Source organism: Lactuca sativa, chromosome 8 (genome assembly GCF_002870075.4).
Source record: "Lactuca sativa cultivar Salinas chromosome 8, Lsat_Salinas_v11, whole genome shotgun sequence".
NCBI classification, from domain to species: domain Eukaryota; kingdom Viridiplantae; phylum Streptophyta; class Magnoliopsida; order Asterales; family Asteraceae; genus Lactuca; species Lactuca sativa.
Window position 1 is genome coordinate 187,369,736 of NC_056630.2, and position 288,358 is coordinate 187,658,093.

Below are 288,358 nucleotides of genomic sequence, written 5' to 3' on the forward strand. Positions count from 1 at the left end.
ATGCATTTGTGGCCTCCTTTATTCAAGTGAAATCATGGGACAAAAACTTAACCTCGCTTAGTTTGAAGGATGCAATATGTTTAACATCATGTACTTGAAATGTATCCAGGAAAATTAATATCTTTAACCAATAAAGGTTGAAGTTGAGTGTCCTTGCTTAAGCATGTAGGTTTTGAGTAAGAAAAAAAAGTGAGTTAAATGTGAAAAAAAAAGTGAGAATTACAAGAAAAGTTGTAAGAATTTTGGAGCAATCAAAGTGAAGATCAAAAGATCAAAATTCCGAAGATTCAAAAAGTTGAAGATACCAAAAATAAAAAAAGGTGGTGAATTTAAAGAAATCAAGATCAAATTATCAAAGAAGTGAAGAATTCCAATAGCTCTATAGTGTTATCGAAAAGTTGTAATTTTCTAGATTATGTATGCTTGAGTTGCTTGACCAAAAATAACTTGAGGTTAAGAAAGTTTTCCGGGGATGGATTCAGAGGGATGCATAAAATGAGCGTTGTTCAAAAGAAGTGGGTGAGTGTTTATGAGGATTGTAAATATTTAGAATTGAGGGGGGGGGGGGGGGGGTCCTTAGAAACAATTTTAGACACAAATGCATGCGTTGCGGTCTTGACATAATGGTTGGGTACGATTGGGATTGTTTTATGTGGTATTAGTATGTTAAAATTCAGTTTTGCTTGGGGGCAAGCAAAAGTCAAGTGTGAGGTATTTTGATATGATCATATTTAGTTATAAAATTCATGCATTATCTTAATACTTTATGTTGATTTTATCTCATTTAATGAACAAAAGGTGCTTAATTAGTTTATAATTTCATTTTTTAGCAACAATGAAATGCTCGGATGGAGAAGGAAGCGGATTTAGCAATTAGAAGCTTGGATCTTGGATTTTGAAGAAAGAAGGATGTTGCTGGACAGCTTGACCCCTCGTCAGTGTTTTGGCCATATCTAATGAACCGAAACTCCGATTGACGAGATTCAAAATGTTCTGAAAACTAAACACAATTTCGGACGAAATAAACATGAGATAATGGTTAAGGGATACTTATAGCATAACCCTTATTCATTTGATTTGCTATATTAAACGTCTAAAATAAACATGAGATAATGAGAAATTCAATGAGTAGTTTAATAATTTGTAACAGGAGTTTAATGTTTTTTAAGTTTCAGTTTGTATTGAAAAACGAAATGAAACATAATATCAATTAGGATCTTATGTTTAATTTTCGATTATGATGTATTATATACTAGGTGTAAGACTCATTTATTAAATGAGTTTATTTAAAAAAAAATTATATATAAACTTATAAACATTTGAAAAGTTGAATTTATAAGAAAAATAGAAAAATATTTCATTATTAAAATTAAAGTGTTTTTTCTCTTTTAAATTTAAACAAATAATTTAGATAAATAAATAAAAAAAACTAATGGACTTTAATTTATAAATTTAAAATTAGAAGTAAAGTCAATTAATGAAATTGAAATGCCTTTATTATTATATTTATTACAATTAATAAAAATGACAACCACAAAATGCCATATGAAAAAATTTTAATTAAAAATAACCACAAAATGACATGTGGTCAAATCAATAAAATTATGACAAGTGTCAAAAAGTTCTTTATTTATTAGGAAGAATAAGACGAAATTAAATATAATATCGATTACAATCTTTTGTTTAATATCGAATTAATCTTCGGTTACAACATTTCTATTTTTAGACATACTGAAAAAGATTGTATAAACAATCTTGTTTCTTCTCTTTTCTCAATAGTTGTGGAACTTTCTTGTTATCATAGTTAATATTTAGACCTTGTTGAATTCGATGGTCTCAATAATCATTTTTATTATTGTATCCTGAAAAACAAATATTTATTACAAATCAAATTTGTTTTGAAAAATATATTAATTTTATTTGTTTGCTTTTCGTTTTTGACATGCATTTCCTACATATATTATATTACATTTACATATTATCTAAACTAAAAGCGCCTTACCAAAAAGAAAGGTTGATCATTATAATTTACAAGTCCATAATACCCACCTTACTAAAAACGATAATGATAGACATCATGTCATCATGAAATTGATATACCCCCATGAACTTATAGAGTAACTTTACAATTTTTATAATTATTTAAAAACAGGATAATCGACACAAATCAAATAACAATATCATATGATCCGCTTATAAAAAAAGAAATAATATAGATTTATTAATCATAGATGATATATTCATTTAGATGTCCTGATATATAATGTAAGTATATTTTACTAATTTGGTTTTTCGGGTTCCTTCATTTCACATTCCATAGGTTTTAACTAAATTATCTTTATACATATAAATTAAACAACTTTTTTTTTTATCTTTAAAGGAGATTCATCCGATAATCAATACGCGAATATTTTAAACTAATTAATTTGGAGTGAGACACCCAAGTCGGATTGACTTGATACGACTTTGATTTAGCACAAAGAAATTAATTTATTTTTCCATCATTATTTGGAAAAAGTTGTTATCTTATTATTACAATATCTGATGCTTGGTGGATGACTTTTCATCCCATTGATATAAGCATTTCTCATTTCAACCTTCTAATAATTGTTCATCATGAGTTGCGAAGATGTACACGAAATATAGAATATAGACTAAATTACACCAATCGTACCTGTGGTTTGGTAAATCATATAGTTTGAGACCATGTTTTTTTGTTGCACAATTAGTCCTTGACATGATATTTTCTTTCATAGTTAGTCCCTCTGCCAAACAACATTAGAAAGGAGTTGTTATGCCTCATTGTAGGTGTGACAAATCGGGTCATCGTGTCGTGTTTTTATCTGACACGACACGACACAACAAGATTTTATGTAACACTAATACGACACGACACAATGTCGTGTTTTTTTTTAACTAACACGAAAACGAATCGATTAAAAAACGAAAAACACGACAAGACACGACAAATATAACATAATAAAAAAAATTAGTTTATTTATTTAATATTTAATCATACATAACACGAGAACACGACAAACACGAAAAACACGACAAATAAATATTAAATCGTGTCAATTTCGTGTCGAATTTTAAACACGAACACGACACGACACGACACGACATCGTGTTTTTTACACTTAACACGAACACGACATGAACACGAATTCGAATTTCAGTTTCGTCCCAATTTCGTTTCGTGTCGTGTCAACAATTGTCACCCCTACCTCATTGTGTCCCCGACACACTAAGGGCATTTTAGTCATTGTCTTTGGTCCAACTCTTTTTAGTTATAGAGTTGGTCCTGTGTTGTAAGGTTATTACACCTCCCATCGATTTGGCTAACGACGTCTATTTTGTTTCATTTAATCCCATTTATGTTCCTACCATGTGGTGGTAAATTCATCTAAGTTTTTTTTTTCTTCCTCCCCCAGTCAAATAAACCATTTATTAGTTATTATATTATTTTTTTATTTACCGTCTTCATCATAAAGTCCTATAAAAATCCTATAAGCTCTTTTATTTTCTTTCAAATCCAATCCCGCAATGGTTATTTCTATGTGTGGGCGAAGACCAATCATCGTGACTTCTTAGACAAATAAAAACTCAAGTTGAGTGTTCTAGTTGTGTTCAAAACAAGGATTGAAGTGCCCATTCATTGGTTGGGTATACGCAACAATGTGTCATGTATCCATGGATATCATCTTCGGGTGTTGAGGTAAAAAAATAATATCGCGGAAGAATCTACAAAATGAGCTATTTTTGAAGCAGGGAATCACAAGATTATGTTTATAGCTAGATGGATTATTTTATGGATTTAATATTTTTGTTTTTTATTTTGTCCTTAGGTGATTTCTTTCTAATGTAAGTTATGAAATGGTAGTTATATGTTATTCTGTAAAAGGTATGATCTTTTGAAGGTCATGTATCATGTAATCAAGTTGTATTGTTATGGTGAAATAAAAATTGCATTGGTTAATGATACCTTGTTTTATTAATATTTTGGTCACTGAGGTTCACGTTATCCTTACAAAAGACAAGCACTTTACATACTTATCACATCATTTTATACAGAGAAATTGACTTATTAAGATAATTAATTTTTCGGTTTATTCAAATTTGGGTAACTTTTTTTTTACAAATTATTGGTGATTTGTTTCACTAATTGTATTTAAGTGTAATGGGTTGACTTGTTGACCAAAAATCAATCTTGATGAATATTAAACAAGTAAGGAAGGTGCGGAGTGCACACTTGTTTAAGTTTATTGAAGATTAAAAGTAGACTGTCATTTAGGGCGAAACCCCTGAACGAACGGGGATTCGAGGGCAACGCCTCTAGGAGCGGGGTCCAAGGGGCGGCAGCCCCTGGTGGGGTCTAAGGGACAGAGCCCCTAGTTGGTTTTGCATAAGAAATATTGTTGTATTAAAATTGCATCATAAATCCAAAATTATAATATTTGACCTGTTTTTGCTTTTGCATTAATCCATATAGAAAGCTCGGATTTATGATAATTTTTTATTGTTGGAAAATTGTTTTATAATAATTTTGACAGTTTTCAGACAAGGAAGATATCTAACCACTTTTTGGTTAATTTTTTGGGTATTCATGAAATTCATTCATTCCATTCTCTGTTTTGGATCTGTTTTGAGTCTTATCCAATCAAAGATTAGGGAGTATCACCCAAATACTTTGATTTGAAAGTGAAATCACAATTCTCAGAATATCCAAGTGCCTTTATTACCTCTAAATTCTAACAAAATCTAGGTAACGAACTTTTTGGAAGTGTTCATATGTAACCATTATGACCAACCGTAGCAGGTTACATCCGGTCATAATGGTCATATGTGAGCACTTTCAAAAAGTTCGTTACCTACATATGTACAAAAAAAATAATTATCCAAATGTGAATAAACCGAAAAGTTAATTACCATGATAAGTCAATTTCTTCTTTTTTATTTTACCTTATTATTTTGATTTGATATAAAATTTAACCTAAATGGTAAATATTTTTAAAACCACATCATTTTGATAAATATCTTTTTAAAATACACTATTTTGTTTAAAAATAAAAAATAAAAAATAAAAAATAAAAAAAAACTCTAGATTTGACATGGAAAAAAGCACATCGTTATTTTATAGAATTTTATTGTTTAAAATAATAAATATAAAAACTTAAATATAGTAAAGACTAAAAGTATAAGAAATGGAGACCAATAATATAAAATAAAAAAAACACACCCTTTGATGACTTAAAGCTTAGAATATTGTTAATAGAGTTTTAGGTTTTGATTTGCATTTCAAGTTATGGTTTTCAATTGATCTGGTTCGCCAAATTTTTTCTTTTTGGTATCAATTTCTTTTCCTGCAAGGATTGTGATGCATTGGGTTGTGGTGGAAAATTCGATGAAGAGACAATGAGTTGTGGTGTTGGTTTGTTGGAGTTGAAAGACCGAAAAAAGTAGGGATCGAATTAGTACGGTATCAATTTATTTTTTTTAAACCGTGTACCGTACCAACTTATAAAAAATTGTTATCAGTACCGTAACAAGTATACTTGGTACCATTTATTTGGCTACCAACAAGTTTGGTTGGTACAAATTGGTAATGATATATACCAACTTCTTTTAATTTTCTATTGGAAGATTTAAAAATAAGCAAAGATATCGAGATGTTGATGTTTAATATAGAAATTAGTTACGTAGTTCTTTTAGTTCACAAAATAATTTTACTGAAGAAATGCTAAAGTAATATTTTAATTTTATGATTTAACATGGTAATAACTATTGACTAATACGACAAAATGACTTATATAATGTTATTAAAACTATAAACACTAAACACAATTAACAGTTGGAATATACGATTTCATATATATATATATATATATATATATATATATATATATATATATATATATATATATATATATATATATATATATATTGGTTGGTACAGTATTACCATGGTTTTTAAACTTTTATACCATTACCGTACCAAAATTGATGAATTGATACAGTACTACCAACCAAACATGTTGGCTACCAAGTATACTGGCTACCAAGTTTTTTGGTTTGGTTGGTAACATGTTAGTTGGTTTTCTGTAGTACAATTTTGCCAGACCTAGAAAAAAAGGGATGGTGAAGACGTCAATTTCATTAAAGATGGAAAGGAAATAGAAGTTGAGGAGGATGAGATAAGGGATGGTGACTGATAAGACCCAGATTAAATTTCTCAAATGTGGTTTCGCGTTTAGGGTGAGGAGATACAAATATGTGGGGTCTATTAATTTCTAAAAAAATATATAAAAAAATAAATAAGAACATTAATTAAGAAATATATTAATAAGGCACAATAGTCTTTTTAGGTAAAATAGGGACCAAGCATGCAAAAAAAATTAAACAATAGGGACCATCCAAGTTTAAAAAAATAAGTTAGGGACCAAATATGCAGATTACCCCAAACCAAAGGGACTGTTCGTGTAATTTACTCTTACTTTTTCAGTTTGTTCACATCTGGGTAACTATATTTTTTTTGTACACATCGGGGTAACTGTAACTTCTCGATTTTCAAATATTTACCTTTGAGCTCCTTACTATGAGAATTGTTTTCATTTTGACCCTTTAAGTGAGATTTATTTACAAAAGGGTCCCATGTGGCAAATTAAAAAAAGGGTGTGCATGCATGAGTATGCCGGGCGTAGTCCTATGGTACGATGTACGTACTCCAGCCAACCCAAACCCTAATTATTTAGGGTTTGAGCACTATATATTCATCTTTATGGCTCAAGACCCATTCCCCTCCCCAGACTCCATCTAGAAAATCGCTCCTTAGCCAACCCTAATCCTCTCAAGTGCATTTTGAGCTTTTGTGTATTTTTTTGTGTCCCTGAAAGAATAAGTTAGAAGAGCAGATCATCCTTGAAGAATGGAACACCTTGCATCGAGGATCCTTCCATCTTTTGACATCCTTTGGAGGTATAAAGTTTTGAACTTGATGTTAATTTCATTTAAATCTTGTTAGCCTTAAATTTGTGGTTCTTTTGGTCCCATGATCTTGGTATTATGAGTATGAGGTACTCTAATCCTTTTGATTTGTCCTTTTAGATGTTTGGGAGTGTCTTGAAGCATAAAAATGTGAGCTTGGATATGATATTTAGCCCATGCATGTGTTAGAGGGTCTTATTGGGTTATGAACATATGGTTTTGGGCATTAAACATTTTATAGCCATGCAAAGTCATAAAGTTGGAAAATTTAAGACGTAGGATATCATCTTGGACTTGGATTTGAGTTTTGGGCGAAAGGGTTTAATAGATTAAGCTCTTAATGGAGTTTTTGGGACTGGGCGTACCTAGAGGTACAATGCGCGTACACGGTTAGCGCCCCACTTTTTGGTCAATATTAGAGTACGTTTGGCGTACTCTACTATTACGCCAGGTGTAACCCGTTATGAAGATTTGTTGACTTTTGGATCTTTAACCGTTGACCTTGACTTTGGATAAGGTTGGCCAAGTTTGCCTTAAGGGTATTTTGGGTATTTTGAGCTATAGTTAAGCCTTGGTTCCTATCTGTTGAATAGGTGATCTATAGAGCCGATACTCGGAGCAGTGTATTGTTCAGCTATTCGTCAGACTACGAGGTGAGTTTTCCTCAATATAGTTATGGGTCGAAGGCACCAAGGCCGACCCATTGGATTGATATCCTAGTTGCTGTATGTTGTTATGTTGTTGTGATTCTTTGGATCCGTATGATTATCAATATTTGTTGGCTTTGTGTTCGTGTTTGTTTGTTGAATAAGTCGACATGTTGGTTTGGGTTGAGGTAGTCCTGTTTTGTACTGTAGGTCAAGACACACGGGACGACCAGATAGGTTGTAGGCCCTACGAGGCGGTCAAGTTAGGCCAACAACCCGTAGAGCAGTTCAGATAGGTTGTTGGCCCAGTGAGGCGGTCCAATCAGATCGAATACTCGTGGAGTGGTCCATATAGGTTGTAGGCCTTGTGAGGCGATCCAATTAGGTTGGCTGCTCATATTTATATGCTTGGTTGTTATGTGGTGTGTTGGTACTTTGAGGGAAGTCACTAAGCGTTGGCTTACTGTTTTAGTTTTGTTTCAGGTACTTCAGAGGACCGTGGGAAGGTGAAGGTGTGACCATACACATCCTTGGTTTTATGATTAATTGGATCTTGGGAGACTCTGATCTTAAATAATGTTTAAGAAATTTCAAGTAGGTATCAAAGCCTTGGTTTGAGAGAATTTGATATACATTTGTGTGAATCCAGACTCCAACTGGGGAACTGCAAAAGTTTTTAGAAGGTTTTTAATTTTTTTTTCAAAATAACCAAGGAAGGATGCAATGTGTATGATCAACCGGAGCAAGAAAATATACCCTAAGTTACCCACACTATTATTTTTTGATATGGTAGAACAACATGCTAGTTGTAGGACAGGGAATGAATGCTTCAATGTGATTCCAAAAATATAAACGTTGTAAAAGTCTGACCTAGCATGGAGGAGATATGATTTTTATAATATATAAAAAAATTGTGCATAAAAAGTTAACGATTGACTTCTAGCGTAAGTCAGCGAAAGGAAAAACATAATACTCCTCAAAATAGGAATTTTGAGACTAAGAATGCCAAAAATGGATCCCACATGAGAAATTCATGATTTTTTGCAAAATAATTACGGGTAAAAATTAGCCGAAACAACCAAAAGGAAAGTTGTAGTACATGTCGATACCTACACATGGATATAAGAAGTGTCGAAAACAATGCTCATACGCAGGAGTTAAGGAATTTAGAAAATTGGGTATTCGTCATGTGTAGTCTAGGTTTCTGACATCTAGATCCATCAGGATACAGGTCATGTGCGACAATCTAAGGAAGACACGTGGCAGCTCCTTGATGGATCCACACGCACAACACGTGCGGTGCGGTGTGCGATGCATGCTTCAAAAACTCCTTTAAATAAGAATGTCTAGTAGATCATTTATGCACACTATCAACCCGCCCACCCCCTTCTCTCTCGAATCTCGAGCCTTCTCGACTCCCGAGCGACCTCCGATCTTTCAACGATCCGACACTACATCCCGAGTAGTCAAGCACACTTCAAAGGTGAGTTCACGGCTCCACATTTATGATTTTCTAATCTTTTAATAAGGGAGGGATACATGTCATAATACTACACTATTTTGTAAGTATTGCTCATTATATAAATCGAGTGATATAACAATGCACAAAATGTAGGATAATATTATGTCTGGTAAATACCCTGCGCAACTTTAAGGATAATATTATGCCTAGTTGTTATGTTGACCAACCTTTAATGATAACATCATATCAAGTTGTTATGATGCCCAAGTTTCTAGGAAACATTATACCTAGTTATTACCCTGGCCAAACTTTTAGTATAACATTGTACGTAGTGGTTACTATGCCCAAATATCCTACCAAAATAAACTATACCAACATATATATATATATATATATATATATATATATATATATATATATATATATATATATATATATATATAGGTTAAGTACAACAAGTAAAACCAAACTATCAACACGGCTACGCATCAACAACTGTTAAATGAGACTTTATTCATCTCTTTACTAATTGACCTTTAGCTAATCCTGACATATAATCATTAAATCTTAAGTGAGCAAGAAAAATATTTATAGATCTATATGGGGTAGACACCCCTACTTGTGGTTGCTAGATACAACCTTGACGATCGAGTCACAACAGACATAACTTTGTAAATCATGGCGACGTGCAAGGAAACGTCGATTTCGGGAAAAGCAATGTCATATCTCAATTATAGGAACTAATTTTAACATTGTTAGCCTAATTAAATAAAAACTACTACTAGGAATAAGTCTAAGAAGTAGCAAACTCATAACAAACTCATGGTTGCGAGTTCAGAATATTAAGAGTACCTAAGAACTGATATACTATAAAACCATAAGAAAATGCTTTAAAACATAAAAATGTGAACTCACCAACATTATGTTGACCTTTCAAAACCATATGTATTCTTAAGAGAATGAGTACTGAAGAAGAAGGTGTATTCTCGATGATGTTGTTGGAAGAATTTTTGTTTTGATTGTTTACTTTTCTATTATTATGTACATGTACCTTGAACACTTATGTAATCTATATTATATTGTAAATAAAAGGTGATATTTATGTTGTAAATATTGGTGTGCTTTTCAATATATATGTTGTCTGTGATCCAACGTTCTAATGTCGCACAACCCGACGTTTCTGCCACCGGCCGGGGGTGTGACATATTTTGATGCTACAACTCTAATTATTGTTATTTTATATTGTAAGCTTTTTGACCTTCTTTTTATATTTTTAGGAAAAGGAAGCATGACTTATTATGCCTTAAAAAGAGTTATATGCAGAAATATGAAAATTTATCATAGGTAAAATTCCTACTTTCCTATCATCGAAAGCTTTTCATATTAAATTATTTTATCTGTAATGCTAAATTCCTTTTTAATATTGGCATTCTATGCACTAGTTTCAAAAATATACACTTGCTGTAATTTCCACTATTGCATTTTTTCAAAGAAAAATGCCTTTATAAAAAAATATTGGAAGTTCATTGCCATAATTGCATAGATTTTTTAAGCCACAAAAAAGTGGAAGTACAATGTAGTTATAGTAAAAAATGAAAAGTAACATTTATAATACATAAATAAAGGAATGCACACTTCTATTGTTGCAACATTATCCTATCATTGAAGTCATTTTTTGATTTTGTTCTAGGCCTGAGTCGCTCATGTCTCGGATGGTTAAAATATATAATGGATGGATTTACAGGAAATTATGGCTGACGGTAGTTTGTTTCACCAAATCGGAGGTTTTATAATCAAATTGCTTAAGAAAATGTTAGAATTGACATTTGTAAATTTCACTTTTTATGAAGTCATTTTTTTGGAAGAAAAAATCAATCTCAATTGATATGTTCATCTTTAATTGTATCTTACAAGTGAACAGAGTGTACATAACTATGGCATTCATTGAACTAGAAGGCAGAGGAAAATTGAACAACATTAATAAACATGGTATTCCTTCATATAGTTCCCCTTTTTATTTCAATTTTCTTCTTCATGGTTTACTACCAATTCATCTTCTCATTGATTGATATTTCTTTTTTTGGATATTGCCAACTACTTTTGAATTTTGGTATCTTCATTGGTTGCATGCTACATAAACAAAAAACTTGAAAGAAAATCAAAAGTACATTGGTACTTCTAACATATGTATCTTCTATTTTATTTTAACATTAATAGATCCTATATTAATTTTTTTTGAATGTGCAGGTGTTACCGTTGATGAGAGATATGACTTACATGTTAATTTATCATTGTGCTCTTGGGGTGACTTTAGTGACTTTAGGGCTAATCACAACAAACGGTAGTGTACTTTCACTTATTTCAAGATTATGTATAGGAGACCAATGGGTATAAGAAATAGTGATAGTGAACAAGAAATGGAAACAAGAAAAATTCACCTATCACCTGAACCACAAAAAGAAAACAGTTGAAAAGTTGCAAAGGTTGGGTTTTAGAGTAAAGGCTATAAACTATAAAGATACCTTAAAAGTATGTAGAGTCATTTTTCGGATGTACATGTATGTGAGATCCTTTATGATTCGAATTCTGATTTGCTATATGTTATTTATGAGTATCCACAACTATAAATAGCATAAGAGGAAGAAAAAAAATTCATTAGGGGATTTTGACTTGGTGAAAAGATTAGAAGATAGTGCTTCCACAACCATGTAGTGGGTAAAACCCCAAATATATAAACAAGTGTAAGTTTTTTTTCCTTAATTGTTAAAAAAATATGATTTACTATAATATAATGTTAAAATGTAAAGACCTTTCTAAAGATTTCGTTTATTTGAATACAAAACATTTATGTATTGAATGTAAAATCTACTGCAGAAGAAACTAGGCAGGGATAAAAGGTTCAAAAAACAGTCCCGGGGTGAAGCCCGGGCTTGTCTACTAGTTTTTGTAACATAACACATGTAATTTTCCATCTTCGCTATCTATAATATTTTCTAAACAAACAAAAAAAAACAATAGCTTAAGCAGATAGTTGAAACTAAGAGAACATGAGCATTACTTAAAAAACACCATAATCCTAGACATTTTCTACAAAATACCAACTGAACCATTGTTTCAAAACAACCATAACTATTATATCAAACCAAAGTCATAAACTACCGAATTAATCACCACTTTTTAACAACTACCAAACCATCCATATTATTTACCAACTACCAAACCAAAAACATAAACTAAAAAATTAACCAAATCACTTAAACCATTGGTGCCTTCTCTGTCCTTCTTCTTTGATATTGTCACACCCCCAAACCAGGATGGTGGAAACGTCCGGAGGTGGATAACTTTCATGTATTGTATCATAACATAATGCATAATAGTGACCAAAGCAAACAAAACTATCATAAATATAATTGAAAGAGTTACATTGTTGTAAGAGTTACATGTTTCAAAATCAATTACATTATGATGATAAAATGATTTGTCCGACGCCTTAGCGTCCCATCCTCAAAAGCTTGTTGTTACTTGTGTTAGTGTTTTCCTGAGAATACAAGTGGTTTGAAAAAGTGTCAACAATTAAGTTGGTGAGTTCACAAGAATTTGTATGAAGAGTTGAAATCCTTTCTTTGTAAATGGTAGTGTTCGTTCCAGAAAATCCAATATTTTCCCTAAAAGTAAGTAGGAGTCTTAGAACCCTAAGACAGAAATGTACAAGTATTTCCCATACTTAAAACAGTAATATGCAGTTTTAATTTATATAAAACCGTTTGAATGAATGTTTCCCCGTAAACTAAAAGTGTCGTTTCCCCATGAGAGTTATTAATACCATGCTATGACATAGATGGCTTGTTGCGACATTCTTCAGGCGTCGAAATGTTATGACATTTGTCACCCAAGACCTGCCGGTCTAACTGTAGCCAGTGTTGTAAAAATCCCGATTAATCTCTGATTAATCCTTAGGTGCTACTTGACAGATTAGAGAGCACCTAACAATTAATTCATGCATACAAAATGACAGAAACAGTAAAACCCGATGAAATTTTAACATTTTAAAGAAGTTATATCTCAATAGAAACTATTTGATGTATGATTAGTGTTGTATTTATCATATTAACCTATTTTGTTATGATATTAATGGTATTTATGAAGTTTTATATGATATTAGTCATATTTAATTTTTTAAAATCTAACAAATTAGCAATTAATCGTCCCCGATTAATCTCCGCCTAGCCGATTAATCTCTTGACCCTAGTCCACCGACTAGCTAACGTCGAGTAATTTTTACAACCTTGAGTGTAGCTAACAGTTAAGGTGCGAGATTGCCAGTCTCGTATAGATCTATACATAAGGATCACGCTCTCTTACGGGAGACTCTGGTTATAATACATGACTTTTGTAGGTGCTCTGGTAGGTACGGTGAAGACTTTGTCTCAAAAAAATTGATTCAACGAGTTTACGTTTGTTTGAAATGAAAACCTTTGCATGTGTAATTATCACTTTTCCATGATAATAAAATAGTATGAAATAATTATATATGTATTTATATAATTATACATTTTGCTCAACATGTTACAAAATTGTTAAAGATTCAAAAACTATACTTATATAGTTTATTATAGAAATTGGTCTTCGTACTCATATATATATATATATATATATATATATATATATATATATATATATATATATATATATATATATATATATATATATATATATATATATATAGAGAGAGAGAGAGTTAGGTTATTTTGTTTTTAGTAACTACTGTGTGCCAGAATGCACAGATCTGGACCATCGGATGGAATATAATCAAAGGTCATGATCTGAGGGTCTATGATAGTAGAATATGATAACATGTACCATATAATCACACAAATTTCAACATAAGAACATTTTAGTCAATTAACCTATATTAAAAAAAGGAAATTTTCGGATTTTTAGGGATGATTAATTTCTTTATTTTTTAAAAATCTGAATATTTTAAATTAATTCAAATTTAAAAATCCGATTTTATTCTGTCAGAATGATAGAATGTCAACCATAAACTAGTAAATATATTTTTTGATTTTATTCTGTCAGAATGACAGAATGTCAACCATAAACTAGTAAATACATTTTGAAAGACTACACAAAATCGATTCTTGAATTAATAATATATCAAAAAATTACATTGTATGATTGTGATTCATTGAATAATAACAAACATTCTGAAAGAATAACAAGTATAATTCTTAAAAAATGACAACATTCTTAAACAATGAGTGTGATCATTCTTTAATTCATTCTTCAACCCTTTCCCATTAGGTCTTCAAGCCATTCTTGAAGCCATTTCTACCATAAATTCATTGCCAAGTAATTTGTAGTGATACACTTGTAAAACCTGCACATTAAACATACAAATAATTAACTACAATTTTATCAGAATACAACAATAATATTCTTACAAAATAAACTATTCTGCAAGAATATTCTTTAAGAATTTGTATTATCAAGAATATATCCAACAAACTAAATAAGGAACTAGCATCAACCTATTCTGACAGAATAAGGAACACTATTCGGGTTCCCTGTGTTTCTTTTCGATATGCTCAATGTATTTAATTGCAAATTTTGACAGAATAAGGAACTAGCATCAACCTATTGTTATGGAAATGGCATCAAACCCAATCTAAATTGAGTTATATAGTTCTGAAAAGAATAAGGAACACAGTGAAGTAAAAACATTAAAGATTTTTAACTATTTTTTCATTGAGGCATTTTATCGAACACATGGAGGCCATGACAGAATGTTGTTTGTAAACAAAAATTGCAAATATGGTAATGGATCATAACTCATAATACTTACATTGATGCATGAAAATGAGGATTACTAGGCAGATTACAACTTATACTGATGTACAATGGTTTGCTTTCTTTCAACACAATTGAAATTGCATACCGAAAAACTTGATTGATCCTAACTACTAATTGGAATAAGAGCTTAAAATATAGAGAATGAGAAAAATTCTACTGTAACATATCTCAAAAAACAGACAAGAAAATAGATTTACTTGAATTTTCAAATGCGAGAGTCTTGTGTTTCTCATATGGCAGATCCATTAACAGATTATTGACCTGAGTAAATAAACCATCATATGAAACCTGCCACTATTGCAAGTTCTATATAAGCTGCATAAAAAATAAATGCATTTATTACTTCTCTTTTATTTATTCTATATCACATGAAATTTAAAAAAAATGGCATCTTTCTTTAACACATAGTTATTTAAAGAAAAAAGTATAATATTGGACACATTGGTAAAAAGAATATATAAATTTGTTATGCTTTTCCCATTTACTAATTAAAATCATAAATATACGTTGGTATATGTTATGAGTACATCCAATCAACAATATTGAAACCTAAGCAAATACAAAGTTAAATAAAAATTAACAAATCGACTGTTGAGAGAAGCAACAATCAACATCAAAATACATAATAAGACATAGTCAAAATGGAATAATTTTTTCTTATTCAATTGCATCATTACTTTTGAAAGTGAATCGAGTTATGTATTGAAGATACAAATATAATGCAATTAACTAATACCTATTTTGTAAGGGTGCATAAGAATTGAGAAACTTAAAGATAGGCGAAATTGTATTAGTTGCCATCGCAATTTGGGGACCCAGATTGATTGTATTTGCTTGGAGATGGGGGTCTAATGGATGCTGACATGGCATCCTTCTTCAACAAGCCGCCTCTCAACCCTAAAATGCAATAATAAACAATAAAATTGAAGAAAGAGGAAAACCCATGACCAGTATCGTGTCATTGCGGATTTAAAACTCACCATGAATTTGTAACCTGATCTCCGATGACCATTGGTTTCAAGAACTCTGCTCTAAGTGCGACCAAGTCTTCACACGAGTGATATTATACATACCGACGAAAGGGCCTAGCTCCACCCGTTCTCTTCTCTAATCCATAAAGTTGGTGGTTCTACGGTGCTGTGGGGTGGTGCTACAGCTCTGGTGGTGTCGAAACTGATTTAGGAGGGGATAAGGGTTTCTGGGTCTGTAAAGAGAGAACGATGATTTTTAAAGAAGTAGTGGGAATCGGTGGAGGTGTTATATGAAACTGATAACCTAAATTAGTGGGATATTGATTGATTTTGTTTTCTTTTACCATAATTAATTATAGTGTAGATTACTCTTATACCCTTTTATTATTTATTAGTGATTTAATTATTTCCTGAATTCTCATTGGTGCATTTAGGCACACAATACTTGCTAAAAACATTTGAACATAGCTCTCTCTCTCTCTCTATATATATATATATATATATATATATATATATATATATATATATATATATATATAGGTTTAGTATATTTAGATATCCATAAATAACAAGTATTTTACATCTAACACAAGTAAGTGGGTATTTAGTATGAAAATGTCAAATTTTCTAGTTTTTTACTTTTAACGTCACCAACGGCAAATAGTGAAAATATAGTTATGTAAAACTTATTTTTACCGGTTTGTGATTTTTAGGTCAAGTTAACTTTATGTGTTTTAAACAACATATTTTTGGTCAAACCCCGCAAAAATGGTGCTCATAACCTAGTTATGACTATTTTTGCTAGAAAACCCATTTTTACATAAAATGATGACTAAACTGCACAAATGGTCCCTGTGGTTTGCTCAAAACTTTGGTCCAAAAAGTTTTGGACTAGTACCACAGGTCCAAAATTTTCATTTTGTTGCTAGTTTGGTCCAATTTGTTTTGAACTTTTACATAATGACCATTTTGCCCTTAGTTATTTATTTATTTAAAGGAATAAAAATAAATAAATAAAATATACAATCTCTATCTCTCTCTCTCTCTCTCTCTCTCTCTCTCTCTCTCTCGTAAACAATAAAGACATACCTTTGTCTTCCTCCCTGACCTCCAAAAACTTTGAACCCCATCTAAATTACAACCGAAAGCTGCCAGCACCACCTTCCTCCACCACCACCATCGGATGTCACCGACCAAGGTAAGTGATTTCTTGCCCATACCCGATCAAAACCCACAGATCCACCGACATCCCTTCCTATCAGCAACCCTAAATAAGATTTGTGGAAATGAACCCCTACGCATCCATCTTTTCCAGCAATACCATAACCACCACCGATTATCACCTCCCGTCTGTTTCCTCCCTACGCCTCCAGTGGTTGTTTCTTCCCCAAGACCGATGGTTGTTGAACCTCCGCGAGGATCATCATCATCGGACCTTGAAATCCATCAATTCTCCCTGAATATGAAATCCATCCTCACCACCCACCTACCCTCTCTCTTTCATCCCATACGAACATACGAACATACCCATCTTCTTCCTTCTTCCTATAGAAAATCAAACATATGAACATACACACTCTCTCAAAATTAAACCCTCTGCAAATCTATTATCTTTGATATAACATATAGAGGAAGAAAAAGAAACTAGGGTTCTTGAACCCATTGAAAATCCCCATAAAAAGACCCAAAACACCATTCCCTTATTAAAAATCCCCATACCTTCTTCTTTGATTATGATTTCAACTTTCCTCCCTGTTTTGAAACGACTACGATACACAGTTACAGTAAAATCGTTACTCACTCGATCAATCATCCAGCTTTGCGTGAAGATCTTTATGTTAAAGGATTTGGGCAGTTTCTCATTTTTTCAATCTGAATCGATCACATGTGTTGATTGGTGTAAAAAAGTCGTGAAGAAAAATTGATTTTGTGTGTAAGCCATTGAACTGGGTATTTGATGTAAGCTTCAATTCAAATTTTTGTAGATGGCGAAAATGGAAGAAGATGCATCGACGTTTATATGAGAATGAAAGAAGATGGAGTTGTAGATTATAGGAGCGAGAGAGAGAGAGAAAGAGAGAGAGAGAGTGTGTGTGTGTATTTTAATTATTTGTTTTGATTCCTTTATAAAAACAATTATATAAGTAAAATAGAAAATACAATTTTTTTTTTATTTTTCTTTAAAACAAAAAAACATTTAAACAAATAAAAAACTAAGGGAAAAATGGTCATTATGAAAAAGTTCAAAGCCAATTGGACCAAACTAGCAACAAAATGAAAACTTTGGAGATGTGGTGCTAGTCCAAACCTTTTTGGACCAAAGTGGCAATTTTGAGCAAACCATAGGGACCATTTGTGCAGTTTAGTCTAAAATAAGAGATTTTTGGAGTTCTCTTTTTCTAAAACTAAAACCTTGGTATTTTTGACTAGTTTCAAGACATATATCCAAAATAAGCATACTTTAGTTTAGATCTCACAAAAATGGTGTAATAACTTGGTTATAACCATTTTTGCTAGATTATCCATATTGTGTTCATAAAAACCCTAGTTTTTATGGTTTTGAGTTTATGACTTTTTCATGAGAATATCTAGCATGTTTATACTTGTTTTTCATAAATTTGTATTTTAAACAAACTTTTACATATAAAAGTTCACAAAGCTTGATAATAACATAATTTCATGCATTTAGCACTTTTACACAACATATAAGCAAGTATTTATAACAACTTGTATATTATACTTGTTTACTAGTATTTTACTTGTATTCCCCCCCCCCAAAAAAAAAAAAACTTAGAAAACTTGAAAATGTAGGGGTATGAACTCACCTTATGGGTGTTTGTTTGATGAAAAGAGGTTGTAGATGGAAGATCCAAGTCAAGAACACCTTGAAGATTTGAAGATTCTATGCATAGTAACACATGAAATGTATGAGAATGGATTGAAACTAGTATAGAAGTGTGTAGAATCACTAGTAGATGAAGAAAGGACTTACCAAAACTTTAAGAACACTTGGAAGAACTTAGGGTTTGAAGATTGGTGCTTGTCTTGGGGAAGAAGAATTAAGTTTGATGAAAATGGTGGGGGTTGATGAGCTCTCAGCCTAACTAAGAAGATAGAGTGAAAAAAGTGTGGGCGGTAGGTAGGGTGGTAAGGGTGGGGTGGTTTTGCATGGAGAAGAGTGGGGGATTGGACTTGTGGGGAAAAGAGGGGACCAAGTTGTCTCCTTTTTGGGTTTTTAACCCTCCTAAAGTCAACTAGGTAGTTTTTTTTTATAAAAATCTAGTTATTTTTATAAAATGTTGGATTCTTTTATATAAATGATGTGTTTTTAATTTAAAACAAGGTATAAAGTATGTAAAAATAAATTAGTTTGAATTAGAAAATTTTGAATTTTTATAACAACATTATTATCAAATAATAATACATTAGATGAATAGTTAGATTAAATTTCCAAGTTTGTTTTGTTAAATTATGGTGTTTAATCGGGTATAGAATTTATCGTATTTGGTGACAAATCACCAAAACTAAGTGTTTGTAGCCTTTGTTATGAATTTGCCACATAGTGTTAGGTTTATGAATTCCACTACTTTTGTTTTACGAATATTATTTATTTCCAAATAATATATAGCAGAATTTTCGAGTTGTTAGGTTACTAACCCTAATTAGGGTTTAAATTTGATAATTGGCAATTCAAAGGGATGCTTTGTATTAAAAGTGTAAGTTGATACATTAGGAACCGTAACGTTTCACCAAAAATCTTCACACTAGTCGTGTTGACTTGTTGACCTGGTTGACCCAATATTGATAGTTGTCACATCATCCCCCCATTAGAAGGAATTTTGTCCCGAAATTAGCATTTTGAGTGGGTCCTCAAGGGTAGGGGAAAAGATGCGGGTATTTTTGTTTCATTTCATCCTCGCATTCCCAAGTAAATTAGAGTCCTCGCTTGGCGTTCCAACGGACCTTTACTATTGGTATGCGGCTGTAACATCCCGGATTCCCAGGAAAAGGAGATTCTAGCTAAGAGAAGGCAAGGGAGGTGGACATCCTTCGATTTTGGAGCTCAGAGCATCATCTTGGAGGCAGAGGCTAGATCACATTTATTCCGAGACAGATATTTACCGAGACACCCGAGGTGAGTCTTCTCACTATACTTTACCTAGTGAGGTAATAGAGTTTAGAGACAGAGTACTATAGAGTTATATGCCAGTGTGATTGCATGTTATTATGTGTTGTGATTTGTTGTGATATGTGATATGCATGATTATAGAGTTACATATTTGGGAATTTCGGGTCCCTAGAGTTAGGGCCAGAGGGCCCACAGAGAGTTGGGGCTGGAGAGCCCCACTGAGACACATTGACCAGAGGGTCAACAGAGTTACAACCTCGAGTGTCTATTATGTGATTAGTGTGGTATTTTGGGGAAACTCACTAAGCTTATGCTTACAGTGTTCAGTGTTATGTGTTTCAGGTACCAGTGATGACCGCAGAAAGGCGCCGGCTTGATTCGTACACACATATGGGATTGGATGTTTTTTGATCTTGGGAGACATTGTGATTTGAAAATTTGATGTATGACATTTTGTGAATGAATGTTTTAATTAAAAATGTATTTTTCAAAAGTGAAAAATTGTTTTAATTTTTATGGTCTTACAGCGGCTTTGGTTTGTTCTCTTGACTTCCCTGTCCATGATTTCTACACGTTCCTTGATGAAGTGGAGACTCTCATTCACTTCAATTTCTTCAAGTGGAATGACAAGAGTCTCGTCGGACAGACACTTCTTCAAGTTGGGCACATGGAAGGTGGGGTGCACGTTACTGATTTCCTGCGGCAGTTGAAGTCTGTAAGCCATCGAGCCAATCCTAGCGAGGATATCGAATGGCCTGATACACCTTGGATTCAGTTTCCCACTTTTTCCAAAATGTATCATTCCCTTCCAGGGTGAGACCTTCAGTAGAACGCGGTCACCAAACTGGAACTCCAAGGGATTTCGTCTTTTATCCGCATAACTCTTTTTTCGGTCCCGAGATGTCTTCAATCTTTCACGAATTTGAACGATCTTCTCCGTTGTCTCTAGTATGATCTACGAACCAGTGATAGTTATGTTGGGTACTTGTTCTCTTGCTAGCAAAGTGTCACCCACCTCATCCCAACATAGAGGTGATCGGCAGTTGCGCCCTTAGAGGGCTTCAAATGGAGCAGAGGGCTTCAAATGGGGCAACTTTGATGCTAGTGTGATAACTATTGTTGTAAGTGTAACACCGTGGTTTTCAAAGCAAAATTTTTCATTTAAATAATCAATTTAATATTAAAACACTTGTTTAAAATCTTATTCATATTCGAATTACAAAACATAGTTCCATTTTCATTTGAATAGACAACCAGGATCCTCCAAAATACAACTCTTTCCTCGGTGTGTACAATCGAGCCGATGCCATTCCGCGTTACTGAAAGAACCTGAAACAACATAACATAAATACTGTAAGCACGAAGCTTAGTGAGTTCCCCATTATACACCTTACGCACATACGCCTTTCCAGGCCCGACCTTTCGGTCCATGTGTCTCAGGGGACTTCCGTCCCTGCTGGGTAAACCTTCCGGCCTTACCCACGCCGACCTTCCGGTCCATCACACATCATATCGCCTTCCGGCCCATAACATATTGCCTTCCGGCCCATAACATACATAGCACATATAACAAATAACTTACCACATATAGCATACATATCACATATCATATCCGACCTTCCGGTCACACAGTCAAACCCTTCCGGGTACAGTATAGTGAGAAGACTCACCTCGCGGACACTGGAAGATAGCAACTCCTGAAATCTCTTGCACTTGATCCTCCGAGCTACAAGCTCCCTGTCTCATCATATATCTCTTTTTAATACTTCTATCTTCCACGTTAACTGACCCTAAAACGTTACACACAGGTCAACTCTGGTCAACGGCCATCTCGACTGGACTCGGCGAGTACCCTGGCGACTCGGCGAGTCTAGTCGTCCTCACCAATTCCTGCATGATCCCTTTCTACTCGTCGAGTATCCCTCTTGACTCGACGAGGTCCTCGTGGAAGAATCGCGGGGCCACCCCGACTCTACTCGCCGAGCCTGAAGAACAAACTCGGCGAGTCCCAGTGAATCTTCAAGCTACTCGCCGAGTCTGATCATCCGACTCGGCGAGTCTATGCCATGCAGTCGATCGAACTGCTTCCTGAGATACATATATTCTCGAATATACAAACATGGGACCTTCTGGACCTCTAAGGGTCCTAATACAAGGTTATAAACGTTGAATAACAACACAACAATCCATCTAGACTCCAAATGGGTTCCATAAACCCTAAATCTATATACACATCAATCACAGGAGAATGTAATCCGAATTATTACCTGAATGATGTACCTTCCATGTCCCCAAACTTCAGAACTCGAACTCCCTGCAGTTCCTTTAGCTAAAACCCTTCTCCTCCTTGCACAACAATTCCTTCAAGGTCACCAATGGCCTTCAAGCTTGCTCTAGCCGCCCCAGTCGCCTAGGGTTCTTCCCAATCGATCCAAAGTCGTGAAATGACGGCATAATAACCCTTATATACGACCCAATACTGAACGGCTAGGGTTTCCGCTGAACAGCGTCGACTCGCCGAGTCCATATCTGGACTCGTCGAGTCCAGTCGTGGACCCGCGACCAAACCTGCGACCCTACTCGGCGAGTCTGGCTCCAACTCGTCGAGTCTCCCCTTTAAAACACCCCCAAAATGCAACTTAACAATACTTGAGATTTTGGGCTGTTACAATTCTCCCCCACTAGAATTAGACTTCGCCCTCGAAGTCTCACTCTGAAAATAGTTCTGGCTGCTGCTCCCGCATCTCACGTTTCGGCTTCCCTAGACACTACCGATCTCTTCCGAGGCCGCCACTGAACCAATACCAGAGGTACCTCCTTGTTCCTCAGAACCTTGATCTTCCGATCTCCGACGACCACTGGCCTCTCGGGTAACACAGGCTCGCATCCACCTAGTCGTTCTCTAGAAGAACCACTGCTGACTCATCTGCTATACACCTCTTCAATTGCGACACATACAAGTGTCATGGATCTGTCCCAATTCCGTTGGCAGCTCCAAACGGTAGGCCACCCTTCCTGCCTTCGCACCTTCACGAAAAGACCCAACATACCGGGGCCTCCCATTTACCCCTCTTCCTAAATCGAAACACCCCGTCAGAAATACGAAGTCGCCGACCTGAATCACATGCTCGTAACGGCGTCTGCCTGCATAACTTTCCTGTTAACTCTAGACGATCACTAACTCTCTTGCCATCACACACACATACTGAACTAGTCCCAACACTCGCAGGTTGAAAAACCCGATACACTTATGATATCCTCGAACATCTCCCAAGACGAACCACTAATATCCGTCCTATACCCTGATCAGAATCACACTGAGAATTCAAGATTCTCTATTCCCTTGCATCCTTTCTGAGTCTCGTCAGTCATCCCAACCCGGATGGGTTCCTACTTCACTGCCGCAAACACGATGCTCGAAACCATACTTGAAATACTCTAATCATAACTCTGCTCTGCAGCTTTCACTTTCGTGAACTTGCACCCCTTCGGAGTTACACACCTTCCTCTTTTCCTTTTTCCAAGGAACCCTCTTGGCCATAATGCCACTTCAACCGGTGCCACGGTGCTCGCCCCAAGCGACACCACCCTTTTTGCGTAACCGCTATCCACATACTCTGGTTCTCATTGCAGGGGCTCTCAATCTCATGCACTCTCTCCACTCATCAAAATCACTGCCTCAGCTAAACAAGATCACCAATCCCGGGGCCCGACCTTCCAATGTAATCACACTGCACATACCCCATCCGTAATCTCACACTGATCCAGCAATACCAACAGAGTCTCCAGCATGACTGGACCGACTCTCATAACACATACTAGCCACTCGAGGCTATATCTCTGTGGGTCCGTACACCCAACTCTGCGAACCCTCAGGTTCTAACTCTGGAACCTTCCGGTTCCAGCTCTAGAAACATGCACAACATAATCCCGTGGGATTAATGCAGTACAACCCATCACGTACCTCAAACATACCAATACTCTGATCACATAACCCCGGTTACTTACTCAAGCTTGATCCCGGCCTTCTCTCAGGCCTCCACAATCGAATGCCCTAGGTCTGTATCCCGCCCCGCATACCCGACACTCGCTCTCGTCGGCCTATACTCTGCGCTGACAAACACTGCTGAATCCCAACAGCTAAGCACCCTCATATACTCATCGATCTCCCGGAGAATTTTCTAATTCTCCCCCCACTAAAACACTGACTAACTGCCACCGATCGTCATTAACGACCTTACCGAACAATCCTGTACGAAGAGAACAGTTACACACTGACTGCTTCCCACAAGCACAAGCAACCCTCAGCAAAACACACCTCCTCCCTGATCAACCCACTCACAAGAATCTAGTCCTTCAATCATCCACTCCACGACTGTAGATGCTACCCGACAATCAACCCAGTGCCGCATCTCCCCTAACAACCCCCACGGACGATAACCAAAGGAATCCGCGACAATAACCCATAACCAAACCCACAATCTGCCCAAAGGATGAACACCACATCGAAAACCGCACAAGACTACTGACACTAAAACACCAATTATAACCATACCCAACCATCAGGGAACAACGAATGCCAAAGCGAAAACCTGAAGCACCAATCCATAACCATGCCAGACCCGCGAAACAACGAATACCGCATCGAAATCCATACAAGATACCAGCACAAACAATACGCCAAATCAATGCAAGACAATTAAGACATCATGAAAACATCATACCCGCAGCTGCCACCGGCACTGCTCCGCCTCCCTCTGTCGTACGCAGATAATCACGACCCTGAGCCCTCTGGGGCTCCGCTCCATCCTGTCCTCCTCAAGTCCCGAATTGGCACTGACTGCCAACAATCCCGTGCACAGTGCCCCTCCTTTCCGCACTTGCGGCATGCACCACCGGACCCGCAAGCTCCGATGTAACCCCTTTTTACTCGATCATCGACACCTATGGTCTCATGCTTTCCTACTGCATCTCTATACTCCACTTATTACTACTCCTGACAATTCTTGCTTTCTTACATACTGCACCCGGTTCTCCCCCACTAGGGTTCGAACCAACACCAATTAGTATACAATCAACCCACGACTATCTTTCACCAGCGAAATCGTACCTGCCCCAGAAAAGTGTTGTGCAACACCCGATAGTCCCTCCCCTTATGAAGTCAATCAATCCCCTATACTCTGAACCTCTAGCTAACTCTCCAAGAACTTCTCATCACGGCTGCCTCTAATCGTTCCAAATCCCATACTGATCTAATACTAAGCACCTGCACTGCTCGATAACATATCTGGCTCGCAGACTGCACCGCAGCATCATCGTTCCTCTCATCTCAGCTCATCAACCCGTATCCAACGCCGGATTTGTCCCAAGGACAGGGACTTACTCTCAACATAGACGACAACTCTCCGCACTGCAAAACTCGTCTGAACTCTTCACTGCTACCACTATAACCCAACCTGTTATTCTCAATTAGGTGTGGTGTGGTTCTCGACTACCTCAGCCCCAACTGACTGTCTGTTCACGGTAATTCTCTGTCTCGTGGTACACCCGCTACCTGATGCTCTGAGGGAAGTCATTATCGATAACTACCTGCAGGGTGTACTCCCAAATCCAGAACTGAAACACCAGACCTCTCGCGTCTTGCACACGAGCATAAATGACACTACCCACCCAAAAAGGTGACCTCTCCTCTGTCGTCTGATTGCTCGACTCAACTAAAATTCTCCCCTGTCTTTGACTCTTACCAAAATACTCCGATAGGCACTTGTCTTTCCCCTCGAGGAACGCCTCTCCGTACTCAATCATGGTCTACAGGCCTGAAACCCATAGCGTCCAATCTCTACCTCATCGGTCATAACCGGATAACAAGATAGCCACAAGCATCATCCACTATGAACCATGGTATTCATCCCATGACATCCCTCATCAACATGCTTCAGTGTATGGTACCTGAACCATAGCACCACTCCTCAATCTGCTCCAATGTATAGCACTCGGACCACAACATCTATCTCAATCTGTTCCGATGTATGGTGCCCGGACCATAACATCACTCTGTATCCGCTCCGATGTATGGTATCCGAACCATAACATCACCCCTCAATCTGTTCCTTAGGACCTTTAGGATGCCCCCTGTATCAAGTATGGGTCCTCTGCTTTCAGTAGTACGGGCCCATACTACCTGCCACATCTACCCATACTTTCCACACGGACCATCCCAGAGTTCCTAAGTAGCTGATAAACCTGCTCTTTCACCCATCTCATCGCGCGTGCTCGCTTTCCAGCGAAATCCTCTACTCTACCAGCGCACTCATCTGGCTAGGTTTACTCCCTAGTCCCTTCCGCTGTCCTCCCACTTCCTTGCTATCAGCTGCTGAAGAGTTACTAATGATGCCAGCCCTCTACCTCCTGAGTATCGTCATACTCACTTAGTAGCTGACTCCCATCATCGATAACTCCACAAAGCACAAAGCAAGCAGCATTCGAGCATTGAAGCATACATAGGACTCCCCATCTGTGGTAGCTCCACCTTCTCGGCTCATCCTCGGAAGTACCTCCGTACCCCGTAGCTTTACCCCTTGTGCGTTCTAACTAGATACTCTCACTCATCACATACACACAAAAGCATAACGCACATATAACAGCAAACCCTAGACTAAGGCATCACAAATCAGGCCACTCTAGTCCTAAGATGTGAAATACCTAGCCTGTCTCTAGCATGCAATAATGTCTCATAAAGTGCATAATAAATATTTCATAATACAAAAGTAAGGGTATTTTGGGAAATCACCGTTTGGCTCTGGCTGATTGTACACACTGCTCTTTCTTGCTTTCTCTTTGAACTCTTATTCACTTTTAGAAAACTATTTATTTGAAAACCTTTTCTTAATTCCTCAGTTTGAGTCCAGACTCACCTGTAGGCGCGTCCGAATCCCTCAAACCAAGGCTCTGATACCAATTGTAACACCGTGGTTTTCAAAGCAAAATTTTTCATTTAAATAATCAATTTAATATTAAAACACTTGTTTAAAATCTTATTCATATTCGAATTACAAAACATAGTTCCATTTTCATTTGAATAGACAACCAGGATCCTCCAAAATACAACTCTTTCCTCGGTGTGTACAATCGAGCCGATGCCATTCCGCGTTACTGAAAGAACCTGAAACAACATAACATAAATACTGTAAGCACGAAGCTTAGTGAGTTCCCCATTATACACCTTACGCACATACGCCTTTCCAGGCCCGACCTTTCGGTCCATGTGTCTCAGGGGACTTCCGTCCCTGCTGGGTAAACCTTCCGGCCTTACCCACGCCGACCTTCCGGTCCATCACACATCATATCGCCTTCCGGCCCATAACATATTGCCTTCCGGCCCATAACATACATAGCACATATAACAAATAACTTACCACATATAGCATACATATCACATATCATATCCGACCTTCCGGTCACACAGTCAAACCCTTCCGGGTACAGTATAGTGAGAAGACTCACCTCGCGGACACTGGAAGATAGCAACTCCTGAAATCTCTTGCACTTGATCCTCCGAGCTACAAGCTCCTTGTCTCATCATATATCTCTTTTTAATACTTCTATCTTCCACGTTAACTGACCCTAAAACGTTACACACAGGTCAACTCTGGTCAACGGCCATCTCGACTGGACTCGGCGAGTACCCTGGCGACTCGGCGAGTCTAGTCGTCCTCACCAATTCCTGCATGATCCCTTTCTACTCGTCGAGTATCCCTCTTGACTCGACGAGGTCCTCGTGGAAGAATCGCGGGGCCACCCCGACTCTACTCGCCGAGCCTGAAGAACAAACTCGGCGAGTCCCAGTGAATCTTCAAGCTACTCGCCGAGTCTGATCATCCGACTCGGCGAGTCTATGCCATGCAGTCGATCGAACTGCTTCCTGAGATACATATATTCTCGAATATACAAACATGGGACCTTCTGGACCTCTAAGGGTCCTAATACAAGGTTATAAACGTTGAATAACAACACAACAATCCATCTAGACTCCAAATGGGTTCCATAAACCCTAAATCTATATACACATCAATCACAGGAGAATGTAATCCGAATTATTACCTGAATGATGTACCTTCCATGTCCCCAAACTTCAGAACTCGAACTCCCTGCAGTTCCTTTAGCTAAAACCCTTCTCCTCCTTGCACAACAATTCCTTCAAGGTCACCAATGGCCTTCAAGCTTGCTCTAGCCGCCCCAGTCGCCTAGGGTTCTTCCCAATCGATCCAAAGTCGTGAAATGACGGCATAATAACCCTTATATACGACCCAATACTGAACGGCTAGGGTTTCCGCTGAACAGCGTCGACTCGCCGAGTCCATATCTGGACTCGTCGAGTCCAGTCGTGGACCCGCGACCAAACCTGCGACCCTACTCGGCGAGTCTGGCTCCAACTCGTCGAGTCTCCCCTTTAAAACACCCCCAAAATGCAACTTAACAATACTTGAGATTTTGGGCTGTTACAGTAAGAGAACTCGATGAGTGGTAGGTGAGTATCCCAAGCTTTACCGAGGTTGATCACACAAGCTCTCAACATATCTTCCAATGTTTGAATATTTCTTTCACTCTGCCTGTCGGTTTGTGGGCGGTAGGTTGTACTCATGTCAAGTCGGGTTCCCAAGGGCTTTTGTAGCGTTTGCTAAAATCATGAGGTAAACATGCTATCTCTATCCAAGATAATGGATATTGGCACACCATGCAGTCATACAATCTTCTTGATGTACATCCTCGTTAGTTTTTCCATCTTGTCTGTCTTTTTTATTGGCAGGAAGTGTGCGGTTTTGGTTAACCTATCGAAAATCATCCATATGGTGTCGAGTCCACCAGTTGTGTTGGTCAATTTGGTTATGAAGTCCATGGTTATCCGTTATCACTTCCACTTGGGTATATCCGGTTGCTGTAGCAAACCCAAGGGCTTTTGGTATTCTACGTTAACCTTAGCGCAAGTCAGGCACTTGCCTACATAGGTAGCGATTTCTGTCTTCATGTTTGGCCACTAATATAGTTTCTTGAGGTCCAGATACATCTTACCAGACCCGTGGTGAACGAAGTATTTGGTATTATGAGCGTTGCTCATGATAATGTCTCTATACCCACCAAATTTCAACGTCCAGATCCGATTCATGAGATAATAAGCCCGGTCACCCTTGACCTCAAGGTTTTTATCCATTCCTTGCAAGGATTCATTGGTGCGTTCTCAAGTTTCAAAGCCTCAAGTTGCGCCTCTGTAACGCCCGGGTTTCAGGGCTAAGCATTTTTGTCAATGTAATAGTCTAGGTCAACTCTTGTAACTCTTTTTGAAGTAATAAAGATGAAATATTTGAGTATTATGTGAATTATATGTGTTTATTATTTAATTATAAATGTATAACTAATAAAGAATAAAAATGAGCGTCAAAATTAAAGTGTGAGATAATCCCGATATCTCTACATAAAGTTGTAGAATATGTCTCAAGGTTTCCGTGCATATAAGGAACGCCGAAATCCGAGTTATAACGAAGAAGTTATGACCCGTCGAAGTTTCACGACAGAACCGGCACGATACCGGGAAGCGTGAATAGTGAATTTACGATAGAGCGAGATTTAGCCTTAGTGATCTAAACGAAAGTCGTAGAATATGTTAAACTAACAACATCGATAAAAAGAACGCCCAAATCTGACTTCGTATGAAGAAGTTATGAGATTTTAAACAGACCAATCCTGTCCCGGCTTGTTAAAAATATAAATTTAAAAATAAAGTCAAAATTAGCCGACGGAGTCTAAACGAAAGTTGTAGAGTACGTCTTCACCTACGCGTGGATATAAAGAACGTCAAAAACGGAGTTCGTATGAACGAGTTACAAATTATAATAGCATATTTACGTATTAAAATAAAGTATAAATCATGTATACGTACACATATATATACATATGTATATATCATTAGAAAGGTATCGACGATGCAGTCATTATAAGACTAATGTTTAGTTCTTTCGACATTAGTTTAGTACAAATATCATTAAATCCATTTATAATAGTATTATAGAGGGGTGTTTAGTTGTTTATATAACTAAAAGGTCATTAAGTAATTATGGAGGGTAGTTTTTGAAAATTCAATTAGTATAAATAAGAGCCTTGGGCTCTCATATTTCTTGCACCATTCTCTTGATTCAAGAGTCTTTCTCTCCTTATCCCCCGAGCATTTCGGTCCCTCGTGATTCGACTTCTCTTTCTGTAGCTTAGTATAGTAAGGTGAGCGCTGAAGCCCTGCACGAATCTTTCTTAGAAAGATTCAGCGACGAAGTTCTGCCCCTGCAGAGACCGACTCCTAGCTAAAACCCCCTTGTAAGTAAGTTATGCTTACCTTATTTTAATATAGCTTATATTTAAAATTAGTATTGTTATTATGAACTTATAATAAATATTTGAGCTATTATTATAACTTATATAAGTGTCGTTATAATATTTTTTTTTAACTACTCGCGGTACGGGGAATCTGGTTTAAAGGGCCGCATAGGGTTGTTGGATTTCAGAAGTGCTATATGCCAAAATGGTCCTGCCCTCCGGTGTTTTATGTCTGGCCCCTGTCTGTACATAGTGGTTGGAAAATATTGTTTAACGCTTATATAATAATAATAATACTAAGACTAATAGTTGGTCACGGTAAATATTAGACTAAAATTTAGCGATAATAATGCTAGGTTTCGTCGAAGGAAAATAGAATCGTTAGAAGCAAGCGCTGCCCGATTTTGGAATCACCACCTTACCAGGTGAGTGCATAGTTACTTTCAACTTACACATAGATATGAAGTATTTTATATAAATTACGTGCTATGTGTGCATATTATCTGAATACTTGCTATCTATGCTAGATGAACGTTGTTATACATGTTTTCAATGATTTAAACTGTATATGTATTTTATATCTACGAAAATGTTGGGGTAAAACATGGGTAGATGCAATAGGTGATGTGTGATAAAATGATGAGAGGCCTCGATGTTGATGTTGTTGATTCTGTCATCTAGCGGAGTATGGATGACGACCACGGACTCTTCTAGACAGTCCAGTGGAACACTAGCAGGCTCGCAACCTGTAGGTGTTTGTGAACGATATGTTCACCGGTGTACTCCATCCCCCACATGGTTGCCTTTAGGACATTTATTGCTGAGGAATCCCCTTAGCAGTAGTGTCCGTCCCGATGATGATCCTTAGGCTAGGTCCCTTATGATAGGTGTTTAGGGACGTAAAGTGAGGATAACGGGAACGGGTAATCGGGTTATTGTTGATCGATGAAATTAATAAACTTATTTATTGTGGGTTGAAAACCCTATGTGCTCACCAGGCTCCCAAGCCTGACCCACTCAGTTTTATGTATTACAGGTAGTGGCGCATGAGCATAGGTGTGATGTTTTGGACGAGGGATTACGGATATAGGCCTGTAGATATGAAATAATGTTGTAAGGCTTATATTGTACTGTTTATGCTTTTGATCTGTACGAACATGACATCCCGAGTCTTTTAATGAAATACATTTCTATGGAAATGCTTTTGATAAATCTTTATCATATTTTTGTTTTGGGACAAATTCCGCAACACTTTCATTTAAAATGTAACTCTGATTTTTAAACAAAGCATAAACAAACCGGTCTTTTCTGGCCGTGATTTTGGGGATGTCACAGCCTCCTTGATCTGCGTGGACAGGTGCAAATGGATTGTTATGGTCACTGATTTTACTCATCGGCCCGAGTATTCTTTTCGACTTAGGGAATCCTTTACTACGTTGGCCTTGCCCGGATGATAACAAATTTCGCATTCGTAGTCATTTAGTAGCTCTACCCATCGTCGTTGCCTCATGTTGAGTTCCTTCTGATTGAGAATGTGTTGGAGACTCTTATGGTCAGTGAAGATCGTACAATTTGTACCATAAAGGTAGTGTCTCCAGATCTTCAAAGCAAACACCATTTCTCCTAACTCAAGGTCATGCGTGGTGTAGTTGACTTCGTGAGTCTTAAGTTATCTCAAGGTGTAGGTGAAAACCTTCCCTCATTGCATGAGCACACAACCTAGACCTTGCTTGGATGCATCGCAGTAAACCACAAAGTCTTCGATCCCTTCTGGAAGAGACAAGACCAGAGCACTGCATAGGGCTTGTTTTAGCGTTTGGAAGGCAGTTTCTTATTTATCCCCCCAGTTGAAGGTCACTCATTTCTAGGTCAAGGCAGTGAGTGGCTTTCCGATATTGGAGAAATTTTATATGAACCTCCTATAGTAGCCAGCAAGGCCTAAGAACTGACAGATTTTTGTCAGTGTTCTAGGCGCTTTCCAGTTCTCAATTGCCTTGATTTTTGAAGGGTCCACATGTATCCCTTCCTTGCTGACCACGTGTCCCAAGAAGTCCACCTTTCGGATCCAAAACTCACATTTCGAAAACTTCGCATAAAGTTTAACCGCCCTTAATGTCTTTAGGACTTGTCGTAGGTGCTGACTATGTTCTTCGTTACTTCGTGAATAGATTAATATGTCGACGATGAATACTATCACAAATTTGTCTAAGTAAGGTCCGCATACGTGGTTCATTAGGTCCATGAACACTGCGGGCGCATTAGTCAATCCGAAGGGCATTGCTACAAACTAATAATGAACATAATGATTTCTAAATGTTGTTTTAGGGACATCTTCCTCCTGAACTCATAGTTGGTGGTACCCTAACCTTAGATCGGTTTTTGGGAAGTAGCTCGTTCCTTGAAGTTGGTCGAATAGGTCATCGATTTGGGGTAGGGGATATTGTTTTTTGATGGTGAGTTTGTTTAACTCCCGATAGTCAATGCATATACGAAATGAACCATCCTTGTTCTTTACAAACAGAACTAGTGATCCCCAAGGTGAGAAGCTCGGTCTGATGAATCCTTTGCTCAGCAGTTCATTTAGTTGACTGGACAATTCTTGCATTTCGGTCAGGGCCAATCGGTACGGTGATTTGACTATGGGGTTGGCTCCTAGAATCAAGTCGATTCTGAATTCGACTTGTCGCACGGGTGGTATTCTCGGAAGTTGTTCTGGGAATACATCGGGAAAGCTACAGACCACTGGAATATCCTTGATATCCTCCACTTCCCTCTTTTTGTCGACAACATGTGCTAGGAATGCGTGGTACTTCTTGCATAGATAGTTCTGAGTCGTGATGCAGGAGATGATTTAGAGGTTTTTGTCGGGTTTTTTTCTACGTTTAGATGACAAGGGTTTCGTTACTCGGTAAGTTGGGTCAGACGGCTTTTTTGTAACACAAAAAATCGGCATGGTGAGGACTCAACCAATTTCTGCCAATGATAACGTCAAAACTCCTTATCGTAGCAGGCATTAGAGCGATTAGGAAGGAGTGATTGTTTAGGGTTAGAGTGCACCCTATGTATATATGTTTAGTGATTTCAGTTTTACCATTTTCCATTGCCACTGTGAATGTTTCGTGGAGTGATTGTGGCTTTTGTTTGAGTACGTGTTTAAAATTGTGGCTCACGAAACTCCTCTCCACACCACTATCAAAAAGTATGTATGCATATGATTTATTGAGAAGAAATGTACTGGTAACCATAGTGGGATCCTTCATGGCCTCCTCATTCCCTAATGCCAGAACCCTTCTTGTACCCCTATCATTCTTGTTATTGGCTTTTGGGCATTCTCTCCTGAAGTGCCTCGTTTCCCCGCATCCGTAGCATGTTCGGCTCACCCTGACATTTGTGGCTGGGGCAGCCAATTGGGCTGGCGCCATACAGAAACGGACGATATGCCCCTTCTTGTTGCAGTTGCTGCATTGCATCTCTCGACAAACTCTAGTGTGGTGGAAGTTGCATTTGTCGCATTTGGGTAGGCTCCCACCATATTGTTTCGTTCGTGCTGGGGCAGCAGGGACAGTGGAAGCATGGACTGCCACTATTTGTTGTCTCTTGGCTGGCTCTTGCGTCGATTGGCCCCTCCTCTTGTTCCAGAGATTTCTTTTGTTGTCTCCCCCTTTCGCTTGCTCGGGGGTGGCCGTCATAAAGCCCTAGCGGACTCCATGATCGACAAGCGTTTGTGCCAAGCGTTTGGCACTGTCGAAAGTGGATGGGTTAGCAGATACCACATTTCCTTGAATCTGGGGGATAGTCCCTAGATGTAACGTTCCACCATTTTGCTTTCCGGGGTGACCATACCCGGACATAGCACCACCAAGTCACTGAACCTGGTAGTATAGGCTGCTATGTCGGAGCGCTTCATCATGAGGGTCCAAAGCTCTTGCTCGAACTTCTGTATCTCGCCCCTCAGGTAGTATTCTGCTAGCATCATGATCTTCAGGTCCTCCCAGCTCATAGAGTTGGCCACTGGGAGGGTTAGTGGTTTGATTTGGCCATTCCACCGAGAGAGGGACCCGTCAGCGAAAGTGCAGGCCGTGAATTTGACCTTGCTCTCCTTCGGGCATGCACAAATCTCGAAAACTGACTCTGTTTTCTCGATCCATCTTGTCAGGGTAATGCAACAACTGCAACAAATGCGACCTTGGGCATCCATGGCTTACTCTATAGTTAGAACTATTGGTACTATTTCTAGTCCCATTGGTGCTAATTTGTGCCATGGCGGCGGTTACAGCGGTTGTTATTGCAACTTGAAAGACGACATAATTCATCAGTGGAGGTGGTGGTGGTGTTGTATTGTTAACACACCTGATTATTCTGTGGGGTGGCATACTTGTACCATAAAGTTCAAAGATCGAATGATGATAAGTCTTCAATAGTGGTTATAAGTCGGGTATAACTGAAATAGGATGTCTCAATTATATGTTTGGTTATGTCGACTATATAAAGGTATTAAAGACACATAAAGGGTCTAGATGTATGGTTCTGTAGTATGATAAAATACTCCTATAGTATTTTTAAACTTCATGTTTGGTTCTAGATTTTATTTTTATACGGTGTTGGTAAATTTTAGACTTGTTGTTCCCCACGACTATTCCCAGGCACATGTTAGTTGTATCTCGCATTAATATAGTTGATCAGGCTAATAAAGGTATTAAAGACACATAAAGGGTCTAGATGTATGGTTTTGTAGTATCATAAAATATTCATATAGTATTTTTAAACTTCATGTTTGGTTCTAGATTTTATTTGTATACGGTGTTGGTAAGTTTTAGACTTGTTGTTCCCCACTACTATTCCCAAGCACATGTTAGTCATATCTCGCATTAATATAGTTGATCAAGCTATATTTATCCCATATATGATTACATAATACCTTGGCATACTCGTAGTGTTCAACTTATCTTAATACTTTTCTATGGTTCTTGTTATGACACTGTTCTAGTATGTATGTATGTACTTAAACTTTTATAAAAATATCATTATATTTTAAAAAGTATACTTGTGCGAAAATGTTTAGTCAGAGAGTTTTAGTCTCATTGTATTTATAGTTGTATATCTTACATGGTTTGATATACTTATTTCACTATAAACAATTCTCTAATACCAATCTATCACACCTCCAAACCAGGATGGCGGAAACGTCCGGGGGTGGATGACTTTCATGTATTGTATCATAACATAATGCATAATAGTGACCAAAGCAAACACAACCATCATAAATATACTTGAAAGAGTTACATTGTGTAACGCCCGGGTTTCGGGGCTAAGCATTTTTAGACGATGTAATAGTCTAGGTCAACTATTGTAACTCTTTTTGAAGAAATAAAGATGAAATATTTGAGTATTATGTGAATTATGTGTATTTATGTGCTTATTATTTAATTATAAATGTATAATTAATAAAGAATAAAAATAAGCGTCAAAATTAAAGTGTGAGATAAGTCTGATATCTTTACATAAATTTGTAGTGGTCGAAACAAGGATTCCGGGGATATAAAGAACGCCAAAATCCGAGTTATAACGGAGACGTTATGGCCCGCCGAAGTTTTACGGCAAAATCGACACAGCACCGGGAGACGTAAATAGTGAATTTATGATGGAGGACTTTTTAGCCTTAGTGATCTAAACTAAAGTCGTAGAATATGTTAAACCGAGAAAATCCATAAAAATAACGCCCAAATCTGACCTCGTATGAAGAAGTTATGATTTTTCTAAGATTCGGCTTAGCAGTGCACGACCCGAAACTCGAATTTTAGTTCGAGCGGTTTTTGGCTTACGCGACCTAAATGAGAGTTGAAGATCTCATTAATAGGAACTCAACGGTAAAAAGATAGACGAAAACGGAGTCCGTATGAAGGAGTTACAAATTCTTCGCGATCATTTAACAGTGTAAACGCGTCCTACTGTTAAATTTGAGATCGATCGAGAATTAGCCGATGGAGTCTAAATGAAAGTTGTAGATCTTGATTTTACCTACGCGTGGAAAAAAATAACGTTGAAAACGGAGCTCGTATGCGAGAGTTATGATTTTTCTATGTTTGAAGGCTGATACGCGATATTGGGTGACGTGGCGCGATCACAGCCATTGCTTTCTCTCCAAGGAAAGCCATCAGATGATGACACGTGGCACCAACTCGGCGAGTCCATCAGGAATTCACCCTATAAATAGAGGTGTCGGGTATTTCCATTTCTTCACACCTCTCAAACCTTCTTTCTCTCTCTACACTCTCTCTCTAAGCTCCCTAACCCCCCTAAAAGCCTAGGTAAATCCCCTAGCACCCGAAGGAAGCCCCGAGGCTCCCGGAGTCCCAATAAAAGAGCCTTTCGGCTCGGAAATGCTGCTCCAGCGAAGCCCGATTTTGAGAAAAATCCACTATAAGTGAGCTACGCCTAACCTATCTTTAGTTTTGCTTATGTTTTAATATAGTAATGTTATTAGGACCTTATAATAAGTACTTGGGCTATTATTATGGGTTATATAAGTACCGTTTAACGCTTATATAGTAGTAATAATAGCTAGACTATTAATTAGTCATGCTGAATATTAGACTAAACCCTAGTGGCAATGATACTGGGTTTTGCCGAAGGAAAAGTGTGTTAAGAGTAACGAAGTGTTGTCCAAGCGCCGAGTCACCACCTACTCAGGTGAGTGCATAGTTACTTTCAGCTTACACATAGATATGAAGTATTTTATATAAATTACGTGCTACGTGTGCATATTATCTGTAAACTTGCTATCTATGCTGGATGAACAATTTTATACATGTTTTAAATGATTTAAACTGTATATGTATTTTATATCTACAAAATGTGTTGGGTAAAACATGGGTAGATGTAATCGTTGCTGTGTGACAAAATAAAAAAATGAGAGGCCTCGTTATAGATGTTATTGATGATCCAGTCATCTAGCGGAGTATAGATGACGACCACAGACTATTCTAGACAGTCCAGTGGAACACTAGCAGGCTCGCAACCTGTAGGTGTTTATTTGAACTGTGTGCTCACCAGATGTACTCCATCCCCCACATGGTTTCCTTAAGGACATTTATTGTTGAGGAATCCCCTTAGCAGTAGTGTCCATCCCGATGATAGTCCTTAGACTAGGTCCCTTGTGTTAGATGTTTTAGGGACACAAAGTGAGGATAACGGGAACGGGTAATCGAGTTTGTTTGGTTTGATAAAGCTAATAAACTTATTTATTATGGGTTGAAAACCCTATATGCTCACCAGGCTCCCAAGCCCGACCCACTCAGTTTCTTGTATTACAGGTTGTGGCGCATGAGCATAGATGTGATGTCTTGGGATGAGAGATTAATGGATTTTAGGCCAGTAAATACGGAATAATGTAGTAAGTGATGAGATTTGAAATCGAGTTTAAAGATCAATTTACGTAAGAATTAAGAAAGAAGAAATACGATGAATATGAGAGTAAATATAATAGTTGATCAGCTCATATTATGCTTTTGATTTTACAGAGTACAAAGGAATTCTCTGTAAAGAATATGTGAAAGTTTTGTACTCACTCAGTACAGTCTCCTATTTATAGGAGTACAAAAGCATAACAAAATACTAAGGACTAGACATTTAGACTATTCATTAAAATGCCTTAGTAAATATAACATTACATCCGAAGATTCTACTTACGAAGATTAGAGATCCTTCGTAACCATACAACTAACACTTCGACTTATTACAACATTTATATCCTAACAATCTCCCCCTTTGGAATAAAGGTCGAAGTCTTCATGAAGTTAGTAGTTGAACAGCATACATCAGCACTCTTCGGATTTCCATGTACCAAGAGACAACTTTCTTTATCTCCTTCTTGTCTTTGTTCTCAAAACTACCCTTCGAATCTGATGACTTCTTTGGATTAAAAGGTTTCTTAAAAAATTTCTTTACTCTATTGTTTGAGTAAAAAGCAACAGCCTCATCATCAGAATTCATCAAAAAACCTTCTTCTTCATCAGACTTCAATTTTTCACTTTCTCTTTCTGAAACCTTCGAAACTAGAGCCAAAGGACCACCAAGACTTGCTATAGCTTCTTCAGCTATTTCATTAACTTCATTTTCATGAGATTTTAATTGATTGTACATGTCATTCAAAGTCGAAGTATCAAAACTTTGTTGATTTTTCACCATCATGCTCACACTTCTCCACTCCTTTCGAAGTCCCATTACAAATATCAAATTGTACTACATTGGTGACCTCATTATACTATAACGATTACAACGATAGATTAACTCGTTGAACCTATCATAGTATGTTTCAATAGACTCATTTTCTTTCTGTCTGAAATCTTTGAGTTCTACCAGGCATTGTTTCACAAATGTGATCTTCGTCTTTTCACTCCCTTGAAATTTGTCTTTGAGATTGTTCCAGATTTCTTTAGCTGTTTTGCATGTTCTGACATAATTGTACACAACAGGAGGCAACGAACCTCTTAATTCCCTCATGCATTTCTTCTCCAGACGTTTTAAACGATCGGTTTGACTATCAACTTCTGAACTGCTTGAAGACATGCCGATTGGCTGAACTTGTGCAGGTTGATTGATTTCTCCTGAGATGCATTTCCATAATTCTTCATCCAATCCGTTCAAGTAATCTTCCATACGATCTGCCCACTGATCATAATATTCTGGAATAGGCATTGGAATTTTTGTGGATGATCCAAGCAAATGAGAAAATGATGTCATCGAATTCAGATTGAATGACGCCACTGTTGTACGGACAAAAACTTCAAGATGATACTAAACTTTTGAGAATTTTGAAAATCAAATTGTATAATTCAATTTAGAATTACACACCGAACACTCGATTAACAAATATTTTTGCAGAATCAAATCCTAGATTGAGATCTAGATGAAATTTTCAAATTCAAAAAGGACGGAAACTTTTTGAATCAAACAGTAGATTCAAAAACCTTTTTGATCGAATGAAAATCAGATCACAGAAAGGATTCCTGCTCTGATACCAATTGATGAGATTTGAAATCGAGTTTAAAGATCAATTTACGTAAGAATTAAGAAAGAAGAAATACGATGAATATGAGAGTAAATATAATAGTTGATCAGCTCATATTATGCTTTTGATTTTACAGAGTACAAAGGAATTCTTTGTAAAGAATATGTGAAAGTTTTGTACTCACTCAGTACAGTCTCCTATTTATAGGAGTACAAAAGCATAACAAAATACTAAGGACTAGACATTCAGACTATTCATTAAAATGCCTTAGTAAATATAACATTACATCCGAAGATTCTACTTACGAAGATTAGAGATCCTTCGTAACCATACAACTAACACTTCGACTTATTACAACATTTATACCCTAACAGTAAGGCCTATATTGTATTGTTTATGCTTATGATCTGTATCGAACATGACATCCCGAGTCTTTTTAATGAAATACATTTCTACGGAATTGCTTTTGATAAATCTTCATCATATATTGTTTTGGGACAAATTCCACAACACTTTTATTTAAAATATTACTTTGATTTTTAAACAAAGCATAAACAAAATCGGTCTTTTCTGGCCTTGAAAATGGGGATGTCATAGTTGGTATCAGAGCATTAGTTTAAGCGAACTAGGAATTTTTAGGATTTCTAGACTTAAACTTAGAATGCTAAGTGATGATTGTGAGGTGTGAGCACTAGCTTATTTTAGGAATTATGCCTAGAATGCTTTTATGTGCTAAATGTTTTGTGCCTGATATGCTGTTAATTGTTCGGATCTATGGTCTGTTGCTGACCGGATCTGGAAACCTTATGTGTTTAGGATTCTAAACGTATGACTACGATATTAGAACCGACATGTAAATGTTTCGGATAGATAAGGACGATTTGAACATCAGTCCTAAATAAAGATCTAAATTCACCTTATTCGGTGTATAGATCAAGATGGCAAGGAACCGTAGCGGAAACGTGAATGTAAATGGGAACAAAAACCAACCCCCAGTGATTGAGCAAATACCGGTTGTGGAAGCCGCTGTTGAGCCAATAACAATGGCCAGAGTGCAAGCGATGATCCGGGCGATGTTAGATCGTCAAATGGAGGAAACTAGACGTTTGATCCAACAAAATCGAGAGGAAGCGACTATTCAGATCGAACAGCCCAAGTTGAACGAAGGGCAGACTGAGGAGGGAGACTATAGGAAACTGTTGGTCAAGTCAACCCACCAGTAGTTCAACAAAACAACCAAGATGACGGAGTCGAAAGGAATGGATGCAAGTACAAGGATTTTCTGACTTGCAAGCCATCGACTTTCACGAGAAAGGAAGATCCGATCGGGGTCATGGATTGGATCTCGGAGATGGAGTTAGCCTTCATGACGTGCGGTTGTAGAGGAAAACTACATACCACGTTTGCAGTGCGTCAGTTTCGAGGAGGCGCTGTACATTGGTGGAATACCTTGGGGAAGACTTTAAGCCCCAACAAGCCCTTGCAACTGACATGGGCAGAATTTTTGGTGCAATTCAAACGAAAGTACTGCTCAGCTCAAAACCTGCTCGAGTTAGAGAACCAGTTTCTAACCCCGAAGAAGGGAAGCATGTCGATCGATGAATACACGAACAACTTGACGGAAAAGATGGAGTTTGCCTTGCGTCTTGTTCCGGATGAGCTGACAAAGATTGACAAGTACGCTAAGGGACTCCCATGGGAGTACGCGGTGCCAGTGCGTCAGGCACCTACTCTGGAGGCAGCTATCTGGGCTGCCAAGTCTGTGGAGGATATGATTAAGGGAAGAGCTGCTAGCAAAGTCGAGGTTGGCGAGAAGAGGAAATTTGAAGGGTTTGCTAAACCCAACAAAAAGAAGAGCAAGTTCAGTTCAAAGAAGCTCGGGGGAGGAGGAAATGAATTGAAATGGTGCGAGAAGTGCAAGAAGAAGCACTCGGGAAAATGTAGCGAAGAAGTAACCTGCTACAAGTGTGGGAAAACAGGGCACTATGCCAATGAGTGCACCATCAACAAGAGGGTGTGCTACGAGTGCCGTGAAGAAGGGCATATTGCTAAGGATTGCCCAAAGAAGAAAGATGCGGGAAGGCCCAACATACCACCGAAGCCGAAGGCAAGAGCCTTCCAGATGACGCTCGAGGCTACAAAGGAGGCAGCAGACGTCGCTTCAGGTACCTTTCTTGTTAATGGTTTGCCTGCTAATATACTATTTGATTCCGGAGCCAACTACTCCTTTGTGTCGCATACATTTGGTGGGAAATTAGCATTGCATGTAGAAAAACTTGATAATGCCCTGATTGTAGAAGTTGCCAGTGGCAAGTTCGTACATGTTAGTAATCGTATTAAGAACGTAGTCATCATCCTAAACAGAAACGAATTCCACGAAGAGCTATTACCCATAGAGTTAAATGGTTTCGACATCGTTTTCGATATGGATTGGCTTAGCGCCAACGATGCTGAGATTCAATGTCCAAAGAAGATAGTAAGGGTAAACCCACCCGAAAAAGAATCCTTTATGGTGTATGGGGACAAACACAGAGTGAATTCTAGAATCATCTCCCTGATGAAAGCCAGAAAATGTTTGTCCAAGGGATGTGTATCATACTTGGTATTCGTAATCGATGCTAAGAATGAAAAGAAAGAGGTGCAGAGTATACTGGTTGTATGTGATTATCCGGAAGTCTTTCCCGAAGATTTTCACGGATTACCACCTGATAGGAAAGTGGAGTTTCAGATAGACTTGTTAGCAGGTACAACACCGATAGCAAAATCACCTTACCGATTAGCACCGACGGAGATGAAGGAGCTTATGACGCAACTTCAGGAGCTGTTGGACAATAGTTTCATTCGACCTAGTTCATCACCCTGGGGAGCTCCGGTGTTATTCGTGAAGAAGAAGGACGGAAGCATGAGGATGTGCATAGACTACCGAGAGCTGAATAAGGCAACAGTGAAGAATAAGTATCCATTACCGAGGATTGATGACCTATTCAATCAGCTGCAAGGTTCGAGCTACTTCTCAAAGATCGATCTTAGGTCAGGATATCATCAGCTGAGGGTGAGAGATCAGGATATTGAGAAGACTGCATTCAGAACGAGATATGGACACTACGAGTTCTTGGTTATGTCGTTTGGACTAACCAATGCTCTAACAACATTCATGGATTTGATGAATACGGTTTGTAAACCATTCCTCGATAAATCCATGATAGTTTTCATCGATGACATTATGATCCACTCGAAAAGCCAAGAGGAGCATGGCAAGCATCTACAGAAAGTGTTGGAAGTGTTAAAGAAGGAGAAGCTTTACGCTAAGTTCTCCAAGTGTGATTTTTGGATCCGAGATGTCCAATTCTTGGGTCATGTGGTTAACTAAGAAGGGATAATGGTTGACCCAGCAAAAATCGAAGTTGTAATGAAGTGGGAACGTCCAAAGAGTCCCACGAAGATCCGAAGCTTTCTAGGATTAGCCGGATATTACCGACGATTTATCCAAGGCTTTTCTTTGATAGCCTCTCCATTGACAACTTTGACCCACAAAGGAGCGACATATACGTGGAGTGAGAAACACGATGAGGCATTTGAGAAGCTAAAGAAGAAGTTATGTGAAGCTCCGATACTTTCTCTACCCGATGGAGTTGAAGACTTCGCGGTATACAGTGATGCATCTGGAGTTGGGTTGGGTTGTGTTCTGACCCAAAGAGAAAAGGTGATAGCATACGCATCTCGACAATTGAAAGAGCATGAAAAGAACTACCCCACTCACAATTTGGAGTTGGCAGCGGTAGTTTTTGCTCAAAAGATATGGAGGCATTACCTTTACGGCACGAAGTGCAAGCTTTTCACTGATCATAAGAGTCTCCAGTATCTCCTTAATCAGAAAGAATTGAACATGAGGCAACGACACTGGCTAGAGTTACTCAAGGAATACGACTGTGAGATACTTTACCACCCCGATAAAGCAAATGTTGTCGCTGATGCTCTCAGTCGGAAAGTCAACCTTGAAAGGAAAAGGCCAAGAGCGTTGAGAATCGAAGTTGTCTCGACGATTGTGGAAAGTATCAGGAAAGCTCAAGAAAAAGCTTTAGAGAAGAATGACCGAAAGGAAGAACGTTTGGGAAAAACGTTAGTGTTCGGTACAAACAGTCGAGGACTGAAGGTATTCCAAGATCGAATTTGGGTACCTAAGATGGGAGGAATAAGAGACATTCTGATAAAAGAAGCACACAAGACCATGTACTCGATTCATCCCGGTAGCACTAAAATGTATAGGGACCTAAACCCTACTGCTGGTGGCCGACGATGAAGCTCGATGTTGTGAAGTACGTGGCTGAGTGTGTGACATGTGCGAGAGTTAAGGCACAACATCAGAAACCATATGGGAGTTTAGAACCTTTACCTATACCCATGGGTAAATGGGAAGACCTCACCATGGATTTTGTGACTAAACTGCCCAGGACGAAGAACGGACATGACATGATTTGGGTAGTCGTGGATCGTTTCACCAAGAGTGCACACTTCATAGCAGCCAACGAGAAGTGGTCTATGGATAAGCTCGCAAATGCTTACGTGAAGGAAATTGTAAGACTTCACGACGATCCTCTTACGATTGTATCAAATCGTGATAGTCGTTTCACGTCGAGGTTTTGGAGGAGTCTACAAGAGGAATTGGGTACGAAATTATGTTTGAGTACAGCTTACCATCCGCAGACTAATGGTCAGAGCGAAAGAACGATTCAAACACTGGAAGATATGCTGAGAGCATGAACCCTCGAGTTCCAAGGTAGCTGGGATGAGCACTTACCTCTGGTAGAATTTTTCTACAACAATAGTTTCCACTCGAGCATCAAGATGGCACCTTATCAAGCCTTGTATGGACAGAAGTGTCGTACGCCATCTTGTTGATTGAAGCCGGAGAGAAGCAGTGTATGGACCCCGAGATAGTCCATGAGATTGCTGAGAAGTTGAAGGTGATTAGGGAAAGAATGTTAGCAGCTCAGGATCGTCAGAAGAACTATGCTGACAAGAAAAGATGACCAATGACTTTTGAAGTTGGGGATTCTGTTTTGCTTAAAGTCTCACCGTGGAAGGGACTTATAAGATTCGGGAAACGAGGGAAGTTGAGTCCAAGGTTCATTGGACCATTCAAAGTTCTTCAGAAGATTGGGTACCAAGCTTACAAGCTTGAATTACCCGAAGAAATCAATGGTATACATAACACCTTCCATGTGTGTTATCTGAGGAAATTCATGGGAGAAGTTCCCGACATAATTTCAATCTCAGAGTTAAGGATGGATGAGAATAAGAGGCTGATCGAAGAGCCTGAGGCAATTGTTGACCGTAAGACGAAGAAGTTACGACGCAAGATGGTCGAATTAGTGCTAGCCCGATGGAAACATTCGAATGGGCCAAATCTCACTTGGGAAATAGAGAGTGACATGATGAGTCGCTATCCACATCTATTTGCTGATGCATGATTCCGGGACGGAATCATCCTAGGGGGGAGAGAATTGTAACGTCCGGGTTTCGGGGCTAAGCATTTTTAGACGATGTAATAGTCTAGGTCAACTATTGCAAATCTTTTTGAAGTAATAAATATGAAATATTTGAGTATTATGTGAACTATGTGTATTTATGTGCTTATTATTTAATTATAAATGTATAATTAATAAAGAATAAAAATAAGCGTCAAAATTAAAGTGTGATATAAGTCCGATATCTTTACATAATGTTTTAGTGGTCGAAACAAGGATTCCGGGGATATAAAGAACGGCAAAATCCGAGTTATAACGGAGAAGTTCTGGCGCGCCGAAGTTTTACGGCAAAACCGACACGGCACCGGGAGACGTATTTAGTGAATTTACGATGGATGACTTTTTAGCCTTAGTTATCTAAACGAAAGTCGTAGAATATGTTAAACCGAGAAAATCCATAAAAAGAACGCCCAAATCTGACTTCGTATGAAGAAGTTATGATTTTTCTAAAATTCGGCTTAGCAATGCACGACCCGAAACTCGAATTTTAGTTCGAGCGGTTCTTGTCTTACGCGACCTAAATGAGAGTTGAAGATCTCATTAATTGGAAGTCAACGGTAAAAAGATAGACGGAAACGGAGTCTGTATGAAGGAGTTACGAATTCTTCGCGGTCATTTAACAGTTTAAACGCATCCTACTGTTAAATTTGAGATCGGTCGAGAATTAGCCGACACAGTCTAAATGAAAGTTGTAGATCTTGATTTTACCTAAGCGTGGAAAAAAGAACGTCGAAAACGGAGCTCGTATGCGAGAGTTATGATTTTTCTAAGTTTGAAGGCTAATACGCGATATTGGGTGACGTGGTGCGATCATAGCTATTGCTTTCTCTCCAAGGAAAGCCATCATATGATGACACGTAGCACCAACTCGGCGAGTGGGTCCTCCTACTTGGCGAGTCCATCAGGAATTCACCCTATAAATAGAGGTGTCGGGTCTTGCCATTTCTTCACACCTCTCAAACCTTCTTTCTCTCTCTACACTCTTTCTCTAAGCTCCCTAACCCCCCTAAAAGCCTAGGTAAAACCCCTAGCACTCAAAGGAAGCCCCGAGGCTCCCAGAGTCCCGAGAAAAGAGCCTTTCGGCTCGGAAATGCTGCTCCAGTGAAGCCCGGTTTTGAGAAAAATCCGTTGTAAGTGAGCTACGCCTAACCTATCTTTAGTTTAGCTTATGTTTTAATATAGTAATGTTATTAGGACCTTATAATAAGTACTTGGGCTATTATTATGGGTTATATAAGTATCGTTTAACGCTTATATAATAGTAATAATAGCTAGACTATTAATTAGTCGCGGTGAATATTAGACTAAACCCTAGTGGCAATGATACTAGGTTTTGCCGAAGAAAAAGTGTGTTAAGAGTAACGAAGTGTTGTCCAAGCGCCGAGTCACCACCTACTCAGGTGAGTGCATAGTTACTTTTAGCTTACACATAGATATGAAGTATTTTATATAAATTACGTGTTGTGTGTGCATATTATCTGTAAACTTGCTATCTATGCTAGATGAACAATTTTATACATGTTTTAAATGATTTAAAATGTATATGTATTTTATATCTACAAAATGTGTTGGGTAAAACATGGGTAGATGTAATAGTTGTTGTGTGACAAAAAAAAATAATGATAGGCCTCGTTATCGATGTTATTGATGATCCAGTCATCTAACGGAGTATAGATGACGACCACAGACTATTTTAGACAGTCCAGTGGAACACAAGCAGGCTCGCAACCTGTAGGTGTTTATTTGAACTGTGTGCTCACCAGATGTACTCCATCCCCCACATGGTTTCCTTAAGGACATTTATTGCTGAGGAATCCCCTTAGAAGTAGTGTCCATCCCGATGATAGTCCTTAGACTAGGTCGCTTGTGTTAGATGTTTTAGGGACGTAAAGTGAGGATAACGGGAACGGGTAATCAGGTTTGTTTGGTTTGATAAAGCGAATAAACTTATTTATTGTGGGTTGAAAACCCTATGTGCTCACCAGGCTCCCAAGCCTGACCCACTCAGTTTCTTGTATTACAGGTAGTGGCGCATGAGCATAGATGTGATGTCTTGGGATGCGAGATTAATGGATTTTAGTCCTGTAAATACGGAATAATGTACTAAGGCCTATATTTTATTGTTTATGCTTATGATCTGTATCGAACATGACATCCCGAGTCTTTTTAATGAAATACATTTCTATGGAAATGCTTTTGATAAATCTTCATCATATATTGTTTTGGGACAAATTCCGCAACACTTTTATTTAAAATATTGCTCTGATTTTTAAACAAAGCATAAACGAAATCGGTCTTTTCTGGCCGTGAAAATGGGGATGTCATACATTGTTGTCAGAGTTACATGTTTCAAAATCAATTACATTATGATGATAAAAAGATTTGTCCAACGCCTTAGCGTCCCATCCTCAAAAGTTTGTTGTTACCTGTTTTAGTGTTTTCCTGAGAATACAAGTGGTTTGAAAAAGTATCAACAATTAAGTTGGTGAGTTCATAAGAATTTGTATGAAGAGTTGAAAGCCTTTCTTTGTAAAATGATAGTGTTCGTTCCAGAAAATCCAATATTTTCCTTAAAATTGAGCGGCAATATTAGAACCCTAAGACCGAAGTGTACAGATATTTCCCATACTTAAAAATAGTAGTATGAAGTTTTAATTTATATAAAAGCGTTTTCATGAGTGTTTCCCCGTAAACTAAAAGTGTCGTTGTTTCCCCCATGTGAGTTATTATAACCATGTTATGACATACACGGTCTGTCGCGACGTTCTTCAGGCGTGGAAATGTTATAATATTTGTCACCCGAGACATGCCGGTCTAACTGTAGCTAAGAACTAGGGTGCAGTATTCGTAGTCCCGTATAGATCTATACACAAGTATCACGCTCTCTTACGGGAGACTCTGGTTATAATACACGACTTTTGCAGGTACTCCTGTAGGTACGGTAAAGACTTTATATCACAAAAATTGGTTCAACGAGTTTATGTTTGTTTGAAATGAAAACTTTTGCATGTGTAATTATCACTTTTTCATGATAACAAAATAGTATGAAATAATTATATATGTATTCTATATAATGATACACTTTGCTCAACATGTTGCAAAAGTGTTAAATATTCATAAACTATACTTATATAGTTTATTATAGAAATTGGCTTTTGTACACACACACACAGATATATATATATATATATATATATATATATATATATATATATATATATATATATATACACTTAGATATCCATAAATAACAAGTATTTTACATCTAACACAAGTAAGTGGGTTTTTAGTATGAAAATGTCAATTTTTCTAGTTTTTTACTTTTAACATCACAAACGGCAAATAGTGAAAATATAGTTATGTAAAACTTATTTTTTACCTGTTTGTGAGTTTTAGTTCAAGTTAACTTTATGTGTTTAAACAACATATTTTTGGTCAAACCCGCAAAAATGGTGTCATAACCTAGTTATGACCATTTTTGCTAGAAAACTCATTTTTACATAAAATGCTAGATTTTTGGAGTCCTCTTTTTGTAAACTAAAACCTTGGTATTTTTGACTAGTTTCAAGACATATATTCAAAATAAGCATACTTTAGTTTAGATCTCACAAAAATGGTGTAATAACTTGGTTATAACCATTGTTGCTAGATTATCCATATTGTTTTCATAAAAACCCTAGTTTTTATGGTTTTGAGTTTGACTTTTTCATGAGAATATCTAGCATATTTATACTTGTTTTTCGTAGATTTGTATTTTAAACAAAGTTTTACATATAAAAGTTCATAAAGCTTGATAATAACATCATTTCATGCATTTAGCACTTTTACACAACATATAACCAGTTATTTATAACAACTTGTATATTATACTTGTTTACTAGTATTTTACTTGTATTCTTCCCCAAAAACTAAGAAAACTTGAAAATGTAAGGGTATGAACTCACCTTATGGGTGTTTGTTTGATGAAAAGAGGTTGTAGATGGAAGATCCAAGTCAAGAACACTTGAAAAACACCTTGAAGAACACTTTGACGATTTGAAGATTCTATGAATAGTACATGTGAAATGTGTGAGAATGGATTGAAACTAGTATAGCAGTGTGTAGAACCACTAGCAGATGAAAAAAGGACTTACCAAAACTTTAAGAACACTTGGAAGAACTTAGGGTTTGAAGATTGGTGCTTGTCTTGGGGAAGAAGAATGAAGTTTGATGAAAATGGTGGGGGTTGATGAGCCCTCAGCCTAACTAAGAAGAGAGAGTGAAAAAAGTGTGGGCGGTGGGTAGGGTGGTAAGGGTGGGGTGGTTTTGCATGGAGAAGAGTGGGCGATTGGACTTGTGGGGAAAAGAGGGGACCAAGTTGTCTCCTTTTCGGGTTTTTAAACCTCCTAAAGTCAACTAGGTTGCTTTTTATAAAAATGTAGTTATTTTTATAAAGTGTGGGATTCTTTTATATAAATGATGTGTTTTTAATTTAAAACAAGGTATAAAGTATGTAAAAATTAATTAGTTTGAATTGGAAAAAATTGAATTATTATAACAACATTATTATTAAATAATAATACATTATATTAATAGTTAGGTTAAGTTTCCAAGTTTGTTTCGTTAAATTGTGGTGTTTAGACGGGTATAGACTTTGTCGTGTTTGGTGACAAATCTCCAAAAAGTAGTGTTTGTAGCATTTGTTATGAATTTGCCACGTAGTGTTAGGTTTATGAATTCCACTACATTTATGTTACGAATATTATTATTTCCAAATAATATTTAGCAGAATTTTCGAGTTGTTACGTTACTAACCCTAATTACGGTTTAAATTTCATAATTGGCAATTGAAAGGGATGCTTTGTATTAAAATTGTAAGTTGGTGCATTAGGAACCATAACGTTTCTCTAAAAATCTTAATACTATTCGTGTTGGCTTGTTGACTTTGGTTGACCCAATATTGACAGTTATCATAGATATCTTTTTTGAGCTCTCACCAGGTCTACTGTCTCCCTTAGAACTCCTAAAATCGTGTGTTGATTATGAACCTTGCTACAAGTCAATGTTATGTACTTTTTTGATATCTTTTGCCATTAGATGCCTACTTCATTCTTAATTCTAATCCTCTTCTTTTTTCCTCCCAACCTAAGGAAAAAAAATTAGTATATGTTTCTTATTAAGAAAGTTAGGTTTAGAATAAGCTACATATTTGTGATGTGTTTTAGCAGTAATAGTAGTGGTTTAGTTTGATGTATGATGTATCGCATGTGTTTTAACCAATACTGTAACACCCAAGTTTAGGTATGAGTTATGTTATGTGTGTTGAAGTTTAAATATGACTTTGGGGAAATTTTCTCTCCTGCAAGGCTATATATGGTTTATTGCAGCATGGTGATGACACATCATTGTGGCACGGTAATCATGTAATGATCGCACTCGGCCTTCATTTTGTGCAAAAAACTATAAGTTTTGGGCCTTAAGACCTGTTTAAAGGAAGAATGAGTGCATTATAAAGCAAGAGGGCATTAGAGCGCTCACACCATGGCCTATTGAGTATCTCCTGCACTTTTGTAACTTATCAAATCTCAAACTTTATGGTACACTTATTTTAGATCTTGAGTGTTAAGTTAGTTTTGTCCATTTTGTGATGTTTGAGTGAGTGATTTAAATAAAATTTTCAACTTTACTACTCTCTGAAGTCCCAAGAGTATTACATTTGCTAGATTTGGCTTCTACTTTTCATTTGGTGCTATACATGAATTTTTTGACCATATTTAACAATTTTTTTAGCAAAACGTGGTGAGACATGCATGTCCATAAAGTTATGAATTTTATGAGACATTAGTATGCAAGAAAACCGCCTAGAAAGTACGAGGCTTTGAACATAGTGAATTAAGTGCTTAATGAGGATTTGAATATACAAGAAAGAATTGTGATGCTGTTAAGGGTTGCCCACATCATGCTTAAGGGATTCATACGACTGTTTTCTCGAAACTAAACCATGACATGGTCTAGGGTTCACCACGATGCGATGGGCCGTTGATCTTGACTTTTTGACCAGCTTGACTGTTTGCCAAATGTTAGTAAAAGTGTATTTCAGACCATTGATTGAGGGAAAAAATGGTATTTTGCCCCAAGAAAAGCATTAGAAAGAGAAGGACAAGTTTAAAGAGGAAATTTAAGTAGTATACCTTAATTTCTAAATTAAGGTTAATTCTTATGTAGTGGTTTGAGGCAATATATGTTCCACCTAGCTCTCTTTGTGGATTAGCTTATCAGTTATTTCAAGTGAGTTCTCACGAACTTCCTTGTTATATGGACTGTGTGATTATGTTATGTACGTCCATGAACATTCTCTCGTAGGGAAGTGTGTTAAAAAAGGATTAGGAAACTAGGGAATAGCCTCTCAGAGGGAAGTTCTAGTTGTACCATGGAAGTATATTGACACAAATAGCCTCTTGGAGGGAAGTGAGATCGGGGAATCTTTGTTCTATAGAATAGCCTCTCGGAAAGAAGTTCTAGACACAGTGGTCAGGAGTATGCTAGCATATGTTACATGTTAGAATGTAAAATAATATGTGATTTAATACTTGATGTTATGTTTGATGTGTTAGTGCATATGATATGTATAATGAGTAAGTGTTGTGATTACTCACTAATACTTAGGTTTATAGTTGCTACTTCATGTATTTAGTTCTAGGTCCTTCAGATTTGAAGAACAAAAAGTTGTCGTGATGGGGGACTTGGACATTCATCGGGGGCATGAAATCCATTTTATCTTTATCTTTTGTTGACTTTGTTTCAAAACAAGTATTAACTTCCACTTTTGATGATGACATTTGGTACATTATTATTGATGGTGTTATGGATGGAACCCCCTTTTTATTATCCCTACTTTGATTTTACCAAAACCTTTATCCTTAATTTTGGGATGTTACAAGTGGCAAGGGTCTACCCATTTCTCATGTTGTCTAATATTTTGTTTATTGTCTATCATATCCTAAATTATAATGAGTAGATTACTGTGATTTTATATTTCCTACTGATGGGTTTTATGTACTCTAACATCCCTATGATGCACATACAACCTTAATGCTTTGGATCTAAGTTTTCTCTAATTATACATGCAATAAACATTTTTCAAAGCATGAAGCCTAAACTAGCATGAAAGGTGATATTTAAATCATAAAAACTAGTTAGTATATTACCTTGTGTAGTTGCTTGTAGAACTTGGCCTTAAGAAAGCTTAGCACCTCAAGTGTGATGTCTCAAATGGTTCACAAAAAATCAAGAGTAATTGGATGAATATAGAAGAGGTTAAGGAGACTCAAAATCGGATTCTTCTTCTTGGAATACAAGTGCTAACCGGTTTTAGGCATTAAGGTATACATTTATAGTGTAGAATTCAAAGAGTCACATGTAACCGTAATTCATACACTTAGGTTTATGATCCAATTGATTTGGACTACCACTTTATGGACTAACTTATAAGCTTATCCCACCAACAAATCAATCATGGATCATTATCCCAATCTATATGTATCACTGATTTACATAATAATTCCCTGGTAATTTAATTTGTCTCTTTTGATCACTAAGTTAATTCTTGATCAATACTAATTAAACAATATTATTTCTCAATTAATATATCATACTTATAATATATTAATAAATCACAAATAACCTCTTTCTCAAATATCCTTCCTAACAAATCGCTTTGATGAATGCAACCCAAAGGGACCATGCTACTATCGGATCAAGTACATACCAATTATAGTTATGGGCTTAGACACCTTTTCCAACAGTCTCCCACTTGGATAAGTCTAATAACTATAATTTCCAATGTAACTCAAAATCCGATTAGCAATCAAAGCTCTCAAAAAGTCGCTGTCAAACTCTGACGCATCCATTAGATAAGTGATCATATAATCCTCTGTTCTACAAGATATCATGTGGATAAAGACATGGAATAAAATCATACTCTTTGTCCAACAACTTGTTTCCTAATTTCCGATTTGTTTGAAATAGAACTTAAGTTTAACACATCAATAGAGTTCTGACCGGGACCGACACATAAGTCAAAACAAAATCATCGAGGGACCCAAGATATCGCTTTTAATCCTCTTAGGATTAAAGGAACAGATAAACTTCGACTTATATGCTTGTACTAACTATTAGTTAAATCATACACAACAACACGTTTTATAACATCGAGTTACTAATGCGCTTTCGCACTATCAATGTACAACCACCTCATAATTGCCAACTCATATATCTTGGTTTGAAGACTATATGATATTATCATCTCACAATCACTTGTGATAAATTCCATGAAGTGATATGTGAGCGTGGGTTTAGTCCAATACACAAATCTTATTTCAAGAGCACTCATGAATGTTTGTAGCAATCTTTTGGAATGTCTAACACCTTAGACAATCTTACAAAAACCCATTCATGATAGTCTTCCTTCATTACCTACTCCCAAAGTATGATCGACTGTGGATAGTTTGAACAGTCTTATTATTCTGGAAGTCAAAACATGCAAAGTGACACAATAGTAAATAACTGACACAAGACAATAACTTTACATATAAATAAAACTCATTTTATTCAATCATCAAATATCAATTACATTTTAGCTATTACAAGTTTCTAAACGTCTATCTAATCATTAAACTAATATCGTCCTTCAGCCCGATACTTCTAGTGTGATGCAAGTGCTTAACCCTACTCAGTCCCTTTGTAAGGGGATCTACTGGGTTTTCCTCTGACGATACCCTCTTCACTACGAGGAGTCCCTCTTCTACTTGATGTCTAATGAAGTGATATTTTCTGTTGATGTGCCTGGATCTGCTATGATCTCTTGGTTCCTTGGATAAGGCGATTGCACTCTCGCTATCACATAAAATCTCCATGGGCTCCTTTACAGCTGGTACAACTCCAAGGTCTCCGATGAAGCTCTTTAGCCATATCACCTCCTTCGATGCTTCACTTGCTACTATATACTCTGATTCGCACGTTGAATTAGCTATAATCTCCTATTTGGAACTTTTCCAAGTTATTGCTCCTCCATTTAGGGTAAATAACCAGTCCGAATGAGAGCGGAAATTATCTCAATTGGTTTGTAAGTTGGCATCAGTATACCCTGTCACTCTCAAGTCATCACTCCCACCGAGGGTAAGAATCCAATCCTTAGTCCTCTGCAGGTACTTAAGAATGATCTTTACCATAGTCTAGTGAGCTTTACCATGATTCCATTGATATCTGCTAACCATGCTCAATGCAAAGGCTACATCAGGGTGAGTACATTTCATAGCATACATGATCGATCAAACTGCAGAAGCATATGGTATTCGACTCATTTATGCTATCTCAACATCGATACTCGGACTTTGAGTCTTACTCAGTGTGGCATTACTCTAGATAGGTAATTCTCATCTCTCAGATTTTTCCATGCTGAAACATTTCAACACCTTGTCCAAGTAGGTACTTTGACAAAGTCCTATTAGCCTTTTACTTCTGTTTCTCAATATCCTTATCCCTAGAATATAAGTAGCTTTCCCAAGGTCCTTCATAGAGAAACACTGACCAAGCCAGGACTTAACCTCTTGCAAGGTCGGAATGTCATTTTCTACGAGTACTAGGTCATCCGCATACAATACCAGAGAGCTAACTATACTCCGACTAACTTTGACATATACACAGGACTCATCTTCACTTCTTGAAAATCCAAAATCTTTGATTTTCTCATCAAAACAAAGATTCCATCTGCGAGATGCTTGCTTTAATTCATAAATGGATTTCTCAAGCTTACACGCTCTATTAGGGTACTTTGCGTTGATAAAACCCTTTGGCTGATTCATGTAAACATCTTCAGCCAACTTCCCGTTAAGAAAAGCGGTTTTGACATCCATTTTCCATATTTCATAATCATGAAATGCAGCTATGGCTAACATAACTCTTATAGATTTAATTTTGGCCACTGGTGAGAAGGTCTCGTCAGATTCAACTCCAGGAGTTTGAGTAAAGCGCTTCGCAACCAATTGCGCCTTATAAGTGTGTAGTTTCCCATCCATGTCGGTCTTCTTTATGAAGATCTATTTTCACCCGATTGTCTTACGACCTGGTACATTGTCAACCAAGTTCCAAACTTGATTGTCATACATGGACTGAATCTTGTTGTTTATTGCCTCTTTTCATTTAGCAGACTCGGGGCCTGCCATGGCTTCCATGTAGTTGTTACGTTCATCCAAATCTATCAGTGTACTATCACTGATGAATGTATCACCTTCAACTGTTATATGGAAACCATATAACACAGGTGGAACACTGACTCTACTGGAACGTCTCAGAGGTACGGACTCGTCAATTGGTTCAACAAGAGTTTCCTCCTCGGGTTGAGCACTAGCGTTTGAGGTTTCTTCATCACTTAACTCTTGAAGTTCTTCAAGGTAATTTGCCTCCCACTGTCCTCTTGGCATATGAGTTCTCTCTCGCGGACGACTCATGTTCTTGCAACGAAGAAAACATTGTCACTCGGTCTATAGAAGAGATATCCAAACGACTTATGTGGATAGCCAATGAAAATACAACGCTCACTACGAGGTTCGAGTTTTTCGTGAGTCTATCACCTTACGAAAGCCTCACAACCCCAAACCTTGATGTGTTCTAATGAGGGAACCTTCCCTGTCCACATTTTGTGAGGTGTTTTGGAAACCTTTTTCATTAGGACTAGATTAAGGATATGGGTGGCAGTCTCTAAGGCATGCGCCCAGAATGAGATAGGTAACGAATCTTGACTCATTAAGGAATGAACCATGTACAACAAGGTTCGATTTCACCCCTCAACTATACTAATAAGTTGTGGTGTTCTAGGTGGCGTCAATTATGAAACAATTCCACATTCCTTAAGATAGTCTTGGAACTCTATACTAAGAGAATTTCCTCTTCGATTGGATCAAAGCATCTCTATATTCTTGCCCAACTGATTCTCCACTTCTTATTTAAACTCTTTGAACTTTTCAAGGTTTCTGACTTATGCTTGATTAAGTAGATATACCTATATTTACTATAATCATCGGTAAAAGTCACATAGAAGAGGTTAGCATCCCTTGTGGTGGAGGGTGACTTGGTCATCTTTCCAAGCAAACAAGATTCACAAGTGTCATCTGACTTTAAGTCAAATGACTCTAATACTCCATCCTTTTAGAGTTGGGCTATGCGCTTCTTGTTAACATGTCCAAGACGACAATGCCATAAGCATGCTTTATCTAAACCATTGGATGAATCAATATGCAACACATTATTTCCTAAGTTATCTATGACCATCACAGTTTCATATACACCATTACAAGGAAATGCTTTAAAATAAAATACACCATTATAATAAGCATTAATACTACCAATTTCATTATTAAAAGAAAAGGGAAAACCTTGTTTATACAAACTATGAACGGAAATAATATTTCTCGCCGTATCAGACGAGTAGCAACAATTATTCAAATCCAAATTTAACCCACTATTAAGCAATAAAGAATAAACTACAAATCTTGGTGACAGACGACTTTTTCCTATTCCCCATGATCAAGTTCATTTTCCCGTGCTCCACATCCCTACTTCTTTTTAGCCCCTGCAAATCAGAACAAATATGAAAACCACATCCTGTATCAAGGACCCACGAATTAACATGTGATGAGTTATTAGACAGAATAGTATAAATACCTACAATGGAAGCACTCATCTTCCTTTGGATTTAGAGAGGGGGTGAGAGAACCAAGTTTGGTCCCACTAGAAGAGGATCCAACATGGGACTTTCCCTTATGGCTCTTTGAGGGAGCCTTCCTCTTCTTTCCCTTCCCATGTCCAATTGCCAAGACAGGGGCAACAGTAGTAGCAGTAGGTACAATAGATTTGCCTTTCAAAATGATTTCAGCAGTTCTCAAGAGACCTTGAAGCTTGCTTAGCATGACCTCCTCCTTGTTCATATGATAGGTCATACGAAACTGATCATATCAGGGAGGCAAATAGTGTAGGATAATGTCAATGGCCAACTCTTCATCAAAGTTGCCATTCAACTTCAGCAAGTGGTCCCCAAATCTTTGCATCTTTTGCAAGTATGCCGTGATGGACTCTCCATCCTTCATTTTGGTAGTGATCACGGAGGCTATGATTTAATACCTTTCCTGCCTTGCACTTTGATGGTACCTTTCCATCAAATCTTGGTGCATTTCATAAGGCCAAAAGTCCTCATAGGACTTCTGAATCTTAGCAGTCATGGTAGCAATCACAATACATGACACTTTGGTCGCGTCCCTCTCATGGGCCTTGTATTCAACAATTTGTTCGGGAGTAGTGGCGGATTCATCAATATCCTTAAGCTCTTTATCTAGGACATATTCTTTGTCCTCATAGTGAATGGCCATTCGGATGTTTCGAATCCAATCATTGAAGTTCGATACATCAAATATGACCCTCGCACATAAATTCATGAGGAAGAAAGAGCTAGAGGGATTTAGGTTGGAAGCATTGTTTGAAGTAGACAGCTGAAAAGAAAGACAAAGTTTAGATTAGATAAGGATCCTTAATATAGCACCCACATGAAATATTAAGGCCAGGACCCAACACAATACTTTACAATTCGGAAGAGAGATGTTGTAATCAAATTGCAAAATATTTAAAAGTAGGTAAATGACGATTTACCAATTTCCACCATGAAAAACGAAATTAAAGATTAGGTTTTAAATGAATTGAAATTCCTAGATTCTTTTGAGATTCATTGAACTTTTCAATGGCATGTTTAAATCTAGATTATGCCCTTCAAGTTGTGACTGGGATGCCGAGGATCACAAACAAGGTGTGAATAACCATGCAAATGTGCTTGGTACTCTCAATGTTACAAATCACCTAATAAATGTGCCCATTAACCACACACGCTCCATTGATCCATGATTAACATCAAGCTACCCTTTGCCACACATTGTCAGTCCCAAATTAGTGTGCTAGTTAACCACACATGCTCCACTAACGACTTAACAAGGTGCAAAGTGTAATTTCATGGAATAGCACCATTTCACATTTTTCCTAAAGTAACTAAGATTGGGAATTTATAAAAAATAGTTACTTTAAAAATTATCATTATACTTATTAATGAGACTCTTCAAGTCCAAAACTTGAGGGAAAGTTTTGCAACTTGTCAAAACTTTTGATTTCCATAACTTATGGAGTTTTTAGTTCCATGAATGAGACCTTTCAAGTTCCAAACTTGAGGACAAGTTTTGAAACCTTTCAAGATCTCTTGAATTCTATAAATTACAAGAGTTAATAGTTTCATGAATAAGGACTTTTCATATTCCATAACTTTAGGACAAGTTATGGAAATTTTCAAGAAACACATAAATCAAATTTAACTAATCCAATTATCACATAATTCATCATTTACCAATTTGACCTAATTTGATTCATATTACAAGATAACTTCAAATTTTAAAAATAATTAGTTTTTCACAAAATCATGTAATTATCTTAAAATGTGACAACCTTCATGTTTTTGGATGGGGATAAACATTACCATACTAGTAAAATCAAATTTTATGAACCAAAACAGTTTGTGGTGATGATCCTAATTCAAAACAAGTCAAAAACTCGAAAAATCTGCCATCTGATGAACCAAATCATCGAGTGCACTAATGAACTCGACGAGTTCATCTTCATAAGGCACCTCCTCGTCAATTTCATAGATGGACTCATCGAGTAGGCCTTGGAAGAATCCAGAAATGTCATTTTTCAGCTTTTGAAAATCACACAATTGCATCAATATAATAGAAAACACTCATGGCTCTGATACCACTGATGGGTTTTATGTACTCTAACATCCCTATGGTGCACATACAATACTAATGCTTTGGATCTAAGTTTTCTCTAATTATACATGCAATAAACATTTTCCAAAGCATGAAGCCTAAACTAGCATGCAAGGTGATATTTGAATCATAAAAACTAGTTAGTTTATTACTTTGTGCAGTTTCTTGTAGATATGTACCTTAAGAAAGCTTAGCACCTCAAGTGTGATGCCTCAAATGGTTCACAAAACACCAAGAGAAATTCGATGAATATAGAAGAGGTTAAGGATACTCAAAATCGGATTCTTCTTCTTGGAATACAAGTGCTAACTGATTTTAGGCATTAGGGTATACATTTATAGTGTAGAATCAAAGAGTCACATGTAACCCTAATTCATACACTTAGGTTTATGATCCAATTGATTTGGACTACCACTTTATGGACTAACTTCTAAGCTTAGCCCACCAACAAATCAATCATGGATCATTAGCCCAATCCATATGCATCACTGATTTACATAATCAGTCCCTGGTAATTTAATTAGTCTCTTTTGATCACTAAATTAATTCTAAATTAATTCTTGATCAATACTAATTAAACAATATGCTTTCTCAATTAATATATCATACTTATAATATATTAATAAATCACAAATAACCTCTTTCTCAAATATCCTTCTTAACAAATCTCTTTTATGAATGCAACCCAAAGGGACCATGCTACTATCGGGTCAAGTACATACCAATTATTGTTATGGGATTAGACACCTTTTCCAACACCTACAAATACATGTATTGCCCCTTAAATTAACAACATACTTATCCATCTATGGATCAATAACTTAATACTTGTCATTATGAGCAAAAACACACTTGTATTGTCTAACTTCCTTTTTTTATGTCATCAAGGATTTTGGTAGCAAATGTTAATTCTCAATCACCATATAAATGTTATTCAACCTCCTCATCAAATATCTTATGAATTATATAGTACTAATGAGGAGTTAGACCATGTAACGTCCCAAAACTTAGAACCAAATTTTTTTTGTTTCTATATAAATAGACCATCATCCAATAATGTTTGTCAAAACCATAAAGTATTCAAAGTATATCAATAAAAATCCCAAAATAAAATTAGAGTCAAATAAGCAGAAAATCATGGTGTGTGAAATGCGATCATCCCGAGCTCTTCTCATTTAAACCGGAAGCACCTGAAACATAAACTAAAAACATAAGCACAAAGCTTAGCGAGTTCCCCAAAATATTGCATACCATATATATATGCCAAATTAAGATTGTATCAAGTCTGTTTCACCCCTGAGTCTATTCTAGCTCATGTCAGCACAAGACTATACCGGGTCTATTTCACTCCAAGTCTATTTCAACTCAAATGTCAGCACAAGGCTGTACCGGGTATGTTTCAACCGCAGGTCTATTTCACCCGACATACATATAGCAAACAGGAATGCATGCATACAATACATACATCATGAGTCACAAAGACTAAAAGCACATATAACCCCTAGTGTTCTACAGTATAGTGAGCAAACTCACCTCACAAAGCAACTCAAAAGCCAACACGTCCTAAAAATCCCACAACATGTGCTAGGCGCCACCTAGATAACCATACAAGGCAAATCCTTAATTTACATATCAAGACATTAATTGCTAATGGTTAATCCCCAAGGTCAACGGTCAAAGTCAATAGTCAACGTTGACTCCAACTGACATGGTCTTCCTTGGCCACTGATGTGTGTGAAACCAACTAGTTTTATCCTACTCTTTAATTAAGAATTAGACACACAAAGGCAGTAGACCTATCAATTGTGGTATAGTTAAATAAGTAGGGTATCGAACTCAAGGAACGAAAATTAAACTAATTACTATTATTATCTAAGAACAAGTAATAAAAAGTAAGGTTTTCTCTAGTTTTACAAGACTAGAAACTTAACTAACACTTAACTAAGCAACTAACAGCTAAACAATTAAATTGCAACTAAATTCAATGATAAAGAGGAATTATGTTTAGGTTCAAATCATTTGATCCTATGGTTGATTTTATGGTAAATGTATCGGATTAACTTTTCCTTGGCTACCGATTTAGATGATTAGGTTCACATTCGCTTATTGCTAATCCTTAGAAAACAAATTAATTCAAGCAGTGGTCAGTTGTCTAAATTAATAAGTTCCCTAGTTAATTAATTCGGGTTAAGTAAGACTTGTAATGGTTAATTAAATTGGTGATTCAATTAACCTCTTGTTGTTGGTATATCACACAAGCTCACATATTAACATTCCTATCTTCTAGTTAATTCTAGTTTCACATTCGTTATTCCTAGACATATAACTATGTGGTCACATAAATCATATGAAATTAATAACTAAGAGATGTTCATACAACTTAATTACTGATTTATTAACAGAAAATAGTTGTTATTAAAATATGAGGTTCTTTAACAAGCTTAACAAAACAATATCACCAATTAAAATTAATCCTAACCATAAAATCAATCCATGTTCACAAAATCATCTACCATAAACAGAAGATAATGGTTTTAGTTCATATTTGCAGTAAAAACAAACTCAAAAACGAATTCAATTAGTTCAAACATGATTCAATCAAAAGATTAACTAAGAATAAACTAGAATTTGCCTTAATCCTCTTCAAAATCGAACTTAGGGTTGATTCCTCAGCTTCTCCCGGTCTAGCAGCACCTTCAATCGTAATCTGAGCCTTCTAGGGTTCCCAAGAAGTCCCCATCTCGATCTCAAAGTCCCTATTTATATTTTTCTGGAAACAAAGGTGACTCGTTGAGTCAAGGTCCCAACTCGTCGTGTCCCTCATTAAAAAATCCGTGTACAGCAAGGACTTCTAGAGCTTCACGAATCTTCGATCCGACTCGTCGAGTCAGGAGTTGATTCACTGAGTCCTTCTTGTTTTTGGCATTTTCCTTCTTTGTTTCAATTCCCGAACTTCCAATTGCTTCTCCTGCTTCCTTTTGCTTCTGAGCTTCTCTTTTGGACTGAAAATACAATTTGAACACTATTAAGTACCTTTTGTCCATAATGTGCAAATATTAGTTAATTAATAAGAAAAATCTACAATAAATATATAGCTAAATATGCACATATCAAAATACTCCACACTTGACTTTTGCTTGCCCCCAAGCAAAACTGATTTTAGCACACTAATATTACATAAGACAATCCCAATCAAACCCAACCATTATGTTAAGACCGCAACGCATGCATTTGTGTCTAAAATTTTTCCTAAGGACCCCCTCAATTCTAAATACTTACAATCCTCATAAACACTCACCCACTTCTTTTGAACAACGCTTATTTTATGCATCCCTGCGAATCGATTCGCAGAAAACTTCCTAACCTTAAGGTATTTTTGGTCAAGCAACCTAAGCATACATAATCTAGAAAATTACAATTTTTCGATACCACTATAGAGCTATTTGGAATTCTTCACTTCTTTGATAATTCGACTTTAATTTCCTGGAATTCACCACCTTTTGGTTTTTGGTATCTTCAATTATTTGAATATTCGGAATTTTCATCTTTTAATCTTCACTTTGACCGCTCCAAAATCCTTACAACTTTTATTGTAATTCTCTCTTTTTTTAACATGTAACTCACTTTTTTTTCACTCAAATCCTACGTGCTTAAGTAGGGGCACTCAACTTCAACCTTTATTGGTTAAAAGTATTATTTCTCCTGGATACATTTCAAGTACACGATGCTAAACATATTATGTCCCTCAAACCAAGCATGGTTGTATTTTTGTCCCATGATTTCACTAGAATAAAGGGGCCACAAATGCATTATAACATGTATAGGCTCAACTAAACATTTGGGTCTTCATAAAATCATCAAACATAATACTGGCATGAACCCTAATTTTCTAATTTAGCCCTAGAAATTTTAATGCAAAATTTTCAAAATTTAACTAAAATTTTAACTAATGTAACCAACCCCCTACTCCAAACTTAAATTATGCAATGTCCCCATTGCATATTATGCATAATAAAGAACAATAAAATAAAGAGGGAATTGGAACAAACTCCACTGGGTTAGTGGTAACGAGGGTGATCTTCTTCAATTTAGCTCCATCGTCAGCTGACTTTAGGCATGGGAACAGCTCATCCACGCCTTGGGTGTCAAAATGTCGTGTGGTTAGCTCCAAATATGCCAAAAAATCCCTCAGAAAATTCAGGAATCAATCTTAAAGAAAATGCAGTCAAGTGGCGTATAAAATAGCATCAAATCAGCAGCTTTAGAGGTGGAATGCTAAACGACACATCGCGACAAAAAGACGACTTGCCGAGTAGTAGCGTGAAAAGGCAGAAATCGTGAAATTACACTGGGACTTGTCGAGTCAGTATGTGCACTCGGCGAGTCCATCCTTGTCTGATAAAAATATATTCTGCTTCAATTCCGGCTTTTGGTGTACTGAAGTAACATCAAAAATACACTCATGCCCTTCTCCTCTTCAGTATTTACGAACTCTTCAACCCTCTCTAAACCCAGACTCGATACTTAGACTCCATTCTTGCTTGCCTAGACTCGATGCTTCTATGGAACGACTCTCTAGAATCTTTGTGTGCAAACCCTTTATCCAGATTTTGAAAAGACTAAACCAAACATGTAATAAAAAGTAAAAACACACCATAATCAAATCTTAACTACTTGTCCAAACCAAACAAAAACAAACAAACACAAACAAAATCAAACAATAAATTTTTTTTGACACAACCAAAATAAAAAGGATAGAACTTCAATCTTCATCTTCTTCCTCCTTGTCCTCTTCATCATCATTCCGTACTCCGCTCCCACTTGCTCCGCTTCTTCTTGTGTTTATCCTCTCCTCCCAAGTAGGCACATAAGGAAATTGACCCCCATCCACATGTTGGATGTTGAAGTGATTAAACAATTAGATAAAGGACCGGTTGGCAAAATTCAAGCCCCTTCCTAAATCATCTTGATATCTTCTTCCCTCCTCATTGAACCACTCCGGGGGCATATCATCTTCGACCAGGATCACCGGTGGATCGTGATGTGCTTGCTCGCGTCTCAACCTTACCCTCCTTCCCGGCTCCTCGGGTCCTATCACCGCATCATCATGAGGAATTGCATAATGCCCCCTCCATAATCTTCAATAATTATGGCTCTTCTAAAAAGAATGGGATTATAAGGAGGGGTCGGGACCATCATCATCAAGTTCCATGCTCCTCTTTCCTTTAACCCATAAGATTTGGCTAGGCGGGTCACAAACATCCCACCATTGATCTTTGAAGTTTTGCGATCCTTGACCGCCTCCCAACTAAATATGACGCCATGCAGAACAGAAGGTTGCAGATAGTGTTTGGAGTAATAATACTCCATAAGTAGAAAACATCAAGGTAAGGAACCTTGTCATCATCCTTCCGCATGTTGATTGTATTCACAATGAGGAGGCGAATCAATCTATGGGTGGGTGATCGAATACTCCCCTCTTGAGCGGACTTGGGGATATAAACTTTGTTAGCAATGGTGTTCCACCAAGTGGAACCCACAACACCCTCCGGGAACTCCTTGTGACAACACTCAAGAAAGGTGCCAAAACCCTCAGTGGTGACCAATTGTTGGTCATAAATACCCAACCTTCAAGCTAGTTCCACCATACTACATCAGATGAATTCACCAACAAGGCAAAAAGTAACAGTTCCCGGGTTGTAATAATCGTTCCCTTCACGGAAGGTGATGGTTGAGAAAAAATCTCAACACAGCTCCTTGAACACCGGTTCTTGAATGCGGAATATCCGGTTCCATCCATCACAAGTGATGGATACCCCACCATTCACAAAGACTTTGACAAGATACGAGGCCAACTCCTCTTCATAACGAACTCTTTCTAACCAATCCCAATCTATTGCATTTGGCACATAAATTTCTTTCTTTTTAACTTCAAACAGCTTCTTCTTCCATCTTTTCATCGTGGATTTTGAATCAATTCTTGGAAAATTTAACCAAGGATGGTCTCCTTGGTCACCCCTAGAGCTTTGTCCATCTCTTGAAAACATTTTCTGCAGCATAAGAAAACCATATAAACCAGAAAACACATAAACATTCAAACTCAAAAACTAGGACTGCCTTCAGGGACCGACTTGTCGAGTCCACGAACAGACTCGGTGAGTCACATGAACTGCTTGAGTCGCATGTCTGATTTCTACCAACTTATCCAGCAAAACTCAAAATTGTTTCCAAGCTTTGTTTCGGGGTGCATATTAAGCATAAATTCACAATAAATTTCGACTATAATGTTCTAATTAGACAACAATTAAAAACCCTAGGATCCTAATAAAGTAAAAGGAAACTAGTTGCAACAAATTGGGACCATTATTCTGCAAAAATTAAAGCTTTTAGAAGATAATAAACAAAAGATGTTACCTTGTTAGAAGAAAGTGGAAGAAATCAAAGAAAAATGAAAATGGCTGCTTGAGAGGGTTTTAGCACGTCGAGTGGGTGTCAGATGGTGTGAATGAATGTGTTTTTTCAATTAGGGTAAAAACCCTAATTTTACAGAAATGTAAAAATTATTTTTTTTCAATAATTTTAGTCGACTCGTCGAGTCAGTGTACGGACTCGCCGAGTCAGGTCACAAAATTAGTTTATATCTGCGTAAGGACTCGTCGAGTTAGTGCATAAAGTCGATGAGTCTATTAATCCGTTGAAAACATTTTTTTTCTAAAAAATTTCTTTCTTTAAAAATAACACCACACCCACACTTAGGCCTTAATTACCCTCAAGCAATCATTTGTGGATGAATATGAAGATTGAAATAACAAAACCTAAGTAATCCTCACAAAAAAAACGATAAAGAAAAGAAAAGCAAACTCTTTTGACGAGTTGGCTCCCGTTAAGCGCTTCTTTTTTTAGGAGTCTTTAGCTGGACTCCATCCCACCTTATGTTTCTGCTGCTTCCTCCATTGGGATCTCCTTCTTTATTTTTTGTACTTTATATTTTGTCTTGTACCAATGGATTTTTCTCTTGTATGCCCTGTTCAATTCTTCCATTCTCTTTCTTGCAATGATTTCTTCAGCTTTATGCTTTTTCCCTTTACCATGCTTATTTTTCTCCACTCCCTCTTTTTTTGCCCCATTGTTTCCCTTCCTTTCTTATCTTTCTTGATTGCCTTTTTGGTCGTTACAGAATACGGTGTTTTGAAAGTGAAAACTTCAAACGTAGTAGAGACAATGGCACGAGGCTTGGTTCTTTTGCTTTTGATTGACATCTCTTCTTGATCTAACATATGTGATTCAATAGAAGAGTTATGATTATCACCATTCAAAGTTTTAGGATCCCCTTTTTCTTCTAAACTTCCTCTATCCTCCTCTTGGACAGCCACATCATTCTCCATAATTGTTTCAAGAAAAGACAAATGTGCATCCTCAAAGTTAATGCAATCTTTAACAGCCTTGTTTTCCTTAAGAGGATTCTTCAAGTAATCATCCAAAACATGCACATCCGGTTCACAAAGGGTACTAATGGCTTGAAGACTAAGATTTCCATCAGATTGGGATTTTTCGTATGTACTCGTCGAGTCAGCGGGTACGACTCGGCGAGTCAGAGAGTCTTCAACACTTTTGAAGCTTTCTTTGCAGTCAGCTTCCTTGATCAGCCTTTCTATCTCCTCCAGATCTCCCTTGGCATCAGAATTCTCTTCCAAGGATAATAAGAATTGGTTTGGATTGACCTCTTGCAAATAAGCAAGCTCTATCTCCAACAATTCATCATCCAAAATTATTGATGAAACCTTATCTTCTTTTGACTCTTTGTACTTCTCCTCTTTCTCAGCTTCAAAAATTATCGAATCATCTCCAACCCTTAATGTTAGCATAGATTCACGCATATATACCAAGGCACAAGCGGTATTCAAGAATGATTGGTACTTTAAAGTCCTCCTCCATGTCTAATATTATGAAGTCAACCGAAAATACTAACTTATCAGTTTTGATAAAGAGATCTTTACATACTCCCATTGGATGTATTATCGTTTTGTCGGCTAGATGAATCTTCAGTTGAATAGGATTTGGGACCGGAAGGTTTAACTTTTGGATGAAGGAATATGGCATAATATTAATACTTGCCCCCGAATCCATCAATGCTCGTGTGGTCATTATGTTCCCAAATTGACAAGGTATGGTGATGCTCCCCGGATCGCCCCTCTTTTCTGGCAGTTCATTCAGCACTATTTCAGCAACTTCTTCTATATTTCTTCTAGTGGTAAATAGGTTTTAAGTAAACCACCAGATTTCGGTGTTTGTAATATCATTTCAACAAACAAAATATTTACTTGGAGTGCCTTTATGTGCTCCATAAACCTCCTATATTCTTGAATCTCAGGTATGGGTCGACTCGGAAATGGTAAAGAGGGTCGGTAAGGCTTCAAATGAGAGCAGTTTTCGTTATCAGGTCGTCGACTCGTCGAGTCCATGTTGGCGACTCGGCGAGTCGAGTCGGGTTTACTCGAATTCTAGCTAATTACTTCTTCTGTTCGCACTTTGTTGGGATTCTTCTGGATAGAGGTCAGAGGAGTGTAAATTTGCTCAGAATCTGTTGTTATTGCATTCACATGCGCCATTCTTGGATTTTGCTCGGTATTTCTAGGAAGTTCACCTGGTGCTCTTTAGTTGATTCGTTGTGCAAGCTGACCTAGCTGTTTTTCAATGTTATGAATAGATGCTTGCTGATTCCTAAGCATATTTTACTGATCCTTCATCACAGCTTGATGCTCTCTAAGCATATTTCGTTGCTTTTTCATTTTAGTATCTGTATCATTGTGCCTCTTCTCAGACGCGACTACAAATCTTGGGAACATATCTTCCAAATCAGCTTTCTTCACCAGCACCGCTTCCTCTTTTTGATAAAAACCCCTTTCTTTTTGCTTATATTTTTCCTCCTTTTCCTTTTTGTACTCATCATATGGGAGCCATTCCTTCCTTGGTTTTCGCCAATTTTCACCAAACCTATCACCACTTGAATAACATACTTGCACCTTCCGGTTCCCGTTCTCGTCAAGATCACAATCTTTAGTGAGATGAGGCCCTCTACAATTCTCACAACCGACCCTAATAGCATGGATGGCTTGGTCCATCTTAGTCATTCTTCGATCCAAACTCTCTAGTTTAGCCATCATTGCTGCCATGCTATCATTAACTGAGTTCACCGCCCCACGACTTAGTTCATTCCTTGGGTTATGATATTCTCTAGAGTGCTTAGAGAATTCTTCAATTAGTTCTTTGATTTCCGGGGGTGGCTTCCTTGTGAGAGGTCCTTGCGAATCAAGGAGTTGCCTTATGGTCACATTCACTCCATCATAGAAAATGGAGACTTATTGTTGGCTATTAAGATCATGATGTCGACAATTCCTTAGTAAATCTTTATATATTTCCCAAGCCTCATATAGGGATTCTCCTACTTGTTGTTCAAAGTTGGCTATGGCTTTCTTCAACTTGGCTAATTTTGAAGGAGGGCAAATTGATCAATAAATTCTTCTTTCATCTTAGCCCATGTGGTAATGGATCCTGGCGGGAGTGATTTCAAACAATCCTTCGCAGCTCCCTTGAATGTGAAAGGAAGCATGCGAAGCAAAACAGTTTCGCGAGGTGCATTTGGAACGTTGAAGTAGTCGGCTACATCGTTGACCTCATCCAAATGCTTGTAAGCGTCTTTGTGATCTTTCGCGTAGAAGGGGGTTTCCTTAAGTTGAGCAAGTACGTGGCCTTTGAGCTCGAAAGTGGCAGTCGCGGGAATGATGGGTTGCACTAGTCTCGGGCCGGTATCATCTCTTATCCTTTTCTTCCACTCTCCCATAGAGACTTCATCAATGTTCGCCATGGTGTTAGCGGGTTCGTCTCCAAAGTCGCTTTCTTCTTTGGATTCAGATTCGTAATAGGTTACTTCTAGGATTGGATTTCCTTCAACGTGTTCAAAATTGCTTTCCTCGCTTTTTTGACTTCTAGAACCACCTTCCTTGTTGCTTTTCTTCTTTCCGAATACTGATTTAAGGTTCTTGAAAGGTGACTTCCTTGGATGATTTGAACTTTCAACACCTTTATCTTTGTTTTTCTTGAAAGCAAACTCCGTGTCTTCAAATGGAGGAACCAGAAGTGTGTTGGATCCTCGGATCATGTAATGTCTACAAAAAAACTAGGAAAACATGTAAAAAGAACAAAAATAAAATAAAACACGAAACTGGGAATCAACTATGGACTCGCCGAGTAGCTTCAACTGCACTCGGCGACTTCAAGGCAAAAACAGAAAAACTATTAACGAAAATTCTAAAATAGAAAACTATTAAAACCCATCCTAATAACTAAATTACTTAAGAAATAACTTTGTGCAAGATAAATCTCACACAAAGGATCAATAAAACTAGAAATTAGTATTAATTTTTGAACCGTTCCCCAGCAACGGCGCAAAAACTTGATGTGTGTGAAACCAACTAGTTTTATCCTACTCTTTAATAATGAATTAGACACACAAAGGCAGTGGACCTATAAATTGTGGTATAGTTAAATAAGTAGGGTATCGAACTCAGGGAACGGAAATTAAACTAATTACTAATATTATCTAAGAACAAGTAATAAAAAGTAAGGTTTTCTCTAGTTTTACAAGACTAGAAACTAAACTAACACTTAACTAAGCAACTAACAGCTAAACAATTAAATTGCATCTAAATTCAATGATAAAGAGGACTTATATTTAGGTTCGAATCATTTGATCCTATGGTTGATTTTACGGTAAATGTATCAGATTAACTTTTCCTTGGCTACCGATTGAGATGATTAGGTTCACGTTCACTTATTGCTAATCCTTAGAAAACAGATTAATTCAAGTAGTGTCCAATTGTCTAAATTAATAATTTCCCTACTTAATTAATCTGGGTTAAGTAAGACTTGTAATGGTTAATTAAATTGGCGATTCAATTAACCTCTTGTTGTTGGTATATCACACAAGCTCACGTATTAACATTCCTATCTTCTAGTTAGTTCTAGTTTCACATTCGTTATTCCTAGACATATAACTTTGTGGTCACATAAATCATATGAAATTAATAACTAAGAGATGTTCATACAACTTAATTACTGATTTATTAATAGAAAATAGTTGTTATTAAAATATGAGGTTCTTTAACAAGCTTAACAAAACAATATCACCAATTAAATTTAATCCTAACCATAAAATCAATCTATGTTCACAAAATCATCTACCAAAAACAGAAGATAATGGTTTTAGTTCATATTTGCAGTAAAACAAACTCAAAAACGAATTCAATTAGTTCAAACATGATTCAATTAAAAGATTAACTAAGAATAAACTAGATTTTGCCTTAATCCTCTTCAAAATCGAACTTAGGGTTGATTCCTCAGCTTCTCCCGGTCTAGCAGCACCTTCAATCACAATCTGAGCCTCCTAGGGTTCCCGAGAAGTCCCCATCTCGATCTCAAAGTCCTTATTTATATTTTTCTAGAAACAGAGGTGACTCGTCGAGTCAAGGTCCCAACTCGTCGAGTCCATCATTAAAAATCCGTGTACGGCAAGGACTTCTAGAGCTTCACGAATCTTCGATCCGACTTGTCGATTCAGGAGTTGAATCGTTGAGTCCTTCTTGTTTTTGGCATTTTCCTTCTTTGTTTCAACTCCCGAACTTCCATCTGCTTCTCTTGCTTCCTTTTGCTTCCGAGCTTCTCTTTTGGACTGAAAATACAATTTCAACACTATTAAGTACCTTTTGTCCATAATTTGCAAATAATTAGTTAATAAATAAGAAAATTCCACACTAAATATATAGCTAAATATGCACATATCAGCCACGCCATGGTTCGCTGGCTGCCAAACAGTCGGGCAAATCCCTGCCGGCACGTTGTGGTGACCTAGGACCACTTCGTGGTTGCCTAGGTTTCCAACAACTTTAGGAATTAAGTTGTTTTCTCCGATTCCAAGAGCTCCAAAGCTTAGATCTAGTCCAAAATGTAATCTAGAAGGATAAAGTTTCTAACTCTATCCATTAGGACCACCTAAAAGGTCCAAAACCCAAATCTCCATGTCCCAAATGGCTTAATAAGGCAAGAACTTAATTAATAAGCACTTATTCCACAAAGTCCAAAGTCCATCCTTTCTAGAAGTGATTCTAGCACCAAAACTAACTTAAAAGTTGGTGCTTTATAGACATGTGTGTCCAATGCATGTATTGAACCCATATTAGGTCAAAAATGAGGGTTTTATGACCTAATCTCACACATGGATCAAAAACCCAACCAAACTCAAGATCCATGGCACAAAATATACCAAATGTCCTATAGATTCATAAAGTTGTAAACTTTATGAGATCTCATCATCACGAAAAAAAAGAACAAGAAGTTAATGGGACAAAACTCAAGATCTAGCAACCTAGCATGATAAAAATCGAGTCTTGGAGACTTACAAAGGTCCAGAAAAGCGCTAGGGTGAAGAATGGAGACTTGCTTGCTTGATCTTGCTTCTTTCTTCCTCCTTCTTACTTCTTTATCTTTAAGGAACACCAAAACTAGCTCAATAATGGAGTAAAGTGATTAGGGTTTCTTTGGGGCTTGAGGGGACTGAGAGAGGCTGGGGATGAGCAAACCTTAGCCTCCTCATTCCTTTAAATATGGAGCAAACCCGAAAAAATAGGGTTTGCATGCAAGCTGTCACCATGTCGTGGCCAATACTGCCATGTCGTGGTGAATCGAATACACGCGACCCATTTTCGCCTCACCATGTCATGTCGGTGCCTCCACCACGCTGTGGTAATCCCCAACATCATACATTTAAAGATGAAAAGCATACTTCAAGATTCGAGTGTTACAGTCCATATTTTCGATTAATTTAGAGTTCAACACTTCCCACATATTATTAAGTACGAAATCTAAATGTTCTTTTCGATTCAATTTTGCAACAAAATCCTAAATTATGATTTTCAAAGTTTCAATAAAATTAAGATTTTAATTAAGAAATAAATTTACATTCATATAAAAATGGCTTTGATCCCTTTGGAAAACTAGAATTTGAAACTACCATTGATAAGATTCTTTGCTGAATTATTGTAATTCCTCATATGCTTTATGAAAATGTATCAATGTGGTTGTTATGGAAATCTTCAAAATATGATCTTTTAATTATTTACCCCTTTACTGAAGCTTCATGTTTTCATACTGCCAACACAAGAAAATAACATTGGAATTATAGGTATCATACCTTATATTATAAAACAATATTAAAAGAAATGTATTTTGAAATAAATAAATAAGTAAAGACGTTAGTTTAGCTTTTGTGTATATGTAATAATGGTGAAATTAGAAGATTTTCATAAGCCTAAGCTATCCTCCAAACAATCCAACAACCACGACCATGAATTTCATGTCTATACTTTAACAAGTACACATGCAAATATATATATTTCATTAATTTAATATAATCATACTGCTGATAAAACCTTATGTTGACATATTCCTTTAAAAAACACCAATTTAGTCCCAACATGTCTTTTTCCTAGCTTGGAGCCTTTCTTTAAGCACCTCAAGCATATTGTAACGACCATATTTTTAAGCTAGAACTTTTACCCTTCAACTTAAATTATTGTGATAAATTTATTCTAAAATAAAAAAAAATTAAAAAAATAAGTAAGATAATATGAAATAATAAATTTAAAATTTTCAAAATTAATTAATATAAAATAAACTAAAATTTAAGTGAAAGTTGAAGTCAAAATATTAAAGATTAGGAATCAAGGAATAATAGTTGAGTAAATTCATTTTAATTAGGATATGTCTTATTTAGAAGGAGTTTTATAATTTAAGGTTGTATTTGAAGATATGAAACTATAAATGTTAATTAAAAGGGTTAAAGTGATTTAAATAGAAAACTTGAAGAATAAAGGGCCAAACTTTCTAAACAATAACTTAAGTATGACGTGGACTTAATTAGGTTTGGATCTAAAGTGTAGAGAAATTAGCTTTAGACCTGATGTACAAGTGTTAAGACTTGTTGGTTAATAGGAGTTAGTTGTAGAACAAATGAGAAACTTAAAAGTCTAAGGACCAAATTTTCCATTATGTCAAAATTATAAGCTAAAGCCCCAATTTCCTGTCTTCTTCCTCACTCAAGTTTAGGAGCCAGAGAAAGAAATATAAATCATTTTTTTTTGGTATAAATGATGAAATTAGGAGCAAAATTACAGATCTGATGGTGTTTCCTAGCAAATTCTTAAAGTAAAATCTTGTAAAGAAGTTTTCTTTTCTATTTGTCTTCTAGGTTTAAGAAAGCTCCTTCAATCTGAATTCAAGATTAGATCAATTTGTGTTTTGAACTCTAAGTTTATAACACTAATCTAATTATCCAAGTTCATCTTCTTAGCAAATCTTGAGTCTATGACATTTCAATGGTGATTATGAATCCCTAACTTTATAAATCATCCATTTGGCTCAACGAAACATGGTTTGATCTTTCCATAAGCTTATGATATGTTATAGAAGTAGGTTTTATTATTCTGAGTGAAAATCATGTGTTGAAATATCCAATTTGGTCAAATTTAATGCTATGAAATTTTGCTAAAACTTATGAGCTTTAACAATGATGGATCATCCTTGATTTATCCAAATCCAAGTTTGAATATAGATTTACAGTTTTTTAATGATTTGAAAGTAGATTCAAGTGCTCTGACTGTTGGGACTATCTAGCCATGTACATGTGTTCTCAATGCCATGTTAGCAGCTGTAAATAGTTAGCTAGATATTTCTTTATGTTACAGTTTTTTAGGCTTAGATTAGTGGCTCATTATAGTATTCCCTATATAGTATATATATTGTTTCCATATCATTGTAATAGAAGAGAGAGAAGTACAATCTTCATTTTTCTCATTTCAAATTCTTGTTATGGTATCACAGCTACTTCTGTTCTTTACTTAAATTCAAATTTATCTTTCAATCTTCATCATCGATTGTTCTTATTCGCAATCGATTCTCTGTTTTCATAGATTATTTTGTATTTGATTGGATTCTTAATTATTCGATTGAATTCCCAATTTCACAATGCCTAATTCATCAAATAGTAGCACTTCAAAACAATTTTTGGATCAAAATTCCGCAAAGTATCCATATTATTTGCATCATTCTAATAATCATGGTTTAGTTCTTGTTTCTCAAGTTTTTACTGGTGAAAATTATGCATCGTGGAGTAGGTCAATGATAATCTCGTTATCTATCAAGAACAAATTTGATTTTGTTGATGGTAAGCTTCCAAGTCCTGATAATTTTGATCTAGCAAAAATCAAGTCATGGATTAAAAACAACGACATAGTGATCTTATGGATTTTGAACTCAGTTTCTAAGGAAATATCTACTTCTGTGATCTATTTGGATACTATACATGCAACTTGGAAGGAACTCAAAGAACGATTTCAGCAAAGTAATGGCCCTAGGGTTTACCAAATCTAGAGAGATATTATGAATCCTGTTCAAGGACAAGACTCGGTTAGTAATTACTTCACTAAACTCAATGTTCCATGGGAGGAATTGTCCAACTATAATGAAAATTTTACTTGTGGCCTGTGTATATGCAGAGATGCTAGAGAAATTGAATGAACCATGAGTTTTCTAATGAGTTTAAAAGAAAGTTATGCTTAAGTTCTTGGTAAAATCCTATTGATGGATCCAAGTCCATCAGTGAACAAAATTTGCTCTCTAATCATTCAAGAAGAACGACAACGAGATGTTAGAATGTTGCAATCTAGTTTTTCTCCTATAGCTTTCAATGTACGAAGTAATAATGATGGTTATACTAACAACAATGGCAATAAATCTTGTTTCAATTCTAATTACAAGAATAATGGAAACAAATCTCCTTTCTGCACTAATTGTAAAAGAACAGGCCACACACAAGAGAAATGTTATCGTATGCACGGATTTCTTGCAGGAGATCAGAACAATTAGTCAATAAGTGATAATCGCGCCAACTCTGTATCTTTCAATTCACCAATTGAAATTAATAATCATGCTAGTTCCTCTTCTTTGGAAACAAATGATGTAGTGATAGGTCTCACCAATTCTCAATGTCATCGACTAATTGCTCTGATCTCTGGGAAGTTAGCATCCACAAATATGGTCACTACTGTTACTGTATCTCACACAGGTACTCATTATATTCTTAATCTAAATTATGGACATTATCAATCAAATGTTTGGGTTTTAGATTCAAGAGCTACCCACCATATTTGCAACAATAAACATTTGTTTATTGATATGAAACAAACTGAAAATACCAGAGTATTATTACCAAATCAGTCAAGAATTACAATTCAATTGATGGGAAATATCAAATTAAGTGATACTATGTTTCTTAGAGATGTTCTTTTTGTTGGATTAGTGTCTAAGCACGTAACTACATTTGGTGAGTATTTGACCCGGTTGTGCATGGTCCTTTTGGGTTGCCTTCACCAAAGCAACATGATAGGATGATTTATAAATAAAGAGGTTATTATGATTTATTAATATATTATATGTATAATATATTAAAATAGAAATCATATAGTTTAATTAATATTAGACAAGAATTAATTAAGATTTAATTCTGTGGCTAAAATAGATTAATTAAATAAAGGAGACTGGAACTGTCAATTGTGTGATAGTTGATTTGGGCTGAGAATCCTTTTGGTTTTAATTGCTAGACGAAAATTAGAGTGGGAGCCCATCTAATTTCGTCCAAGGCCTTTATGTGGGAAGGTTCTTAGGACTGCTTAAGGCCTAAGCTATCCAATTAGGGTTTTGACTGAAACCCTAGCTGTACAAGTATAAATAGACCCCTTAGGCTTCAGAAATCGGCTAACCCTACTTCTAAGAGTACCAGAGCCGACTTCAAGCGCATCCAACCTCTCTCCAAGATCATCCTCTTGCTTATGGTCTTTGTAAGCCATTACAAGAGTGCCATTTGTGACTCTAATCTCCAAGGACAAGAAGATTCAAGCTTTGAAGAAGAGGTAATCATCTAGATCTATTTTTTATGTCATTTTCGAATTATATACACTAGATCTAGGGTTTGCAAGTCTTGGATGAATTGCATGTGCAATAAAGAAGCCTAGATCTAAGCATTGGGGTTTGCATGAGCACATAGAATGTTATTTTGTGTCAAACCCATCAGTATCATCAGAGCCTTGATTGGCTTCTATTGTATTTTATTCTTTGTGTTTCATTCTTGCTTGAAAATCGAGTTTTTGGGTGTTCTGCCTGGCGGACTCGGCGAGTCCCAATGTGGGCTCGACGAGTAGGATGAACTCGATGAGTCCATAAGGGGACTCGGCGAGTAGGAGCGTCAAACAGAGGGATTTTCAGTATTTCTTTCTGTTTTACTTAAGGATAATTGCCAAAATCGTTTTTGACTAATAAAATATGAATTTTATTACTTTATATGTTTATCCTTTCCAAAACAAAAGATAATTACCATTAATTTGAATAATAAATTCCTTATGTGATAATATTTAATTATTTAAATTATTTGATGAATTATCTTGTAAATAAAATTGATTAGGTCAAATTTAGATAATCATTAAATTAAATGTTTAATTTTAAACTATTTGCTATTTGATCCTATGTGCTTTGAAAAGTTCAAAATTTGCCCTCAAGTTTTGAAATTTAAATTTTCTGATTAAAAGTTTAATTTGAAATATTTAAATTTCAACCCTAGAATTTTACAAGTTTAAAATTCAACCTTATACTTTATAATATTATAAGATTAATATATATATATATATATATATATATATATATATATATATATATATATATGTGTGTGTGTGTGTGTATAACTTAACTGCCAGTCTTATCGTTAGTAGGCCTCATTGACAAAGCCGATCTATAAGGGGGTATAAGGTTATGGCCCATAAAATGGTCATTTAATTGGTGTCCACTCTCACCTACCGCTTCCTTGATTGGTGGAGGGTCATTAGCCAAACAGGAAGGATAGGGCAACCCTTTTCTCATTAAAAGTATAATGAATTTATAAAGTAACTAAATGTTTTTCAAAATTCCCAATCTTAGTTACATTAGGCAAAAGTGAATTGATGCAATTCCATGAAATTACACTTTGTACCCTTGCTAAGACGTTACTGGAGCGTGTGTGGTTAACTGGCACACTAATTGGGTTCTAAGCAGAGGTGGCAAAGGGTGACTCATTGTTTGTCATAGTTCGATGGAGCGTGTGTGGTTAACCGGCACATCGAATAGGTGACTATAACAATGAGGGAACCATGTACATTTGCATGGTTATTCACACCCGCTTTCTGATCCTCGACATCCCGGTCACAAACTTGAGGGGCATATCCAGATTTAAACATGCCATTGAAAAGTTCAACGAGTCTCAAAAGATCTAGGAGTTTTCAATACATTTAAAACTTAATCTCTTTTTCATTATTCATGGTGGAGAATTAGTTAATCGTCATTCACTTACCTTCAAATTATTTACTTGTTAGATTATGGCATCCCTCTTATAATTTGTAAATAATGTTGTTGGATCCTAGCCCTAATTTCTCATTTGGGTGTTTAATTAGGGATTCATTTCTAATCAAACTTTGTTCTTTTTCATTTTCAGATGTCGAACATCAACAACAATGCTTCCGGCTCGAATTCCTCTGGCTCGTTCTCACTCATGAACTTGTGTGGGAGAGTGATCTTTGACGGGTCCAATTTCAATGATTAGATCCGCAACATCCGAATGGTCACTCATTACGAGGACAAATAGTATGTCCTTGATAAGAAGCTAAAGGAAATCAATGTCAACATTGCCTCTGCTGAAGAGATCGCGGCCTTTGAGGCCCATGAGCGTGATGCTGTGAAGGTCCATTGCATCATGCTGGTGACTATGACTGCAAAACTCAAGAAGTCCTATGAGGACATGTATCCCTATGAGATGCATCAAGACTTGCTGGACCGGTACCACCAGAATGCTAGGAAAGAAAGGTACGAGATCATCACTTTGATGATCACTACCAGAATGGGTAATGGTGAGTCCCTTACTACTCATCTGCAAAAGATGCAGAGATATGTCGATCGCCTGCTAAAGTTGAATGTTACATTTGATGAAGAGTTGGCAATTGATATCATCCTTTACTCCTTGCTTCCCCGCTACAACCAGTTCCGCATGACCTACCACATGAATAAGGAAGAGGTCAATTTGAGCAAGCTTCAAGGCTTGCTAAGGACTGCTGAGAGAAATCTCAAAGATAAGTTTGTTGCATCAACTCCTACTCCTGCTGTTGCCCCTGTCTTGGCAATTGGGAAAGGGAAAGGTAAGAAGAGGAAGGCTCCCTCAAAGAGCCACCACAAGGGAAAGTCCCAAGATGGTACCTCTTCTAGTGGAACCAAAGTTGGTTCTGCTAAACCCAACTCCACCCTCAAGGAGGCAGAGTACCACCACTGCCACAAGATAAGGCATTAGAAACGAAGTTGCCCAGAATATCTGCAAGCAATCAAGGATGGGAAGATCAAGCCATCCTACGCATGTATTTACACTATTAAATCTAATGATTCATCACATGCCATTTCTTGGGTACTTGATATAGGATGTGGTTTTCACATTTGTTCTGATTTGCAGGGCCTAAGAAGAGATGGGGATGTGGAGCATGGGAAGATAAATTTGATCATGGGGAATAGAAGATCGTCACCTGTCACCAAGATCAGATTTTACTCTTTAATGCTCAGTAGTGGATTAGGATTAGATTTAAACAATTGTTGCTATTCGCCAGATATGGCAAGAAGCATCATTTCATTTCATGGTTTATATAGACAAGGTTTTAGATATTCATTTGATACTTAAAAGCATTCTATTAATGCATATCTTAATGGTGTCTTTTATTTTGAAGCATTTCCTTATAATGGAATATATGAAACTGTGATGGTTGCAGACAACTTAGGAAATGATGTGTTGTGTATTGATTCATCCAATGGTTTGGATAAAGCATGCTTGTGGCATTGCTGTCTTGGACATGTCAACAAGAAACGCATAGCCCAACTCCAAAAGGATGAAGTGTTGGAGTCATTCGACCTTAGGGACGATGACATGTGCGATTCTTGTTTACTTGGAAAGATAACCAAGTCACCCTTCACTGGAACTTGTGAAAGGGGTGAGGGTTTATTGGATCTCATACACACCGATGTGTGTGAGCCCTTTAGATCCACCACAAGGGATGCAAGCCGCTTCTATGTTACTTTTACCGATGATTATAGCAGATATAGGTATATCTACTTAATCAGGCACAAATCAAAAACCTTTGAAAAGTTCAAAGGGTTTAAAAAAGAAGTGGAGAATCAATTGGGTAGGAAAATCAAGATGCTTCAATCTGATCGAGGTGGAGAGTACCTAAGTCTTGAATTCCACGACTACCTCAAGGAATGTGGAATCGTTTCGCAATTGACGCCACCTAGGACACCGCAGTTGAATGGCGTGGCTGAGAGGCATAATCGAACCTTGTTAGACATGGTTCGTTCCATGATGAGTCGTGCTTCACTATCTATCCCATTCTGGGGGTATGCCTTAGAGAGTGCCGCCCATATCCTTAACTTAGTCCCTACGAAGAAGGTAGCCAAAACACCTCACAGGATGTGGACAGGGAAAGCTCCCTCATTGTCACATATCAAGGTTTGGAGTTGCGAGGCTTTCATAAGACGATAGACTCATGACAGGCTCGAACCTCGTAGTGAGTGGTGTATTTTCATCAGCTACCCGCAGAATTCCTTTTGGATATCTCTTCTATAGACTGAGTGACAACGTTGTCTTCGTTGCGAGGAGAGGGGTTTTCCGTGAGCGAGAACTCATAAGCCAAGGGGACAGTGGGAGGCAAATCGATCTTGAAGAGATTCAAGAGTCGAGCGACGAAGGAACCTCTAACGCTGGCACTCAACCCGAGGAGGAAACTCTGGTTGAACCGATTGACGAGTCCTTACCTCTTAGATGTTCCGAAATAGTTAGGGTTCAACCCCAGTTTTATGGTTTTCATATTACTACAGAAGGGGATATGTTCATTAGTGATAGTACACTAGTGAATTTGGACGAACCTAAAAGCTTTAAGGAAGCCATGGCAGGCCTGAAGTATGCGAAGTGGATAGAGGCAATAGACAGCGCGATTCAGTCCATGTATGACAACCAAGTTTGGAATTTGGTTGACAATGTACCAGGTCGTAAGACGGTCGGGTGCAAGTGGATCTTAAAGAAGAAGACCGACATGGATGGGAATGTGCACACTTATAAGGCGCGATTGGTCGCGAAGGGTTTCACTCAAATTCCCGGAGTTGACTATGATGAAACCTTCTCACCGGTTGCGAAGATAAAGTCTATTAGGGTGATGCTGGTCATTGTTGCATTTCATGACTATGAAATATGGTAGATGGATATTAAAACTGCTTTCCTTAATGGAAAGTTGGTTGAGGATGTTTACTTGGCTCAGCCAGAGGGTTTTGTTAATGCGAAGCATCTTGATAGAGTGTGCAAGCTTGAGAAGTCCATTTATGGACTGAAACAAGCGTCTTGCAGATGGAATCTCTGTTTCGATGAGAAAGTCAAAGATTTTGGTTTTTCTACGAAGCGAGGATGAATCATGTGTATATGTCAAAGCCATTGGGAATATAGTAAGCTTCCTCGTATTGTCTATCGATGACATACTACTAATAGGAAATGACATCCCGACATTGCAGGAAGTTAAGTCCTGGCTCGGGAAGTGCTTCGTTATGAAGGACCTCGGAGAGGCTGTCTATATTATGGGAATAGGGATAGTGAGAAACAGAAGTAAAAGACCAATAGGACTTAGTCAGAATACTTACTTGGACAAGGTACTAAAACGTTTTAGTATGGAGAATTCAAAGAAGGGAGAGTTACCAATCTAAAGTAATGCCAAGTTGAGTAAAACTCAAAGCCCGAGTACTGAAGTCGAGATAGCATAAATGATCCGAGTACCATACGCTTCCGCAGTTGGCTCGATTATGTATGCTATGACTTGTATTCGCCCTGATGTGGCCTTCGCTTTGAGCATGGTCACCAGATATCAAGGGAACCCTGGCAAAGCGCATTGGACCGTAGTCAAGAATATTCTTAGGTACCTTCGGAGGACCAAGGAATGGTTTTTAGTCCTCGGTGGGAGTTATGACTTAAGGGTGCAAGGGTATAGTGACGCCAGTTTTCAGACCGACAGGGACAACTACCGTTCGCAGTCGGGCTGGGTCTTTACTGTAAATGGAAGAGCAGTGACTTGGAAAATTTCCAAGCAAGATATTGTAGCTGATTCAACGTGCGAATCAGAGTATATTGCAACGAGTGAAGCGTCAAAGGAGGCAATATGGTTGAAGAACTTCATTGGAGAACTTGGAGTTGTACCGGCCATACAGGAGTCTATGGAAATATCCTGTGATAATGAAGGAGCGGTTGCCTTAACCAAGGAACCGAGGGATCATGACATATCTCGACATATCGACAAAAAATATCACTTTATTCAACATCGGGTGGAAGAAGGACTCCTCGTAGTGAAGAGGGTATCGTCGGAGGATAACCCAACATATCCGCTTAAAAAGGGACTGAGTAGGGTTAAGCACTTGCAGCACACTATGAGCATTGGGCTGAAGGACGAGATTATTTTAGATTAGATAGTTTAGAAACGTGTAATAGATAAATTGGAATTAACATTCGATGATTAAATAAATGGGTTTTATTTATGTGTAAAGTTACTGTCTTATGTTAATTGTTAACCTATTGTTTCATTTTGTATGTTTTGACTTCCTGGATAATAAGATTATTCGAACGTTTCGCAGTCGTTCATATGTTGGGAGTAGGTATGAATGAAGGTTGTCATGAATTGGTGTGTAGATTGTCTAAAGTGTGTTAGACATAGCAAAAGTTTGCTACAACGTTCATGAGTGCTTATGAACTTGATTTGAGCATTGGATTAAACCCATGCTTGCTGGAATCACTTCATGGAATTTATCACGAGTGATCGCAAGATGATAATATCATATGGTCTTAAAACCTAGATATATGGTTTATTGTTTGCTAATTAGTTGTGCATTGATAATGCGTAAACGCATCAATAAATTGATGTTATAAAACGCATTGTTGTGTATGATTTGATTAGTGGATAGTAAATACATATAAGTCGAAGTTTATCTGTTCCTTTTATACTAAGAGGGTAAAAGCGATATCAGGGCCCCTCGATGATTTGGTTTGACTTATGTGACGGGACCGGTCAGGACTGAATTGATGTGTTCAATTAAGTTCTATGTCAAACGAATATGAGATCGAGAAACAAACTGCTGGACAATAAGTATGACTATGTTCCATGTAATTGTCGACGTGATATCTAGAACGGAGGACTATACGATCCCTTATCTAAAGGACAGGTTACTGATAAAACCTAGATATATGGTTTATTGTTTGCTAATTAGTTGTGCATTGATAATGCATAAACGCATCAATAACTTGATGTTATAAAACGCATTGTTGTGTATGATTTGATTAGTGGATAGTAAATACATATAAGTCGAAGTTTATCTGTTCCTTTTATACTAAGAGGGTAAAAGCGATATCAGGGCCCCTCGATGATTTGGTTTGACTTATGTGACGGCCCCAATCAGGACTGAATTGATGTGTTCAATTAAGTTCTATGTCAAACGAATATGAGATCGAGAAACAAACTTCTAGACAATAAGTATGACTATGTTCCATGTAATTATCCACATGATATCTAGAACGGAGGACTATACGATCCCTTATCTAAAGGACAGGTTACTGATAAAATCAGAGTTAGACAGCGTCTGTGAGAGCTATGATTGCTAATCGAATTGTATTTACATTTGTAGTTACTAGAATTATCCAAGTGGGAGACTGTTGGATTAGTGTCTAAGCCCGTAACTATATTTGGTGAGTATTTGACCCGATTGTGCATGGTCCATTTGGGTTGCCTTCACCAAAGCAACATGATAGTATAATTTATGAATAAAGAGGTTATTATGATTTATTAATATGTTATATGAATAATATATTAAAAGAGAAATCATATAGTTTAATTAATATTAGACAAGAATTAATTAAGAATTAATTATGTGGCTAAAAGAGATTAATTAAATAAAGGGGACTGGAACTGTCAATTGTGTGATAGTTGATTTGGGCTGAGAATCCTTTTGGTTTTAAGAGGTGGATGGAAATTTGAGTGGGAGCACATCTAATTTCATCCAAGGCCTTTATGCAGGAAGGCTCTTTGGACTGCTTAAGGCCTAAGCTATCTAATTAGGGTTTTGACTGAAACCCTAGCAGCACAAGTATAAATAGACCCCTTAGGCTTCAGAAATCGGCTAACCCTACTTCTGAGAGTACCAGAGCCGACTTCAAGAGCTTCCAACCTCTCTCCAAGATCATCCTCTTGCTTGTGGTGTTTGAAAGCCATTAGAGTAGTGACATTTGTGACTCTAAGCTCCAAGGAAAAAAAGATTCAAGCTTTCAAGAAGAGGTAATCATCTAGATCTGTTTTGTTATGTAAATTTCGAATTATATACACTAGATGTAGGGTTTGCAAGTCTTGGATGAATTGCATGTACAATAGAGAAGCCTAGATCCAAGCATTAGGGTTTGCATGTGCACATAGGATGTTATTTTGTGTCAAACCCATCACATTTTGTCCTACAATTTAAACTTAATCTCATCTTGGTTTCATGTATGACTAGTGAAAAGAAAATTCCAGTAGAATTTTATCATGATTTTGATTCAATTAAGTAGATTAAGAACAAGTTGACGATTGGCAAGGGTAAAGCGCAAGCTGGAGTTTATGTGTTGCAGGAAGATTTTTTTAATATTTTACCCTCTAGATTACCTGTGTCTATTAATGTTATTGCTATTTCTTGTCACAAGTGGCATCAAAGATTTGGGCACCCATCTACGAATAAACTCAAGATGTTGGATAATATTATTGTTTCAAATAAAGATTTAGATAAATTTCATTTTCATATATGCCCTTTAGCTAAGCAAAAGAATTTTTCTTTTCCTTATTTGAACAATATTACATCAAAACCATTTGATCTTGTATACTGTGACTTTGGGGACCTTACAGTGTTAATTCTCATCAAGGGTATATATATATATTTTGTCACTTTGGTTGATGACTGCTCAAGGTTCCAATAGATATATCTCATTAGAAAAAAAAATCAAAGTCTCAATTGATTGTTCCAAGATTCTTTAAAATGGTCAAAACCCAATTTGGTGTTATCATTAAGACATTTAGATCAGATAATGTCGAAGAATTATCTTTCACTGAATTCTTTAACGAACAAGGAACTTTACATCAATTCTCTTGTGTTGAAAGGCCACAACAAAATCCAGTTTTTGAAAGGAAGAATCAACACATTTTAAATGTTGCTAGAGTGTTGTACTTTTAATCCAAAGTACCAATCATTTAACAGTCTGAGTGTGTGTTACATGTAACATATTTGATAAATAAAACTCGTTGTAAAATTCTCAACTAGATTTCACCAATTGAAAAGCTTTATTTGACCAAACTTGATTATCAATCTCAAAGATTTTAGTTATTTAGCTTTTGTATCCACACTCAATTCTAATAGTACAAAATTTCATTCTCGTGCTAGATCATGTATTTTCATAGGGTATGCACCTGGCCTGATAGCCTATAAATTCATTGATCTTGAAACCAGACAAGTCTTCAACTCCCGTGACATTGTTTTTCATGAAGACATATTTCCTTTCACCCAAGTTCAAAATAGAGAAACAATCAATCATTTTCCCTTTCATACCCTTCCCACTGTATTGCATCCTTGTATGGATGACAATACTGAGGTATATAATTCTATATCTCATGATCAATCATCTTTTTCCCCAAACGATGAAACTGATAATCCCATACCAATATGAAGTAGGCCTCAACGAAATCGCCTAAAACCTACTTATTTACAAGATTATCATTGTTATTTAGTTCAAAATGACAATTCTACCCTTGCATCATCAACTTTCAACTGTCCTATTTCATAATTTGTTAAATATCTAAGGCCATTTCCATAACATAAAGCATACACTTTAGCCTTTTCTATTGAAATTGAACCTAAATCTTATAAAGAAGCAGCCCTTTCAAAAGAATGGACAAAAGCGACGAATGCTGAATCACATAATTTAGAAGTCAGTAATACTTGGGATGTAGTTCCTTTACCTAAAGACAGAAAAGCTTTAGGATGCAAATGGGTATTTAAAATCAAAAGGAAAGTTGATGGTACTATTGAAAGGCACAAAGTAGGCTTAGTGGCTAAAGGGTTTAACCAACAATAAGGGATTGATTTTGTGGATACATTTTCACATGTTTCCAAGTTAGTTACAGTCAAGCTCCTATTGGAAAAATCAATACAACATTCTTGGAATTTAATCCAATTGGATGTCAATAACCCCTTTTTAATGGGGATCTAGTTGAAGATGTTTATATGCAAATACCTCAAGGCTACACAATTTCACAAACTTTTCCAGCACATACCAAACTTGCTTGTAAATTACAAAACTCTCTTTACGGCCTAATACAAGCAAGTAGACAATGGTATGTATAGTTCTCTTCTTTTTGCTTCAAGAAAGTTTTATTCAATCAAAAGCTGATTACTCTCTATTTTACTAAGGACATGGTTCAAATTATGTAGCACTTCTTATCTATGTAGATGACATTGTACTTACTGGAGCCCCTTTACATGAAATTTATTTGGTCAAAGAAATATTAAGTGTTGAATTCAAACTCAAAGATTTGGGAAATTTAAAGCATTTTCTTGGTCTTAATATTGCTAGATCACAAAAGGGCATAATTGTCTCTCAAAGAAAATATACATTGGATCTTTTACAAGACACTGGTATGCTTGCTTCCAAACCAACACAATATCTTATGGATCCAAAGCTCAATCTTTCCAATTTTTAAGGAAATGGTTTAGATGATCCAACTCAATATAGAAGACCCATTGGTAGACTTATGTATCTCAATATTAGAAGGTCAGATATCACATATTATGTTCATAGATTAAGTCAATATATTACTTCACCATGAATACCTCACATGGTAGATGTCACTCATCTTCTAAGGTATTTGAAGTCTAATCCTTGTCAAGGTCTTTTCCTTTCATCTAAGTCATCTTCTCAATTAAGAGCCTTCAGTAATTCTGATTGGGCTGGTTGTCCCAATACTAGAAGATATGTCACTGGTTTTTGCATTTTCTTTGGTGATTCCATGATTTCATGGAAATCTAAGAAACAAACAATTGTTTCTAGATCTTCCACTGAATCAGAATACATGGCATTAGCTGCTACAACCAGTGAAATTATTTGGATTAAACATCTTCTTCAAGCTTTCAACACTGATACTACTGCATCAACTCTTTTATTTTGCAATAATGAGTCAACCATAAAGCTAGCTAATAATCCAACATTTCATGAAAATACTAAGAATATAGAGCTAGATTGTCATTTCATTCGAGATAAAGTCGATAATACAATCAAGCTCATGCCTATAAGAAGTCAATATCAACTTTTCGATTTGTTTACTAACCCATTACCTAAAGCAAATATGTTGCCTTTATTGTCCAAGATGGCTCTTCAAGACATTTTTCAAAGTCCATCTTGAGGGAGGATGTTGGGACTATCAAGCCATGTACATGTGTTCTTAATGCCATGTCAGCAACTATAAATAGTTAGCTAGATGTTTCTTTCTGTTACAGTTAGTTAGGCTTAGATTAATGGTTCATTATAGCATTCCTTATATAGTATATATATTGTTTCCCGATCATTGTAATAGAAGAGAGAGAAATAGAATCTTCAGTTTTCTCATTTCAAATTCTTGTTACAAACTTCAAATCATTAGAAAGATTTCAACTTAGTAGTCATATCTTAAGTTTTTGAAGTTTTAATTGGAAGATGACAAAGATCATTCCTTAATTGACGAATTAGAGATGTTAATGATGTGATAATTTAGTTTTAGTTCAAAGTTTTGAACTCTAACTAGCGACCTTAAATTATTAGAGGGGTGAGGTAAACTGCCATTTTTGAGGTTTTTTTTAGAAATGAGTTCGATTCAATACACATAAGTTTTAATTAATGATGTTAATTACTTTGACCCGTTTAACTTGTCACGCCTATTAGATTGAACGCTCATACAATAAAGATTCTTAATTGTTTGCAATCTTTACAAGGTTTTTATTTTTATATATTGCACATTTGATTGAAAGATTTGGCGTATCAAAATACTTGAATATATAGTGAATGGTTCATGTTCTTAGTTGCTTTTAAATTTTATACAATATAAAACACTATTATACTCTTTAAAAATGTTTTTAGAAAATAAGATGTTATAATGACTTGATAAACATAGTTTTAGACATTTAATGTATTTATTTTAAAAATATCATTTTAGTGTATTGAAAAAAAATTAAATGCTACATATGACATATGCCATATAGATAAATAGTCCTTTTATAAATTAATGTGGTCATTATTTAATATTTAAATATTGATTGAACTATACAAGTATGTATACAATGTAAGCATAACTATTATTGGAATATATATATATATATATATATATATATATATATATATATATATATATATATATATATATATATATATATATATATATATATATATATATCGGAAAAGTGAATATACCCATAAGGGTATATAAGTTTAGGTACCCAAACTCACTATACTATGTCATTTTGTATCATATATATACCTTGTAATTGTCCAATGTTCTTATAATTAAACTTCTAACTTGATTTACTTCCAAAATTTTAATAATTTCACATTTATCTTCCTCTCATATAATTTTCATTTTAAACTATAATATATAACCTAATAGGTGTTCGTCCAAAAAATGTGATGTAAGAAGAAGATAATAGTGAAATTTTGAAAATCTTGAAAGTAAATCAAGTTAGGATTGATGTTTAAGAACATTATAATGAATATATCAAACAAAATGATGTGTTATAATACGTTCGGGTACCTAAGCTTATATACCCTTAAGGGTATATTCACTTTTTCCTATATATATATATATATATATATATATATATATATATATATATATATATATATATATATATATATATATATATATATATATATATATAAACAAGGTAAACAGAATTACTACCAACTGTTTATGGGTTTCTTTTTGCACACAGAATTGAAAGATTTACATATCACACCCTCGAACATATAGTAAATGGGTCGTGTTATTTAGTTGTTTTTAAATTTAATAAAATATAAAATAATATTATATTCTTTATAAATGTTTTCAAAAATAAATTTAAAAATAAAATTTTCATTAGCCTAATGGTATTAAGTGCCCATGAAAATGTCTTCACCATCCATGGATTGAGGACTTAAGTCTTGTCGGAGACAAAATAAATATGTTATTTATAAAAAATATGTTGTGTTTGCTTATCTAAAATATATATTTCTATCTCGGTGTAAATAACTAGGGTTGTAAACGAACCGAACGAACACGAACAAGGGTTTGTTAATATCCGTTCGTTTAAGTTAGCCGAACAAATGAACGAACACAAACAAATAAACGAACGGATTTTTTTGTTCATAGTCGTTCGTTTAAAAAATTACATTGTTCATGTTTGTTTATTTATGTCCGTGAAAATGTTAAACGAACATAAACGAATAAACATATACGAACAAATATAAAAAGCACAATTGAACATATATGAACATAAGCAAACATATAATATAATTATATAATAAAAAAAATTGAACATAAATGAATATAATTAAACTTAAACGAACGAGCCTAAACCAACATTGTAAACGGACGTTTACGAACATAAATAAATGAACAAGACAATTGTTCATATTCATTCGTTTAACTAAAAAACGATAATTTTGTTCGTGTTCTTTTATTTATTAAATAAATAAATATAAATAAACTTACCGAACGATTCGTCGGCGTTCGGTTCGTTTACATTCCTCTAAATAAGTAATACTATTTTTTTCTGACAAAAAACTAATACAAGAATCAAATTTTAATTTAAAAAATATATTTCGACGCAAACATTCAAACATTTCTCGGCTTATGATACATGAATTATCAAATAAGTTACCTAGTGACTACTAAATCAATTTATATTTGGAATAATCATGTTAGATTACAAATCTTTAAACAATTTGAAATATATGTTCTACATCAAAGTTAGTACTCAGTTTGCGTGTAATAGAAAGATATTTTAAAATAATTTTTAAAATATTTTTGGAAAGTGTAATACTATTTTTAATAATGTTTTGAGATTTCAAAATCAAGATCTATTTTCACTATAAATACATACAAAAAGAGTAAAGAATAAAGGTATCTTGAGCAGAGACACGTGGAAAAAGGAGGGTAAGAATGTTGCTTCTGTTTGTTATCATTATATCCATGTCAACGGTAATATACCAACTTTAAACAACAAATCCACTATAAACGTTCGAGTTTTTTAGTTGTTTTAAAAAAGGCTTTTATAAATCATAATAACTTATTTGTGGTAATTTGGAAAATAATTAAATACGATAGGTAAAAATATTTCTTATTAGTTTGTTTATAAAGATATCTTACACTATTTTACTATAATACTAGGTGTAGGTGCAAGAGCTATTTATTACATAAGTTAATATATATATATATATATATATATATATATATATATATATATATATATATATATATATATATATATATATATATATATAGCGTTAGGTTATTTTATTCAAAGTAATTATTGTATTATTGTATGCATAAATGTGGGCCAATTAAATTTACTTATTTTAAGAAAGTGATTAATATATATTATTAAATTAAATATAATTGAAAAATATTATCTTAATTAATTACAAAGGTAATTTAGTTAATTAATATAGATTTAATAAAGAAAAATTGCATTTTTTTAGGGATCATAGATTCTGTTAATTTTAAAAATCGGATTGTATGAATTATAATTCTGTTAATTTGGACATTCTGACAGAATATGTTTATGAGTATATATTCAAAAATAAAAATATTCTTGAACCATAAATAATAAAAATATTTTTGAACCTATTTGTTGATCATGACTTTAAAAACTTCTTATAGAATAACAAATTCTTGAACAATCAATTAATGAATAAAAACAAAAAATACATTATTTCTTATAGAATACGGGTAACGATTGTTAAGAATTACATTTATTTTTAATGAATAAAACTAAAAAAACTTTCAAAATGGGAAAGAAAACATCAAATCTAACAACGACACTAATACATTCTAAAAGAATAATGGTTCTTAGAATCACTTTCAATTTTGTGGTCCGTTCTTCAAGCATCAACTTCTGTGAAAATAAAACAAAATTGTAGTTTAGATTCCAATAATGCATTAACAAATGAAAAATAAAAAACTAAATTCCTTTGGAAAAAGATGTGGACTTGTGAATTGCACCAAAACCAATAAACAAGAATTGTTTAACATGCATAAATCAGTGAGAAAATATTCATACTCCATTCCGATAGAATTGGAATTCATGACACCATTCCAAAAGAATTGGAATTCATGATTCCATTCCAACAGAATTGGAATTCATGATTCCTTTTATCTTCTTCATGACTCCATTCCAACAGAATTGGAAGTCATGATTCCATTCAAACAGAATTGGAATTCATGATTCCTTTTATCTTCTTCATGACTCTATTCCAACAGAATTGGAATTCATGATTCCTTTTATCTTCTTCATGTCTCCATTCCAACAGAATTGGAATTCATGATTCCATTCAAATAGAATTGGAATTCATGATTCCTTTTATCTTCTTCATGACTCCATTCCAACAGAATTGGAATTCATGATTCCTTTTATCTTCTGTATGTTAATCTCAAGAATTGTACCACACATTTATGTTTTCTTTCCCTTAGATCACAATGTACTCCATATCTATCAAAATTCACAACTATACAATAAGATCATCAAGAGAATTGATTTTTTTTATCTATTTAACTAGTAAAACCCAATCAAAGAAAAGATCATCACCATTGTTCCTCCTCCTCTTTTTTGTCAAATGAATCAACCAAAGTCTTCCCTGTTCTTCTCCTTTGTTTTCCTGCCAAAGAACACCACTAGAGATAGGTAAATCAAGAGAGCAACAACCCTTTCTTGGTCATCCTTGCTCATCACCGATTCCACAAGCAAAAGCCACTGATTTCTTGCTTTCATTACCATTAAAAATTAAACAAAAAAAAGATGAAGAACGAAGGGGCTGCAAAAACAACCCCCTGCTCACTTGTTTCACTGCAAATCCCCCTTCCCCTTTCTATTTCATTGGTCAATAGCCCCATTTTCATGTTCTCTTCCTTATAAAAACAACAAACCCAAACACCCATCTTTTCCCTCTATAGATTTTTGTCTAAAACAAGCAAAAAAAAAAAACAGAAACAAACCTAAAAAAAGCAGACGGAAATGCCGACTGCCACCGCCCTAGACGACCTACTACCGCCCTATAACTCCCATCTGCACCCACCGAAGGCCACCGCATCTTTGTTGCTTCTTCCTTCAGTCTAGCCAAACCCCAGAGGTCCTCCCTTTTCCCCTCGTTTTCTTCCTTCTCTGTTGTTCCCATCGACTGCATCGTCGCTCACCGTCGAAGGAAACCCACCGCTCGTCGATCACCGTCGATCACCGGCGTCGGTTATCGCTGCTACGGTGCCTCCGTCGCTGCTACTGTTACTAGCGATTGGGTGATGGCATCTTCAATGACGGGAGTGGGGTTCTCAGTATCTTCTTCAATGTCGTCGGGAAATTAGGTCAGCAGCCGATTGGAAGGTCGGCGTGAAGGAGTCTTCAACCGGTGATGAAGATTGATCCTACACCAGTGATGAAGATTAATCAGATCAGTTGTAGGCCTTATATAAAAGGGGGAATTAAGTTAAAATCAACGTAACTAGCAAAATTATAGGGAGTATTTGTGGAAGTTATTTGTCAAATTACCTAGTTATCCTTATTGATTTATTTAATTATTGTTTTTTCTATTAATTTTTGATTGGTCCACAATCATGCATACAATAATACAATACTTAGTTAGAATATCTGAACCTCTCTCTCTCTCTATATATATATATATATATATATATATATATATATATATATATATATATATATATATATGTCTAAATATTTAAAAACTTTAGATTTATATAAGAAAAATAATGATTTCTTAAAATTGATTTTTTTACTTTTAAATTTAAATAAATACACAAAATAAACTAATGAGATTTAATTTGTGAATTTTAAAATAAGAATGTAAGTCCATTAATGAAATTGATATTCATTTATTACTATATTTATTGTAATTATTACATTAAAGTATTATGTAAAATTTATTAAAATAGAAAAACTCATAAACTGACATGTGGAAAACAAATTAATTATAAATAATCAAAAAATGACATTTAACAAATTGAATAAAACTGTGTCATGTGGCAAAAAAATCTTCATTTATTAGAAAATATTAAATTTTATAAACTTTTTAATTACCACGATGTCATTTAAAAACAACTATTATTATTATTATTATTATTATTATTATTATTATTATTATTATTATTATATATTTCAGTAATAGAAAATATACTAATAAGATATAAACATATATAAATGCAATGTTATAAACTTTTAAAGTGTAAAATTTTGATAAAAATATGTATGAATACCATTTTAATTAGAACAATTATAGTTCAAAATTTTGATAAAAATATATACAAATACGTAAGTTGCAATGAGACTTCTACACTATACAAAACAAAAAAAATAAGAGAACAATTATATTTTAAAATATTTTTAGAGTTAAAACAGAAGACTTCTCTAAAATTTAAAAGTAGTTGTATATGCAGGCATTATATATATATATATATATATATATATATATATATATATATATATATATATATATATATATATATATATATATATATATATATACTGAGAAGCAAATGGGACATGCAAACCAGGCATCTGACCAATCAGAACAAGTTCCCCAGCAAAATGTAAATCAATTTCCACATATTTGATTCGTTAGTACTAAATTGGGTTTGACGCTATGTAACTTACACTAAAATTATCACAATCAAAGTAAGAGAGCAAATGGCCAGCAATTGTCGGACGAAGATGTAATTCATGCAAAAGAGTACCTTTAAGATATTGTAAGATACGCTTAAAAGCATGGAAATGAGGAACACATGGATCATGCATGAAGAGGTAGACATGTTGAACTACATAGTCAATATATGGACATGTAAAAGTCATATATTAAAGAGCATATGTAAGTTTGTAATAGAGAGTACAGTTAGTCTGCGACTCTCCTTCAACGTAAATATTTGGTTTTTGTCAGGTGGAGTGTTATAGGGATTACTCATAGACATATAAGCACGTGAAAAAATCTCCTGAACAAAGGTATTTTGAGATAGAAACAACCTAGATGAAATATGGGACGAAGAAACCGAGAAAGAAAACAAAGGGCCAATCTGACATAGGAAATTCATAGGAGAGAACAGAGACGACCTTGGTGATAAGAGGTAGAGAAGATGCAGTGAGAATGATATCATAGACGTATAAGAGAAGGTAAGTGGTATAAGAGTTGTTATGATAAATAAAGAAGGAGGTGTCACAATTAATGCCATGAAAACCAAGGGATGAAATAATAACAGCAAACCGATGCTACCATGCTCTAGGAGCATGGTTAAGGCCATAAATAGCCTTTAGGAGCCGACATATGACATAACCTGACGATTGTCTCATGAAAACTATTTTAGCAAGGTTACCATACATGAAGGAATTCTTAAAATCTATCTGGTGGACAAGCCAGTTTCGAGAGACAGGGATGCTAAGCATAGTGCGAATCGCGACAAGTTTGACAACAAGACAAAAAGTGTCATCGAAATCAAGACTCGATTGCTAAGAGAAACCTAGGGCCATGCGGTGACCATTATAGTAATCTAAGTGGCCATTATTGTCTGTTGGGATTATTATGTTGCGTCATGGGCTCGGTCCTTAGCATAGTTTTGGTTGCCGGTTTGGGCCTGTCCAACCGTGCATGTTTTGTTCTAGGGTTTTGTATTTCAGCTGCATGCATGCACTCTTTGTAGTTAACGCTTTCATTATTTTTTCTCATTGAGTTTTGTAAACCCTAGCTCGCCTCTACAGTGGAAGTTCTTTATCGAGCTCTGCTGAGGCGTGACTATATTTGAATCATAAGCATAACATTGATTCTATTCTGTGTTCATATTATTATTGTGTTTGTCTTGTTTGATCTTCATATTTTTACCTGTGAAAGATCTAATTGATCTGAGATTTGTTCTCATCAATTGGTATTAGAGCAGGAGACTGTGTAATTCATATACATATCTTATGTCGAAGAAGTTATTAGGGTTTTTATTCCGCATTGATTAATATTAATTGAGCCGTCATTCCATATTGACGTGTCTCATTAATCGTCGATCTAACCCTAACGATATATTACAAGTCTGATCTTAAATAGGTAATCAATCAAACGTCATTACAATGTCCATGGATGATTCTCAAACCAATCCAATCAATATCTCCAACAACATTGGTTCTACGACAAGGATTCCAATCTTGTATACTCAAGATTATGAAGTTTGGACGCATCACTTTGAAGATTATGTGATTGGATTGGAGGATAATGGGTACTTGATCTGGGAAGCACACTGTTGGCCCATTTGCTCACTCAAGCACCTCAAAGATTGTCAAAAATCAGAAGGAGTACAATCAGCTTGTTAACGATGTTAAAGATATTCCTCAAGACGAGAAAGAAAAGTTTTAATAAGGATGATTAGGTTTGCTCTGCGGTCAGATACGTTTCGTTTGGTAAGTTCATGCGCTACTGCTAAAGAGATATGGGACAGGCTAAAAGAATTGTATTCCACTGATGAAGATCTAGAACACTCGATTCAAACTCTTTTGCTTTCTGAATTTGGTGATTTCAAACAGAAGCCCAAAGAGAAACTGGTTCAGGCTTTTGATCGCTTGAATCATCTCTTAAGTAAGATGATAAAGCATGGGATCAAAAGGAAGGTTATTGAACAAAAGGTCACTTTCATGAACGGTCTAAGACCCGAATGGATGGCTGTTGTATCCACTGTTAAAGCACATGAACAGTTCAAATCGTATTCTCTAGCGAAACTGGTGGGAATTTTGAAATCCCATGAAAGTGCACTGTTTAAGGAAACGAGTGTGGTTTCCAGTTTGGGTTCTTTAGCCCTTGTCTCTAAAGGAAAAATCTCTATTGAAGAAGAAGAGGAATTGGATCTTGCCGATTACGATCTAACCGGTGAAGAATATGCCATGAAGGTATCCAATCCTAGAAAATTCATTAAAAGGAAATTCCCAGCCAACAAGAACCGAAATTGGCAGGGAAGTTACAGCGTTGAAAAGGTTAAGGAGGAACCGAAGATGGGGTCGAAGTCTGAAGAGTCAAAGAAAGAAGTGAAAGTTGGTGGAGACTCAGGATTTGATTGCCATTGCTGTGGAGGCAAGAACCAGTTTGCAAAAGACTGTATGCTGAAAAGGAAAGCAGAAAAGATAGATGATGACGATGAGGAAGCGAGCCTCCTGAGATGGCTGGAGGAAATCAAGAAAAGAAAGTCTGTTGCTAACAATATTACTATGAATGCTTTGATTGTACAGGATACAAACAATCGTGATGAATTTAGTGGTGTGGAAGTATGGTCCACAGATTCAGAGGATGAAGAAGTCAGAAAACCCACTCGCGGAAAGGCAATGCTGGTGAATGAAGAACCGGGTGCAGCAAGGTGTTTGATGGTGACTGAAGGTGTTTCTCAGATGAGAGGATATACAACTGATGGTGGGATAGAAGGCGAGAAGGAGTGAGAGGACAAGTGTTTTGCTGCGAAACCTATCAGTACACAGATCAATGAATGTGATGAGTTGATCAAGAAGGTACAAAATATTCTTGCTTCTCTAAATATGCCTGTTACTAACTATGAAAGGGAATTAAATAACTTAAAAACTAAATTCTTAAGTATAAGCATCAGTCTTTCCCAAACCCGTGTCACAAACTCTAACCTGACTGATCAAATTAGCAGGATATCGTCGAAGAGTGACGAAAGGAGGATGTGGATTGAGCAGAACGAGAAAGAGTTGATTAGGTCAAAGGATGAATTAATTTATTTGCAACGAGACAATCTTAAACTTTTGAAACAAAGGAATGTTTTTTGTTTGATTGTGTTGGGGTACAAAGTTCTTCATTCATGACTTTGTAAATGTTTGACTTTCGTAAAACCCACTTGCATGTGGTGCTTTAGCCTTTAGACCCATTTGTTAGTGAGAGTGAGAGAGAGACATGTAAACACCTCTATATAAGGTGGGTTTGTCCACTTGTAGAGGTGTGCTTGAAAGATGTAGAAGTGAGTGTGTAAGTGTGTGTTAATTATGTAGATGTAGATCTATGTCCTTTTTTGTAACACCACATACATTCAATATATCTCTTAAACACCCAAATAACCATGTTCAATTGTGCAAGCTTTAATTCCGCATGCCAAACCATGTTCTTTGTCACTACAATTGGTATCAGAGCGGGTCTTCAAGATCAAGGTGATATTTGAAGAACGATTCTCGGTTTGGCAATTTTTGTTGCAATTTGATCAATTTTGGTGAGTCTCTCTCTATGATCTCTCGTAATATTTGAATCGTGCGTTGCGTTCTTGATTTTTGATCGTTTGACTCATTGGATCAATTTTTCTTTGAAAAACCCATTTGTTGTGATCCAATAATTTTTTCGTTGATCAAATCCCAATCCATTCTCAAATCTGTTTGTTTGATTCAATTCTAATTTTGCAATTGTTCATTTTAATCTAGTTTTAGCCCAAAACAATTTTTGTTGCTTAACTGTTCATCGATTGTGATATGAGCCCAAAATCATAATTCAAATACTATTCTTGATTGTTTGAGCCCATAAAACTTTTGAGCACTGTTCATCTGAAGCCCAATTCATAATACAGGTTAATTTGCTCCAATCTTTCTTTTTGTTCTTATTTCTCGAGTGTAATTGATCTGTATGTTCTATCTATTCATTCGATTCAAGATTTGTCTTCACTATGATTTACATTCTTCGTAAAACATCAAAAATCAACTTATTAGTGATTCAATCCAATTGTTTTTGTGATCATATTTTCAAATCTGTACATTTCGTATCTTCCATCTTCCGAATTCCATTTCAATTTGATTTGTTGATAATCAAAATTGACTTGAATGGTGAGGTCGATTCTTCATGCTTAATGATTGAATCGATGATTGAATATGTTCTTGACTGGTTAAATGATGTTCTTGAAGATGGATGAAAAGTCAAACACGTATAGTCAAAATCAGATTTACAATAGTTGATTCAATGTATTGAAAGTCAAAATTGGATTTAGAATACATCATCAAAATGCTTAAATGATGTTTTGAAGTTTATCGTAGGAGTAATTTTTAATCGATTGGTCAAAGTCGGATTTGGTTGTTTGTCACTGAAATTTATAGTGACGAACAGATTTGATGAATTGATGGTTGAATGCTTTAAAAAGGGAACGCGTATCAGAAATCGAAGGTCTGGAAAGCGAATTTGATTTGGGACACAGTTGATTTCAATGTGTATATCTGGTTGTTTGACATTTTGAGGTCAAGAAACGAAGGGTTCTTGTATCGGTATTGACAACACGAAATTGGATTTGAATTGGGGTGAACGAATCATTGGTTATTTGATAATGGTTTGGAAAGCAAGTGATGAGTTATGTTTGATTTGTGGATGAATGCTCTTAGTTGCGATTTCGATTTTGAAGTTGTTCGATCGAAGCTTTTGCTGTGATGAATGATAATTTTGATTTGAGAAGAATTGACGAACAAATGGATTTGATGTGAAACAGTCAAATTTTTTTGAAATTAACGAAGGGTTAATGATCGGTTTAAGTCGATTGATTCGAAGGGTACTTACTTTGGAACAAAGAAGAACTAGGTCAAGAAGTTTGATATACGAAGAATACAGTAAGTTTGATATACGAAGAATACATTGGGTTTTTTAATGGAACGAAGGGGTATTTTTATGGGATTTATACGAAGGGTTCCTGTGTTTTGGATTGATGTTAATGAACGAAGACAGTGATTTGGATTTAGATTCGAAGGGTATGGCTAAATATACGAAGGGTTACTGATTGAACATATGAAGAGTTTTACTGTTCATTATTGTTCATGAACAAGTCTTCGTATCCTTCGTTCTTCGTATGAATTGAAAAAGAAAATCAAATTTTCAACTTCAGTCCCTGAAGCTTTGGATGTTTAACAATTTTTTCAACTCTTCGTATAAATGGAGGAGTCTTCGTGTTTTGACATGGAAAAAGTAGAATTTTCGAAAACAGCCCCCGAACCTTCAAAATTTTGACACTTCAAAAATTAAAGCAAGTTTCGAATTTTTGACACTTTTCACCCAACTTCGAAAATTGTTTGAGGCTTCGCATTTTTGGAACAAGTCTTCGTAAGTTTGAGCAAAAAGGGCAGAATTTACGAAGATGGTCCCTGAGACTTCGAATTTTTGGTAGTTTGCACCCAAATTCGAAAAAGGACTATTTTTTGCTGAAAATTGAAGATTGTGCATTTCAGGCCCCTGAAGTTTGTGCAAAATGACGTTTTCTACCCAGATTTGGAAAAGGGGGAGAGTTTTGCATATTTTGCTGTTTTGGGCGCAACGGGTCACTGCAGAATTTTGGAATTGACAATTTCTACCCATTTTTGAGAAAATTTGTCAAAGGCGATCCGTAAACGAAGAGAAAAATTCATTATTTTTTGGATTTTCTGGATTGAAGCACAAAGTTTATGCCACATGTTAAGGGAGAGTTTTGACACGAAAAATTCTGAATAGAGCATGTTCTTTTTCCTTTGGAGTTTTATAATCAAATTTCGATTATAAAAAGGGGGAGAAGTTTTATATGGAAATTCGAACTTGAATTTTTCATATTACGCGGATTTGAAGACCGAAGTGATCTTGAAGTTTTGAAGACTACGAGATGATGCAATTAGATGTTCGGAAGTGATATATTCGAAATGGGTTTGGTTTTATTGAAGATTTTTGGGGTGTGTTTTTATGCGTAACTTTTGGGTGATTATTTGGAGTTTGGAATACTCTTAATCATTCGTTGCTGCTTGGTTTGTAAGGTCTCACATCCTAGAGCCCAAATTGAAGAGTCATGGAAGAATTGAAGATTGAAGTTCGTTTCGACATGTGTCACCTTTGAGGCTCGAACCGCGTAGTGTTTGATTTTGGAAGATTTGAAGTGGGTCATTCATTCCTAACTTTGAGGGGGAGAATGTTGGGGTACAAAGTTCTTCATTCATGACTTTGTAAATGTTTGACTTTTGTAAAACCCACTTGCATGTGGTGCTTTAGCCTTTAGACCCATTTGTTAGTGAGAGTGAGAGAGAGACATGTAAACACCTCTATATAAGGTGGGTTTGTCCACTTGTAGAGGTGTGCTTGAGAGATGTAGAAGTGAGTGTGTAAGTGTGTGTTAATTATGTAGATGTAGATCTATGTCCTTTTTGTAACACCATATACATTCAATATATCTCTTAAACACCCAAATCACCATGTTCAATTGTGCAAGCTTTAATTCCGCATGCCAAACCATGTTCTTTGTCACTACAGATTGCTAAAAGACTTTATTTTAATATCACTCAGTTGCATCTCGATTGTGAAATAGGAAAGAAGATACATCACATGATTTTACCCTTCCTTGAGTTAAAGGAGGATGAAAATGATGCTGAAGCTTACAACTGTGAAAACGTTGTTTCTTCTGATGAGATTTCACCTACATAAAAAATCGGACTTGACAAAATTGAGTCATACATAAAATCCCAAGACCATAAGGACATGCTAAAAAATATGTTAGATGAGAATGATAGATTGAAGTTAAGAAACGAAACTGTACAGAAATTTGACTCGTTGAATGCCAAGTGAAGTTCAGAAAATAAAATTGATGTTGAAAATGCATCTGAACTTAATGAGGATGATGATCTGAGTGAAATCTCTGTAGAAGATTTGGTGGACTGTTCAGAATTTGTCAAGAGCGAACCTGAAACACGTAAAAATTTGATTTCTGAAAATTCTGTTGAGTTCGCTCGCTCGTCAAAAGATAAGACTAAAACTCTCAAAGCAAAAGCTGTTGTGTATCGAAAGGTACAAACCACTCCAAATCAAGTCTACGCCGTCCCAGGTGTCACTCCACAACAAACCGCAGAATTGACAGCTATGGTGGAAGAAGATAATGCAGTCGGATGTGACGAATTCTTCTGTCAGCACCAATAGACAATGCTGATGAGACGAAAGGCCTATCTCAGAAGACCTCATGAAGAGTGAAAGGTAGATACGTGCCCGAACCACTAAATGAGCCAGCAAGATATGATGTGCCAAGCACAAGTGGAACCAAAACATCATTGGACGAACCTGCGCAAACCACCAGTGAAACAACCTCAACAAAGAGCGATAACTATGCTCCTGCTTCAAAGAAAAAAGCAAACATCCACAAAAATCCAAAACAGGTGGCTGATCGAAAACACCAACGAAATCTGAGATACAAGAAGAATCTCTCAGAAAGAAAACAGTTTTGGAAATCGAAAAATCCTCACTATGTAAGGATCGAAAGGAAGCACAAATCTCAAGAGGAATCAAGGAACATAAAGGGTAGTTTTGGTCCCACACTTGAAAGGAACCGAAAGGAGAGTTTCGGTCCTCAAAACAACATCAACCGAAAGGGTAGTTTTGGTCCCTCGACGGAAAGGAACCGAAAGGGTAGTTTCGGTCCCTCGACCGAAAGGAACCGAAAGGAGAGTTTCTGTCCTTAGAACAACATGAACCGAAAGGGTAGTTTCGGTCCCTCCACCGAAAGGAACCGAAAGGAGAGTTTCGGTCCTCGGAACAACATCAACCAAAAGAGCGATTTCGGTTCTCCACCCAATAGCAACCGAAACAGCAGTTTCGGTCCTCAACCCTACAAGTTCAATCAGACGCACAGAAGATCAAATGCCACTTCTGAACCCAACTCTTCACGTTCTAATTCTCTTCCTTCAATAGATTTAAAGGGAAAAGGAAATCTCTTTCCAGAAGATAAAAGACGTCCAGAAGAGATACAAAAGAATGCTGACGTCAACACCTCAAATCCCAAGCCTACTGAATCTAAACCAACCAAAATTAAAGTTTTCACCATAAAAAGAAAAGATGAAACGACTTTAATTGAACGTACTTACTTGGTTGATATCTGTCACACCCCAAAACCACGAACGGCGGAAACGTTCAGGGGTAGAGGACGTCATGTACAATATCACAACAGTGTAATATAATAAACAAGCAACAACATCATCCATTTCATTATAAGTAGAGTTTTAATGCATTTGTGTTCTTTCATAATGTACAACAATAAAATGAATAATCAAAATAAGGCGAGTCTTGTCTGTGCTCCATCTTCTCAAAAACCTGGCCAACGCACCTGTCTAACTGATGACCTGAGAATACAAGTTATTTTGAAAGAGAGTATCAGCTTTAAAGCTGGTGAATTCATAAGTAATTAAGTGTCGTTGTCTTGCTTATGAAAATCTATTATGAAGGCCATGTAAACCTTTAAATGAAAATGTTGATGTGAGTATGAAAAACCCTAGAAAATCCCTTATTTTCTATTAGTTTGAGATGTAGTCTTCTACCAAGACCCGAATGTTTTTTTTATGGCAATGTAGTCTTTTACCAAGACCCGAATGTTTTGTAAGTAAAATGATAGTTTTTCCTTCAATTGTTTAGTACTAAAGTACTTAGTCTAACTCATCGTTTATGTGAAAGTATCACAAAATAAAGTAAACAGGAAAATGTACTACTGTAAGTGTTGTCACTGGGTACTAGGACTAACACAACATCACATGTAACGAAATATGTAGCCTAATGAACATCCGAAGATTGTCCAGAACAAGTATTAATGTAAGTGTCATCGCTGGGTACTAGGAGTAACACAACATCGCATCTAGCGAAATATGTAACCTAATGAACATCCGAAGATTGTCCAGAACAAGTATTAATGTAAGTGTCATCGCTGGGTACTAGGAGTAACACAACACCGCAATAAGCGAAAGGTATAACCTTATGAACAATCAAAGATTGTCCACTTGTCCTCTGTAGCAGCAGCAGGTGGGTGGAGGGGTTAGCCCCGATTATCGATCTACCTAGTATAAGTAGTAACCTTAGACCTCCGTAGATGGTCATCGACCACTGGTGCTAATCAGTGGGGTTCGGAATGGTAAGTCCCGCCGAGATATCCCATTGAACCGGGATAGGAAAGATAATTTACACAGAAAGTACTAATAAATCATCCTCATAGTTCTAAGTACAAGTGTCCAGGTAAGTGAATACAGGATAATGCACCTATGTAAAAGTGTTCCTGTATGGTATTTATGTAAGTGTGTTCATGTAACAGGTAAGTATATGCAAACATATTCATGTATCATGTAATCCTAAGTAAGTGTACTCATGTATCATGTAAGGTATTGGTATAGACTCATGAATGAACTGACTCTGGTGTGATTCCTTGTAGTAGTAATAATGTTTGATATCTTCTAACTATCCTTATGATAGTTAACTGAAAGGTAATTGGTTGTTTACGTAGGTTTATGCACTCTTGCTACCCAAGAGTATTGGAAACTAAATGAAGGGTGAAAACTATAATCTCTAACATATAAATGAACATATGCGCATAAGTATAGTTTGATTCAAGAAGGTAAAATAATGGTTTTGCAAGATATCTAGGAGTTTTGAACAATAATTAAGAATGACTTGATGTCATTTTAATAAACATTTCAAAACTAATACTTTTGTTATCAAGGTATTTTAAGATAGAAAACCACTTCATGTGTCACCTTTTGAAATATGTGAAATCTACTGAGTGAAAACACAGTTATAAAATAAATAAGATTGATTTAATAACATACTGTTTTCTACTTGTATTCCCCCCCCCCATTAAAACATTTAAAATCATTTAAAACATTGATTAAGGGGTATGAACTCACCTGTTGTGAGTGGTTCTAGCGGGTACGCGTGTAAGGATGAGAAGTTCCACGAATGAAGTCCCGAGACACAATAAGTCCTAAATGATATTTAAGGACACATAATGACATGAATATAATGTTCATAACAACTATATGAAAGATAACACCTTCCGGGACTAGGAAACACCTTGACCAAGTGTTGGAATCACATGTGATTCAACATAGGAAGGTATAAGGCACACAAATGAGTTTACTACCATGAGTTCATGGCCCAAAGGAGTTTACGGCCGTAAACTCATGGTTACTCATGGGTTAGTGCAAGTATGAAAGCTAGGGAATGATTTAGGGACATTAGCTTTAGCCTAGGATGAGAAAGACCACCTCTTTTGGCACTTTTGGGGTGTTCATGGCCCAAATGAGTTTACAACCGTAAACTCATGTCCAAATATGTTTGGGAGGGTCTTAAAGGTCATAAGGAAGCATTCTAAATTCATGCCTAAGCCTTAGGAAGTGTTTGGGGCACCAAAACACCCCTAACTTGAGTTTTCGGCCCATAGACCATTTGGTCATGTGTTTGCAGCCGTAAACACTAGTGGGTGTTGGTATTTTGGTTGTTTTGGGTCTTAGACACATCAAGGTAAAGAGCTATGCTAGTCTCTTGGCTTAAGGGTGGCATTTAGGGCACTTTGACACCCTAAAATGGAGTTGGCGGCCCAAGAACTTCCTTGACTGTGAACTCACTTTCACTCTTGATTCTTAATTGTTTTGGTGGTCTAAACATGTAATGGTAGCTTCTAGTTTGATTTTCAAGGCTTTGAGGGTCATTGGGACACTATTGGCCCTTAGAACGGAGTTTACTCTCCAAATGGAGTTTACTCTCCAAATGGAGTTTAGTCTCCAAGATGTTCTTGGGGAGTAAACTCTCAAATCATGTTGTTTTGAGTTTGTTTTCTATTCCTAAACTCATTTGGGTACAAGTCCAAACTAGTTTCATGGCTTAAGGAAAGACTAGGCACCATTTGGCTCTTGAAAAGGAGTTTACTCTCCAAGATGTTCTTGGGGAGTAAACTCACAAATCTTGTTGTTCTGTCGTGATTTTGATGTTATTAAGCACAATCTAAGCTAGATAATACAACTAGATTGAAGTACTCATGATTTGGGATAAAAACCCGAAGATCCGTGAGAGAGAAAATGGCTTTTCTCTAGTTGGAAATGCGAATAATGAATGAATTTGGTTCAGAATTCTATTTATAGTCCTGAGATATTTTTGGCAGAAAATATTTTTATTCCCGAAATGATTTCTAATATGACAGAGTGTTGGAATAACAGTGTTGCACGAAACCCTAGTACATCCACTCTCCTGATATCTCCTAAAGTGTAAACCATGAATTACTCAAACTTATCCGAAAAGTCTGAAAATTTACTATGACTATTATAACTTCTATTGAAGTGATATTGTTGGTTCAGAATGGAAATTTCGGGTTGTCACAATATCTCTCTTACTATTCCCTGTCCTGTAAAAGGCTCACAAGGACCCAAGAAAGTTTGGGTTCCTAAATCTGCTTAATATTTTGCAGGTTATACATGACGAGCAGTTTGACGAAGAATGGTATATTGATAGTGGCTGCTCGCGTCACATGACAGGGAGGAAGGAAGAACAAAGGAAGTTTCGGTCTCTCAAGGATTGTGGTAATGTGAAGTACGGCAACAACTCATTTGGTACTATCAAAGGGTATGGAATGATTACCAATGGCGATTTCTCAATAAGAATGGTAGCGTATGTTGAAGAGTTCCAACACAACCTAATCAGTGTATCACTGCTGGTAGTTGGCACTGGATTGAAGGTATTGTTTGATGATGAAGGCTCAGAAATAGTCGAGAAGAAGTCTAATAACGTTCTGCTGAAATCTAAGAGAAATGGGGAAATGTATCCTTTGAACCTCAACCCAATTCGAGGTAAACCATCAGTTTGCCTACTCACGAAGGCTCACTCAGATGAAAGCTGGTTATGGCATCGAAGACTCTCTCATCTAAATTTCAAGGATATCAACAAGCTGGTTTTAGGTGATCATGTTCGAGGTCTTCCAGTTCTCAAATTTGACAAAGAACATCTATGTGCAGCCTGTGAAATGGGAAAGCAAAGTAGACAAAGTCATCCTTCTATTATCAACACAAAGGTGATAGAACCGTTGGAGCTGTTACATATTGATCTGTGTGGTCCCTCTTCCATTGAAAGCATTGGTGGAAAAAAGTACATTCTGGTTATAGTGGACGATTTCTCTCGATTCACATGGGTGTTCTTCTTGAAGCAGAAATCTGAAGCTACTCCAAAGCTTAAGCTCTTCATAAAATAGGTAGAAATTCAGTTAAGGAAAGTTGTTCGTAACGTTAGGAGCGACAACGTCTTGGAATTTAAAAACAAAGATTTTGAATATTTTCTTGCTGAGAAGGGAACGAATCATAATTTCTCAACCCCATACACTCCACAGCAGAATGGTATCGTTGAAAGGCGAAAGCAATCTCAGTGTGAAGCAGCTCGAACGATGTTATGCTTCGCATCCTTGCCTTTGTATTTCTAGGCTGATGCAATTGCTGCTGCTTGTTATACTCAGAACAGATCATATCTAAACAAGCGATTCTCCATCACTCCTTACGAGATCTTGAACAATCGTAAACCGAATGTGAAATTATTTCATGTGTTCGGGTCAAGATTCTTCGTCTTCAACTCCAAAGAGAATCAAAATAAGTTTGATGCTAAGGCTGATGAAGGAATATTCTTAGGTTACTCCTTGAATTCTAAGGCGTACAGAGTTCTGAATAAGCGCTCTAAGAAGACTGAAGAAACATACTATGTCACTTTTGACGATAGCTATGTTAAGAAGATGAAGTCCAAAGAAGGTGCAACGCAAGAAATCTTTCCAAATAATGGTCAAGTTACTGCCTCTATTTCAAATCTTTTCGAGCAATATTTGCTTCTTATTAATGAGCCTCAAAAAGCAATTGATTATGAGTCAACGGCGAAAGACAACAAGGTTGATAATATAAAACAAATCATCGATGATGCTGCTCAAAAGATGGCTAATGATCAACCCAAAGAAACCGAGAGGCCAGAAGCAAGAGAACCTTTGAATGACCGTCCTAATGTCCAGGGGCAGGGTCCATCTCTTCAACATGATCAAGATTCATCGTTCCAGGGGGAGAGTCTATCGTCACAATCTTCAAGCTCCTATGAGAATCCAATCGAAGGAGGTGATACCAATCCAGATTCTAAACATGCGTCATCCTTCGAGGGGGAGAACACCAACGTCAATGATGATGACATTCTGTCAGAATTAGAAGAAGAAATCAATGCAGAATTGGATCCCACCTGCGATCCAAATTACCCACCGCTTATCAAATGGACCAAAGATCATCCTAAGAGCCAAATTATTGGGGAATCTTCAGAAAAGGTGTTAACTCGATCTCAAATCAAAGCGAAACAAGCTGCACTCTTTTCACAAGTAGAGTTTTGCATGTTCAACTCCTTTGTTTCCAAAGTTGAACCGAAGACCGTTAATTCTGCACTTGATCATTCAGATTGGGTTTAAGCCATGCAAGATGAGTTAAATGAGTTTGAAAGAAACAAAGTATGGCGACTTATTCCAACTCCAAAGGACGCTTCGGTTGTCGGTCTCAAATGGGTATTCAGAAACAAGATGGATAAGGAGGGGAATGTCATTCGTAACAAAGCTCAGTTGGTTGTCAAAGGCTACTGTCAGGAAGAAGGCATTGATTATGAAGAGACCTTCGCTCCTGTTGCAAGATTAGAGTTTGTTCTTATCTTTCTTGCCTATGCTGCACACAAGAACTTTGAAGTCTATTAGATGGACGTCAAATGTGCCTTTCTCAACGGAGAACTTGAAGAGACTGTGTATGTTGAGCAACCACCAGGTTTCGTGAACGAGAAGTATCCAAATCATTGTTACATACTTGACAAAGCGGTATATGGCTTAAAACATGCTCCCAGAGCATGGTATGAAACTCTAACTCGATTCTTAAAAATGTCTAAATTCAAACAAGGTTCGGTTGACCCAACCTTCTTTCGTAAGAGAGAAGGTAACCACCTTATGATAGTCCAAATTTATTTTGATGACATCATCTTTGGCTCTACGAATCCCAGCTTAACACCTGAATTTAGGAAGTTGATGGGAACTAAATTTGAGATGAGATCAATGGGTCCAATTAACTTTTTCCTTGGCTTAAACATTAGACAGGGACCCGAAGGCATTTTTATTAATCAGGAGGCATACACCAAGACACTATTGACTAAGTTTGGTATGACGGGAGACTCCAAAGTTAAAGTGCCAATGGCCTTTGGGACAAATCTTACACCCTCATTGGAAAAGCCAGCTGCTGATATGACACTCTATCGTCAAATGATTGGGTCTATGATGTATCTCATAGCCAGTAGACCTGACATCATGTTTTCAGTCTGTTACTGTGCCAGATTCCAAGCTAACCCCCGCGAACCTTATCTGCAAGCCGTGAAAAACATCTTTTGCTATCTGAAGCGAACCTCTTCTCTCGGTGTGTGGTATCCAGCCAACTCAGGATTCTTTGTTCAAGCATTCTCAGACGCTGACTTAGGTGGCTCTGGATTAGATCATAAAAGCACCACTGGAGGATGCCAATTTTGTCACACCCTAAAACCACGAACGGCGGAAACGTTCAGGGGTGGAGGACGTCATGTACAGTATCACAACGGTGTAATATAATAAACAAGCAACAACATCATCCATTGCATTATAAGTAAAGTTTAATACATGTGTGTTCTTTATGTGTAATAAGACACCAAAAATATACAATCAAAATAAAAGACGAGACTTGTCTGCTCCGTCTTCTCAAAACCTGGCCTCCGTACCTGTCTACTGATGACCTGAGAATACAAGTTATTTTGAAAGCGAGTATCAGCTTTAAAGTTGGTGAATTCATAAATATATAAGTGTCATTGCCTTGTTTGTGAAAATTTATTATGAAAGCCATGTAAACCTTTAAATGAAAATGTTGAGGTAAGTATGAAACCCCTAGAAAAACCCTTATTTTCTATAAGTATGAAATGTAGTCTTCTACCAAGACCCGAATGTTCTGTATGTATGAAGTGTAGTCTTCTACCAAGACCCGAATGTTTTCTAAGTATGAAGTGTAGTCTTCTACCAAGACCCGAATGTTTTGTAAGTATGAAGTGTAGTTTTTCCTTTGTATTGACTAGTACTAAAAGTGCTTAGTCTAACTCATCGTTTATGTGAAAGGTATCACAAAATAAAGTAATAGGAAATACGTAATAAAGTAAATGTTAGCCGGAGGTACTGGTGCTAACATGTACTTATATAACCTAATGAACATCCGAAGATTGTCCAATTGTCCTCTGTAGCAGCAGCTGGGCGAAGGAAGGGTTAGTCCCCGTAAAGGTACTCCTAGTATAAGTAATAACCGTAGGCATCCGTAGATGTTCATCACCCACTGTTGCTAACAGATGGGTTCCGGAATGGTTAGTCCCGTCCATATATCCCGAGGTACTAGGGATAGGGACCCATCTAGGTATCCTGAGGTACTAGGGATAGGGTCTTGTCTAGATATCCCGAGGTACTAGGGATATGCAGGAAGATTTACACAGAAGGTACTAATAAATCATCCTCGCAATTTGAGATACAAATATTCACTATAAACAAGTATACACAGGTAAAGGTATCTACGTAAAGGTACTCTTGTAATGTGTTCATGTATCATGTAAGCATATGTAAAGGTACTCTTGTAATGTGTTCATGTATCATATAAGCATATGTAATGGTACTCATGTATCAGGTAAGGTTCTAGTAAGAACTCATGAATGAACTGACTCTTGTGTGATTCCTTGTAATAGAAGTAATGTTTGATATCTTCAAATTATCCCTATGATAATCTACTATAATATAACTGGTTGATCAAGTAGGTTTATACACTCTTACTACTCAAGGGTGTGGGAAACTGAATGAAAGATGTAAACTATAACCTCAATACATATATAAGAATATAAGTGTATATGCATAGTTTAGTTCAAGAATGTAAAAAAATGGTTTTGTAAGACATCTTATGGGTTTTGAACAACAATTAACAATGACTTGATGTCATTTTAATAAAACATTTCAAAGGTAAAACATTTGGTAACAATGTGTTTTTAAGATGTAAAACCATTTCATGCATCACATTTTGTAGTATGTGAAATCTGTTAAATGACAAACATAGTTATAAGATACATATCAATGATTCAATAACATGTTGGTTTCTACTTGTATTCCCCCCCATTAAAGCATTTAAAATCATTTAAAATATTGATTAGGGGTATGAACTCACCTGTAGTTGGTGATTGGGATGAACTGAACGGTATAGGATGGCTAGGTGTCAAACGAAGACTTGTTTACACGCACGAGCCTAATTATCATATAATAAGCATATATATAACTAATTAGCCAAATAATAACTTAATGAAATAAGTTGGGACACTCAGGAACATGTAAACACTTTGTATAAATGTTATAGGTCCTAAGGGTTGCATCTAAGTCGATACGGGACAAGGCAAAAGGGTTTAATGTACCAAAAGACCTTGAATAAGAGTTCACCACCCAAAAAACCCCACCCTTGGAGTTTACGGTCGTAAACCCTTGAGTTTACGGCCGTGAACTCCACACTTGGTGGTTTTGGGTGTTTTAAGGTGCTATACTAATCCTAGAATAAGCCTAGCATTATTGGAATAATCCTTGAAGTAGTTTAAGGCCCTAGAATGCTCCATAGAGGAGTTTACGGCCTAAAGACCATATCGCCTAGAGTTTACGGCCGTAAACTCCTATGGGGTGTTGGTTTTAATTCTTTTAAGTCCCTTGCACATAAAGGATAGCTTCTAGGTTTTTATTTAAGGCTAAAGGGGACATTAGGCACTCATTTGTGCCTTCACTTGGAGTTTACGGCCCAAGAGATGTTCCTTGGCCGTAAACTCCCTTTAAGGGATGATTTTGATGTAATTTACTCCCCATTCAAGTCATAAGTATTAAAGGGTAATTGTCTTTAAGCCTTAGGGGTGTTTAGGGCACTCTTAGCCCTTGAAAAAGGGGTTTACGGCCCAAGAGCATATCCTTGGACATAAACTCCTAAAACTATATGATTTTGATTGATTTCTAGCCTCTAATGTTCATACATAAAGTCCCTAACTAGATACCTAACATGGAAATGAGACTAGGTAGCTTTTAGGCCTTGTTTTGGAGTTTACACCCCAAGAACGTTCTTGGGCCGTAAGCTCCCGGATCTTGTATTTTGGACATGTAAATAATGTTATTAAGCATATAACAAGTATTGAAACACATCTAGGAAAGCAGACTCACATTCTGGGATGAAAACCCGAAGATCCGTGAGAGAGAAAATGGCTTTTCTCTAGTTGGAATTGTGAATAATGAATTAATTAAATTCAGAAATCTATTTATAGTCCTAAAATATTTTGACAGAAAATATTTTTATTCTCGAACTTGGACTGTAACATTATGAAACTTGGAATGTTCAAATTTCACAAACCCAGGAGCATCCACTCTCCTGATATCTCCTTAAACGTAGACCCTAATGTACACAAACTCATTCGGAAGAGTATGAAATCCACTGAAACTGGACTAGCTTCTATTGAATAGATAACGTTCATACAAATGGAAATTTCGGGTTGTCACAAATTTCTAGACGGTAAATTGGTTAGCTAGCAATCGAAGAAACAAACTTGTGTCTCTCTCTCCACTGCAGAAGCTAAATACATCGCTTCAGCATCATGCACATCTCAAGTTGTATGGATACAAAGTCAGCTTAGGGATTACTGGCTAAACATGAAGAAAATCCCACTATATTGTGACTCTGAAAGTAAAATTAGGATTTGTCACAATCCAGTGCAACACTCAAAGACTAAACATATAGCACTGAGGTATCACTTCATCAAAGATTACGTGGAAGATGGCAACGTGGAAATTCATTTCGTCAGGACAACTGATCAACTGGCAGATATATTCACTAAGGATTTACCTGAAGCGAGCTTCAACAAGATTCTAGAAGGCCTAGGAATGATGGAAGCAGAATCCGTACCAAAATCGCCTTCGCTTCAATAAAGTTAAGAAGCAAAATAAAGCGAACCGAAATGAACCGAGCATTCGGTCTATTTCGGGTTCGGTCTATTTCGGGTGAAGATCGACCACCAACCGAAATGAACCGAACGTTCGGTCTATTTCGGGTTCAGTCCTTCTAAACTCGTTCGCTTCTTTTTCTTAACAAGGCATTTTGATTGTATTCCACTGTACACTCTTTTAATTACTTCTTTTTTACTTTCATCAAACTCCAAAAATATTTTTCTGTTTAGTCCAATTAAATAACTCTCACAAAATAAAAATAAAAATAATTTTTTTTTCATTAATTAGTTAAGTGTCCCTAGAAGCATGCTGCTGCATGTTGACCAAAGTCTCTATAGATTTTGAGTGAAGTCTTAATAATATGATATATACAAATCATGTTTTCCCAATCTAGGCTGTTATATTCACTCTCATGATGAGCTACCTTACTCTTCTCAAATTGAGTTTAGAGTTTTCTGCTTGGTCCTTCTTTTATTGCAGAGGTACATTTGCTTCTTATACCACCTACAACATTTTTCTTCATCATGCTTCATCTCACCAATATAACCCTTGAGACTTTCAGCATTTACCACTGAGGTTTATGGTTATTCAAAATTTGTGTTAATGATCTTAGTTTCGTGCCACTATGTACTTAGTGAAACCTACAATTCAACACCAATAATGAATTGACTGTGAATTATCATATTCAAGATCTTACTTGTTACCTACTGAAATCTCTTTTTATTTTTGAGTGATCTTTTATGAATTTATCTAAAACCAAGGCTTTTCCTCCCCTAAAGATCCAGTTTTTTTTTGAGATTTCTATAATTTCTTCTGTCATTATAAAATATATCCTACCTACTTGTTCTCCTTCATTCAGTTTCGGTCTTATGTCAAGTATTGAAATCATGAATTGAAGTGAAAGCCACCCTTTATATAATCTAAAAAGATGCCTTTCAATACTTCTTAACAAGTTATTGATTGTTGTTTATTGGGAAACCAAACAAGCACTTTAATGTCTCTCTTGACTTTGAAGGAAGCGATTCGTGCCCAGAATCAGTCGTTTTATGTCTTTTTAAGGCATCACAAATTATCACAAAAATTTTGCTTTATTTCTTTATCTTTTACACCCTATGCACGAAATTTTTTAATTTTTCACAATCTGGTTCTTTTAATGTTGTTCAATAAAGTACAACAGGCAATGACGATTCAAGTGGATTATGGGGTGATGATTGGAATAAAGTGAACACTGACTCAGCGATTATCCAATCGTTTTGCTGATTAGAAAAAGCGATTTTTATGGAATGGCATGAAAAAAGGAAATGTCCTTTCTCTTTCATGCGTCATCATCGGGTATGACAATTGTTCATTCGTCAATTCAGGCACTATTTTTGAAATAATCCAAGATATCAGCCGGATTTTTCTCTCTCCTCCTTGTAAGTATAAAAGGTTTTGGCACGCTGATCATTACCTCTTTATCACTTACAAAACACTCTCAAAGAATAAATGTGATTTCTATTACTATTCATCATCTTCTCCAAGCTTCAAAAATGGCAGAATCTTCCTCAGTTCATGACACTTTTGTTCGCCAAACACTCCTCACTATCAAACCTCAACAAAACCTGAGCATCGATCTCACCCCTTTTGTCTATGAACCCTACATGCTGTATGTAGTCGAGTGTCTCAAATACTCATCTTTGGTCGATGCTCTGTCCAAAGTCGAGGTTGTTCCCATGTCAAGCCTCTCACTTGTCTACTCCACTGCTTACTACGACAAGGTTCATGAAAGAATTCACTTTAAAATCCACAATGAGAAGAGTTCCATCTCCAAGCACCGCTTCTGTTCCCTAATTGGTGTTTCTCAAGAACAAACCCTGGTAAACCCTGAATCCATCACTACTGGTCAACTATTCTCTATGTTTTATCAAATGGGGTATACTGAAACCCTCACCACCATTACCAAGTTCAAGAATTCCTGCCTTCCTCCTCAATGGAGTGGTCTTTTCACTTTGCTGTTCAAAGGACTCTCTGAGCGCAGCGCCGGCTCAGATGGGGCGAGCAAGTCATTTATGACTATGCTTTATGGTTTATATCATGGGATAGATTTGGATTATGGCACCATTATCTGGCAACAACTGGTTTAAAGCTTGGTTTCTTCATCCAGGCACTCAGAGATCTCCTGTGGGCGATATTGGTCTATAATCACTAAGTGGGCAATGGATCGTCTTCACGTTCCAATCATGGCGAATTCTCTTCTCTCCTCCATCGCTACTTTTCACACAACCAAGATAATCGTCACAAATTCCACCAAGTACACCTTCATTGGATCTGTCCCTGACACCATGCTCACTCGTGTCTCTGAAGCGAGTAATGTTCTGCAACAATATAGGAAGATTCCGTCTTTGGGTCCAAGGGAGCTTACGCCAGCCATGGTTCGCTCCATTGAAGAGGCTGACAAGCCAGCGAAAAGGGGAAAGAAAACTGATACCCAGAAAGAGACGCAGGTTTCCAAACCAACCAAGGGGCAAACCCCTAAGAAGCGAAAGTCTGACAAGGGTGCTCTATCACAGCCTCAACCAAAGAAGCAGAAGAAGCCCGCTAGGAAACTTATACTCCAATCTTCCAGTGATTCAGACTCCAAGTATGTTCCTCTCAAACATAAATCTGCTCCTCCTTCAAACTCTGAAAGCAAAAGCTCTGAAGATGAGGCTTTGGGTCATGGTGAAACCCCGTCTTGCTCCCCTACCCCATAAATTCTGGTTCGCTCTCAACCTCCTTCTCCTCCACCTGTTACCATCCCAGTATCCATCCCTCCAGTTTTTCCCTATCCCCACCACTCAACCATCCACCATTATTCCCATCCCGACTCCTATATTCACAGACACTACCACTACCACTACCACAGGGGCTCATTCTACAGATCCCACTCCACCCGTTACAACCGAACCACCATTAACAATCGAACCTCCTACCACTACCAAACCCTTATCTCCTAGTCCATCTACCGACACCACCCCAGTTCTAGGCGGTGAGGACTTGGAATTTGATTCCACTTATTTTAGTACTTACTGTGTACAGAGTGATGAAGATGATGATGAGCCTGTTACCAAGCGTCATCTCAAAGCAGTCAGCGAAAAACTCGATCAACTGCTTTCCTCCTCTTCCTCTGGGGCTTATTCTGAAGCTGCTTTAAAGGCTTTGTTATCCTCTGTCGTTCAAGAACACAACGCCTCGCTTTCTGCTGCAGCTAAGGCTATTGATGCCTCCACTTCCCAATGTCAGAAAGCCTCCCTTGCTGTTGAGGCTTCCACGAAGGAGTGCAAAGAAGCGACCGCAAAAGTTGATAAACTAATTTCTGAGGCTCACTTATTTTTAGACTCTTTGCCGGCGGCTGCTCAGAAGAATTCTCAAACTGTCAATGCTTTGGTGGATAACCTTCAGCGTTCTCTTCAAACTGAATAGTCCAACCTTGAAGCTGCACGCCAAGCAATCGAAGCTGCCAACGCAACTCTGCATGATAATGTTAATGATCAATTGACCCAACTAGAGGCAGAGTTGGCTGTTGAGAATCGCATTATGGATGAACTCGACAAAAGAACCTCTCAGCTGAAGATGCAAAATCTTAAACTTCACACCGGCACAACTGAACTCAATGACTTGAAGTCCGAGAGGGAGGTTATACGAAGCTCTGCTGCTCATATTCACTCTATTTTACTTCATCTCCTTGAAGCCCATGATCCCATCATTACCATTACTATCAGACGGCACTTGGCTGACAAACTCAGGCCAACATTGGACATCCTTAGTCATATTGAGGGTGTTCTGGTGACTGGTGTCCAGCCGAAACAAGGGGGAGAGAAGGTAGCAAAAACTCAACCTCCTCCTGAACCGAAATCAACTGCTGAACTGAAGGGTAATGAAGCTTCGGTCAGTACCAGAGACAAGAAGAAGAAGAAAATCGGTGAAGATGACACTGACAGTGAAGAAGATGTTTACGAAAAGAATCCTGCTAAGCCTTTTCAGAAAACAAAACCTTCTGATAAAGAGCTAGCAGAAAAATTCAAGGTACAACAGGCTGAGCTGGAGCAGAAGCAAAAGGAAAGGGAGCTTCTGGAAAAGAAGAAGTCCATTTTTCCTGACCGGACTCTAGATTCGCTTCAAAGGTGTGCCATTGATGAGCCAAGCACACTTTGGCTTGAGCCTGTGATGTCATTTGGGCTTGATAACTCAAAGGATGCACAGTTTGACATGATGATCACACGAAAGGCATTCATTTTTCACTGCTTTAACTCGACTGTTGTCATTCCATCTCCAGGCCTGAAGGTGGATAGGGACCTGTTGGAGTTCTAATTAGAGTTTGCTCAACCCCAGTACTTGACCTGGAGTTCGAAGAAAATTACAACTGTCAAGGTTTTGAAGCCCTACTCAGCAGGGAAGTTTATTAATGTTAAATTCAAAGTGACTCGAGGCTCTGAAGGCTCAATTCATAGCTTCACTCTTGCTGATCTACCGAACCTCAATCCCCACGACTGGATACTTCTCAACAATATTTTATTGTCAAATCCACATGAGTACCAGCCAATTATTGACCATGTCAAGCGAATGCTTGTGTGCTACATTCACGAGGTAGCGAAGATGGACCAAGAGATTGCTTCTGCCATTCACAAGCGAACCACGATCAAAACTATGGGCAGAGCAGGCAATGTTAATACAATGGTCAAGGGCAAGATTGATTCGAAGTACCACACTGTGATGTTCGTCAAGGGCGAAGGACAGAAATGCCTGTACGCTCTTGTTGACAAACACCTCTTCTCAACTGCTTGCTTGGAGCATATTTTGGAGATTATTCAGAGATGTGATCAGAACACTGCAGCTGACAAGAAGTTGTTCATTGATATGCTGAGGTGGTATATCCAGTTTCGGCAGACACTTCTTGCGATAATCCCTCGGTTGTTCACGGTGGTAAAGACTGTGAAGCCAACACAGAAGAAATAATCTCTCGCCTCATTTGACGCAAAGGGGAAGATTGTTGGGATTATTATGTTGCGTCATGGGCTCGGTCCTTAGCCCAATTTTGGTTGTCGGTTTGGGCCTGTCCACCCGTACATGTTTTGTTCTAGGGTTTATTATTTCAGTTGCATGCATGCAGTCTTTGTAGTTAACGATTTCATTATTTTTTCTCATTGAGTTTTGTAAACCCTAGCTCGCCTCTACAGTGGAAGTTCTTCATCGAGCTCTGCTGAGGCGTAACTATATTTGAATCATAAGCACAACGTTGATTCTATTATGTGTTCATATTATTATTGTGTTTGTCTCGTTTGATCTTCATATTTTTACCTGTGAAAGATCTAATCGATCTGAGATTTGTTCTCATCATTTTCGAATTTCTGATGATACAAGCACCGAAAACAAACGATGTTAGCCGAAGGAGGTTTAGGAACAAGTTCCTATGTATGATTAGAGAGAAGAGATGATATCTCAACATCCATAGCAGAACGCCAATCTGTATCGCACATAGCCTATGGAGTGGACCGATGAATGGGAGAACCATCAGAGATAATAGAGAGTTTGAAGATTAATTTTGGTTTAAGGTATCCTATATGAGACAGAGTAACCATTGGGTGACTTGGTGGATGAGCAGGTACGAGAATTAAGGAGGTGGGGGTATATGAAGTGAGGGATGCGAGGAATCTCTAGATAAAGTATGACTAACATTGGAGTTAATATCGTTAGAGGTATTAGGTATATATGAGGACTCAATGGAGTGGTTATTAGAACAGATGAATGAGACTCTGCTCCTCCTCAGGTATAAGAGAGTCATAGGCAGTGAAGATGTAACATTTGGAATTTCAAGTATTATATTTATTAATTGTATTTCATGTTTTGTGGAAGAACTCGGCGAGTTGGTGCGTAGACTCGCCAAGTAGAGACGCGATTTCTCACCCGGGTTAATGACTGGATTCGACGAGTCGCATTGGTGGACTCGGCGAGTCCGCACTATTTAATGAAACCCTAATTTCTTGGGTTTGGGACCTATTTATAGGGCCTTATGGCCGTCATTTGTGCTCATCAATTCCCAAAGCGAAACCCTAGTGAGCTTAAGCGATTTGAGTGAGAGAAGGAGCCATTGTTGACCTTGGAGGTGTCGTCTAGCAAGAAAAAGGAAGCTGTAGCCAAGAGGAAGCAAGGGAGTTAATTTCCTGAAGATCTGAGGTCCAGAACATCACATTTGCGGTACCATTTTCGAACCATTTTCTGTTGTGGTGATGTTCATGTTGATTTAGGGCTTATTGAGCCCTTTTTGTGACTAGATCTAGTGTTCCCATGCTCCCTTAGCGAGTTAAGGTTCTGGATCTGGACCCATGGAGGTCGAGAGTGCCTCTTTGTCCAAGCTTTATATGAGTCTATGGAGGTTTTGGTTTGGGATCATTGTATTTGAGGTTAAAACACCATTTATGAGTCAATAGGTGTGATATGAGCGCCAAGACATAAACTTTACATGATAAATAAGCTTGGAAAGACTGGATCTATGAGTTAGAGGAACAGATCTGACCTCAGGAGGTCGTTTAGGGTTGTGCATGGAATGCACTCGTCGAGTCCACGGGCAGACTCGACGAGTTGGAGCGGGTTATTCCGTGTTTTCGAACCAGGGGTTGAGTAACCGAGTTGGGTGAGTGACTCGGTGAGTCGGAAGGGATTCAGAGGAATCGGGTCCCCGTAGGGACTCAGTGAGTCCACACCAGACTCGGCGAGTTGGGTTGACCGTTGACCATTGACCAGAGCTGACCGGTGTTGACTTGGTAGAATTAGTCAACCATAGTTGGGATAATGTTAATTAGAGATATACTTGTGTTATAGGAGGACGATAGCTCGAGTGATCGAGCACTAGCGATTTCCGGGATTTACGAGTTACCGAGATACGCGAGGTGAGTCTTCTCACTATACTTTACCTTGAGTAGGTAATTGGAGTTATGTGATACAGTGTTGTATGCTATATATGATGGGTTTTAGCCATAAGAACTTTCCTATCTGCGCATGCAAAACCCTAATGCTTGGATCTAGGCTTTCTAATTAAACATGCTTTGAATCCAAGACTTCTAATAACTAATTAGGAATAAGAACAATACTAAATCAGATCTAGAATCATACCTTTGAATCTCTTGTTTCACCTTGTTGTCTTGGAGCTCTAGAGTCACAATTGTCACTCCTCTAATGGCTTACAAACACCAAATAACAAGGAGGATGATTTGGGAGAGAGGAGAGGGGAGGGAATTCGGCCAGGGGTTCTCTACTTTAGATCAAGTGCTGATTTCCCTTTGCCATAGGGTCTATTTATACTTGTAGACTCCTTAAGGGTTACAACTTAAACCCTAATTGGATAATCTTCTCTTAAAGCAATCCAAATCCATTCCTTAGATAGCCTTGGACGATTTGAAGCTATCCATAGCTTCTAGAATCCGTCCACCATCTATCGAATATGGATTTACAGTCTAAAGTTTAACTATCAAACAATTGACAGTTTATACCCTCTTATTTAATTAATCTCTTTAAGTCACCAAATTAATTCTAATTAATTATATGACTTATATTAATCAAATAACAATATTATTATTCTTTATATTATTCCCATAATATATTAATAATATTTATTCTCTCTTAATAAATCATCCTATCAAGTTGCTAGGGTGAAGGCAACCCAAAAGGACTATGCACAACCGGGTCAAATACTTGCCTAATATAGTTGTAGTCTTAGACACTATTCCAACAGTCTCCCACTTGGATAAGTCTAGTAACTATATGCAAAAGTACAATTCGATTTGCAATCGTAGCTCTCAAAGACGTTGTCAAACTTTGATTTAATCAATCTTGTCCTTTAGATAAGGGATCGTACAGTCCGCTGTTAGATATCATGCTGACAATCCTATGGAATGGTTAGTCAAGCATTTAGGTTTCTCGATCTCTGATTTATTTGACATAGAACTTAATCGAACACATCAATTCAGTTATGACCGGGCCCGACACATAAGTCAAATCAAATCATCGAGCGGCCGAGATATCGCTTTTACCTTCTTAGATAAAAGTTACAGATAAACTTCGACTTATATGCATTTACTTATTCATTAACCAATTATACACAACAATACGTTTTATAACACCGAGTTACTGATGCGTTTTCGCATTATCAATGTACAATCAATTAACAAATAACAAACCATATATCTAGGTTTTAAGACTATATGATATTATCGTCCTGCGATCACCCTTTTATATCATATTCCATAAGGTGATGCCAGCAAGCGCGAGTTTGTTCCAATGCTCAAAACTAGTTCATAAGCACTCATGAACGTTGCAGCAACCCATTGCTATGTCTAACACCATTTAGACAATCTACACACCAATTCATAACAATCTTCATTCATATCTACTTCCAACATACGAACGATTGTGGACAATTTGAATAATTCGATTATTCCTAATAAACTCAATTATTCTGGAAGTCAAAACATGCAAAGTGAAACAATAGTTAAACAATTAACAGAAGATAGTAACATTACTCATAAATAAAACTCCTTTATTTAATCATCAAATGTTAATTACATTTATCTATTACATGTTTCTAATACTATCTAATCTATGCTAATATCATCCTTCAGCCCAATACTCCTAGCATGCTGCAAGTGCTTAACCCTACTCAGTCTCTTCGTAAGCGGATCTGTTGGGTTATCTTCTGATGATATCCTCTTAACTACGAGTTGTCCTTCTTCTACACGATGTCTAATAAAGTGATATTTTTTGTCGATATGTCTTGATCTACCATGATCCCTCGGTTCCTTTGTCAAGGCAACCGCTCATTCGTTATCACAGAAAATCTCCATGGGTTCCTTTATGGCAGGTACAACTCCAAGGTCACCGATGAAGTTCTTCAGCCATACTGCCTCCTTCGATGCTTCGCTCGATGCAATGTACTCTGATTCGCACGTTGAATCAGCTACGGTTTCCTGCTTGGAACTCTTCCACGTCACTGCTCCTCCATTCAGGGTAAAGACCCAGCCCGACTGCGAATGGTAGTTGTCCCTGTCGGTCTTAAAACTGGCGTCACTATACCCTCGCACCTTCAAGTCATCACTCCCTCCAAGGACTAAGAACCATTCCTTCGTCATCCGAAGGTACTTAAGGATATTCTTCACCGAAATCCAATGGGCTCTGGCAGGATTCCCTTGATATCTGCTAACCATGCTCAAAGCGAAGGCTACATCAGGGCGAGTACAAGTCATAGCGTACATGATTGAGCCGATTGCGGAAGCGTATGGTACTCGGCTCATTTCTGCTATTTCAGCTTCGGTACTCGGACTTTGAGTCTTACTCAACTTTGCATTACTTTGTATCGGTAATTCTCCCTTCTTCGAGTTTTCCATACTAAAATGTTTTAGTACCTTCTCTAAGTAAGTGTTCTGACTAAGTCCAATTAGTCTCTTACTTCTTTCTCTTACTATCCTTATTCCCAAAATGTAAGAAGCCTCTCCGAGGTCCTTCATAGCGAAGCACTTCCCGAGCCAGGACTTAACCTCCTGCAAAGTCGGGATGTCGTTTCCTATGAGTAATATGTCATCGACATATAGAACGAGGAAGCTAACTATACTCCCACTGGCTTTGACATATACACATGATTCATCTTCGCTTCGTACAAATCCAAACTCTTTGACTTTCTCATCGAAGCAAAGATTCCATCTGCGAGACGCTTGCTTAAGTCCATAAATTGACTTCTCAAGCTTACACACTCTATTTGGATGCTTCAGATCCACAAACCCCTCTGGCTAAGCCATATAAACATCCTCAGCCAACTTTCCGTTAAGGAAAGCGGTCTTGACATCCATTTGCCAAATCTCATAATCATGAAATGCGGCAATCGCTAGCATCACTCTAATAGATTTTATCTTCGCAACTGTTGAGAAGGTCTCATCATAGTCAACTCTGGGAGTTTGATTAAAGCCCTTCGCGACCAATCGCGCTTTATATGTGTGTACGTTCCCATCCACGTCGGTCTTCTTCTTGAAGATCCATTTGCACCCAACGGTCTTACGTCCGGGCACATTATCAACCAAATTCCAAACTTGGTTATCATACATGGATTGGATCTCGCTATCCATTGCCTCTTTCCATTTTGCAGACTCCGGGCCTGCCATGGCTTCCTTATAGCTATTAGGTTCATCAAGGTTTATTAGTGTACCATCACTAATATATGTGTCCCCTTCGGTAGTAATATGAAAACCATAAAACTGGGGTAGAACTCTAACTCTATCGGAACGTCAAAGAGGTAAGGACTCATCAATCGGTTCAACCGGAGTTTCCTCCTCGGGTTGAGTGCCAGCGGTAGAGGTTCCTTCATCTATCGGCTCTTGAATTTCTTTAAGCTCGATTTACCTCCCACTGTCTCCTTGGCCTATGAGTTCTCGCTCTCGGAAAACTCCTCTCCTCGCAACAAAGACAACATTGTCCTTCGGTCTATAGAAGAGATATCCAAAGGATTTATGCGGGTAGCCGATGAAAATACATCGCTCACTTCGAGGTTCGAGCTTGTCGTGAGTATCTCGTCTTATGAAAGCCTCGCAATCCCAAACCTTGATATGTGCTAACGAGGGAGCTTTCCCTATCCACATCTCGTGAGGTGTTTTGGCAACCTTCTTAGTAGGGACTCGGTTAAGGATATGGGCGGCAGTCTCCAAGGCATACCCCCAAAAAGAGATTGTTAGTGAAGCACGACTCATCATAGAGCGAACCATATCCAATGAGGTTCGATTATGCCTTTCTGCCACACCATTCAACTGCGGTGTCCTAGGAGGCGTCAATTGCGAAACTATTCCACACTCCTTGAGATAATCGTGGAATTCAAGACTTAGGTACTCTCCTCCTCGATCGGATCGAAGCATCTTGATTTTCCTGCCCAATTGATTCTCCACTTCATTCTTGAATTCTTTGAACTTTTCAAAGGTTTCTAACTTTTGCTTGATTAAATAGATATACCCATATCTACTATAATCATCGGTAAAGGTCACGTAGAAGCGGTTCCCATCCTTCGTGGTTGATCTAAACGGTCCACATAATGTATTAGGTCCAATAGACCCTCACCCCTTTCACACGTACTTGTGAAGGGTGACTTAGTCATCTTTCCAAGAAAACAAGACTCGCATGTGTCATCTTCCCTAAGGTCGAATCAATCCAAGACTCCATCCTTTTGGAGTTGGGCTATGCGTTTCTTGTTGACATGTCCAAGACGACAATGCCACAAGGATGCTTTATCCATACTAGTGGAAGAATCTGTGTTCTAAACATCATTTCCTAAGTTATCAACAATCATAACGGTTTCATAAATTCCATTACATGGTATAGCTTCAAAGTAAAAGACACCATTCAGATAAGCGAAAATAGAACCATTCTCATTATTAAAAGAAAATCTAAAACCTTGTCTAAACAAACCATGAAATGAAATGATGTTTCTAGCCATTTTTGGCGAATAGCAACAATTGTTCAAATCTAAACATAAATTATTCCTAAGCACTAAAGAATACACTCCAATCTTGGTCACAGGCGACGATCTTCTGTTCCCCATGATTAGATTGATCCTTCCTTGCTCCACATCCCTACTTCCTCTTAGTCCCTGCACATTAGAACAAATGTGGTAACCACAACCGATATCAAGAACCCAAGAAATAGCATGATTAGAATCGTTAGATTTAATTGTGTATATACCTGCGAAAGATGGCTTGATCTTTCCTTCCTTGATGGCTTGCAGGTACTCTGGGTAGCTTCTCTTCCAATGTCCTATCTTATGGCAGTGGTGGCACTTTGCCTCCTTAGGGTTAGGGCAGGGTTTAGTGGGATCAACTTTGGTCCCACTAGAAGAGGCACCATCTCGGGCTTTAACCTTGCGATAGTTCTTAGACGAAGCCTTCCTCTTCTTTCCCTTTCCTTGACCAATAGCCAAGACAGGAGCAGCGGGTGGATTGGGAGTTGGTGCAACAAACTTGTCTTTGAAATTGCTCTCAGCGACCCTCAAGAGACCTTGGAGTTTGCTTAGGGTGACCTCTTCTTTGTTCATGTGGTAGTTCATCCTAAATTGATTGTACATCGGAGGCAAAGAGTGAAGCACCATGTCGATCGCCAAGTGTTCCCCAAAGTCAACATTTAACTTGCGAAGGCGGTCGACATACCTTTGCATCTTTTTCAGGTGCACGGTAAGAGACTCTCCATGACCCATCTTAGCGGAAATCATGTTAGTAAAAATCTCATAACGCTCTTGTCTCGCGTTTTGGTGGTATCTCTCCAATAAGTCTTGATGCATCTCGTACGGGTACATGTCCTCATAGGACTTTTGGAATTCGGAGTTCATGGTGGCTATCATGATGCAATGTACCTTCGTTGCATCACGCTCATGAGTTTCAAAAGTGGTCATTTCTGCCGGAGTAGCGATTTCGGGGTTGATTTTCCCGAGCTTCTCATTGAGGACATACTCCTTATCCTCATAGCGAGCAATGGTGCGAATGTATCTTATCCATTCGCTAAAGTTCGTTCCATCGAAGGTGACCTTTTGGCAAAGGCTCATCAACGTGAAAGAACTAGCAGCAGCGTTGTTTGCGTTCGACATCTACAAATAGAAAAAGGAAAAAGATAGATTAGAATATGAATCCCTAATTATCACCCAATAAGAAAAATTAGGGCTAGGATCCAACAACAATATCTACATATTAGAAGAGGGATGCCGTAATCTAACATGCAAATAAATTGAAGGTAAGTGAATGACGATTCACTAATTCTCCACCATAAAAACACAACTTTAAGTCTTAAATGTATTGAGAATTCCTAGGTTCGGATGAGATTCATTGAAACTATTCAATGGCATGTTTAAATCTCGATATGCCCCTCTTGTTTGTGACTGGGATACCGAGGATCACAAAGTGGGTGTGAATTACCATGCAAATTCACATGGTGCCTTCATTGTAACGATCACCTATTCGATGTGCCGGTAAACCACACACGCTCCATCGAACTATGATAAACAATGAATCACCCTTTTCCACCTTTGCTTAGAACCAATTAGTGTGCCGGTAAACCACACACGCTCCACTAACTTCTTAGCAAGGGTGCAAAGTGTAATTTCATGGGATTGCATCAATTCACTTTTCCTAAAGTAACTAAGATTGGGAAATTTTAAAATGTGTGTAGTTACTTTGTATTACTTATTATACTTTTAATGAGAGGATGAGGTTGCCCTATCCTACCCATTCGGCTAACGACCCTCCACCGATCAAGCAATCGGTGGGTGTGAGTGTACACCCATTAAGCGCCATTTTATAGGCCACAACCTTATACCCACCTTATAGATCGGCTTTTTGAATGAGGTCTACTAACGGTAAGACTAGCATTTAGATATACATATATACATATTAATCTTGTAATATTATATTAGTATAGGGTTGTATTTTAAACCTTTTAAAAATCTAGGATTTGAAATTTAAATTGTCTAAATTAAAACTTTTAATCACAAAACATAAATTTCAAAACTTGAGGACATGTTTTAAACATTTAAAACATGGAGGATCAAATAACAAATAATATCAATTAACAATTAATTCCATAATTATCCATATTTGATTTATTTAATTATTTCTTGCAAGATAATTACCAATTTAATCAAAATAATTAATTAATTATCACATAAGGAAATTAAATATTTTATTAGTTGATAAATATCTTTAATTAAATCAAGATTATAGTCATATATATCAAAAAATCGGATTAAGATTGATCTAATATGATAAAGGTAAGTTCCATAAGATAAGTATGGAAAAATCCCGAATCTGGCCTTTCCTGACGCTTGAACTCGTCGAGTTCCCAACTGGACTCGTCGAGTTAGGCCAACTCGTCGAGTCCACCATGGGACTCGTCAAATTTACGACTCAGAAACACAAAATTCGAATTTTGCACACAAGTTTCAAACAAACAAGCAACAATTTAATAGAAACCAAGCTAGGCTCTGATACCACTGATGGGTTTTAGCCATAAGAACTTTCCTATGTGCGTATGCAAAACCCTAATGCTTGGATCTAGGCTTTCTAATTAAACATGCTTTGAATCCAAGACTTCTAATAACTAATTAGGAATAAGAACAATACTAAATCAGATCTAGAATCATACCTTTGAATCTCTTGTTTCACCTTGTTGTCTTGGAGCTCTAGAGTCACAATTGTCACACCTCTAATGGTTTACAAACACCAAATAGCAAGGAGGATGATTTGGGAGAGAGGAGAGGGGAGGGAATTCGGCCAGGGGTTCTCTACTTTAGATCAAGTGCCGATTTCCCTTTGCCATAGGGTCTATTTATACTTGTAGACTCCTTAAGGGTTACAACTTAAACCCTAATTGGATAATCTTCTCTTAAAGCAATCCAAATCCATTCCTTAGATAGCCTTGGACGATTTGAAGCTATCCATAGCTTCTAGAATCCGTCCACCATCTATCGAATATGGATTTACAGTCTAAAGTTTAACTATCAAACAATTGACAGTTTATACCCTCTTATTTACTTAATCTCTTTAAGTCGCCAAATTAATTCTAATTAATTCTATTACTTATATTAATCAAATAACAGTATTATTATTCTTTATATTATTCCCATAATATATTAATAATATTTATTCTCTCTTAATAAATCATCCTATCAAGTTGCTATGGTGAAGGCAACCCAAAAGGACTATGCACAACCGGGTCAAATACTTGCCTAATATAGTTGCAGCCTTAGACACTATTCCAACAATATATGTGTTATGTGTTGCACTGTATTATTCTATGTGATTTATGTTGTGCATGCTACAGAGTTAGAACCGGAAGGTTCACAGAGATAGAGCATGAGGGTTCACAGAGTTGGGTGCACGGACCCATAGAGTTATAGCCTCGAGTGGCTAATATGTGTTATATATGGTATTTTGGGGAACTCACTAAGCTTTGTGCTTACAGTGTTTTGTGTTATTTGTTTCAGGTACTAGTGAGGATCGCGGGAAGGCGTCGGCCTGATCAGTACACACACGGGATTTTTATGCAATGAGATCTTGGGATTGTTATATGCTATGAATTGAGTTTTAAACAATGATGTTTTTATGAGTAATAAATGAATTATGTTTTTATAAAATGCAAAAAATTGTTTTGAAATTTACGGTGTTACAAGTTGGTATCAGAGCCTTGGTTTGAGGGATTCGAGTACACCTTCGGGCGTATTTGAACTCAAACTGAGGATTTGAGAAATATTTTCAAAAGAGAACCAAGTTTTGAAAGAGAGTAAAAGATTTTTGGAAAACGCAGAGCAGAGTCGTGTGTACGATCAGTCAGCGCCCGAACGGTGATTTCCCAAGATACCTTTATGTTATATGCTTACGATATTGATATGATGTATTCTCGTGCTAGAGTGGGCTAGGTTCTCCTATTAGGACTAGAGTGGCCTGATTTGTGATGCCTTAGCCTAGGGGGAGGTGAGCTGCTTTGAGATGCTTGAGAGTGAGTAGGTAGCAGTGAGGAGCTTATGAGAGATCTGTTAGAGAAAGGATTTTGCATAATAGAGTACTTGGGACTTGGGATCCTAGGAGGAGGACTTAGGGTGTATACTGACGCAGTGTGGACGGTAGTATTCGGCCCGTACTATTGAAAACACCGGGACGGTGTACAGTTCAAGTAAGAATCTTCGGGATGCTAGGGATCAAGGAGGGGTGAGTTATCGAGTGCGAGTAAGCTCGAGTGAGTTTCTAATATATCGTATGTTGTATTCAGAGGTAGATCATTGTGAGGTTACGTCATGCGCCAGAGAGCACCGAGACCAGTGATGAGGAGATCCGTCGGATCATCCATGAGGAGGTGGCTGCAGCCATCAGGGCAGAGATACCAGAGATGTTCAGGTCTATCAAGACCACACTGATTGAGACTTTTGACGAGCGTTATGCCGCTCTTTCTAAGGCAGCTGTTGCAGCGGCCACCGCAGCCATCGCTGCTGCTAGGCCGCAAGGGGGTGACTCGTTGTTGTTCAGGGAGTTCAGCAACACGAAGCCACCAGAGTTTGATGGGACGCAGGATCCGATTGCAGCGATGAGATGGGTATCTGACATTGAGGGGTGTTTCTATACATGCTTGTGCCCGGAGCACTTGAGGGTTCGGTTTGCGCTGAACCAGCTTCGCCTGGGGGCGAAGGATTGGTGGAAGTTCACGACAGCACACTATTCTCCAGCAGAGCTTGCTGCGGTGACCTGGGAGAGGTTCACCGCCATGTTTGGTGATGAATACGTTCCCCCGGTGGAACGGGATTGGTTGGCATAGGAGTTTTTGACCCTCAAGCAGGGTACGGATTCTGTTACGGTTATTACCAAGATGTTTCATGAGAGGGTGATGTTCTGCCCTGAGCACGTGTCTTCTGAGCAGGCACGTATGAGTCGTTATTTGAGTATTTTGAGGAGAGATATTCGGGAGTTCGTGGCGAACTCATCGTACCGGACATTTGCCAAGCTTCAGGCAAATGCACGGAATAGGGAGATCGAGCTACAGACTCAGGCTAGGGAGGAGGCGGAGTCCCAGGGGAGGGATCGGCGACCGGCACAGTCCCAGCTGGCAGCCAAGCGGGCCAAGACCGCTGATCCCAGAGCAGGGAGCCAGAAGGGCCGCACTTGTGGAAAGTGCGACAAGGGTCATGATGGAGTTTGTAGAGCTGGATCTTGCTACAAGTGTGGCAAGGAGGGGCATATGGCCAAGGACTGCTCCAAGGGGTTTGCAATGTGTTTCCACTGCAACCAGACCGGACACCGGAAGGCCGAGTGTCCGCTGCTGCGAGGTTCAACACAGGGATCTTCTCAGGAGTCTGCCCCTGCTACGATTAGAGCTTCGGATAGTCAGCCGGTGAAGACCGAGACGCCAAAGGCTTGGGGGAGAGCCTTCCAGTTGACTGCGGAAGAGGTCCGCACAGCGCCCGATATCGTGGCTGGTATGTATTCTTTCATGTATTTATTTTAATGTTTTAGATTTTGTGCTTATATAATGATATGTGTAGGTACTTTTCTTGTGAGTTTTGTACCTGCTTTGGTGTTATTTGACTCGGGTGCGAGTCGATCTTTTATATCGTTGGCTTTTAGTCAGCACATCAGTATTAGTCGGGAGGCGTTGAGTCGACCTCTGAGAGTCTCCATCGCTGACGAGAGAGCAGTGTATGCCACAGAGGTGATTCGAGGGTGTGTACTCGAGATCTTCGGTGTAGAGTTTCCTATTGATTTGGTCCCGGTTGCGATGGGGGACGTCTGTGTCATCGTAGGCATGGATTGGTTGAGCAGATTTGGAGCCGTTATCGATTGTGAGCGGCAGCTGGTGACTATACGAGACCCAAGTGGGGGAGTTCTTATGGTGTACGGTGAGGGTACCTGTCCCGATTCAGCGTTTTGTTAGGCTGCTAGAGCGAGACAGAGTCTACAGCAGGGCTGTAGTGGTTTTGTAGCATATGTGATGGATATGCAAGTTGGTGCAGAGAGACCGAGTGTGGTTGAGGAGGTTCCGATAGTGCGGGAATTCCCGGATGTCTTTCCCGAGGAATTACCGGGTGTGCCTCCTGAGAGGCAGGTTGAGTTTCGCATTGATTTGGTTCCGGGGGCAGCACCTATTGCCAAGGCGCCCTATCGCCTTGCACCTCCAGAGATGCAGGAGTTATCCTTGCAGCTTCAGGAGCTGTTGGGGAAGGGGTTTATTTGGCCGAGCAGCTCGCCGTGGGGAGCACCGATCCTTTTTGTGAAGAAAAAGGATGGTTCGCACCGAATGTGCATAGATTATCGAGAGCTGAACAAGCTAACGGTCAAGAACCGTTATCCTTTGCCGAGGATCGATGATTTGTTCGATCAGCTGCAGGGAGCATCTTGGTTTTCCAAGATTGATCTGAGATCTGGATATCATCAGATGAGGGTGTGTGAGGTGGATATCCAGAAGACCGCGTTCAGGACTCGTTATGGGCATTACGAGTTCATGGTAATGCCATTCGGGCTCACCAATGCGCCTGCAGTATTCATGGATCTCATGAACAGGGTATGCAGACCGATGCTGGATCGATCAGTGATTGTGTTCATTGACGACATTTTGGTGTATTCGAGATCCAGGGAGCAGCATGAGGAGCATTTGAGAGAAATCCTCAGTGTGCTGAGATCGGAGAGGCTTTATGCCAAATTCTCGAAGTGCGATTTTTGGTTGCAAGAGGTGCAATTTCTTGGTCACCTCGTTAACCAAAAAGGGATCTTGGTCGATCCGGCCAAGATCGAGGCGGTGTTGAGCTGGGAGGTGCCGAAATCTCCTTCCGAGATCAGGAGTTTTCTAGGGTTGGCCGGCTATTATCGGAGGTTCATCAGGGATTTCTACAAGATTGCTGTTCCTCTCACCAGGTTGACCCGGAAGGGTGTGGTGTTCAGCTGGGGCCCAGAGCAGCAGGCCTCATTTGAGACTCTTCGCTAGAGATTGTGCGAAGCCCCGATGTTGGCTCTTCCAGAGGGAATGGAGGACTTCGTGGTGTATTGTGATGCATCGATATCTGGGTTGGGCGCGGTGTTGATGTAGAGAGGGCATGTGATCGCGTACGCATCAAGGCAGCTGAAGCCCCACGAGGAAAGGTATCCCACCCACGATCTAGAGTTGGGGGCTGTGGTGTTTGCCCTCAAGATTTGGCGCCATTACCTGTATGGGGTTCGGTGTACGATATACACAGACCACAAGAGTTTGAAGTATTTGATGCATCAGCCAAACCTAAACATGCGTCAGGGAAGATGGTTGGATGTAGTAAAGGATTATGATCGTGAGATCCTGTACCACCCGGGCAAGGCTAATGTGGTAGCCGACGCCTGAGTCCTAGGGCAGAGAGTGCCCCGATTCGGGATATTTGTATGAGATTGACGGTGATGACTCCGGTGTTGGACACCATCAGAGGGGCTCAGGCTGAGGCAGTAAGACCGGAGAACCGTAAGAGAGAGCGAGTTATCGGTTAGGTTTCAGAATTCGTAACCGATAGCAGAGGGCTTATGACCTTCCAGGGTCGGATTTGGGTACCGTTTGTTGGAGGAACGCGTACCATCTTGATGGAGGAGGCACATAGATCGATATTTTCAATCCATCTCGGGGCCACTAAGATGTTTCTGGATCTTAAAAGAGAGTATTGGTGGCCCTGTATGAAGAGAGATGTGGCGTGGTTTGTTGAGAGGTGCCTAACCTGTCGTAGGGTTAAGGCCGAACATCAGAGACTGCATGGTAAGTTGCAACCACTGGAAGTCCCAGAATGGAAATGGGAGCAGATATCCATGGATTTTATCACCAAATTGCCAAAAACGGCGATGGTTGTCGATGCGATTTGGGTGATAGTAGACCGTTTGACAAAGAGCGCTCACTTTCTCGCCATTAGTGAGAGCTCTTCTGCGGAGAAGTTAGCAGAGGTATATGTGAGAGAGGTGGTATTGCGGCATGGGGTGCCGATCTCGATTGTGTCAGATCGAGATGTGCGTTTCACTTCCAGATTTTGGAAGAAATTCCATGATGAGTTGGGTACGAGGCTGCATTTTAGTACCGCATACCACGCACAGACTGACGGTCAGAGCGAGCGGACGATTCAGACGCTCGAGGACATGCTCCGAGCATGCGTGTTGGATTTTGGCGGAAGTTGGGACACGTATTTTCCCTTAGTGGAGTTCTCTTACAACAACATCCATCATTCGAGCATTGGTATGCCACCCTTTGAGCTGTTGTATGGGAGGAGGTGTCAGACTCCCATTTGTTGGGGAGAGGTAGGGCAACGAGTGATGGGTAGCACGGAGATTGTGCTTCAGACGACAGAGCAGATACAGCGGGTCAGGAAGAGATTGTTGACCACTCAGAGCCGCCAGAAGAGTTATGCGGATAGGCGACGATCCGAGCTTGAGTTCGAGGTCGGTGATTATGTTCTCCTGAAGGTATCTCCTTGGAAAGGAGTGATTCAATTCAGGAAGAGGGGCAAGCTAGGGCCTCGGTATATTGGGCCGTTCAGAGTAATCGCGAGGGTGGGTAGGGTAGCGTATCGCCTGGAGCTACCTGCGGAGTTGGAGCGGATTCATAATACCTTCCATGTGTCTCAGTTGAGGAAGTGTATAGCCGAGGAGTCGGTGATAGTGCCGTTAGAGGACATTCAGGTGGATGCGAGCATGAACTACGCGGAGAGACCAATTGCGATTGTGGATCGGAAGATCAAGGTTCTGAGAAACAAGGAGGTGCCTCTGGTACAGGTTTAGTGGCAACATCGGAATGGATCCGAGTTGACTTGGGAGCCAGAGTGGGAGATGCGTGAGCAGCATCGGAGCTATTTCAGGGATGAGACTTTGAGGGCAAAGTCTGATTCAAGTGGGGGAGAATTGTAACATCCGGAATTTCAGGTATTATATTTATTCATTGTATTTCAATTTTTATGGAAGAACTCGGCGAGTTGGTGCGTAGACTCGCCGAGTAAAGACACGATTTCTCACCCGGGTTAATGACCGGATTCGACGAGTCGCATTGGTGGACTCGGTAAGTCCGCGCTGTTTAATGAACCCTCATTTCTCGGGTTTGGGACCTATTTATAGGGCCTTATGGCCATCATTTTTGCTCATCAGTTCCCAGAGCGAAACCCTAGTGAGCTTGAGTGATTTGAGTGAGAGAAGGAGCAATTGTTGACCTTGGAGGTGTTGTCTAGCAAGAAAAAGGAAGCTCTAGCCAAGAGGAAGCAAGGGAGTTAATTTCCTGAAGATCTAAGGTCCAGAACATCACATTTGAGGTACCATTTTCGAACCATTTGTTGTTGTGGCGATGTTCATGTTAATTTAGGGCTTATTGAGCCCTTTTTGTGACTAGATGTAGTGCTCCCATGGTCCCTTAGTGAGTTAAGGTTCTGGATCTGGACCCATGGAGGTCCAGAGTGCCTGTTTGTCCAAGTTTTATATGAGTCTACGGAGGTTTTGGTTTGGGATCATTGTATTTGAGGTTAAAACACCATTTATGAGTCAATAGGTGTGATATGAGCGCCAAGACATAAACTTTACGTGATAAATAAGCTTGGAAAGACTAGATCTATGAGTTAAAGGAACAGATCTAACCTCAGGAGGTTGTTTGGGGTTGTGCATGGAATGCACTCGTCGAGTCCATGGGCAGACTTGACGAGTTGGAGCGGGTTGTTCTGTGTTTTCGAACCAGGGGTTGAGTAACCGAGTTGGGTGAGTGACTCGGTGAGTCGGAAGGGATTTGGAGGAATCGGGTCCCCGTAGGGACTCGACGAGTCCACGCCAGACTCGACGAGTTGGGTTAACCGTTGACCATTGACCAGAGCTGACCGGTGTTGAGTTGGTAGAATTAGTCAACAATAGTTGGGATAGTGTTAAGTAGAGATATACTTGTGTTATAGGAGGACGATAGCTCGGGAGATCGAGCACTAGTGATTTCCGGGATTTACGAGTTACCGAGATACGCGAGGTGAGTCTTCTCACTATACTTTAACTTAATTAGGTAAATGGAGTTATGTGATACAGTGTTGTATGTTATATATGTGTTATGTGTTGCACTGCATTATTCTATGTGATTTATGTTGTGCATGCTACAGAGTTAGAACCGGAATGTTCACAGAGATAGAGCATGAGGGTTCACAGAGTTGGGTGCACGGACCCACAGAGTTATAGCCTCGAGTGGCTAATATGTTTTATATATGGTATTTTGGGGAATTCACTAAGCTTCGTGCTTACAGTGTTTTGTGTTATTTATTTCAGGTACTAGTGAGGATCGCGGGAAGGCGCCGGCCTGATCAGTACACACACGGGATTTTTATGCTATGAGATCTTGGGATTGTTATATGTTATGAATTGAGTTTTAAACAATGATGTTTTTATGAGTAATAAATGAATTCTGTTTTTATAAAATGCGAAAAATTGTTTTGAAATTTACGGTGTTACAGAAGATGTGGGTGGGGTGAAGTGTGTTTCATTAAATATGACCTGCCATGAAATAAATCACTTTCTAAGTGATAAGATATAGGAATTGATATCTATGATACTCCAACAAGGGACCTAGATTGTAACATCCTTAAATTTTACGCCAAATTTAAACTTTTCAATCATAAATAAAAACCAAATAGCATTGTTTACAAAATGTTTTCAAATCATTTTCCATCAGAGTGTCCCAAAAAACATAACATAAGGATGAGGAGAGGTACGGTCACACCTTCACCTTTCCATGATCTCCTGAAGTACCTGAAACAATAAACTGAAAACTGTAAGCCCGAGGGCTTAGTGAGCTACCCCCAAAATACCAATACCATATCAGTAATAATCAATCAATCAACATTCATACTGGGCCATCGGCCTGACTGGACTGCCCTATATGGCCTACAGTCTATCTGGATAAATCCCGAGCCTTCGGCATGACTGGTCCGACACGTGGGCCTACAGTCTTCTCGGACTGCTCATAGGGTGTGTTGGCCTACACCACAAAGCAGGACCGCCTCAACCCAACCAACAAGCAAATATTATGTATGCATAACTATTATATACTGGCATATATAAACATCAAGCATATTTACCACTGGTCGTCAATCATAAAATTCTCTCGTAACTAGAGTACTGACCTAGCAGGTCAGTAACATACCAATCCCTACGGATCATAAGATCATAGCATATTGTCTACCATGATTCCGATCTAACAGATCATAACCACATATAGCATACCATAACAATAACAACTAAAGGGTCGGCCTTGGTGCCGTAGACCCTATCGATATAGTGAGGATAACTCACCTCGCAGATGTCGACTCAGAAGGTAAGCTCCAACTCTCGGATCACTTGACATAGGCTCCACCACCTATAGCACAATATGCTCGTGAGTCCTTAACCTTATAAGGTACTCCGTAACCCACTAGTCAACTCCTGATCAAAGTTACAGTCCTCTGTCAAGGTCAACAGTCCATGTTGACCTCGACTCGCCGAGTACCCTCGGCTACTCGCCAAGTTCCTTGAAGCACATTCCAACTCGCCGAGTCATTAGGGTGACTCATTGAGTTCCTTCGATTCTCGATCAAACTTTAAGGCCACCCGTCAAGTTCCCTCCTTGCAACTCAACGGATACACATGCATACATATCCAGGAGAAAACTCATCCGACTCACCGAGTTGTTCTTTAACTCGTCGAGTCTATGGCAATCATCATCAGAATCGTCGAGTTGTTCATCCAACTCGTCGAGTTCATGGTTATCTTCATGTGACTCTCCGAGTCAACCATGCGACTCACCGAGTCCATTCAGTCCTTTTTCCATACAAACCTATTTTGAGCCATGCAGCGGCTCCAACTCATAGATCCAAGCTTCTAGGGCATGCTTATCACCTAAAGTTGCAAACTTTACATGCATGCATGGCTTTAAATGCTCCAAATGCCAAATCTAAGCTCTTAATGGGGCTTCATGCCCAAGTGGGACCTCAATCACGACTAAAACTGTAACTTTATGCTTCTAGAATCCTAAGAGGGTCCAGATCTGAAGTTACAACTTCAGATCTAGCCCATAGCTCATCATACCAACTTGATATTCCAAGAAAACCCTAAAACTCAAACAATAGAGAAGATCTATAAGGAAAATGATGGTTTAGGTACCTCTGGAAGATGATATCCGAGATGAATGTTGATTTCCACACTCCAATTGCTCCAATCTCCTTCTCCTCCAAGTCTTCTCCTTCCAAAAATCCTCTTTTCAAGCTTCAACACATACACAAGGCACACACACACACACGAATAAGGGCTCTCAAGGACTCTTTAGAACTATAAAGAGGTCCAAGGGAGGCTAAGGTCCCTTTATATACCGGTCAAACCCCGGGATTTAAGGTTTCATCTGCCAACTCCTACTTGCCGAGTCCCAATATGGACTCGTCAAGTAGGTCGCTTAGCACGTGATCCCACCCTACTGCTACTCGACGAGTAAGGCAATCAACTCGTCGAATAGAGCTTAACCCAATACATCTTATTTAAAACAATACCTGAGAATCGGGGCGTTACAACTCTCCCCCACTCGAACTAGAGTTCGCCCTTGAAGTCCATTGGAATAAACAAGTCCGGGTAATGCTCGCGCATCTCTGCCTCCAGCTCCCATGTCCACTCGGATCCCCTCCGATGTTCCACTGTACCTTTACCAAAGTTATTTCCTTGTTCCGCAAAATCTTCTTCTTCCTTTCCAAAATAGCCACAGGCGTCTCCACATAGTTTAGGCGCTCGTCGACATGAATGTCGTACAACGATACCACTGCCTCCTGATCCATAATGCATTTTCGCAATTGTGAAACGTGAAACGTGTTGTGGATCCGGCTGAGCTCCTCCGGAAGATTTAGCCTATAAGCCACCCTGCCAACCCTGGCAACAATCTTGAACTGCCCAATGTAACGGGGACCCAATTTTCCCCTCTTATTGAAGCGGATCACACCCTTCCAGGGCGAGACCTTCATGAGGACCATGTCACCCACCTGAAATTCCAGCTTGGATCGGCGTCGATCGGCATAACGTTTCTGCCGGATCTGAGCGGTCTGCAGTCATTGTCTAATCTGTTGTATAATCTCGGTAGTATGCAGAACTACCTCTATCCGACCCATTACCCTGTGCCCAACCTCTCCCAGCAGACTGGAGTCCTACACTTCCACCTATACAACAGCTCGAAAGGCGGGGCGCCAATACTGGAATGATAGTTGTTGTTGTAGGCGAACTCTGCAAGCGGTAGGTGGGAATCCCAACCCCCACCGAAATCAATGACGCACACTATCAACATATCCTCGATGGTCTGAATGGTCCGCTGACTCTGCCCATCAGTCTGCGAATGGAACGTCGATCTAAAATGCAGTCTCGTACCTAGTTCCTCATGGAACTTCTGCCAAAAACAGGAAGTAAATCTGACATCCCGATCGGACACAATGGAAACTGGGACCCCATGGCGAGAGACAATCTCACGGACGTACAGGTCGGCCAACTTCTCTGCCGACGAACTCTCCCGTATGGCTAGGAAATGGGCACTCTTGGTCAATCGATCCATGATGACCCATATAACATCGAACCCCTTTTCCGTCTTTGGCAGCTTCATGATGAAATCCATTACGATCCGTTCCCATTTCCGCACGGGAATCTCCAGAAGCTGCAACTTACCGTGCGGCCTCTGATGTTCGGCCTTGACCATCCTACAGGTCAAGCACCTCTCAACAAACCAAGCGATATCTCGCTTCATACCAGGCCACTAATAACTCGAAGTCAAATCTCGGTACATCTTGGTGGCTCGCAGGTGAATAGAAAACCGAGACTTATTAGCCTCCTGCATCACTGTCTGCCGGACCCCTCCGGACATCGGAACCCAAACCCGACCGTAACGGGTCAACAATCTGCGGCTATCCTGAACAAACCGGGTGCTTTCATCCTTAGTCCTTTCCAACTTCCAGTTCTCCGGCCTCATACCCTCAATCTGAGCATCCCTGATAAAACCCACCAGCGGGGAATCCACCGCTATCCTCATACAGTTGGTTGGGGTAGAGGACCCAGCTGACTTGCGGCTCAGAGCATCCGCAACCACGTTCGCTTTACCAGGATGGTAAAGGATCTCATAATCATAGTCCTTGACCACATCCAGCCATCTGTGCTGCCTCATGTTCAAGTTCGGCTGATCCATGATATGTCTCAAACTATTGTGATCCGTGTATATAGTGCAATGGACCCCGTACAGATAGTGCCTTCAAATCTTGAGAGCGAAGACCACCGCTCCCAACTCAAGATCGTGTGTGGGGTATCTCGTCTCATGTGGCTTCAACTGCCTCGATGCATAAGCTATCACTCGTCCCCTCTGCATGAGGATTGCCCCCAAACCTGTGATGGACGCATCACAAAACACCACAAAATCCTCAACTCCCTCGGGGAGTGTCAACACCGGCGCCTCGCATAAACATCGTCGTAGGGTCTCAAATGCCTTCTGCTACCCAGGGCCGCTCCGAAAATCTACCCCCTTCCTCGTTAGACGAGTGAGGGGTACGACAATCTTGGAGAAATCACGAATGAATCTCCGATAATACCCTACTAAACCCAGGAAACTCCTGATGTCTGAGGGAGATTTTGGAGTCTCCCACTGCATAATTGCCTCAACCTTGGCCGGATCGACCAAAATCCCCTCCTGGTTTACGAGATGTCCGAGGAACTGGACCTTTCACAACCAAAACTCACACTTCGAGAACTTGGCATACAACCATTCTCGTCGCAGAACCTCCAGCAGCTCCCTGAGATGCTCCTCATGCTACTCTCGGGTCTTGGAATACACCAAGATATCATCTATAAACACAATTACCGAGCGATCGAGCATCGGTATGCAGACTCGGTTCATCAGATCCATGAACACTGCCGGCGCATTGGTGAGCCCAAAGGGCATCACCATGAACTCGTAATGACCATAACGAGTCCGAAACGTGGTCTTCTCCATGTCTTCCTCCCTCACCCTTACCTGGTGATATCGTGATCTCAAGTCAATCTTGGAAAACCAAGATGCACCCTACAACTGATCGAAAAGATCGTCCATCCTCGGGAGCGGATAACGGTTTTGCACCGTTAATTTGTTCAGCTCCCTATAGTCAATGCACATCCTGTGTGAACCGTCCTTCTTCCTGACGAAAAAGGATCGGTGCTCCCCAGGGTGAACTACTCGGACGAATAAACTGCTTACCCAGCAGCTCCTGCAACTAAGATGATAGCTCATGCATCTCAGTCGGTGTCAATTGGTACGGCGCCTTGGCGATAGAGGCCGCACCTGGCACTAGGTCAATCCTGAACTCAACCTGCCTCTCCGGAGGCACTCCGGGTAACTCCTCTGTAAACACATCAGCAAACTCCTCACTACCGGGACCTCAGAAACTGATAGCTACTCTCTAACCCGCGTATCTACCACATACGCCAAATAACCGGCACACTCGTGCTGAATATACTCTTGAGCCCTGGCTGCCGAACAAAACCCTGATCCCAGCCTGGTGCCCTCACCATATACTACAAGTTCTCCCCCACTTGGGGTTCTAACAACCACCCGCTGTCCCTCACAGTCGATCATGGTGCCAAAACGGCTAAGCCAATCCATCCCTACAATCACGCATACATTCCCCATGGGGATAAGAATCAAATCTATCGGGAAGGACACCCCGAAAATCTCCAACTCGCATCCCCGGTAGGCCGAAAAAGCAGAAACCCCATGCTCGTTGGCGATCGAAACTCGCAACGGGCACTCAAGATCATCCATTGGCACACTGAACCCTCTAGAGAAGGTCTGAGATACAAGCGATCGACTCGCCCCCGAGTCAAATAATACCAAAGCGGGCAAAGAATTCACTAAAAACGTACCTAATCATAGGTACGATCGATAAGCATAACACAAATACAATAATTGAGACCGGGAAAAGAAATGTACCAGCAACCACATCTGGTGCTGACTTGGCCTCCTCGGCCGTGAGCTACAAGGCGCAGACCTGAGCCTTCGGAGGCTCCACCTTGACTGGCCCCATCTCGAATCCTCACAGTGGCTGGTGCGGAACCCTATGCCGGCTTGGCGGCGAGCTACGGACAGTTGGTCTTCACATGACCAACCTAATGACACTGGTAACAAATCCTCATATATGCTGGAGGGGTGGACTAACGGCAGTCCCTAGCATAGTGCCCCTCCTTGCCACATTTATGGCACCCACCTCCTGCTCGACAAACCTCCGAATGAGCTTTGCCACACTTTCCACAAGTGCGGCTCTGATGGCCCCTAGACCGTGTATCAGCGGTCTTAGACTGCTTAGGCGCCGGCTAAGACTGTACCGGTGCCTGGCGCTGCTCCTTCAGCTGCAACTCTATCTTCAACTCACGCCGCCTCGCGACTTCCTGAAGGTCCAGGAGGGTATCACAACACTGTGTAGCCACAAACTGCTGTATATCCGTCTTGAGCATACTTAAATAACGAGTCATATGAGACTGCTCTGGCGCAAACTCCAGGCAAAACATAGTGCTCTCAGTGAACATCCAGGTGATCTCCATCACAGACTCCCCATCCTGTCTCAATGTCAAAAACTCCTGAGCAAGCCGCTCCCGTTCCACGCGTGGAACGTAGCGGATGTGAAACATATCACGTAAATGCTCCCAAGTAATAGCAGCCCGCTGATCATCAGAATATGAACATGTCGTCAATCTCCATCAGTCCTTTGCCCCGAGCCTAAACAGGTTCAGAGCACACATGACCTTTTGGTCAGCAGGACATGAGCACGTGAAGAAACAGCCCTCCACGTCAGACAACCACTGCATAGCCCCGATTGCATCCTATGTAACATCAAATGTCGAGGGCTTCATATTATCGAACCTCCTGCAACCCCTGCCGCAGTTACAGCCATAGTGGCTGCAGCGGCAGCTGTCTCTGCTAGAGCTGCATATCGCTCATCAAAGTACTCAACCATCGCGGTCTTAATCGACCCAAACATCTCTGGCAGTTGCGCTCGGAACGTAGCAGCAATCTCATCGTGCATGATCTCCCAGATCCTGGCATCCAACTCCTTGGTCCCTATCTGTACCACGGGCTCAGGTGCTACCGGCACCTCCAACCCTCCGTCTTCTGACCCCGATCCTGATCTTGATCCTGATCCGGATCCAGCAGCAACACGTGTCGTCACCACCATACTGAAATATATATACAAGTCATCAGATAAATAACATAATGTTGGGAGGCCAAAACCCACAAACACTAGGGGTTGTGATTTCCTTGGTATGTATATGGGTTATGTGCTTTTAGTAGTATGGGCCCATACTACCTTCCTCACCTACCCATATTTGTCTCAAGTATGACCACAACTCCCTAACAGTATCATCAACATAGGAAATGCACTCAACTCTCACTTTTAGGGGAATACCAACTATCTCGCATCTAGTCTCACCACTTATCACGACTCACACATCCATGAAACTTCCATCATCCCCTGCAGCGCCAGTGCACGCTAGCTGCACATAACGCTGGACCCAATAGACTTTCGAATATCCAATCCTACCTGAAGGCCGAATCAACATTCTCAGGCTATAAGGTCTTTATTATGCACAACCGTGATGCATACACTACACATCTACAGTTATGATGTCAATTCCACGTACAAAAAACCCTAGGCTAATAGGCATCATGTAATCAGGCAAATCTATCATGCGATTCCTGAAGACCCCTAGCCTAGCACTAGCATGCTGTTCTAACATATCAAAATATCAAATAGCTGCGTGGTATTTTGGGGTTTACTTACAGGATTCGGCTGATCGTACCCTCTGCATCCTCTACCCTTAATTTTGAAAACCATTTTAAAACTTACTTTCCGAAAATCTCCTTGATTTGAGACTGGATTCACACGAGTGTTCCTCCAATTCACTTAAACCAAGGCTCTGATACCAACTTGTAACATCCATAAATTTTACGCCAAATTTAAACATTTTCAATCATAAATAAAAACCAAATAGAATTGTTTACAAAATGTTTTCAAATCATTTTCCATCAGAGTGTCCCAAAAATCATAACATAAGGATGAGGAGCGGTACGGTCATGCCTTCTCCTTTCCATGATCTCCTGAAGTACCTGAAACAATAAACTGAGAACTGTAAGCCCGAGGGTTTAGTGAGCTACCCCCAAAATACCAATACCACACTGACAATACCATATCAGTAATAATCAATCAATCAACATGCATACTGGGCCATTGGCCTGACTGGACTTCCCTACAGGGCCTACAGTCTATCTGGATCAATCCCGAGCCTTCGGCATGACTGGTCCGCCACGCGGGCCTACAGTCTTCTCCGACCGCTCATAGGGTGTGTTGGCCTACAGCACAAAGCAGGACCGCCTCAACCCAACCAACAAGCAAATACTATGTGCGAATAACTATCATATACTGACATATATAAACATCAAGCATATTTACCACCGGTCGTCAATCATAGAATTCTCTCGTAACTAGAGTACCGACCTAACAGGTCAGTAACATACCAATCCCTACGGATCATAAGAGAAGCATATTGTCTACCATGATTCTGATCTAACATATCATAACCACATATAGCATAACATAACAATAACAACTAAAGGGTCGGCCTTGGTGCCATAGACCCTATCGATATAGTGAGGATAAGTCACCTCGCAGATGTCGAATCGGAAGGTAAGCTCCAACTCTCGAGTCACTTGACATAGGCTCCACCACCTATAGCACAATATGCTCGTGAGTCCTTAACCTTATAAGGTACTCCGTAACCCACTAGTTAACTCCTGATCAAAGTCAAAGTCCTTAGTCAAGGTCAACAATCCATGTTGACCTCGACTCGCCGAGTTCCATAAAGCACATTCCAACTCACCGAGTCATTAGGGTGACTCGTCGAGTTCCTTCGATTCTCGATCAAACTTTAAGGCCACCCGTCGAGTTCCCTCCTTGCAACTCAACGGATACACATGCATACATATCCAGGAGAAAACTCATCCGACTCGCCGAGTTGTTCTTCAACTCGTCGAGTCTATGGCAATCATCATCGGACTCGTCAAGTTGTTCATCCAAATCGTTGAGTTCATGGTCATCTTCATGTGAATCGCCGAGTCAACCATGCGACTCGCCGAGTCCGTTCAGTCCTTTTTCCATACAGACCTATTTTAATCCATGCAGCGGCTCCAACTCATAGATCCAAGCTTCTAGGGCATGCTTATCACCTAAAGTTGCAAAGTTTACGTGCATGCATGCCTTTAAATGCTCAAAATGCCAAATCTATGCTCTTAATGGGGCTTCATGCCCAAGAGGGACCTCAATCACGACCAAAACTGTAACTTTATGCTTCTAGAATCCGAAGAGGGTCCAGATCTGAAGTTACAACTTCAGATCTAGCCCATAGCTCATCATACCAACTTGATATTCCAAGAAAACCCTAAAACTCAACCAATAGAGAAGATATATAAGGAAAATGACATTTTAGGTACCTCTGGAAGATGATATCTAAGATAAATGTTGATTTCCACACTCCAATTGCTCCAATCTCCTTCTCCTCTAAGTCTTGTCCTTCCAAAAATGCTCTTCTCAAGCTTCAACACATACACAAGGCACACACACACGAATAAGGGCTCTCAAGTACTCTTTAGAACTGTAAAGAGGTCCAAGGGAGGCTGAGGTCCCTTTACATAGGGGTACAATCCCCGGGATTTAGGGTTTCATCTGCCAGCTCCTACTCGTCGAGTCCCAATATGGACTCGTCGAGTAGGTCACTTAACACGCGACCCAACCCGCTGCTACTCGATGAGTAGGGCAATCAACTTGTCGAGTAGAGCTTAACCCAATACATCTTATTTAAAACAATACCTGAGAATCAGGGCGTTACATAGATAAACACAATCAGAAGAGCAAAGAGCTAGTTTATGAGTCAAAGTAGATGTAGTGTTGGGGTAGCACAAATAGCCTGGCACACGCAATTGAGTGCATGTAGGGGAAAACCCAAACATAAGTTCAAACATGTTTTATATGATAAAATGGTGGTGGGAAGAAGTTTATATGTGTGAACCAAACATAGTAAGGAATCAACCTAAAATTTGGGAGGAAGAGAGGCTTGGATTAGAGGGGTATAGAAAATGTTAATTATGATACGAGTGGTGTATTCAACTTTTCCATTTTGTTGAAAGATATATGGACAATAAAACCATATTTCAATACCATTATTTTTAAAACAATTAAGGGAAAACTGGTTATCAAATTTACGACTGTTATCACACTGAAAAAGTTGTATATTTTTTTTAAATTGATTTTGAACATATGCACGAAATTGTTGAAAGATAGTGAAGTCGTCAAATCTTGTACGAAGAGGAAAAAACCCATAAGAAATGAGAGAACTTATATAGAAAAAATAACATAATACTTGTATTCACTAAGACTTGTGAGGGAAGTTATCATATTAACTTAGTGCCCTAAATGTTGCACCTTAAATGGAATCACGCAACACCACCAACAATGGAGGACTTGAGAGAGAATAGTTGCAATTAAAAAGCGGCTATAACTCTTCCGAGAACACTAGAGTGTCAATTATAGGAGCTAATGGGTTTCTTATATAGTGTGGCAAAACTGGGGTTACACCAAGTAAACCCTAATGTGCAATTGTGCATGTCCTTCCACATTCCTTAGGCTCCATGGGTTTTAACCTTCATGGATCATCCATGGGTTGTGTAATGCCCGCAAATTCGGGCTAGTCAATTTAAAGACAATAAGCGGAAAAAAATGACTTTTTGATGGAAGATTATTTAGAATGAATAATCTTAACCAAGTTATAGTATATGTCACAGGGGTTCCGTACATATAAAGAACGCCGAAATCCGAGTTATAGTGAATCAGTTCAAACAAACAACTCGGTTTAGTACATGATAAAGTAAAGGGTAAACGATAGTGTTTTCCTAACTGGCATACATGACATAAAGAAGAGTTGTGACTTGAACAAGAAATAAAATTCCTAAGTATTTATTACAAGAAGGGTAACGAACTTTCAAGGAAACGCGACATGTGTGGTCAAAGTCAAAGGGAAGTCAACATGGTCGTGACGTGTAAGTGTTTTAGGTCGTGACACGTTGACGTGTCGATCGTCGGGTACGTGTATTAGAGACGATGACACATGGTAGAAAAGAGAAACACGTAACAAGAGTTTGGGGAGTAAGTATGGACATGACAAGTCAATGACTGAGGCATGACACGTTATTGTGACCGGTTTATAGGACATGCATCAGAAGAGTAGTACACTTGGCAATGTATGAGAATGACACCTGGAAGCAATGCATCCAGGGGTAGAACACGACATGTTTTCTCATCTGGTCCAAAAACATGTATGTCGAAGATGTTGTGGTCTGCTGATTTTTTAGGAGGGAAACCATAATTAAACGTGAGTAAATTACAGCCGAAAGGGAGGTGAACATTGTCGGTACTATGCTCATTTATACATGATTATGTTTATGTGTTGTATTATAGGGGATTTCCAGATCCTGACTATGTTATATGAGTACGTGATATGGTGTTATTACGAACTTGATTATGAGATTAATAGGTGAATTTCATAATGAAATTCTTGGTTTGTATGGTGAGGGTTATAAACCCTAGTATACAGGAATTACTAGATGTGTGAGATTGAGCTAACAATTCATGAGGTTAAGTTTTTTAGTAGTTTTATTTGGAAGCTTGACTAGTTTGGTAACAAAATATTATCGAGGTTAGTTAGTGGTCAGGTGAATGACCACTACGGTGGATATATTAAATAAGCTTCTACATAGTTGGGACATGTTATGAGGAACTTGGTGTACCATGTAAATAAGTGTTGACAACATGACATATGGGAAAGTAGAGCAAAGCTGATGCCAAGATAACTGTTAGTCTTCACTAACCGACCAGGTGAGCAACCACACTCCTCTTCTAGATGAATGTTTTCTAGATGTGTGTTTATTATTTTACTATGTTATGGTTATTTTTGAATGATATGTTATGGATTAAGAACTTATAGAATTATGTGTAGTTAAGAGTTCCATTGAACTGGTATGGTTGAATTTGATAGAAGGTTATAGTTATTAGAGGTAATGAACTGAATTAGTTGAATCATAGGTAAACTATGCTATGTGAGTTAAATATCTAGTTTTTCCATTATTACTATGAGTAAAATTTGTCTTATCCTTAGGATATGATTACGGAAGATGGTTTAATGTAAAATGGTTTTTTATTTTGTTTTTTTATTTTTGTTGTGCTTAAAGTTTTGTGTTCGTTATTTTCCATATGATGTACTCTTAGTACTTCATGATTCTTGCATATTTTTGAGCCTTACAGTTGCACAAGTGTGGGGTGAAGTTTCACAAGGAGCAAGATTGAAGCTAATAATAACCAACAAGGAAGAACATAAACGGATGACGAGATTCATGTTTAGCCAAAATAAGTTGAATCCAAAAAACTAATGAAGAAATTCCATTGTTCGTCATTCGCAACGCCTTCCTTCCTCGAACACACCATGAAGATTCTTTGGTTCGTGATGAAAATCCTATATAATCGAAAATCACGACGTATACACCATTCATACACGACATGTAAATCGTGTTGTTCAATATTTGTTCTTCAAAGATTTATACGAAGTGGCATATGCCCACACCTAATCCATATAACCATATTTCCAGCATGGTTAGAAGAGTTCAAGCAATGCAACAACTTCATTGCAACTATGTACTTTAAGATTTCACCCACCAATAGTCAAATTTTGATATCGCCATTAATATCTCAGAGAGTCTGTTCCTGTTTCTCCATTATCTGAAATTTAATTGTGCATATAATGGGGGCATTTTGATTTCTGTGTAGGGTATAGGGTTGAAATCTTAGAAATTGCAGCTAGTTCAAATTTTTGGTGAAATAAATTTTTTATTTTTGGCATTTATCTGATATAGTCGTATTTATTGGAGTTGTGAAAATGATTTGAAGTGAGTCTAATGTTATATTTATTTGATATGTATCATTTGTGGCTTTTCTACGTTTTAGATAAATTTTGATTTGTGAATAATTATTTGTTGGTTTTAGGGTTACAATATTCTTTACAAATTTAAGTAAATAAACCCATTGAGAATTTTTGGGTCAAAATAAGTCGAGTCAAGTTTCCAAGTTATTTGATGTTTGAGTCTTAATTGTTGAGTCTTAGTTAAATATTAAATGAGTAACAGTTCAGGAGTGAAATCATATGTGGCCTTTGAAATTGGTTTAGACCCCCTAAGGGATGTTATATTTATTCCACCTTACACATAATGCCTCATATCAGAATGGAGCAAACTTCGTTACATAGGTTTCATCGAAAGTCATGGACTCCACTAGTGATCTTTGAGACTCCAAAAACCTCAATAAGTTTCATCGAAAGTCACGAACTATAGTAAAATTAGTATTATAAAGAGAATTAATTACTTTAATTGCTTGTTTTTATGTCTGATTATGTGAAGAGTCAATAAATGTAAAAAAAAATAGTGTGATAGTGTATAAATTAGTTATAAAATCTAGTTAATTATTTTAGTATGTAATAAAGAATATTGTAAAATATGGATAAAAATGATACAAAATGGTTAATATATGATAATTAAGGTCAAAATCTAGAGATACGGATAAAAGAAGAAGTTTTGAGAAAAATATGGAGTAGATAAGGAAGAAATTTGATGTTGCCTTAAAACACGAGGTTAGCGTTGCGATCGATAAGTGTTAGCGGCATGAAGAAAATAGTTACTTAGGTAACCATCTTCACTTTTAGTGCCATGCAAATGGAGGCTTAGCGTTGTTAAGTTTTATTTTCTATAAATAGAAAATTTTCACAATGTAAATTAGTGTGCAAAACATAAATCTACTTTCTTACAAAAAAAACCCTTTTCAATGTTTAGCACGCTTATTATTTGTTTTTCTTATTTTTATGTAAGCATGAGAGACTAAAAACCTTATATTCCACTTAGATATAGATTAAATAAAGTATTATGGTGTAAAAGTCGAATTGAACCTTTGAAATTGATTATTATCATGTTTTGGATTAATTCTTCACCTTACTTGTTAAAGTTCATATTTTTATTGCTTACAACTAAGTTGCATGTAATTTAGTATAATGTCTCAATTCTCAACCCATTTTTGTCATTAAAAGGTCATCTTTATACATTCATTAAACATAAAAGAGAGTTTATCAGAAGTCTTAAAACATAAGTATTTCTTTGATGCGAGTACAGTCATCTTGGAACCTTCCTACGATCAATGAAACTAACTGAAAAACATATAATCCACAACTGTAAGCCAAAGATTAGTGAGTTCCCCAAATACCATGTACAACAATATACATACAATGCATATAAATAAAGGCCTGCAAAACAAAGTTGGTCCGCTCGTTGGCCTTTAGCATTAAGCTAGTATGCTCCTTTGGCCTTCAATATTAAATTGGTTTGCCCCTTGGCCTTTAGCATTAAGCTGGTTCGCCCCGAGTATCTTGGCTTTCAGTACAAAAGTATACTGCCCTTAACTCATAACATGATACGTCTATATATATATATATATATATATATATATATATATATATATATATATATGTAACATACAGACAAACAAATAGTCCAATACATAGAAAAACAGATAGTCCAACAGAACAACAAACCGACTAAACTAGTTTACTTTGCCTAACAACACACAACAATACCACTACATCTTAACATGCAGATGATGCATGCTATAATATATAGTATAGTGAGAAAACTCACATGAACAACCTTAAAACAACTAAGTAGGTTGGTTTACAGATGGAATGAACAACGTGAAATGACCTATAATACTTACTAGTTACTAACTATCTGAACTTAATAGTTAATATGTAGATCCGTCACTAATCCTAAAAACTACTTTCATTTCTATCAAATAAACATCGGTCAGTTTGGGTAATCGAGAGGCAAGACCATTTCTGTATATAGCCTTTCTAACCATTTCTGTATATAGCCTTTCTAAAATCCAATAATTAGACCAACATGTCTATCATAGACACATTTCCCATAAGTAGACCAATTAGTACCTTAACTGTAATCAATGACTAATCTAGTGTTATAATTTCATAACAACGACTATGGATATAATCAGTTATAGATAAGAATATGATGGGTTTTGAGCATTCCAACACTCCTATGGTGTACATGTAACCCCATAAACCTTGGATCTATGTTTTCTCTATTATACATGAAAATATTCAATATTCCAAGGTTTTATCCTAACTAGCATAATATTAAGCAACTATACTACAAAAACCAAGTTAGATAACATACCTTTTGATGTGGCTTGAAGTCTTGAACTTTAATAGCTTAGCCCCAATAGTGTGGAAGCCTCAAGTGGAATCACAAATCACTAAAAACACTTTGGAAAACTTGAGAGAATAGAATGCACACTACAAATAGGCCCACTCTTGTATCCTCACACACTAGTGCCATTTTATGTGCCAAAGACCTCTTTATATAATATGGAGGATTATGGTTACATTCATGTAAACCTTAATACCCATGACCTTTCATTTCCATAGTATCCATGGGTTAAACACTCCATGGACTATCCATATATATATATATATATATATATATATATATATATATATATATATATATATATATATATATATATATATATATATATAAGAGTCCATACTTAATTAGTTCATTTTGATCACTAAATTAATTCTTGATCAATACTAATTAAATAATGTGATTCCATATTAATATATTAGAACTTACAATATATTAATATAAATCATAAACATATTATTCTCAAAAGACTATCCATATAAATTGTTTCGGTGAAGTGCAACCCAAATGGACCATGCTACTCTCGGGTCAAATACATACCAATAATAGTTATGGTCTTAGACATCTAATCCAACAGTCTCCCAATTGGATAAGTCTAAAACTATTATTGCATATGACTCCAAGATCCCGACTAGCAATCGTAGCTCTTAAATCCGCTGCTGAACTTTGACCTAGTCAAATAACCAATCCATTAGATAAGGGATAATATATTCCTCCATTCTAGATATCATATGGATTGAGACATGGATTATAATCATTCTCTCTGTCCATTCGTTGTTTCCCGATTTCCGATTTATGACGACTGACTAATTGAACAAATCAAATCAGTCCAGGCTTGGCCGACCACTTAGGGGTGTCATCACTAAATCATCGAAGGGCCCACAGATATTGCTTTTATCCCTTCAAGGCTAAAAGGAATGGATAAACTTCAACTCATATGCTTGTTCTACTACTTTTTGAATCATACACAAAGGCATGTTTTATAACATCAAGTTACTGATGCGTTTTCGTGCAACCAATGTATAATCAACTCATAGTCAACAAGTCATATCTATAGGTTTGAAGAATATAAGATATTATCATCTCATGATCACTCGTGATAAAATACATGAAGTGATTCAAATGAGCATGGTTTTAATCCAATACTCGAATCTCATTCTAGGAGCATTCATGAATGTTATAGCAACTCTTGCTATGTCCTACACCTTAGACATCTACAAGCCAACATCATGATAGTCTTGATTCATATCGACTTCCAACATATGACCGACTGTGGATGGTTTGAATAACTTAGTCATTCAGGGAGAATGACCTAGTTATTCTGGAAGTCAAAACAAGCAAAGTGAAACACAAGAATAATCAAATTCAATATGGCCCCAAGCACCTTTGAGAGTAAATAGAACACCTTTTATTTAAACAACATATTGATTACTCATTATTCATTGTATAATGTTTCGTATAATCAACTTAATACTTGAATTAAAACAATAGTCAAGCCATGCTCCAAGCATACACACTATGTTTGTCCAAACAATAGTTATGTCATACACCACGTATGCACACTATGTTTTTCTATGATCCTTACTTTTTGGAATAGATCAATTGAACATAATTTCAGTGATTCTCATTTCACAATCCCAAATCCTTACCGTAAATGTACGAATTCCAAATTCCTGCCATTTACCGAAATCTGTTAGATTCTAAACTTACATGCATTGATCCTCTTGTAATGACTATGCACAAAGTCACAAATACTTGACAACAGACATTACAAAGTACTTCAATGGAGATCAATTCCATGGAAACGAAGTCTCAAATTCAAAGTACATTGCTTTGAACACCCTTCTTGCATTAAGTTTTCTAAACTTACACAGATTGAATAACTTTCACTTATGAAACATTTCCATATTCCCATTCTGACTATCACTTCTGAACAAGAGTTGCCCCTCTTTAGAATATGTCAATATGGTCCTTTCCAAAAAAAAATTACACCATACTTCCAACGGTCCATGAGCAACCAATCTTTGGTAAACCTTAGATTGTCCTCGACAATTGCTTAATCACTTTAGTCATATCCAGTTCTAGCACTTTTTCCTCTCTTAATGTCATAGGCATTTGGAAGAATTTAGAACAGATGAATATTATAGCACATGCAATCAATCCTATATTCGAAGCATATGGGACACAATTCATGATGTCCCACATAAAGACATGATTCTAGATTAGTCTTCTGCTACAATATTTTTTATTTGCCATGTTTTCATAATTCGACTATGAAGAGGGATGTCGTAATCATAATCGAATTTGAGAACGCAATATATATAGAATTTCCTTATGTTGAACCATTCCAACATAAAATTCATATATATATATATATATACATATATATATATATATATATATATATATATATATATATATATATATATATATATATATATCCTTGACTAAAGATGATTAAAATCTCAATCTAAGCTTTTAGAATTGAAATGAAGTATAATTTCCTCTCCCAATCGAATTTGAGAACGCAATATATATAGAATTTCCTTATGTTGAACCATTCCAACATAAAATTTATATATATCCTTAACTAAAGATGATTAAAATCTCAATCTAAGCTTTTAGAATTGAAATGAAGTATAATTTCCTCTCCCTTAATTATAGCAATACAACTTTTTCCAATTGAAACTTTTGTTTTCTATAATTAACAATGCTAACTTGCATTACTTATCAAAATTATCATGCTCCTACTAACACGATAATTGTTAGCATAATACTTATGCTCCCACTAGATTTGACATGTATCCATAAATCAGTTGGACTTCTAGCAATCAATACTTTATTGACTTTCTTACAAAAGTTCATATTTATGATACGAGATGCTTTAATAAAACCTTATCAAAATCATACATATTTTCTTAGATAGCTCACATGTGTGTCTAAATAATTTTAAAACTATGAAAAGGGATGTCGTAATTATAGTGTCAATTGTTTAGACCTTTGCCATTTCTCACAAGTCCATGTTAGTGTGTCGGTTAACCACACACGCTCCACTAACGACTTTGAGAATGAAAATATCACAACTGCTATCTACTTAAAATCTACTTAGTGAAAGCGTTTCATCACCATCATTTTCATGAATCGAAGAGAAACCTTATGGCACTTAGATTTTATGGTGTATGTGATCCTTTCCATGTGAATTTGTCAAAACCATAGTCACAAGACAAGGTTAGTGACAAATCCAAACTCTGGACTAAACTTCTGCAGTCTTAACTTCTTGCCACCTGGCAGCACAAGGGCCTGCCATTGCTTCCAAGTTGTTATGCAACTAATTGGGAACTCTCATAACTCATATGAAAAACAACCTTTAACTGGAATGGGCACAGAAATAGGAATTTGTCAACACGATAGGTTATAAACTTCAAGTCGTGTGCTAGTGATAAACTACAGGTTTTATTCTTGATTAGTTCTTGAAACTCTTTCAGGATCTTTTCGACTCCCACTGTCCTCTTGACATATAAGACTCTCTTTCCAAGAACCATTCCTTTAAAAACAAATATTCAAGAGATAGTGCGGATTCTTATCAAGACAAACACTTCACACAATTGGCCTTAGTTGGTCTTTGTTTTATCCAAAACATCACAACTTACCAATTTCAAATGTACAAGAGTAGAACACATTTTACTCTCACATTTGACAAGTGTTAATAAACCTTCTTTAAGATGTGTCACTCAAATTACAATCTTGGAGTATGACTCTAAGACTAGTATTGGAACGAAGTATGATGCGTCTTCTTGATTTAACCACTTCAACAATTCATGACTCCTCTTCTTAGCCATAGGAATGCACTATGATGTCCTTAGAGGATGAATTGTGATATGGTCTCACAATCATTAAGATTATCATAAAACATGATACTAAAGTATTCTCCCATCTTTCCAGATTTGAGAAACTTTTATCTTTCTGACTAATTTGATTCTTCTCATTCGTTCTGCCATACATCGAAACTTTTCCAATGTTTCAGAATTATACTTAAAATTGTAAGTATAACCATATTTACTAAACTTTAGTAAATCATGACTAATAGTCTTTTCGATCTTTTGTGGTGGACTTGACCAGTGCACAAAAATGTGTACTCGATCCCTTAGTCTTTCACTTGACTCACATATACATGTTAACAAGGAATTAGTCTTAATTTTCCAAAGATGAAAATTCTCATTCATCATACAACTTGCATGATTCCGAGTTTCGGTCCAATTGAAACCTTGGGTGACGAGAATCCTTCCTTATTCGGTAAATTTAGACACTACCACATATGAAAGAATCAAATTCATATTTAGATTATTTCTAGAAACATACAAACATCAATTTTCCATAAATGCCATTGCAATGAGATATAAAATAAAGTAAAACAAAATTTTATATATTTATAAATGCGGAAAAACTTTTTTTTTCTTACAATGCAACTTTAAATGAAAACTATGTTATTACATATTTTCTAGCAATCTATCATAACTCCTAAGTAGTAGCTCAAGAATCCGATCTTCGAACCATACGATTGAAATCCATCTTCGCGTTCAGATTCAGCATACTCTTCCTTTAAGTTTCATTCCCTTTGCTTGATCCTGCCAAACATCAAAATGTAACTGAGTCACATTTTGTATTAAGAATCATCAATTAGGAACTTAACAAAGTCAAATAGTGGACTTACCTGAAGCAGAGTCAAATATTTTGATTCTTCCTTCTCTCAGATCCTTCAGGTAGTTAGGCAGCTTCGCTTCTAATGTCCCTTCTCTCGATAGTAAAGTCATACAGACTTAGCCTTTCTCTTTACCTTTTGGTCAACCGGGTTGACCAAGGTCGATCCCTTCCCATTAGGAAGAGAAAGATTTTCTGGACTTCCAATGTTACCATTGTCAATGTCCATGGAAGTTTGAGAAATAGACCTTCCACCAATATTTGCTTGACCATTGCACCAAATCATTGATGATTCAGCAGCAAAAAGCAAATAAGAAAGATCTATTAGGACCATGTCGTGATCTATCACATAGTAGTTTTAACAAACTCACTATATAACTCAGGAAGTGACTGAAGAACCCAGTCAATAGCCAACTTCCATGGAACAGTGCCACCCAACATTCTCAACCTGTCAATGTGTGACTTCATTCTTAAGTCATGAGTGCACACAGGTCTTCCTTATTTATGTTTCACTGCTAGTAGGGCTTGACTGACCTTGAACGTTTCAAGTCTTCCAGCTTGTGGGTCAGGGAGAATAAATGAAGGATGTGGAGGAAGAGAAGTATGATTTCCATGAACCAATTGCGGGAAATCATCTTTATTAGGAAATCTTGTTCCAAGAGATTTGGGAAGATCATAGTTGTCTAAACCAGACATCTACAATGGGAGAAATTCAAGTTAGTTGATTTAAATCCTTAATAGAACACCCAATATGAAATATTAAGGCTAGGACCCAACACAATATTTTATAACTTGGAAGAGGGATGCCGTAATCCAAGCTATAAAATATTTCAAGGTAGGTGAATGACGATTCACCAATTTCCACCATGAAAAACGAAATAAATATTAAGTTTTAATTGGATTTGAAACTCCTAGGTCTTTTGAGATTCATTGAAAATTTCAATGGCGTGTTTCAATCTCGATTGTGCCCTCTAAAGTTTTGTGACTGGGATGTTGAGGATCACAAAACAAGGTGTGAATAACCATGCAAATATACTTGGTACTCTTAATTTTTATCACCTACTCCTTGTTCCGGTTAACCACACGCGCTCCACCGATTCTATGATCCTTAAGCCACCATTTTCCAACCTTGTTAAATCCAAGTTAGTGTGTCGTTTAACCACACACGCTCCACTAACGACTTAAGCAAAGTGCAAAGTTTAATTTCATGGGTTAGCACCAAATTCACATTTTCCTAAAGTAACTAAGATTAGGAATTTATAAAAGTTTTATTTACTTTATATTTATCGTTATACTTATAATGAAGGGAGAATTAGAGTCCTGTCAAACCTATTCAGCTAACGACCCTCCATCAGTCAAGGAAGCGGTGGGTGAGAGTGGACACCCATTAAGCTTTCATTTTATAGGCAACAACCTTATACCCCCTTATAGACCGGCTTCGTGAATGAGGCCTACTAACGGTAAGGCTGACTTTGTTCTTACACACATATATATATAACTATTAACTATTAATATTATAATAATATAAGGGTTGAATTTTAACTTTTGAAATTCTAAGGGTTTAACTTGGAATTAAAAGTATTCATGAGGGTAAACTTTACAAATTCCAAAACTTGAGGGAAAGTTTTGAACAATTCAAAAAACTATTCAGTTCCATAACTTATGAGTTTAAAGTAGTTTTAATGAAAAACTCTTCAAGTACCATAACTTGAGGACAAGTTATGGAAGACTTTAAAACATTTAAAAAGTGAGACTCTTCAAGTTTATAACTTATGGAAATCTAATGAGTTTTAATAATCATAAATGTGACTTTCATATAACTTGAGGACAAGTTACAAAAACACAAATTATGAGCAACTTTTAGATCAATTTGATTGAAAACTTATTATAACATAACTTTTCTATTAATCTAAATCAACTCATAAGAACAAGATAATTCAAATCAAAAATTTTCATGAAATTAGCCTAACCATTAAACTAATACAAAATATGAATCTATTGACAATTATCTTTGAAATTGGATTAGCATGAACATTACCACATCAAAAACAGGTTTATAAGTTCAAAAATAGCTTTGGGTAATGTTCCTAGTCCAATTCCAGCCAAAAAACTCGAAAATATGTTATCTGGGGGTCCAACTCGTAGAGTGCATGAACCAAATCGACGAGTTGGATGATTTTATGCATGGACTCGGCGAGTCCATCAGTGGAATCGGCGAGTCCATTGTCCAGAACAGCAGAAAACCGATTTTTTCAACAAATTGCATCAAGTATAATTGAAAACAAGCCTAGGCTCTGATACCACTAATGGGTTTTGAGAATTCTAACACTCCTATGGTGTACATGCAACCCTATAAACCTTGTATCTATGTTTTCTGTATTATACATGCAAATATTCAATATTCCAAGGTTTTATCCTAACTAGCATAATATGAAGCAACTATACTACAAAAACCTAGTTAGATAACATACCTTTTGATGTGGCTTGAAGTCTTAAACTTTAAGAGCTTAGCCCCAATAGTGTGGAAGCCTCAAGTGGAATCACATTTCACCAAAACCACCTTGGAAAAATTGAGAGAATAGAATGCACGCTAGAAATCGGCCCACTCTTGTATTCTCACACACTAGTGCCATTTCATGTGCCAAAGACCTCTTTATATAGTATGGAGGATTTGGGTTACATTCATGTAAACCCTAATACCCATGGCCTTTCATTTCCATAGGATCCATGGGTTACACTCCATGGACTACCCATTAAAGCTTAGCCCAACCTAAATGATCTTGGCCCATCCTATATATATAAGAGTCCATACTTAATTAGTTCCTTTTGATCACTAAATTAATTATAAATTAATTCTTGATCAATACTAATTAAATAATATGATTCCATACTAATATATTAGAGCTTATAATATATTAATGTAAATCATAAACATACTATTCTCAAAAGAATATCCATATAAATTGTTCTGCTGAAGTGCAACCCAAATGGACCATGCTACTCTCGGGTCGAATACATACCAATAATAGTTTTGAGCTTAGACATTTAATCCAACAGAATAAGTGTAACTTACTCTATTTGATAAAATCCAAATGGCCGCAAGCTGAACTTCGAAGCCTACGTCCTTATATCCTTCTGAAATTTCTAGTGTTTCTTTACTAATATTTTAGAATGAGAAATTAAATCATGAGGGACCAAAATCTTGAGATTGATAGAGATATTCTTGAAAGAGAAAAGGTGCAAGGAAGGAGTGAGGACGATGCTCTATTTATAGGTTGGAAACACAATGGATGCATCGTTCCCTCTATTTATAATTCTCCCTAACTTACAAGGATATCATCCCCAAAAACAAGCAGATATCACAAAAACAAGCAGTTATGTTATGTTATGAAGATCATTTACCAATTTGACCTAATTTGATTCATAGTACATGATAACTTCAAATTTTACAAATAACTAGTATATCACAAAAATAAGCAGATATCTTAGAATTTGATAAACATCATGTTATTGAATGGGGATAGACATTACCATACTAGTAAAATCAAATTTTATGAACCAAAATAGTTTGTGGTAATGTTTCTAATCCAAAACAGGCCAAAAACTCGAAGATTTTGCCCCGTGACTGTCCAACTCGTCGAGTGCACTTATGAACTCGACAAGTTCATCATCATAAGGCACCTACTCGTCGAGTTCATACATGGACTCGTTGATTTGGCCCAGGCAGAATCCAGAATTGTCATTTTTCAGCTTTTGAAAATCACACAATTGCATCAATATAATAGAAAACACCCATGGCTCTGATACCACTGTTGGGTTTTATGTACTCTAACATTCCTATGGTGCACATACAACCCTAATGCTTTGGATCTAAGTTTTCTCTAATTATACATGCAATAAACATTTTCCAAAGCATGAAGCCTAAACTAGCATGCACGGGGATATTTGATTCATAAAAACTAGTTAGAATATTACCTTGTGTAGTAGCTTGAATGACTTGGCCTCAAGAAAGCTTAGCACGTCAAGTGTGATGCCTCAAATGGAATCACAAAACACCAAGAACAATTAGGATGAATATGGAGAGGTTACGGAGACTCTAAAATCGGTTCTTGCTCTTCAAAATACAAGTGGTAGGTGTGTGTCTTTCATCGATTTTAGCTTATGAATATATATATATATATATATATATATATATATATATATATATATATATATATATATATATATATATATGTATCTATGTATGTATATGTGTGTGTGTGCGTGTGTAGAATGTCAGGGTCATGTGTAACCCTAATCCATACCCATAAGTTTATGATCCACCCATTAGATTAGGATAACCACTTCACGCACGAACCCATAAGCCCATCACAAATCAATCATGGATCATAAGCCCAATCCATATGTATCAATTTAATTAGTCTCTTTTGATCACTAAATTAATTCTTGATCAATACTAATTAAATAATATGATTCCCCAATTAATATATTATACTTATAATATATTAATAAATCATAATTAACCTCTTACTCAAATATCCTTCCTAACATATTGCATTGATGAACGCACCCCAAATGGACCATGCTATTATCGGGTCAAGTACATACCAATTATAGCTATGGGCTTAGATACCTTTTCCAACAAGTGCTTCCCATAACTCTCTGACCGAATACTCACCAACAAATTCATGTCTGAAATTTCCTCTAATAAATAATATCAAAGGAATGCCTACCAATACTAGAGTGAAATTTGTTGTTGTAGGAGATATTTTCCAATGGTAGATACAAATCCTAACACCCACTGGAGTCAAGTATGTATTCCTATAGCGTATCCTCATGTAACATCCCAAAAATAAGACCCAAAAATTTTCATTTTTAAATTAATAAAACTAATATCCCGAAAACATCATCATCAAAATCCAAATATAACAATTGTATCAATCATCAGATCACATCAGAGTAAATCACAAAATGCAAAATGAGGTGGTGTGTACTCTACAATCATCTCGGGCTCTTCCCTTAGGAACTAGAAGTACCTGAAACATAAACTAAAAATCGTAAGCACAAAGCTTAGTGAGTTCCCCAACGTACCACATACCATACATAAATAAACACATAATGGGCCCAACCTAATGAGTGTATTGGGCCCCGTCCACTGAGTATAACAACCCAGCCCAAATCCGTATATCAAACCCCTCCCACTAAGTATAACGGCCCCCGCCTAAACTCGCCTAGCGGGCCCTGCCCAACATACAAATCATATAAGCACATACACATATAAGAGTCACATAGACATTTAGTAACCTAGCATCAATGATCATGGGTCGACATTGGTGCCTTAGACCCACTAAACATGGTGAGGAAACTCACCTCGCACTGTCGAATCTCACAGAAAGAATCCCTGGCTATTGGACCTAAAAATCCATCCTAACAATCACATAATAATCATCTAATATATAATCGGATACCGACCCACACTAAGAGTCTAAACTAGGGTAAAACGCCTTTTTACCCTTTCCATAACTTGGCCACAAGGCCAAAGCCCAATCTCATGTCCAAAGGCCCAATTTCCATAATAATCACTCAGAGCCCAATATGGCCCAATTTTCCATATTGGTCCCAAATCCCTTTCATGGGCCTACAACCAAGAGTCAAATAAAATATTAACAACCCATTAATAGAATTCTGATGGCCCAAAACCGAAGATCCCACGAAACCGAAGCCCACTGCTAAGTACATAGGGCGTACTCAGCTTGTATGCTCAGCGTACTTGCTTAAGGAATTGTACACACAATGTACTTGCTTTGTACGACCAGCGTACTCCACCCATTCACCAAACTTCGCTTTTTTAGCTCTTAATTGATTAGGACTTCAATCCTAACTCATATATGACTTCTTTAAGGTGATTTATCACGTAAAGTTTGAAACTTTACGTGCGTATGTGGCTTAATGGAGCTCAAAACAGCTTAACAAAGGGTCTTAACACATGCATGAGTCCATAAACACCTCCAAGCTTGTATTTTTATGGACAAGGGGACCCCAAAATGCCCAGATCTACAAGGTTAGGCTTGTGAAACGGCCTTAGCTCACAGGGACCAACCAAAAAGGACTAAAATGGCCATAAACAAGTCTAAAAGAAGATCCATGCAAGGAGTTGTCAAGATAAGATCTTTATACCTCAAATGACTTGGAAAAGGAATGATGATCATGGGTGTACAAGCTTTACACCATGCAATGAACCTTCAATCTTCTTCTCTCGCTTCAAAATGAGTAATAAAACACCAACTTTTCTTCTCAAGAGCTCACAAAATGATAGCTAAGGATCGAAATTTGGGGTTTAGGGCATATTGAGGCTTGTAAGAGGCCAAGATCATGGGACTTAATGAGCTTATATGGGGGTTAAACCCTAAAAATTGGGGTTTAAAGTTGGCCAGATTTCACCCGGCGTGACCCTCGTACGCCCAGCGTACAAGGCTCGAACCCGCAATCACACCCTAGCTAGTATGCTAAGCGTACACTATAGCACGCCCCACGTACTAGCCACAAGGACCAAAAATGCAATGTTTTAATTATGAAAGGATAAAAGGAACATACCCATTTCAAGTATTCCACCTCAAGAGTATGTATCATCCTTTCATTTTGTCTATCATTCGGAGGATGATAAGATGTGCAGAAATGTAATCGTGTACCCAGGTCATCATGGAATTTCTTCCAAAACCTACAAGTAAAGTGAATATCTCTATCAAAGACCATTGAAAACGGTACTTCTAATGGATTTTCTAAGTTATAAACAAAAATTACATGTGGCGGAAAAACACTTAAACCCTTAAGCTCACATGCAACCTAGAAAGAAACTGTGTTTTCTCAATTGATAGCAACTAACTATGAATATCAAGAAAGCCCTAAGAGAGAGGCTATGAAATTGAAACTCATACAGTAACATTAGGGTTACATACCTTTTGATTATTATTGTAAATAATCAAAGTAGAATCCTTCTTCTAGATCTTGGAAAGCTAGCACCAAAGGAATGGATGCCTCTAATGGCTTGTACCCAAAACTCTAGTAGCAAGAAGACTTGAGGAGAGAGGAGACTAGAGCATGAACTCAGATATATGAAAGTATGTAAAGGTGTGTGGAAAATATGGCATCCATTGTGTCGTATTTATAATTGCTTACGCAAATTCCCATGGAAACCAAAGAGTCCTTTGAATGATTAATTCTAATCAATCTTAGAATTAAATCCCAATCAATTCTAATTAATCAATTAATCATAACTATTTCCAATTAATATATTAATCATATCATATATTAATAATTCATATATTTCAATTTCCAATTAGTTTATTATTCATATAATAAACTAAAAAAATATCCTCTATCACTATCTGTCGTTCTAATTAGTTACTAGTTTTGAGAGCAACCCAAAAAGGACTTTGCTTCTAATTCATGAATATACCAATTTAGTTATTGGCTTAGACACCTTAATCCAAGAACATTGTGATGTGCTACCACCTCTATAACGTAAATGTATGTGATCTTTTCAGTTGAGGAGCTCTTTTGAATAGGCACAAAGTGGGAACTCTTAGTCAAATTTTTGACAGTTACCCAAATATTGTCCACACCATAGGGATTCTTTGGTAGATTGGTGATAAAATACATTGTAATGTGTTCTTGCTTCCACATACGGATATCAAGAGGCTGCAACTTGACATGGGGCTTCTGATGCTCAACCTTAACTTTCCGATAAGTCAGAAACCGCTCGACGTACCACGCCACATCCCTCTTCATACATGCCCACAATAATTGTGTCTCGGGTCTCTGTACATCTTTGTAGCCCCTGAATAAATCAAAAATTTGGACTTGTGTGCCTCATCCATTAGTTTCGGTCGGGCCCCACCTAAATACGGAACCCAAAATTTGCCATGTAGGGTCAAAAAACCATGTCTGTCTACGTCGAAAGCCGAAATCTGTCCCAAAATTCTCTCGCTTCTACGGTTCTCTTCCTTGACTACCTCGGTTTAGGCCTTCTTGATGATATATAACTCAGGAGTAATCATTTTCATCCTCAAACACGTATCCTTAATAGGTATACTAGTTATCTTTGTACTCAATGCATCGACCACCATGTTGGCTTTGCCTGGATAATAAAGGATTTTGCAGTCATACTCTTTTTCTATATCTAACCATTTTCATTATCTCATGTCCAGATTTGACTAATCCATAAAGTACCTCAAGCTTTTGTGGTCCATGCAAATGGTACACCGAACCCCATACAAGTAGTGTCTCCAAATCTTGAGAGCAAATACTATAGGTCCCAACTCCAAATCATGTGTCGGATAATTAGTCTCGTGAGGCTTCAATTGTCTTGAGGCATAAACAATTACCCAACCTCATTTCATAAGAACAGATCTGAAACCCATGATTGACGATTTGCAATATGCCACCATATCATCAACACCATCAAGGAAGGTTTACACATGAGCCTCACATAACTTCTACCTCAGAGTCTCGAGTTGTCAGGACTTGCCATTGCAACACTTACTCAATTTTGGATGGGTCAACCAATATACCATCTTGATTAAGTAGATGCCCATGAATCAGATTTCCTTTAATGATAATACACACTTGGAGAACTTAGCATAAAGTCTCTCCCACTTTAGAACCTCAAGTACGTCTTTTAGATGCTCCTCATGTTGTTCCCTGGTCTTAGAAAATACCAAAATATCATCAATGAACACGATCACTGCCCGATTGATCATTAGAATCCACATATGGTTAACTAGATCCATGAACATGAAGGTACATTAGTGAGCCCAAAATACATCACTACAAACTCATAGTGTTCGTATTGAGTTCTGAAGGTCGTCTTCGGTACATCCTCCTCTCTTACTTGTATATAATGATACTCTGAACATATATCAATCTTTGGACACCATGATGCACCCGAAATTTGGTCAAATAAGTTATCAATCATTGGAAGTGGATAATGATTCTTCATTGTGAGTTTATTAAGGTCCACATATTCAATGCACATTCTCTACTACCCATCTTTGTTTTTGACGAACAATAGTGGTGCTCCCCACAGTGAACTGCTCAGTCGAATGAATCCATTCTCTAACGATTCTTGAAGCCGATTGCACAATTCCTGCATCTATGGTGGTATAAAATGATATGGCGATTTGGCTATCAGTTCCACTATATATTAGATTAATCCTAACAACCTACCTCTCCGGAGGCACACCTGGAAAGTCCTCATGAAAAACATTAGGGAACTCATGAACTATTGGTACATCCATGATGGACTCCTTCTTATTTACTCGAGTGTCTATAACATCTACCAAGAATCCCATGCAACCATGTTGCACATATCTCTTTGCCCTTGCGGCGGAACAAAAAGTCAAACTACCTCTAGAACCCTCACCATGGATAGTCGGTTCTCCCTAGTTAGGTTTTAAACTTGTACTAACTTTCACTTACAATCAATCAGGGCCTCAAAATGACTCAACAAATCCATATCCACCACTATATTTATTTAACGCATATGAATAGGAAGGAGATCTATGGTGAACTTCTCGCTATAAATCTTTTGGGTACAACTATGGTAATATTTTGATATTCTAACCGTTCAATCATCATATATCTCAACCTCAATAGGGTGGTCCAAATTTTCTATGGAGACATCCAAAATTTTGCTAAAAGTAAATGATACGAAGGAACAACTAGCACCTGAATCGAACAACACTAAAGGATATATAGAGCTGACTATGAACGTACCTAATCCCATGCATAATAGTAATAAGTACTAAAAGGAGGAAACAATATCATAAATCAAGAAATGTATACCAGTCATGACATACGACATTGTTGTGTCTTCTTTAGCTGTGAGCTAAAAAGCTTTTCCCTTGGCTCTCGTGGCCTCGACCTTGCCTTGTTGGCCAGTAATCCTCAGAGTTGTAGTTGTCGGAGCTTGAACTGATCTGGCTACCAGTATGGATAGTCTGCCTTAAAGTGACCCGACTAGTTGTTGTTGAAACAAACATGCGTGCTTTGCTGGAAGTCCTTAGCATAATGCCCTTCCTTGCCACATTTGTAGCACACAGTCCCTCCACGACAATGACCCTCATAATAATTTCCACACTTGTTTCAAGTGTGTCCCCTATGCCCCCTAGACCTCGAATCAGCAAGATCGAACCATTTAGCCACCGCCGGTTGTGACTGTATTGATATATGTCCCTTTTTTTTATCTTATGGGCCTCGATTTCCAACTCTCTCCTCTTAGCATGAGACTACAGCTCTGATTGGTTATGATACTTAGATTTTGCCATAAACTCCTTGGTCTTGGTCTTCAACATACTCAGATACCGAGACATATGCAGTTGCTTAGAGGATGCATACCGTGACAACCCGAGATTTCCATTCTGAACAAACCATTTGAAGCCAATAGAAGTAGAACAGTTACAGTGAAAACTCAGATTTCGAGTATAAGTTTGGCAGTTTACAGGATTTTACACCTAAGGAGATATTAGGAGAGTGGATGCACTAAGGTTTTGTGCAACACTGTAATTCCAATACTCTAGGACATTAGAGTTCATTCCGAGAATAGAAATATTTTCTGCCAAAAATCTCAGGACTATAAATAGAATTCTGAACCAAATTGGTTCATTAGTTGAATTCCAATTAGAGAAAAGCCAAATTCTCTCTCACGGATCTTCGGGTTTTTATCCCAAATTGTGAGTAACTCTTTCTAGTAGTGTTAGAAAGCTTTAAATGTGTTCATAACATAGATTGCATAGCTAAATCATTTGATTTAGGAGTTTACTCCCCAAGGTGTTCTTGGGCGGTAAACTCCCGGAAACAAGCCTAGATTGTCCCCCGTGAGTAGTAACTACCTTGGACTTGTATAGGAGTGTGTTAGGGCAAGAAATCAACCAAGAAACACCCAAGTTTAGGAGTTCACGGCCCAAGAATAGCTTAGGCCGTAAACTCCCTTGTTGCTTGCTTAAATGGTGCTCTTAAGGCACCTAAGGCTTGGACTTTATTTTAGACAAATACCCTAAAGTGATTAGAACCTAGAAAACACATGGAAGCACAAGTGTTGAGGAGTTTATGGCCAAGAGTAGTTCTTGGGCCGTAAACACCTATAAAGGGGTCAAAGGACACCCTAACTCCTTCCTTAAGCCAAGAGACCAATTTGGGCATGTACCTAAATGAGTTATAGACTAGTTAAAACACTTAGAACACCAAGAGTGAGGGAGTTTACGACCCAAAAGGTTCTAGGGCCGTAAACTCCATAAAATGGTGCCATAAACTCTTCTAAATCCAAGTACCAAAGCCTAGTTTAGTTCCTAGAAATGTTTGAGACTTGAAAACACCATAAAAACCCTCCCAACGGAGTTTACGGTCGTAGACTCCAAGGGAATATGGTCTCTGGGTTGTAAACTCCCCAAAAGAGTTAATATGGTATCCAAACACTTGTTATAGCTTTGAAACAATTCACCACTAGAGTTGTAATAATTCTAAGCACAATTTAGAGCCTTGGTTGAGAGATTACGGACAGGAGTTCACTCCCCTGGGCCGTAAACTCCATTGAATATGGTCATTAGACCTTAAACTCCCATTAGGGGCTTTGCACTCCTTTGTTGCAACCCATTAGCCTCCTAACACATGACCAAAAGTGCTTTCCTCGCGTTTAAATGTTTATACTTATGTAATTAGTGTTTTAATCACTAATTATTTATATACATATGCTTTCATATGAATTTAGGATCATTGTGTGTGTCTAATTCTTCACTTGACACCAAGCACTTGCCCGATCCTTCCTTACGATAATAGTCCGTTCGAATTCCAGTCACATACTGCAGGTGAGTTCATACCCCTTAACTAATGTTTTAAACTACTTTTAAATGTTTTATGGGGGGATACAAGTAGAATTATGCTAGTTATTACCTCAATCACATGTGATTAATATACAACATTCAAATGATTTGGCTACTCATTAGCCGTTTTGCCAAACAGTTTTCCTTCAAATGATTTTTATAAACATTTTATATGTTTTAAACTCCTTATTGCACGGTGCATCTTACTCTATACAGCACCTTTCAAACTTATTTACAACTGTGTTTCAAACAAATGTTTCCTTACACTTAAACTGTTTTATCAAAATATGCCTTCAAACTGTTTTATAGATTGACATCAAGTCGATCTTTTCTTAAAATGATATTTATGTTTAAATGTTTTACAAAACTTATTTATGCTTTTATATTATAAATTGCATGTCTCTATATGTATAGTTATATAAGAAATATTTAAAAGACTTATGAAGGTTATCCACCCTGTTTCCTTTTCGCGCTTGAGATGTGGTCTGGTGGGATATCGGGTACCCGTCCGAAGGTCATTTAAATATTAGTTATATATCCTGTGTACATGTATAGTCATAAAAGGTCCTTCCAGTTCATCTCATGCCCTTGGGTAGCAAGGGTATACATCCATGTTCATACGTACCAGTTAGATTACTAGTAAACTACCATAGGGGTAGTTTAGGAAGATACTAGAACTATTACTAGAAAACAATATCATACTATGAGTCAGTTCTTTCATGAGTCAATACTTACTACTATGTGAACATATACAACTATACTAGAGAGAGAACATATACAAGGATACTAGAACGAGTACATTACTATACTTGCTAGGTAGAGAGCACGTACAATACTAGTTAGAACATTACAGTACATTACCATACTACTACATAGATATGGTCACATGATTATACTTACATGAGTACACTTACAAGAATTACTAGTACATTATATATGTATAGATTCTGTTATATGATCCTCATTCTTATCTTTACCTTGGGATTCAATCACATAATCGACGAGATAGAATGGATTTAATATCCTAGTACCCAAGGATACATTGCAGGGCTGACCATTCCTAAAATCTCTGCTAGCTACAGAGGTAAAAGCACATCCACGGATGTCAACGGTTGACACCATTACAGGTATACTTTTGGGGACTGACTATTCCTATACCCAACTGTTAGCAACAGAGGTAAATGTACATCTACGGATGTCTTCAGTTAACATTGTTAGTTGCCCTTGTTCCAAAGGGTAATACTAATGCAGCTTGGTCTTGGTAGAAGACTACATTCAGAACAGTTAGGTCTTGGTAGAAGACTACATTCAGAATAGTTAGGTCTTGATAGAAGACTACATTGAGAACAGTTAAGTCTTGGTAGAAGACTCCTTTTGTTACTAATAGGAATCATAGGGATTTCTAGGGTTTTTCAAACGTTTATAATTGTTTTACAAACATTTTCAATACTTATAATCCATATACTTACAAATTCTTACATACAAATTCATTCATACAAATACTTACTTAAAAATTAAGACACTAAATACTTATGATCTCACCAGCTTCAAAGCTGATACTCGCTTTCAAAATTACTTGTATCCTCAGGTCATCATAGACAGGTACCGATGCAAGGAGAAATTATCTTTCATTTTGATTTATGCTTTAGTGTTTATCAAAATTTGACAGAACACATTTGTATAATAATTATATTATTAATGCAATGGATGATGTTGTTGCTTGTTTACTACTTTACATTGTTGTTGATATTATACATGACGTCCTCCGCCCCAGAACGTTTCCGCCGTTCTTGGTTTTGGGGTGTGACACATACTATATTAAAAACAATGCCCTCTCAGTAAACATCTTGGTTATTTATGTTACTGACTGTGGTGTGTGCTTGAGTGATGAATAGTCATAATCTGAACATGGCAGTAACTATTTACAAGTTAACGAATCTCTCTCTGCATGATAAAATGCCTTGGAAGCCAGACTCCACCAATCCTTTGCTCCCATGCAAAGAAGGTTCAACACGAACTTGATCTTTTGATTATCTGCGACCCATATCATGATAGCAATCAGGTCTTTTACAATCTCAAACTCCAGAGGTTTTATAGTATGGAATTCATGGTAGTTCATCTCCTTAGACCCCAGCTATCGAGATGCAACAATAATAATAGCAGTGGTTGCAGTGATGATAGTAGGGTAGCATTTGGATTCGGAGTTCATGCACTGCTTGGGAGGCATATGCATTGAAATTGAGAGAGGATGGTGAGTATGAAAGTGCGATGAATGGACTATCGTAACTTTCTATTTATAGGAAACTTTTGGTGTGCACGTTGTGCGTTGCGCCGCACATGATGTGCGTGTGGTTCCATCAGTAAGTTACCACATGTCCCCTTTACATTGTGCTACGTTACCCATATCATGATAGATCTGGATGTCCAATTGTGCATCGTGCGTGACTTGCAGTGGTGCGTGCGTAGGCAATCTTCAACTTTGAATATTCGTATCTATTACATACGGGCTTTGTTTTCAATGATTCTTATTTCCCTGTATAGATCTCTTCATGCACTTCAACTTTGTTTTTGGGCGTTTTGGCTAATTTTCAACCTTTGTTTTTGGCCTGTATTTTGTAACTATTAGAGATCATAACTCTCTCGGGCGGGTTTCATTTTAGGTGTTCTTTGTCTCAAAATTCTTACTTTGATAAGTATTATGATTCTCTTTTTGGTGAATTTAGCTATAAGTTAACCGTTATCTTTGTAATTTTTGATTTTGTAATTTCTTGTGTGTGGTAGATATTTATTTACTATAAAGACATATCTCTTTTGTACTACATTGGATTTCTGTGAAGTTTATATTTTTGGAATCGTATTGTCATGTATTCTCTAACTACGTTACCCTGCTTGTGAGAAGACCCTACTTTTTGTGCATTTATTTTATGTGTCTATCCATCATAATGATTTTGTTTGGTAAATGAATATATTTCTTTATTATATTATTAACCCATTACATCTATTTGTTCGCGCTGATTTCTAACGGTGGTTGGTGATACTTTTTATCTCGGTTGTTACATTCTCCTGCTGTTGAAGGAAATTTCGTCCCAAAATTTAGATCGTAATGCTAATCACTGGAAATGTGGGGATGTTTTTGATTCCTTGCTTGCTACTCTTATATGATTTGTAAAATTATGATCTTCTCCTTTGGGATAAGAACTAGTTATTTTCTTGGGTTCCTACTTTTAATTCTTGAACTTCATAAATATGCAGTAATAGTTCTTTTCAATTTGAGTTTCTTTTTGTTAAGTTGAGTAAGATTATATCCGTATTTTACACCAAGTAGAAACTCGGGTGTTGTACTTGTATCCTCTTTGGAGGGTTCTTGTATATGGTTATTGTTCTCATATTTGAGATTCCAATAGGTTTTGACATGACTCGATCTTTGGTTTAAGTAGTTTTGTATCTGGTATTTGAACAAGTGTGTTGCTTTAGCGGCTGTGAGTTTATTCATTAAGATGAACTTCCAAGGAGAATAGTCGTGTAATTGTGCATTTTATGACTCTTATAAGTGTTTCTAGAGATGGCATGTTGCTTATTAAATATGTTATTATTCTTACTCGCAATAGGCTAAGTAGTTTTTGAAATTACATAATCCGTGTTGGTTCTTAATCGCTTGAGTAAGGTGTTTTTATACTGATTTTCCTCAGGTTCTCTAGGCAGCATCTCCTGAAGTGACTCAACTTCCCACATTTGTAACAATTGTGAATTGGACCGGTCTTCTGGTCCTTGGGGGAGAGCAAGTTTCTACAAGACCTAACGACATAACATTTCCCTGTCACAGTTGTTACATACAAGTTCTATACACCCTTCTATATGGTAGTACTAGCATTTGTTGTATTGTGGAGAGCTTCCAACATAATGTTTAGGTATCTTAGTAAGGGGTTGCTTGATATCCCGCTTTCCTTAGACAGATCTACTAAAATGGGAATCATACTTTCTCTTATTAACTTTTTCTTTCGTTGCATCCATTTATTCTCCTGGTGTGCTTTCGTAAGTTGCCTATCCTATTAGGTTGTCAGCAAAATTTTTAGTTTCTTGGTAGGTATTGGCTTGGGTGTTGATTATCACTCCTTTAAGCAATGGGGTTTGTTCTTTGATGTATTTCTTGATCTTCTTCTCCTCATAATTCATCAGTTCCAGATACATGGTAGTTAGGTCCTCGAAACGTGTGTTATATGCTGATGGATTTGTTTGGTCTGTAGTTGGAGTATGGGTGTTCTTGCTCCTTTCTAAATTTTCCTTCTATGGGATGGAATTCTCTTAACTTCTTCCTAGGGGATCGTGTAGGTTTCATCTAGTCTTAAGGGTTTTAGTGTTGGCATTTCTTTTGGTTGAGAGTTGCATCTCCAAATGTGCAGGTGGGGAATTTATCCCAACTACGTTTAGCACAGTTATGGTTTTGTAAGATTGATTTCCATTTCTTTAAGCCAATGTGTTTGTCCATCTATCACTTTATTTCTAGGGTGTCGGGGATTTGTTGCTTTACTATTGTTTTGATGGTAGTCAAGTCTTCCAAGGTTAATCCTTTTGTGGGTTTATAGAGGTAGATGTTTTAGTTTGAACTTGATGTGACTCATCGTAAGGTTTTGGTAGGGTTTTGAGGACTTGATGTTACATTATTTTTGTGAAAGTTTTAGCGTTCAAGAATGTTCTTAGTGTCTTTCTTGATTTGGAATGAGTTGTGTTTAACTGGTTAGTTTCTTTTAGCAACTTGTCTTCTTATCGGTTATTTATGATGAATTGAGTTTTCTTAATGATGTTTTCCTTGGTGTGGCTTCACTTGTGTTTCCTTTAGGTTTATCATGAATTTATTGTGTTTATTTGAAAATTTTCATGAATCTGATTTCGATAGAGTTTTTTTCTTATGGGGATCTGGCTTGAGGTGTGAGGAGGGTAAGCATAAGATTTTAGGGTTTTAAAAGTGTCAAATTGAGAGGGTTTTTTTTACAAACGTGTGACATGCATTTTGGTAACACCGCATGCCTATCGGGCATATATATATATATATATATATATATATATATATATATATATATATATATATATATATATATATATATATATATATATATATATATATATATATATACTTGTTTAGGCCTAATTGAGAAATTGTGCTTCCAAAACATCCTTTTCCCTCTTGGCTGTTCTGCGCACACGATAAGCACATAGCGCTTTTGGGTTTTCTTCTCAAATCCTTCAATCTTCTTCTCCTAAAGTAAGAAATTGTGCTAGAAATGTTTGAAACTAACTAGTTAATCTTCTGCTATATAGTTCGATTAGGAAACCTTTAGGTTCACTTATAGTTAATTTCAACCGATTTGCTTCAATTTGAGGTTTTAGGGTTTTGGGTAAAAGTTTAAGGTTTATGCTCCAATCCACCAAATTGTTGTTTGTTTGGCGAAATTGTTGAGTTGTATAGCCTATACGTGTTCCGATTAGAAATCCCTAACTGTTTTTGGGGTGAAAATGGACCGGATTTGGTATGGGAGGTGGTATGTTCGTCACTGATATTGGCGCCCACGGCACATCTTGATGTACATGCAACGCATCTTCATGTTGTGTGTGCCGCATTTATACTGCATACGTGTAGTTTTTCTCCTTCCACTTTCATATTTATGGCTTTATTATGTGTTGTGTTTAACCTTTTTATTTTGTCTTTTCAGATATCATGCATCGCCGAGGCTCTAGACTGCAACCGCGTCCGTTTCCATACAACTAGTTGATGCATCCGTTCCTCCAGTTTTTGGTCGACATTCTTTTGACAGACCGAAACTCTTTTCTCTCTTAGATCGTTCAGCTGGTATCGACGTAGATTTGTGTTCCTCGGGCACTTCATTAGCAAATGATGGCCGAGTTGGGCTTGATGGATCTGTTAGAGTCATACCTTGATGTTTGGTGATGGTTTATTCACTTGTGAGGGATGGTGGCGTCTCATTAGGATACGAGAGACGACCTATCGAGAGCTTCTCCTTGAGTTCTTCTCTACCGTCAGTTTCGACAAGGATGTTGAGGACTGGCATGATCAGTCAACCCTTACTTTTAGACTGGGAGGGGTGACCCATTCTTATAGTGTAGTAGAGTTGGGGAAATGATTGGAGATCTACTCTCCTATTGAGGTGGAGAGTCCTTATTTTGTGCCCTATCTAGATATGTGCATTCACTCACAGCCTTAGGGGTATAATTATATGTCTATTTGGGTGCTTTCTCGTCATGATTATGTGGCTAGGGAGACCAGGGAGAATAGTTTCTGAGCTCCCACCATGAGCTTGATTCATTGTCTTGTTGCATCCACCATTTGTCACTATGCTGAGTTTGAGAAGGTCCCTATCGGCGACCTTTTATATATGTCGTTTTTTATCCATACTAAGGTTTTCCTCAACACTCCTTTCACTCTTGCTTTTTGTCTTTCTCGCATTGTTATGGGCCCCTTGTCGTGGGTAAGGATTTGTGGAGGCCATTTTGTTACTCGTTTGGCTCGCTCTTACAGTATATCGACTTAGGGGATGTCTCAGTACTATCACATGGATATGGATTATAGATCCTTGGGTTAGATGCAGGTGTTCGATCATGGAAATGATGAGATCTAGAGGATCCCTGTCGATGGCACTATAGAGCCTATTCGTCAAATGGACCCATGCAGGGTCTTGAGCAAGTGTTTAAGCCTGATCCCGGTCCTCATGGGCACTTGGATCGATGTGTTCCTCCTACCGCTCAGGAGGGTCCTGATCCAGAGATCGATATTCGCTATTTGTCTCGACGTGTGGATGAGTTGAGTAGAGAGTAGCAGGATTTTCGGTCAGAGGTTCGTCGGGATCATCAGTGGATTATGGGAGCTCTAAGTGGCTTCTATTCTTAGCAGAGTTTTGATTATCTACCTCCTCCATGACCGAGTGACGGGGTTGCAGCCTTTGGGACACATCATGACGATAATGATGACGATGGTTATGATGATGATGATGATAATGAGGATGACGATGACGATAAGACAGGGGTGAGGATCACGAGGATTATGACGATGATGATAGATTAGTTGTTTATTTTGTTGTTTCGATGTGTTTAGACTTGTTCTCGGATATTTTTGTAACGTCCCAAAAATAAGAGCCAAAAATTTCATTTTTAAAACATACACTTTGCAAAACATTAGAAATAAAACATTCACGGATCATATCATTTCATAAAAGATGATGCTTGTCTGGAAACCATTTTATAAAGCATAATACTGTCAGAGTACAAATCCCCAGGAAGGTCCCATAGTGCGGAATACAAAGCGTGTGTGTGATGTACCGCTACCGTGCCGGCTCCTTCCCCTTTGAAGAAGAGGTACCTGAAACCAAAACTGAAAACTGTAAGGACGAAGCTTAGTGAGTTCCCCCATCTTACCACATACCATACAATCACATATCATACACACTGCCGGGCAATTCTGGGGTACCCGACCTACCCGGTACGGCCATTCTGGGGTGCCGACCTACCCGTGTCATGCCGTTTTGGGGTGCTGACTACCGATGTCAAGCCATTCTGGGGTGTTGACTACCCATCGGTCCTAACAACCGATCATTGGGGACTATTTCACCCCCTACTGCTACTATCACATATATCATAACATAACATATTATCAGACATATCTGGGGTGTCCGATGTACCCTTCGACCCTAACGACCGGGCTTGGGGACTATTCCCCTACTACTACCACTATCACATATACATATCATGCCAGCATAGAAACATATCAGGTAGTAGCAAACCTAGATGATATCACAAAGACAATCATCTAACGCACAACTCCTACTAGTGGGTCGGCATTGTGGCCGTAGACCCACCGCTACTGGAAGGTAACTCACCTCAAAGTAGCTGCTGATCTACGTGGGAATTGACTATCTTCTGCTGCTGCTGTCCCGGAAGTCCTCTGGCTAAAATGCCCGCAAAACACCCAGTCAAATACTGCTAATCGACCTCAGGGTAAAATGACGATTTACCCCTGACCGAGCCAAGAGTCAAATTCAAAGTCAACTTCCAGTTGACCCGACTCGCCGAGTTGGCCTGCCAACTCCCCGAGTCCCTATCCCTTTGTCTGACCATAACCACATCTCTATTCTTCGAGTTAGGTGTTGACTCGACAAGTTTTCCTTTTAATCCAAGGTCCAATAGTCCTTCATCCTACTATCCGAGTTGTATGAACAACTCGCCGAGTTCATCTTCATCCGAAGAACATGCTATGCTGAGACTCGCCGAGTTGTATGAACAACTCGTCAAGTCTGTTCTTGAAGCAAGAAGATTGCCTTGGACTCGCCGAGTCAGGGCATTGATTCACTGAGTTCCTTCATGGGGGAGTCTGGCTTCCAACTCACTGAGTGACACCCCATGACTCACTACTCCACTCCGCAAACACAAAAAGGGAAAACTCGGGGACTCGCGACTCGACTCGCCGAGTCTATCGCATGCAAACACTAAATATTCGATTTTGCTTGAATCCAGCACATGCCATACATAAATCTGGGTTTCTAGGGCCTGGTTAAAACGTAAAGTTTCCAACTTTACGTGTAAATAAACACCAATGAAGGTTTTAGGGCTCAAAATGCACTAAAAGAGTAGATCTAGGGCTCTCATGCAATATGGCTCCATAAAGGCAGTAGATCTGAGCTCCTGGAGTTCAATCATGCCTAGATCTAAAGGTTAATCAACTTATTACAGATCTTAAATCATACCCAAACTTGGAAATGGCTCAAGAAGGACTCTAATGGAGCTATAAGGGACTATAAGCATGGAAACAGAGGGAAACTGAGTTATACCTCATGGAAATCACTAAGATAACACAATGATGCCTGGACTCCTTCTTCTCTTCTTGATCTACTCTTCTTTCTTCTTAAAATCTTCAAGAAACACACCAAAGCACTTCAATCTCACAAGGAATAAGGGTTTGAACGATGTTAGGAGCTCTGAGGGTGAAGGGGGCGAGGTTGGGGCGCATAAGGTTGGTTTAAATAGGGTGCAAACCCTTGGAATTTAGGGTTTCATCAGACAGCGGGGACTCGCCGAGTCCAGAATGTGGACTCGCCGAGTCCAGAATGCGGACTTGCCGAGTCGCCAACTTAAACATGCTCCCAAACCCGTCTCCACTCGGCGAGTCGGGCCTACAACTCGCCGAGTCAAGGCTAAAAATGTAAAATTCTTAGATAAATTTTACGTACCAGGATCCAGGTGCTACAAATCTCCCCCACTTATTTTAGACTTCGTCCTCGAAGTCTGCTGCTCGATCCTGAAACAGCTTGGGGTAATGCTCCATCATTTCTTCCACCGGCTCCCAAGTCCATTCCGAACCCTTTCAGTGCTGCCATTGTGTGACAACCCTATATTTTCCAAAAGCGATGTAACACTCAAATGTCAAATACAACGAAAACTATTTGGAATCAACGAAATTAACCTCAAAAATAAAGTGTTCAAATATCTAAATTGGGATGCATCAAATGTTAGATATCATGCCAAGGTTTCCAAAAACATAAAGAACATTCGAAACCGGGTTATATTGAAGAAATTATAACCACTCGAATATTTACGGCACACCGTTAAAACATTATTTAACGTAAAAAGTGAAATTACAATAAAATGCATTTTAGCCTTAAGTATCTAAACAAAAGTTGTAGAGTTCATCAAACTGTAAACGTACATAAAAAGATCACCCAAATTGGACCTCGTATGAAGAAGTTACGAATTTTCTAAGTTTCGTAACAGTAGTAGAGGGCTAAAAACTCGAATTGAAGATCGGGCGTTATTTAGCTATCGCAACCTAAACGAAAGTTAAAGGTCTCCACAATAGGAGTAAAATGATAAAAACACAAACGAAAACCAACGTCGAATAAAGAAACTATGAATTTTTAACGGACTTTAGCAGTCCCAGCCTATTAAAAACGTATCATTAAAAATAAAGTCAAAACTAGCCGACGGAGTCTTAATGAAAGTTGTAGAGCATAATCTCACCTACGCGTGGATATAAAGAACGTGAAAAACGGAGCCCGTACGCGAAAGTTACGGAATTTAGAAGACGAAAGCTAGGATTACGCCCAACGTAATGTAGGAGTACGCCCAACATACTTAGGTGCAGGGTCGAGTCCCATCGGCTGCAGCTCTACGCCTATCTAGACTCGAGTCGTAAGCCATGACGCAAAGTTACGCCCCGCGTAACGCGTACGCCTAGCGTACTCGCCTTTCCAGCACTATAAATAGAAGGCATGAGCTACGGGTTTTGGCACACCTTCTCAAACTCCCACTTACTCCCACATACTTTCAAACACCAGAAGCTGTCCCGACGCCCTCGGTTTCGGCACCCGAGCCCCCGACAAAGATTCTACGCTACCGAGATCCCCGAAGAGCTCGAAGACACAGCTTTCCGCGGTTGAAGTTCTGCTCGACTCTAACCCCACTCTCTTCAAACCAAACAAGTGAGTTCATACCCCTACTTTTGAAGTCTTTTCATGTTTTAGGGGGGCGGAATACAAGTACAATACAAGTAAACGTATCATTTTATAAACATAAATGCAACATCTATCTTATTAATTGTCGATACCAACATCTTACTTTACATATAAGGGTTAGTATATCTTCAAGATATTTTCACCAAATGGAACATACTTTCTGAAAAACTATAATGGGTATAGTTAGCTAGTTATCCATACATTCTTACATATACATCTTGAAAACAAAATGCTTTCAACAAAAATGAAGTAAAGTTTTTCTTATCGTAAATCTATTTATACTAAGTGATGTGAGATATTCAATCTTCAACGTACTCTTATGTATGCATTTCAAGTCCTATATTATATACCATAATCTCTTGGAGTGAGAGCGTGATACTTGTGTAATGATCTATACGGGATTGACAACCCCGCACCTAAATTGTTAGCTACAGTTAGACCAGCAGGTCTGGGGTGACAAATGTCATAACACTACAACACCTAAAGAATGTTGTTACAGGCAGTCTGTGTCAATGGTATAGTTATAAGACTCACACGAAAGTATAAAAATCAGTTTGATTTACGAGATTCATATATGCATTTAGTTTCTACATTATTTTGAGCACAAAGTTTATCTTTATCATTCAAGTACGAAAAATACTAACGCACTCCAACTTTCGGAACTTTTCAAACTATTTATAGAAAATATTGGATTTTCTGAAAACCTCATTCATCGATTTTCTACCAAAAGGACACCCTTTTCAATACAAAACACTTATGAACTCACCAACTTAATTGTTGACACTTTTTTGAAACCACTTGTATTTCTCAGGGAATCAGTAATACAGGTAACCACCAACTTTTGAAGAAGGAACGCTAAGGACATTTATTATTAAACATTTATATCCTCATATTGTAATATTCTTTTGCAAATATGTATAACGCAACAATATACGTTTTTATTATATATATGATGGTTGTGTTACTTTCTTTACAATATTCAATTGTTGTGACACTACGTGAAGTCATCCACCCCCGAATGTTTCCACCATTCTGGTTTGGGGGTGTGACAGATTGGTATCAGAGCATTGTTTATAGTGAACTAAGTATATCGAACCACATAAGATATACAAACTATAAATGCAAAGGGGACCAAAAACCCTCTGACAAAACGTTTTCATAAACAATACATTTTCTTTTAAAAAATATACATTTTTACTCGCATGTATCAGTCTCGTATCATAACAAAATTTTCTAAAAAGTATTAAGGCAAGTTGCGACACTACGATTGGGCCTTGAGGTATGTAATCAAATCGAGAATAAATATAGCCTGATCAACTATATTTATCCTGGATTTGACCAACGTACGTCGAGGAATGGTCGTAGTGGACAACAAGCCAAAAACTTACCAAATAAAATTCATTTAGATTCACCAATTTGAAATACTATAGGATTATTGTTATAAAATAATAGTACAATGAAAAAGTTGCACACCATAAGAAATAGTTAAACATAGGATGCCGTTAAATAGAAATTTCTTTTCTTATAAGATTCTCATACCTCTATCCTAGTACAGACAAATGGCCGGATTCCATTTACCGGGAGATCCCTACTACCCAAACCAAGGCAACGGCGGATGGATAGAAGAAGACCCGGAAGAAGACCCGGAGGAAATCGAAGAGGAAGTCGAAGAAGAATTCGAGGTCAAAGTCGAAGAGGAATTCGAAGTCGACGAGGAAGTCGAGGAAGTTACTAGTGGAACAGACTCTGAAATCAGACCTTATCAACCAGGACCCATTCCCATGTGGGGAAGCCACCTATACTACTTGAGCCGCTAACTAGGTGTACGCCCTCCTTTCGGCATGTGTCAAGATTTTTACAATGTCAGTGGGGGAGGCTCAGTTGATCGAGCACTTCCTGTTATTGTGGGCACTATAGCTACCCAGAACTACCATGCGGACAAGCAAGCAACCAGAGTTCGCAAGATCAATGCTGCTACTCAGGGTAACGCTGCAGACATCCGTCGTCTGGAAGGACTACATGAAAATACCCAAATCTACACAGGGACGCTTCAGAATCAAATGGTGACAGCACTAGCAGAAATAAGAGAGATGAAAGAACAACAAGCAGATCTTGAAAGGCGCCTGATGGGAGTCAAGTAGTCGGATGCCGAATCCAGCTCCAAACGTACAACACGCCGCAAGTAGAACTTGCTCAACTTCAACAATTTTGATATAGAATAGGACCTCGGATAAAGTTTTTCTCTTATTTCCTTGTACTTGCAATCGGAGACCTCTAGATAGGTCATATTTTCCTAAACACGAAGCATAATGTAACGCACCGTATGTGTGACATATATATATGAATATGAAGTACTTCTTTACATACTTCTCGAAACTTATGGGATTAACTAAATTGTTATACCTACTTTAAAACCATGAACTAAAGTAAAAAGAAATTACAAGATACAACTAACCCTCTAGTACACGATTGTCAAATCATTAGAAACTTATAGTGTTCATTATTATTTCTCTACCAGAACATGCCTCCTCGCAGATCATCACGCAGAAACTCAGATCCAACACCACCTCCACCGCCTCCTCTAATTATGGATGCAACTATATTCCAAGCTGCTGTAACGGCCGCTGTTACCGCAGCGATGGCTCAAATGAGCAACAATGGTTCGGGAGGAGGAACAAACAGCTTTACAAATGGCAAAAGCCAAGGCGGTTCAGGAGTATATACTTACAAAGACTTCACCAACGGAAAACCTATCCCCTTTTATGGGACTGGGGGTGTGATGGCTCTATCCCAATGGATAGAGAAAACAGAAGCTGTATTCGAAATTTGCGCTTTCCTGGAAAAAAGCAAAGTAAAGTTTGCCGCTTTTACTTTCTCTGAACGAGCCCTGACATGGTGGAACGGCCACGTCAAGGCACTAACCCTAGTGGTGGCGAACTCCATGGATTGGGAAAACCTGAAACAAATGCTCCTACGAGAGTACTGCCCAAGGGGCGAGATTCAGAAGCTCGAACAGGAACTGTGGGGCCTTACGATGGTAGGCTCGGACATCGCGAGCTATACCAACAAATTCAGTGACTTGATAATACTTTGCCCATGGATGCTGATCCTGGAAAGCCAAAAGGTGGAGAGGTACATATGGGGACTATCAACCCAACTTCGAGGAAGTGTGTTAGCTTCCAAACCCATGACCTTCGACAGCGCCAAGGAACTTGCGCAATCTCTCGTTGATCATGGTGTCTGTTAAGGAGTCACGGCTATCGTCGCTGAACCAACCAAAGGGAACAACAACAATGATAACAATGCCAACAACAACAATAACAAGAAATTCTGGAACAAGAGAAAGGGGCAAAATTCGCAAGAACCTTCAAAGAAACAAATGGTGGCGGTTCATGGTACTACTGCTCCCACTACAACTCCTGCTACCCCTGCACCAACAAAACAATATGCGGGGAACCTGCCCAAGTGCAGCAAATGCAACTACCATCACCACGGTAATTTCCGCGAGATGCACTGTAAGAACTGCGATAGGAAAGGGCACACTGCCCGTTTCTGTAAGGCACCAGCACGACCAGTCACTCAAGTTCCTGGTACTGGGATAAGCCAAGCATGTTATGGGTGTGGTGAAACTGAGCACTTCAAGAGGGACTGCCCCAAGACAAGGAATGTTGGCGGTGCTGGGAGAGTGCTGGCGATAGGTCAAAATGAAGCAATAGCTGACCCAACAGTGGTTACGGGTACGTTTCTCCTCGACAACATTTATGCATGCATACTCTTTGACTGCGATGCGGAGAGAAGTTTTGTGAGTCATAAATTCAAACACCTACTTAATCAAAAACCCCAACCACTCAATAAAATATTCACTGTAGAAATCGAAAACGGTAAAACGGAAAGCCCAAGCGGTATGTACATAGGGTTCACATTAAATTTAAACGAGCACTTATTTCAAATCGACCTTATGCCCATTTCGATAAGAAATTTCGATGTAATCATCAATATGGACTGGTTAAGTCTTCACCATGCCGATATACTTTGTCACGAAAGGTCCGTTCGCCTCAATCTGCCAAACGGCGAAACTCTTATCATATATGGAGACAAGCCTAGTTCAAATTTACAAATCATCTCCTGTGTTAAAGCACAAAAATATCTTCGCAAGGAATATCATGCCTTTCTAGCCCACGTAGTAGACCAGAAACAAGAACCAAAGAACATTAAAGACATTCCGGAAGTTTGCAACTTCCCATACATTTTCCCAGAAGATCATCCAGGAATTCCACCAAAACGCCAAGTCGAGTTCAGAATCGACTTAATCCCCGGAGCTACTCCAGTAGCAAAGTCGCCTTACCGACTAGCCCAAGCCGAGATGCAAGAGTTGTCCAGTCAATTAAACGAGCTGCTGAACAAGGGCTTCATCAGACCAAGTTTCTCACCACGGGGAGCACCAGTCCTATTCGTGAAGAAGAAGGACGGATCTTTTCGCATGTGCATCGATTACCGGGAGCTGAACAAACTCACGATCAAGAACTGATATCCCTTACCGCGCATAAACGATCTGTTCGACTAGCTACAAGGAGCGAGCTACTTCTCAAAGATCGATCTAAGATCTGGCTATCACCAACTGCGAGTACTGGAAGGAGACATCCCGAAAACGGCCTTCGAAACACGCTATGGTCACTACGAGTTTGTAGTGATGCCCTTTGGATTGACAAATGCTCCAGCGGTGTTCATGGACTTGATGAACCGAGTATGTCGTCCCTTCCTGGATAAATTCGTGATCGTGTTTATAGATGATATACTCATCTATTCAAGGAGCCAGGAAGAACACAGCCAACACCTCCGCCAAGTTTTGGAAACATTGAGGGCAGAGAAACTATACGCAAAATTTTTAAAGTGTGAATTTTGGATTCGGGAAGTAGATTTCCTAGGTCATGTAGTGAGGAAGGAGGGGATACACGTGGATCCTTCTAAGATCAAGGAAATAGAGAGTTGGATGACTCCAAGAACCCCTACAAAAATCTGGCAATTTTTGGGACTCACTGGGTATTACCGAAGGTTCATACAGAACTTTTCCAAGATTGCCAAGCCACTCACCACCCTAACTCAGAAGAATGTGACCTTCGACTGGGGAGAAAAGCAATACATCGCATTTCAAACACTAAAGGGAGCCTTATGTAGTGCGCCCATCCTAACCTTGCCAGAAGGAACAGAGGACTTTGTAGTCTATTGCGATGCATCAAACGAAGGACTCGGGTGTGTCCTGATGCAACGAGGGAAGGTCATCGCCTACGCCTCAAGGCAACTAAATACGCACAAAGTGAACTACATGACGCATGATCTTGAGCTAGGAGCAGTCGTCTTCGCTCTAAAGATATGGAGGCACTATCTCTACGGCACGAAATGTACAATCTTCACCAATCATAAAAGCCTCCAGCATATCCTCAACCAGAAAGAACTCAACATGAGACAAAGACGATAGGTAGAACTACTAAATGATTATGAATGTGAAATTCGATATCATCCCGGAAAGGCTAACGTGGTAGCCGATGCACTCAGCCGGAAGGAATACTCGGGCCGTAGAGTGAAGTCTTTAACTATGACAATCCATTCACACCTGTACACGCAAATCAAGGAAGCCCAAATAGAAGCCTTAACATCTGAAAATGTGGCAGGGGAAGCCTTAAGAGGAATGGATAAGAAGCTTGAAGTCAAGAATGATAGAGTTGATTACTTCATGGATCGGATCTGGACGCCAAAGTTTGGCGGATTCAGAGAAGACGTCATGAACGAAGCCCATAAGATACGATATTCCATACATCCCGGTTCCGATAAAATGTATCTCGACCTCAAGAAACTGTACTGGTGGCCGAACATGAAAGCCAAAATTGCTACCTATGTGAGTAAATGTCTGACGTGCGCCAAAGTCAAAGTAGAATACCAAAAGCCCTCAGGATTGTTGCAACAACCAGAAATACCTGAATGGAAGTGGGAGCGGATAACCATGGATTTCATAACCAAATTACCCAAGACGGCAAGCGGACTCGACACCATCTGGGTAATCATCGATAGGTTAACTAAGTCAGCGCATTTCCTACCAATCAAAGAAACAGATAAATTAGAGAAACTAACTAGAACATACCTTAAAGAGATTGTACGTCTGCATGGTGTGCCCATATCCATTATCTCGAACCGAGATAGTAGATTCACCTCCAGGTTCTGGCAGTCGCTACAAAAATCTTTAGGAACAAGACTAGACATGAGTACTGCTTATCACCCACAAACTGACGGCTAGAGTGAAAGAACCATACAAACCCTAGAGGATATGTTGAGGTCTCGTACAACAATAGCTACCACACTTGTATCAAGGCTGCCCCGTTCGAAGCCCTCTACGACCGAAAATGCAGGTCACCTCTGTGCTGGGCCGAAGTGGGGGACACACAACTAGCAAAAGGAAAAGCAACCGAAAACACGCTTACTGGGTCAAAAATCATAAGGGAAACTATGGAAAAGATTGTTCAGATTCGGGAGCGACTGAAAGCATCAAGGGACAGACAAAAGAGTTACGCGGATAAAAGACGGAAACCCTTAGAATTCCAAGTTGGAGACCGAATCCTACTAAAAGTCTTGCCCTGGAAGGGGTTAATACGCTTCGGAAAGCGTGGGAAACTGAACCCAAGATACATCGGACCATTCGAGATCCTTGCCAGGATCGGTCCAGTGGCTTACAAACTTCGATTACCTCAGGAGCTCCACAACGTACACCCTACCTTTCACATATCAAACCTAAAGAAGTGCTTGTCCGATGAGACCCTTGTCATCCCTCTAGACGAAATTGCAATAAATGAGAATCTCCAATTCGTAGAAGAACCAGTAGAGATCATGGATCGGGAAATAAAAAGGACTAAACAAAGCCACATACCTATTGTAATGGTCCGTTGGAACGCAAAGTGAGGACCTGAATTCACCTGGGAACACGAGGATCAAACGAATCAAAAGTACCCGCATCTTTTTCCTAACCTATAAACTCTATCTTAGATTAAATTTCGGGACGAAATTCCCCTAACGGGGGGATGATGTGACAAGCCTATATTTTCCAAAAGCGATGTAACACTCAAAAGTCAACTACAACAAAAACTAGTTGGAATCAACGAAATTAACCTCAAAAATAAAGTGTTCAAATATCTAAATTGGGATGCATCAAATGTTAGATATCGTGCCAAGGTTTCAAAAAACATAAAGAACATTCGAAACCGGGTTATATTGAAGAAATTATAACCACTCGAATATTTACGGCACACCGTTAAAACATTATTTAACGTAAAAAGTGAAATTACAATAAAATGCATTTTAGCCTTAAGTATCTAAACAAAACTTGTAGAGTTCATCAAACTGTAAACATACATAAAAAGATCGCCCAAATTGGACCTCGTATGAAGAAGTTACGAATTTTCTAAGTTTAGTAACAGTAGTAGAGGGCTAAAAACTCGAATTGAAGATCGGGTGTTATTTAGCTATCGCAACCTAAACGAAAGTTGAAGGTCTCCACAATAGGAGTAAAATGATAAAAAGACAAACGAAAACTGACGTCGAATAAAGAAACTATGAATTTTTAACGGACTTTACCAGTCCCGGCCTATTAAAAACATATCATTAAAAATAAAGTCAAAACTAGCCGACGGAGTCTAAATGAAAGTTGTAGAGCATAATCTCACTTACGCGTGGATATAAAGAACACGGAAAACGGAGCCCATACGCGAAAGTTACGGGATTTAGAAGACGGAAGCCAGGATTACGCCCAGCGTAATGTAGGAGTACGCCCAGCGTACTCAGGTGCAGGGTCGAGTCCCATTGGCAGCAGCTCTACGCCTAGCTAGACTCGAGTCGTAAGCCATTACGCAAAGTGACGCCCAGCGTAACCGAAGTACACGCAGCGTAACGCGTATGCCCAGCGTACTCCGGTGGTACGCCCAGCGTACTCGCCTTTCCAGCACTATAAATAGAAGGCATGAGCTACGGGTTTTGGCACACCTTCTCACACTCCCACTTACTCCCACATACTTTCAAGCACCAGAAGTTGTCCCGACGCCCTCGGTTTCCGCACCCGAGCCCCCGACGAAGACTCTACGCTACTGAGATCCCCGAAGAGCTCGAAGACGCAGCTTTCCGCGGTTGAAGTTCTGCTCGACTCTAGCCCCACTCTCTTCAAACCAAACAAGTGAGTTCATACCCCTACTTTTCATGTCTTTTCATGTTTTAGGGGGAATACAAGTACAATACAAGTAAACGTATCGTTTTATAAACATAAATGCAACATCTATCTTATTAATTGTCGATACCAACATCTTACTTTACATATAAGGGTTAGTATATCATCAAGATATTTTCACCAAATGGAACATACTTTCTGAAAAACTATAATGGGTATAGTTAGCTAGTTATCCATACATTCTTACGTATACATCTTGAAAAACGAAATGCTTTCAACAAAAACAAAATAAAGTTTTTCTTATCGTAAATCTATTTATACTAAGTGATGTGAGATATTCAAACTTCAACGTACTCTTATGTATGCATTTCAACTCCTGTATTATATACCATAATCTCTTGGAGGGAGAGTGTGATAGTTGTGTGTAGATCTATACGGGATTGACAACCCCGCACCTAAACTTTTAGCTACAGTTAGACCGGCAGGTCTGGGGTGACAAATGTCATAACACTACAACACCTGAAGAATGTTGTTACAGGCAGTCTGTGTCAATAGTATGGTTATAAGACTCACACGAAAGTATAAAAATAAGTTTGATTTACGAGATTCATATATGCATTCAGTTTCTACATTATTTTGAGCACAAAGTTTATCTTTATCATTCAAGTACGAAAAATACTAACGCACTCCAACTTTGGGAACTTTTCAAACTATTTATAGAAAATATTGGATTTTCTGAAAACCTCGTTCATCGATTTTCTACCAAAAGGACACCCTTTTCAATACAAAACACTTATGAACTCACCAACTTAATTGTTGACACTTTTCGAAACTACTTGTATTTCTCAAGGAATTAGTAATACAGGTAACCACCAGCTTTTGAAGAAGGAATGCTAAGGACATTTATTATTAAACATTTATATCATCATATTGTAATATTCTTTTGCAAATATGTATAACGCAACAATATACGTTTTTATTATATATATGATGGTTGTGTTACTTTCTTTACAATATTCAATTGTTGTGATACTACGTGAAGTCATCTACCCCCGAATGTTTCTGCCATTCTGGTTTGGGGGTGTGACACATTGCACCTTTAATGATTCCACCCTCTTGTTCCTTAGATCCTTCGACTTCCGATCGAGGATTGCGACTGGGCGCTCAATGTAATTCAGGTTGTCATCAACCTGTATATCCTCTAGCGTCACCACCGCTGAATTATCCATTAGGCACTTCTGCAGCTGGGAGACATGGAAGGTGTTGTGGATATGACTAAGCTCGGTTGGCAGATCCAGCCTATATGCCACCTTGCCCACCCGGGCTACAACCCTGAATGGACCAATGAATCTTGAGCCCAACTTGCCCCACTTCCTGAATAGAATGACGCCCTTCCAAGGCGACACTTTCAGGAGAACCATATCCCCAACCTGAAACTCCAGGTCTGACCGGCGCTTGTCGGCGTAACTTTTCTGCTGACTTTGCGTAGTCTGCAGCCTGCTTCGAACCTGCTGGATTCTCTCGGTCGTCTTGAGCACCACTTCGGTGCTCCCCATGACCCTCTGGTCAACTTCACCCCAACATATCGGGGTCCTGCACCTCCGTCCGTACAACATCTCGAATGGGGGACGGTCAATACTCGTGTGGTAGCTATTGTTGTATGAGAACTCAGCTAAGGGAAGATAGGTATCCCAACTACCATCGAAGTCTAGCACGCATGCCCGCAACATATCCTCCAAAGTCTGGATGGTCCACTCGCTCTGACTATCCGTCTGCGGGTGAAAGGCGGTGCTAAAATGCAAGCGAGTGCCCAACTCATCACGAAACCTCTTCCAAAACCTGGAAGTGAACCGCACATCTCGGTCTGATATCACTGACACTAGCACCCCGTTCCGCGCCACTATCTCCCTGATATAGATATCGGCTAACTTTTCGGCCGAGATACTCTCCTGAATCGGAATAAAATGGGCGCTCTTGGTCAACCGATCCACAATGACCCAAATCGAATCTACTCCTCGCGCCGTCCAGGGAAGCTTTGTGATAAAATCCATCGTAATATCCTCCCATTTCCACAACGGGATATCTAACGGCTGCATCTTGCCGCGCGGTCTCTGATGCTCGGCCTTGACCTTCTTGCAGGTCAAACACCGCTCGACGTACCACGCCACATCCCGCTTCATGCAGGGCCACTAATAGTCTAGACGAAGATCCCTATACATCTTCGTCGCCCCTGGATGGATAGAGAATCGGAATTTATGCGCCTCCTCCATCAAGATCTGGCGCACTCCTATGTGGTATGGTACCCACACCCTACAGTGTAGTGTCAATAATCCTCGGCTGTCATAATCGAAGGAGGTGACTTGACCCACTATTCGCTCACTCTTCCGATGTTCCTCCTTCATAGCCTCCTACTAAGCTTCTCGAATCTGCTCTAACAGTGGAGTCACCACCGTCATCCTCATACACACATCCCTGATCGGTGCCGCATTACGGCTAAGCGCATCGGCCGCCACGTTGGCCTTCCCCGGGTGATAAAGGATCTCGCAATCATAATCCTTCACCACGTACAACCACCGACGTTGCCTCATGTTCAGATTCAGCTGATCCATGAGGTACCTCAAACTCTTGTGGTCCGTGTAAATGGTACATCGAACCCCGTAGAGGTAATGCCGCCAAATCTTGAGGGCGAAGACCACCGCCCCCAACTCTAAATCATGCGTCGGGTAGTTCGCCTCGTGAGGCTTCAGTTGCCTCGATGCATAAGTGATGACATGTCCCCTCTGCATCAATACTGCACCTAAGCCCGAGATAGACGCATCACAGTACACCACGAAATCCTCTACACCCTCCGGCAGGGCTAAGATTGGCGCCTCGCACAATCTCTGCCTCAGAATCTCGAAAACTGACTGCTGCTCAGGCCCCCATCGAAAGACCATGGCTTTCCTAGTCAACCGTGTCAGGGGACGGATATCTTGGAGAAATCCTGAATGAATCTCCGATAGTAGCCTGCTAATCCTAGGAAACTCCGAATCTCGGATGGAGACTTCGGAACCTCCCATCTCATCACGGCCTCCACCTTGACCGGGTCTACTGAAATCCCATTCTGGTTGACGAGGTGCCCAAGAAACTGCACCTTGCGCAACCAAAACTCACATTTGGAGAGCTTGGCGCACAAGCTCTCCCTCCTCAAGGTCTCCAAAACCTCTCTCAGATGCTCCTCGTGCTCCTCCTGCGTCTTGGAATAAACCAATATGTCATCAATGAAAACTATCACAGACCAATCCAGCATCGTTCTACACACGCGGTTCATGAGGTCCATGACGTGGCAGGAGCATTGGTGAGCCCAAACGGCATCACCATGAACTCATAATGGCCATAACACATTCGAAACGTGGTCTTCTGTACAACCTCCTCTCTGACCCTCATCTGATGATAACCTGGACGCAAATCGATCTGGAGAACCAAGATGCTCCCTGTAACTGGTCAAATAGATCATCAATCCTCAGGAGTGGGTAACGGTTCTTCGCCGGTACCTTATTCAGCTCCCGGTAATCTATACACATCTGATGCGACCCGTCCTTCTTCTTCACAAATAGGATCGGGGCTCCCCAGGGTGAACTGCTCGGTCGAATAAATCTCTTGTCTAGCAGCTCCTGCAGCTGCGTAGACAACTCCTGCATCTCGGGATGAGCCAACCGATAGGGTGCCTTGGCTATCAGAGTCGCACCAGGAACTAGGTCGATCCTGAACTTTACCTGACGCTCCGGAGGTATTCTAGGAAGCTCCTTTGGGAACACATCAACGTAGTCTCGCACCACTAGAACCTCACTCACCGTCGCCTTACCCGCATCCCGGGTATCCATAACGTACGCGACATATCCCGCGCAACCCCGCTGATGGTAGCGCCTAGCTCTCGCTGCTGAACATACTGTGGGTCCATGTTGTGGCCTCTCGCCGTGGATCACCAACTCTCCCCCACTTGGGGTCCTGATCCGCACTAACTGCTGTGCGCAATCTATCACCGCCCCATTAGGGCTCAACCAATCCATGCCTATAATCACCTTGTTCCCCCGCAAAGGGATGGGAACTAAATCCACCAAATAGCGCTCCTCAAATAACCTTAGGACACAATCCCTGAATACTGCTGACGCTCGCACCTATCGATCATCGGCGATCTCTACATCTAAAGGGCAATCCAACATGCCCAAAGACTTAGTAAACCTCTTGCTAAGCGCAAGGAAAACAAATGATCGGGTGGCACCCGAGTCAAACAACACCTGAATAGGAATTCTGTTCACATGGAACGATCCTAACGCATATACAAAGAGTACAGATCAATATCATAACATCATAAAAATAAGATAGAGGGAAAGAATCATACCCGTCACCACATCGGGTGCGACGCGAGCCTACTCGGTAGTCAGCTGAAATGCCCGGCTCCTCACCACTGGAGCCTCTGCCTTGACCTGCTGGCCATCTGTAATCCGAAGGGTAGCTGGAGCTGGTGCCTTAGCCGGCGCTGATGCTGTCAACTGGGGGAAATTGGCCTTCTTGTGGCCCCTCTGGTTGCAGTGGAAACACAGCAAATCCGATGTTGAATCACAGGTGCAGGGGCGGTACAATCCCTGCTGAAGTGCCCCGTCTTGCCGCACTTATAGCAGCCCGACAATCCTAGCCTACATGCCCCCTCATGAGGCCTGCCGCGTTTCTTGCAGCGGCTCGGTCCTGACTGGCCTCTCGTCCTACCATCTGGTCCCCTGGGCTTCTTCCTCGAATCCCCTCCTGCCTAACCCTCCTATGTCTTCCTCTTCTGAATGTGCTCCAGATCTATCTCCCTCTCCCTTTCCCTGGCAATCATAGAGTCCAGGGTAGGGCAAGCTGAAAAACTGACATGCTCCCAAATATCAGCTCGTAGCATGTCATGATAGGCGGTCCTCATCATATACTCATCACCCGCATACTGGGGCACCAGCAACGCCCTTTCCCAGAACTTGGCGGTGATCTCTGCCATAGTCTCCGTCGTCTGTCTCATATCCAAGAACTCCCTGGCCAGCTGCTGAAGCTCAACAGCCGGTGCAAACTCTGCCCTGAACCTGGTCGTGAAGTCCGACCAATCATAGCCTCGACAGCCGAGGCTCCCAACGAGTCACCCACGGACTCCCACCAATCCCTAGCTCGATCTCGTAAACACCCTACTGCAAACCTCACCTTCGACCCCTCAGGGCAGAAGCTAATCATCTGTGCAGACTCAATGTCTACAATCCAACGTCTGGCAGCTATGGGGTCCTTCGCCCCGTGAAAATTTGGCGCACCACTGCCCCGGAATTCCTTGAAGGATAGTGTGCGAGATCCCGACTGGCCATATGCCATGTCGCTCCTGCATGCCCTGAGGCGATCCTCCATAAACTCCAATATCCTTTCCTTGATCGACCCGAAGATAATGGGGGTCGACTCTAGGATGCCTCTGGTGATCTCTGACGCGATGAACTCGCGTAGCCCCTCATCTATTGGCTCGGAAGTTGATCCCGAACCCGATCCCTCTCCTGAACTGCCAACTGCTGGCCTCGAGCGTAGTACCAACATTCTGAAATACAAAAATAATAATTGTTAGTGATACTGATACCTCTGGAGGGATCACACCTACTACAAGTTCCCTGGTCTTATCTTGGCCTTCCTTAGTTCGGATACAGATCCTCTGCTTTCAGTAGTACGGGCCCATACTACCTTCCACATCTATCCGTACCTTCTCCAAGGACTGCCTTGACTCCACCAGGTCCCTTTCACTACCGCTGATCACTACTATACTCATCCTAGGCTTGCCCCCGGAAAATCTCTAACTCCACCCTACCTGGTCCTCAGCTGCTGAAGGTCTCCTTGTAATGCCAATTAGTCATTACCTGAATACCATCACATGTGGTGAGGCTTAGATAATCCTTCGAGTAACAGACTTGGCTCTACACGGTTAGACTCAGAAAAAAGCCGCGCAGTAAGGCCAAATCCAGCACTCTAAGATTATTCAACCCTTATCACATGTGACGTGACGTATTCATCTAATGTCTAACTCCCATCACTCAGAGTCCCACGAAGCACAAAGCAAGCAGCATTCAGACACAAGGAAACAATCTCAGGCAAATCCGTCCTCATATAGAAAAGCTGCACTAGCATACAATGCTAAACTTATACTATCAGGCGTAACCATAACAGGATATCCTATTATTGTCTACTCAATTCTAGCATGCAATTTTCATACACTGAAGCACATAAAGCAGGCACATAAGGCATCACTCCTAGATCCTTAGTCCTATTCTAGCATGTTGTTCTACTGAAACTGATAAACATAACATAAGCTGGTATGGGTACTTCGGGGAATACTTACTTGAGCTCGGCCGGTCGCGCACATCACACACTTCGTTCCTTCTTAAAACTCTTTACATAGCTTTTCGGAAAATATTTTTTTCTTTAAAATCTTTTAAATCCCTTGATTTAAGTTCAGACACCCCCGAAGGCGTATCTGAATCCCTCAAACCAGGGCTCTGATACCAACTTGTAACGTCCCAAAAATACGAGCCAAAAATTTCATTTTTAAAACATACACTATGCAAAAAATTAGAAATAAAACATTCACGGATCATATCATTTCATAAAAGATGTTGCTTATCTGGAAACCATTTTATAAAACATAATATTGTCAGAGTACAAATCGCCAGGAAGATCCCATAGTGCGGAATACAAAGCGTTTGTATGATGTACCGCTACCGTGCCGGCTCCTTCCCCTTCGAAGAAGAGGTACCTAAAACCAAAACTAAAAACTGTAAGCACGAAGCTTAGTGAGTTCCCCCATCTTACCACATACCATACAATCACATATCATACACACTGTCGGGCAATTCTGGGGTGCCCGACCTACCCGGTACGGCAATTCTGGGGTGCCGACCTACCTGTGTCAAGCCGTTCTGGGGTGCTAACTACCCATGTCAAGCCATTCTGGGGTGCTGACTACCCATCGGTCCTAACAACCGATCCTTGGGGACTATTTCACCCACTACTGCTACTATCACATATATCATAACATAAAATATTATCAGACATATCTGGGGTGTCCGATCGACCCTTCGGCCCTAACGACCGGGCTTGGGGACTATTCCCCTCCTACTACCACTATCACATATAACATATCATGCCAGCATATAAACATATCATCACATACTGTCAGACATATCTGGGGTGTCTGACCTACCCTTCGGTCCTAATAGCCGAACTCTACTACTATCACATATACATATCATGCCAGCATAGAAACATATCAGGTATTAGCAAACCTAGATGATATCACAAAGACAATCATCTAACGTACAACTCCTACTGGTGGGCCGGCATTGTGGCCGTAGACCCACCGCTACTAGAAGGTAACTCACCTCAAAGTAGCTGCTGATCTGCGTGGGAATTGACTGTCTTCTGCTGCTGCTGTCCTGGAAGTCCTCCGGCTAAAATCCCCACAAAACACCCAGTCAAATACTGCTAATCGACCTCAAGGTAAAATGACGATTTACCCCTAACCGAACCAAGAGTCAAAGTCAAAGTCAACTTCCAGTTGACCCGACTCACCAAGTTGGCCTGCTAACTCGCCGAGTCCCTATCCCTTTGTCTGACCATAACCCCGTCTCTACTCGTCAAGTTAGGCGTTGACTCGATGAGTTTTCCTTTTAATCCAAGGTCCAATAGTCCTTCATCCTACTCGCCGAGTTGTATGAACAACTCGTCGAGTTCATCTTCATCCGAAGAACATGCTATGCTGAGACTCGCCGAGTTGTATGAACAACTCGCAGAGTCTGTTCTTGAGGCAAGAAGATTGCCTTGGACTCACCGAGTCAGGGCATTGACTCGCCGAGTTCCTTCATGGGTGAGTCTGGCTTCCGACTCACTGAGTCACACCTCATGACTCACTACTCCACTCCGCAAACACAAAAAGGGAAAACTCGGGGACTTACGACTCGACTCGCCGAGTCCGATGAACGACTCGCCGAGTCTATCGCATGCAAACACTAAATATTCGATTTTGCTTGAATCCATCTCATGTCATACATAGATCTGGGTTTCTAGGGCCTGGTTAACACGTAAAGTTTCCAACTTTACGTGTACATAAACACCAATGAAGGTTTTAGGGCTCAAAATGTACTAAAAGAGTAGATCTAGGGCTCTCATGCAATATGGCTCCATAAAGGCAGTAGATCCGAGCTCCTGGAGCTCAATCATGCCTAGATCTAAAGGTTAATCAACTTATTACAGATCTTAAATCATACCCAAGCTTGGAAATGGCTCTAGAAGGACTCTAATGGAGCTATAAGGGACTATAAGCATGGAAACAGAGGGAAACTGAGTTATACCTCAAGGAAATCACTAAGATAACACAAGGATGCCTGGCCTCCTTCTTCTCTTCTTGATCTACTCTTCTTTCTTCTCAAAATCTTCAAGAAACACACCAAAGCACTTCAATCTCACAAGGAATAAGGGTTTGAACGATGTTGGGAGCTCTGAGGGTGAAGGGGGCGAGGTTGTGGCGCATAAGGTTGGTTTAAATAGGCTGCAAACCCTTGGAATTTAGGGTTTCATCAGACAGCGGGGACTCGCCGAGTCCAGAATGTGGACTCGCCGAGTCGCCAACTTAAACGTGCTCCTAAACCCGTCTCCACTCGGCGATTCGGGACTACAACTCGCCGAGTCCAAGGCTAAAAATGTAAAATACTTAGATAAATTTTACGTACCAGGATCCAGGTGCTACAATTTTATTTGATGAGTGTTGTAGGGTTGTATTTATTTTTTGTATCTATTTACCGTGGGTTGTCTATTTTGTTTATAAATTATCGAATTCAAATCATGTTATGCATCAGTCCAACCAAGATTACACATAGGCGATCAGTCTATTCTAGCCGTGGTTCGACCCATGTATAATAGATTTCGCTAGGATGATGGCTTCATATTTTGTGATGAAGTTCCGTGTGTATGTTCTTGTGTTTTTAATTTATTGTTTTGTACCGTTAGACTATCAAATAAGGATTTTCCATGTATAAAGTGTCAGAGGGCAGGACCATTTTAGCATATAGTCATTCTGAAATCCAGCAACCCAAAAGATAAGTTCATTCTAGTCACATTTCTCGTAAGTAGTCTGTTAGTATGGTAATTATTAGTACCTTTTAAATATTGTTTTGAGGACAAACCTAATTAGAGTATTAGTCCCTAGACTATATTTGTAGTTTCCTAGGGAAGTACTATTTCGCTATAGTCAATAGCTCTGATACCAATCTGTCATACCCCGACCATCGACGGAAACACCAAGAGGCACAACGTTAGGATGTTGGATCATAGTCACTGAACATACATTAAATTGTACAAATGTATATGTAACATAAATATCACTTCCATTCATAAAGTGTATGATTACATAAGAGTTTTTTTGAAATATCACTATAGTTTATCCTGATAGTTGAGCCACTTAATATACTTCTCATGGCTCCATAAATCGACCATTGTCACAGTAAGTAATATCTTCTATCTTCATCCGTTTCCTAGGAATACATGTGAGTTTGAAAGGTCAACATAATTTTGGTGAGTTCATATGTTTGTGATAATGTAGAAAATATGTTAGTGTCTTTGAGAATGATCTTTGTTTGTGAATATAGTGATCCATTTATCGTTTTTGAGTAATTTTTATACCTTAACTCCCGAGTTCTTTGTTTTTGGGTATAAAGTTCATAACTTTACCAAAGAGTGCTAAGATCTAGTAAGGTTTAGTTTTGAAGTAATTTTGGTCCAATGTGGAAGCTTTATAGCCCAAATCTGATTTCCAGGCCATGGGTTGTCACCCTTGGTGCTAATTCAGTCCTTAAGGCAGAAAGTTGCCACCTTGATGGTCTTAATGGATTCATGCAAGAATTAAGACCACCTTCATGGAAGTAATGCATCATTTTTGGAGTTTGGGCTTGGTTGGGACAAGTAAAGTCACCAAGTCAGTAACTTTATGGATTAAGATGTTAGAAAAGAATCAGATCTGTGATTGTAGCTTCTGAATTTGAGTATTAAGCACTTAATGGGAAAATGATTTATCAGGGGAGTACGCATAGCGCACAAGCAGGTACGCCCAATGTATGCACCATTTGGCTAGTACGTTTAGCGTACATAGGAGTACGCCCATCGTACTCATCACTTTTGGGCCTTATGGATTTTGGGCCTCGGTTTGGGATATGCAGGGGGATTTCGGTCCTTTGGGCCGTAGTGGGCCATCAGGAGTCAGATATTGTTGGCCAAGAAGATTTTTGGGCTTAGCGTAAGGCCCATAAGAGGGATTGCACCCAATTTAGCAAATTGGGCCATTGGTGGGCCACTAGTGGGTTTGGGAAGACCATCCAGTGTTGGGCTTTTTATATTATGATTTTGAGCCTTAGATATGGACGAAGTTGGACTAGGGGTAAAATGGTCATTTTACCCTAAGGAGGATTATTGTTTTGAACTGAATGATATTTTGGTATTGATAGCTTTGGGAGTCGAGAAATCAGTTGTTTGGGATTTTGGTAAGGTAGCGATTCAGGAGTTCGATTATTCGATTCAGATCGGTAGTGCGAGATGAGTTATCTTCACTATATCAACAGGGTCTAATGCACCAAGGCCGGCCCTTTATGGATTGTATCTGGTTATGGCATGATATGTTTATTGGTTTGCATCCTAGTAGTTAGGATGAGGTTATGTTTATGCTTAGTGACCTGGTTAGGTCGGTGTCCTGGTTATAGGATGGTATTATGTGATATGCTAGTATGATCTGTTAGATCGGTATCCTGGTATATAGAATGTTATATGTTGTTATGATCTGTTAGATCATGATCCTAGTAGATAGGATGTTATATGTTGTTATGATCAGTTAGATTGATATCCTAGTAGATAGGATGATATGTGTTGTTATGATCTGTTAGATCAGTATCCTGGTAGACAGGATGTTATATGTTGCTATGATCCGTTAGATCAGTATCCTGGTATATAGGTGGTTGTTATGCTGTAATGATCTGTTAGATCGGTTTGTTTGTCTATAGACTGTTATCTGTGCACATGTTTGTTTGGCGGCTGAGGTTTATCTGCTTTGTGCGAAAGCCAATAGACCTGGGCATTCCAACCTGTCGATTGTGGGTTGTGAGTATTCCATCTCGAGGATGATTGGACTCATAATATGTGGGCATTCCAAACTGTTGGTTGTGGGCCTGGGGTATTCCATCCCGAGGATGATTGGACCCACAATATGTCGACATTCCAACCGGTTGGTTGAGGGTCTGGGGTATTCCAACCCGATGGTTGATAGGACCCATAGTATGATGTTTATGATTATTTGTGTATTGTTGTGAGTATGGGTATTTTGGGGTAACTCACTAAGCTTTCGGGCTTACAGTTTCTGTTTATTGTTTCAGGTTTAGCGGATGGCCGCGGGAAAGCGAAGGCACAACCGTACACTTCCTCGATTGATGATCATGATTTCTGGGAACAATGATGTTTAAACTATTTTGAAAACAAATTGTAATGACTGAATGGCTTTAAATGATTTAAAAAGTTTTAAATTGGATCGAATTTTATGGATGTTACACATTGATGGGTTTTAGCCATAAGAACATCTTATGTGCTCATGCAAACCCTAATGCTTGGATCTAGGTTTCTCTATTGTACATGCAATTCATCTAAGACCTTAAACCCTAGATCTAGAATGTGATAATCAATATTAACATAAGAATGGGATTTAGATCTTACCTTGATTGTTATGCAGCAATAACAATCTCAAATCCTCCTTGTAATGGCTTTAGAAAGCTTAGAGTCACAAGTGTCACTCCTCTAATGGCTCACAAACACCAAGAGCAAGAGGATGAAGAATGAGAAAAGAAGAGGCACTTAAAAACGTGTTGAAACCGTAAGGAATCAATTAGCCACGTTTTGGTGCCCTAAGGTTCCTTAAATATGTGAGACTATTAGGGTTATCTAACAAGGAAACTCTAATTTGACTGCTTAGGCCCTAAGCAGCCCATGGACTCCCTCCTTAGAGGCCTTGGACGATTTCTAATGGGTTTCCCCATAGAATTCGTCCACTCCATCCTCTATGGAGTCCATTAGCCCAATATTCAACTATCACACAATTGACAGTTCTAGTCCCCTTTATTTAATTAACGACTTTTAGCCATAAAATTAATTCTTAATTAATCATTGACTAATATTAATTAAACAATATGATTTCTCCTTTAATATATTATTCTCATAATATATTAATAAATCTTTATTAATCCTCTCTCTCCATAATTCATCCTATCAAGTTGCAATGGTGAAGGCAACCCAAAAGGACCATGCACCATCGGGTCAAGTACATACCAAAATAGTTATGGACTTAGACACTAATCCAACAGTCTCTCACTTAGATAAGTCTAATAACTATTCTACGTATGACTTCAGATCCTGATCTTCAATCGTAGCTTTCAAAAGCCGCTGTCAACACTAATCTTATCGGATACGCGTCCTTTAGATAAGGGATCATATATTCCTTCATTTTAGATATCATATAGACTGAGACATGGATTTAAATCATTCTCTCTATCTATGTGTTGTTTCCCGATATCCGATTTATGACGACTGACAACAGACTACAATTGAATACATCAAATTTGTCCCGGCTTGGCCAAGCACTTAGGTGTCATCACTAAATTATTGAGGGGCCCACAGATATCACTTTCATCCTACTTTGGATAAAAGGAACTGATAAACGTTGATTCAATGCTTGCTTGTACTCACTCACCGAATCATACACAACAATATGTTTTATAACACCAAGTTGCTGGTATGTTTACATATTATCAATGTGTAACCGACTTGCAAGATACAACTCACACGTCTCGGTTTCAAAAATATAAGATGTTATCGTCTCACCAATCACTCGTGATAAAATCCATGAAGTGATCCAAGTGAGCGTGGGTTTAATCCAATACTCAAATCATATTCATAAGCACTCATGAACGTTGCAGCAAACATTTGCTTATGTCTAATACATTTTAGACAATCCACACACCAATTCACGACAGTCTTCATTCATACCGACTTCCAACATATGAACATCTGTGGACCGTTCGAATAATTTGATTATACTGAAATAATTTAATTATTCAGGAAGTCAAAACATGCAAAGTGAAACACAAGAATAATACTAATCCCATATGGCCCCAAACTTTGGGTATAAATAAAACATGTTATTTAATCACCATATTGATTACTCATTATTTGTTGTTTCGGGTAATCAACTTCTTACTTGAATTATAACAACAATTGTTCCATGCTCTTAGCATGCACACTATCTTTACCTATGGTCCTTACTTTGTGAAAGAGTATAATTAAATAACATTTTCAGTCACACTCATTTCACAATTCCTAATCCATTAGTGTAAGAATACAAAATTCTCGCCACTACTAGAATATGTTAGATTCTAACATTTTATGCAACGTTCATTTCGTAATGTCACGGCACAAAAGTCACCAAGACTCGGCCAACAAAATTACAAAATGCTCTATTCGAGATTGTTACAAGACAATTCCATAGTCATGAAGTCTCATATGCAAAGTACATTACTTTGAACATCCTTCTTGCATAAAAGTTTCTAATCTAGACATTAATTCTCGATATCCAACTCCCAATATGGAAATATTTCCATATTTTCCATATAACAACTCATTCTAAATAGAATCTTATCTATTCATAATAATGTCAATACGGTCCATCCATGACTATACTTTCAACTGTCCACAAGCGACCAATCATTGGCGAACCTTAGATTGTCATTGGCAGTTGTTTAATTATTTTAGTCAAAACCGGTTCTATTTCCTTTTTCCCTCTAAATGCCCCAGACATTTGGAAAATTTTAGAACGGTCAAATATTATAGCATATGCAATTGATCCTATACCCGAAGCGTATGGGATGCAATTCATAATAAAACATGATACTTTACTAGTTTTTTTTACTATAATATCGTCATAATATTTCTATTTTCCGTGTTCTCAAAATTCGAACTATGAAGAGGGATGTCGTAATCATAATCGTATTTTGAGAATGAAAATAATAAATATACACTTGACTAAATTAAATTTCTCGATCTAAGCTTTTAGATTGAAAATGAAGTATAACATTCTCTCCCTTAATTATAGCAAAAAAAACTTTTCTACCCCTCCAACTTTGCAAAGTGAAACCTTTTGTTTTTCTATAATTAATATTGCCAACTTGCAATACTTAAATAATAATCATGCTCCCACTAACATGATGATTATATCCATTCCAGCATAACATTTATGCTCCCACTAGCTTTGACACGTATTTAGAAACCAACTAAACTTCTAGAAACCAATACTTATTGACTTCCAAAGTTCATTGTTTCTAATACGATATGCTTTGATAAGCCTTTATCTAAGCTTCTCAAAATCACACACCTTTCCTTAGACAGCTTATATGTATGTCTAATCTAATTCAGAAATTATCTTACTAAGTTCTAAATGTTCAGACTAATTGCCAATCTCACAATTCGAACTATGAAAAGGGATGCCGTAATCATAATCGAATTTGAGAATGCAATTTACATAGTTGCTATCTCCTTAAAATCTCTCTTAGTGAAAGCGTTTCCTCACAATCATTTTTCTTGAAGGAGAGAAACCTTATGACACTTAGATTTTATGGTGTATGTGTTCCTATCCATGTGAATTTTCCATAACCATAATCGAAAGATAATGTTTGTGACAAATTCAAACTCTTATGGACAGAACTTGTTCATTCTTAATTTCTTGCCATCAAGGGTCCCACCATTGCTTCCAAGTTATCTAGCAGCTCACCTATTCCAGTCAATGCACTTTCATTGAATAAGGTGCTTTCCTTATGCATTCTATTGAGAACTCATAGAACTCATATGCATAATCACTCAACAGGATTGGCACAGAAATAGAATTTTGTCAACACGATAGGTTACAAACTTTAAGTCGTGTGCTAGTGTTTAATAGGCTTACTCTTGAATAGTTCTTGAATCTTTTCAAGATCTTCAGACTCCCACTGACCTCTTGACATATTAGGTTCTCTTATCAAGAAATATTTCTTGATAAACAAATATCCAAGAGTTAATGTGTGTCTATATCAAGACAAAACATTACACACATTTGGTCTTAGTTGGTCTTTGTCTTCTCCAAGACATCACAACTTACCTATCTCAAACGTGCAAGAGTAAGAAAAAAACAATTTTCTACTTCACATTTGATGAGTGTGTGTCACTCAATTCACAATCTTGGAATACGATTCTAAGACTTGATTTTGGAACGAAGTATGACTCATCCTTTTGATTTAACCATTTCAACAGTTTCTGATTCCTCTTCTTAGCCATACCAGTGCACTAAGATGTCCTTATAGGATCAATTGTGATATGGTTCTTAATCATTGAGATGATCATAAAACAGATACAAAAGTACTCTCCCTTCTTCTTAGATTGGAGAAACTTTTATCTTTCTGCGTAATTTATTCTTCTTATTCGTTCTGCTATTCATTTAAACCTTTTCAATGATTCAGAATTCTACTTAATCTTGTAAGCATAACCACATTGACTACACTTTTAGTAAATTATGAAGAATAGTTTTATTGTTATTTGTGGTGGACTTGACTAGTGCACAACATTGTGTTCTATTCCTTTAGTCCTTTACTTGACTCACATACTTGTGGGATCAAGAAATTAGTCTTAATTTCCTAAGTACCAAGATTTCCATACATCACATGATTCAAATCATAAGATTCCAAGTTTCTGTCCAATTGAAACTTGGGTGATGGGAATCTTTCCTTACTTAGAAAATTTTGACACTACCATAAATAACATAACTAAGAATCACATCCATTTATAGAAATACACAAACATCAATTTTTTCACAGCGATTTCATTGCAAGGATATAATAAGATAAATCAAAATTTATTTTATTCATAAAAGCAGCGGAAACATGTCCTTACAATGCAAAATCAACTGAAAAACTATGTAACATTCCTAACAACTCTATCATAACTTCCTAAGCTCAAAATCTGATCTTCGAATCTATGCGATCGTGATCCATTTCTTCGTGATCAGACTCATCTTACTCTTGCATTAAGCTTCCTCTCTTTTCTCTGATCCTGCAAAACATTCAAATGCAATCTTATCACATTATGTATTAAGAATAAATGAATAGGAACTTAATGGAGTTAGATAGTGGATTTTACCTGAAGTAGAGCCAAACGTCTTGACTCTCCCATCTCTTAGATCTCTCAGGTAGACTGGGCAGATTCGTCTCCAATGCCCATTTTCTTGGCAATAAAAGCAAATTGACTCCCTTGGAACAACACACGGAACTACTTCAGACTCTGCCTTTCTCTTATGATCAAACTTTTCGACCATGGCATGCCTTTCATTGCCATTGCCTATGTCCATAGAGGTCTGGAAGGCAGATCCACCAATCAACTTTGCTTTTCCAGTGCGCCAAATCATTGCTGATTCAGCAGCAATAAGCATATAGGTGAGATCGATGAGGGTCAAGTGGTGGTTCATCATATAGTACTCTCTTATGAACTCATTATATGAGTCAGGAAGCGATTGAAGAACCCAGTCAACACCAGCTCCTCACAGACAACGAATCCCAACATTCTTAACCTATCAATGTGTGACTTTATCTCTAGGACGTGTGCACACACTGACTTTCCTTCTTCATGTTTACTTGCCAAAAGATCTTGAGTGAGTTTGAACTTTTCAAGCCTTTGAACTTGTGGGTTAGGGAGAACAATTGGAGGAAGTAGAGGAAGTGAAGCATGATCTCGAGTTCCACGATTGAATCGTGGAATATCATCTTCATGTGGAAAGCTTGTTCCACGGGATTTGGGAAGACCATAGTTGTCATACTTTGACATCTACAAAACGGGAGAAAAATCAAGTTAGTTGATTGATTGAGTCCTTAATAAATCACCCAAATGAGATATTAAGGCTAGGACCCAACATAATATTCCATAACTTAGGAGAGGGATGTCGTACCCAAATTGCAGAATATTTGAAGGTAAGTGAATGGCGATTCACTAATTTTCCACCATGAAAAACAAAAAATAGATTAGGTTTTAAATGTATTGAAAAACTCCTAGATCCTTTGAGATTCATTGAACTTTTTAAAGGCATGTTTAAATCTCGATATGCCCCTCGATTTGTGACTAGGATGCCGAGGATCACAAAACAGGGTGTGAATGACCATGCAAACTTACATGGTGCCCCCAATGTTACAGTCACCTATTCGATGTGTCGGTTAACCACACCCGCTCCACCGAACTATGACAAACACTGAGTCACCCTTTGCTATCTTTTCTTAGAACCATTTAGTGTTCCGGTTAACAACACACGCTCCACTAACGTCTTCGCAAGGGCACCAAGTGTAATTTCATGGAATTGCATCAATTCACTTTTGCCTAAAGTAACTAGGATTGGGAATTTTGTATAAAACATTTAGTTACTTTATACTTCATTATACTTTTAATGGAAAGGGTTTTCCCTATCCTACCCGTTCAGCTAACGACCCTCCACCAATCAAGGAAGCAATGGGTGAGAGTGGACACCCATTAAACGGCCATTTTATAGGCCATAACCTTATACCCCTCTTATAGATCGGCTTCGTGAATGAGGTCTACTAACGGTAAGACTAGCAGTTTAAGTTATACATATATATTATTAGACTTTTAATGTTATATATAGTATAAGGTGTATTTTACACTTTTAAAATACTAGGTGGTCTAATTTAATAAATTATACTTTTAATTTAATTAAATGTAAACCATATCACTATGGATTTATTAACTCTCTTTTAATTATACACTTAATTAATTTAATAAAACCATAAGGGTGCAATTTAAACTTTTTTAAAACTTAGGGTTTTAGAATTTAACATTTTAATAAACTTTTTAATTAAAATTTACATTCCAAAACTTAAGGGCAAGTTTTGAAACATTTCAAGTCATTAGGGTTTAGAATTTAAATATTTCAAAATCAAACCTTTTAATCAAAAATTTAAATTCCAAAACTTGAGGGCAAGTTTTTGAAACTTTTCAAAACTATCTAGATAAAAAAACAAATAAGGCAATTAAACAATTAATTGGTGATTATCTAGTTTTGACCTAATCCAGTTTCATGCAAGATAACTGACCAAATAATTCAAATAATTTAACATTTATCAAATAAGGTAACAATTATCTAATTAGATGACAAAAATCTTTTATTTTGAGAAGGATAATAATAAGGAATCAATAAAAAAAATCGTATTTTATTAATTTGAAATTATGGCAATTATGCTAAGTCAAAAATAGGCAGAAATCCCGAAAATCCATCTGTCTGACAACTAAACTCGTCGAGTCCACTTTGGAACTCGTCGAGTTCATCCAACTCGTCGAGTTCATCAGACAGAAAGAATGAAAATCGATTTTAAAGCTTGAACAAATAAACAAGGCATCAATACAATAGAAACCAATCATGACTCTGATACCACTGATGGGTTTTAGCCATAAGAACATCCTATGTGCTCATGCAAACCTTAATGCTTGGATCTAGGTTTCTCTATTGTACATGCAATTCATCCAAGACTTTAAACCCTAGATCTAGAATGTGATAATCAATATTAACATAAGAATGGGGTTTAGATCTTACCTTGATTGTTATGCAGCAATAACAATCTCAAATCCTCCTTGTAATGGCTTTAGAAAGCTTAGAGTCACGAGTGTCACTCCTCTAAGGGCTCACAAACACCAAGAGCAAGAGGATGAAGAATGAGAAGAGAGGAGGCATCCAAAAACATGTTGAAACCCTAAGGAATCATTTAGCCACATTTTTGGTGCCCTAGGGTTCCTTAAATATGTGAGGCTATTAGGGTTATCTAACAAGGAAACCCTAATTTGACTTCTTAGGCCCTAAGCAGCCCATGGACTCCTTCCTTAGAGGCCTTGGACGATTTCTAATCGGTTTCCCCATAGAATGCGTCCACTCCATCCTCTATGGAGTCCATTAGCCCAATATTCAACTATCACACAATTGACAGTTCTAGTCCCCTTTATTTAGTTAATGTCTTTTAGCCATAAAATTAATTCTTAATTAATTATTGACTAACATTAATTAAACAATATGATTTTCCTTTAATATATTATTATCATAATATATTAATAAATCATAATTAATCCTCTCTCTCCATAATTCATCCTATCAAGTTGCAATGGTGAAGGCAACCCAAAAGGACTATGCACCATCAGGTCAAGTACATACCAAAATAGTTCTGGACTTATACACTAATCCAACACACATAACATAACATTTTATACCCACCAAGGATCTTCTTGCAAGTTATAGAATGATTAAAATGCCAACCATAGAAAGGATGAAGAAATAACAACCTTTGTTGTTCTTTGGATCCTCTTGGGAGGCTTGGATGTTGATGAAGAATGTGGAACCTTTGAGACACCAACAATGACTCAACTTGATGTAGATGCTAGTCTATAAACTCTTAATCCCTTAAGCTTTAAGTTCATAACCAATATGAACTTAAAGAGGGCATGAAAATGCATGTAATATTCAAGAAGAGATGAAGAAAAGAGAGATAAAGTAACCTTATCTAAGGAGGTTACAGTTTTGGGAAGCAAGAATGAAGAACCCAATATAAGAGTAGAAGCCTCATATTTATATTGTCCTAAAGTGAAGTCTTTAACCATTAGGTCCTTCTACTTTAGACAAACATGTCTCTCATGCTTTTTATTACTTTTGATTAAACAAACATGAAAGCCATACTCTTGTCTTTTGACTCTTATTTTATAATAATAATAATAATAAAAGTAAGAAGACAAAAGTTTTATATTTTATAAACCAAGTTTATAAAATATAAACTTTAACTTTTTGGTAAAAGACAAAAGAATTTATCTAGTCCAAAATGTTGTGCATGACTTATTAATTCATACTATATGAATTATATATATAATGTTACTTCCAAATGGAAATTATTATTTCCTAGAAATAAATAATTTCCAATTTAATTATAAGAGTTTATTGAATATTTATTAAAATCAATTTCTAATAAATAATTAATTATATCAAGTTGTTGTTAGTGTGACCCATTAGTATCATATGTTAATTAGCAATATCACTTTAATATGACTCTTGAGTATACTAGACCTTTCAGACTAGGCGAATGCCTGCACATTGTGCAGGGTATGAAAAAAATATTTTATATTAAAAATAACTAAATCATTGTTATTTTAAATAATAATTTCATAAAAAATATAAAAAAACGATTTTTAATATTATCATTATTTTGAGTTATATCATAAGAGATAAGGTTGAAACTTGAAGTTTTTGTGCATATACAAAGTTATATGGTTAAAATAAAAAAAATATTTTTTTTAAAAATAAATAAATCATTATTGTTATCTATTAAATAATAATTTCATATTAAATTAAAACATTTATATTAAATATTATCATTATGTAGAACATACGGTAATAGAGACATCTTTTTATCTATCTTAAAGATTATCATTATGTACAACATATGATAATAGAGACATCTTTTTATCTTAAATAGTAAAAAATTGTATCATAAATATTACTATAATTGTATAGAACATATGACAATAGCAACGTCTTTTATAAGGTTATAATTTTAAATTATATTACATACAGGGTTATAAAACTTGGCTAACACAACCAAATACTCGGCATGTTACTTAAACTCGACCTCCAATGGAATCCAGTTTGCCTAAATCATCCAAAAGACAATTGGATATAAATCAAACTCGATCCAAATCTAAAAAATCCGGTCCAGAATTATTTTCGAAAGTCTGAAACTTAATCGGTCACTTATCAACTAAGACAATCTCACCAAAAGATACCCTCAATGTCCTACAAAGGTAAGATGTAAAGAAGATCTCATAGCTTAGTCCCTCTGAAATATTTCACAACTTTTCCTATTTATAGAGGATGAGACATTCTCTTATTTACTCTCACAATCGATGTGGGATGAAGACATTTTAATTAAACTTTTTTCTTTATATTCCAATAATGTCATTTGTTGAATAAAATATTAAATAATAAAAATAAAAGGTTATCCAGAAAATTTATTGTTCAATAGTTCCATTTTTCAGTAATCTCATAAGTTGTTATCCAAAAAAATAAGTTTTTATTGAATAACTTTTTGTTAAATCCTAAAATCATAAATTTAATTAGGTATTTAATATAGAGAGTTCGTTTATATAATTTTTCATGATTTAAAAGGTTATTATAAAATGAATTCATTTATAAAATATAATCAAATATATATTTCGTGCTTTTGAATCAAAATGATTTTTCAAACAATTATAATTTTATGTTTAGGTATATTTTTTTATATTTATATAACACTATGCAACTTATTTATAATATTATTAGAAACAATTTGAATAATAATGGGAGTTTCAGATGTATGTGGTGAAAGGAAAATGTTTCCTTTATCGGTCCAATTTGATCAAACTCAGACTGATTACTCGGTTTGAACCTGAAAAAATCATGTTCAAAACCATTTTTGGAATTCTAAAACTTAACTAGATAGTTGCCAATAAAGACAACATCACCAAAGAATACCCTTAACATCCTAAAAAGGTAGGCATAAGGAAGTTCTCATGGTTTGGACCCTTTGAAACATTTCACAAATTTTCCTATTTATAGAAGAAGAAACGTTCTCTTGTTTACTCTCACCATCGATGTGGGATGAATAGATTGTAATAAAACATGTTTTCTTGTTTATAAAACACTATTTAACTTATTTAGTAAAACACTCGTTCTCTTTTTTACCCTTTCTTTATTATTCAATAGTTTCATTTTTCTATAATATCGTAAGTTGCTATCCAAAAAAGTAAGTTTTTATTGAATAATTTTTTGTTAAATTCTAAAATCATAAATTCAGTTAGGTACATAGAAAGTTTGTTTATATGTATTTTTCATGTTTCAAAACTTCATTATAAAAAGAATCCATTTATAAAATATAATCTTAGTATATATTTCGTGCTTTTGATCAAATCGATGTTTCAAACAATTATAATTTTATGTTTAGGTAGATGTTTTTTTATATTTATATAACATTATGTAACTTATTTATAATATCATTGGAAACAATTTGAAAAATAATGGGAGTTTCAAATGTATCTGGTGAAAGGAAAATGCTTCATTATCGGTCCAAATTGATCAAACTCGGACCGATTCAACTCAATATACCAAACTACATAAAAATAAAATTCTAGTGAGACCCGGTTTGTATATATTTCGTGCTTTTGAATCAAAGTGATTTTTCAATCAGTTATAATTTTAAGTTTAGGTAGATGTTTTTCTATATTTATATAACATTATGTAACTTATTTATAATATTATTTGAAATAATTTGAAAAATCATGGGAGTTTCAAATGTATGTGTTGAAAGCAAAATGATTCCTTTATAAGTTCAAATTGATACAGCTCTGATTCAACTCAATATACCTAACTACATAACTTTGTTTCTACTGAAACACGGTTTGAACTTGAAAATTTTTAGTTCAAGACCATTTTTGGAATTCTAATGCTTAACTGGACACTTGCCAATATAGACAATCTCACCAAATAATACCCTCAAAATCCTATAAATGTAGGCATGAAGAAGTTCTCATTGTTTGCTACCTTTGAAACATTTCACAACATTTCCTATTTATAGAAGAGGAAACGTTTTCTTGTTTACTCTCACCATCGTTGTGTGATGAAGAAATTATAATAAAACACCCTTTCTTATTTATAAAACATTATTTAACTTATTTATAATATTATTGTAAAGAAATTGCATACCCAACTACATAACTTTTTTTCTACTGAAACACGGTTTGAACCTGAAAAAATCCAGTTCAAGACCATTTTTGGAATTCTAAAGCTTAACTGGACACTTGCCAATATAGACAATCTCACCAAATAATACACTCAAAATCCTATAAATGTAGGCATGAAGAAGTTCTCATGGTTTGTTCATTTGAAACATTTCACAACCTTTCCTATTTATAGAAGAGGAAGCGTTCTCTTGTTTACTCTCACCATCGATGTGGGATGAATAAACTATAATAAAACATCCTTTTTTGTTTATAAAACATTATTTAACTTATTTATAATATTATTGTAAAGAAATTGAAAAGTCATGGGAGTTTCAAATGAATGTGATGAAAGGAAAAATGTTTCTTTTATAAGTATACTAGGCGAATGCCCGCGCGTTGCGTAGAAAGACCTATATAGTTGAAGTCTTTACATATATATGTTTTTTTAAATATAGCAATAACATTTTTGTTAACTTTGATATTATAATTCGTATACTAAATTGATATAATATATTGATTATTTTGAATTATATGATAATATATACATCTGTTATAACTGCATAATCTCAATCGTTTGAATGACTTATATATGCGAGTTACACATGAATAAAACTAAATATAACATATGGTTTAATATTATTTATAGTTTTTGCTATTGTTAATTAATTTTTTAAAATTTATTTGCTTAATATTTTAATTTCTATCATTATAACTATTTAAAACAACAAACATTGTTTTTTTTATTTTAAAGGTAACAATATAATCATTTATACAAAGTTATTTTTAACTATTGCTATTGTGAGTTATTTTAAGCTACTTATTTGAAAACTTTTAAAGATTATAAAAATATATTTAGGAAATATTTTAGTTAAATTGAGATTATAATTTAGGTTTTGCATTTATCACTACAATTTATCACTTTTAACTATTTCCAAAATATTCTTTGGTTTTTTTAAGTGGAACTGAAATTTATATTTAAGTTGACATTGTAATGTTATATTTAAATTAACAATTTAAGTATTTTGTCCAAAGTGTTCAAAAGTTGTAGCTTTAAACTGATAATGTTTACATACAACAACATATTAAATCTAATAAATTAAGTATAATCTGTTAAAATTTAAAGATATAAATTTATAAGTAGAAGTAAAAATATTATTTTAAAATTGAAATTTAGTATATTTACGATTACACTTTAGGTTTGATATTGTGACATCCCCAAAATCACGGCCAGAAAAGACCGGTTCAATTTATGCTTTTAAAATGATTTCAGAGTAATCCTTTGATTTAGAGTGTTGCGGAATTCGTTCCCAAAACAAAAATATGATAAAATAAGATTTACCAAAGCATTTCTTAAAGAAATGTATTTTTCATTATATTACGATACCCGAGATGTCATGTTCCGATAAACAGACCAAAAGCATAAACATTTCAATAAAGACCTTACAACAGTTATTTACAACAACAGGTCTATAATCCAAAAATAACTTGACAAGTCATCCAACTTATGCTCTGGCACCACTACCTGTAATACAAAGAAATTAAGTGGGTTAGGCTTGGGAGCCTGGTGAGCATATAGGGTTTTCAACCCACAATAAATAATTATATTTAATTCCACCAACCAACAATAACCCAATTACTCATTCCCGTTATTCTCACTTTACGTCCCTAAGACAACTAACATAAGGGACCTAGTCTAAGAATATTTCTTCGGGGCGACAACACATGCTTTGGGGGTTCCTCAGCAATATAAGTCAAATAAGGCAACCATGAGGGGGATGGAGTACAACGAATGAACACACAAGTTCATTAACACCTACAGGTGGCGAGCCTACTAGCATTCCACAGGACTGTCTAGAAAACTATGTGGTCGTCATCTAAACTCCGCTAGATGACTAAATCAAAAACATCGAGGCCTCTCATATTTTTATCACAAGATAACTATCTACCCATGTTCTACCCAACATTTTAGTAGATAAAATATACATTTTTATACATAGTTTAAAACCTGTATAGTATGTTCATTCAAAACACATTCCAGATAAAAGATAAGACACATACACATAACACGTATTTCATAGAGAATAAATCATATCCATGAGATAGAAGAAAGTGAATATACATTCACACATATAACAACAAAATATACACATAACACGTAATTCATATAAAATACTTATAATTATGTGTTAGAAGAAAGTAACTACACACTCACTTGATCAGAAGATGATCAGCCAGCACTACGGCTTGTAGAAGTAGTATTCTTTGGTAGATCTGGAAGATCTTCACAAAAACCGGACTCCTCGCGGGCAGAGCATCGGCTCAGAAACTCCTTTCTTCTCGGGATCTTCGGGCTTCGGGACTCGCTTTGGGTCTCGAGATGATACTGGGGCTTCGGGATATTTCTGGCACGTAAATCGAGGTAAAATGGGAGAGAGAGGAGAGAAAATAGCAACCCTAAACGGCTGGCCCTTCAAATCTATTTATAGGGCAAAATTTGTCATTGCCACGTCGTGGAACCTTTTTCCACGTCGTGGGCTTGATCGTCACTGCATGCGTCATCGCAAGTTGCGTTTGGGGGACTCTCGGAGGTGTCAGAAGACCTGTCACGTCGTAGCACTGCTTTCCACGTCGTGGTCTCTGACACATCTTTGGGGTTCGCGCCTCGGAACTTCAGAAATTCATAACTTTCGCATACGAACTCCGTTTTCGACGTTCTTTATATCGACGCGAATGTGAGATTATGCTCTACAACTCTCGTTTAGACTCCGTTGGCTAATTTTGACTTTATTTTTAATATATTATAAATATATTACTTATATATTATTTTTAGTAAGCGGGGACAAGAAAACTCAGTTCGAAATTCATAACTCCTTCATCTGAGCTCCGTTTCGTCTGTATTTATATCGTTGGACTACTATTTACGAGATATTCGACTCTCATTTAGATTGTTTCGGTTAAGAATCACTCGATCTCATATTTGAGTATTCGGGTTGCATACCGCTAAGTCGAAACTTCGGAAAATCATAACTTCCTCATACGAAGTCAGATTTGGGCGTTCTTTTTATGCACGCTCTCGGTTTAACGAACCCTACGACTTTCGTTTAGATCACTAAGGCTAGATATCGCTCTATCTTAAATTCATATTTTACGTCATTCGGCGTCGTGTCGGTTCTGTCGCGAAACTTCGACAGGTTATAACTTCTTCGTTATAACTCGGATTTCGGCATTCCTTATATCTCCGGAATCTTTGTTTCGACCACTACAACTTTATGTAAAGATATCGGGCTTATCTCACACTTTAATTTTGACGCTTATTTTTGTCATTTATTAATTATATCTTTATAGTTAAGTAATAAGCATACAAATACACATAATTCACATAATACTCAAATATTTCATCGTTAATACTTCAAAAGAATTACAAAGGTTAACCTAGACTATTACATCAACAATAATGCCTAGCCTGGAAACACGTGCGTTACAGATATTTATTTAACCTTATCAACCAACTTATAATCATTATTAGAAAGACACTACACTTAATCACTTTTAGCTATTTACAAAATATTCTTTGGTTGTTTAAGTTAAACTAAAATTTATATTTAAGTTGACCCTGTAATGTTGTATTCAAATTAATAATTTAAATATTTTATACAAATTGTTCTGAAATTGTATCTTTAAAATGATAATGGTTTACATCCAACAATATATTAAAAACTAATAAATTAAGTATAATATGTTAAAATTCAAAAAAACATGATTCATAAGTAGAAGAAAATATATTATTTTAATATTGAAATTTATTTTATATGTGATTACACTTTAGATTTGATATTTATTTAACCTTATTAACCAAGTTATCATTATTATTAGAAAGAAATTGAAAAGTCATGGGAGTTTCAAATGAATGTGGTGAAAGGAAAAATGCATGGGAGTTTCAAATGAATGTGGTGAAAGGAAAAATGCTCCATTTATAATATAGTATGACTAGACGAATCCCCGCACGTTGCGCGGAATAAAATTATACGGTTAAATTTTTGGTAATCATACTTTATTGAAAATATTGATGCAATTTTTATTAACTATAAAATAAAAATAGTTACACATTTAGTTGATGCAAAATTATAATTAATTTCAATAATAAATAATATAACACTTATTAACCAAAAGGCCTTTGTCCTAGCGGTAAGGAGTGATCCTCTTAAATCATAGGTCATGGGTTCAAGTCATTTAGAAGACATATGTGATATTTAGGAGTAGGTTTAGATAGTTTTCCGTTTCAAAAAAAAATGTAGTAAGACATGTCGAAGATATGATGAATAAATTATTGACCCATATTTAAATTATCTCACTACTCCAGGGCATGATGCATAGCCTTATATCTACATCGAGGGATTATTCGGGCATGGAACCCACGTTAAGGAAGTTCTATTTCAAGAAAAAATAGTTATAATACTCACTATTTTAATTAACTATTGTTACAATTTATTAAATTTTAATTTTTTTATGATGTTTTAATTTCATGATAGTATTATTTAAATTATCAACCACTGTTTGTAGGAAGGGATGCTAATAATAATTTTTTCCCAATTGTATGCGTAGTTTTCTGTGTAGAAAACAAAGAAAATCTGAAATGATTTTTGGAAAATCTTAAAGAAGACCTAGGAGTGGAAAATGGTTTTTATGTTACTTTGATGTCAGATCACCAAGAGGTATGTGAATTACTTTCCAATTAAATGTATAATAGCTACATTTTTTATTAACATATTATAATTTTTGAGTAGTGGCTACTAGAGGTTGCCAAAGAAATATCGTCTACCGCTAAACATAGACACTATGCAAGGCATATTCTTACAAACTTTAGGAAAAGATCCACTAGGATACAATATGAGAAGATGTCTTGGAAGGCAAGCAAGGCTTCCACTGAGCCTTTATTCAATGCAACCATGAAGGAAACTGCTTAATCTTAGAACATTTACATACCTTATGGATAAGAACCCCAAATCATGGAGTAGAGTATTCTTTCAAGAGGACAGGATGTGTGATGTTGTTGAAAATGGATTAACCGAGAGATTTACTAATTTTATTAAGGATGCAAGGAAAAGCCAATCATCACAATGTTAGACGAAATTAGATTGTATTTAATAGGAGACTATTCAATTTGAGCATCAAGGGTAGTTCATGGTCTGATTATAAACCTTGTCCAATAATTACACTACTACTAAATGATTTGCAAAAATCTAAAAGGTATTTACTATACTTTGACTAACTTTACTATACGTACAAACAACTTAAATACATTATGATTAGGTATTAACAGGTTTTACTAAATAGGCTTAACCAGTTTAAAACAAGAAATCTGGAAGATGCCTATGTCGTGGATCTAGAAAAATAGGCATGTATTTGTAGATTATGGAAAATTAATGACTATAGATATGGCCATTTAGTTAAAACAATCTCTTACCTGAATAGAGATGTTGGTACATATATGTATCCAATGTACTATGGAGTCTTTTACAAGAAGACTTACCAGTTTCCACTACATGGGATGAATGGTAGCAATATGTGGCCAAATATTGAGTACGTACCACCATTGCCACCACTGAAGAGAAGAATGCTCGACAGACCCTATAGTCAACAGAATAAAGAATGCAAGTGAAAGGATTGCAAGAAAAGTTGCATCAACGGAAGGGAAAAGAATATGGTGCAGTGTAATGTCGCGTTTCCTGCTAGGCATTAATAATATCATGTAGTAGTTAAGGTCAAACATTATAATATTTTTAAGTTAAACAAAGAGGATTATTGAGTATTATGCATGTTTTGTGCAGTTATATATATGTACTTATAGTGATACAATAAAAACAGGAGTAAAATACACGTCAAAATAGAATAATAATTAGGAAAAATATCCTTGACAAAAGATGAAGTATTCGAGATAAGGATTCTGGAGATATAAGGAACGCTGAAATCGGATTTTGTATGAAGAAGTTATGCTTCTTCGAAGTTTCACGATTAAACCAGCACGACTCTTCGTATCAAAGAAAGCAAATTTTTAATAAATTGATTTTTAACCATAGTGATCTAAATGAAGGTCATAATAGTAATTAAACCGAGATCATGCATGTAGAGGACGTCCAAATAAGACTTCGTGAGAGGAAGTTATGATTTTTCAACGTTTTAGTGTAGTAGTGTGCACTCAAAAATCGAATTCTGAATCGGTAGGTTATTAGACAAGATAATATGAATGAGAGTTTAAGATCTCGTAAATAGGAGTCCTTAGATATAGATAACATCGAGAATGAATTCCGTTTGTAGGAGTTATGATTTCCGTAGTGAATTCAACAGCCTACGCCTATGAAAAATATATAGTTTTGATAAAGTGACAACTAGCTATTGGGATCTAAAGGAAAGTTGTAGATCTCATCGAGAGCTTTTCGGGGATATAAAGAATGTAAAAAACAAAGCTCGTATAAAGATTTTATGCCATTTTGAAAATATGGGAAATCACGCACGATGACGTGGCATCATGAGAAAGCACCACGTGGCAATGTCGGGGCAGCCCCTTTCTTGCGATACATGATGAAGTGGACGAAAGAAATGATGACACGTGGCACCATAGGAATGTGACACATGTCACCTTCTAGAAGGGCAGGACTTAGACGAGTAGCGGAGTGACACGTGGAAAATGAGTAGTGGAACCACCAAGGCCCTAGGGCGCGACGCACAACCCAATGAGTGTGGCACACTTTGTCTCTTTTTGGCTATAAATATCCCTCTCCGTATAAGCTTTCATCCTCATACCCCTACAACCAATTCTCTAGAATTTGTCTCTGCTTTCGCCCACTTTCCCATTACTTTTTAGTGTTCTAGCGAAGCCCTGCAACCCCTGAGTGCTCGACAAGTAGTAGTTATCAAGTAGAAGCTCTGCCAATGCAATTTCTAGACTTTTGTCTAGGAGAACCTTTATAAGTTAAGCTACACTCTTTTTCACTCAATGTAACATATGTTTATAGTCATAAGCGTTATTATGAACCTACAAATAAGATTTATTAAGAATTCCAAGTCATTATACTGATTGATCTACATACGGGGATGATATCTAGTCTTGATTTAATGAGGTGTTTAAAGTGCGGTTTCCAAACAGTATACTATGTATACCAAACGAACCCTACCTCTGATATGATCTTACCTGGTTGTCCCTTATCAGCTATAGATCAGTAAGATTGGGATTAATGATGAATTTAGACTATCATTAGTCGCATAGGACATTAAACTAAGACTTAGTGGTGATGATACTAGGTCATGTCAAAGGAAAAGGTTAAGTGCTGAAGCAAAGCACTGTCCAACTTTCCAGACATCTTTTTAACAAATGAATACATAGTAACTTCGACTTGCACATAGATATGAAGTAGCTAGATGATTATATGCTAAATGTGCCTATTATTTGTACTTCCTGATATATGTGCTAGATAAAATATTATAACATGATTATATTTGATATAAACGTGTGTGTGTCTATATATATATATATATATATATATATATATATATATATATATATATATATATATATATTGTTGGAATAGTGTCTAAGGTTACAACTATATTAGGCAAGTATTTGACCCGATTGTGCGTGGTCCTTTTGGGTTGCCTTCACCATAGCAACTTGACAGGATGATTTATTATGAGAGAATAAATATTATTAATATATTATGAGAATAATATAAGGAATAATAATATTGTTATTTGATTAATATAAGTCATAAATTAATTAGGATTAATTTGGTGACTTAAAGAGATTAATTAAATAAGAGGGTATAAACTGTCAATTGTTTGATAGTTACACTTTGGGCTGTAAAATCCTTCATGGATAGGGTTGGACGATTTCTAGGGCTTAGGATAAGACACAAATCGTCCAAGGGCTTATCTAGGAAAGGATTTGGATTGCTTTGAGTAAAGATTATCCAACTAGAGTTTAAGGGTGAAACCCTAGGAGCCTTACAAGTATAAATAGACCCTTGGGGCAAGGGAAATCGGCACCTCTGCTAAAGCAAAGAAACCCTGGCCGATTTCTTCCCTCTCTTCTCTCTCAAATCATCCTCTTGATAGTTGGTGTTTGTAAGCCATTAAAGGAGTGACATTTGTGACTCTAAAGCTCCAAGAACAAGAAGATTAAACAAGTGTTTCAAGGTAAGCCTCTAACTCTGATTTTATATTGTTCTTATACTCTATTAGCTATTAGAAGTCTTGGATCCAATGCATGTGTAATTAGAGAAACCTAGATCTAAGAATTAGGGTTTGCATGTGCACATAGGAATGTTCATATGGCCAAAACCCATCAGTGGTATCAGATCCTAGATTGGTTTCTATTAAATTGATGCATGCTTGTTTGTTACTTGCTTGCAAAATTCGAATTTTGTGGTTCTGAGTCATGAACCATGGGACTCGCCGAGTCCAATTGGGAACTCGGCGAGCCCGAGCGTCAGGAAGATCCAAAATCGGGATTTTTGATATTTATCTTATGGAAACTTGCCTTTATCATATTAGATCAACCCTAATCCGATTTTTTGATATATATGGCTATAATCTTGATCTAATTAAAGATATTTATCAATTAATAAAATATTGAATTTCCTTATGTGATAATTAATTAATTATTTTGATTAAATTGGTAAATTATTTTGCAAGAAATCATTAAATAAATCAAATATGGATAATTATGGAATTAATTGTTAATTAAGATTATTTGTTATTTGATCCTCCATGTTTAAAATGTTTAAAACTTGCTCTCAAGTTTTGAAATTTATGTTTTGTGATTAAAAGTTTAATTTAGACAATTTAAATTTCAAACCCTAGAATTTTACAAGTTTAAAATCCAACTCTATACTAATATAATATTACAAGATTAATATATATATATATATATATATATATATATATATATATATATATATATATATATATATATATATATATATATATATATATGTATAATTAAAATGCTAGTCTTACCATTAGTAGGCGTCATTCATGAAGCCGGTCTATAATGTGGGTATAAGTTTGCGGCCTATAAAATGGCGCTTAATGGGTGTACACTCACACCCACCGCTTGCTTGATCGGTGGAGGGTCGTTAGCCGAACGGGTAGGATAGGGCAACCTCGTCTCTCATTAAAAGTATAATATGAAATACAAAGTAACTACATGTTTTTCAAAAAATTTCCCAATCTTAGTTACTTTAGGAAAAGTGAATTGATGCAATCCCATGAAATTACACTTTGTACCCATGCTAAGAAGTTAGTGGAGCGTGTGTGGTTTATCGGCACACTAATTGTTTCTAAGCAAAGGTGGCAAAGGGTGATTCATTGTTTGTCATAGTTCGATGGAGCGTGTGTGGTTTACTGGCACATCGAATAGGTGATCGTTACAATGAAGGCACCATGTAAATTTGCATGGTAATTCACACCCGCTTTGTGATCCTCGGCATCCCAGTCACAAACAAGAGGGGCATATCGAGATTTAAAAATGCCACTGAAAAGTTTCAATGAATCTCATCTAAACCTAGGAATTCTCAATACATTTAGAACTTAAAGTTATGCTTTGTGGTGGAGAATTAGTGAATCGTCATTCACTTACCTTCAAATTGTTTGCATGTTAGATTACAGCATCCCTTTTCTAATATGTAAATATTGTTGTTGGATCCTAGCCCTAATTTTCTTATTGGGTGATAATTAGGGATTCATATTCTAATCTATCTTTGTCCTTTCTATTTGTAGATGTCGAACGCAAACAACGCTGCTGCTAGTTCATTCACATTGATGAGCCTTTGTCAAAAGGTCACTTTCGATGGGACGAAATTTAGCGAATGGATAAGATACATTCGCACTATTGCTCGTTATGAGGACAAGGAGTTTGTCCTCGATGAGAAGCTCGAGAAAATCAACCCTAAAATCGCTACTCCGGCTGAAATGACCGCTTTTGAAACTCACGAGCGTGATGCAACGAAGGTACATTGCATCATGATAGCCACTATGAACTCCGAATTCCAAAAGTCCTATGAGGACATGTACCCGTACGAGATGCACCAAGACTTGTTGGGGAGATACCACCAAAACGCGAGACAAGAGCGTTATGAGATTTTCACTAACATGATTTCCGCTAAAATGGGTCATGGAGAGTCTCTTACCGTGCACCTGCAAAAGATGCAAAGGTATGTCGACCGTCTTCGCAAGTTGAATGTTGACTTTGGGGAAGACTTGGCGATCGACATGGTGCTTCACTCTTTGCCTCCAAGTTACAATCAATTTAGGATGACCTACCACATGAACAAAGAAGAGGTCACCCTAAGCAAGCTCCAAGGTCTCTTGAGGGTCGCTGAGAGCAACTTCAAGGACAAGTCTGTTGCACCAACTCCCAATCCACCTGTTGCTCATGTTTTGGCTATTGGACAAGGAAAGGGAAAGAAGAGGAAGGCTTCGTCTAAGAACCATCGCAAGGTTAAGCCCCGAGATGGTGCCTCTTCTAGTGGGACCAAAGTTGATCCTGCTAAACCCTGCCCTAAACCAAAGGAGGCAGAGTGCCACCACTGCCACAAGATAGGACTTTGGAAGAGAAGCTGCCCATAGTACCTGCAAGCCATCAAGGAAGGAAAGATCAAGCCGTCTTTCGCAGGTATATACACAATTAAATCTAACGATTCATCTCATGTTATTTCTTGGGTTCTTGATACCGGTTGTGGTTACCACATTTGTTCTAATGTGTAGGGACTAAGAAGAAATAGGGATGTGGAGCATGGAAGGATAAATCTAATCATGGGGAACAGAAGATAGTCGCCTGTGACCAAGATTGGAGTGTATTCTTTAGTGCTTAGGAATGGTTTATCTTTAGATTTGAACAATTGTTGCTATTCGCCAGAAATGGCTAGAAACATCATTTCATTTCATGGTTTGTTTAGAAAAGGTTTTAGATTTTCTTTTAATAATGAGAATGGTTCTATTTTGGCTTATCTAAATGGTGTCTTTTATTTTGAAGCTATACCATGTAATGGAATTTATGAAACCGTTATGATTGTAGATAACTTAGGAAATGATGTTTTATGCATGTATTCTTCCAATAGTATGGATAGAGCATCCTTGTGGCATTGTCGCCTTGGACATGTCAACAAGAAGCGCATAGCCCAACTCCAAAAGGATGGAGTGATGGAGTCATTCGACCTTAGGGAAGATGACACATGCGAGTCTTGTTTACCTGGAAAGATTACTAAGTCACCCTTCACAAGTACGTGTGAAAGGGGTGAGGGTCTATTGGACCTAATACATACCGATGTATGTGGACCGTTTAGATCAACCACGAAGGATGGGAACCGCTTCTATGTGACTTTTACCGATGACTATAGTAGATATGGGTATATCTACTTAATCAAGCAAAAGTCAAAAACTTTTGAAAAGTTCAAAGAGTTCAAGAATGAAGTGGAGAATCAATTGGGCAGGAAAATCAAGATGCTTCGATCCGATCGAGGAGGAGAGTACCTAAGTCTTGAGTTCCACGATTATCTCAAGGAGTGTGGAATAGTTTCACAATTGACGCCACCTGGGACACCATAATTGAATGGTGTGGCAGAAAGGCGTAATCGAACCTTGTTGGACATGGTCCGCTCTATGATGAGTCGTGCTTCACTATCAATCTCTTTTTGGGGGTATGCCTTAGAGACTGCCGCCCATATCCTTAACTGAGTCCCTACTAAAAAGGTTGCCAAAACACCTCACGAGATGTGGACAGGGAAAGCTCCCTCGTTGGCACATATCAAGGTTTGGGTTTGCGAGGCTTTCGTAAGACGAGATACTAACGACAAGCTCGAACCTCGTAGTGAGCGATGTATTTTCATCGGCTACCCGCAGAAATCCTTTGGATATCTCTTCTGTAGACCGAAGGACAATGTTGTCTTTGTTGCGAGGAGAGGAGTTTTCCGAGAGCAAGAACTCATAAGCCAAGGAGACAGTGGGAGGCAAATCGAGCTTGAAGAGATTCAAGAGTCGATAGATGAAGGAACCTCTACCGTTGGCACTCAACCCGAGGAGGAAACTCCGGTTGAACCGATTGACGAATCCTTACCTCTTAGACGTTCCGAAAGAGTTAGAGTTCAACCCCAGTTTTATGGTTTTCATATTACTACCGAAGGGGACACGTATATTAGTGATGGTACACTAATAAACCTTGATGAACCTAATAGCTATAAGGAAGCCATGGCAGGCCCAGAGTCTGCAAAATGGAAAGAGGCTATGGACAACGAGATCCAGTCCATGTATGACAACCAAGTTTGGAATTTGGTTGATAACGTGCCCGGACGTAAGACTGTTGGGTGCAAATGGATCTTCAAGAAGAAGACCGACGTGGATGGAAAAGCACACACGTATAAGGCACGATTGGTTGCGAAGGGCTTTACTCAAACTCCCGGAGTTGACTATGATGAGACCTTCTCACCAGTTGCGAAGATAAAGTCTATTAGAGTGATGCTAGCTATTTCCGCATTTCAGGATTATGAGATTTGGAAAATGGATGTCAAGACCGCTTTCCTTAACGGAAAGTTGGCTGAGGATGTTTACATGGCTCGGCCAGAGGGGTTTGTGGATCCGAAGCATCCGAATAGAGTGTGTAAGCTTGAGAAGTCCATTTATGGACTTAAGCAAGCATCTCGCAGATGGAATCTTTGCTTCGATGAGAAAGTCAAAGAGTTTGGATTTGTACGAAGCGAAGATGAATCGTGTGTATATGTCAAAGTCAGTGTGAGTATAGTAAGCTTCCTCGTTATATATGTCGATGACATATTACTCATAGGAAACGACGTCCCGGCTCTGCAGGAGGTTAAGTCCTAGCTCGAAAAGTGCTCCGCTATGAAGGACCTCGGAGAGGCTTTCTTATATTTTGGGAATAAGGATAGTGAGAGAAAGAAGTAAGAGACTAATAGGACTTAGTCAGAACACTTACTTAGAGAAGATACTAAAACGGCTTAGTATGGAAAACTCGAAGAAGGGAGAATTACCGATACATAGTAATGCCAAGTTGAGTAAGACTCAAAGTCCGAGTACCGAAGCTGAAATAGCAGAAATGAGCCGAGTACCATACGCTTCCGCAGTTGGCTCAATCATGTATGCTATGACTTGTACTCGCCCTGATGTAGCCTTTGCTTTAAGCATGGTTAGCAGATATCAAGGGAATCCTGGCAGAGCCCATTGGATTGCGGTTAAGAATATCCTTAAGTACCTTCGGAGGACGAAGGAATGGTTCTTAGTCCTCGGAGGGAGTGATGACTTGAAGGTGCGAGGGTATAGTGACGCCAGTTTTCAGACCGACAGGGACAACTACCGTTCGCAGTCGGGTTGGGTCTTTACCCTAAATGGAGGAGCAGTAACTTGGAAAAGTTCTAAGCAGGAAACCGTAGCTGATTCAACGTGCGAATCATAGTACATTGCAGCAAGTGAAGCGTCGAAGGAGGCAATATGGTTGAAGAACTTCATCGGTGATCTTGGAGTTGTACCTACCATAAAGGAGCCCATGGAAATTTTCTATGATAATGAAGGAGCGGTTGCCTTGACCAAGGAACCGAGGGATCATGGTAGATCTCGACATATCGATAGAAAATATCACTTTATTAGACATCGTGTAGAAGAAGGACAACTCGTAGTGAAGAGGATATCATCTGAAGATAACCCAGCAGATCCGCTTACGAAGGGACTGAGTAGGGTTAAGCACTTGCAGCATGCTAGGAGTATTGGGCTGAAGGATGATATTAGCATAGATTAGATAGTAGTAGAAACATGTAATTGATAAATGTAATTAACATTTGATGATTAAATAAAAGAGTATTATTTATGAGTAATGTTACTGTCTTGTGTTAATTGTTTAACTATTGTTTCATTTTTGCATGTTTTGACTTCCAGAATAATTGAGTTTATTAAGAATAATCGAATTATTCAAATTGACCACAATCGTTCATATGTTGGAAGTAGATATGAATGAAGATTTTCATGAATCGGTGTGTAGATTGTCTAAATGGTTTTAGACATAGCAAAAGGTTGCTGCAACGTTCGTGAGTGCTTATGAACTGGTTTTGAGCATTGGAACAAACTCGCGCTTGCTGGAATCACCTTATGGAATATGATATAAAAGGGTGATCGCAAGACAATAATATCATATAGTCTTAAAACCTAGATATATGGTTTGTTATTTGTTAATTGGTTGTACATTGATAATGCGAAAACGCATCAGTAACTCAGTGTTATAAAACGCATTGTTGTGTATAGTTGATTAATGAATAAGTAAATGCATATAAGTCGAAGTTTATCTATTACTTTTATCCCAAGAGGCTAAAAGCGATATCTCGGCCGCTCGATGATTTGATTTGGCTTATGTGCCGGGCTCGGTCAGAACTGAATTGATGTGTTCAATTAAGTTCTATGTCAAATGAATCGGAGATTGAGAAACCAAATGCTAGACTAATTATACCATAAAATTGTCAGCATGATATCTAACAGAGGACTGTACGATCCCTTATCTAAAGGACAAGATTGATTAGATCAGAGTTTGACAGCGTCTTTGAGAGCTACGATTGCAAATCGAATTGTACTTGTGCATATAGTTACTATACTTATCCAAGTGGGAGACTGTTCGAATAGTGTCTAAGGTTGCAACTATATTAGGCAAGTATTTGACCCGATTGTGCATGGTCCTTTTGGGTTGCCTTCACCATAGCAACTTGATAGGATGATTTATTATGAGAGAATAAATATTATTAATATATTATGAGAATAATATAAGGAATAATAATATTGTTATTTGATTAATATAAGTCATAAATTAATTAGGATTAATTTGGTGACTTAAAGAGATTAATTAAATAAGAGGGTATAAACTGTCAATTGCTTGATAGTTACACTTTGGGCTGTAAATCCTTCATGGATAGGGTTGGACGATTTCTAGGGCTTAGGATAAGCCACAAATCGTCCAAGGGCTTATCTAGGAAAGGATTTGGATTGCTTTGAGTAAAGATTATCCGACTAGAGTTTAAGGGTGAAACCCTAGGAGCCTTACAAGTATAAATAGACCCTTGGGGCAAGGGAAATCGGCACCTCTGCTAAAGCAAAGAAACCCTGGCCGATTTCTTCCCTCTCCTCTCTCTCAAATCATCCTCTTGCTAGTTGGTGTTTGTAAGCCATTAGAGGAATGATATTTATGACTCTAAAGCTCCAAAAACAAGAAGATCAAACAAGTGTTTCAAGGTAAGCCTCTAACTCTGATTTTATATTGTTCTTATACTCTATTAGCTATTAGAAGTCTTGGATCCAATGCATGTTTAATTAGAGAAACCTAGATCCAAGCATTAGGGTTCGCATGTGCACATAGGAATGTTCATATGGCCAAAACCCATCATATATATACACACACACACACATATATATATATATATATATATATATATATATATATATATATATATATATTATTGGGTAGTAAAGGAATGATAATGATGAAAAAGATGAGATGAGATGATGATAAGATGAGAGGTCGTGACTTTATAGATGATCTAGTCGTCTAGCAGCGTATAGATAACGACCGACGACTATTCTGTTGTGTCCAGTGGTACACTGGTAGGCTCGCAACCTATAGGTGTTTTCGAACAATGTGTTCACTAAAGATGTACTCCATCCCCCACCCCCCCCCCCCCCAAATGGTTGCCTTATTGACATGCATTTGCTAAAGAATCTCGTATGCAGTGTTGTCTAAACTATGTACAATGATCCTTTGGGTAGGTCCCTTGAGGCTAGTATTTAGGGTCATAATGTGAGGATAACCGAAACAGGTAATCGGGTTAAATTGTTTAATGAAAAGAATTTAAATAAAGAATTTAATTATTATGGTTTGAAACCTTATGTACTCACCATACTATCCCAAGTCTGACCCACTCAGTTTCCATGTATCACACATAGCGGTACAAAAGCACATGTGTGTTGAGATGATTATGATGAGAGGATAAATGAATGTAGGTCAATAGGTTAATATATTGTTGTAAGGCTTGTAATCTTTCGTTTATGCTTATGTACTGTATTGACAATGATATCCCAAGGTTTTTAATATAAATAACGTATATTTCTCCGAAAATGCTTTGATAATATTGTTATCATATTTTTTGGAACAAATTTTGCATTATAATTCTTTAAAAAATAGTACTCTAAATTTTAGTAAGCATAAATAAATAGGTCTTTTCTAGCCGAGAAATTGGGGATGTCACAGTTGGTATCAAAGCATTAATTTAAGTGAAATAGGAATATTTGAGGATTTATAGACTTAAACTTAGAATGCTAAGCGGTGATTGGAATATGAGTGTCTACTATATTTTAGGTAGTATGCCTGAAATGACACATGCACTAAATTTATTTTATGTGCTAAATGATTTATGATAAAGCATGATATGGCGATAAGATGTCTTAAGATGCTTTAGTTTGCCTAAATTGGATGCTATTATTTGAATAAACTGATGGTCTGTGGCCGACCTAGGTTTAGAAATTTTATGTTTTTTTGGATTCTAAACATTTAACTACGTTATTAGAACTTGCATATAATTTTACGGGGTGATACGGAGAATTATGTTCCTGAATCTTCCCTATCTACATTCTCTTCTTGGTATACTAAATGTCTGCTTTGGTGTATAGATCATCATGATGAGAACTCAGAGCGGATTAGGTAACGATAACAGTAATCAGCAGCCTGAGCCTCGTGCATTCGAGCATGCGCACGAGGCAATTCCTGCACAAGAACCAATTACGATGATAGGAGTCCAAATAATGATTTGAGCTTTGATGGCCGAACAAAGGGAAGGGGTGAGATAAATGTTGCGTAATGATAAGGATGATCCCACTACACCTATTGTGACACCTGAGTTGAAGGAAGAACATTCTGACGAAGGAAACTATAGTCAGACTGTTAAGATGAGCCAAGAGTGGTTAGAAGGAACCAACCAAATGGATGAGATGATGGACGTGGATGCAAGTATAAGGATTTTATGGCAGCCAAACCACCGAGCCTCTCTGGAAGCATGACACCGGCAGAGGTCATGGATTGGATCTTCGAGATGGAGATGGTGTTCAAGAGTTGCGACTGTAGCAACCGACAGAAGATCGTTCTCATAGTCAGAAAGTTGAAAAGTGGAGTATTAAGCTGGTGGAAGTTACTAGTTGATACCATGCCTAAGTGGGAAGCTAGTAAGATGTCGTTGGAAGAACTTTATGATGCAATTGAAAAGAGAGCACTACTCTGAGCATAACCTTATGGAGATCAAAAATGAGTTCCAGAACATGAAAAAAAAGGCAAGATGAGCGTCAGTGGGTACGCTGCAATGTTCACTGAGAAGATGAAGTTGGTACCTTATTTGGTTCCTATTGAACTCCCCAAAGACAACAAGTTTTCTAATGGATTGCCAACAGAATTTTGTCCAATGGTCAAACAAGCAACCACTTTGAAAGCTTTCGTCTGGGCAGCTAAGAATGTTGAAACCTAGAGAAGGGTTTGAAGAGAGATGAGGTAGGAGAGAAGAGTAAGTTACTGGGATCTTCAAGATCCAACAAGAAAAACATATTCTTAAAGTCTCGTTCAAAGATGTTTGGAGGAGGAAAAGGGGGTGAGGCAAAAAGGTGTGAGAAGTGCAAAAAGAAGCACTCTGAAAAATGCAGTGAGGGGGTGACCTGTTACAAGTGCGGAAGGACGGTTCACTATGCCACCGTGTATGCATATAAAAAGAAGGTGTGTTACGGATGTGGTGCAGAGGGGCATACTGCGAAGGACTCCTCGAAGAAGAAAGATGTCACAAACCCTAATATGTCACCGAGGCCAAAGGCGAGAGCATTCCAGATGACTATGGAAGCATTAAAGGAGGAAGAAGATGTCGCTTCAAGTTCCTTTCTAGTAAATGATTTTCCTTTCAATATACCGTTTGATTCTGGATCTAACCACTCCTTTATACTAGAGAATACTCTAGTAGTAGAGGTTACTAGTGGCAAATTCGTACATGTTAGTGATTGCATTAGGAACATTGTAATTGACTTGAATGGGAACAAGTTCCATGTGAAATTGTTGTCCATTGAGTTAAACGGCTTCAACATAGTATTAGGAATGGATTGGCTTAGTGCGAACGATGTCGGGATACTATGTAGAAAGAAAGATGGTGAGAGTAAAACCACCCAGAAAAGAGTCATTTATGGGGACAAATGCAGAGTGAATTCTGGAATCATCTTCCTAATGAAAGCCAGAAAGTGTGTTTCCAAAGGATATACATCAAACTTGACATTCGTAATCGATGCAAAGAAGGAGAAAAAGGAGATACAGAGAATACTGGTGGTGTGTGATATTCAAAAGTCTTTCCCAAAGACCTTCTTGGATTGCCCCTTGATAGACAAGTAGAGTTCATAATAGACTTGTTACTAGGTATCACACTGATAGTAAAAACACCATATCGATTAGCGCCAACGAAGATGAGGGAGCCAATGATACAACTTTAGGAGTTGTTGGACAAAGGTTTCATTAGACCTAGTTTCTCACCTTGGGGAGCTCTAGTATTATTTGTGAAAAAGAAGGATGGAAACATGAGGATGTGCATAGATTATAGAGTGTTGAACAAGGCAAAAATGAACAACAAGTATCCATTGGCAATGTTTGATGACCTGTTTGATCAGCTACAGGGTGCGAGCTATTTTTCGAAGATCGATCTTAGGTCAGGATATCATCAACTGAATGTGAGAGAGCAAGACATCAAAAACACAACTTTTAGAACAAGATATAGGCACTACGATTTTTTGGCTATGTCGTTTAGATAGAACAGTGCCCCAACAACATTTATGGATGTAATGAATAGGGTTTGTAAACCATTCCTTGATAGATCTGTAATAGTGTTCATCGATGACATTCTAATTTACTCGAAGAGCCAGCAGTATCATGGAAAGCACTTACGAGAAGTATTGGAAGTTATGAAAAGTTTTATGCGAAGTTCTCCAAATGATATTTTTGGATCCGAGAGGTACAATTCTTGGGTCATGTGATTAACCAAGAAGGAATAAAGGTTAACCCAAAAAAATTAAAGCAGTAATGAAGTGGGAACGACCAAAAAGCCCCATTAGGATTAGTAGATTTCTAGGATTAGTTGGATATTACATAAGGTTTATCTAAGTCTTTTCTTTAATAGCTACCCCTTTAACAACTTTGATCCATAAAGGAGCTACTTATACATGGATTGAGAATCACGAAGAAGCTTTTGAGAAGTTAAAGAAGAAATTGTGTGAAGCACTGATTCTTTGTTACCCGACGGAGTTGAAGAATTCACAGTTTACAGTGATGAATTTGGAGTTGGATTAGGTTGCATTCTAACCCATAGAGATAAACTAATCGCATATGCTTTAACACCCTGGTAAAGCCAATGTCATAGCAGAAGCTTTGAGTAGGAAAATGAACTTGGAAAGAAGAAGGTCAAACGCGCTGAGAATTGAGATTGTATCGACAATTGTGGAAAGTATTAAGAAAGATCAGGAGGAAGCTTTGCAAGAATGTAACCGAAAGGAAGAACATTTAGGCAAAATGTTAGTAATCGGTACAAATAGCCAAGGATTAAAGGTATCCCAAAACATAATTTGGCTAACCGAGAAAGGAGGAATGAGGGATCATCTTATGGAAAATGCTCACAAAACCATCTAATCCATTCATTCCAGTAGTACCAAGAAGTATAGAGATCAGAAACCTTATTATTGGTGGCCGAAGATGAAGCTCAATGTTGCAAAGTATGTGGCTGAGTGTATGACATGCATAAGAGTCAAAGTGCAACATTAGAAACCATATGGGAATTTGTAACCTTTACCTGTACCCATGGGTAAATGGGAAGATATTGATGGGTTTTAGTATACTACAACATCCTATGGTGCACATACAATCCTAAATATCTTAGATCTATGTTTTCACTAATTATACATGCAAATGGTTTCCAAGGAATTAAACCTATAACTAGCATGCAATTGACATAAACAATACAAGATACTAGTTAGGATAACATACCTCTTTGTTGTAGCTTGATTCCATGGTGCTTAAGAGCCTAGTTCCCCAATTGTGACACCTCAAATGGTTCACACAACACCACTAACAACTTGGAATAACTTGAGAGAAAAGTTATTATGCTCAAAATCGGCTAGCCCTCTCATATGAATCCTTAGCGTCGATTTCTTGAGCTATGGGGTCTTTATATATATTGTGGCTATTAGGGTTACATCATGTAACTCATGACTTTCCATATTCTTCATGCTCCATGGGTTAAAACCTCCATGAAGTATCCATGGGTTACTCTATGGGTTTAGCCCAACATGAAGAACTATGGATCATAAGCCCACATATATAAGAATGAATGATTTACACAATCAATCTCCATATATTTAATTAGTGTCTTTTGATCACAAAATTAATTCCAAATTAATTCCTGATCAATACTAATTAAATAATATGATTTCATATTAATATATTAGAACTTATAATATATTAATAAATCATAAATATCATTTTCTCAAAAAAGTCTATCCAAATTGTTCCGATACCATGCAACCCAAATGGACCATGCCAAATCGGGTCAAGTACATACCAATTATAGTTATGGACTTAGACACTAATCCAACAGTCTCCCACTTGGATAATTCTAATAACTATTATTGCAAGTATGACTCTGCAACCTGACTAGCAATCGTAGCTCTTAAAAGCCGTTGTCGAACCCTAACCTAGTCAATGACTTGTCCATTAGATAAGGGATCATATATTCCTCCATTCTAGATACCATATGGACTGAGACATGGATTATAATCATTCTCTCTGTCCATTTGTTGTTTCCCGATTTCCGATTTATGACGACCGACTAATTGAACAAATCAAATCAGTCTAGGCCCGGCCGAGCATTTATGTTTGTCATCACTAAATCATCGAGAGGCCCACATATATCACTTTATCCCTCCAAGGGTAAAAGGAAAGGATAAACTTCGACTCATATGCTTGCTCTATATACATATCAAATCACACACAAAAATGTGTTTTATAACACCAAGTTACTAGTTTGTTTTCACATAATCAATGTGTAACCGACTTGTAGACTACATCTCATATCTCTTGGTTTGAAGAATATAATATATTATCATCTCATGATCACTCATGATAAAATCCATGAAGTGAGCCAAATGAGTATGGGTTTAATCCAATACTTGAATCTTATTCCAGGAGCACTTATGAACACTGTAGCTATGTCTAGGCCACCTCGACAAACTACAAACCCATTCATGACAGTCTTGCCTCATACCTACTTCCAAAGTATGATTGACTGTGAAGAGTTTGAATAACCTGGTTATTCGGGAAGTCAAAACATGCAAAGTGAAACACAAGAATAATACTAATCATATATGGCCCAAAACACCTTTGAGAGTAAATAAAACACCTTTTATTTAAAAACCATATTGATTACTCATTATTCATTGTATAATTTTTCGATTTATCAACCTAATACTTGAATTAAAACAATAGTCATGCCATGCTCCAAGCATGCACACTATGTTTGTCCAAACAATAGTTATGCCATGCTCCAAGTATGCATACTATGTTTTTCTATGATCCTTACTTTGTGAAGTAGACCAATTGAACATGTTTCCAATGATACTCATTTCACAATCCAAATGTCACACCCCAAAACCACGAACGGCGGAAACGTTCAGGGGTGGAGGACGTCATGTACAGTATCACAACAGTGTAATATAATAAACAAGCAACAACATCATCCATTGCATTATAAGTAGAGTTTTAATACATGTGTTCTTTGTACGAGTAAGACACCAAAAATATACAATCAAAATAAAAGACGAGACTTGTCTGCTCCGTCTTCTCAAAACCTGGCCTCCGTACCTGTCTACTGATGACCTGAGAATACAAGTTATTTTGAATGCGAGTATCAGCTTTAAAGCTGGTGAATTCATAAGTATATAAGTGTCATTGCCTTGTTTGTGAAAATCTGTTATGAAGGCCATGTAAAACATTGAATGAAAATGTTGATGTAAGTATGAAAAACCCTAGAAAAAAACCCTTATTTTCTATAAGTATGAAGTGTAGTCTTCTACCAAGACCCGAATGTTTTGTTATGACTATGTAGTCTTCTACCAAGACCCGAATGTTTTGTAAGTACAATGATAGTTTTCCTTTAATTGTTTAGTACTAAAGTACTTAGTCTGACTCATCGTTTATGTGAAATTATCACAAAATAAAGTAAACAGGAAAATGTACTACTGTAAGTGTTGTCACTGGGTACTAGGACTAACACAACATATGTAATTGTTATCCCGAGGTACTAGGGTTAACACGACCTATATAACCTAATGAACATCCGAAGATTGTCCAATTGTCCTCTGTAGCAGCAGCAGGGCGGAGGAAGGGTTAGTCCCTGTAAAGGTACTCCTAGTATAAGTAATAACCGTAGGCATCCGTAGATGTTCATCACCCACTGTTGCTAACAGATGAGTTCCGGAATGGTTAGTCCCGTACGTATATCTCGAGGTACTGTGGGATAGAGGCCCACCTAGATATCCCGAGGTACTGTGGGATGGGGTCCTGTCTAGATATCCCGAGGTATTGTCGGATATGTAGGAAGATTTACACAGAAGGTACTAATAAATCATCCTTGCAATTCGAGATACAAGTATTCATGTAATGCGTTCATGTACGCATGTTCATGTATCATGTAAGTATATGTAAACGTACTCATGTATCAGGTAATCAATTGTAAAGGTACTCATGTATCAAGTAATGGACTGATATAGACTCATGAATGAACTGACTCTTGTGTGATTCCTTGTAATAGGAATTATGTTTGAAATCTCCAAATTATCCCTATGATAATTTACTGGAAGGTAATCGGTTGCTCAAGTATGTTTATACACTCTTACTACTCAAAAGTATGAAAAACTAAATGAAAGTTGTAAACTATAACATCATTACAGATATAGGAATATAAGTGTACATGCATTAGTTCAAGAGTGTAAAAATGGTTTTGTAAGACATCATATGGATTTTGAAACCATAATTAACAATCACTTGATGTCAATTTAATATACATTTTAAAGGTAAAACATTTGATAACAATGTGTTTTTAAGATTTAAAACCATTTCTTGTGTCACATTTTGTAGTATGTGAAATCTGTTAAATGACAGACACATTTATAAAATACATATCGACGATTTAATAACATGTTTGTTTCTACTTGTATCCCCCCCCCCCCCTTTTAAAGCATTTAAACTCATTTAAAACATTGATTAGGGGTATGAACTCACCTGTAGTTGGTGATTGGGATGAACTAAATGGTATAGGATGGCTAGGTGCCAAGCGAGGACTTGTACACGCACTACGATCCTAATGAACATATAATCACACATATATGCACTCAATGAGACTCAAATCACTAATTGATAATGTTAAGACAACCTAGACATAATAAACACTTTACATAAGTGTTTTAAGCCTTAAGGATTGCATCTAAGCTATTATGGGACAAGGTATTTGTGTTTAGGGTTCCAAAGGACCCTACATGTGAGTTTACTCCCCTTAAACCATCACACATGGAGTTTATGGTTGTAAACTCTTGAGTTTACGGCCGTAAACTCCCAACCATGGGGGTTTGGTGTGTTTTGAAGTCCCAAATGCTTTCTAGAATCATTCTAACTTGGTGGTTCCATCCTTGAAGGGGTTTAAGGTCTAGAAACACCCCATTCAGGAGTTTACGGCCCTGAGGCCAATCCCCTTAGAGTTTACGGCCGTAAACTCTAAGTATGGTGTGTTTTTTATGCTTTTAAGTCCTTTGCACTTGTGGTATAGGTTCTAGACTTTTATTCCAAGCATATGAAGGCATTAGGCACACCTTCGTGCCCCTTTTAGGAGTTTATGGCCCAAGAACCATGTCTTGGCCGTAAACTCACTTTGTTAAGTGATTTTGACGTGGTTTGGTCCCTCCATTAAGTGGGTAACAATTTCTTGTAAAGGTCTAGGGCTTTATGTGTCATAAAAACACCCCTTTTGTCCATTTCAATGGAGTTTACGGCCTAAGATACACTTGGGCCGTAAACTCTCATTTGTATGTGTTCTTTGATGTGTTTAAGGCCTTACACTAAATGGGAACTAGTCTAGATAAAAGCCTTAAAGTGTTAGAGTCCTTAAAACACCATTTTGAGTGTGAAAAGGGAGTTTACGGCCTATGAATCTCTTTGGCCGTGAACTCCCAAAATTGGGTGATTTATGGATGTTTTCTTGTTCCTAACATGCATACATATGAGTCTAAGGCTTTAGCATAACACAAGGGTCGGTTTTGGCTTCGTTTCGGGAGTTTACCGTCCAAGAACACCTTGGGGAGTAAACTCCTAGATCTAATGATCTAGCCATCTAAATCATGTTATAAGCATCTAATAAGCATTCTAATCACTACTAGAAAGAGTTACTCATGTTTTGGTATAAAAAACCCGAAGATCCATGAGAGAGAAAATGGCTTTTCTCTAGTTGGAAATGTGAATAGTGAATGAATTTGGTTCAGAAATCTATTTATAGTCCTAAAATGTTTTTGGCAGAAAATATTTTTATTCCTGAATTGATCTATATTATAATAGAGTGTTGGAATAACAGTGTTGCACAAAACCCTAGTGCACCCACTCTCCTGATATTTCCTGAAGTGTAAACCCTGAATTACTCAATCTTATGTGAAAAAGTCTGAAAATTAACCGTGACCACTATAACTTCTATTGAAGTGATATAGATTGTACAGAATGGAAATTTCGGGTTGTCACATCATCCCCCTGTTAGAAGGAATTTCGTCCCGAAATTAGAATTTAAGCAAGTAATAAATTACAAATAACTAAGCAAAAAGGTGAGGGTATTTCAGTTTCATCTGATCCTCACGTTCCCAAGTGAATTCCGGTCCACGCTTTGCGTTCTAGCGCACCTTCACTATCGGGATACAGCTTTGCTTTGTTTGCTTGACCTCTCAGTCCATGATCTCTACTGGTTCCTCCACGAAGTTGAGGCTCTCGTTGATCTCGATCTCGTCGAGTGGAATAACAAGAGTCTCGTCGGATAGACACTTTTTCAAGTTCGACACGTGGAAGGTAGGATGTACGTTACTGAGTTCTTTCGGTAGATTGAGCTTGTAAGCCATAGGGCCGATTCTTGCGAGAATCTCGAAAGGCCCTATGTATCTTGGATTGAGCTTCCCACGCTTTCCAAAGCGTATCAAGCCCTTCCAGGGTGAGACCTTCAGTAGGACTCGGTCGCCCACCTGGAACTCCAATGGTTTCCTACGCTTGTCGGCGTAGCTTTTCTGTCGGTCTCTAGAGGCTTTTAATCATTCACGAATTTGAACGATCTTCTCTGTCGTTTCCCGAATGATCTCCAGACCCGTGAGAGTGCTTTTGGGAACTCGTCCCTTAGCTAACTGGGTATCACCCACTTCAGCCCAGCACATAGGGGATCTGCACTTTCGGCCATAGAGGGCCTCGAATGGAGCTGCCTTTATGCTCGTATGATAACTGTTGTTGTAGGAAAATTCAAAAAGGGGTAAATAGATATCCCAAGCTTTTCCAAAGTCAATCACATAGGCACGCAACATATCTTCTAAGGTTTAGATAGTTCTCTCACTTTGCCCGTCGGTCTGTGGATGGTAGGCTGTACTCATGTCCAGCCTAGTTCCTAGGGAACTTTGTAATGACTGCCAGAACCTCGAAGTGAATCTACTATCTCGGTCTGAGATGATAGATAAAGGAATACCGTGCAGCCTTACAATCTCCCTAATGTAAGTTCTGGTAAGTTTCTCCATCTTGTCTGTTTCTTTGATCGGTAGGAAGTGTGCAGACTTGGTCAGTCTATCGACGATGGCCCATATGGAATCAAGTCCACCCGTCGTCTTGGGCAACTTGGTTATGAAGTCCATAGTGATCCGCTCCCACTTCCATTTGTGTATCTCTGGTTGTTGTAGAAGACCGGAGGGTTTCTAGTATTCGACCTTGACCTTTGCGCAAGTAAGGCATTTACTCTCGAAGGTAGCAATATTTGCTTTCATGTTAGGCCACCAGTATAGCTTTTTAAGATCCAGATACATCTTATCTGAACCCAGGTGGACGGAATAAGAAGTGTTGTGAGCTTCGGTCATGACCAAGTCTCTGAAGCCACCGTGTTTCGGTGTCCAGATCCGATCCATGAGGTATAAGGCTCCGCCACCCTTGACTTCCAAGTTCTTATCCATCCCTCTAAGGGATTCACCCGCCACGTTTTCAGGTTTCAAAGCGTCGAGCTGAGCCTCCTTTATTTGCGTGGACAAGTGTGAATGGATAGTTAGAGTCAAAGACTTGACTCTACGACCAGTATATTCTTTCCGACTTAGGGCGTCGGCTACTACATTGGCTTTACCCGGATGATAATGAATTTCACATTCGTAATCACTAAGTAGCTCGACCCACCGTCGTTGTCTCATGTTGAGCTCTTTCTGGTCGAAAATGTGTTGTAGACTCTTATGGTCTGTAAAGATCGTGCTTTTTGTACCGTACAGGTAATCTCGCCAGATCTTCAGAGCAAACACAACTGCTCCTAGTTTGAGATCGTGGGTTGTGTAGTTAACCTCATGTGTCTTCAGCTGTCTCGAGGCATAGGCGATGACCTTACCTCGCTGCTTCAGAACACATCCGAGTCCTTGATTGGATGCATCGCAATAGACAATGAAGTCTTCTATTCCTTCAGGAAGGGATAGTATCGGGGCGGTGCACAAGGCTCGTTTGAGCGTTTGGAACGCTCTTTCCTGTTTCTCTTCCCAGTCGACGGCCACGCCTTTCTGGGTCAGGGTTGTAAGAGGTTTTGCTATGCGGGAGAAGTTCTGGATGAACCTGCGATAGTAGCCAGCTAGACCTAGAAATTGACGAATTTCAGTAGGTGTCTTTGGTGCTGACCAGTTCTCGATGGCCTTAATTTTGGAAGGGTCCACGTGTATACCTTCTTCGCTAACTAAATGGCCCAAGAATTCGACTCGCCTAATCCAAAATTCGCACTTGGAGAACTTCGCGTAGAGCTTCTTGGCTCGCAATGTTTCTAAGATTTTACGGAGATGTTTACTATGTTCTTCCTTACTTCCAGAGTAGATGAGTATGTCATCAATGAAGACGATGACGAACTGATCCAAGTAAGGACGACACACCCTATTCATCAGATCCATGAATACTACGGGCGCGTTAGGTAATCCGAATGGCATCACTACAAACTCGTAGTGTCCATAACGAGTTCGGAAGGCTGTCTTGGGAACATCCTCCTCTAACACTCGTAGTTGGTGATATCCGGATCGCAGATCTATCTTCGAGAAGTAGTTGGCTCCTTGAAGTTGATCAAACAAATCGTCAATGCGGGGCAAGGGATAACGATTTTTAATGGTAAGTTTGTTGAGTTCTCTATAGTCGATGCACATACGAAACGATCCATCTTTCTTCTTGACGAACAAGACCGGTGCTCCCCATGGTGAGAAGCTTGGTCGAATGAATCCCTTCTTGAGAAGTTCGTTAAGTTGACTGGAAAGTTCCTGCATTTCAGCCGGTGCCAGATGATACGGGGATTTGGCTACAGGGGTAGCCCCTGGCATTAAGTCGATTCTGAACTCGACTTGGCGCTGCGGTGGTAAACCGGGAAGTTCTTATGGGAATATGTCGGGAAAGTCGCGTACTTCTGGGATTTTCTGGATGTCTTTCAGTTCTTGACTGGTATCGACGACGTGTGCGAGAAATGCATGGTACTCCTTCCGCAAGCACTTCTGGGCTTGAATGCACGAAATGATGCGAAGGCTCGTACTAGGTTTGTCGTCGTAGATAACTAAGGTTTCATTGTTAGGAAGGTTAAGACGAACTACTTTTTCGAAGCACATAATGTCGGCACGAAGAAGACTCAACCAATCCATCCCGATGATAACGTCGAAACATTTAATTGGGACTGCCATGAGATCTATCTTGAAAGTATGGTCATCTAAAGTTAAGGTACAACCTACGTATATGCAGTTTGTACTCTTTGCTTTCCCGTTAGCCATTTCTACCGTGAATGAACTATCTAATGCATGTGGTTTTTGTTTAAGCAGTTGTGCAAATTTGTGACTCACAAAACTTCTCTCGGCTCCACTATCGAAAAGTATGCAAGCATATGAGTTATCGAGGAGGAACGTACCAGTAACTATCGTAGGATCAGCTACTGCTTCCTCGTGGCCTAGGGCCATAACTCTTCCTACCCCTCCAGCCATTCCTGCTTTAGGGCTGTTCATCTTGTAGTGACCCACTTCACCACAACCGTAGCAAGTTTGGCCCATACCAGCGTTAGGATCCTGGGCGGCTTGAGCTGTTGGAGCCTTGCAGAAGCGGGCAGTGTGCCCCTTCCTGTTGCAGTTAGAGCAGAACATCTCCTTGCAAGGTCCGTGGTGGTGGAAGCTGCACTTGTTGCACTTCGGAAGAGTTCCAGCATAAGTTTTTGCTGGTAAGGGGTTCGCAGGGATAACAGGAGTCACTGTGGCAGCATTGATCGCCATGCGTTGTTGTTTATTGGAGGATCCTTGTGAAGCCCCTCTTTTCCTCTTATTCCACCCCTTATTGTTGTTGTCGGGGTTGGACTTTTGGGGTACAGGTGTAGGGATTGTTGGGTTCTGATGTTTCCGGTGATCGATGAGGGATTGTGCCAGTTCCTTGGCGCTATCAAAAGTAATAGGCCTGGAGGCGGTCACACTTGACTGGATCTGGGGCGACAGTCCCCAGATATATCTCTTGATCTTTTTGCTCTGGAGAGCAACCATGTCGGGGCATAAGTTTGCCAGATCACAGAACCTATTTGTGTAGGTAGTGATGTCGGATCCAACCATTTGTAGACCCCAGAATTCTTGCTCGAGTTTTTGTATTTCACCTCGAGGACAGTATTCTTTCATTAGCATGTCTTTCAACTTTTCCCAGCCGATGGAATACGCCACCACCAAAGTTAGATAGTTAACATGGCTGTTCCACCATGTTAGCGCTCGGTCGGAGAAGGTACAAGCTGCGAACTTGACCTTGCTGCCCTCCTGGCAAGCACAGATTTCAAAGACAGATTCCATCTTTTCAATCCATTGTCTCAACACCATTACACCCCCAGTTCCATTGAAGCTGCGGGGTTTGGTGTTAATGAAGTCCTTGTAGGTGCATTCCCGAGGGTGTCCATGGCTTTCGCCGTGGTTCGAGGGTGGTGCACCTGTTCCTGATCGACTAGGGGCAGGAGCGTTGATTGCTGACACAGCAGCTGCAACTGCTGCTGTGAAAGCTACCTGGAACATGTTGGCATCGAAAGGATTTGGTGGTTGAAGAGGTACAGGTGGTGGTGGAGGTGGTGGTATTGGTGCTTCGTTGTTTGGGTTCCTCCTTGGATTCCTGCATGGCGGCATCTTTAACTATACGTTTAAAAGATAACGAAATGGATAAGAATAAATGATTAATGAATGTGTCTCATGGACTAAATCCCCATAGTCCAACAACAGAAAGAATAGTATCACTAAATGAAGAAGATAGCATTTGGATAATAATTTCCATTAGATTAGATATCTGTCAATAATACTGGAATTACAGATGTAACAAGTTCGGGAAAAATGGCCTAGAAGTAGGCCTTACATCAACCAAGATGGAAAATTTTGACAGAATTAAGACTAGATCAAGACCTAACAGGTCTAAGATTTATACAGATAGGAAATTAGACCAAAGTTTAACATAAACTAGGTTATATCCAAAAGATGAGTCGACGAGATTCTATCGGCGACGAGAGCTGCTAGCATGAGTCCTCGATCCCGACAGTAGACGTTCAATGTCCCTTATACGCCTATCCGACCTTGCTTGCTGAGCTCGAAGTTCCCTAACTTCCGCTTGGGTTTCAGCAAGTTCTCTCTGCAGATTTGCATTGCGGACCAGAGTCCTTTCATGAGCAAACTCTAGTTGGCGAATGTGGACAGTGTTAACACCCGAGTTGGCGTCAACTTCCAAGACTTGATTGATAGTCGCCTGAGCTATTATCGAGTTCCGAGAAATCCTACGCACCATGATTGGTAGGACTCTATCATCAGAACCTCCTTCAGTGAGGTTGTAGAAACTTCGGTCTCCATTGTAGAGAATGGGCTAACCCTGTTCACGACTCCATGTAATCAAGTTAGTGGCCCACAGAGGTGTGGGTCCTTGAAACACAGGGCGGGGGTTCAGGTTTGGGTTTTGAGCATTTGGGGGTAGGCTGTTGACTTTCGGCTCCGAGTCAGAACTATCAGAAAAACCTTCAGCATGGTGATCATCCAAAGGAATTTGGTGATCATCTTCTGGTTCAGCCTCTAGCCAACCAGCATTGCCTTGGTTTGGGAAGTACGAATCGCCATGGTGAAATCCAGTCATCTTAATCTACGCGAGAAAAGGGATTATAAGAAATAGCTAAATAGACGAACTGACTAAGATAATTACAGTAAGACCAAATACCCCTATGGTATTTCTTTATGGTTGTGTTGGTAAGTTTTTAGACTTGTTGCCATATCACAACCATTCTTGGGCATAATCTAATCACTCCTCGGACCAGCATAGTTTATCAGGCTATGCCATTCCCAGGACTGACCATATATCCCCAGGCTTACTTGTGATATTCAACAATCGTAATACTTTTGTTCTTGTCGTTGTGACACTGATTTTAGTATGAATGCAGGCACGTATACTTACTTAAATATTTTATTATTTAAAAGTATAACTCTGAGACAGAGTGTTTTAATCCCATGTATTTATAGTTAGTATATCTTTTATGGGTTGATATACTTAATTCACTATAAACAATGCTCTGATACCAATCTGTCACACCCCAAAACCACGAACGGCAGAAACGTTCAGGGGTGGAGGACGTCATGTACAGTATCACAACAGTGTAATATAATAAACAAGCAACAACATCATCCATTGCATTATAAGTAGAGTTTTAATACATGTGTTCTTTTTACGAATAAGAAACCAAAAATATACAATCAAAATAAAAGACGATACTTGTCTGCTCCGTCTTCTCAAAACCTGGCCTCCGTACCTGTCTACTGATGACCTGAGAATACAAGTTATTTTGAATGCGAGTATCAGCTTTAAAGCTGGTGAATTCATAAGTATATAAGTGTCATTGCCTTGTTTGTGAAAATCTGTTATGAAGGCCATGTAAAACGTTGAATGAAAATGTTGATGTAAGTATGAAAAACCCTAGAAAAAAAACCCTTATTTTCTATAAGTATGAAGTGTAGTCTTCTACCAAGACCCGAATGTTTTGTTATGACTATGTAGTCTTCTACCAAGACCCGAATGTTTTGTAAGTACAATGATAGTTTTCCTTTAATTGTTTAGTACTAAAGTACTTAGTCTGACTCATCGTTTATGTGAAAGTATCACAAAATAAAGTAAACAGGAAAATGTACTACTGTAAGTGTTGTCACTGGGTACTAGGACTAACACAACATATGTAATTGTTATCCCGAGGTACTAGGGTTAACATGACCTATATAACCTAATGAACATCCGAAGATTGTCCAATTGTCCTCTGTAGCAGCAGCAGGGCGGAGGAAGGGTTAGTCCCTGTAAAGGTACTCCTAGTATAAGTAATAACCGTAGGCATCCGTAGATGTTCATCACCCACTGTTGCTAACAGATGAGTTCCGGAATGGTTAGTCCCGTACGTATATCTCGAGGTACTATGGGATAGAGGCCCACCTAGATATCCCGAGGTACTGTGGGATGGGGTCCTGTCTAGATATCCCGAGGTATTGTCGGATATGTAGGAAGATTTACACAGAAGGTACTAATAAATCATCCTTGCAATTCGAGATACAAGTATTCATGTAATGCGTTCATGTACGCATGTTCATGTATCATGTAAGTATATGTAAACGTACTCATGTATCAGGTAATCAATTGTAAAGGTACTCATGTATCAAGTAATGGACTGATATAGACTCATGAATGAACTGACTCTTGTGTGATTCCTTGTAATAGGAATTATGTTTGAAATCTCCAAATTATCCCTATGATAATTTACTGGAAGGTAATCGGTTGCTCAAGTATGTTTATACACTCTTACTACTCAAAAGTATGAAAAACTAAATGAAAGTTGTAAACTATAACATCATTACAGATATAGGAATATAAGTGTACATGCATTAGTTCAAGAGTGTAAAAATGGTTTTGTAAGACATCATATGGATTTTGAAACCATAATTAACAATGACTTGATGTCAATTTAATATACATTTCAAAGGTAAAACATTTGATAACAATGTGTTTTTAAGATTTAAAACCATTTCTTGTGTCACATTTTGTAGTATGTGAAATCTGTTAAATGACAGACACAGTTATAAAATACATATCGATGATTTAATAACATGTTTGTTTCTACTTGTATCCCCCCACCCCTTTTAAAGCATTTAAACTCATTTAAAACATTGATTAGGGGTATGAACTCACCTGTAGTTGGTGATTGGGATGAACTGAATGGTATAGGATGGCTAGGTGCCAAGCGAGGACTTGTACACGCACTACGATCCTAATGAACATATAATCACACATATATGCACTCAATGAGACTCAAATCACTAATTGATAATGTTAAGACAACCTAGACATAATAAACACTTTACATAAGTGTTTTAAGCCTTAAGGATTGCATCTAAGCTATTGTGGGACAAGGTATTTGTGTTTAAGGTTCCAAAGGACCCTACATGTGAGTTTACTCCCCTTAAACCATCACACATGGAGTTTATGGTTGTAAACTCTTGAGTTTACGGCCGTAAACTCCCAACCATGGGGTTTTGGTGTGTTTTGAAGTCCCAAATGCTTTCTAGAATCATTCTAACTTGGTGGTTCCATCCTTGAAGGGGTTTAAGGTCTAGAAACACCCCATTTAGGAGTTTACGGCCCTGAGGCCAATCCCCTTAGAGTTTACGGCCGTAAACTCTAAGTATGGTGTGTTTTTGATGCTTTTAAGTCCTTTGCACTTGTGGTATAGGTTCTAGACTTTTATTCCAAGCATATGAAGGCATTAGGCACACCTTGGTGCCCCTTTTAGGAGTTTACGGCCCAAGAACCATGTCTTGGCCGTAAACTCACTTTGTTAAGTGATTTTGATGTGGTTTGGTCCCTCCATTAAGTGGGTAACAATTTCTTGTAAAGGTCTAGGGCTTTAGGTGTCATAAAAACACCCCTTTTGTCCATTTCAATGGAGTTTACGGCTTAAGATACACTTGGGCCGTAAACTCTCATTTGTATGTGTTCTTTGATGTGTTTAAGGCCTTACACTAAATGGGAACTAGTCTAGATAAAAGCCTTAAAGTGTTAGAGTCCTTAAAACATCATTTTGAGTGTGAAAAGGGAGTTTACGGCCTATGAATCTCTTTGGCCGTGAACTCCCAAACTTGGGTGATTTATGGATGTTTTCTTGTTCCTAACATGCATACATATGAGTCTAAGGCTTTAGCATAACACAAGGGTCGGTTTTGGCTTCGTTTCAGGAGTTTACCGCCCAAGAACACCTTGGGGAGTAAACTCCTAGATCTAATGATTTAGCCATCTAAATCATGTTATAAGCATCTAATAAGCATTCTAATCACTACTAGAAAGAGTTACTCACATTTTGGTATAAAAAAACCCGAAGATCCGTGAGAGAGAAAATGGCTTTTCTCTAGTTGGAAATGTGAATAGTGAATGAATTTGGTTCAGAAATCTATTTATAGTCCTGAAATGTTTTTGGCAGAAAATATTTTTATTCCTGAATTGATCTCTATTATAATAGAGTGTTGGAATAACAGTGTTGCACAAAACCCTAGTGCACCCACTCTCCTGATATTTCCTGAAGTGTAAACCCTGAATTACTCAATCTTATGTGAAAAAGTCTGAAAATTAACCGTGACCACTATAACTTCTATTGAAGTGATATAGATTGTATAGAATGGAAATTTTGGGTTGTCACACCAAATCCTTATCGTAAATGTAAGAATTCCAAATTCCTGCCATTTATTGAAATCTATTAGATTCTAAACTTATATGCATTGATCCTCTTGTAATGACTATGCACAAAATCACAAAGACTTGTCAACAGACATCACAGAGTAATCCAATAGAGATCAATTCCATGGAAACGAAGTCTCAAATTCAAATTACATTTCTTTGAACATCCTTCTTGCATTAAGTTTTCTAATCTTACACAGATTTAATGAATAACTTCCACCGATATAAACATTTCCACATCCCCATTTGACTATCACTTCTGAACAAGAGTTGCCTCTTTTCAGAATATGTCAATATGGTCCTTTCAAAATTAACACTATACTTCCAATTGTCCATGAGCAACCAATCTTTGGTAAACCTCAGATTGTCCTCGACAATTGCTTAACCATTTTAGTCATATCCTATTCTAGTCCTTTTTTTTCCTCTTAATGCCCTAGGCACTTGGAAAATTTAGAATGGATGAATATTATAGCACATGTAATCGATCCTATACCTGAAGCATATGGGACACGATTCATGATGTCACACATAAAGACATGATCCTAGACCAACCTTTTGCTACAATATTTTTTTTATTTGCCATGTTTTCATAATTCGACTATGAAGAGGGATGTTGTAATCATAATTGAATTTTGAGAATGCAATATATATATAGAATTTCCTTATGTTGAACCATTCCAACATAAAATTCATATATATATATATATATATATATATATATATATATATATATATATATATATATATATATATATATATATATATATATATATATATATATATCCTTGACTAAAGATGATTAAAATCTCAATTTAGGCTTTTAGAATTGAAATGAAGTATAATTACCTCTCCTTTAATTATAGCAAAACAACTTTTCCCAATTGAAAATTTTGTTTTCTATAATTAACATTGCTAACTTGCAATACTAAACATAATAATCAGGCTCCCACTAACATGATAATTATTAGCATAACACTTATGCTCCCACTAGCTTTGACATGTACCCAAAAATTCAGCTGGACTTCTAGAAATCAATACTTTATTGACTTTCTTACCAAATTTCAAATTTCTAATATGAGATGCTTTGAAAAAACTTTATCAAAATCATACACCTTTCCTTAGATAGCTCACATGTGTGTCTAAATAATTTGTAGAACTATGAAAAGGGATGCCATAATCATAGTCTCAATTGTTTAGACCCTTGCCATTTCTCAAAAGTCCATGTTAGTGTGTCGGTTAACCACACACGCTCCACTAACGCCTTTGAGAATGCAAATATCACAATTGCTATTTAATTAAAATCTACTCAGTAAAAGGGTTTCCTCACCATCATTTTCATGAATCGGAGAGAAACCTTATGAAACTTCGATTTTTATGGTGTATGTGTTCCTATCCATGTAAATTTGTCATAATCATAATCACAAGATAAGATTGATGACAAATCCAAACTATATGAACTAAACTTGTTTAATCTTAACTTCTTGCCACCTGGTGGCATAAGGGCCTACCATTGCTTCCAAGTAGTTAAGAAAACAATTGAGAACTCATAGAACTCACATGCATAGACAAATTTAACTGGAATGGGCACATAAATAAGAATATGTCAACACGATAGGTTACAAACTTCAAGTCGTGTGCTAGTGATAAACAACAGTTTTATTCTTGATTAGTTCTTGAAACTTTTTCAAGATCTTTAAGACTCCCACTGACCTCTTTACATTTAAGATTCTCTAGTCAAGAACCATTCCTTGACAAAACAAATATTCAAGAGTTAGCATGGATACTTATCAAGATAAACACTTCACATAATTGGTCTCAGTTGGTCTTTGTTTTATCCAAAACATCACAACTTACCAATTTCAAATGTACAAGAGTAAGAAAACATTTTACTCTACATTTGACAAGTGTTATAAACCTTCTTCAGATTATGTCACTCAAGTTACAATCTAGGAGTATTACTCTAAGACTCAATTTTGGAAAGAAGTATGATTCATCTTTTGATTTAACCATTTCAACAATTCACGATTCCTCTTCTTAGTCATACGAATGCACTAAGATGTCCTTAGAGGATCAATTGTGATATGGTTTCATAATCACTAAGATAATCATAAAACACGATACTAAAGTACTCTCCTATCTTTTCAGATTGGAGAAACTTTCATCTTTCTGCCTAATTTGATTCTTCTCATTCGTTCTGCCATACATTGAAACTTTCCCAATGTTTCAGAATTATACTAAAACTTGTAAGCACAACAATATTTACTAAACTATAGTAAATCATGACGAATGGCCTTATCGTTCTTTGTGGTGGACCTAATCAGCACACAACCAAGTGTACCCGATCTCCTAGTCCTTCAATTGACTCACATATACATGTGAACAAGGAATTAGTCTTAATTTCCCAAAGACGAAAATTCCCATTCATCATACAGTACAAGTTGCATGATTCCAAGTTTCTATCCAACTAAAACTTGGGTAATGAGAATCTTTCCTTATTTGGTAAATTATGACACTACCACAAACGAAAGAATCAAATCTATTTTCCAATATTGCTATCAATGGAATCATATAAACAACAATTTTCACAAATGCCATTGTAAGGAAATTTAAAATGAATAAAATCAAAAATTTTCTTTTATTTAAAACTTGCAGAAAAAAACTTAATGCAAATGCATATGAAAAACATGTTGTTATCTATTCCTAAGCAATATATCATAACTCTTAAGTAGCAACTCAAAATTTTGATCTTCAGATCATGCGATTGAAATCCATCTCTTCACGGTCAGAATTAGCTTACTCTTCCTTTAAGCTTCCTTTCTTCGATTCTACAAAACATCAAAAATGTGACCTAGTCACATCATGTAATAAGAATCTCCAAGCTCGGAACTTAATAGAGTTAGGTAGTGGACTTTACCCGAAGTAGAGTCAAACTTTTTGACTTTACCATCCTTATGATCTTTTAGGTAAATAAGGCAGCTTCACAACCAATTCCCCTTCTCTTAGCATACGGGCTCTTTGGGAATGGTACACGGGACTATCTTAGACTTAGCCTTTCTCTTTACCATTGGTCAAATGACTTGACCATGGCTGATACCTTTCCATTGTGAAGAGAAAGATTTTATGTACTTCCAGTGTTACCATTATCAATGTCCATGGAGGTTTGGAAAGTAGATCTTCCAATCAAATTTGCTTTAGTGCTCCAAATTATTGTTGATCCAGCAGCAACAAGCAAATAGGTAAGATCATTAAGGGTCATGTCATGGTCCGTCATAGAGTAGTCCTAAAGGAACTCACTATGTAACTTAGGATGTGACTGAAAAACCTATTCAACAACCAAATTCCTCAAGACTTTGACACCCAACTCTCCCGACCTGTTAATATGTGACTTCATCTCCAAGATGTGAGTACACATAGACTTGCCAATAGGACTTGAGTGACCTTGAACTATTCAAGTCTTTAAACTTGTGGGTTAGGGATAATTATTGGAGGAGGTGGAGGAAGAGAAGTATGATTTCCATGATCCAACCATGGGACATCATCTTCATTAGGAAAGCTTGTTCCAAGAGATATGGGAAGATCATAGTTGTCTGAACCAGACATCTACAATGGGAGAAATTCAAGTTAGTTGATTTAAGTCCTTAATATAACACCCAATATGAAATATTAAGGCTAGGAACCAACACAATACTTTATAACTTGGAAAAGGGATACCGTAATCCAAGCTATAAAATATTTGAAGGTAGATAAATGACGATTTACCAATTTCCACCACGAAAAACGAAAAAGAATTTTAGGTCTTAAGTGAATTGAAACTCCTAGATCCTTTGAGATTCATTGAAATTTTCAATGCCATGTTTAAATTTCGATTGTGCCCTCTCAAGTTTGTGACTGGGATGTCGAGGATCACAAACAAGGTGTGAATAACCATGAAAATTAACTTGGTACCCTTAATTTATCACCTAATCGATGTGTGGGTTACCCACACGCGCTCCACCGATCTATGAAAAACATTAAGTCATCCTTTGCCACTCTTACTAGTCCATGTTAGTGTGTCGGTTACCCACACACGCTCCACCAATGACTTGGTAATGTATAAAGTGCAATTTCATGGGTTAGCACCAAATTCACATTTTCCTAAGTAACTAAGAATAGGAATTTATAAGTGTTCGGTTACTTAGTATTTATCATTATACTTTTAATGAAGGGAGAATTAATGTCCTGTCAAACCCATTTGGCTAATGACCCTCCACCACTCAAGGAAGCAGTAGGTGAGAGTGGACACCCATTAAACTTTCATTTTATAGGCAGTAACCTTATACCCCCCTTATAGACCGGCTTCGTGAATGAGGCCTACTAACGGTAAGACTGACTTTGTTCTTATACACACACACACACACACACACACACACATATATATATATATATATATATATATATATATATATATATATAACTATTAACTATTAATATTATAATAGTATAAGGGTTGAATTTTAACTTTTAAAATTCTAAGTGTTTAACTTGGAATTAAAGTGTTCATGGGGGGAAACTTTATAAATTCCAAAACTTGAGGACAAGTTTTGAACAATTTAAAAAACTTTTCAATTCCATAACTTATGAGTTTAAAGTAGTTTTAATGAAAAAACTCTTCAAGTTCCATAACTTGAGGACAATTTATGGAAGACTTTAAAACGTTTAAAAAATAAGACTCTTCATTTTCATAACTTATGGAAATCTTATGAGTTTTAAAAATCATAAATGAGACTTTTCATATAACTTGAGGACAAGTTACAAAAACACATTTTATGAATAACTCTTAGATCAATTTGGATCGAAAACAAATTATCACATAATTTTTCTATTAATCTAAACTAGCTCATTAGAACAAGATAGTTCATATAAAACAATTTTCATGTAATTATCCTAACCATTAAACTAATACAAAACATGAATCTATTGACAATTATCTATTGAATTGGATTAGAATGAACATTACCACATCAAAAACAGGTTTATAGGTTCAAAAACAGCTTAGGGTAATAATTCTAGTCCAATTCCAGCCTTAAAACTAGAAGATATGCTGTCAGGGGCTCCTACTCGTCGAGTGTATGAACCTACTCGATGAGTAGGATGAATTTCTTCATGGACTCGGTGAGTCCACAGTCCAGACATCCAGAAAATCGATTTTTTTCAACTTTTTTCAGCAATTTGCATCAGGTATAATTCAAAACAAGCCTTGTCTCTGATACCACTGATGGGTTTTAGTATACTACAACATCCTATGGTGCACCTACAACCCTAAATACCTTGGATCTTGTTTTCACTAATTATACATGCAAATGGTTTCCAAGGCATTAAACCTATAACTAGCATGCAATTGACATAAACAATACAAGATACTAGTTAGGATAACATACCTCTTTGTTGTAGCTTGATTCCATAGAGATTAAAAGCCTAGTGCCCTAAGTGTGACACCTCAAATGGTTCACACAACACCATCAACAACTTGGAATAACTTGAGAGAAAAGTTCTTATGCTCAAAATCGGCTAGCCCTCTCATATGAATCCTTAGCGCCGATTTCTTGAGCTATGGGGTCTTTATATATTGTGGCTATTAGGGTTAGACCATGTAAATCATGACTTTTCATATTCTTCATGCTCCATGGGTTAAAACCTCCATGAAGTATCCATGGGTTACTCTATGGGTTTAGCCCAACATGAAGAACTATGGATCATAAGCCCACATATATAAGAATGAATGATTTACGCAATCAATCCCCATATATTTAATTAGTGTCTTTTGATCACAAAATTAATTCCAAATTAATTCCTGATCAATACTAATTAAGTAATATGATTTCATATTAATATATTAGAACTTATAGTATATTAATAAATCATAAATATCATTTTCTCACAAAATTCAGTCCAAATTGTTCCGATGCCATGCAACCCAAATGGACCATGCCAAATCAGGTCAAGTACATACCAATTATAGTTATGGACTTAGACACTAATCCAACAGATATCACCATGGATTTTTTAACCAAATTTCCCAAAACAAGAGGAAGTTACGATCTAATTTGGGTAATCATAGATCGATTAACGAAGAGTGTACATTTCATTGCAGCCAATGAGAAGTGGTATATGGATAAGATTGCAAATTTTTATGTCAAAGAGATAGTAAGACTTCAAGGTGTTCCCTTAACGATCGTGTTAGCTCGTGACAGTTTTTTTACTATGAGATTTTGGAAGAGCTTATAGGAAGACATGGGTACACAGTTGTATTTGAGTACAACCTACCATCTACAGACGATGGTCAAAGTGAAAGGACAATTCAAACCCTGGAAGATATGTTGAGAGCATGTACCTTGGAATTTCTAGGTAACTAGAATGAGCATCTACCCTTAGTAGAGTTTTCCTACAACAATATTTACCATTCGAGCATTAAGATGACACCTTATAAATCGTTGTACGGACATAAGTGTCGTACACCATCTTGTTGGCTTGAAGTTAGTGGGTAGCAGTTTATGGGCCCCGAGATTGTCCATAAAACTTCCAAGAAGTTTAAAGTAATCAAAGAAAGGATGCTAGTAGTTCAGAACCGTCAAAAGAGCTATGTTGGGAAGAAGCAACAACCGATGACTATCGAAGTTTGAGATTTGGTGTTGATCAAGGTCTCTCCATGGAAGGGACTTATAAGACTTGCAAAACAAGGGAAGTTGAGTTCAAGCTTTATTAGACCATTCAAGGTTCTTTAGAGAGTTAGGAACCAAGCTTACAAGTCGGGGTTGCCAGAAGAACTCGAAGGAATTCATAACACCTTTCATGTGTCTCATTTGAGCAAATTCACAAGAGAAGTTCTTGATGTGATTCCACTTTCGAAATTAAGGATTGATAAAAAAGAGAGACTGATTGAAGAGCCCAAAGAGATTGTTCGCCGTAAGACGAAGAAGTTACGATGTAAGATGGTTGATTTAGTGCTCATGCGATGGAAACATACGACTGGGCAAAACCTCATATGGGACACAAAAGGTGAGATGAAGAGTCATTATCCACATTTGTTTGATGATGCATGATTCCAGGACAGAAGCATCCTAAGGTGAAGAGAATTATAACGCCTGCGTTTCCTGCTAGGCATTAATAACATGATGTAGTAAATAGGGTAAACAATTGTAATCTTTTTAAAGTAAACAAAGAGGATTATTGAGTATTATGTGTGATTTATGCAGTTATATACATACTTTTAGTGATATAATAAAAATAGGAGTAAAATACGTGTTAAAATAGAATAATAATTAGGACGAATATCCTTAATGAAAGATGAAGTAGTCGTGATGAGGATTTCGTAGATATAAGGAATGCTTAAATCTAACTTCGTATGAAGAAGTTATGCTTCTTTGAAGTTTCGTGATTGAACTGGAATGGCTCTTCATATCAAATAAACTAACATTTTGATAATTGATTTTAAGCCTTAGTGATCTAAACGAAAGTCGTAGTAGTCGTTAAACCGAGAGCATGCATATAGAGAACGTCCAAATCTGACTTCTTTCAGCGTAGCAGTGTGCAAAAAAAATCGAATTCTGAAACGATAGGTTATTAGACAAGATAATCTAAATGAGAGTTGAATATCTCGTCAATAGGAGTTCGTCGATATAGAGAACATCGAGAACGGAGTCCATATGTAGGAGTTATGATTTATGCAGTGAATTCAACAGCCTAGACCTATGAAAATATAAAATTTTGATAACGTGAAAATTAGTTGTTGGATCTAAAGGAAAGTTGTAGATTTCATCAAGAGCTTTATGAGGATATAAAGAATGCCAAAAATGGAGCTTGTATGAAGAAGTTAGGCCATTTTGAAAATTTTGGAAATTTCGCACGCAAAATGCACGACGTGCACATGGTACCACGAGAAAGCGCCATGTGGCAATGTTGGGGCAACCCTTTTCTTGCAAGACACACCAACATGGATGAAGGAAATGATGACACGTGGCACCATAGGAGGGTGACACATGGCACCATAGGAAGGTGACATGTGGCACCTTCTAGAAAGCTATGACACAGATGAGTAGTGAAGTGACACGTGACAGAGGAGTAGTAGAATCACCTAGGCCCTAGAGCACGACACGCACCCCTATGAGTATGGCGTGCTTGGCTTCTTTTGGGCTATGAATACCCCTCCTTGTATAAGCTTTCATCCTCACACCCTACAACCAATTATGTCGACTTTTTCTCTACTTTAGCCCAATTTCCCTTTAGTTTTAGTGTTCTACCGAAGCCCTATGACCCTTGAGTGCTCAATAAGTAATGTCTATCAAGTAGAAGCTCTGCCAGTGCAATTTCCAGACTTTTGTCTAGAAGAACCTCTGTAATTTTCTTTCGGTGTAACTTATATTTACAGTCATAAGTAGTTATTATGAACCAATGAATAAGATTTATCAGTAATTTCAAGTCATTATATTGATTGATCTACTTACGGGGATGATGTCTAGGCTAGATTTAATGAGGTGTTTAAAGTGGGATTTCAAAACATAATACTATATATACCAAACATACCCTACATCTGATATGATCTTACCTGGTTGTCCCTTATCAAGTATAAATCAGTAAACTTTGGGATTAATGATGAACCTAGACTATCATTAGTTGCGTAGATTATTAGACTAAAAATTAGTGCTAATGATACTAGGTCACGTCAAAGGAAAAAGTTAAGTGTTGAAGCGAAGCGCTGTCCACCTTTCCAGACATCACTTTAATAATTGAGTGCACGGTAACTTCGACTTACACATAGATATGAAGTGGCTAGCTAATCATATGTCAAATGTGCCTATTGTTTGTACTTCCTGATATCTATGCTAGATGAAATATTATAACATATTTCTATTCGATATAAACGTGTGTATGTGTGTGTATATATGTGACAACCCGGAATTTTCCATTCGGTCAAACCCTAAATTCAACCACTTCTTATTATAAGTTAATGTCATTATTTCTTTTTTTTTAACAAATTCAAAGTTCGTTTGATTATTTAAATATTATTTTTAATCGATCGGGTGAAAGATAGTGCCGTCTCGGGTTTTGATTTTTTAAAAACCGCAAACACCTCGTGTCTTAGAAATTCCCGACCAAACTTTTATGTTTGGGTCGAAAAATCATCCCAAAAATGTAAACTCATGCCTTAAGCATGAGTTTACTCCCCAAGACTAGCCATTTGTGTTTACTCCCCAAATACCAAAAGAGTAAACTCCAAAATATCCTATCAAGTATCATCCTAAAACTTATTCAAGACCTTGAAACTTGTTAGTGTTCTAACCATTTCAAGTTGGTATAACACTTAATCTAGTGTTTGTGCATCTATTCATCCATTCATTTATGTATTTTGTCTAGATTTCCAAAAACACCAAGAACACACACTAAGTGTTCTTGGACTTTTAGCTCAAATCAAGCTTCATTATAGTAAGTACTTCCATATTTAAGACTTCTTAGGCTAGTATTACATGTTAGCATCAAGAAATATGTCAAGAACACAAGGAATATGGTGTTCATGGTCCACGAATGTTCTTGGTCCGTAAACACCACGAAAGGCACCAAAGTGTGCCTAAGTCCTTATCTAAGCCCTAGTTTGATGTTTAAGCCTTCCTTGATATGTTTAAACCTTCCCTTGGTGTGTTTAAGCCTTGAAAAACACCAAAATCCAACATTATTAGGTATTTACGGTTTGGGGATCTCCCAAAACCGTAAACACCCTAAAGTATGTTTTTATGGGCCTTATTCCTTCCTTAGGCCTAAAAACTAACCTATACAATTACCTTGTTGTGTTAAGGACTTGAAAACATGGCAACACCCTTTTCCATAAGGGTTTACGGTAGTAAACCCAAAGGGAAATGCCCATGAGGCCGTAAAGTCCTCCAAGGAGTGTTTTTGTGGCCGTAGTCCCTTCCAAAGGCCAAACCACCAAGTAGAAATGCTTCAAAAGACTTCTAAAACCACAAAACAACATAGGGTCATAAGGAGTAGAGTTTACGACCGTAAACCCTTGAGTTTACTGCAATAAAATCCTTGGGTAATGGCCACTAAAACCGTAAACTCCAAAGGAGTTTACCCTTGAACTCCAAACACCCTAGCTTTGCCCTACAAACACTTGGATGCAACCCTTGTGATCTTTAACACTTGAAACAAAGTGTTTTCATGTTCTAGAGTGTCCCAACTTAATTTATTAGTTATAAATTGGCTAATTAGTTATATATATGTTCATTATATGATAACTAGGCTCGTGCGTGTGTACAAGTCTCTGTTTGTCACCTAGCACCATATCCGGCACTTCAATCCAATCCACTCACTACAAGTGAGTTCATACCCCTTTAACTAACCTTTGAAATACTTTTAAATGTTTTAAATGCTTTTATGGGGGGATACAAGTTGAATACTTATAGTTATTACATCAATCACATGTGATTAATAACTACAAAACCAATGATTTTATTACTGTTCAAACTGTTTATCAAACTGTTTCACTTCAAACTGTTTTACCAATTTCTTGTACTTATCAAATACTTTTACTTAAACTCTTTTATACTTATTATAAATTGCATGCCCATATATGTATAGTTATATAGGCAATGTTTAAAAGGCTTAGGAAGGCCGCCCGCCCTATTTCCTTTTCGCGCTTGAGATGTGGTCTGGTGGTATATCGGGTATCCGTCCGAAGGTTGTTTAAATATTAGTTATATATCATGTGTACATATATAGTCATAAAAGTTCTTCCATATTCTTACGTACCAGTTGTATCATTAGTAATTTACCATATGGGTAGCACATGATAATACTTATACTATTACTAGAACAATGAGATGTTCAATGAGTCCGTTCATTCATGAGTCAGTACTTATTACTATGAGAACATATACATTAGATTACTATGAGAACATATACAACTATACTAGAAAGAGAACATACACAACTATACTAGAAAGAGAACATATACAACTATACTAGAAAGAGAACATATACAACTATACTAGAAAGAGAACATATTCAGTGATACTAGAACGATTAACAATACATTACATATACATGAATACGTTAACATAATTGTGATCCACTGTATCGGAGCATGCCTTCAATGTCATGGCCCGAGTTGTAGCTAGAGTCTCTTGGAGGGAGAGCGTGAGTTTGCGAATAGATCTATACTGGATTGACTATCCTACACCTTGCTGCTAGCTACAGCCGGACCTGCAGGTCTGCGGGTGCCAAACGTCATACCTTTTTACGACCTACAATGTCGTGTTACCTAGTCGATAGTATGGTAGAATTAATCACATGATACCTTAATATAAATCCGGTTTAAGGTAGTTAGTACAGCAGTAGTTCCTATAATACAACACCACAGTACTACATAATTTACCCTTTACATATATTTATTGATCATTTCACTTAAACATTAATGTACAAACTATATTTTGTCAATGATAGTTACGCTTGGGAAAATTACACACTTTTACAATAAACGAGCATACAAAACAGTTACGCCTTGGTAGAAGGCTATTTTTAATAGAAAATATAGGTTTTTCTAAGAGATTCAAACTTTTACAAACACTTACAAACATTCACATACTTTTATCACCAATGTTTACAAACTCATACTTTAAACCACGTTCAAACGTTTTGATACAAACACCGACACTAAAATACTTATGAACTCACCAGCTTAATGCTGATAAACTCTTTCAAAATAACTTGTATTCCCAGGTCGTCAATAGACAGGTACCGAGGCCAGCTTTTGAGAAGATGGAGCGCATTCAAGACTCATCTTATTATTTTGATTTACATTTTTGGATGTCTTTAACTGTTCAGAACACGCTTGTATTAAAATTATATATTTAATGCAATGGATGATGTTGTTTGCTTATTTATTGTTATACTGTGTTGTGATACTTTACATGACGTCCTCCGCCCCAGAACGTTTCCGCGGTTCTCGGTTTTGGGGTGTGACATATTGGTATCAGAGCATTGTTTATAGTGAATTGAGTATATCAACCCATAAAAGATATACTAACTATAAACCCATTTGGGATTAAAACACTCTAACCAAGAGTCTATACTTTAAATATTAAAATATTTAATTAAGTATACTAGTCTTCATTCACACTAAAATCAGTGTCACAATGACAAGAACAAAATTATTACGATTGTTAAATATCACAAGTGAGCTCGGGGATGTATAGTCAGTCCTGGGAATGGCATAGCCTGATCAACTATGTTGGTCCGAGGAGTGATTAGCATATGCCCTAGAATGATTGTGATATGTTAACAAGTCTAAAAACTTACCAACAATACCACAAGGAGATCAGTAGAACCTAAACATAAAATACTATAGGGGTATTTTGTGCTACTACAAGCTACTTATATACTATATTCTTAAACCTCTCTTCTCGCATAGATTTAAATGGCTGGATTCCATCATGGTGACCCGTACTTCCCAAATGAAGGCAATGCTGGATGGCTTGAAGAAGAGCCCGAAGATGAGCATCCAATCCCTTTGGATGATCACCTCGCAGAAGGCTTTTCTGATGGATCTGATTTTGAGCCTGAAGTTAACAACCTACCGCCAGTAGGTCAAGCCCTAAACAACAATCCCCGACCAGCTTTCCCAGGTCCCACACCCTTGTGGGCAACCAATTTGAATCGTTGGGGTGACGAACAGGGTCAAACCTTACCTTACTTTGGGGACCGAAGCTTTTACAACCTCAGCGAAGGCGGATCTGCGGATCGAGCTCTGCCCGTCATTATCCGCAGAATAGCTCGTAATGTTGAACAAGGTCGAGCAGCCATCGACCGGGTCATGGAGATTGATGCCAACTCCGGTGTCAACACAATCCACATCCGCCGTCTAGAAGAAGAAATGGAAAGGACCAGGAGAACCAATGAGACCCTGCAGCAACAGCTGGCTGCCTCCCGATCCGAAGTCATGGAATTTTGAGCTCGTCAGAGGGCTCATGAGTGACACCTTCAAGAGGTGGTTCGTCAAGTGGCAAACCTCCGAGTTCGCCTGAGGAATTCCCATCGCCGTTAGAAGATGGCTAGTACATCTTTGTCTTTTGGTTAAGGAATAGCCTTTAGTATCTGTGCTCTAAGTAGCACTTGTCTAAGAATTGTCAAACTTTTTCGTATGGTATGATGTAAGACCTACTGTTAGGTCGATTTTCCCTGAACTTATTACATCAGTAATACCAGTATTATTGACAACTACCTAATCTATGGAAAAATCTGTACACTTGTGTTTTCCTACTATTCTTCTATGTTGTGATCTCAAAACACTCATTGAACTGTTGGGCTATGGTTAGTTAGTCCATGTGTCACTCTCACCCCACTTACAATTGATTCTTAACATTGTGTTTACCTTTATAAACTTTCAGCAGAAAGATGCCTCCTCGCAAATCTCCCAGGCATAACCCTGCACCTCCACCACCTCCTCCTCCTCCAGTCATCGATACTGCAGCCCTGAATGTTGTAGTAGCTGTAGCAGTGGCAACTGCTATGGCTCAGTATCACTCTACTGATGCCAGTAGAGGCGGAACCTCTGTTGACTCTATTCCTGCTGAAATCCCTGTGCGCTCGAGAGAGTGCTCCTACAAGGATTTCACCAACTGCAAGCCGAAGTCCTTCCAGGGAACCGGCGGAGTCATTGCCCTTTTGCAATGGTTTGAGAAGACTAAATCAGTCTTCGAAATTTGTTCGTGCCCTGCTGCGAGGAAATTCAAATATGTCGCGTGCACCTTTAAAGAAAAAGCCATGATGTGGTGGAACGGCCATGTTAAAGCACTAACTCTCGTAGTGGCCAATGACATGGGTTGGGAAACCATGAAGGACCTCATGATCGAGGAATACTGCCCGAGGAGCGAGATCTAGAAATTGGAGCAGGAGCTGTGGAGCCTAACCATGAAAGGCTCCAACATAGTCGCATATACCGCCAGATTCAACGAACTGGTGGCCCGCTGCCCCAATATGGTTCCCACTTAAGGGAAAAAGATCGAGAGGTACATATGGGGGATAGTGCCTCCGTATCAGGGAAATGTCCTATCATCAAACCCTGCTACCTTCGACAGTGCCAAGCGACTGGCACAACGACTCATTGACCATGGAGTCAAAGCCCCAGCAGCGACAACAACCCTAGCCATATCAGAACCCTCCAAACCCGCTGACACTAAGCGGAAGTTCTGGGATGAGAAGAAGAAACAACGAGCTGCCAAAAAGCAGCAAATTGTGGCTGTGCATGCCGCAATAACCCCTGCTGCTGCTACTGTTCCGGTGAGGCAGTATGTTGGAAGTTTGCCTAAGTGCAACAAATGCAACTTCCACCACAACGGCCCCTGCCGTGAAATGCAGTGCTCTAACTACAACAGGAAAGGACACACAGTCCGTTTCTATAAATCTCCGGCGAGGCCGATCACCCAAGTCCCCGGCATTGGCGTGAGCCAGGCCTGCTATGGATGTGGCGAAGCGGGCCACTATAAGAGGGACTGCCCCAAAGCGAAGAATGCTGGCGGAGCAGGGAGGGTACTAGATATAAGCCATGGGGAAGCAGTTGCTGACCCGACGGTGGTGACTGGTACGTTCCTCCTCGATAACTCCTATGCATGCATTCTGTTCGATAGTGGAGCGGAGCGAAGCTTCGTGAACCATAAATTTGCTCGCATGCTTAAACAACAACCACACACACTTAAAGAACAATTCACAGTAGAAATGGCTAATGGAAAAACTGAAAGCACGAATAGTATATACTTAGGTTGTACCCTAACTCTAGATAACCATTCATTCCCAATCGACCTTATGTAGGTCTCGATTAAAAGCTTGGACGTTATCATCGGCATGGATTGGTTAAGTCTTCATTGCGCCGACATCATGTGCTACGAGAAAGCAGTCCGTCTAAACCTCCCGTCTAACGAAACCCTTGTCGTCTACGGCGACAAACCCGGTGCGAGTCTTCGTATTATATCAAGTATTCAAGTACAGAAGTATCTACGTAAAGAATACCATGCATTCCTTGCTCACGTTGTCGATACGAGCCTCGAAACGAAAGAATTAAAGAACATTCCAGTAGTGAGCGACTTTCCCAACATCTTCCCAGAAGAGCTACCAGGATTACCTCCGCAACGACAGGTCGAGTTCGGAATCGACTTAGTCCCAGGAGCTACCCCAGTAGCCAAGTCGCCCTACCGATTAGCACCAACAGAGATGCAGGAACTATCTGGTCAACTTAACGAACTGCTCAGCAAGGGCTTTATAAGACCAAGTTTCTCGCCTTGGGGAGCACCAGTCTTGTTCGTTAAGAAGAAAGACGGATCATTCCATATGTGCATCGACTACAGAGAACTCAACAAACTGACGGTCAAGAATCGTTACCCTCTGCCTCGCATAGACGATCTATTTGACCAACTGCAAGGGGCGAACTACTTTTCCAAAATTGATCTAACATCCGGATATCACCAGTTACGAGTACTAGAGGAGGATGTTCCGAAGACAGCCTTCCGAACTCGTTACGGACACTACGAGTTTGTGGTGATGCCATTCGAATTGACCAATGCGCCCGCAGTTTTCATGGATTTGATGAATAGAGTATGCCGACCTTACTTGGATCAGTTCGTCATTGTCTTAATCGATGACATCCTGATCTACTCCCGAAGCAAGGAAGAGCATGGCGATCACCTGCGACAAGTTCTAGGAACTTTACGAACGGAGAAGCTCTATGCGAAGTTCTCTAAATGTGAATTTTGGATCCGAAGAGTCAAATTCATAGGACACATGGTAAGCAAAGAGGGAATCCACGTGGACCCATACAAAATTAAGGCCATTGAAAACTGGTCAGCACCGAAGACGCCTACAGAAATTCGTCAATTTCTAGGTCTCGCTGGGTACTACCGCAGGTTCATACAGAACTTCTCCCGAATTGCGAAACCTCTTACAACACTGACCCAGAAAGGCGTGGCCTTTAACTGGGAAGAGAAATAGGAGAGAGTGTTCCAAACGCTCAAGCGAGCCTTGTGCACCGCACCAATACTATCCCTCCCCGAAGGGATAGAAGACTTCGTTGTCTATTGCGACGCGTCAAATCAAGGGCTTGGTTGTGTTCTGATGCAACGGGCTAAGGTCATCGCCTATGCCTCGAGACAGCTGAAGACACACGAAGTTAACTACACCACACATGATCTTGAGCTGGGAGCAGTTGTGTTTGCCCTAAAGATCTGGAGACATTACTTGTACAGAACGAAAAGCACTATCTTTACTGACCACAAGAGTTTACAACACATATTCGATCAGAAGGAGCTCAACATGCGACAACGACGGTGGGTCGAACTACTCAATGACTACGAATGTGATATTTGTTATCATTCGAGTAAAGCCAACGTAGTAGCAGACGCCCTAAGTCGGAAGGAATATTCTAGTCGAAGGGTCAAGTCGTTGACGATGACTATCCATTCACACTTGTCTAAGTAAATTCAGGCGGCCCAACTTGAAGCCATGAAACCTGAAAACGTGACGAGTGAATCCCTTAGAGGAATGGATAAAAATTTAGAAGCCAAGGGTGGCGGAGCCTTGTATTTCATAAACCGGATCTGGACACCGAAGCACGGTGGTTTCCGAGACTTGGTCATGACCGAGGCGCACAACACTCGGTATTCCGTCCACCCAGGTTCAGATAAGATGTATCTGGATCTTAAAAGGTTATACTGGTGACCTAATATGAAATCAGAGATTGCTACCTTCGTAAGTAAATGCTTACTTGCGCAAAGGTTAAGGTCGAGTACCAGAAGCCCTCCGGTTTACTACAACAACCAGAGATTCCAGAATGGAAGTGGGAGTGGATCACTATGGATTTCATAACCAAGTTGCCCAAGACAACGGGTGGACTTGATACCATACGGGTCATCGTCGATAGATTGAACAAGTCTGCACACTTCCTGCCTATCAAAGAAACTGACAAGATGGAGAAGCTTATGAGAACATACATTAGGGAAATCGTACGACTGCATGGTGTTCCTATATCCATTATCTCCGATAGAGATAGTAGGTTCACCTCAAGATTCTGCCAATCGCTACAACATTCCCTGGGAACAAGGCTAGACATGAGCACGGCCTACCATCCACAGACCGACGGACAAAGTGAGAGGACCATCCAAACACTGGAAGATATGTTGAGAGCCTGTGTGATTGACTTTGGAAAGGCATGGGATACTCATTTACCCCTTGTCGAATTTTCCTACAATAACAGTTATCACACGAGCATCAAGGCTGCTCCATTTGAAGCCCTCTATGGCCGAAAGTGTAGATCCCCTCTGTGCTGGGCTGAAGTGGGTGATACCCAGTTAGCTAGGGGGCAAGTTTCTGACGGTACTCTCACAGGCCCGGAAATCATTCGGGAAACGACAGAGAAGATCGTTCAGATCCGTGAACGATTGAAAGCCTCTAGAGACCGACAGAAAAGCTACGCTTATAAACGAAGGAAACCTTTGGAATTCCAGGTGGGAGACCGAGTCCTTCTTAAAGTCTCACCCTAGAAGGGCTTAATACACTTCGGTAAGCATGGGAAGCTTAATCCGATATATATAGGACCTTTCGAGATTCTTGCAAGAATCGGCCATGTAGCTTACAAACTCAATCTACCCGATGAACTTCGTAACGTACATTCTACATTCCACGTCTCTAACTTGAAAAAGTGTCTGTCCAACGAGACTCTTGTAATCCCAATCGACGATATCGAGATCAACAAGAGCCTCAACTTCGTGGAAGAACCATTAGAGATGGTCAAGCAGACGAAGCAAAGTCGTATCCCGATTATGAAGGTTCAATGGAACGCCAAGCGCGGACCGAAATTCACTTGGGAGCGTGAGGACAAGATGAAACTGAAATATCCTCATCTTTTTGCTTAGTAATTTGTAACTACTTTATTTGTTTAAGACTTTAATTTCGGGACGAAATTCCCTTTAACAGGGGGATGATGTGACAACCCGGAATTTTCCATTCGGTCAAACCCTAAATTCAACCACGTCTTATTATAAGTTAATGTCATTATTTCTTTTTTTAACAAATTTAAAGTTCGTTTGATTGTTTTAATATTATTTTTAAACGATTGGGTGAAAGATAGTGTCGTCTCGGGTTTTGATTTTTAAAAACCGCAAACACCTCGTGCCTTAGAAATTCCCGACCAAACTTTTATGTTTGGGTCGAAAAATCATCCCAAAAACGTAAACTCATGCCTTAAGCATGAGTTTACTCCCCAAGACTAGCCATTTGTGTTTACTCCCCAAATACCAAAAGAGTAAACTCCAAAATATCCTCTCAAGTATCATCCTAAAACTTATTCAAGACCTTCAAACTTGTAAGTGTTCTAACCATTTCAAGTTGGTATAACACTTAATCTAGTGTTTGTGCATCTATTCATCCATTCATTTATGTATTTTGTCTAGATTTCCAAAAACACCAAGAACACACACTAAGTGTTCTTGGACTTTTAGCTCAAATCAAGCTTCATTATAGTAAGTACTTCCATCTTTAAGACTTCTTAGGCTAGTATTACATGTTAGCATCAAGAAATATGTCAAGAACACAAGGAATATGGTGTTCACGGTCCAAGAATGTTCTTGGTCCGTAAACACCAAGAAAGGCACCAAAGTGTTCCTAAGTCCTTATCTAAGCCCTAGTTTGATGTTTAAGCCTTCCTTGATATGTTTAAACCTTCACTTGATGTGTTTAACCCTTGAAACACACCAAAATCCAACATTATTAGGTGTTTACGGTTTGGGGATCTCCCAAAACCGTTAACACCCTAAAGTATGTTTTATGGGCCTTATTCCTTCCTTAGGCCTAAAAACTAACCTAGACAATTACCTTGTTGTGTTAAGGACTTGAAAACATGGCAACACCCTTTTCCATAAGGGGAAATGCCCATGAGGCCGTAAACTCCTCCAAGGAGTTTTTTTGTTGCCCTGGTCCCTTCCAAAGGCCAAACCACCAAGTAGAAATGTTTCAAAAGACTTGTAAAACCACAAAACAACATAGGTTCATAAGGAGTAGAGTTTACGACCGTAAACCCTTGAGTTTACTGCCGTAAAATCCTTGGGTAATGGCCACTAAAACCGTAAACTCCAAACGAGTTTACCCTTGAACTCCAAACACCCTAGCTTTGCCCTACAAACACTTAGATGCAACCCTTGTGATCTTTAACACTTGAAACAAAGTGTTTTCATGTTCTAGAGTGTCCCAACTTAATTTATTAGTTATAAATTGGCTAATTAGTTATATATATGTTCATTATATGATAACTAGGCTCGTGCGTGTGTACAAGTCTCTGTTTGTCACCTAGCACCGTATCCGACACTTCAATCCAATCCACTCACTGCAAGTGAGTTCATACCCCTTTAACTAACCTTTGAAATACTTTTAAATGTTTTAAATGCTTTTATGGGGGAATACAAGTTGAATACTTATAGTTATTACATCAATCACATGTGATTAATAACTACAAAACCAATGATTTTATTATTGTTCAAACTGTTTATCAAATTGTTTCACTTCAAACTGTTTTACCAATTTCTTTTACTTATCAAATACTTTTACTTAAACTATTTTATACTTATTATAAATTGCATGCCCATATATGTATAGTTATATAAGCAATGTTTAAAAGGCTTAGGAAGGCCGGCCGCCCTATTTCCTTTTCGCGCTTGAGATGTGGTCTGGTGGGATATCGAGTATCCGTCCGAAGGTTGTTTAAATATTATTTATATATCATGTGTACATATATAGTCATAAAAGTTCTTCCATATTCTTACATACCAGTTACATCATTAGTAATTTACCATATGGGTAGCACAGGATAATACTTATACTATTAGTAGAACAATGAGATGTTCAATGAGTCCGTTCATTCATGAGTCAGTACTTATTACTATGAGAACATATACATTACATTACTATGAGAACATATACAACTATACTAGAAAGAGAACATATACAACTATACTAGAAAGAGAACATATACAACTATACTAGAAAGAGAACATATTCAGCGATACTAGAACGATTAACAATACATTACATATACATGAATACATTGACATAATTGTGATCCATTGTATCGGAGCATGCCTTCAATGTCATGGCCCGAGTTGTAGCCAGAGTCTCTTGGAGGGAGAGCGTGAGTTTGCGTATAGATCTATACTGGATTGACTATCCTACACCTTGTTGCTAGCTACAGCTGGACCTGCAGGTCTGCGGGTGCCAAACGTCATACCGTTTTACGACCTACAATGTCGTGTTACCTAGTCGATAGTATGGTACAATTAATCACATGATACCTTAATATAAATCCGGTTTAAGGTAGTTAGTACAGCAGTAGTTCCTATAATACAACACTACAGTACTACATTAATTTACCCTTTACATATATTTAGTGATCATTTCACTTAAACATTAATGTACAAACTATATTTTGTCAATGATAGTTACACTTGGGAAAATTACACACTTTTACAATAAACGAGCATACAAAACAGTTACGCCCATGTAGAAGACTATTTTTAATAGAAAATATAGGTTTTTCTAAGAGATTCAAACTTTTACAAACACTTACAAACATTCACATACTTTTATCACCAATGTTTACAAACTTATACTTTAAACCACGTTCAAACGTTTTGATACACACACCGACACTAAAATACTTATGAACTCACCAGCTTAATGCTGATAAACTATTTCAAAATAACTTGTATTCTCAGGTCGTCAATAGACAGGTACCGAGGCCAGCTTTTGAGAAGATGGAGCGCATTCAAGACTCATCTTATTATTTTGATTTACATTTTTGGATGTCTATAACTGTTCAGAACACGCTTATATTAAAATTATATATTTTAATGCAATGTGTTGGGTAGCGTTTTGTTATAGATTGCGTCTATTGGGCTCGCTTATTAGTCCAAGTTTTGTAACTCCGGTTTGGGCCTGTCCAACCGAGAGCTTGATAGGGTTTTGTATAAATATATATATGCTTGCATGCATATTATAAAAGGGGGAATAGAAAAACGATTATTACGATAGATCAGAGCATTATTTTCTTTATCGTTCTTGTAACCCTAAATCCTCTACAGTGGAAGTTCTTTATCGAGCTCTGCTGAGGATTGTTGATCTAATCATTCGACACACTTTGATCCATACTTGTGTTATTTGCAGTTTTCGCATTCATTATTTTACCTGTTACAAAGATCTAAACGATCTTCAAGTTAGTTTCATAACTTATCAATTGGTATCAGAGCAGGAGGCTGTGTAATTCATACACTTCTTTTCTGTGAAAAAGATTGCGATTAGGGTTATTCCGCATTTACTGATATTTATTGAGCCGTCATCCCATAATTGACGTAACTCGGTATTTATTTGTTTTGCCCTAATTTAATTCATTACAAGTCTGATCTTTAAACAGGTTATTCGATCTAGCATGGACGAGTCACAATCAAATCCAATTAATATCTCGAACAGCATCGGATCAACGACGAAGATTCCCATCCTTTACACCCAGTATTACGAAGTCTGGGCGCATCACTTTGAAGACTATGTTATAGGATCTGAGGACAATGGATACCTCATCTGGGAAGCAATAGTATCTGGACCATTCGCTCATTCAGCAACTTCAAGAATTATTAAGACTCAGAAGGAGTATAATGATCTTTTGAAGGACGTTAAAGATATTGCTCAAGACGAAAAAGATAAATTTCAGTGCAATATTAAAGCATTGAGATTAATCAGATTCGCTCTTCAATCTAACACTTTCAGGCTGGTGAGTTCATGCACAACTGCCAAAGAAATATGGGATAGGCTGCGAGAGTTGTATTCTACGGACGAGGATCTTGTAATCCCAATCGACGATATCGAGATCAACAAGAGCCTCAACTTCGTGGAAGAACCATTAGAGATCATAGACTGTGAGGTCAAGCAGACGAAGCAAAGTCGTATCCCGATTATGAAGGTTCAATGGAACGCCACGCGCGGACCGAAATTCACTTGGGAGCGTGAGGACAAGATGAAACTGAAATATCCTCATCTTTTTGCTTAGTAATTTGTAACTACTTTATTTGTTTAAGACTTTAATTTCGGGACGAAATTCCCTTTAACAGGGGGATGATGTGACAACCCGGAATTTTCCATTCGGTCAAACCCTAAAAGTCAACCACTTCTTATTATAAGTTAATGTCATTATTTCTTTTTTTAATAAATTTAAAGTTCGTTTGATTGTTTTAATATTATTTTTTAACGATTGGGTGAAAGATAGTGTCGTCTCGGGTTTTGATTTTTAAAAACCGCAAACACCTCGTGCCTTAGAAATTCCCGACCAAACTTTTATGTTTGGGTCGAAAAATCATCCCAAAAACGTAAACTCATGCCTTAAGCATGAGTTTACTCCCCAAGACTAGCCATTTGTGTTTACTCCCCAAATACCAAAAGAGTAAACTCCAAAATATCCTCTCAAGTATCATCCTAAAACTTATTCAAGACCTTCAAACTTGTAAGTGTTCTAACCATTTCAAGTTGGTATAACACTTAATCTAGTGTTTGTGCATCTATTCATCCATTCATTTATGTATTTTGTCTAGATTTCCAAAAACACCAAGAACACACACTAAGTGTTCTTGGACTTTTAGCTCAAATCAAGCTTCATTATAGTAAGTACTTCCATCTTTAAGACTTCTTAGGCTAGTATTACATGTTAGCATCAAGAAATATGTCAAGAACACAAGGAATATGGTGTTCACGGTCCAAGAATGTTCTTGGTCCGTAAACACCAAGAAAGGCACCAAAGTGTTCCTAAGTCCTTATCTAAGCCCTAGTTTGATGTTTAAGCCTTCCTTGATATGTTTAAACCTTCACTTGATGTGTTTAACCCTTGAAACACACCAAAATCCAACATTATTAGGTGTTTACGGTTTGGGGATCTCCCAAAACCGTTAACACCCTAAAGTATGTTTTATGGGCCTTATTCCTTCCTTAGTCCTAAAAACTAACCTAGACAATTACCTTGTTGTGTTAAGGACTTGAAAACATGGAAACACCCTTTTCCATAAGGGGAAATGCCTATGAGGCCGTAAACTCCTCCAAGGAGTTTTTTTGTTGCCCTGGTCCCTTCCAAAGGCCAAACCACCAAGTAGAAATGTTTCAAAAGACTTGTAAAACCACAAAACAACATAGGTTCATAAGGAGTAGAGTTTACGACCGTAAACCCTTGAGTTTACTGCCGTAAAATCCTTGGGTAATGGCCACTAAAACCGTAAACTCCAAAGGAGTTTACCCTTGAACTCCAAACACCCTAGCTTTGCCCTACAAACACTTAGATGCAACCCTTGTGATCTTTAACACTTGAAACAAAGTGTTTTCATGTTCTAGAGTGTCCCAACTTAATTTATTAGTTATAAATTGGCTAATTAGTTATATATATGTTCATTATATGATAACTAGGCTCGTGCGTGTGTACAAGTCTCTATTTGTCACCTAGCACCGTATCCGACACTTCAATCCAATCCACTCACTGCAAGTGAGTTCATACCCCTTTAACTAACCTTTGAAATACTTTTAAATGTTTTAAATGCTTTTATGGGGGGAATACAAGTTGAATACTTATAGTTATTACATCAATCACATGTGATTAATAACTACAAAACCAATGATTTTATTATTGTTCAAACTGTTTATCAAATTGTTTCACTTCAAACTGTTTTACCAATTTCTTTTACTTATCAAATACTTTTACTTAAACTATTTTATACTTATTATAAATTGCATGCCCATATATGTATAGTTATATAAGCAATGTTTAAAAGGCTTAGGAAGGCCGGCCGCCCTATTTCCTTTTCGCGCTTGAGATGTGGTCTGGTGGGATATCGAGTATCCGTCCGAAGGTTGTTTAAATATTATTTATATATCATGTGTACATATATAGTCATAAAAGTTCTTCCATATTCTTACATACCAGTTACATCATTAGTAATTTACCATATGGGTAGCATAGGATAATACTTATACTATTAGTAGAACAATGAGATGTTCAATGAGTCCGTTCATTCATGAGTCAGTACTTATTACTATGAGAACATATACATTACATTACTATGAGAACATATACAACTATACTAGAAAGAGAACATATACAACTATACTAGAAAGAGAACATATACAACTATACTAGAAAGAGAACATATTCAGCGATACTAGAACGATTAACAATACATTACATATACATGAATACATTGACATAATTGTGATCCATTGTATCGGAGCATGCCTTCAATGTCATGGCCCGAGTTGTAGCCAGAGTCTCTTGGAGGGAGAGCGTGAGTTTGCGTATAGATCTATACTGGATTGACTATCCTACACCTTGCTGCTAGCTACAGTTGGACCTGCAGGTCTGCGGGTGCCAAACGTCATACCGTTTTACGACCTACAATGTCGTGTTACCTAGTCGATAGTATGGTACAATTAATCACATGATACCTTAATATAAATCCGGTTTAAGGTAGTTAGTACAGCAGTAGTTCCTATAATACAACACTACAGTACTACATTAATTTACCCTTTACATATATTTAGTGATCATTTCACTTAAACATTAATGTACAAACTATATTTTGTCAATGATAGTTACACTTGGGAAAATTACACACTTTTACAATAAACGAGCATACAAAACAGTTACGCCCATGTAGAAGACTATTTTTAATAGAAAATATAGGTTTTTCTAAGAGATTCAAACTTTTACAAACACTTACAAACATTCACATACTTTTATCACCAATGTTTACAAACTTATACTTTAAACCACGTTCAAACGTTTTGATACACACACCGACACTAAAATACTTATGAACTCACCAGCTTAATGCTGATAAACTATTTCAAAATAACTTGTATTCTCAGGTCGTCAATAGACAGGTACCGAGGCCAGCTTTTGAGAAGATGGAGCGCATTCAAGACTCATCTTATTATTTTGATTTACATTTTTGGATGTCTATAACTGTTCAGAACACGCTTATATTAAAATTATATATTTTAATGCAATGTGTTGGGTAGCGTTTTGTTATAGATTGCGTCTATTGGGCTCGCTTATTAGTCCAAGTTTTGTAACTCCGGTTTGGGCCTGTCCAACCGAGAGCTTGATAGGGTTTTGTATAAATATATATATGCTTGCATGCATATTATAAAAGGGGGAATAGAAAAACGATTATTACGATAGATCAGAGCATTATTTTCTTTATCGTTCTTGTAACCCTAAATCCTCTACAGTGGAAGTTCTTTATCGAGCTCTGCTGAGGATTGTTGATCTAATCATTCGACACACTTTGATCCATACTTGTGTTATTTGCAGTTTTCGCATTCATTATTTTACCTGTTACAAAGATCTAAACGATCTTCAAGTTAGTTTCATAACTTATCAATTGGTATCAGAGCAGGAGGCTGTGTAATTCATACACTTCTTTTCTGTGAAAAAGATTGCGATTAGGGTTATTCCGCATTTACTGATATTTATTGAGCCGTCATCCCATAATTGACGTAACTCGGTATTTATTTGTTTTGCCCTAATTTAATTCATTACAAGTCTGATCTTTAAACAGGTTATTCGATCTAGCATGGACGAGTCACAATCAAATCCAATTAATATCTCGAACAGCATCGGATCAACGACGAAGATTCCCATCCTTTACACCCAGTATTACGAAGTCTGGGCGCATCACTTTGAAGACTATGTTATAGGATCTGAGGACAATGGATACCTCATCTGGGAAGCAATAGTATCTGGACCATTCGCTCATTCAGCAACTTCAAGAATTATTAAGACTCAGAAGGAGTATAATGATCTTTTGAAGGACGTTAAAGATATTGCTCAAGACGAAAAAGATAAATTTCAGTGCAATATTAAAGCATTGAGATTAATCAGATTCGCTCTTCAATCTAACACTTTCAGGCTGGTGAGTTCATGCACAACTGCCAAAGAAATATGGGATAGGCTGCGAGAGTTGTATTCTACGGACGAGGATCTTGTAATCCCAATCGACGATATCGAGATCAACAAGAGCCTCAACTTCGTGGAAGAACCATTAGAGATCATAGACTGTGAGGTCAAGCAGACGAAGCAAAGTCGTATCCCGATTATGAAGGTTCAATGGAACGCCACGCGCGGACCGAAATTCACTTGGGAGCGTGAGGACAAGATGAAACTGAAATATCCTCATCTTTTTGCTTAGTAATTTGTAACTACTTTATTTGTTTAAGACTTTAATTTCGGGACGAAATTCCCTTTAACAGGGGGATGATGTGACAACCCGGAATTTTCCATTCGGTCAAACCCTAAAAGTCAACCACTTCTTATTATAAGTTAATGTCATTATTTCTTTTTTTAATAAATTTAAAGTTCGTTTGATTGTTTTAATATTATTTTTTAACGATTGGGTGAAAGATAGTGTCGTCTCGGGTTTTGATTTTTAAAAACCGCAAACACCTCGTGCCTTAGAAATTCCCGACCAAACTTTTATGTTTGGGTCGAAAAATCATCCCAAAAACGTAAACTCATGCCTTAAGCATGAGTTTACTCCCCAAGACTAGCCATTTGTGTTTACTCCCCAAATACCAAAAGAGTAAACTCCAAAATATCCTCTCAAGTATCATCCTAAAACTTATTCAAGACCTTCAAACTTGTAAGTGTTCTAACCATTTCAAGTTGGTATAACACTTAATCTAGTGTTTGTGCATCTATTCATCCATTCATTTATGTATTTTGTCTAGATTTCCAAAAACACCAAGAACACACACTAAGTGTTCTTGGACTTTTAGCTCAAATCAAGCTTCATTATAGTAAGTACTTCCATCTTTAAGACTTCTTAGGCTAGTATTACATGTTAGCATCAAGAAATATGTCAAGAACACAAGGAATATGGTGTTCACGGTCCAAGAATGTTCTTGGTCCGTAAACACCAAGAAAGGCACCAAAGTGTTCCTAAGTCCTTATCTAAGCCCTAGTTTGATGTTTAAGCCTTCCTTGATATGTTTAAACCTTCACTTGATGTGTTTAACCCTTGAAACACACCAAAATCCAACATTATTAGGTGTTTACGGTTTGGGGATCTCCCAAAACCGTTAACACCCTAAAGTATGTTTTATGGGCCTTATTCCTTCCTTAGTCCTAAAAACTAACCTAGACAATTACCTTGTTGTGTTAAGGACTTGAAAACATGGAAACACCCTTTTCCATAAGGGGAAATGCCTATGAGGCCGTAAACTCCTCCAAGGAGTTTTTTTGTTGCCCTGGTCCCTTCCAAAGGCCAAACCACCAAGTAGAAATGTTTCAAAAGACTTGTAAAACCACAAAACAACATAGGTTCATAAGGAGTAGAGTTTACGACCGTAAACCCTTGAGTTTACTGCCGTAAAATCCTTGGGTAATGGCCACTAAAACCGTAAACTCCAAAGGAGTTTACCCTTGAACTCCAAACACCCTAGCTTTGCCCTACAAACACTTAGATGCAACCCTTGTGATCTTTAACACTTGAAACAAAGTGTTTTCATGTTCTAGAGTGTCCCAACTTAATTTATTAGTTATAAATTGGCTAATTAGTTATATATATGTTCATTATATGATAACTAGGCTCGTGCGTGTGTACAAGTCTCTATTTGTCACCTAGCACCGTATCCGACACTTCAATCCAATCCACTCACTGCAAGTGAGTTCATACCCCTTTAACTAACCTTTGAAATACTTTTAAATGTTTTAAATGCTTTTATGGGGGGAATACAAGTTGAATACTTATAGTTATTACATCAATCACATGTGATTAATAACTACAAAACCAATGATTTTATTATTGTTCAAACTGTTTATCAAATTGTTTCACTTCAAACTGTTTTACCAATTTCTTTTACTTATCAAATACTTTTACTTAAACTATTTTATACTTATTATAAATTGCATGCCCATATATGTATAGTTATATAAGCAATGTTTAAAAGGCTTAGGAAGGCCGGCCGCCCTATTTCCTTTTCGCGCTTGAGATGTGGTCTGGTGGGATATCGAGTATCCGTCCGAAGGTTGTTTAAATATTATTTATATATCATGTGTACATATATAGTCATAAAAGTTCTTCCATATTCTTACATACCAGTTACATCATTAGTAATTTACCATATGGGTAGCACAGGATAATACTTATACTATTAGTAGAACAATGAGATGTTCAATGAGTCCGTTCATTCATGAGTCAGTACTTATTACTATGAGAACATATACATTACATTACTATGAGAACATATACAACTATACTAGAAAGAGAACATATACAACTATACTAGAAAGAGAACATATACAACTATACTAGAAAGAGAACATATTCAGCGATACTAGAACGATTAACAATACATTACATATACATGAATACATTGACATAATTGTGATCCATTGTATCGGAGCATGCCTTCAATGTCATGGCCCGAGTTGTAGCCAGAGTCTCTTGGAGGGAGAGCGTGAGTTTGCGTATAGATCTATACTGGATTGACTATCCTACACCTTGCTGCTAGCTACAGTTGGACCTGCAGGTCTGCGGGTGCCAAACGTCATACCGTTTTACGACCTACAATGTCGTGTTACCTAGTCGATAGTATGGTACAATTAATCACATGATACCTTAATATAAATCCGGTTTAAGGTAGTTAGTACAGCAGTAGTTCCTATAATACAACACTACAGTACTACATTAATTTACCCTTTACATATATTTAGTGATCATTTCACTTAAACATTAATGTACAAACTATATTTTGTCAATGATAGTTACACTTGGGAAAATTACACACTTTTACAATAAACGAGCATACAAAACAGTTACGCCCATGTAGAAGACTATTTTTAATAGAAAATATAGGTTTTTCTAAGAGATTCAAACTTTTACAAACACTTACAAACATTCACATACTTTTATCACCAATGTTTACAAACTTATACTTTAAACCACGTTCAAACGTTTTGATACACACACCGACACTAAAATACTTATGAACTCACCAGCTTAATGCTGATAAACTATTTCAAAATAACTTGTATTCTCAGGTCGTCAATAGACAGGTACCGAGGCCAGCTTTTGAGAAGATGGAGCGCATTCAAGACTCATCTTATTATTTTGATTTACATTTTTGGATGTCTATAACTGTTCAGAACACGCTTATATTAAAATTATATATTTTAATGCAATGTGTTGGGTAGCGTTTTGTTATAGATTGCGTCTATTGGGCTCGCTTATTAGTCCAAGTTTTGTAACTCCGGTTTGGGCCTGTCCAACCGAGAGCTTGATAGGGTTTTGTATAAATATATATATGCTTGCATGCATATTATAAAAGGGGGAATAGAAAAACGATTATTACGATAGATCAGAGCATTATTTTCTTTATCGTTCTTGTAACCCTAAATCCTCTACAGTGGAAGTTCTTTATCGAGCTCTGCTGAGGATTGTTGATCTAATCATTCGACACACTTTGATCCATACTTGTGTTATTTGCAGTTTTCGCATTCATTATTTTACCTGTTACAAAGATCTAAACGATCTTCAAGTTAGTTTCATAACTTATCAATTGGTATCAGAGCAGGAGGCTGTGTAATTCATACACTTCTTTTCTGTGAAAAAGATTGCGATTAGGGTTATTCCGCATTTACTGATATTTATTGAGCCGTCATCCCATAATTGACGTAACTCGGTATTTATTTGTTTTGCCCTAATTTAATTCATTACAAGTCTGATCTTTAAACAGGTTATTCGATCTAGCATGGACGAGTCACAATCAAATCCAATTAATATCTCGAACAGCATCGGATCAACGACGAAGATTCCCATCCTTTACACCCAGTATTACGAAGTCTGGGCGCATCACTTTGAAGACTATGTTATAGGATCTGAGGACAATGGATACCTCATCTGGGAAGCAATAGTATCTGGACCATTCGCTCATTCAGCAACTTCAAGAATTATTAAGACTCAGAAGGAGTATAATGATCTTTTGAAGGACGTTAAAGATATTGCTCAAGACGAAAAAGATAAATTTCAGTGCAATATTAAAGCATTGAGATTAATCAGATTCGCTCTTCAATCTAACACTTTCAGGCTGGTGAGTTCATGCACAACTGCCAAAGAAATATGGGATAGGCTGCGAGAGTTGTATTCTACGGACGAGGATCTTGTAATCCCAATCGACGATATCGAGATCAACAAGAGCCTCAACTTCGTGGAAGAACCATTAGAGATCATAGACTGTGAGGTCAAGCAGACGAAGCAAAGTCGTATCCCGATTATGAAGGTTCAATGGAACGCCAAGCGCGGACCGAAATTCACTTGGGAGCGTGAGGACAAGATGAAACTGAAATATCCTCATCTTTTTGCTTAGTAATTTGTAACTACTTTATTTGTTTAAGACTTTAATTTCGGGACGAAATTCCCTTTAACAGGGGGATGATGTGACAACCCGGAATTTTCCATTCGGTCAAACCCTAAAAGTCAACCACTTCTTATTATAAGTTAATGTCATTATTTCTTTTTTTAATAAATTTAAAGTTCGTTTGATTGTTTTAATATTATTTTTTAACGATTGGGTGAAAGATAGTGTCGTCTCGGGTTTTGATTTTTAAAAACCGCAAACACCTCGTGCCTTAGAAATTCCCGACCAAACTTTTATGTTTGGGTCGAAAAATCATCCCAAAAACGTAAACTCATGCCTTAAGCATGAGTTTACTCCCCAAGACTAGCCATTTGTGTTTACTCCCCAAATACCAAAAGAGTAAACTCCAAAATATCCTCTCAAGTATCATCCTAAAACTTATTCAAGACCTTCAAACTTGTAAGTGTTCTAACCATTTCAAGTTGGTATAACACTTAATCTAGTGTTTGTGCATCTATTCATCCATTCATTTATGTATTTTGTCTAGATTTCCAAAAACACCAAGAACACACACTAAGTGTTCTTGGACTTTTAGCTCAAATCAAGCTTCATTATAGTAAGTACTTCCATCTTTAAGACTTCTTAGGCTAGTATTACATGTTAGCATCAAGAAATATGTCAAGAACACAAGGAATATGGTGTTCACGGTCCAAGAATGTTCTTGGTCCGTAAACACCAAGAAAGGCACCAAAATGTTCCTAAGTCCTTATCTAAGCCCTAGTTTGATGTTTAAGCCTTCCTTGATATGTTTAAACCTTCACTTGATGTGTTTAACCCTTGAAACACACCAAAATCCAACATTATTAGGTGTTTACGGTTTGGGGATCTCCCAAAACCGTTAACACCCTAAAGTATGTTTTATGGGCCTTATTCCTTCCTTAGTCCTAAAAACTAACCTAGACAATTACCTTGTTGTGTTAAGGACTTGAAAACATGGAAACACCCTTTTCCATAAGGGGAAATGCCCATGAGGCCGTAAACTCCTCCAAGGAGTTTTTTTGTTGCCCTGGTCCCTTCCAAAGGCCAAACCACCAAGTAGAAATTTTTCAAAAGACTTGTAAAACCACAAAACAACATAGGTTCATAAGGAGTAGAGTTTACGACCGTAAACCCTTGAGTTTACTGCCGTAAAATCCTTGGGTAATGGCCACTAAAACCGTAAACTCCAAAGGAGTTTACCCTTGAACTCCAAACACCCTAGCTTTGCCCTACAAACACTTAGATGCAACCCTTGTGATCTTTAACACTTGAAACAAAGTGTTTTCATGTTCTAGAGTGTCCCAACTTAATTTATTAGTTATAAATTGGCTAATTAGTTATATATATGTTCATTATATGATAACTAGGCTCGTGCGTGTGTACAAGTCTCTATTTGTCACCTAGCACCGTATCCGACACTTCAATCCAATCCACTCACTGCAAGTGAGTTCATACCCCTTTAACTAACCTTTGAAATACTTTTAAATGTTTTAAATGCTTTTATGGGGGGAATACAAGTTGAATACTTATAGTTATTACATCAATCACATGTGATTAATAACTACAAAACCAATGATTTTATTATTGTTCAAACTATTTATCAAATTGTTTCACTTCAAACTGTTTTACCAATTTCTTTTACTTATCAAATACTTTTACTTAAACTATTTTATACTTATTATAAATTGCATGCCCATATATGTATAGTTATATAAGCAATGTTTAAAAGGCTTAGGAAGGCCGGCCGCCCTATTTCCTTTTCGCGCTTGAGATGTGGTCTGGTGGGATATCGAGTATCCGTCCGAAGGTTGTTTAAATATTATTTATATATCATGTGTACATATATAGTCATAAAAGTTCTTCCATATTCTTACATACCAGTTACATCATTAGTAATTTACCATATGGGTAGCACAGGATAATACTTATACTATTAGTAGAACAATGAGATGTTCAATGAGTCCGTTCATTCATGAGTTAGTACTTATTACTATGAGAACATATACATTACATTACTATGAGAACATATACAACTATACTAGAAAGAGAACATATACAACTATACTAGAAAGAGAACATATACAACTATACTAGAAAGAGAACATATTCAGCGATACTAGAACGATTAACAATACATTACATATACATGAATACATTGACATAATTGTGATCCATTGTATCGGAGCATGCCTTCAATGTCATGGCCCGAGTTGTAGCCAGAGTCTCTTGGAGGGAGAGCGTGAGTTTGCGTATAGATCTATACTGGATTGACTATCCTACACCTTGCTGCTAGCTACAGCTGGACCTGCAGGTCTGCGGGTGCCAAACGTCATACCGTTTTACGACCTACAATGTCGTGTTACCTAGTCGATAGTATGGTACAATTAATCACATGATACCTTAATATAAATCCGGTTTAAGGTAGTTAGTACAGCAGTAGTTCCTATAATACAACACTACAGTACTACATTAATTTACCCTTTACATATATTTAGTGATCATTTCACTTAAACATTAATGTACAAACTATATTTTGTCAATGATAGTTACACTTGGGAAAATTACACACTTTTACAATAAACGAGCATACAAAACAGTTACGCCCATGTAGAAGACTATTTTTAATAGAAAATATAGGTTTTTCTAAGAGATTCAAACTTTTACAAACACTTACAAACATTCACATACTTTTATCACCAATGTTTACAAACTTATACTTTAAACCACGTTCAAACGTTTTGATACACACACCGACACTAAAATACTTATGAACTCACCAGCTTAATGCTGATAAACTATTTCAAAATAACTTGTATTCTCAGGTCGTCAATAGACAGGTACCGAGGCCAGCTTTTGAGAAGATGGAGCGCATTCAAGACTCATCTTATTATTTTGATTTACATTTTTGGATGTCTATAACTGTTCAGAACACGCTTATATTAAAATTATATATTTTAATGCAATGTGTTGGGTAGCGTTTTGTTATAGATTGCGTCTATTGGGCTCGCTTATTAGTCCAAGTTTTGTAACTCCGGTTTGGGCCTGTCCAACCGAGAGCTTGATAGGGTTTTGTATAAATATATATATGCTTGCATGCATATTATAAAAGGGGGAATAGAAAAACGATTATTACGATAGATCAGAGCATTATTTTCTTTATCGTTCTTGTAACCCTAAATCCTCTACAGTGGAAGTTCTTTATCGAGCTCTGCTGAGGATTGTTGATCTAATCATTCGACACACTTTGATCCATACTTGTGTTATTTGCAGTTTTCGCATTCATTATTTTACCTGTTACAAAGATCTAAACGATCTTCAAGTTAGTTTCATAACTTATCAATTGGTATCAGAGCAGGAGGCTGTGTAATTCATACACTTCTTTTCTGTGAAAAAGATTGCGATTAGGGTTATTCCGCATTTACTGATATTTATTGAGCCGTCATCCCATAATTGACGTAACTCGGTATTTATTTGTTTTGCCCTAATTTAATTCATTACAAGTCTGATCTTTAAACAGGTTATTCGATCTAGCATGGACGAGTCACAATCAAATCCAATTAATATCTCGAACAGCATCGGATCAACGACGAAGATTCCCATCCTTTACACCCAGTATTACGAAGTCTGGGCGCATCACTTTGAAGACTATGTTATAGGATCTGAGGACAATGGATACCTCATCTGGGAAGCAATAGTATCTGGACCATTCGCTCATTCAGCAACTTCAAGAATTATTAAGACTCAGAAGGAGTATAATGATCTTTTGAAGGACGTTAAAGATATTGCTCAAGACGAAAAAGATAAATTTCAGTGCAATATTAAAGCATTGAGATTAATCAGATTCGCTCTTCAATCTAACACTTTCAGGCTGGTGAGTTCATGCACAACTGCCAAAGAAATATGGGATAGGCTGCGAGAGTTGTATTCTACGGACGAGGATCTTGTAATCCCAATCGACGATATCGAGATCAACAAGAGCCTCAACTTCGTGGAAGAACCATTAGAGATCATAGACTGTGAGGTCAAGCAGACGAAGCAAAGTCGTATCCCGATTATGAAGGTTCAATGGAACGCCAAGCGCGGACCGAAATTCACTTGGGAGCGTGAGGACAAGATGAAACTGAAATATCCTCATCTTTTTGCTTAGTAATTTGTAACTACTTTATTTGTTTAAGACTTTAATTTCGGGACGAAATTCCCTTTAACAGGGGGATGATGTGACAACCCGGAATTTTCCATTCGGTCAAACCCTAAAAGTCAACCACTTCTTATTATAAGTTAATGTCATTATTTCTTTTTTTAATAAATTTAAAGTTCGTTTGATTGTTTTAATATTATTTTTTAACGATTGGGTGAAAGATAGTGTCGTCTCGGGTTTTGATTTTTAAAAACCGCAAACACCTCGTGCCTTAGAAATTCCCGACCAAACTTTTATGTTTGGGTCGAAAAATCATCCCAAAAACGTAAACTCATGCCTTAAGCATGAGTTTACTCCCCAAGACTAGCCATTTGTGTTTACTCCCCAAATACCAAAAGAGTAAACTCCAAAATATCCTCTCAAGTATCATCCTAAAACTTATTCAAGACCTTCAAACTTGTAAGTGTTCTAACCATTTCAAGTTGGTATAACACTTAATCTAGTGTTTGTGCATCTATTCATCCATTCATTTATGTATTTTGTCTAGATTTCCAAAAACACCAAGAACACACACTAAGTGTTCTTGGACTTTTAGCTCAAATCAAGCTTCATTATAGTAAGTACTTCCATCTTTAAGACTTCTTAGGCTAGTATTACATGTTAGCATCAAGAAATATGTCAAGAACACAAGGAATATGGTGTTCACGGTCCAAGAATGTTCTTGGTCCGTAAACACCAAGAAAGGCACCAAAATGTTCCTAAGTCCTTATCTAAGCCCTAGTTTGATGTTTAAGCCTTCCTTGATATGTTTAAACCTTCACTTGATGTGTTTAACCCTTGAAACACACCAAAATCCAACATTATTAGGTGTTTACGGTTTGGGGATCTCCCAAAACCGTTAACACCCTAAAGTATGTTTTATGGGCCTTATTCCTTCCTTAGTCCTAAAAACTAACCTAGACAATTACCTTGTTGTGTTAAGGACTTGAAAACATGGAAACACCCTTTTCCATAAGGGGAAATGCCCATGAGGCCGTAAACTCCTCCAAGGAGTTTTTTTGTTGCCCTGGTCCCTTCCAAAGGCCAAACCACCAAGTAGAAATGTTTCAAAAGACTTGTAAAACCACAAAACAACATAGGTTCATAAGGAGTAGAGTTTACGACCGTAAACCCTTGAGTTTACTGCCGTAAAATCCTTGGGTAATGGCCAATAAAACCGTAAACTCCAAAGGAGTTTACCCTTGAACTCCAAACACCCTAGCTTTGCCCTACAAACACTTAGATGCAACCCTTGTGATCTTTAACACTTGAAACAAAGTGTTTTCATGTTCTAGAGTGTCCCAACTTAATTTATTAGTTATAAATTGGCTAATTAGTTATATATATGTTCATTATATGATAACTAGGCTCGTGCGTGTGTACAAGTCTCTATTTGTCACCTAGCACCGTATCCGACACTTCAATCCAATCCACTCACTGCAAGTGAGTTCATACCCCTTTAACTAACCTTTGAAATACTTTTAAATGTTTTAAATGCTTTTATGGGGGGAATACAAGTTGAATACTTATAGTTATTACATCAATCACATGTGATTAATAACTACAAAACCAATGATTTTATTATTGTTCAAACTGTTTATCAAATTGTTTCACTTCAAACTGTTTTACCAATTTCTTTTACTTATCAAATACTTTTACTTAAACTATTTTATACTTATTATAAATTGCATGCCCATATATGTATAGTTATATAAGCAATGTTTAAAAGGCTTAGGAAGGCCGGCCGCCCTATTTCCTTTTCGCGCTTGAGATGTGGTCTGGTGGGATATCGAGTATCCGTCCGAAGGTTGTTTAAATATTATTTATATATCATGTGTACATATATAGTCATAAAAGTTCTTCCATATTCTTACATACCAGTTACATCATTAGTAATTTACCATATGGGTAGCACAGGATAATACTTATACTATTAGTAGAACAATGAGATGTTCAATGAGTCCGTTCATTCATGAGTTAGTACTTATTACTATGAGAACATATACATTACATTACTATGAGAACATATACAACTATACTAGAAAGAGAACATATACAACTATACTAGAAAGAGAACATATACAACTATACTAGAAAGAGAACATATTCAGCGATACTAGAACGATTAACAATACATTACATATACATGAATACATTGACATAATTGTGATCCATTGTATCGGAGCATGCCTTCAATGTCATGGCCCGAGTTGTAGCCAGAGTCTCTTGGAGGGAGAGCGTGAGTTTGCGTATAGATCTATACTGGATTGACTATCCTACACCTTGCTGCTAGCTACAGCTGGACCTGCAGGTCTGCGGGTGCCAAACGTCATACCGTTTTACGACCTACAATGTCGTGTTACCTAGTCGATAGTATGGTACAATTAATCACATGATACCTTAATATAAATCCGGTTTAAGGTAGTTAGTACAGCAGTAGTTCCTATAATACAACACTACAGTACTACATTAATTTACCCTTTACATATATTTAGTGATCATTTCACTTAAACATTAATGTACAAACTATATTTTGTCAATGATAGTTACACTTGGGAAAATTACACACTTTTACAATAAACGAGCATACAAAACAGTTACGCCCATGTAGAAGACTATTTTTAATAGAAAATATAGGTTTTTCTAAGAGATTCAAACTTTTACAAACACTTACAAACATTCACATACTTTTATCACCAATGTTTACAAACTTATACTTTAAACCACGTTCAAACGTTTTGATACACACACCGACACTAAAATACTTATGAACTCACCAGCTTAATGCTGATAAACTATTTCAAAATAACTTGTATTCTCAGGTCGTCAATAGACAGGTACCGAGGCCAGCTTTTGAGAAGATGGAGCGCATTCAAGACTCATCTTATTATTTTGATTTACATTTTTGGATGTCTATAACTGTTCAGAACACGCTTATATTAAAATTATATATTTTAATGCAATGTGTTGGGTAGCGTTTTGTTATAGATTGCGTCTATTGGGCTCGCTTATTAGTCCAAGTTTTGTAACTCCGGTTTGGGCCTGTCCAACCGAGAGCTTGATAGGGTTTTGTATAAATATATATATGCTTGCATGCATATTATAAAAGGGGGAATAGAAAAACGATTATTACGATAGATCAGAGCATTATTTTCTTTATCGTTCTTGTAACCCTAAATCCTCTACAGTGGAAGTTCTTTATCGAGCTCTGCTGAGGATTGTTGATCTAATCATTCGACACACTTTGATCCATACTTGTGTTATTTGCAGTTTTCGCATTCATTATTTTACCTGTTACAAAGATCTAAACGATCTTCAAGTTAGTTTCATAACTTATCAATTGGTATCAGAGCAGGAGGCTGTGTAATTCATACACTTCTTTTCTGTGAAAAAGATTGCGATTAGGGTTATTCCGCATTTACTGATATTTATTGAGCCGTCATCCCATAATTGACGTAACTCGGTATTTATTTGTTTTGCCCTAATTTAATTCATTACAAGTCTGATCTTTAAACAGGTTATTCGATCTAGCATGGACGAGTCACAATCAAATCCAATTAATATCTCGAACAGCATCGGATCAACGACGAAGATTCCCATCCTTTACACCCAGTATTACGAAGTCTGGGCGCATCACTTTGAAGACTATGTTATAGGATCTGAGGACAATGGATACCTCATCTGGGAAGCAATAGTATCTGGACCATTCGCTCATTCAGCAACTTCAAGAATTATTAAGACTCAGAAGGAGTATAATGATCTTTTGAAGGACGTTAAAGATATTGCTCAAGACGAAAAAGATAAATTTCAGTGCAATATTAAAGCATTGAGATTAATCAGATTCGCTCTTCAATCTAACACTTTCAGGCTGGTGAGTTCATGCACAACTGCCAAAGAAATATGGGATAGGCTGCGAGAGTTGTATTTTACGGACGAGGATCTTGAGCATTCCATTCAAACCTTGCTGCTGTCCGAATTTGGTGAATTCAAGCAGAGCCCTGAAGAAACCGTGACTCAAACGTTCGATCGCTTCAATCATCTTCTTAGTAAGATGATTAAACATGATATTGAAAGGAAGCTGATTGAACAAAAGGTCACGTTTTTAAATGGCCTTAGATCTGAGTGGAGGGTTGTAGTGTCCACAGTTAAAGCGCATGAGCAATTCAAATCCTATTCTCTGGCGAAACTGGTAGGCATTCTGAAGTCTCAAGAAAAGATCGTGTTACAGGAGAAAAATGTGGTTTCAAGCTTGGGTTCATTAGCCCTTCTGTCCAAAAGCAAAGCTGTGACGGAAGATGAAGACCTCAACCTAGAGGATTATGATCTTACCTCTGAAGACTATGCAATGATGGTGTCAAACCCAAAAAGGTTCATCAAGAAAAGATTCCCCACCAACAAGAACAGAAATTGGCAGGGAAGTTATAGTTCAGAAAAGGTCAGGGAAGAACCGAAGGTTGAAGAACCAAAGAAGGAACCGAAAGCCGAAGGAGATTCAGGAGTAAGCTGCTATTATTGTGGAGGAAAGAACCACTATGCAAAAGATTGTGTCCTCAAGAAAATGGCAGAAAAGGATGATGAAAAGGATGAAGAAACTTTGTTGCTGAAAAAGCTGGATGAGATCAGGAAGAAGAAATCTACTGCTAACCCTTCTATGAATGCTTTAATTGTGTAGGGCTCGGTAGCTGATGATGAGTTCGGTGGCATGGAGGTCTGGTCAACCGACTCTGAAGATGATGAAGTAAGGAAGCCTTCTCATGGAAAGGCTTATGTGGCGAAAGAAGAGAGCAGTGGTGGAAAATGCTTGATGGTGTCCGACGTATCTCAGATGAGGGGATACAACACAGATGGTGGGAATGAAGACGCAAAGGAGCGAGAGGACTTGTGCTTCACGGCAAAACCGCTCAGCGTACAGTTCAACGAACTTGATGAATTAATCAAGAAGGTACAGTTCGTTTTTATTGCATTCAAAGTACCACAAAGTTCATATGAAAAAGAATTAAGAAATGTTAATTCAAGAATCTCTCATCTAGACAGCATTTTAACTCAAACCCGAGTCACCAATTCTAACCTTACTGACCAAATAAGCAGGGTATCTTCAAAAAGTGAGGAACGAAGAATGTGGATCGAACTGAAGGAGTCGGAGTTAATCAAAACCAAAGATGAAAACATTTATTTGCAAAGATACAATTTAAAGCTTTTAAAACAGAGAAATGTTTTTTGTTTGATTGCTAAACGTCTTTACACTAATATCACTCAGCTTCATTTGGACTGTGAAATAGGACAAAAGATTCATCGCATGATTTTACCCTTCCTTGAGTTTAAGGAGGATGAAATTGATGCTGAAGCGTATAATTGTGAAAGTGTTATTTCGTCTGAAGAATTTAATCCGACATATAAGTATGGACTAGACAAAATCGAATCTTTCATAAAGTCCAAGGACCATAAGGACATGCTTAAAAACCTTTTGGATGAAAACGATAAATTGAAATTGAGGACCGAAACCATACAAAAATTTGACTCGTTGAATTCCAACTTGAGCTCAGAAAATAAAATTGATGTTGAAAATGCATCTGAGCTTAATGAGGACGACAATATGAGTGAAATCTCTGTAGAGGACACAGTTGATTGTTCAGAATTTGTCAAGAGCGAACCCAAAAACCACAAGAATCTCATTTTAGAAAATTCAGTGGAGTTTGCTCGTTTGTCCCAACAAAAGTCCCCGATCCTTGCAGAAAAGGCAGTAGTATATCAAAAAGTTAGAACCACTCCAAATCAGGTGTATAAGGTCACAGGCATAACCGAACATCAGACTGCTGAACTCACAGCCATTGTAAACGAAGACAATGCTGACGGCTGCGATGAGTTCTTCTGGTCAGCTCCCATCGACAACGCTGACAAAAGAGTAGGTCTGTCAGAAAGAACTTCATGGAAAAGTAAAGGTAGATATGTGCCAGAACCTTTGAACAAGCCTGATAGCTTCAACGCGCCAAGTACTAGTGGTACAAAAGATGTTCCTCAAGAAAAAGGAATTCCTGCTAAAGGAGTCACTCCATTAAGCAAAACATCATCAGTTCAGAGTGAACCAGCTGAAGGAAAGCAAAAACCAAAAGCGAATATCCATCGTCAGCCAAAGCAAGTGAGAAATCAGAAACAGCAAAGGAATCAGAGATACAAGAAGAATCTCTCTGAAAGAAAACAGTTTTGGCAATCCCAAAATGCATATTTCTCGTATCGTGACAGAAACTTGAAGTCAGAAAATAAAACTGTAAGGTCACAAGAATGTCAAAACAACCGAAAGCAAAGGTTCGGTTCAGAGAACAACATCAACCGAAAGCAAAGGTTCGGTTTAGAGAACAACATCAACCGAAAGCAAAGGTTCGGTTCAGAGGACAACGTCAACCGAAAGCAGAGGTTCGGTTCTGAGAGCAAAAGCGACCAAAGATCTAGGTTCGGTCCCACTAATGATCAAAAACAAAAGGGTCACTTAGAATCTCAAGTCAAGAAATCATCTCAGTCCAACTTCTCTCGTTCTTCTTTTAATTCTTCTAATTCCTCTCAACCTCATTCTAAATCCAATTCTTTTAATGCTCAAAATCCAAAATCTTCAACAGATTTGAAAGGAAAATCGAAGGTTTCCTCAGTCAAAACCGATCAAAAGCATTCCAATGTCCCAGTGCCTGAACCAGAAACCAAACCGAAAGTAGCAAATCCTAATAAAATTAAGGTTTTCACCATCAAAAAGAAAGATGAAACAACTTTAATAAAAAGAACATATTTGGTTGACATATCTCTTATTATTCCTGTTCTTGTGAAAGGCTCACGAGGACCCAAGAAACTTTGGGTTCCTAAATCTGCTTAATTTTTGCAGGTTATCAGTGACGAGCAGTTTGACGAAGAATGGTATATTGACAGTGGCTGCTCGCGTCACATGACAGGAAGGAAGGAGGAACTAAGAGAATACAGGTCTCTTTCAAACGGTGGAAATGTCAAGTTCGGGAACAACTCCTTCGGCACCATAAAAGGCTATGGAATGATTATAAACGGTGATTTCACGATTAGGAAGGTTGCATACGTGGAAGGACTACAACATAACCTCATCAGTGTATCTCAGCTTGTTGGAGGTACCGGCCTCAAGGTTTCGTTCGACGATGAAGGTTCTGAAATAATTGAGAAGAAGACAAAAAGAGTTATTCTCAAATCGGAGCGTAAAGGTGAAATGTTTCCTCTAAACCTCAAACCTATCAAAGGGAACCCAGCTGTCTGCCTGTTATCCAAAGCACAATCTGACGAAAGCTGGTTGTGGCACTGAAGGCTCTCTCATCTCAACTTTAAGGATATCAACAAACTTGTTACTGGAGGTCATGTTCGAGGTCTTCCATTGCTCAAGTACGATAGAGAACATTTGTGTGCTGCATGTGAAATGAGAAAGCAGAGTCGTCAAAGTCATCCATCAATTATAAACACTAAAGTTGTTGAACCACTAGCGTTACTTCATATTGATTTGTGTGGTCCATCATCTATCGAAAGTATCGGTGGTAGCAAGTACATTCTTGTTATTGTTGATGACTTTTCGCGTTTTACATGGGTGTTCTTTCTGAAGCTTAAATCTGAAGCGACTCACAAGCTAAAGGTGTTTATCAAGCAGGTTGAAGTACAGGTGAAGAAAGTCGTTCGCAACATCAGGAGCGACAATGGACTGGAGTTCAAAAATAAAGAATTCGAAGAATTCCTGGCAGAAAAAGGAATTAGTCACAACTTCTCGGCTCCCTACACACCTCAACAAAACGGAATTGTTGAAAGACGAAACCGATCTTTGTGTGAAGCGGCCCGAACCATGCTAAGTTTCGCTTCCTTACCTTTATATTTTTGGGCTGATGCTATTTCTGCTGCTTGTTTTACACAGAATAGGTCATATCTCAAAAAGCGCTTCACTCTCACTCCTTATGAGATCATCAACAACAGGAAGCCAAATGTCAAGTTTTTCCATGTGTTCGGTTCACGGTGTTTCATCTTCAATTCTAAAGAACACTGCAACAAGTTTGATGTCAAAGCTGACGAAGGGATATTTCTGGGCTATTCTCTCACTTCTAAAGCGTACAGGGTATTAAACAAGCGCTCGAGGAAAATAGAAGAAACTTATTACGTGACTTTTGACGATAGCTATGTCAAAAAGCTAAAGGCCAACGAAGACACAACTGGAATAATCTTTCCTCAAACTGGCCAAGTCACAGCCTCAATCGCAAACCTATTTGAGAAGTTCGTTGAGTTATTTGATGAACCAGAGAAGGCCACTCTCTCAGAAGCCAGTGCAACAGACAACAGGGTAGATCATTTGAAGCAACTTGTTGAAGATGCTGCAAAGAGAATGAATGAAGGAGGATCAAGTTCTGACGACCCTCCACAGCACAATTCTTCAGTTGAGGGGGAGGATCCATCTAAGCCATCATAGGCGAACTCACATGTTGAGGGGGAGAACAGCTCTCAAGCTGCTCCCGAACGCACTTCACCAACCGAAAGTGCCTCACCACCCGAAGGTGCATCAATGCCCAAAAGCTCAGCACCACAAGAAACCTCTGTAGCTCAAGAAACTCAAGACACACCAGAAAGCTTATCTGTCGAGGGGGAGAATGTAGATATGTCTTACGACTATGAAAGTCAATCCGAACTAGAAGAGATGGTAAACGCTGAATTGGATCCAACCTTTGATCCAAACTACCCTCCTCTCGTCAAATGGACCAGAGATCATCCTGTCTCCCAGGTTGTTGGTAATGTATCTAAAAAAGTTCTGACCCGATCACAACTCAAGGCAAAACAAACTTCCTTGTTTTCAAAAGTAGAATTCTGTATGTTTAACTCCTTCATCTCAAAAGTTGAACCAAAGACAGTTAATACTGCTCTTGATCACTCCGATTGGGTTCAAGCTATGCAAGACGAACTGAATGAATTCGAAAGGAACAAAGTTTGGCGACTCATTCCAACTCCTCCAGATGCCTCAGTTGTTGGTCTCAAATGGGTCTTCAGGAACAAAATGGACAAGGAAGGGAACGTGATACGAAACAAAGCACGTCTGGTAGTGAAAGGATACTGTCAGGAGGAAGGTATTGACTACGAAGAAACTTTTGCTCCTGTAGCTAGGCTGGAATCCATTAGAATATTTCTCGCCTATGCTGCACACAAAAACTTTGAAGTCTACCAAATGGACGTCAAGTGTGCATTTCTCAATGGAGAACTTGAAGAAACAGTATACGTGGAGCAACCTCCTGGATTCGTAAATGAAAGGTATCCTAATCATTGTTATATTTTGGACAAAGCCGTGTATGGACTGAAACAAGCTCCGAGGGCGTGGTATGAAACGCTGACAAAGTTTTTAAAGATGTCCAAATTCAAACAAGGTTCGATTGACCCAACCTTCTTTCGTAAGAAGGAAGGTAACCACCTTATGATTGTTCAAATTTATGTCGATGATATCATCTTTGGCTCTACGAATCCCAGCTTAACGGCTGAATTCAGAAAGCTGATGGAGACTAAATTTGAAATGAGCTCAATGGGTCCAATTAACTTTTTCCTTGGTTTAAATATTAGACAAGGACCCGAAGGCATCTTTATTAATCAGGAAGCTTACACGAAGACTCTCCTTGCAAAGTTTGGCATGATGGGAGATTCAAAAGTCAAAGTTCCCATGGCGTTCGGCACCAAGCTCACTCCATCCTTGGATAAGCCAGCAGTAGATATTACGCTATATCGCCAGATGATCGGTTCACTGATGTATCTTACTGCTAGCAGGCCTGATATCATGTTCTCTGTCTGTTATTGTGCTAGATTTCAGGCGAATCCACGTGAACCTCATATGCTTGCAGTCAAGAACATTCTTCGTTATCTCAAGCGAACTACCTCATTAGGTCTATGGTATCCATCCAACTCGGGCTTCTTCGTTCAGGGCTACTCAGATGCACACCTTGGAGGTTGTGGACTAGACAGGAAAAACACCACTGGCGGCTTCCAATTCCTTGACGAGAAGTTGGTTAGCTGGCAATCAAAGAAACAAACGTGTGTGTCTTTGTCTATAGCTGAAGCAGAATATATTGCAGCTGCATCCTGTACTTCTCAAGTGATTTGGATCCAAAGTCAACTTCGGGACTATGGACTCAATATGAAAAAGATCCCACTATATTGTGACTCTGAAAGTGCAATTAGGATCTGTCATAACCCAGTGCAACACTCAAAGAATAAGCACATAGCACTGAGGTATCACTTCATTAAAGATCATGTGGAAGATGGAAACGTTGAAATTCACTTTGTTAGAACCACTAATCAACTGGCTGATGTCTTCACCAAAGCCCTTCCTGAAGCGTCGTTCAACAAAATTCTACAAGGGCTAGGTATGATGGAATCAGAGTCAGTACCACAAACTACCTCTCAAACTCAAACGTAAGAAGCGAAATAGACCGAACGTTCGGGTTCGGTTGAATAATCTACCTTTCGCTCATCAATTAAAGGTAGTTTTCTTGGTTGTAAATTTCATGTACAATTGTTCCAAAATTTTTTATCTTATTCTCAAAAGTATTTCTTTCTAAAAATCTAATTTCTTCGTTCGGTTTTCCAAAAATTTTCAAAACCGAAACCAACCGAACGCTCGGGTTCGGTTTTTCAAAATTTTTCTCAACCGAAACCAACCGAACGCTTGGGTTCGGTTTTTCAAAATTTTTCTCAACTGAAACCAACCGAACGCTCGGGTTCGGTTTTTCAAAATTTTTCTCAACCGAAATCAACCGAACGCTCGGGTTCGGTTCCAAAGTTTTTTTTTATCTTTTTATTTTCTTTCTCAGTCTTATTTTTTTTTTTATTATTTATCATTTTTTTCAATATTAAAAATTCCAAAAATATTTCTTTTCTTTTAATATCAAAAACTCCAAAAATATTTTGTTCTTTATTTACTTTTTGACTTTAATATTAATTGTGTGTTTGTTTATGGGGAAATTGTTGAATTAGTTAAGTGTCCCTAGAAGCATGCTGCTGTATGTGCCCAAAGCCTCATCAGATTCTGAATAATAGCCTTAATGACTTGGTATACACAAACCCTGTCTTCCCAATTAGGCTATCACATTTATTCTAATCATGAGCTACCTAACTCTCTTCTCACATGAGATAAGAGTTTTCTGCTTGGTCCAGTTTTTCACAGCAGAGGTACTTTGTTTTCTTACACCACCTAAATTGCATTTCTCCATCACTTTCGTTTCATCAAAGTAACCCTTGAGACTCTCAGAAATTACCACTGAGGTTTATGGTTACACAATTTCTGTGTTTATGATCTTAGTTTCGTGACACTACGATCTATGTGAAACCCAAAATTCAATACCTAATACGAATTGACGGTGAACAATTAAATTTGCTTTAGTTTTCACTAATGAATTGACGGATTATCTTCATGAAATCTCAAATTTTTCTTTTGTGTGATTCCTATGAAATTGTTAAACGCCATAACATTTCTTCCCATGGGATCCAGTTTTAAATTTTTGTTGAGATTTTATATTTCCCAGCTAATTTAAAATGATTGTCAACCTACTTGTTCAACAGACTACACCGGTCTCACAAGTACTTTGTTCACTTTCTATCTTATTTCAAGATTAGAACTATTGAATCAAAGCAAAAGCCACCCTAAAAAGCTTAATTAAAAGAAGCCTTTCAACACTTCTTAATAAGTGTTTGATCGTTATTCAACGGGAAACCACACTAACATGTTAAGGTCTCTCTTGACCTTGAAGGAAGAGATTCGTGCCCAGGATCATTTGTTTCATGTCTTTATTGACATCACAATTTTTCCTAAAAAGGATTGCTTTATTTCTTTTCTTTTACACCCTTAGCACGAAAATCTTTGATTTTCCAAAACTCTGGTTCTAATTATTACAGGATTTTTCATTGGATTGGTGGTTAATTATAAGTTGTGGTCAATTTTAATCCACGTGGGAGCATTGTTCAAAAGATACCGTTACACCTTAAAGGGATAAGATGAAGAGTTGCTGACTCAGGCGGGAGTCCAATCGATTTGATTTCAAACGGCGTAAAAGAGAAAGCGTGCGAATTGGAAACGTCTAATCTCCAAATGACGTCGCAGACGCGTGTTTGAATTTGAAACGGTTCTTCTCTAAATGATGCAGAAGTGGCGTGTGTGAATCTGAAACGCTTCATATCTAAACGGCGCTTGATGGGAGGAGTGTTCTTAGGGTTCTGACATTCTCTCTCATGCGTGATCATCGGCTACACCAACTGTCACGCATCAGTCAACTCCGAAAAACCCTTCCATTCTCAATCGAAGATTTGGGAAGATCTTTCTCTCTCCTTAAACCCCAATATAAAAGGCAACATCCTCTACCATTTACCTCTTTACTGCAATCAAAATTCCCAGAGCGCAAGAAATCCCTGAATATTCACTGTTCATCATCTTCTCCAATTACTTCTAACAATGGCTGATTCTTCTTCTGTTCACGCCACTTCCCACATACTGCCTATTCGCCCACAACAATGCCTAATCATCGATTTAACCCCCCACGTTTACGACGCCTTCATGTATCCAATCATCGAGTGTTTAAGGTTTTCGCCGATTGCTCCTGCACTTTCAAGGGCGGAATCAGTTCCAATGGAGTTCCTGTCGCAAATCTATGTGACTGCTTATTACGACAAAGTGGTTGACAGGATCTTCTTTGATGTTTCTCATCACAAAGCGTCCATCTCCAAGCAACGATTTTGCTCTCTGTTAGGGTTTGATGCTGATCCTACGAGGGTTAATCCAGAGACAATTCCAATGGAGCACCTGTTCAATATGTTCTACAACATGGGTTATACGGAGGTGCTTACTTCCGTCGCCAAATTCAAGAAGTCGTGCTTGCCGCCACAGTGGAACGGGTTGTTCACTGTGTTATTCAAAGGCCTCTCTGAAAGAAGCTCCGGTTCTGATGGTGCTAGCCGGTTGTTCTTGTCCATCTTGTATGGTGTCTACAATGGCATCAATGTCGATTATGGGTTTGTTCTTTGGCAACAACTCATCCAGAGTCTCTCCTCTTCTTCACGGCATTCAGAGGTGTCTTATGCCAGATTTTGGACCTTGATTACGAAGTGGGTTATGGACAAGTACAACGTCCCAATTGTCGCCGGTGCACCGATGTCTTCGATTGGTACATTTCATACCACAAAGATCATCGTCTCAGATGCTTCCAAATTTCCCTTCAATGGTTCCATTCCGGAATCTATGTATGCTGACGTTCCAGCTGACAGCCGGATTATTAGAACCTACAAAGAATTCAAGCGTTCTGGTCCGAGGGATCTCACACCGGAGATGTTGAAGTTGATTCACGAAGCCGACAAGCCTG

At 37.9% G+C, this 288,358-nt stretch overlaps 1 non-coding gene across 1 annotated transcript; it reads left to right on the forward strand.

Moving 5' to 3' along the window:
• Positions 1-68,159: 68,159 nt before the first annotated feature.
• On the forward strand, positions 68,160-68,266 carry LOC111892436 (small nucleolar RNA R71). Its single transcript, XR_002850548.1, has one exon. It is a non-coding gene; the product is annotated as a small nucleolar RNA R71 (small nucleolar RNA).
• The last annotated feature ends 220,092 nt before the right edge of the window (positions 68,267-288,358 follow it).